The sequence below is a fragment of the Pristis pectinata genome, chromosome 10, assembly GCF_009764475.1.
Source record: "Pristis pectinata isolate sPriPec2 chromosome 10, sPriPec2.1.pri, whole genome shotgun sequence".
In the NCBI taxonomy this organism is placed as follows: Eukaryota; Metazoa; Chordata; class Chondrichthyes; order Rhinopristiformes; family Pristidae; genus Pristis; species Pristis pectinata.
This window is the reverse complement of record NC_067414.1, coordinates 85,520,353-85,749,935: the sequence shown is the minus strand read 5'-3', so window position 1 is coordinate 85,749,935 and position 229,583 is coordinate 85,520,353. Positions and strand designations below refer to the sequence as shown.

Sequence of the window (229,583 nt, the reverse complement as noted above, 5' to 3'; positions counted from 1 at the left end):
CTTGTACATTAATGCCCTTAAGGGAAGTAAATCTGCCATCCTTATCCAGTCTGACCTGTATGTGACTCCAGAATCCAGTGTAGTTGATGCATAACAGCCTCCTCAGTTCAGGGATAATTAGGGATGGATAATAAATAGTAGAATTGCTAACAATATCCACACCCTATAAATCACAGAATCTCAGAACTGCTGTCAAAGCGAGGAGGAAAAGTTCTTCAAAGTCAGCATACCATGAAGAGACTTTGCAGCAGAGTAGTAAAGGTTGGAATTGTCGACTAAGTCTCTTCAAGATATGGCAACTTTGAAGAACTTTCCCTCCTCTCTTCCTGTCTCTCCACTCTCAGTCCTGATGCAGGGTTTCGATCCGAAATGTCGCCAATTCCTTTCCCACCACAGATGCTGCTCGACCCACTGAGTTCCTGCAGTAGATTGCTTTTATGCTAGAGATTCCAGCATCTGCAGTCTCTTGTGTCTGCATCTGACTGTGGATCTCGTCTCCATGGCTAAGGAACACTTTGTCTGGGACATTTACCTGACGTTCCCTTCTAAATTATTTATGGGATTCGCCTGTTAAAAGGACAAAGTTCAGTTGCACTCCATCAATAATCAGGCTGACGGTTGCTTAGTGCCCTGACCAACACTGTTGGCAGCTGCGGGTTAAAATCGTTTCAGAGATTTTCTTTTTAAAACTTGGTTGGCAGCACTGGGATTTCTACATTTTTGAATTACTGGGCTGAGGAAGAAGGGAGTTCCCCAGCATATAAACACCCTAGAGTTGTATATAAACAAACCATAACATCTGTTGATGTTGTACTGTTCTAAAGTCCCAAATCTAAAGAACTCCTCAAACGTGTATTGTTCAGTCATTCTTCAGGGCTCCTGTCTGCAGTACTGATGAATGTTATTTTTAATGTGACTTGCCAACTTTAGACGTACAAGCCTTGGAGTCCATCTGCTGAGTGCTTTCTAACTTCAGTGGACGATGAATATAAACACCTCTTATTGGATTTTGAACTTTTTCATTATTGGAAACTTGATTCCAATTCTGCCCATAACAACCACACTTGCTGGTACAACTTCTGTTAAGCTACAATGAAAATCATTAGCAAACGTCAAGGGTAGGTCCAGCCTTTATGCACTAATGTAAAACCAGTGTGTGTGAACTGGCAGCCAGCTTCATATTTCTCCTGATTTTTACGTACAGTGGATTCAACAGAAATAAGAATTGTAGAGTTATAGAGCACAACAGCAGGCTCTTTGGCCCAGCTGGTCCATGCCAACCAAGCTGTCTTCCTAACCGAGTCCTATTTGCCTGCATTTGGCCCATTTCCCTCTAAACCTTTCCTATCCATTTACCCTGTCCAAATGACTTTTAAATGTAATCGTACCCACCTCTACCACTTTCATATACCCACCATCCTCTGTGTGGAAACATGCCCCCCAGGTACCCTTTAAATCTTTGCCCTCTCACCTTAAACCTGTGCTCTCTAGTTTTAGACTCCCCTACCCTGGGAAAAAGACTGTGAACATCCACCTTATCTATGCCCCTCATGATTGTATAAGCCTCTGTAAGGTCATCTCTCGGCCTCCTTCCCTCCAGGGAAGACAGTCCCAGCCTATCCAGTCTCTCTTCATAATTCAAGCCCTCCTGTCCCAGCAACATCCCTGTGAATCTTTTCCGCACCCTCTCTAGCTTAATCACATCCTTCCTATAGTAAGGAGACCAGAACCGCACACAGTCTTCTAGGTGTGATCTCACCAACTTCTTATACAGCTGTAATATGACATCCCAACACTTGTAGTCAAGAGAAGAAACACAGGCTGAAGATTCACGAACCCCTGGCTTGCACTAATGCACTAACCTAACATCCACCTTTTCAAGTGCAGGCAATTTTACATTAGGATCAAAAGCAGAGCTTAACGCTATTGGGCACCAGACAAAGTCAGAACAAAGAACTGAAAGCCAATTAGTGGTCAACGCTCAGAGAAAGAGTTGAGTCATAGTCATAGGATTTTACAGCATGGAAACAGGCCCTTTGGCCCAACTTGTCCATGGCAATCAAGATGTCTATCTGAGCTGGTCCTATTTGCCAGCATTTAGCCAGGCCTTTTCTATCCATGTACCTGTCCAAATGTCTTTTAAACATTGTAAGTGTACCTGCCTCTACAGCTTCCTCTGGCAACTGGTTCCATATACCCTCTGTGTGAAAAAGTTGCCCCTCAGCTTACTTTTAAATTTTTCGCCTCTCACCTTAAATCTATGCCCTCTAGTTTTAGACTCCCCTACCCTGGAAAAAAAGACTGTGACCATCCACCTTATCTATGCCCCTCATGATTTTATATACCTCTATAATGCCCCTGTCAACCTCCTACACTGCAGGGAAAAAAGTTCCAGTCTTTTTAGCCTTTCCTTATAACTCAAGTCCTCCAGTCCCAGTAACATCCTTGTGAAACTTCTCTGCACCCTTTCCAGCTTAATGACATCCTTTCAATAGCTGGGTGACCAGAACTGCACACAGTACTCCAGCTGTGGTCTCTCCAATGACTTGTACAGTTGTAATATGATGTCCCAACTCTTGTAACTCAACATGCTGACCAATGAAGGCAAGCATGCCAAAAGCCTTCTTCACCACCCTGTCTACCTGTGTCACCACTTTCAGGGAACTAGGTACCTGCACCCCTATGTCTCTCTGTTCTATAACAATCACCAGGGCCCTGCCATTTACTGTGTAAGTCCAGCCCTGGAGAGTCTAATGAAGCCTTCAGAAGAATTGGAAAATGCAAAGCAATATGAGAACAAATGGATCTGGGTAACCCACACAGTTAAATCAATATCCTTGCAGATTTGATAGGTCCCAGCTAATTTATGCACAGCAAGCTCCAATGAACACCAATTTCATAATGATCAAATAATCCGTTTTGTGTGTTGGAAGAGGAATAAATGATAGGATGGAGCGGATAACTCCCCTGAGTTTCTTCAAAATATTGCTTTCCATCCAAATTAGAGAACAAGCAGGGTCTTGGCTGCCAGCACGTTGCAGTTCTTCAGTCTTGCACTGACATGTCAGTCAGGATTTTTGTGCTTAAGTCTCTGGAATGAAATTTGCTGATGTGGGAGTGCACCAGTCAAACTGGGTCAGGCACAGCATTCAACAGAGGCTGGGACTGAGGCACACTGCAGGGGAAAAGCAGGGGATAATCTCTTCTCTAAAACTGGTTACGCTCCAACACCTTCAGGTGTTTGGTGCTGATGTGTAGTGAGGAAACACAATTTGCTAACAAGAATCAAAAAGAAGGTTTTTTAACTACACTAAGCATAACAAAAGTGAAAAAATCTTCCTGTTGTGTTTATGATCTTGTAAATGCACAACAACTTGAGGGAAATCTTTCCCACTTTAGCTGCAAGAACCTTAAAGTGTTCTACTCTGGAGCACAGGAGTTCCTCAACTTCATAGACACAAACATAGCAGCAGTTGTAAATGGGGAAAAGCTCCTGGAATTAACTGTAACCAAAGCTGGCCTTATAATGCAGCATTCTGCTAACACAATGAGGCACAAACTATCTAAGTCAAGAAAATGTCAACGGATTCCATGCGAATGCTTAGCTTGGTTACCCTTGAACTGGCCCAAGGAATTCCCATTAAGCAGATTTTTTTTATCTGTGGCAGATCTGTTTGTCGGCTGCTTTTTTTTGTCCAATTGATTTATTACTGCAGAGGACTGAAGAATTACTGCTGGTCTAAAAGTCTGCTTGTCTTTAAACCTAGTGGAATCAATGGCGATCAGAGTTTATTCCACTGACTTTGATCATGGAGCTTACTTGAAATATGAGATCTCAAAAAACATTGATTTATTCTCCCTATTTCTGCTGCCGAATCATTGTTCTATTAAAAAAAAATGAAGTGCAATTGTTTTACTATTTTATCAGGTGTGGATCCAACAAAAGTCAGCTTACTTGAACAGCCAAAGGGTTAAACTTCATAACATGATCCAGGATAGAATAGTGGTATTCTCAGATAACATGGTATGGCAGCTTCCTCAGAGAGAAGGTTGGCGCTACCTGCTTGTATGGTGTGATAGTTTACCCAGTATTAAACTCCACCCAGTAGACCTTTCCCAATTAATCTCTGGGATAGAGTGATGGCTGTAATGGAGATCGCTCTGGTTTGTTAATGTTTGGACATTAAGGGAATTGAGAGTTTGGTAGACAGGGTCTGACCAGGCCTTGTTATTTCTGGTTCAATTTGAGGAAGTTCTTACTCTGCTTGGCAAGAAAAATGTGTTTTCAGCTATTAAGAAAAACTCACAAGTGATTCATCAATGTTCAGTCCCCAGAAAGCATAACCAATCGGTAATGATAATAACTGCAGACTAGAACATTTTCTACTGCCGGTCATATTCAACTGGAAAGGGCTGGGGACTGGTAATTGCACGTGCTCACAAGGATAAGATAGCTTTATTAGTCACATGTACATCGAATGGTGTGTGGCCTCAGGTAAGGATTCAAGAGTTACAAAGGCTTTGCCAGTGGCTTGCCCTTCAGCCACTGGAAAGCTTATTACTGTAACAAAAATACCTGGCAAAACTAATTGATTACCTGGCACAGTAGTTGTGGAGGTTATGGTGAAGTGACACAATTCTCCAACACTCGTATGGTGAAAGTGCCACATGAGGAGCTGGTGAGTTTTCCCAAGAGTCTTCACATGAAATGGGATGTCTGGAATGAGCCAGAAATCCTGACAGCACAGCTGACCATTGTATCCACTGGCAGTGCCAATCCAGACCCATGTCCAGCTGCAGATACCCTTGCAAGAGATGACTCGTTTATCACTGCTCCTCCTGGTGAGTTAGACCATCCACGGGCAAGCCCTCTGGCAAATGTAAGTAGCAGTTTCTCAGCTTAGTGGTGCATGTGTGAGATATCAGTGGGGAGAGAAGAATCTACATCTGATATAGCAGATGTGGTTATCCCCTTTCCACTTCAAGGAAAACTCCTGTATGTACATTTCTGTGACATATCACTGTCGTGTTATTATTATGTTACGTTAAGATATTTTTTTAAGACTACTTTTTACTTCCTCTTTAAGACTGGGTACAGTTCTGCGCATGCCCAGTATCTTGCGTGAGCTAATAAAGAAAGCAGTTGTTGTTCTATATCATGATCAGCTGAGTTTATCAAATTAATCTCATATGTCAATGGCTAACTAGTTACAATTTATAGCACAATGCATGTACACATATTAGATCTCACATTACATTTTTGAGGAAGTATTTGTTTAAAAAGCATAGGTTACTCAATTATGAAGACAAAATGTACATAAGTGTTTTTCAATGTACTTCTAAACGTAATCATTAAAAATAATCGAGACCAACTCAAAACAGAGGGTAAAGTGAGCACAAGAGTTGGCAGAAGATAAAATTCTTTCTAAATCAACAGCAGGTTGTTTTAATCCAGAATGATCTTCCTGAAAGGGTAGAACAATGTAATTCAGCAGTAGGTTTAAAAGATTGATGAGGAACATAAGGAAACAATTGCAGGTCTGTGGGAGGAAGATCAGGACAGATCAGTTTAATTTGATAGCCATTTAAAAGAGATAGCTCGCTGCACAGAATGGCCTCCTTTACAGTTAAGTTCAATGATAACAAAAGAGCATTTGGGAATTTAGCCCCTGTTGGTCAAGTGAAGATCTCTGTGGGGTAAATTGGTTGGCTTGCTAGCTGATGCTTCCCATATTAAAAATTCATGTGAGTTATTCTGAAAAGTCTGAATATTAAATAGGTAAACCAATTAATTTCTTTATGCAGTGATTTTTTTCCTCAGGCACGCTAAATCAGTGTACTAAAAGTTTGCACTAAATATGAATTAAAATACTACAATGGTCATCAGCAGCATTTCAACCTCTTCAAGCCTGCAGAGGTGTAGAGCATAACAGCTCACACAACCTTCTGTCTAGACGCTTGCTATGGTGAAATGCATGATATTAAGATGGAACAGCTTTGAAATTGTTTTGTTATGCAAAATCTAAAACCTGATCACTAAGCCCAATCAGGTACATGGCGTGCTGTTCCAGTGCCCTCTTCGTATGTGATGCCCAACCACATGGAGGCACCCAGATATGTTCTGTGGCATTAAATGCTATTTAACACTTTTTTAGTTGTCACTCGCTTAAGCTTCTTCTGTGAATATACAGGCCCCTCATGCGGAAGCAGTTTCTCACAGTGCATGTCAAATGTGATTGAGTGTAAATTTTTAAAACAAGGAAGCAGAGTTTAACTCCTAGACAATAAGCCTATTTAAAATTTTAATTTCATGCTTGTACCTGGCATCCGTTATCTGTATCCCCACCCTCTCCCCAACCATCTGCAGGGCAGCAGGCGCACGGAAACGCCTCCACACCAGTAGTTTCCTCTCCAAGTCACTGACTGCAACTACTGGAATTATATTATTGTCCTTTAATTATTGCTGGATCTAAATTCTGGCACTCCCTGCCCAATATCACTGTGGGAGCCCTTTTACTAGAAGGACTGCGGTAGTTCATGGAGCTATCTCATCATTACTTTCTGCAGAACAAGTAAGGAGGGTGTTTCATGTCACAGGAGAGAGGACAGGAAATAAATATTGGTCAGTGCCAGCAACACCCGCATCCTGTAAAATGAATTAAAAAGTACTTTTCCCTGAGGTCCACACTAATCAGCCCAAAGCAGGCAGTCACAAATCTGACCCTCTCTGCACTCATCTCCACCAGCCTCCCAAGGCTCCAGTCAGGTCCCAATGCCTCACTGAGGTCTAGATCTCCCCTCCTTGCCTCATGCTCCCATTATCCCTCCATCCTAACCTACAAGGCCCATGAATGGTAATCCAGCACATAGCTGCTCCTCTGCTAATTCTGCAATGGCAAAGCCAGCAGATGGAAGATCATAATGTGTACAAAGAGAGCAAAGGTGATTAGGTTGTATGCAATGCCTGCATACCAGATATAGAAAACAAAATTATGAGGCAAACAAGTACAGAGTCTTACAGACACACACTCATAATCCCTTCACTGTCACTGAGAGTGCCTTCACCTTGAGGACTTATGGCAAGAAGGCCAAAGTAAAACAGAAAGCAGAGTCTCGATGTCTGATTAGTAAAAAATAGTTTCAACATGAGCTGAAATGGCAGAACTAAAATTTTTTAAATGTCTCCCAGCTCCGGGGACTGAGGGTTCGATCCGGGCCTCGGGTGATGTCTGTGTGGAGTTTGCACATTCTCCCCATGACTAGCTGGGTTTCCACTTGATGCTCTGGTTTCTTCCCACATCCCAAACAGGAGCCAGTAGGTTAAGTGACTGCAGTAAATCATCCCTCACTCTAGCTAACTGGCAAAAGAGTAAAAGCAGAGTTGATGGGATTGATAAGAGATAGAATAAGTTGTAGAGCTACAGGGAAAATAAGGAGAGAGGGAATGGGACCAATGGTATTGCTCTGCTGGGAACTGCCATGGAACCAATGGGCTGAATTGCTTCCTTTTGTGTTGTTACGAGTAAGTCGGCTCAGTACCATCTTCACATGGGCAGTCAGGCATGAGCATTGATACCCACAACTCGTGCATGGATAAGAAATAACATCAGGAACCATGTCCTCAGCTGCCTAGATTGTATGACTCCCTCTTAACAGCAATTTATGTTCATATAGATGCTTTAAGGTAATAAAGCATTTCAAGAAGCTTCACAATGTCACAGCCATAGAGTCATAGCGTTGTATAACATGGAAACAGGCCCTTCAGCCCAACTGCTCCATGCCAACCAAGATGCCCCATCCAAGCTCATCCCATTTGCCAGCATTTGGCCCATAACCTTCTAAACTTTTCCAATTCATGTACCTGCCTCAGCCACTTCCTCTGGTAGCTGATTCCACATGGATACCACCCTTTGTGTGAAAAAAGTTGCCCTTTAAGTTCCTCTTAAATCTCTTCCCTCTCACCTTAAACCTATGCCCTCTAGTTCTTGATTCCCCAACTCTGGGAAAAAGACTGAATGCATTCACCCTACTTATTGCCATTCATGATTTTATATAACTCTTTAAGATCACCCCTCAGTCTCTCATACTCTAAGGAGTAAAGTCCTAGCCTGTCCAACCTCTCACTATAACTCAGTACCTCAAGTCCTGGCAGCATCCTTGTAAATCTTTTCTGTACTCTTTCCAGTTTAACAACATCTTTCATGTAGCAGGGTGACCAAAACTGAACACTTATGCCTTTTAAACATTATAATTGTACCTGCCTCAACCACTTCCTCTGGCAGCTCGTTCCATATACGCACCACCCACTTGTGTGAAGAAGTTTCCCCTCAAGTCTCCTTTAAACCTTAAATCTATGCCCTCTAATTTTAGACTCACCTACCCTGGGAAAAAGACTGTGTGTATTCACCTTATCTATGCCCCGCATGATTTTATAACCTCTATAGCATCACCCCTCAGTCTCCTACACTCCAATGGATAAAGTCTTAGCCTGCCCAACCTCTCACTATAACTCAGGCCTTCGAGTCCTGGCAACATGCTGGTAAATCTTATTTGCACTCCTCCCAGCTTAATGATATCTTTCCTATAACAGGGTAACCAAAACTGTACACAATATAACAGCCAACACTTTGGAGACATGAATTCAAATCCCACCACAGCAGCTGTGGAATTAAAACCTGGATTTTTTAAAAAAGTAGCCAAGAGTAGATGACCACAAATTTACTGGATTGTTGTAAGGACACCTGTTCACTTGTATCCTTTGGGGAAGGAAATCCAACACCCATATCTGGTCTGCCCTGCACGTGACCCCAGACCCATCAACCCAGTTGAACCTTGAATGCCCAATGAAATGACCAAGCAAGCCCAATTAGGGATGGGTGTAAATGCTGGCCTTGCAGCAACACCTAGATCATGAAAAATGACCAAATTAACAAAAATCATAATGACAGGAAAATCTCTGTTGGTAATGTTGGCTGAAAGATAACTATTGGCCAGGAAGCAGGAGATAACTTTCCTCCTTTGCCACACAATGGTGCCACAGGATCCTTTTTGTCTACCTGAGAGATAGGACATCAGTTTAATGTCAAATCCTCCAACAAAGAAAGCAGGGATAAAATAAAAACAGGAATTACTGGGAATACTCAGCAGCAGCTTTGGAGAGAGAAATAGTTAATGTTTCATGCCAACAACCCTTCAGCAGAATTGTATAAAAGTCAACAAGTTTGTTATAAGGAGGGGCAGAGATGGAGAGAACAAGGGGAAAGCCTGTGATAGGGTGGAGACCAAGATTGTGACGGGGTGTGCAGTGCACTGGAGGTGCTGGTTAATTTCTGTGCTTGCCTTTGCTTGAGGGTGGATCCCAAAACATGGGAAGTGGACCACGTTTCCAAAATCTTTTCATAGACCTTTATTGTCATCAGGTGATTATGTACATTGGGGGTTGGTTAATAGAGGATCTTTGTTTTGCTGATGTTCATGTAAGGCCCATCCCCTTAGATGCTTCCATGAACAGGTCACTAACAACCTGGAGCTTGGCTTCTGATTGTGTGTTTATGCAAATGTTATCTGCATGCTGTAGTTCAATGTCTGAGGTTGGAGAGACCTTGGTTTTGGGGTTGAGGTGACATAAGTTGCTTAATTGTCTTGAAGATAACTTTCACACCAGCAAGGAACTTGTACGAGCTGAGTCACAATGTGGTGGCAAGAAGGACTGAGGAAAGGGTTGGAGTAATGTCAGAGCTTTGTTTGACCCCACTCTGCACTAGGACTGAACCTTTGGTAAACCCAGTGCTCCATAATGAAACAGTACATAGAAACATGTCAATTACAAAGGCTCACTATCCACTGAGAGAAAACATGTGCACTAATTCTGCCTGAAATGGGTGAGCCTTATTTCAAACAGAGATCTAGATTGTCCCACAAGAGGAAATATCTTCTCCATCCAATCTGTCATGACCCCCTCAGGTTTTTATATATGTGAATCAAGTTCACCTCTCAATCTGTTAGACTCCTGCAGATATATGCCTAAACTGTCCAACCTTTCCTCATAAGACAACCAACCAATCCAGGTATTAGTCTAGTAATCCTCTAAACCTTAATATCCTTCCATAAATAAGGAGATCAATACTGTACACAGTATTTCAGATGTCGTCTTTTGATGTTTTCAGAGTAAGTACCTTATTAATGCCAAGAAAATTCTCAATTACGAATATGACACTGAAAGTTAACTTTTACAAGTGTGGATCTCATTGCTTCAGATTTTACCTATTGTTGGAGATTTAAAAATGTTAAAAATATTAGAAAAATACTGCAGATGTTGGAATATCTAGATGAAAAACATGATGATGCTGGAGGAACTCAGCAGGCCAGGCAGCATCCGTGGAGAAAAGCAGGCAGTCAACATTTTGGGTCAGGGCCCTTCTTCAGAAAACAGGAAGCCCAATATATAGGAGGGAAAAGCAGAGCAGTGATAGGTGGACAAAAGCGGGGAGGCAGGGTGGGCACAAGGTGGTGATAAGCAGATGTGATAGGTACCTAATGGTTGAAGGGAAGTAACTGTTCTTGAACCTGGTGGTCTGGGACTTCAGGCTTCTGTACCTCTTGCCCAGTGGTAGCTGCGAAAAGATGGCATGGTCTGGATGGTGGGGATCCTTGATCATGGATATTGCCTTCCTGAGGCAGCGCCTCCTGTAGGTACTACTAATGGTGGGGAGGGATGTGCCCATGATGTATTGGGTGGAGTCCACTACTCTCTGCAGCTTCTTACGTTCCTGCACATTCGAATTGCCATACAGTCAGGATACTTTCAACAATACATCTGCAGAAGTTTGTTAGACTGTTTGATGACAAGCTGAACCTCTTTAAACTCCTAAGAAAATAAAGACACTGGTGTGCTTTCCTTATGATTGCATCTATGTGCTGGGCCCAGGACAGGTCATCAGATATGCTAACGCCCAGAAGTTTAAAGCTGCTGACTCTCTCCACTGCCGATCCCCCAGTGTAGACTGGTGCATGTTCACCCTCCTTCCCCTTCCTGAAGTCAACAATCAGCTCTTTAGTTTTACTGACTCTGAGCGAGAGGTTGTTGTTGTGACACCACTCAACCAGGTGTCCTATCTTGCTCCGGTAAACTGAATGTTGCCACCTGTGATTCATCCAACAACAGCAGTGTCATTGGAGAATTTTAAGATGGCTTTGGAGCTGTGCTTAGTCACACAGTCATGGGTGTATAGAGAGTAGAGCAGGGGTTTAAGCACGCAGCCTTGAGGTGCGCCTGTGTTGATGATCAGTAAGGAGGAGATGTTGCTACCAATCCTCACTGATTGATGTCTGCCGATGAGGAAGTCGAGTATTGACTTGCAGAGGGAGATGCAGAGGCCCGGGTCTTGAAGTTTAATTAATTATAATAACTTTAATTAATAATTAATAATTACCAATTAACTATAATATAATAGTTATATTAAAATTATGATAATGATTATGATAATATTAATAAATAATAATAAATATAATAATCTTATAATTCCTGGTCTAGATCCTAGTCCAGAATATGATAGTCATTTATAATTCTACAATCTGATTATTAGGGAGAACAAAAACATGCAACAATCTTCATAAAGCATGCGATGTGCCGGGTGTTTTATGTTTTGAGCTCCCTAATTTATAACAAGCTCAGGTGTAAGCCTTTAAACAGTACTTACAATAAATGAAGTTGGCCAACAAATTTAGAGCACTTAAGAGGAATTGGGGTCAATATACTGACATGGATAAAGAGCTGGTTATCAGGCAGAGAGCAAAAAGTGGGAATAAACAGTTTTCTCAGGGTGGCAGACAGTGACTAAGTGGGTTGCCACCGGATTCACTGCTTTTCACAATCTGTGCCAATGATTTGGTTGAGGGGACCAAATCTCATTTTTCCAGGTTTGCTGACAATGCTAAACAAGGTGGGAATATGAGTATGGAGACTGATGCAAAGGGGCCTCTAGGGAATATGGACAGGCTGAGTATGAAGGCGACAACGTGGCAGATGGAATGCAATGTGGAAAAATGTGAGGTCATCCACATTGGTGCACGTAACAGAAAAGCAGAGTATTTGTTAAATGGTCAGGGATTGGGAAATGATGTTCAAAGGTACTTTGGTGTGTGTGTACACCACGTGCAGATGCAGCAGATGATTAGGAGGGCAAGTGGTACGTTAGCCTTTAAATCTCAAGGATTTGACTACAGGAATAAAAAAGGTCTTATTGCAATCGTATAAGTCCTTGGTGAGACTGCACCTGGAGTATTGTATACAGTTTTGGTCTCCTTGCAAAATAAAAGCTCTCAAGGAAGTGTGTTAGCATAGATTAAAGACTGAACGTGACACAGAAAACAAAGAGTCAAAATAAGTGGGTCTTTTTCAGGATGTAACTAGTAGAATGGCCAAGGATCAGTTCTTGACCCTCAAATACTTAATATTTGTTTTAGCAACCTGACGGAGGGGGCAGAGTGTAAAATATCCAGGTTTGCTGATAACAGGAAAATAGCTGAGATTGCAAGTTGTGATCTGGCTATTAGGACTCTGCAGCTGGATATAGATAGGTTGAGTAAGTGAGTGAAAAGTTGGTAAATGGAGTTTAACACAGTGAAGTGTGAGTTCATCCACTTTGGTGGGATGAAACAAAAGGCAGACTATTATATAAATGGAGAGAGACTGCAGGTGAGTGGAGTACAGTGGGAGCTAGGTGTTCTTGTGCATGATTCACAAAAAGTTAGTATGCATGTGCAGCAAGTATGAAGCAGTGCAGCATTTGCAGATGACATGAAATTAGGAGGTGTTGTTGATAGTGAAGAAGGTTAACATAGATTACAGGGGGATCTTGTTCAGTTAAGGAAGTCGGCCAAGGAGTGGCAAATCAATTTCAATACAGATAAGTGTGAGGAGATTTATTTTGGAAAGTCAGACCAGCATAGGACTTATACTATGAATGGTAGGGCACTAGGGAGTTTAATGAAATAGAGGGAATTAGGAGTACAAATGCATAGCTTGCATGCTGGCCTTCGTCAGTCAGGGCATTGAGTATAGGAGTTGGGACATTATGTTGCAGTTGTATAAGTCGTTGGTGAGGCTGCACTTGGGGTACTGTGTACAGTTTTGGTCACCCTATTATAGGAAAGATGTGGTTAAACTGGAAAGAGTGCAGAAAAGATTTACGAGGATGTTGCCAGGACAAGAAGGGCTTGAGTTATAGGGAGGGGTTGGCCAGGCTAGGTCTTTATTCCTTGGAATGTAGGATAATGAGGGGCGACCTTATAGAAATGTTTAAAATAATGAGAGGCAGAGATAAAGTGGATGGTAACAGTCTTTTCCCCAGGGTAGGTGAATCCAAAACTAGGAGGCATAGGTTTAGGGTGAGAGGGGAAAGATTTAAGAGGGGCTTGAGGGGCAACTGAGTATATGGAACGAGCTGCCAGAGGAAGTGGTTGAGGCAGGTACAATAGTATAATTTAAGGAGCACTTTGATAGGTACATGCAGGGGTGGGGCTTAGAGGGATTTGGGCTGAACGCAGGAAATTGAGACTGGCTGGGTGGGCACCATGGTCGGCATGGACTGGTTGGGCCACAGGGCCTGTATCCATGGTGTATTGCTCTATGACTCTTTGACTCTAAGTAGTTAGGAAGGCAAATGGCATATTAACCTTCAGTGTATGTGCGCTGGAGTAACAAGGTTATCCTATCAAGAGTGGCTAAAGAAATTAGATCTGTGGAGATGAGAAGAATGAGGGATGATTTTATTGAAACATATATGATCTTAAGGGGGCATGGCAGTGTAGACGTCGAGATGGTTCACAAGTGTGAGGTTCCCAAATAAGGGGACAATTATTTAAAACTGAGGTGCAGAGGAATTTCTTCTCGTAGGTGGTGGTGGATCTGTGGAATTCTCTATCCTGGAGGGTTGTGGAGGCCAGGTTACTGAAGGTATTTGCAGAGTAAGTAAATTTTTGAAAGACGGGGCAAATGAGGATTATGTGGAACTGGCACAGAAGAAATGAGACCTGGGACAAATCAGCAAATCGTATTGGATGGCGGGGCAGGCTTGAGGGGCCAGGTGGTGCACCCCTGTTCCTATTTTCTTGTATTTTCAGTTCTTTATCTAAGAAAGGATGTACTTGGTAAAGAAGTGTTCAGAAAAGATTCACTAGATAGGTTTTATGGATGACAGGTTTATAGTATGAGGAGTAATTGAATAGACTGGATTCTTTAGAGTTTAGAGAATGAGAAGAGATCTCTTCAAAACTTACAACATTCCTAAAGGGCTTGACAGACTAGGTACAGGGAGGATGTTACCCCTGACTGAGGAGCCTAGGACCAAGGGGTATAGTTTAAGAAGAAGGTATAGGTCATTTAGGATTGAGATGCGGAAAATTTTCTTCGCTCAAAGGATGGTGAAGAATTCTCTGTCCTGGAGGACTGTGGAGGCTCAGCTGTCATGTTTCTTCAAATCGGAGATCAATAGCTTTCTACATATTAAGTAAATCAAGAGTTATGTTTACAGTGCTGGAAAATAATGCTGAGGTAGAATATCAGTCATGATCTTGGTGAATGGTGAGCAGACTCAAGGGGCCTGATATCTTACTCCTGCTCTTATTTCTCATGTACTTATGTAAAACCTTATGGAACATTAATGGGTGACAGCTGGCAATCAATAGGTGGATCCAGGTGAGGAGGGGTGACTGGCAGACAGAGGTGGGAAGAGTGAAAACAGCAGTGTGGAGAGGTTTGGGAGGTGGAGACACAAGAGACTGCAGATCCTGGAATCTGGAGCCAAAAAACAAACTACTGGAGGAACTTGAACATAAAATGCTGGAGGAACTCAGCAGGTCAGGCAGCATCTATGGAGGGAGATGAGCAGTCGACGTTTCGGGCTGAGACCCTTCATCAGGACTCAGTCCCGAAATCTCGGCCCGAAATCTCAACTATTCATTTCCCTCCATAGGTTCTGCCTGACCTGCTTAGTTCCTCCAGCATTTTGTGTGTGTTGCTCTAGATTCCAGTGTCTGCAGTCTCTCTTGTGTCTATTGGAGGAACTCAGGCAGGAAGTGCTAGGTAGAGATAAAAAAAAGGGCTGCAGGTGATGGAATCTGTTAGGAAAGGAAGGTGGACCATAGAACCAAATAAGGGAGGTGGGGAGGGCAGGTGAGAACAGTGCGGGGAGGGGATCCAATGGGAGGAGTTTGTGGGTGATGGGCAGATGGATGATGGCAGGAGTAGGTGGAGGAGGGGAAAGAAACTAGGTGATAGGGGGCTGGGGTGTGGGGAATGGGTTGTTGGGTGTGTGTAGGAGTACTGGGTAGACCAGGAGGAGAGAGAAAAGGACAAGATGGGGAGCGGTTTACCTGAAATCGGAGAATTCATTGTTAATGCCGTTGGGTTGTAGACTTGTTATTGCCTGACTTGCTGAGCATTTCCAGCATTTTGTTTTTAATTTCAGATTTCCAGCCTTTGCTGTATTGTGTCTTTCAATTGTAGCACATTATCTGCATGCCTGCCCCCGACTCCAGAAAAAAACACTCTACTTCAAGCTCTCTTATGCCAAGAGATCTCCAGGAGAGAGAGAATGCTTCAAGTGTGTTCTTGATCTTTTTGAAAAAAAATGTAACAACATTGACAATTACAGGAATCCCTCACTTGTTACCACACAAAACAGAGACGGAGCATCAAAGGAAGCATTGGCACCAAGTCTCTAGGATGAGGAGATCCAGGAAGCCAAACAAGAGAGGAGCTCACAACATCTGAAACAGCATGCTATAAGGGTGGCTATAAAGTTTCAATACTAACCTCGGGTGCTATTGTGGAGTTTACATGATCTCCCTGTGTATTTCCTGAGGGTGTTCCCGTTTCCACCCACATCCCAAAGACATGTTGGTTGGTGGGTTAATTAGCCATTGTAAAATTGTCCCTAGTATGTAGGTGAGTGGTGGAATCTTGGGAGGAGCTTATGAGGATGTAGGAGGACAAAATATGGGATTAATGTAGGATTAGTGTAAATAGGTACATGATGGTTGGTGCAGAATCTGTGGGTTGAAGGGCCTGTTTCCATGTACTAATTAGAAATTGGTTTATTATTGTCACATGTACCAAGATACAGTGAAAAGCTTTGTTTTGCATGCCAACTAGATAGATCATTCCAAACATAAGTACATCGAGGTAGTAAAAAAGGAAAGGCAATAATAGAATGCAGAATATAGTGTTACAGTTACAGAGGAAGTGCAGTGCAGGTAGACAATCGGTGCAAGGGCCATGATGTGGTAGATCAAGAGTTCATCCTTATTGTAAAAGAGTTCCATTCAAGAGTCTTATAACAATGGGATAGAAGCTGTCCTTGAGCCTCCTGGTACTAGTTTTCAAGCCTTTGTATCTTCTGCCCAGTGGAAGGGGGGAGAAGAGAGAATGACAGGGGTGGAAGGGGTCTTTGATTATGTTGGCAGCGTGAAGTGCAGACAGAGTCAGTGGAGGGGAGACTGGTTTACGTGATGGATTGAGCTGTGTTCAATTTCTTGCAGTCTACAGTTGCCTACCAAGCTGTAATGCATCGGGATAGGATGCTTTCTATGATGCATCTGCAAAAATTGGCGAGGGTCATCAGACACATTCCGAATTTCCTTAGCCTTCTGAGGAAGCTGGTGTGCTTTCTTGGCCACAGCATGTGACTCTGACCCACCCATTCTTTAATCACCAAATACCCCACCTGTGGCAGAGTCTGTGCATCCTGCATTGGACTCTCAGAACCCATGGGACTGGACTGGAAGCAGGTCATCCTCGACCCCAGGGGACTGCCTCAGTACAAGCCCTGCTCTACCCAGCCCCACACAATGCAGTGCAGTGCATACCAGTAGCAGCAGCGCCAATCAGCCTGTCAATCACTCGGCCCTCCTCTTCGGACGCGCTGCTGGGGAATAAGCCAATCAGAGCGGGCAGAACGGCTGACTCGGCCAATCATTCAGAGGCAGGAGCAGAAGAAAGGCGGGGCCCGGGGTGGATCGACGACGCCTCCCAGCCGAATGCCGGCCGCGTCCAACCAACATGCGGAGGCGTCGGGGTGGGGGGAGGGCCAGCCAATGAGCGTGGGGGTGGGGGGTGGGCCTTCCGCTGGCCTCTCCGCTTCATACGGCGGTGCACGAGGGAGGGATGCTGCAGTGCAGCTGCGGCGGGCGGAGGCTGGCGGGGCTGTGAGGAGCGGCACCGAGTGCTCACCGAGTCCGCGCACACCCACCTCCCCAACCACCAACCCACTCTCCGGGGGAGGGGGGAAACATAACACTCGGCGCCCGGCGTCATGTGCGGGCGGCAGCGGGGCCGCGAGCGCAGGGACCCCGAGACATGGACACGCGCGTTGCCCAGGCCCGCAGCCGCCCCGTCCTGCTGCTCACTCGCGGCCGCTAGCACGCCCGCCTCGGCCTGACAGCTCCCTAGCAACCGCCAGCAGGCACCGTTCGCGTTTGAACCGATCCAATTTCGAATATATATATATATTTTTAAAACACAGCAGCAAGGGTCGGGTCAGCATGTTGGCAGTGAGGATTGTCACCGCCGATTACTATATGTCCAGCCCGCTCCCCGGTCTGGATGTTTGCTACTCTGAGTTCAGGCAGGCTGAGGTGACCAGGGTGCCCGTGGTTCGTATCTTCGGGCCAACACCTGCAGGTAGGTGGTCTTGTGGCAACTGTTGTGAAATGTTAACACTGCAGTGGTTCCCCCGCTGGGGCTGCAAACGGGCTCGGTTAGAGCGCTTGCCATTTTGTAAAGCCCTCACTGTAAGACACAGGCAGCCATGAAGCAATAGGGTTGTGTGCAGTATATTTAGTGTTTGCATATATTAATGCATATGTTTAATGTGTGCCTGGACACCAGTGGTTGTGTGCACCCTTGCATCTCTTCTGATGTTCAGGGAGATATGATACTGTCAGGCTGCTCTCGGATTTGATTTCTGTATTATGTTTAACGGCTCAGGAGGGATAAAATCGTCTGATTATTTTCCCCCTATCCGTCAGGGAAGATGGGAATTGTGTAGTTCTTTTATTAATTGTGAAGAAAAATCTCTTTCTCCCCGATCACCTTGTTGTAATTATCACGTAGATCCATCCCTGTGTTCAGTTGAAACCTTACTAACCTTGGGGGAACAGAACTGGCTGTATTCACATAGTAACTGAACCTCGTGTGGTAATAAAATCTAGGGTAGCCATGCTCTCTGTAATGCACCAAAAAGGGACCAATTGAGGTGTAGTTTTGTTAACAGTTTTTCACCATCTTTCATGTTTAATTAGCTTTTATTTGCATACTGTAATAAATGACTTCAATTGCCATGTTTACTCTATAGCTCTATGCATATACTTTACTAAGCAAAGCCTTGGTGTAGTTGTTAAAAATGAAACTGCTCTTCAGTTGTAGATGTTAGTTCTACATTTACTGCCACTGTTGAAGTTGTTGGTGCAGTTTTGTTTTCCTTGTTGATCCTCTAGGGTAGTCTTTACATGCAAAGAATGGAATATGGGATAACTTTCTGAAAACTGCAAATTAGCATCTTGGTGTAGCTTTTGTTTTGCTTTCAACAGTGTGCATTGGAATTAAAATGTTTACTGCAAAATATCTTTCATATTTAATATCATTGATATTAATTTGGAGAAATTAGTCATGGTTAATATTGTTACATAAGCTTCAATCATAAAATTGATAACTATAGCATTCAGTTGATACCATTAAGTATTTTATTGCATACTCAAAAGAGATTTTAGTTGTATCAATTTTTAGGGCAGATTAATTTTCAATTCTGGTTTTACTAACTAAGTAAAAAGTTAATTGCATTAGTGGGGCTCCAATACTTTCCAAGTAGAATTAATTATTTTGAATAATGTGCATTCAATCAGTTTTGGAGGTTTCCTCATGCTGCAGTGTTATGTTGACTTTTTTTTAAAGTGTATTTTGAATAAGAGCATTTTAGGTTGTGGCTTTTTCTGAATTCTGTGCTTGCTTAAAGCTTCTGCTTAATCTCTTAAAACTATTGAACTTCTGAACTTGTGTTGTTGGTTGGATGTCACGTGTGTCTGTGTTTTGAATTGGCAGCTGGTGTGAAGGTTGTTTCACGATGCCTAGAAGTGACAGTGTAACTGAAGACTTGAGTTTTGTTGCTTAAAAAAAATTCTCTCCTTTTGCTTGGCTAATAAACTTATGCCCATCCATTCCACCCCCCCCCCTCCCCCGCCACCCCACCATTAGCACTTTTTTAAAAGCATATACCTATTATTTTGCAACTAAAGGTTTTTGTATTTTAAAGATATTTGCTCCAGGGCAAATAAGACAGCTGAAGAGGAACCTGTTTGTTCCACTGCTTGTATCAAGCTAGGTCATCTTGTCACAGCATGCAATGTTTAGTAGCAGTTAACTTGGCTATCTGACCAAATTCTGATGTGAACATTGTTTTGGGTGCCCAGAATGGATTGTTTGAACATTCAGTTCAATGGCTACTTGTATTGCAAAATGATCAGGTTTTACAAATTTAAGTTTGTGCATCTTAGTTTGACTTGTGTGAAAATAATATGATGACCAAGTGGTAGTTGGGTGTGTTTTATTAGCTTTCCTTTTGCCTAATTGTATAATTCCATTGTCACCCTTACTGTCGTAACATTTTCTATCCCTCTACCAAGTTTGTTTTTATTTCCTTTTTGTTTAGCTTCTCTAATAATGTTCTGATTCAAATAGTTTTCTGAAACCTTAGACATGTAAGAGATGAAAAACTTTTTTAAAAACATTTTAGTCTGAAAATCACATGGTAATCATGAAACTTGTGCAGGAAGCTGCACAACTAATTGGAAGATTAATAAAGAAATGGGAAAAGAGCCTGCACATTAGATCAAGGGCAACCTTTTGTGCAAGGTAAACTTCATTACAGACTTGGGTCACTTTTTTATTGTATTGTAGCTTCTTTTAATGAAGGGAAATTCCTAGTCAGCTTTTCATAAACATATACATTTTATCATTTGCCACTTCCAGCAGACTTCACTGAGAAGTTTGAACTTGCCTCTTTACAGGAAGAAGTATCAAAACTACATGTGGTGTGATGCTGCTGCTATGTGTGAGTTTGGGTAATTCAGCACATCCCTGGAATTAGTTGGCTGTGGAACATTTCTGGGCCTTCCTGGTCTAAGTGAAAAGATACACCTCCCAGTTATGGAACTGCAGATTGATGGTGTCATGGTATATTTTGGAGCATAGGAACACTTCTCAAAAATTACTTTTCAGAGAGAACATTGTTCACTGGAACACTAAGTACCAAACAACTGTTTTTCATTATTTGAAAATTATGGAGTATTGCTTCCTTACTTTGATTAGGCAGAACTTGAAATCATACCAATACAGTACCACTGAGCCAAGTGGTCAAATATGCAGTCCAGTGAACCAAGTATCATCTTCCTGCCTCCATTCCTCATTTTTCTCTTCAACCCACCCCACACCATTCCTTCTCCATGAGATTTCACCCCTTAATCACAGAATTTGATTTTCAGTAAACATTTCTGTTCCATGGAAAGGCAGCCTCTTGGTATTCCAAAGCTCCTATCATCCATCTGGCATGGAATGGCCAACTGTTTTCAGAGATGTGTCAAGTTACTCAATTTCGGCACACTGCATCAAGCCAGATTTGGCTCTTTGAAATGTCTATTTAGTCAATTGCAAATGTTATGCTCTTTCTCCATAGTCATGTAAATGTAATCACTAAAGTGTTGCAGTTTTTATTTAAAAGCCAATCATAACCATTTTTGGACTGTCCAGTTTCCTGACCTAAAATGGGACAATTTCCCATCTGTCCTACTGAAGACATTATACCTTGTTTTTTTTTTGGCATCAATTGCTTCGTTAACCTGAACTCAGTTACTGAAATTGACTGCTGTTGACTAGCAATACAAGTGTTTAAAATGATGTTATAGCTCAGGGCTGTAACAAAAGTTGCCTCTGTTTGATCTGAACGGGATCTTTTGCCTCTTGTTCATTCCCTTTACCTTTTCTAGTCTTGAGATAGATCGACAAGAAAGCAGTTGGTAAGGTAGGTTTAAAAACTGCTTTCATTTCATTTTGCAGTTAGCAGATATACAGAAGTTGGGATTGGGCACTTGATTCACTTAGTAACAATATGTAAAACATTACAAATAGATACACATTGGTATGTCACCTTGCTTGGTGTAAACAAAATATGTGCTTCCCCCTGCGTTTTTTCTTGGCAGTTGGTCAAAACTTTGAGTCTATTTTTATCTGGGTGTTCATAGGCAGGAAGGAAAGTCTGCCAGGGAAACTTTTTTGAATATCTAATACTAAAGGTGTAGCCTTGGACAGTATCTAAGATTTGTTGTCCATAGAAAACTGACTTTCTGGCCAAAGTGCTTCAGTTTACATGATGAAACATTTGTAGTGTTCTGTCAACAAAAAAAAAATCCAATCCAGTCAATTACTACATGTTCCATTCTCAAATCAGGAAAATCCTGTAGGCACTGAGAACATCAAGTATCTTCAGGAGCATGTGGATGCCAAATAAAAATAGCAGGAGTGCTGCATACACTGCAGACTTCATGCCCACCTGCCCTGTGGCACGGATTTATTGATGACTTGTTGAGAAATGCTTGATTTGGATTCTGGCTGGATCACTTCACCCCAGACTAGTTTATATCCTTGGTACAAATAAGACCTCCATTCCAGAAGTGAGAGCAACAACTCTCAATAGTGGGAAGCATTTATGTAAATTGCATCAAGGTTTTTCTAAAATTTAAGGCCAATGGAAATGCAGAAGTGAAAACTGTATCTATCTGGAGTTGCACCTCCTTGGTGGATAAATGTTGTGGTTGTTGGGGACCAGTCATCTGCTTCTGAGGATATTAGTGAAGTTCCCTCCTGCCTTGACCAACGACTTTGACTTCCAATGACTTCCTCTCCATTATAACTTCAGAAATTGAATTGTTTGATTACTGTTTTGCTTCATTACCATTCATCGGCTAACAAAGTAGTCCATACCTCCCAACCACAAAACCTTGGAAGCATTTGGGCATTGGGTAGTGACAATACACACAGTTACCATTCCTAACAAATGTCTAACCATGTGGCCCTTCACCTCCAGTCTCACTCCCTGCAATGACATTCAGCAAGACAAAGTCACTTTCTCTCCCAGGCCATTATACCAGCATCAACTCTCTGATTACATTCATCCAGCTCCAATATGCAGGTCATGTAATTTGGCTTCTGACACCAGACTCTTGAAACAGACATTTTGAGCTCTGTTATCCAGGAGATTAGCAGTGTCTTCAGGCTGTTCTCAAAGGATCTATGGAAATGTAACATCCTCATCAGTCTGGCCTATGTTTGCTCAAAACTGAGAAGGATCAGCATGGAAGGTACTAAGAACATAGGTTTTTTTTGGGAGCACATGGAAGGATGGTAAAAACATCAGGAGTGTAGGTTGCCCAAGCTACCCTCTCACCTTTTAAGACCCATGGATCCTACTGCAAGTACATAGTTGAGAGATGCTTAGATGCTTATAGCACTGCAGTTGTACCTATCTAGGCAAATGTGTGCCATTTGTATTCTGGACTATGCTTTTTTTTGGGTTGGTAAGTCTTGGCTATAGCCATTTGGTAGCACATTCACTCTGTCAGAATATTGTGGGTTTGTTCACTCAAGTGATTTTTGACCATAAAAACCTAGGCTGACAATCCATGTCAGTACTGCAGAAATACTGGTGGTGTCATGTGGAAAGTTAGATCATGGCTTCATCTTCTCACAAAGCACACCAGATATCTCTGGTAGCCTAGTCAATATATATGATCTTGATATACAACCCAAAAAATTTCTGGTTGTTGTTTGTGGGAGCAAGTTGTGAATAACCATGATGTTTTCTGCACACTAATGGTGATTACTTTGTTGGCTTTAAGCACTTTGGGACACCCAGAAGCAGTGAAAAGTGCACTTAACCAGCTCTAGTATTGATGTAACTGGCCTGGTTGTTCTTGGGCAGTGGTGATCTCAGGGTGTTGATAATGGAAGACTTGGCAATAGTGCCATTGTCTAACAAGGTGTAGAATTTAAAGGTGGTGCTGTAGATGAAGATCCTGTGGGCTTTGGGGCCAAGCTGAAGATGAAAATCCTCAGGATCTAAAGGCAGCCATGGTTATAACTGAACTTGCAACCAGTGGACAAGTTCAGTTATAACCGTGAGCATAAAGTAACATGCTAACACCAGGTGGGTGATTTTTTTTTTTCCTCAAGTTTCTGGGATAGGTTTGGAGGTCTAGTTTAGACTGCAGTCTGAATGGTTGGCAGCTGAAAAGCTAATCCTTAGTGCACTGGCTGATTTGCTTCCCTCCCCACTGTCTACAACACATCACCTGTCCATCACCCCAATACTGCTGCCATGTGTGTATTTCACTGAGCAGCTAGTGCTTGGTTTATCTCCAGACTGGAGAGCCAGGGCTGGGAGGCACAGTGAGCAAGAGACTGTGTAGGTGTCTGTTAGCAGGCACACATGTATGGCCATGCATCAGAGCCTGGTCTTGAATCATTTTGGATTCCCTTACCATTGGATCCAGATGTCCTATTTTCAAGTCTTTGTAGCTTGCACATAGTCCTTGTCACATTAAACAAAGTCATACACAACAACTTTCACTCAGTATGAAGTTGAAGACTTGCATTGTCAGGAACTTCCCTCGTGGACAATCCCAAGCTTCATTATCTTGGCTCAGGAACTCGGATGCATTTATATTGACATCACAGCCCTGAATGAGACATGTTCTTTGAGCAGGCTCTCTGTTCCACAAGGCAAGGATTACACCATGTTCTAGAAAGACAAACTGGAATCTTTAGCAGGTGATCCTTGTCAAGAATGAGCCAGTTGCTTCTCTCAATCCTTCTATAGTGTAAGTGAACATCTTATGACCCTTTGGCTTGCTCTAAGGTAGGGCCAGTATGCCACAGTCATCAGCATATTTGCTGCAATCCTGGAATATGGTCAGAGGACTATTACTTTGACCTAGAGGAAACCCCAGTCTGCATTCTAAAGGAGGACATACTGGTTCTTCAAGTGAATTCACTGCCTCTGCAAAAGATTCAATCCTCTGGCAAGGTAATATTGACAGCAAGGGAGTAGGGAAAGCTAACTTGAGTCATCCTCCTAACCAAATACTTGGAGCATGCTTTGTCATTAACTAAAACCCTGTTTCATCAGGAGAAAAGCACAAGACTTCATGGCAATATTGATGATCCAGACACTTGGTGAGGCAAGGAAGGAGATAGGTGAGCAAGGGCAGGCAGATGTCTGAAGGAAAGAACACCTGAAGAACTTTGCACTGTGACTATTCTTGGAAGGAAATCAAAAGTGCTTGGGTTACATGAATAATTAGATCCCACATCACTGCCACCTCAGACCAACCAATCAAAAGTCCATGGGCCAATTGAAGAGCAAGATTATATTCTGCAGAGGTACTTGTAGACAAAATTACAATTTTGGTCTCCCACATCTGGGAAGAGAGATGTGCTAGGGGACTTCAGATTCTGTAATCATGACCATCTTCAAGAAAGGAGATGCAGCCTGTTGTGATTTCTGCAGGAGGTTTTCCCTACTGCCTGCCACAAGGAAAGTTGTCATTGGGTCCAAAGTGGCCAAAGACCTACTCTCAGAATCAGTGTGGATACTGTCCATCTGCGGGCACCTTGTATGTAGTCTTCACTATGCATCTATCAGAAGAGAAATGCAGTGAGTAGCATCAACCCAGCTCCAGTGGTAAAGTCATATCATTTGCATGCCCAAGGCCAGATTCCTGAAACACATTCAGAACAGAGTTTCACCACAATCAGAGATTAAATCAAACTGCTGGAGGAACATGTCGGGCCAGTTAGCATCTGTCGAGGGAAATGGACAATTGATGTTTTGGGTCGAAGGGTCTTAACCCAAAACGTTGATTTGTCCATTTCCCTCCACAGATGCTGCTTGATCTGTTAAGTTCCTCCACTGTTTTTTTTACTCCAGATTCCAGCATCTGCAGTGTCATCTCCACAACCAGAAATGATCTGGTGGCTAGTGGAGACAATTCAAAGATGCTCTCGAAGGCACCTTGGGTGGGAAATGTTAACATCACTGTCCTGTGACCACTAAAAGGAGTATTCAAGAAGACATTAAGAACATCAAGGTCCCTCCAGATTGCATACAGAAGTCATGGGAAATGGTGGAAGGAGCACATCTCCCAAACTGCTCATCTGACCATCTTGCAGTCTGGATATGGCAGTCTGAGTCCCACATTGGCCTCATCAGCCATCTAGATCACAAGTAAAATTAGCATCTGATGTCATGGGTGCATGAAGGGAAAGGTCAGTTCTACAGACTGGATCAAAATCTCCATATAGATGAGAAACAAAGGACTGCAGATGCTGGAATCTAGATGAGAGACGTGATGATGCCAGAGGAACTTGGCAAGCCAGGCAGCATCTGTGGAGAAAAGCAGATGGTCAGGAACCTTCCTCGGGACTGAGGAAGGGTCCTGACCTGAAATGCTGACCACTTGCTTTTCTCCACGGATGCTGCCTGGCCTGCTGAGTTCCTCCAGTATCATCGTGTTTTTCCTCCATATAGACAAATAAGTTTGCATATGGATGTGAGGTATTACACTGGAATGAAAAATACACAACTAATTTCACATCAGGATCTCCTAAAATGTCATATGATTTGATGGAACTGTCTACATGAGATATATGTAGACAATTAAGTCAGGTACACTACATCTGGAATCATAGTCTCAGACAGATAGGTGTTGCGGTAAGTGGTGTTGCGGTAAGTGGTGTTGCGGTCTCAAAATGCCAGATATCTGGCTGTCTGTGGAGTTGGCATGTTCTGTTTTTTAGCCAATGCTTAGGCTTCAACCCACATCCCAAACAAGATGGTTGATGGATTAATTGGCTAATGTCAATGGCCCCTGGCGTTGGTTGGTGGTAAGAGAATCATTGGAGTGTTAATGGGTATGAAAGAATAGGCTATGGGGAAATGGGGGGGAAGAGACGGGGGAGTGGGACTCTGAGCTGGTGTGGATTTGTTGCTGGAGGCTATTTGGCCCAATGTTAAAAGGAAATCTTCCTGTCCTGTTAATTTTGTTCTAATAGCTTTGGGAGAGATGGAAAGGATTTATTGAGGCCAGAATGTTCTGTGGGGCTTGAATACAAAAAATTTTGGCTGTATGTATACACTTGATTGAAGTGGTGGACAATTTTAAGCTAATTTTTACAAATCAATCGAGATCTAGGTACTGCTAATGAATGTAGCAATTTGTCATGGGGGGGGGGGGGTGTGGAGATTGAAGTTGCCCTCCCTCTTTCAGATAAGGTACAAGTTCATTGAGGTATAACAGCATTGTCATGCTTGTAATTTTTTTATTATACTCTGTCCTGGTGCCATGGCAACCAAAAGTGTGCGTAGTGCTCTTGGTATAGCCTAGCCAAGGTTCAAAACCTGTTCAACATGATCCCTCTAATTTTCAAGTCTGGGCCTCCCAAAATAACCAAGTGCTTGATTTATCTTTTAAGTTGCAACAAAGGTCAAAAATATCTTTTTGATGATTTGGGTATCCTATTGACTTTTTTAAAGTAATGTGACCTAATTATTCTTGACAAAAATGAATTTTTTGTGCTTAAGTCATTATAAAATAACAATAAGTGTCATTGGCTCATTAATTAGGCCTTAGTTGAGATGCTGGTACTATAGTGCTCTAGTCTTTGATTTGGTTGCAAAGGAATCCTTTGAGCACCTGGACCAGAAGACCAACAAGGCAGTGTTTGAGCCATGCAGAGACTGAAGCAGGTGGCTGTGAGTTTAAGTATCCATGATGCTGGAGTGTGAATAAATTAAATGAGGAAACTGCTGTGTTAGTCACTTGGTTACAGTCCTGCATTAATAACATTGCAGTTCAAATCAAAGAAGGAGGAAGGAACTGCAGCCTCTTGTGCCTACTTTACCATGATTATTAATAGTTTTCTGCCTGTTTTGATTTTGGTGATCCTATATATGTGGACACTGTGTCTCCATGCAAGTCTTTGTATCATTTAGGAAGCATTATGACCTCTTGTTCAGAGTGGAAGCCTTGTAATTTTTGGCATGTGGTGAAATCCACCTCTCTACCCACTTTTTTTTCCATCAGCTTTAGTACATCTCACCACCGCCCACCAAACCCCAGTAACGAGTTGTGAAATTTTATTTTGGATGTTGGTTAGCACCCCAATGATAGGAAACAAAAGGACTTTCTGGAAGCACCACCACAGTCTGCAGTAGTTAAATCCTTGCCATTTTTCTTTTTCAAGATAATGTGAGCAGCCCCCATACCCAGAGAAATAATGAAGTGGAGAAATAACAGAACAAGAGAAAATGTGAATGCAATAGGTGTCAGAAAGCACTTCATTGAGGAAAATTTATGGAAATTATCATTAGTCTTATCGTACAGTAATTCTGTGACATTTGGGTTTTCTTTTGGATCAGTCTGTCTGCTTTAATTATGTCTGTACAGTGGAGATTTTGCAGAGTGCTGCTGTTATATAGGTCCTGCTATAAATAAAAGTGACTTTGCAGGAATCTTGCAGTGAGTAACTTCCTCACTCCCCAAAGCTGTCCACCATTTAAAAGACTCATCAGGAGTGTGATGGAATACTCTTCACTTGCCTGGTTGAGTGCACCTTGAACGACACTCGAAGCTCAACATCATACAGGGCATAGCAGCCTGCTTGATAGGCACGCCATTCACTCACTCCACCACCATCACAGTGACAGCAGTTAGCACCATGTAGAAGATGCACTGCGGCAACTTGCCAAGACTCCAAACCTATGACCTGGACAAGACCAGCAAAAGCATGGGAACATGGAAGTTGCCCTCCCAAGTCACACCATCCTGACTTGGAAATATTGGTATTGGTTTATTATTGTCACTTGTACCGAGGTAAAGTGAAAAGCTTCTCTTACAAGCCGATCGTACAGATCAATTCATTACACAGTGCAGTTACCTTGAGTTAGTACAAAGTACATTGATGAAAACAGTAACAGTACAGAGTAAAGTGTCTCAGCTATAGAGAGTGCAGTGCAGTAAGGTGCAAGGTCACAACAAAATATATCACTGTCATTGGTTCAAAATTTTGGAACTCGCTCCCTGACAACAGCATTGTAGATGTATCCTTTCCTCAAGGACTGCAATGATTCAAGATCATCATTGTCGCTGCTGCAATTAGGAGTGGGTAATTAAATCCTTGTTCAGCTTGCGAAGCCCACATCCCCTTGCATGTGGGGGATAGAGAAAAGCAGTAATCGATTGCTCCCATGTATGGTGCTGCTGTGCAGCAGGAATATTTCTGACCTGGATGGATCAGAGGAAGGAATGATGGTGGTTGTGTAGAGCAGGTGTAACAGGATAGTGTTTTGAGGTGAGCAGCTAATATCATTGTGGATGGTAGGTAGTAACTGAGTACCCTTTGTATGGGGAGGAGTGAAAGTGTGTGATGGAATAAATGGTTGTGTGGCTAAGTTTGCGGATGACACCAAGATAAGTGGAGGAGTAGGGAGCATAGAGGAAATAGAAAGAATGCAGAGGGACCTAGACAGTTTAGGAGAATGGGCAAGAAAATGGCAGATGAGATTCAATGTTGAGAAATGTGCAGTTGTACACTTTGGAAGTAGAAATAAGCGGGTAGATTATTATCTAGAAGGAGAGAAGATTGATAGTGCGGTAGTACAAAGGGACTTGGGGGTACTTATACAAGATACCTTAAAAGTTAACCACCAGGTTGGATCGGTGGTTAAGAAAGCGAATGCTATGTTGGCATTCATCTCGAGAGGTATAGTGTATAAAAGTAAGGAAGTGTTGATGAGGCTCTACGGGGCGCTAGTGAGGCCTCATTTGGAATACTGTGCGCAGTTTTGGGCCCCGCATCTTAGGAAGGATGTGCTGACGTTGGAGAGGGTTCAGAGGAGATTTACGAGAATGATTCCAGGAATGAAAGGGCTTAAGTACGATGAGCGTTTGTCGGCTCTTGGACTGTACTCGCTGGAGTACAGAAGGATGAGAGGGGACCTCGTAGCGACATTTAAAATGTTGACAGGTAAGGATAGAGTAGATGTGGCTAGGCTGTTTCCCTTGGTGGGCGTGTCCAGGACCAGAGGGCACAATCTTAGAATTAGAGGGTACAGTTTCAAGACAGAGATGAGGAGAAGTTTCTTTACCCAGAGGGTGGTGAAATTGTGGAACTCCTTGCCACGCACAGCAGTGGAGGCCAGATCAGTGGGGGTGTTCAAGGAGGAGATAGACAGATATCTAAATAGTCAGGGTATCAAGGGATATGGGGATAAGGCTGGCAAATGGGATTAGAATAGTTTTTTTTTCTCTCTCTTTTTTTCCCACCCCATTTCTTTTTCCCTTTTCCTTGGAGCAGACTCGATGGGCCGAATGGCCTGCTTCTGCTCCCTTATCTTGTGATCTTGTGATCTTGTGATCTTTAATGAGTGCAAATGCCAGGCTGATGCGAAGGAACCTGGTACCAGAATAAACACCATGATATGGTTGAGGTTGGAAGGGAGAAGAAAGCATCTTTTTAAAAAAAGAAACTGCAGGGATTGCCTTGGATACAGAATTTCCTGATTTAGGTGTATAGAGGGTAAAGTATTCCCCTGTATGTTGCTTTAGGAAGAGCTAGGCATTTGACTTCTGAATCTTTGTTTGGGGAAATGAAACACGAGCTGCCTGGGGCAGTTTGTAGTTGGGACCTATTCAGATAAGGATCTTTCCTTTTAAAAGCACAGCATTTTACAATGTCTACTGGCAGCACTCAACTACTGAGTTGGATGGGTTTAGCCTGAATTCACAGCAAATAGCAAATCATTTAAAGACCAACTCTGGTAAGCTAATTTCTCCAAAAAGATGGAAGATGGTTACAAAAAATTTGTTGGTAGATGGAGTCAGTCTTAGTCACTTGCAGCAGGTGCATCAAGCCTAATTGTCAAGAGAATTACCCAGTCCTCTCCTGGGAGTTTCCCAAAAGGACAGCATTGGTTCAAGAATGCAGTTTATAATTACAGCTGTATAGGACGTTGGTGAGATTGCACCTGGAATATTGTCTGCAGTTCTGGGTGCCGTACTGTAGGAAGGATGTGATGAAGCTGGAAAGGATGCAGAATATATTCACAAAGATGATGCCTGGACTGGAGGGCTTGAGTTACAAGGGGAGACTGAATAAGCTGGGAATGACTTCCCTGGAGGGAAGGAACTGAGGGGTGACCTTGTAGACATTTATAAAATCGTGGGGAATAGATAAAGTGGATGGTCAATGTTTTTCCCCAAGGTAGGGAGTCTAAAACTGGAGGGCCTAGGGGAAAGGTTTTAAAGGGGATCTGAAAGGCAAGTTTTTCCATATAGAGGCTGATGGGTAGATGGAAGGAGCTGCTAGAGGAAGTGGTAGAAGCAGGTACAATTACAATATTTAAGACATTTGGACAAGTACATGAATAGAAAAGGTTTAGAGGGAAAGTGCCCAAATGCAAGAAAATAGGAGTAGCTCAGGAAAGCACCTTGGTCAGCACGGATGAGTTGGGCTGAAGGGCCTGTTTCTGTGCTGTAAAGACTCTATTGCCTTTAGGTCAGTTAAGAATGGACAAGAAATTTCTGGCTTTGCAAATGACACAGTCCTGCAAATTCCTATGAATGAACAGAAAAGCAGAAGTTGTAGAAAATTGAGCACTTAAGTTCTCAACCAATTAATTACATGTTTCAGGTTCAATACCCTTCATTGTTTAAAGCTACCAAAATACCTGTTTTCTCAGTTGAATGTATTGTGTGCATACCTGCCACTTTGCCTCAAAGGCTTCTTTGGAGAGTTCAAGGTTTCCTCCAAATTAGAGGCTAGAATTGATCAATCTTGTAGTAAATCCTATTGTTTACCTTCGGAGAGATGGACTATGCCATAGTTGGTATTTTCTGTTTTGTAGTGTTCTCTTATTTTAACTGTTTGTTTAATTCCTTGTATGGAACAAGTGAAGATTGTAAAATGGGTGTCCTACTTTCTAACATTGTGATCAAAACCTACTCCATAGAATCTTAAGATTTTAATTTTATGGGCACTTCAAAAAGGTTATCAAGTTAAACATTTACTACTATGATTTTTTCCAAGCTGGGAAACCTTGAACTTTCCAAGATCATCTTTTGAAGGCATTTCATTTTGGGGAAATTCAGTGTAAAACCTTGTAGTTGTGTTTCTGCAAGAATATTTCGCTTCCCATCTGAAGTTCCTCAATAAATTAAACTTTCATCTTTTTGCAAAAAGTGTCTGATAGTTATAGCATATTAGAATTTTTGCACAGATTTTGGATCATTGAGTTGACCTTCAAGTAAGTGAAAAATAACTGACTTAAACAGGTTTATGTTATCCTAACTTGAACTTATTGGGTAACTTTTTATAGCTGTCTTAATGGTTGGGAAGGTAATTGTGAGCAAATTTACATTGATCAGGGATGTGTGGTTGGCAAGGATAGTGACCTGACTCCATTTGGTTTTCAGGGTTTAATCTAGAAAACCATTTTTACAGAAGAGCATGAATCTTTGTCATAAAACTAGAACTTTCTGCTTGACTCATGCTTTTGTTTAATTTGGATTTGTATGTATGGATTTCTTTGAAATTTGAGATGTGGGTATGAATGGCACATAACTTCCCAAGTTATCAAAGTCCAGAATTCATTAGTTTTGGTTCAAGTTAGACAATCCAACTGAAATGCTGAGATGAAGTGAAAGTTCACATGGCTTGGCATTCAGGTGCCTTAATAAATCACAGGCAATGGAAATTGAAAGGAAGGCTGTGTCTCTTGGATGGAGTCGCACCTAATTTGAAGAAATATCTTTGATCTTGAAGGCTAAATGTCTCAACTGCAGGACATCATTGAAAGAATTTTTCAGGGAAGTATCCTGGGCCTAATCAGTTTAGCTGTTTCATCAATGGTCTTCTCTTCTACATGGGTTCAGAAATGGGATGCCTGCTATTGCATACTCTTCAATTCCATTCACAACTCCTTGGGTATAAGTAGGATGTGTTCGGGCTTAGACTCAGATGTGTTCGGGCTAGGACTCGTATTTAATACCAAAAAGTGCAAGCAATGATTGTACCTAACAAGATGACTAACCATCAAATCCATGATCTTAATTGGACCAACCAGTAAACATAGGCTGTAAGAGCAGGTCATGGGTTGCATACCCTTTGGTGAGTGGCTCAAATTCAGTTTTGTGATGGCATATTCTCGTTTTGTTTGAATCCACCCTTGATGTTGGTGGAGGGGATAGCAGACCCACTGAATGGACTATGTGGGTGTCAGGTAGGGGAGCAGGAAGAAACTGGGGGTTGGGCGAAGGATTAGAAAGTGGGTATGTGAAGGGACTTGGGTGGATCAGAAAGAGAATGAAAGGAACAGAAGGGGAGAGGGTTATCTGAAATTGGAGAATTAGGTGTTCATGCTGTTGGGTTGTATGCTATCCAGGTGGACTACGAGGTGTTCTTCTAGTTTGCATTTGACCTCGCACTGGCAGTAGAGGAGGTTGAGAATAGACTGGTCTGTGTAGGAATGGGGACAGGAGTTAAAATGGCTTGCCACCAGGAATTTGAGATGGCTAGTGCAGACAGAGTGTAGGTGCTCGGCAAAGCAGTCATCTATGTGTGAACATTGAACTCCCCAAATTCTTGTAATACGCACTCCCTTCCTTCTGTTCCTTTCTCTCTCCCTCCTGGTGGCAATTTCCCCTTTACACACTTGGTCCTGATGCAGGGCCTGATCTGATGAGTTCTTCCAACAACTTGCATTTCTTGAGACAAGACTGCAGATGCTGGAATCTGGAACAAAAAGCAAGGATACAACTTCAAGTATTGTTTAAAACCTACAATCTATTTCAGTTATTTAACTCCATGAAATCATTTGTCATAATGTTAGGTGATAATCTATCCATAAAAATGTTTAATCCATGAAGTCATGCTAGGAAGATCAGCATATAACAGCCATTCTAAGTTGCCTTTGAATGGAGTAGCTTGCACTTTTAGTGGGCAATTGAGAGGTGACTACCACATTATGGGTCTGGAATTGCATATAGACTAGACCAAGTAAAAGAAGATGCTGCTTCTCTAAAGAGTGTTAATGAGCCAACTGGGTTTTTAATGATCTGGTTAATATTACTAAGATATTGATATCAATATTTTTCATTTGGAGGATTTTTATTTGCATGCATTTAAATTTCCTAACTGCCATAGTGGCATTTGAGATCATGTCTTTAGATCATCACCCAGATCACTTGTCTCTCATCCAGTAACTTGCACTATATTATTGTATCCCTTGTCTCTTTAAAATTTAAAAGAAGAATCTTTCAATAGGACCATAGATGGAATTGTCTGACACCATCACAGGAAGCAGTCTGAAATGAGACCATTGCAGATTTCCTCTTCTCTCCACACCCCTGTACAACCCATGTTACTTCAGTAGCTACAATCAAGACTAATTTATTAATAAACCAAATTCTGACGTGAATGTAAATATCACAATCCCTGTTTTGAGGACCATTATTTTGGTAAGCAGTATCCAAAATGAAGTTGTAAAACAGCATGATTTCTTGGGGAGGGGAATTGAATAATATAAACTAATACTTTTGAAATTTGTGCAGGAGGCCTGAATGGTATAAATGCAGAAAATGCTGGAAAAGACTGAGTGGGTCATGGAGCATCTGTGGAAAGAAACTGAGTTAATGTTTCAGGGTGTGGACTCTTCGTGAATGGCCTGAATGCTAGTGCTTTTAGTGTGTTCATTGAGCTGGATTACAAATATGCTGCTTCTGTGACTGGCAAAAATGATAAACTATCCCTCCTTGTTCTGTAACCCATTTCCAACCCAACACCAGCTGCCTTTTACTTTCAGCCTGTTCAGACCATTCTTCCCTGGTGCCATTCTGATTTATTTGTTCCTTTCCTTTCTCTTTGCCCCCCCCCCCATAGCATTTTAAAAAAAACTTTCTAAGGACCGAGCCTTGGATCCCTTCTCTTCTGCAAGTTACCTCTCAGTACCATCTGAAAATAGTTTGTTTCCATATTTGCTGGCAACACCTGATTCTTGTTCACAGAATCCCTCCTTGACCTTTCCACTTCCTATAAATAGCCAGATGATGATCAGCATGCACTGCAGGAGGAACAGAAACATTTATCTACCTATTGAGACTACTATTGTTCTTGGTCCTCAGCACAAATCCTATTCTGCATTCACTAACTTGATCTTTTTTTTTCCTGACTAAAATTAAACACACCCATTCGTAACCTTGGTTTCATATTTTCTTGCAAAATGAACCAGACTATCCTTGCCTGTCATTACTGCCTCAACAAAGTTGCCCAGCTCTGCCCTGGATCACCAAAACTTCTATGAGCTATCTGCCCTAATCCTTGCAACTGTAATATCATGAACCCTGATATAGTGGATATTGTGGTTAATTAACATTCTTGTTGGTGCATCTCAGATGGATTTCAAATAATGTAAAATGTAAAGTATTGAGAGTACTTGTGCATACTTTAACTTTTTTATATATATCCTGTCAAATTGAACAAAGCATTTGGGGTTTGTTTTTAAATTGACTTTGTAAACTTTTGGATTGAGAAGTCTCCAATAAAAATCATCCATGTTCTGTAATCCTCCTGCAGGATAGAAGTTGTCCAGTTAATCAATTGGCCAGTTAAAATCTTAAGTGTTGTAGCTGTCATCTTGCAATTACATGTAGCTCTTTTAATTAAAATCTCTCAGTTAACCCTGGAGGTAGCTGAGAACACAAAGGTCTAGTGTTCTTCTGACCTAATGCTCCAACAACTCTGGTTGATTTAACCTGGTTTTGTAGTGAATCGGCTTGATTGGTTGACAGTTCAGACCCTAGGCATTACACCCCAGAGGAGGCAAACAAAAGGGCTGTTTTGTCTGTTATGCCTGTTATGCCAGAAGTGCATATCTCCAGAGCATTGTACAATTGAAGTAGTGGAGTATGTAGCTTATTTGATCCTTCTCCAAGGGAATCAGCTGTTTAAAGGGAATTATCTAAATTAGACCAAGTATTAATCTAGGACTGGTAAAACGGCACATGGCCACATTGGGTAAGCTTTCATGTCATAATTGGGTTAATCTATTCTTTAATCATTTTTCTGATTTCCCTATTCTTTGGAATGTACCCCAACCCAAAGCAGGCATGCGGCCTACTTCTGCAGCTGGTTTATTAGCTGATGCATACAGTTGTGATTTTTGGTTAATTCAAGCTTGCATACTACTGTCCATCTGGCTGACTCTGGTTCTTGAAACAGAATATTTAAACACTGAAAATGGAAAAACTGTGGCTATTATATGAAATTATATCATTTATCTGAAATTAAAGCCCAGAGAAGGTGGGAACTTTTGTCAGAAATATTAACCTTGACGTGTATGAATTTGCCCAAATGATCTCTTCAAATAATACTCAAATTTTAATTTCTTGAAAGAAAATCACTAGCATTTTGTGTGCTTGCTTTTGGTGAATTCTATATAATGCAATTTCCTCTAATGCCACTTGTTAATTTAGTGAGTGTTGAAACCACATGCTCCTTTAACTATCTACTAATCATTCCTGTACAGTGCAGCTACTTCAGTTTACCTGTACTTAAATAAGCTGTATTGAAAAGTGCACCTATGAAAGTGTTAGTTGAGAACAGCATTGACACAGTCAGCAAGGATTGGTACACCTTGCAGGAGAATAGCAAGTCCCTTGGCATTCGCCCCTCTTTTTCTCTTCCCTTCTTCCCCCCCCCAAGTCAGTGGCTTCTGAACAAAAGAATATGATTGTTGAAGTGAAACCTGGGATACTTTGTAGTGATAACATTTTTGTCTTGATTGTTTGTTTAAACAATTCTCAGGTAGCAATCGGCATTCATAGGTATTGTAGTGTACTGATTGTCATTAAACTAATAATCCAATGGCTTGGATTAATAACTGAGTTGGTCAAAATTCTTTATCTGGAAACAAACTGCATGTATCAATAATTCAAATCTCAAAACTTCAAATTTGGTTCATCTGATGTCCATTTGGAAAGGAAACTTGCTACCTTATTCATTCAAGCCTACATATGACTTCATTCTCTCTACTGAAATGAATGCCACGTTATTCTTGAGAGACTAGGGAAGCCAATCATTGCACCAAACTACTACATAGTTCAATAGATGAACTACACACTACCACCATCACTTTGGGTAATTGGGAGAGGATAAATATTCTCATTAAGAATGAGCACACACTTCCCAGGTGATCAAGTCACATAAGTGAGCGAAGCCATATTACCCCCTAATCTTTTTGTTCATTTTTTTTCCCTTCAGTGCTTTGACACAAAACCGTGTGCATATCTTGGAACAAGAATGTTCTTCCCAAAAGAATGATAGCATGTGGACATTGTGGGAAATAATTTGGTGAGCAATTTCTGATGGTTTGCAGTAAGATGGATTTTCCAATCAAAGTAGGGCCACTGGTTCCTGTTTTTATCCCTGTTAGCTCCCAGGGACATCAGACGGTGTTATTAATCTCAGTAGCTTTATCAGAAACTATGACTGTTTTGAGCTGTAGAAGTAGCCATCCTTTTTTCTGCTGAGTTTTGTATTTCTCAATACAATTGTCAATTTTTATTTTACTGTTGTTTCTCAGTGTACTACCTTGTGACACTGAACAACTTTTCCGGTCATTAGAGACTAACTACTATAGTGCAGGGACTGGTGTCACATGTAGGCCTGATTGAATAAAGACAGCAGGCTTCCTCTTCAAAAGGACATTTTGAAAATTGGGATTTTGTGATTATTCTGATAAGTGTAAGAGCAGTTGATAAGCAGACATTTAACTGGCTTAGGGGTACAGGTGTATATAATGTGTTAAATCTATTGAGCTGAAATGCATGTTTTTTCCCTCCAGGATCATGATGTTATCATGACACCAAATATTTGTTGTCTCGCCTGTAACCTTTTTTCCCATTGCTTGTCTGGGTGTGGTCATTCCTACATAGCTTCATTACTCCCTTGGGAAGATTGGTATAGCTTAATGGAATTAAGCAGCTTTAGTTGGGAGTCTGGTTTCACCTTTTTAAAATGACTACTTTCACTGTATTGCTTGGCTTTGTCTTGGAAGTATTTTGTGATAGATTCTTTACGGCAAGGTTTTTCGACTAAGGTTTCAAATGCATTATTAATCTAGGAATGTGAAGTAAGTAGGTAAGTGATTTCATGTTGATCTAGTTTTACAATACAAATGTATTTTGTCAAACTTGCTAAGAAGTATTAGGACCTTTTTTAATGCCTGAGATGGCAGTTTTCTAACGTGCATATGTATTCAGTTTTACTGTGTCACAGTTTAGTATAAAACTGACTTTTTAATGTTGCTGCTGAAGCTAATAGAGGTTTACTTTTCAAAAAAAAAACTTGGATAATAGTTAAGTACAAAAGTAGTTGGCTGACGCCTGAACTGTTGAGCCATAAATTTGCTTCTAAGCCTAGTGTTGTAGCTGCAGAATTTAAAGTTGTGAATGACTGAAGTATTGGAAAATAAAAGCAAGGACTGTTAATGCAAAGCTATTATAAAAGCACATCTGCTTCACCAATGTTCTTTGGGGAAAAATCTTGCCTGCATTGGGTTTGGAGTTGCATGGTAAAAACACGTCTCAACTGCCCTCATAAGTGGTCTAGCAAGCTTATAAAGCTTTTTTGCGGCAATTGGAGAAGGTTATAACTTCACAATCACATGAATGAATAAACCTTCTGAAATCTTCAACAATCTCTTTGAATCAACTTAAAGGCAGGAACCTAATGAGTTATTTGGCCTCTTCAGTGATACCAGTCCCAGTGTCCATAATTGTAATATAATCTCCCTCCAGTTATGTCAATTTGCATCCATCTCAAGGAGCTTAAGCAATTGAATAGCTTTAAATAGCATCACATAGCTCTCCTGTAATTTACAAAATTGTTGGCTGGGTCCACGACACTGCAAATCCTAGGGTTTTCATTGCCTCTTCATCTTTGCATTCCTTATAGTGCACACGTGAGGGACATCCAAAGTTGTGTAAAATCTAGTGTATAAGTGATAGCTTCTCCATTTCTTGCCTTCGCTCCATTTTTTAAACAAAAAATAGAAAATCAGTTGGATTTTACAGTAATTAAAAAAAATCAAAAACTGCAGATGCTAGATATCTGAATGCTAGAAACACTTTACAGGTCAGAATTGGGTTTATTATCACATCATGAAATTTATTGTTTTGCAGCAGTAGTGCAAGACATTAAAAATTATTATAAGTAACTAAAAAGTGCAAAAGAGGAATAACTAGGTAGAGTTTATAGGTTCATGGACTGTTCAGAAATCTGGCAGAGGGGAAGAAGCTGTTCCTGAAACATTGAGTGCAGGTCTTTGGGTTTGTGTACCACCTCTCTCTCAGTAGTAATGAGAAGAGGGCATGTCCCGGATGGTGAGGGCCCTTAATGATGGGTGCTGCTGCCTTGAGGCACCACCTCTTGAAGATTTCCTCGGTCAGGAGGGTTGTGCTCGTGATGGAGCTGGCTAAGTTAGACAACAACTGTGGGGAAACCAGATCAAAGTGCAACTGTGGAAGTATGCATAAGCCCAAGCTACACCTTCTTCTATAATACATGGACTGAAACAGACTATTCCTACTTGGGGGTTGCTTTTTCAACTCATTTTTCTGATATATCAACAACTGCATTGATGCTGCTGTCTGCCTGTGTACGGAAATTGAATTTCATTACTCTTTCTGTGGTTATATTTTTTTTCTTCCAGCCTGTTCTCTCCTTCATGTCTCTACTTCTTCCCCTTCCTTTCCTGGATTTTTCAGTCTCCATCTCAGGAGATGGGCTGAGCAAAAACATTCATTACAAGCCCACAGACCCCTGGAGCTTTTTGTTAAACTAACTATTCCTCCTGTACGGACTGCATTCCATTTTCCAGTTTCCCCCATCTGTCATGTTTGCTTCAATTGCTATGGCATTCCACACAGGAGCTTTTAAAATGACTTCATTCTTTCCAGACTGTGATTCCTCTATCATAGTGTGTAGAGGGCTTGGCTGCATCACATCTACCACTTGCACCTCTGTTCTCACCCCCTTTCCTCCTGGACAGAGCAAAGATATAGTTCCCCTGAAGCTGGATGTAGTTCTCCTGCACCTCAGCTTCCATTTACCAGCCTCTGCATTCAATGGATCATCCTTTGCAATTTCCACCAGCTCCAACAGGATTCCTCTAGCAGACACCATTTTCCCTCTTCCCATTTAACCATTTTGATGAAACTGTTTCCTTTGCAGGTTGCTGGTACATTCTTCTGTTCCACCCAACCATTTCCTGTCTTCTGTGGCACTTTCCCATGCCACCACAGGAGTTGAGGCCTGTCCTTTCACCTTTATCTCTTTCCATCATAGACATAGGAGCAGAATTATGCCATTCGGCCCATTGAGTCTGCTGTGCCATTTGATCATGGCTGATTTATTTTCCCCTCTTAATCCCATTCTCCTGCCTTCTCCTTGTAACTTTTGATGCCCTTATTAATCAAGAACCTATCAGCCTCCACTTTAAATATACCTGATGACTTGGCCTCTACAGCCATCTGTGGCAATGAATTCCACAGATTCACCACCTCTGGCTAAAGAAATTCCCCCTTGTCTCAGTTCTAAAGGGATGTCCTTCTGTTCTGAGGCTGTGCTCTCTGGTCCTAGATTCTCCCACTACTAGAAACATCCTCTGTGTCCAATCTATCCAGGCCTTTCAATATTTGGTAGGTTTCAATGAGATTCCCTCGCCCCAGTCCTTCTAAACTCCAGTGAGTACAGGCCCAGAGCAATCAGACATTCCTCATATGTTAACCCTTTCATCACTGGATTCTTGTAAACCTCTGGACCCTCTCCAATGTCAGCACAGCCATCTTTGTATATGGGGCCCAAAACTGCTCTCAATACTCCAAATGTCATCTGACCAACACCTTATAAAGCCTCAGCATTACATCCTTGCTTTTATATTCTAGTCCTCTTGAAATAAATGCTAACACTGCAATTGTCTTCCTTACTACCAACTGAACCTGCAAGTTATCCTTTAGGGAATCCTGCACTGGGACTCCCAAGTCCTTTTGGACCTCCAATTTCTGAATTCTCTCCCTGTTTAGAAAATAGTCTACACCTTTATTCCATCTATCAAAATGCATGATCATACACTGTATTCCATCTGCCACTTTGCCCATTCTCCTAACCTGCCCAAGTCCTTCAGACTCCCTGCTTCCTCAACACTACCTGTCCCTCCACCTATCTTTGTATCATCTGCAAACTTGACCACAAAGCCATCATTTATCATCCAGATCATTAATGTAGAATGTAAAAAATAGCGGACCCAACAATGACCTTCTGCGGAACGCCACTAGTCACCGACAGCCAACCAAGAAAGGCCCCCTTTATTCCCATTCTTTGCCTCCTGCCAGTCAGTCAATCCTCTATCCATGCTAGTACCTTTCCTATAATACCATGGGCTCTGATTTTGTTTAGCAGCCTCCTGTGTGGCACCTTGTCAAAGGCCTTCTGAAAATCCAAGTAAGCAACATCAACTGACTCTCCTTTGTCTCTCCTGCTTGTTACTTCCTCAAAGAATTCCAACAGATTTGTCAGACAATATCTTCTCTTAAGGAAACCATGCTGACTTTGGCATATTTTATTATGAGCTTCCAAGTACCTGGAAACCATCTCTAATGAACTCTAAAATCTTACCAACCACTGAAGTCAGATGAACTGGCCTGTCATTTGCCTCCCTCCCTCCCTTCTTAAAGAGTGGAGTGACATTGTGATTTTCCAGTCCTCTGGAACCATTCCTGACTCTTTCAGGATCATGATCCAGTAACCTGAACAGTGTTTCAGTTGAAGCAGTAATTGACTTCTAATCTAATGTACTGCATTCAGTGGTCACAGTGTAGTCTTCTGTACAGTGGAGAAGCCAAACTCATTGCAGACCATTTACATTCAGCCCCTAAGCTCCCTGTTACCTGCCACTTTAATTCTCCATCCCATTTCCACTCTGCCTCCTGTGCTGTTATAACAAGGCCCCACATGAGCCTGAGGAAGAGCACCTCATCTGTCTGGGCAAGTTGCAGCATTCCAGACCCTATCAAATTCTACAACTTCAGGTAACACCCTTTCTGTAGCAGATCTAGTCATTTCTGCCACAAGTCATTCATCTGTAAAGTTGGCTGATTTTTGTTTTCCTCCCTGTCAGCACACTTGTACTGTCACTATTACTTGAGGAAATCTACAATGTCCTGCATGGCAACCCTGATCTTGCCTAATCACAAATGTTCCTTTTAGTCCTGCCCCATTCCCACCTTCTCTACAGCTTAACTTTTCTCTTTCCCAGTTTTGAAGGAAGGAAACTTTGAGGAAACAATGGTTTTGAAGTAGTAGGAAAGTCTCTTAAAACAGAAAATAGTTGATTTTGCACTTCAGCCTTTACAGATAAATACCAGGCATAAGATAATGGAGTAGATTACTACATTGGGGGGGTGGGGGGAATCTGAAGATACCAGACGTTCTTCAAAAGCAACTGAAAATTGTTATGAATTTGTTGATCATTGTTTTTCTTGAGCTTCAAATCTGACATAAAGCCACGCTCCATTTCAATAGTGTTGGAATTTAGCTGAAAAGTCAGGGTGTGACTTGCAGCTGAAAAATCCTGTCAGGTTGGTATATTCCATACTTCTTTTGCCCATAAATGGAAATTAAAAAAACTGCAGATGCTGGAAACGTTCAACTGCATGACCTGTAGGGCCCTATTGAATTACAGTAAGAAATCTTTATTTTGCAGTAAAGACCAATTTGCCTTTTACCTTAACTACTTGCTGTTATAGGTGACTGATGTAATGACACCACATCCCCCTGAACATCTTTTGATATGCACCATTTTTTAAAAAAAAAATTCCTTTTCTATATTATACACCATTTGCCATGTCCTCTCCTGCCTGTTTCTTGTAGCCTTTCTTTATCTTCTCACTCCATGTGGCCACCCTGCTTTGCATCATCAGCAAATGATATAGGTGTGTTAGTTGCTATCTACCAAAATTCCATGGATATTGGAGAGTTCTTGGACTGGAAATGCACAAATGTAGCGCTGCTGTTGAAGAAAAGAGGAGACAGCAGGAAACTAAAGGCCATTTAGCCTAACATCTGTCATTTGAGGGGGAATCTCTTATTAAGAAGGTAACAACATGGCACTTTAAATCGTCAGACAATCAAGTAGAATCGTATGTTTGACAAATTTGCTAGAGTTTGAGGATATAACAAACTTGGTGGATAAAGGGAAATAGATGTTTAGATTTCCAGACTGCATTTGATAATGTCAAGTAAAGGTTACTGTTGTAGCGGTTGCTACCGCGGAATAAAACAAGACTCTACTCGGAGGATTGCCAAACAGAACTGGTTTATTTTCCCGCCTTGCGCGGGCCCTTTAAGGGAGAATGTTCCCGCCCAAAACAACTGGCAATGATGTAAGTCCTACGTCATCAGGACTTCCCCGCGCGCGGGTTCTCCCTGTCGCTCGGAAAGACGAGGCCCGCCACCATCTTGGGCCTCGTCGCTCCGACGCCGCGCGACCCGACTGCTGAGCCGGTTTGCCCGACTAGACGGTGAGTCGCCACACAACCCCCCCCCGAACCAGCGAGACAGTCCCCAAGGTCCGTGGGCTGTGCCAGCTGCCACTTAGGGGGGGCGGCCTCTACGTCGTGGCGTGGCAACCTCGACAGGCTGTTGCAGATCCAAATGGGCCGGTTTGAGGTGGTCCACCGTGAAAACCTGTTCCCTGCCTCCAATGTCCAAAATAAGTGGATCCGTTATTCCATATGACTCGGAACGGTCCCTCATATGGTCGTTGCAATGGCGCCCGAGGTGTGCCCCTGTGAACGAAAACAAACTTACAGTCCCGTAGTTCCTTGGGCTGGCAGGATGGGGCTTGACCGTGCCGTGAGGTGGGAATCGGGGCCAAGGCGCCAAGCTTCTCGCGCAGTCTTTGTAGGACTGCTGGGGGTTGTTCCCCTTGGTCCCAAAGGGCAGGTATGAAATCCCCGGGGACAACTAGTGGCGCCCCGTATACAAGCTCGGCTGACGACGTGCGGAGGTCTTCTTTGGGGGCAGTGCGTATGCCGAGCGGGACCCAAGGCAGCTCGTCAACCCAGTTAGGACCCTTCAGGCGGGCCATCAAGGCCGATTTCAGATGGCGGTGAAAACGTTCCACCAACCCGTATGATTGAGGATGGTAGGCCGTGGTGGTGTGCAGCTGCGTCCCTAGCAGGTTCGCTAATGCAGCCCAGAGACTGGAAGTGAATTGGGTGCCTCTGTCTGAAGTGATGTGGGCCGGAACGCCAAAACGTGAGACCCAAGTTGTGAGCAGCGCCCGGGCGCAGGAATCAGTTGTGATGTCAGTCAGGGGGGTTGCCTCAGGCCACCTCGTGAACCGGTCCACGATGGTAAGGAGGTACCGGGCTCCTCTTGAAACCGGCAGAGGGCCCACGAGGTCGACGTGTATGTGGTCGAACCTCCTACGGGTAGGCTCGAACTGCTGTGGTGGGACCTTGGTGTGTCGCTGGATTTTTGACGTCTGGCAGTGCGGACAAGTCCTGGCCCACTCACTGACCTGTTTGCGCAGGCCATGCCAGACAAACTTGCTGGCGACCAGTCGAACAGTAGATCTGATGGACGGGTGCGCCAACCCATGTACCGAGTCAAAAACGCGTCTCCGCCAGGCTGCAGGGACTATAGGGCGGGGCTGACCAGTCGCAACGTCGCAAAGTAGGGTCCGCTGACCTGGACCAACCAAGAAATCTCGGAGCTGCAGACCCGAGACTGCGGTTCTGTAGCTGGGCAGTTTGTCGTCGGCTTGCTGTGCGTCAGCTAGGGCCGTGTAGTCGACACCCAAGGATAGGTTGTGGATGGCTGGTCTGGAAAGTGCATCAGCAACGACATTATCCTTTCCGGAGACATGTTGGATGTCAGTTGTGAACTCAGAAATGTAGGATAAATGTCTCTGCTGACGAGCTGACCAGGGATCGGAGACTTTGGAGAAGGCAAAGGACAGAGGCTTATGATCGGTGAAAGCGGTGAAAGGCCTGCCTTCTAGAAAGTATCGGAAATGCCGGACCGCCAGATACAGCGCTAGAAGTTCCCAATCAAAAGCGCTGTACTTCAGTTCGGGCGGTCTAAGGTGCTTGCTGAAAAATGCCAAGGGTTGCCAGCGGCCTTCGAGTAGCTGTTCCAGTACCCCACCCACCGCGGTGTTGGACGCGTCTACCGTGAGGGCAGTCGGGACATCAGTCCTGGGGTGTACCAGCATCGTGGCATCTGCCAGGGTGTCTTTGGCCTTAACGAAAGCAGCCGCAGCCTCGTCAGTCCAGGTGATGTCCTTGCCCTTACCAGCCAGCAGCGAGAACAGAGGGCGCGTGATACGGGCTGCTGCAGGGATGAAACGATGGTAAAAGTTGACCATCCCAAGGAATTCCTGTAGGCCTTTGACTGTATCGGGGCGGGCAAAATGGCGGATAGCATCCACCTTGGCGGGTAGGGGTGTTGCTCCGTCGCTGGTGATTTTGTGGCCGAGGAAATCGATAGAGTCAAGTCCGAATTGGCACTTGGACGGGTTAATCGTGAGGCCGAAATCGTGGAGGCGGGAATACAGCTGACGGAGGTGGGAAAGGTGTTCCTGGCGGTTACGGCTGGCGATCAGTATGTCGTCCAAGTAAATGAACACCAAGTCCAGGTCTCGGCCTACCGCGTCCATCAGCCGCTGGAAGGTCTGCGCGGCGTTCTTAAGGCCGAACGGCATCCGAAGGAATTCGAAAGGCCGAATGGGGTGATAATCGCAGTTTTGGGGACGTCATCCGGATGGACCGGGATTTGGTGGTATCCCCTAACGAGGTCCACTTTGGAAAAGATGCGGGCCCCGTGTAAGTTTGCTGCGAAGTCCTGGATGTGAGGGACGGGATAGCGGTCCGGGGTGGTGGCATCATTCAGCCTGCGGTAGTCGCCGCAGGGCCTCCACCCTCCGGTGGCTTTGGGGACCATGTGCGGGGGGAGGCCCAGGGGCTGTCTGACCTGCGAACAATCCCCAGCTCCTCCATGTGACGGAACTCTTCCTTTGCCAGGCGGAGCTTGTCTGGAGGTAATCGTCGTGCTCGGGCATGAAGGGGTGGCCCTGTGGTAATGATGTGGTGTCGTACCCCGTGTGTGGGCCTAGAATTTGTAAACAAAGGTGCCAAAATCGATGGGAATTCGGCTAGGAGCTTGGCGAAATCATCGCCAGAAAGGGAAATGGAGTCCAGGCGCGGGGCTGGTGAGCTGATTTCTCCCAGGGGATAGGTCCGGAGAGTGCTAGAGTGGACTAACCGCTTCCTTCGCAGGTCGACTAACAGGTTGTGGGCCCGAAGGAAATCGGCTCCCAGGAGTGGTCGGGCGACGGTGCCAAGGGTAAAGGTCCAGGTAAAACGGCTGCCGCCAAAGTGTAATTGAAGCGTACGGGTGCCGAAAGACCGTATCGTTGTACCGTTGGCGGCATTGAGTAGAGGACCTGGTGGCCTGTCACGAGTGTCGCGGCCTGTCGGGGGCAAAATACTGACCTCCGCTCCAGTATCAATGAGGAAACACCATCCAGATTTCTTGTCCTGAACGAAGGGGAGGCTCTGTCGGTGGCCAGCCGCCGTAGCCATCAGCGGCGGCTGGCCCTGGCGTTTCCCTGAAACTTGCAGGGTGGGCGGCATCGACGGGCCTCCGCACCCCACCTCTGATGGTAGAAGCACAGCTGGTCACCCGTGTCGTCGTCTGCGTTCCTGGGGCGTGGCTGCTCGGTTGCTGGGGCCGGGCGAGGCGGGCGTTGGGCTCGCGGCCTGGTGATTTGACTGACGGACGAACCGCTCTCGCGCTTGGCCCTCCACAGGACATCTGCCCGGGCGGCCACCCCACGGGGGTTGCTGAAGTCGGCGTCAGCTAACAACAAGTGGATGTCATCGGGGAGCTGTTCGAGGAAGGCCTGTTCGAACATCAGGCATGGCTTGTGTCCCTCGGCCAATGCCAGCATCTCATTCATTAAGGCTGATGGGGATCTGTCCCCCAGGCCATCCAGATGAAGCAGGCGGGCGGCGCGCTCACGACGGGAGAGGCCGAAGGTCCGGATCAAAAGGTCTTTGAAAGCCGGGTACTTATCTTCCTCCGGAGGCGACTGGATGAAGTCTCCAACCTGGGCGGCTGTCTCCTGGTCCAGAGAGCTAACCACATGGTAGTACTTTGTGGAGTCGGAGGTGATCTGCCCAAGGTGGAATTGCGCTTTGGCCTGGTCAAACCAGACGCTGGACCGAAGTGTCCAAAAGGTGGGCAGCTTGAGGGCCACTGCGTTGGCTGCTGCACTATCGTCCATTTCGCGGGTCCAAAAGCCGTTTGGACCGTCGGGGTCACCAATGTAGCGGTTGCTACCGTGGAATAAAACAAGACTCTACTCAGAGGATTGCCAAACAGAACTGGTTTATTTTCCTGCCTTGCGTGGGCCCTTTAAGGGAGAATGTTCCCGCCCAAAACAACCGGCAATGACGTAAGTCCTACGTCATCAGGACTTTCCCGGGCGCGGGTTCTCCCCGTCGCTCGGAAAGACGAGGCCCGCCGCCATCTTGGGCCTCGTTGCTCCGATGCTGCGCGACCCGACTGCCGAGCCGGTTCGCCCGACTAGACGGTGAGTCGCCACGCTGTGCAGGATAAGAGTGCACGAGGTTGGGTATAATAGAATGGTATGGATAAGGTATTAATTAACTAACAATAAAAGGGTTGGGACAAATGGGTTGCTTTCAGATTGGCAATCAGTAATGTGGGGTGCCACAAGGACCTAGGCTGGACCATGAATATTTACCATGTATATTAACTTTGGTTGAAGGAGTTAAGTGTACTTCAGCTAAATTTGCTGATGGCACAGTGATAACTGGCTTTGCAAATTGTGAGGAAAACATAAGCTGCAAAGGGATATGGATAAAAAGTTAGCATGAAGAAAGTTGGTGGGTAATGTCAGGTTATCCACTTTGGAAGGAAGAGTGAAAAAGCAAATTCTGAGACTACAAAATGTTGCAGTAGAAAAGAATTCTAATGCATGAAAAGCCCAAAGTTAGCATGCAAATACATGTAATTGAAAGTCTAATGGAATGTTGACCTTTATTGCAGGGAGTAAGTTTCGATGCAACTTTACAGGGTGCTGGTGAGAGCACTTGGAATACTACATACACTGTTGGTCTCATATTTAAAGAATAATATACTAACATTGGAGGCAGTATAGAGAAAGCTTGTGTTGATTCCTGGGATGAAGAAGTTGGTATCCCAAGAAAGGTTGGGCTAATATAAATTGGAGTTTAGAGTGAGAGTTTACCTGATTGAAACACAAGATTCCTAGAGGCATTGAAAAGGATGAAACATGAGAAGATATATCCCCATGTAGGATATCTAGAACTGGGGGCATTTTCACTACAAGGGGTTACCTATTTGAAACAGATCAGTGGGAATTTATTTTCTGAGTCTTGTGAATCTTTGGCTCATGAATCTACCCCTGAAAGTTGTAGAGGATGATACAATGAATATATTCGGGGAGATTAGATATGTTAAGAGGTATAGGATGAGAGAAGGAAAGTGAGGCCAAGGTTGGATTTAATGACATCTGGTTTGATGAGCTGATTGGCTTGTTCTTGTTTCTTTTATGTTTTAACTTGTGTATGCAATACTTATCACCCTCAATCAAATCAGGTGTGGTTCCTGCAGAATAACTTTTTTTCATAAACGGATACTTTTAAGCAAGATGTTTCTTAAAAATCACAATTGATAAATTTGGTGGTAAACATATCCCTGAGACTGGCTTTATGGGGGAGGGGGTGGGGGAGGTTCACACAGGCTTGGGGTAACTAGAATGGTACAGAGTGATGCAAGAGACAGTTGTAAATTGCTGTTTGCTTCCATGAATGGGGATGAGGTAAGTTAGAACAGGATGCTACCATATATACTGCAGTATTGAAATAAGCAGAAGAGAGATTTGCATTGCACAGTCCACTTTTTTTTTGGGGGGGGGGGTATTCTAAAACACTTTACAGACAACTAGATTACTTTATTAAAGCACACTCAATGTTGCAGAGCACTTGGCTGTCACAGATGCTGATGTGATGGTGATGAGATCATCACTTTTAGATTGACAGGTATGTTTGTTCTATTTTTAGACATTTATCCTTACAATTTTCAAGAACGTAATAATGAAGTAACAAACAAATTTCAATGATCTCTAAATTGATGTGTCCTAAATTACTCTAAACTAAATTGCTAATGTTGATGACAGTCTCAACATAGAAGGACCAAGAGTGGGAGATTTCAGAGCAGAGGGGTTGGGATAAAATTAAAATCAATGTCTGAGGACTAGTAATTTTCTTTGATACTTGGGATTTGTAGTCTCCCTCTGTTCCAAGACTCTCATTATTGAGTAACCACATGGTTTGTTAAAGCTGTTTTGAACCTTCTGTGACACAATCTCCTCGGGTACTTTTGATTCTGTGCATCTATAATATTAGACGACAAATACGTCTGCAGATGCTGGAATCTGAAACAAAAACAAAAAATGCTGGAAGAACTCTGCCAATTGAGCAGCATCTGTGGGAATAGAATCCAGTTAACTTCAGGTCGGGGAACCTTCCTCAGAACAAAATTGCATTTTCTATCTTTGTTCTATATATTTCTATTTTCTCATTTTATCCTTGTTCTTTCTTATTTTATTTATTCCAGTAGCAGATGTAGTAACATCTAATCAAAATAGGCCAAAGTTTTTGTGGTAAGATACCAGAGTTCTGTTTTCTTTACATAAACCTGTTTGCCAGATCATTAGTCCAGTTAAAATATCCACCATGGTGCCATTTCCTAATTAATGAGGCGTCTTGCTCTCTGCCATAGCTGTCTGTAGTTTGTTTTTTTAAGTCTAAACCACCTTAGTGCCAAAAGCTTAACTAGAGGGAGTCAAGTTTAATAATACATGAAACTGTTTTAAAAAGGGCAGATGCTGGAAATCTGAAATAAAAGCAAAAATGCTGGAAAAACTCACTAGATCAGGCAGCATCTGTGGAAAGAAACAGTTTCAGGTCAGAGACCCTTTACCAGAATGGGGAAAGATGAAGGTAATTTTAAGTCAGAGAAGGTGCTGGGAGGGATGGATAGGACAAAAAAGCATCTGCAATATGGTTAGGTGGGTTAATGGAGCAGTTAGAGGGTGATTATGTTGTTTTGGCTTTGTAAACAATGCAAGCTTGAGGAGCAGCACCACCTCTTCCATCTGGGCACCTTGCAGTCTTCTGGTCTGTATCAGAAATGGCCACTTTTGCCTTAAGTCATCCATCTTGATTTTTGGATCAGTTTTTCTCTCTCCATTTAGTACAACCTGATCTGAGTATATCCACAGCCATGTTATTAGAAACACTAGTTATTAGCAGACATGGGCATAGTCACCATCCAGCTTGTCCTTTAACACATTTGACCTGGTCTCTCCTTCCCTCTCTCATGTTCCCTTTGTCCTATCTACCCTTTCTGACACCTGCAACTTAATTACGTTTTTTGAAGTACTTTTCCTAGTTCTCAAATGGTCTTGACCTGAAACATTAACTTTCTCTTTGCACAGTTGCTGCCTGATCTGTCTTTCCAGCATTTTCTGTTCTCATTCAAAGCTTAGATTGTTTTTCATTTCCCAGAAAAGAGCATATTTCAGCAATGAAGAAACTGGTACCCCATAGTTTTCTATTCCTGTTCATAAAGCATGGAATGTTTACTTCAAGATTCTTTTAATCTCATGACATCTACTCAGTGTTGTGGGCCAAAACACACATATGCTAGTGAGCAAGTATTTCTCTTCAAAGAAAACAATTTTTCAAAGCCTGTCACAAAACTATTGCCTGCTTAAGCATTCGTATTATCAAGGATGGCTTGCTTACACACTGGTTTGAAGTGACTGAGGCCATTTATATTACATTTCTTGACCGAAGGAGATCATTTGGTTCAAATTCATGCCAACTCTCAAAGCAGTTCCATTCCCCCGCTGGTTTAGTTGTAACCTATTCTGTCACATGTTGTTATCACCTCCAACTTGATTCTTCTACCACCAATTAACAATAGGATTTACAAAGACCATTTAACCCGCTAACCAGTATGTTTTTGGGATATGGGATGAAATCAGAGCACCCAGGAGAAACCCACATGTTTGTATGGAAAATGCGCAACCTCTCAACACAGCCCCAGAGGTCACAATTGAACCTGCATTGCTAGAGCTGAGGCAACTGTTCTACCTGTTGTGCAACTGCATACCCACCAGCATGGAACCTGGAGGTGCCTGATTTTTTTGGGGTGGGGGGGGGGGGGGGGGGGGGGAAGAGGTAAGAGAGTGAGAGAGTACTGAGGTGTGCTCTTTCTGCCAATATGTGCAACTTGTTCTTCTGATACATGGACTCAAAAGTTCTTGGTGCCATCTCAAGTGCTCTTTGTCCATTGAGCAGCCATGGATCAGGGATTCTTAGGAGTTAATGGGGATGTCTTTTTCATTAAGGATGCTTTGAAAATGCCTCAAATGTTCATTTTTTCCACTTGGTAATCACTTCCTGTGGCAAAGCTTGGAATAAGTGTCTACTTTGGAAGTTCACTGTTGGGCTGCGAGTGATGTGGCCTGTCCAGTTGAGCTGACTGAGTATAGTTGGGGCCTTGTTGATGGGGTATTGACTTGGGAGAGAATACTGATGTTGGTTTATTTATTCTTCCAGGATGGTGCTGGTGATGCTGTAGTCCAAGTCTCGGAATCATGTAGCGGACAGGTTCATTGTTGACTGGTTCTAGAAGTGCATGAGTTATTGGGCTTTGCATGCAACATCTGCAACACAGAGGTCCTCTATTAACCTGCCCACCTACACTACCCTCCAGTAGTAGTTTTGCAATGAGACCTTAGAAAATGTAGGCCACTTCCCTTATCTCAGGAGTTACTTCTTGGTGACACACACAGTAATAAAATTTGTCAGTGTGCCAGCACAGCCTTTGGCTGACTGAGTAGAAGAATGTTTGAAGATCAAGATCTCAAACCTGGCATAAAAACTCCTGCTATCACAAACTACCTTGGTGATTAATACCTGTTCTCTTGGGCTTGACGTTAGGCTTGTAAACCAGTGTAACTGAGTTTCTTTAAACATTTGCCTTCTGTCTGAGTCATATTTGCTCTTCATTCCTGCTCTCCTCTCCCTGTTAAAGAATGAGCATCTGAGCTGCAGTTAGTGAAAGCTCCTTGAAAGAATTGTCACTTGCTTCAATATTAAGCCAAATGCTCCACTATTCTCCCAGTACTCTTCTGGAAATACTAAATGAAAACTTATTCCGGAGTTTAATGGCAAGAAATACATTAACTTAGCAAACCAGTGTCAAAGCTAATGAAACCTGTAAAAGTAAACCAGTGATAGCTGGCCTCTGTTATACCCATTGTTTTTTTTTCAATTTTTTTTATTAGTTTACAAATTAATACAGATTAATATATAACATCGATGATTGTAGATGTAATACAAAGAGATCAGGAGAACAATCATAACATAGATAATCATAGAGCAATAAAATATAGAAAAAAATCTGTAGATCCCATGCTCTTAGTAAATGAATATAATATAAAAAGGAAAGATTTATTATGTATATAAAAAAAAACCCAAATCAATAAGAAATTATAAACAATATATCAAACCAAACTAAACCAAAAAATTTCAAAAAGAAAAAAAACTGGACTGAAATTTCTCAATAGAAACAGCAATATTATGTCATCAACTCTGTTCCTCTAAATTGGAAAGTTTATTGAAGAGGGATCTACATGTGAAAATATTGAATAAATGGACTCCAAATATCTTCAAATTTAAGCGAAGGATCAACAGTACCGCTCCTAATTTCTTTCCAAGTTTAAACATGATATAATTTGAGAAAACCATTGAAAAGTAGTAGGGGGTATTGGATCCTTCCATTTTAAGCAAAATGGATCATTTGGCCATTAATATAACAAAGGCAATCATATGGTAAGCGGAAGCAGATAAATGGCCAGATTCTATCCTTGGTAATCCAAAAATTGCAGTGATAGGGTGAGATTGTAAATCAATATTCAATACATTTGAAATGTTAATGTCTTTCCAATATTTTTCCAAAAGAGGACAGGACCAAAACGTGTCAAAGAAGCCACATTCAATTTACATCTGTCACATGTAGGACCTATATGGTGGTAGAAACAAGCTAGCTTATCTTTTGACATGTGGGTCCTGTGAACTACCTTAAACTTTATCAACGAGTGTCTGGCACACATTGGAGATGTATTAACTAAATGAAGAAATTCCTTCCATGTCTCTGTAGGTAAAGATGTCTGGAGTTCACTTTCCCATTCATTCTTAATTTTGTCCAGTGATTCTGGATGTATTTTCATAATTAAATCAGATTATTGCTATCAAGCCCTTCTGATGAGGATTAAGACCTAAAATTTTTTCCGTAATTTCAGTTTTGTATGGTGTCAGAAAAGAGGGTATAGAAAAGAGCTTTTAAAAAAACTTCTAATCTGCAAATACCAAAAGAAGTGTGATCTAGGCAAATTGTATTTGTTAGACAATTGTTCAAAAGATGAAAAACAGTTATCAATGAATAAATCATGAAAACCTTCCTTTTCCATATGGAAAAAGCTGAGTCAACTCTAGATGTATGAAAGAAAAAATTAGATTGAATGGGACTACCCACTGTTTCTAATAGCTTGCATATCTCTAAATGGGTGAAGTTAAAAGATTGGAAAGTATTGTGATTTAACACTCGTCTTGAAGGCAAAAGTCCCCTTCCTGTGATCATTCCAGAGTCACCTGATGCAGAATGGAAATTCATTGGCCTGAAATAGTAACTTATTTCTCTCTGAGCAGATGCTACCTATGAGTATTTCCAGCTTTTTTTTTGAAGTTTCAGATGTCCAGTATCTGGAGTAATTTGCCACAGACACAACCTGAACTGCTGAGCTCCCTTGGCACCAGACCTACCCAGTTTTACAAAAGCTAATTAACTGAAATCATCAAATTCATTGAGCCCTGAGAGGTGAGACATGCCTAGATGTTCCTCAAACTAGGGCTGCACTTTTTATTGGAACAGTGTATGAGGCCAAAAACAAGTCAGTGTGAGAGGGATAGGGAATTAAGTGACAGGTAACTTGATGTTCGAAGTCATCCTTGCATATTGAATAGAGGTGGTCTGCAAAGAGATCCACCTAATCTGCATTTGTATTCTGCCAACGTGAAGGAGAATGCATCATGCACGCTAAATTGGAAGAAGTGCACACGAGTCATTGACCTGAAGTAATCCCTGGAAGATGGGAAGTGGTAAATGGACAGATATTGCATTTCCTGAAGTCGCATGGGAAAGTGAGAAGGGGTGTTGGTGCAAGTGGAGTAGTAAATGAGGGACTTGAGGATGGAATGGTTCTTTCATAATACATGAAGGGGAGGAGAAGATACATCTGGTGTTGTCATTTTATGGAAAGTGGAAATTGTGGTGATCCATTGAGGGGACTGGTGAGTACAAGGGGGACAGTATACTTTGGGTGAGGGGATACGGCGAGAGAGCACGGGAGCAGATTTACAGGAAGTGGAATGGACATAGATGCAAGCCCTATTAACAATGGTGGAGAGAAAGCCACAGAGGAAAAAGAAGATATCTCAAATGCTATTCATCAGAACAGATGCAAGAGATGTAGAAACTAAGAGAATAGAATGGAGTCCTTGCAGGAAGCAGGGTGGGAAGAGATGTCAATATAGCTATGGAATTCTGTGGGTTTATAAATAGACATGGGTGACTATCTTACCCCCAAACTGGAGACAACAAAAGGGAATGGAAGTGCCAAAGATGGGCCATATGAATGTGAGAAGTACATGGAAATTGACAGTGAAGGTGATTATTTCTTCTGGAAGTTCCAATGTGCTGTGAAAAGGTGGGGGTGAGGGGAGCAGGTGATGAGGACTGTTCAATAACTTGGACCCATGTGCATTCCTACAGATACACTTTTGATTTGGCAAAAGTAAGTGGAGTTGGAGAAATTTTCCAGTGCAAGAATGAGTTCAGCCAAATGGAGAGGGAGCTAGTTAGGCCTTTGATCAGTGAAGGAGAGGCATTCAGATCGTAGTGTGGGATGAAGTTGTAGAGGGAATTGTATACTCCACCCATAATAAAATTAGCTGGTTAGGACCAGGAAACTGTCAAAGTGGTGGATGGAATCAAAGGTCTCATAGCTGTCAGTGGTAGAAATAATATTGGTAGGAAGAAATTGGTTCTATAGGACTAGAACAGACTTTGACTTACTGCTGGTGAATCTGGCAGAGGAGTTGGAACGTGGCTGTATCAGGTTGGGGGACTATGGGGCTGGAAGCAATGGAGGGAACATCTTCCTGCTTCATGATGTCTTTCAAATTATCCTAATAAAATGAATGTAGAATTTAGTTGTAGTCATCAGAGCCAACAATGACGACATCAGGCTTGTGCTCCTTATTGGGATTGTTCAGAAGATTGAAGACTTGATTATTACTCCATACCCTCAACCACAAAGCTAATTCGTGCCAAATCTTTGTCACCTATTATGAATATGTAACTCTATAAAAGGAAATATCTATCAATGGACCTTCATCTTTAACATTATTTGTGTTGTGAATTGTGGGAGATTCAAAAGAAACTCCATTCCTGAGATGTCAATACTTTAAATTTTCTTTCACCCTCTTTTTTTCGCTAAAATATTTACTATTAAAAACCAATTTTCAAGTAACAATTGTACATGCTCTTTATATAAAGATGAAGCATGGATTGCCACAATAATCACCTTATTGCTAATCTTAAGTTTTAAATCTTGCATTGTTCCAAAATATTTTGAACAAGTTACTTTCTGTGACCTTGCAGCAAATATTTGTTCTTGAAAGATGGTAAAAGCTCATTAACATAGATCTGTTGTACAACTGCACAAGGCACACTTAAAACTTCCCCTTTTGAAAGCTTAAATTGTATTGACCATTGGGTGCAACAGTTTGTTCTGTGCGCATCTGAACGTGCAGTATCCAGATGGTTCTCACTGGAAGAAAAATCCAGCATTTTCTCCAGGTTGTTGCTACATCTGGCAATCCCGTTTAAACCGACCTGTTTTGCATTGCATCATCTTTCCAGCTTGTGCTCCACCCTGACTTGAGTATATGACACCTGTTCCACTTAACTATTGAAACTCTATATTGATGACTTAATTGGGATTCCATTATTGTTCCTTCAGGCATGCCACTTGTAACAGCCTGCCTTCCTTGGGGTAGTAGACTATTACTACAGTCGTTTTTGTGCCTTAGCGAATCCTTTACTCATGCTAATACATTGCCAACGAATTAGTGGGTTCTTATTTTGTGTAAATTACCTTTGCTTAGTACCTTGTTAAATGACGACATGCAGCATTCCTCCTCCTGCTGGTTACATCCTCAAAAATCATCACTTTAGGGGAAAAAAAGCACTAACACTGACTCTGTCTATTATGATCATTCTCAGTAGACTATTACCACATTCTTACTAATAGCTTGCATTATTTTTCACAACCATTGATTGGTTAGGTAACTTCCTATTTTCACCCTCTCTTTCTGAATGGTAGTTTTACACTAGCTACTTTCCTGTTCCATTTGAACTGTTCCTGAGTAGAGAAGTAATTTGGAAGGATTGTCACTGCTGCATCTAATATCACCACAGCTGCCTATTTTAGAACCCTGGGATATAAGCCATACAGATGGGATTTATTGTCTTTCAGTCCCATTAATTTCTCCAGGATTCAACAAATAGATTACTGGGTTTCAGGCTTTTATTTTGACCCTTCTTTCCTCAGTTTCTGGAATACTTGTAGTCTTAGCATCTTGGCTATTCATTATAATTTTGTTTTGTATTTTCATTGATTTTAAATTTTATATTTTCATTACAATTTTAAACCCCTGAGAGATATCTCCTTTTCGTATTTTAGAAGCTCTATCTTTCTCATCGTTAGTTTATTTTCTTTGGTTTAGATTTGATGCTCTTGGTAATGTAATGAGCTGCCTTTGCCACTGAACTTGTTCTGCAAGCTACTTTGTTGATTTGATTTGCCTGGTCTGTTCTGAAGATCAATTCTTCCCCCCCCCCCCCCCCCCCCCCCACTGTTGTATTACCTTTACTACAGGCTCCTTTTTCCAAAAGAGACTGCTGATGCTGAAATCTAGAACAAAATCCAAATGCTGGAAGAACTAAGTACCATCAAGCAGCATCTGTGGAGACAAAAGGTGTTAGGCAACATTTCCAGTCAAGACCCTTGCACATTTTGCCTCCACAAGTGCTGCTTGACCAGCTGAGTTTTTGTTTCTTTTTTCACCCAAAGGCTGCTTTAGGAAGGCTAATAAACTGAACTCTTTCTTTGTTCCTCATACTGCGACATTGGTAAGACCATAGTGGTGTACTGCACAGAAACTGGTCCTTGGCCCACTATGTCCATGTCAACTGTTTTGTCTATCTACACTAATCCCCCACGTTAGATCTGTATTCTCCTATTGCCTTGCCTGTCTTAAATGCCTCTTAAACATGATGATTGTATCTGCCTCCACTGTGGCCGTGTATTTCCACATATCATCTACTCTGGTGGTGGAGGGATAACTTCCCATCAAATCTCCTTTAAATCTCCTCCCTTTCACCTTTTTAAACCTGTGCCCTCTTACTTTTGACACTAGATCGTGACTATCTACCATATCTGTGCCTCTCATAATTTTATATAGCTCAACCAGGTTACCCCTTTGGCCTCTTGCTCCAGGACAAACAAACCCAGCCCAGCCTATCCAATCTGTCCCCTGAAACTGAAATCCTCCAATCCAAGCAACATCCTGGTGAATCTCCTCTGCACTCTCTCCAGTGTTGTCGTATCCATCCTATATAGTATGATGATCAGACCTGCACATAGTACTTCAAATGTGACCTAACCAGTGTTTTGAAAAGTCGCAATATGCTGTCCTGACTCTTGTATTCTATGCCCTGGCTAATTTGAAGGCAAGCCTATCATATGCCTTCCTCAGCACCCTACTGACCTATGTTGCCACTTTTAAGGAACTATGGACTTGTATCCAAAGTCTCTGTTCATCAATATTCCTTAGGACCTACCACTAACTTGTATATGTCCTACCCCTACTTGACTTGCCAAAATGCACCACACTTGCTTTTGTCAGGATTAAATTCCATTTGCCAATTCTCAGCCCATCTTTTCATTTAATATATATCCTGCTGTAGCCTTCGATAACCTCATTTGCTATCCATGCCGTGACCAATTATCATGTCATCTGCAGACATTATTGATGTCTTCTGTATTTGCATCCAAGTCAGTAAATTGGTTTATTATTGCCACAAGTAGTGTGGTACAGTGAAAATCTGTTTTGCATGCCATCCATCGAGGTAGAACGAGAAAAGCAATAACAATACAGAATAAAGTGTTGCCGTTACAGAAAATGCAGTGCAGGCAGACAGTAAGGTGCAAGGCCATAACGAGGTAGATTGTGAGGTCAAGAGTCCATTCTTATCATACTAGGAGACTGGGATAGAAGCTGTCCTTGAGGCTGGCAGTACGTGCTTTCAGGCTTTTGTATCTTCTGCCTGATGTGAGGGGGAGAAGAGAATGTCCAGGGTAGGTGGGTCTTTGACTATGTTGGCTGCTTTGCCAAGGTAGTGTGGTGGCGATAGAGTCCATGGAGGGGAGGCTGGTTTTTGTGATGTGCTTAGCTATAATGTGCATCAGAAACAACAAAGCACACAGCACTAATTACCGATTACACTAGTGGTCACAGACTTCCAATGAATTCCTCCACCACAACACACTGCCTCCTATCACCAAGCCAATTTTGGATCCAATTAGCCGGCTTGCTTTGGATCCCATGTTCCTCAACCTTTTGAACTATCTTACCATGTGGGACCTTGTCAAAAGCCTTACTGAAGTCCATGTAGATGATGTCTATCACCCTGCCTTCATCAATCTTTAACTCCTCAAAGAACTCAACACCTGGATTATTGTGTAAAGTTTTAGTCAATTAAAACTAAAAAAGGGCATGCAGAGGGAATAAAATGTAGTGAAGATTCACCAGACTGGTTCCTCAGTTAATGAGTTTGCCATATGAGAAGAGATTCAGTAGACTTGTCTACTCATGTCTAATACTAGGGAGCATGCATTTAAAATGAGAGGGGGGAAAGTTCAAAGGAGATGTGTAGGGCAAGTTTTTTAAACACAGAATGGTGGCTGTCTGGGGTGGCGGTGGAGGCAAATAGAATAAAGGTGTTTAAGAGGCTCTTAAGTAGCCTCATGAATATGCAGAGAATGGAGGAATATGGGCCATGTGCAGGTGGAAGGGATTACCTTAATTAGTTCAGCACAACATTGTGGGCCAAAGGGCCTGTTCCTGTGTTATACTGTTCTGTGTTCTACCTGGCTTCATCTGCCCATCATCCCCTCCTTGCCTGAATCCACCTAATGCCTGCCAGCTCCTGCCTCACACCTCACCCTCCCTTCTTAATACTGGCCATCTCCCTTCACACTGAGTCCTGATGCAGAGTCTCAACCTGAAACGTTGACTATCCCTTTGCCCCCACAGATGCTGCCTGACCTGTTGAGTTGTGCCAGCAACTTGTTTTTTGCTCCAGATTGTCTCCTGTGCTTATTACCATGTCTGTCTTCTGAATGTCTTGTGCTTTAATAAATTGCCTTTAATTTTTTACTTTATTATTGTTTTTATTTGAATTTGGTCCTGAATATTTTGTTCCATTTGACATAACTTGGTCCATTCACTTTGAAAGCACTGCATTGATTAAAAGTAACACAGCTCAACATGTAGTTGCGATTTTAATCCACTATCTGAAATCTTTTGTATGCTTGCACATATCAAACCATACTGGAGCATATTTGAAAGAACTAGAACACTGGCAAGCATTTGTGAGCACAGGTGTCACCATAAAACTGAAAGTAAAGCTTTGAACCAGATATACAAAGCACTGAAATTCATTTTAAATAAAACATCTGCTCTAGACTTATCAGCAAATGTTATTCATAACCCTGATATCCAGCCTCTCAGTCAAAATGTTTAAATCTACTTGTAGCTCTATACTGTTCTTTGTTCTCATTGTGTACTTGACTGCATTGTTCGAAATCAAAAGATGTAATTTGTTTGACGACATTTTAATCTTTGGCCAGCAATGTTTTCATTGCTTGTGCCATTGGAAGAAGTGTGGTTCATGTACTTGGAGTATGGACTATAGTGAAATAAAATACCATCAAGCTTTTGCATTGCAAGCCATTTATATCAACCTACCAATTAAAAGCAGAAATTCTGTCATTATAGAAAACAACATTTGTAATTGTCAGCATTTTCATCTCCATATCCACTGCTATTAATATCCAGGAGAACCCTCATGATCAGAAACTGATCTGGAGCAGCCATGTTGGTGGTGTGGTTGCAGAGTAGAGGCTGGGTACTCTGATAAGTGACTTGCCTACTCCCTCAGAAGTGTAATGGAATGCTGGCTTGAGTGGATCTCGCAGCAAAACTGTACACAGTACAGCGCATCCAGGATGGGCATATTGTTGATTTCCCCTTTCCAAACTGACATCCCCAGTACCTCCACGTCCGTCACATTGAATGCTTAGCACTAGTTCATCAGTGGCTCTCTTAATCTATCTTGTGCAAGACAAGAGTAACAATGTTGTGGGAATGCACTCATGCCCTTCTCTCCAAGGCATGCAGCTTGATCACTTGGATTTGCTGCTTTATCATTTCTGAGTTAGTATCCTGGAAATTCTTATTTTAATGTTTAAGTGGGAGCACCATCAGAAGGTTCAAGGTACCCTATATGAATCCCTGTAGGTAGCTAGGCATGTTTGATAGTTATGGCTTTGCCAGTGTTGATTACAACTTGAAAGGATTATTTCGAAATCTGTCTCTAAAGAAGCCATGAAAATCCACTCATTTGTAGTACTTTCATACCTTGAGTGTATTATCCTTTATCAACAACCACTTGCGTTTATTCATCACCTTCAAAATGCACCCAGGTTTTCATTATATAACAAGATTAACACTGGCGTTGGACCTAAAAGGTATGGGAAGGGTTGGCTGAAGTAGTGGACATATGCATGTGCAATTTCCTTCTCCCCAACGTTATGAAAAATTCAGAGTGAAAAGGAGTTCTTAATGACTGAAGAATACTTCAATTCCTATGTTATACAGGGCTGCACTTCAAAAGAGACTACGTAAGTCACTTCAGAATATCTGAGCCCTCAACAGTACTATGCGAATGCAAGTCATAGAATTATAGTGAGAGGGAAGGAATTGAGCCCTTGCCAACTTTTGGGTAGAGCTGACCAATTAGACTTGTGCTATGCTCTTAACCCTTGGGCCTAAAAGCTCTTCTTTCCTTCAGATACTTACGCAGTTGCTTCTAAGTGAGAACATAGCTTGGATATAGAACAGTACAGCATAGGAAAAGGACCTTTGCCCCACAATGTCTCTGCTGACTGTGATCTCAAATCACATCTGCCTGCACATGGTCTGTGTCCCTTTTGAGCTGTGCATTCTGGATCACATCATTAGTTATTCTCCCTTTGTCTAGGTGTGTGTGGGCAAAGCAAGTATTTTATGGAAATTATCTTGATCATTGGCAAGACAAAAAGGATTTGGATAAAATCTAGAGTCATGATGGCCATCTTTAAATTTTCTGATGTAAGGTGAGATTGCACTTGTTGACTTAAAAGTTTGTTATTTGGTTAGCAATTCACTTCATGGTGACAACCCTTTGGTCAACTCATGCTTTGTTGTATCATGTTGTACAGCACTATCTTCTGTGACGTGATCTGGCATGTAAGGCATTGGTGGAGTTTGAAAATAATGGGCTTTTACTTTTTTCTCACAGTAAACCATAGTCAGTACAAGATTAGTTAGGTGTTGTGATTTAAAAACTATATTTTGCTTCCCTCCCCTCACACACACAAAAAAAATGTTAAAATAAAAATAATGTCATTAAGTCCATTTTAAAATCCAATTAATTATCAGCTTCTCGTCTGGTTTCCCTTTGCCCTGTGGCATTTACTATCTGGTATGACAGTGTCTTTATTCCCTTGTTGCTTTGCCTCCCTTGGGATTTGCATTCTCAGCAGTGTTTTCAATTACACTACCAGTTTAATGGATATTATGATGCAAAAAGCCTCATTAGAAATCTGTAGCTAAGTTCCATTTTTGGGAGCCACATGAAACCAGAATTAAAATAGTGCTCTGGTATTATCTTTTTTGACTGGATAAATTATTATTTTTGGAGTCATGTGCAACATTTTGAGGAAAGTAGCTGCTGCTTTCCTGTTCTGCTGTGGTATAGGTTGTCTTTAGAGTGTACAGATCTCTATCTGCCTGCACAGTTACAAGTGACAAATCATTCTACAGAGCTCTTAAGGTCATAAGAGAGATGCAGTTTGGAAACAGATCCTTTGGCCCAACTAGTTGTTGTCAACTGTCAAGCATCCATTTGTATTAAGCCCGTTTTATTCTCCCCTCATTCTGGTTAATTTAACACACACACACACACACACACACACACACACACACACACACACACACACACACACACACACACACACACACACACACTCTACAGGGAGAGCTACAAACTCCATACACATTGATCCTGGACTGTTGGAGTTGTGAGGCAGCAACTCTGAACTGCACCACTGTTTAGTCCTCTTGTAAATAGTAGTACACTTGAGTATTGATCTTTTATTTTGTGCTATTTGTTTTGGAAATGTAGAGTTCGTATCCTGAGAGCTAGTAATATTTTGTGGAGTTGAAAAGTAATGCTTTTGGCCCTTCGTGCACAAGGGAGGATAATTTGTAGGTTTCATTGAAAGAAACCTGCAAACCTTATAGCGAATGGTCTCTGTAAAATAGGGTGAAATTAAATCTTGCTCGAGAATACTAACTTATCCAGTCAAAAATGTAATACTGAAGCACAATTTTAACTTTTGTTTTATGTGACTCCCAAAAATTCCATAGATTATTTGTAAGGATTAGTAAAGACAGCATTGATTTTTTTTCTCCCTCCCCTTCTCCCCCCCCCCCCCCCCCCCACCCCACCACCAATATCAGCTTGTGTTTCAAGGGTCGTGGCATCCATGGTGGGGGGGGGGGGGGGAGTGGAATTTTTGGAATTCCTTGCAAATTTTCATTATTGTTGAGACAATTAGACAAAAAGAAGTTCAAATTTTGCTTCATGTTCTGGTGCTAAGTGTGGTAACTTGGTTTCACTGCAGAAGGATTAATTTTGTTTTTTTTTGTGTGGCACCCCAGAGAGTTTGAAGATGCCACTTGTAGTCTAGACAGGTCTTTGATCCCTATAGAGGTTGTGGTATAGATGAAGCCACCAGAAATTGTTGTGCCTTAGGAAGACAATTCAATTTGGAAACCTATTTAGTTGTGAATTTTTTCTGCATAGGAAGTCCCAATACAACAAAGTAAGGAAGTCCCGATACAACAACGTAAGGACACGCAAAAAAATCTGAAGATGCTGTAACTTTAAAATAAAAGGTAGAGAATGCTGCAAATACTCAACAGGTCAGGCTGTATTTGTGGAAAGAGAAACAGTGTTTCGGGTCCTTGACCTTTAAGAAATAGTTATTTCTCTTCCCACAGATGCTGCCTGACCTAATATGTATTTCCAGCAGTTTCTGTTTTTGTATCAAAATAATGATCACCATTGCCAAAATGCATACAGGCAACCCCACATTACGGCCATTTGAGTAACGGAAATTTGCCCTGAAAGAATTCATAAAATCACTACCCAAAAATTTGAGGTGCAGAATAAAATTTGCTATCATGTAATTTATGTGGAGAAAAAGTAAATAAACATTTTTCAACTTGTTTCTTGACGCACGTGTAGATGATACAGCTTCACCTTATGGAAAATCGCAATATAGACAGCTGCACATTTGCCTGAAATTACTGATTTTCTCGCAGCTTTTGGTTAGATTGAATAGAGAAAGCCATTGTTAGAGGAAGATTATGTCTACCAGATGATAAGATTCTCTTGATGTGGTAACAGAGAAGATGGATGAAGAAAATGCAATTGATGTATATCTGAACTTTAGAAAGGCATTTGATGAGATGCCACAAAATCGGCTTGTCATCAAGGTTGAACTTTATGGAATAAAAGGGGTGGTCACAGCATGAATAGAAAATTAGCTAAGTAACTGGAAACTAATACAATGAAAGATTTTTTAGTACTGGTGGGAAATTTACAGGTGGAGATCTCCAGAGAGAACTACTCCTGATTTAGATATATATAAAATATTTGGACTTTGGTATATGGGGCACAATTTCCTAATTTGCAGTTATCATCTTTGGCACTGGGTCCATTCATCATGAATAAATTCTCCTTTTACCCTTTATCTATAATGCTAAAAGCTCAAAACTCCTACAACAGTATGATTGTCTTTTCTTCACTTTTAATCTCCCAGGAAATGAGCAGTCTCTAGTGAAGTTATCAATTCATGTTAAATTGGTAACAGTTCTTGCAAAGCCAATGAGCAAAGACACTTGAGTGATTTCAAGTGGGATTTTACAGCTGGCCTGTCATCTTGAGCAGTCCCTTGGTCAAAAATAACCTTCCATTACAGTTCTCAGGTGGCTTATGAGTCCCATGTGGATACTTCACTGTCACTGGGTCTTAATCCTGGAACTCCCTACCCAAAAGCACCTTGGATGACCTTCACCAGAAGGATTGGCAGTGGTTCAAGAAGGCAGCTCACCTCCATCTTTTCAAGGTCAATTAGGGATGTAAAATGAATGCTGGCTTTGGCAGTGACACCCTGCATTAATCCAGGTTAAATTTGAATTGGGCCCTAAATGACTGAGACCAACATCTCATCCTCTTCCCCCAAACTAGAATCTTGCAGCATCTGCAAAGTAACCAAATATCAATCAAAAGAAAACCCTCTTAATTTTGAAATCATGATTTTGAGAGGTTGCAACTTATAAGATAAGTCATTTTTAATTTGAAATAGGATCTGACACTTGAAATGCGATGTGACTCTGAAACTTTTGAGTTTTTGCCTACAGAATTTTATATGTGGGAGATCCATTTATCCATTTTGTCAGATCAGACTAGGGATATACCCTATCTCTGGGTAAATCTGTAGTCTGATCTGACAAAATGGATAATTTTGGTGCCTTATTAAAGAAAGTACATGTATATTCAACTACTAATTTTTTCCATCCCTGCAACCTTCTGTATTGACCCTGCATGCGACTTGTGAGTCACCCAGAACTCTTAGAACAATAGTGGAAGTGGGCCATCTTCAATCCCAAAGGACTGCCTAAGAAGATTTCCCAGTTGTAAAAGCCATACATGAAATCATTTAAGTGTCTAAGCCCAGTTTCCTCTTGTACCACTTGATTTTTAAATATTCAGCCTTGTCTTTAACAGCCAGACTCTTAGCTCTGGAATTCCTCAAGCTTCTTGGACTCTACTCCTTTCCTCCTCATAAATTATTATGCCTTAAAGCCTACATCCTTTGGAAAACATTTTGTTACCTGTTATCGTCTTTGTCAAATTTTGTCTGACTGTAAAGTTCATTGAAATGTTTTTTGTCTCATTAAAAGCACTATATAAACTCAAGTTGTGGCTTTCTTTCAGTTGACATGAAAGTTGTTTTGAGTTTGTGTAAGCAAATTGTACTAAAGTCATGAGGTTACTTGGCCAATATCCATAAAACATCCATAATAAACTTGCATTTTATCACCAGAAAATTTGCCTGAACCATTCTCATTTTCTTCTGCTACAGGGTTATTGAAGAAAATAAATGTTACAAGGGTGAAATTAGGCACTTGAAGCACAATGAAAGTTACTTTATCCTATTGTATTCTATCTCATTGCCAATCTAGCTGGACTAATAAGGGTAATACAAAAGGTGTGGGCGTTGCATTCACTGCCGTGTCTGTAAGGTCAGTTATGACTGAGTTTCTGCATATATATTTTGAAACCTTGTGCTATTAAAAGGTATTGGCTATTTTAATTGTACACTGATTCTTAACTGACTTGAAACTACTGGAAAATATATTTTGGTGCTTTAACACCTTGTCTTGTGGTTTGAAGAAAATGTTTTGCTACAATTTAATGACCTAAAGACGTTGCAGCTTTCTGTGGTTTCATATTGTCTATGCCAGTCTAATCACCTGTGGCCACATAGCTGTAAATTTATAATCGCCTCTTGTTCATTCTTTGAAGTCACTTCTAGATTTCTAAACTCTTTCAGTAAGGTTTGGGAGAATATTACTACATTACGAATGGTAGTACGTGAAGTATTTACTACACTGTCTCATAATTGTAACAGGAATCTGTACACTTTGTCTTTTGTACCTCTTAATTTCAGATTTCTTGCTATAGTATGAATTTCCCATGTTTCTCATGACATGAAGTTCATTCCTAGTCAGAAATGGGCTCTTTGGCCCACTGTGTCCATGACAATTGTTAGGTCTATGCCATGGTGATTCAGATACACAATTCCTGACTTTTTTTCACAGCAGTCTGCAACTTGAATGTACGGATCAATGCTTTGTTCATTCAACCATTAATAAATCGAGGCTCCAAACTGATCCATAGGGAACACCATTTGTCACACCTTGCTGATCAGATTTCATCCTTTATCTCTTCTATGCCCAGCTAAATTTCAACCCAAGTCAAATATCACACTCAAAGTTTGTCATGGATACATCCCTTGTCTAGTTAGGGGATGATGACAGAATGTTTCAATAATCCCATGTTTTGCCTCTGACGTTGGTTGATTATTTCAAACATCTGTTGGTTCATGAGTAAAGATACTTACAATGCATCTGTTTTAAATGTATTCATAAGTTAAATTGGAATTAAGGTTGCATATAAATTCCAAAGGAATCCAGGTTGTTAGTCCAAGATGAAGGAAAGAATTGAGAGGTTAGGACTCTTGAGCTGCTTTGAAAATTATCTGCAAAGGATAGAACTTTGTTAATGGAGCAAGGAATCACTTTTGGTTGTCAAGGTCTCTAGAACCACATAGCTTGAATGTATATTACTGTTTATGACTCTTATTCATACTTATTATCTTAGTGGTGTTCACATTATAACCCATTTGGCACTTTCTGGACTACCCAATATCACTTTGCAGGTTGGTCCCTCACTAATTGGGAATGCTTTTGGACCTTTGTTCTTTGGAGTGTGTGCTATCAATTTTCGTTGGTGGGATAAGTAACCAAGATAAACTTGTACCTTCAGGTTGAGCAATGTCTCCCTGTTAGTGAGGGAACAACCTTTAAAGCAAACCAGAGGTCCAGAATGTGCTAAATGGGCTATAATGTGAAACACACCAAGATAATGATAATGGATAAGAGTCATAAACAAGATACAGTTGAACTAAGTTGTTCTAGGGACCTTGACACCTGAGAAATTTGGAGTGTTGAAATAAGACCAGGTCATTGTACATCGGCATGAGAGAGAAATAACTGGACCTGTAGACAGGAACAAAACTAACACATCTCAAGGAGGAAGTCAAGCCATATAAAGTATTGGTACTGCCATTGTAGGATTGCCTGTCACAGGTCTGTATTTGGTACAACACAGCAAGGTAACCCTTGCGATGTTGTGCTGAATGATGCTTTGCAGAAGGCATTAACAAAACTGAAAACTGTCCTAAAAGCATTTGAGCTATGGTAGTTTAACACTTGGATATAGGGGACAATCAACATTTCTAGGAAAATAAGTTATGTCTAACATTTGCTTTTGGGTGTTTAAATCAATTGAAGAATTGTATGGCTATTTTGGGTAATCACCCATGTATTCACCAAATTTTACATAAGATAGCAAATCTAAACTGAGCCATTTCAATCTTCCTTGATGTTGTCTATAACTAAAGTAGAAACTGCAGCAAAGCAAATGTTGGACATAACTTATTTTCCTAGAGATGTTGATTGTCCCCTATATCCAAGTGTATGTATTTCCCCACAAGCTTTAATTATACTTTTTATAAACTTCCATTGCTTCATCCCCAACAAAAGTTTTCACAGTTTAGTAGTGTTGCCATGTGGTAAGAATGTAGAAATTAGCTTCAATGTGAAATTGCTTACTTGTATTTTAACTATACCTAAATTCTCACAAATTGGGGTGTTGTTTTGTTGGCATTTTATGGCAGCATTTATACTTGGGCTTCTGTTTTGAGAGAAATTTATTTGTAGCATTTTGCCAGACTACTTCAGTAAGCTAATAACATTCATTATGATCTGTACAGTTGTATGTGGCACTGTGCCTGTTTTGGTTGCCTCATCTAAGGCACTGGTGAGACTCCATGTGCAGTACTCTGCACAGTATTGATCTCCCTATTTAGGGAGGGATGTGAATACACTAAAAGCAGTTCAGAGGAGATTTGCTGTATTAGTTCATGGGTGGGTGTTTTATGAGGAATTGTTGGATAGGCCAGGTTTGTACAGTTGGAATTTACAAGAGTGAGAGGAGACTTTTTTTTGAAGCATAGGAGATTCTGGGGGGCCTAAGAAGGATGGATGTGGAGAAGATGTTTCCTCTAGGCCAATCTAGAATTGGTGCCAGTGTTTAAAAATAAGGGGTTGCCTTGAGGATTGTGAGTCTTTCAAAAAGTAAATGCGAGGACTCCTTTTATGTATCTAACTCTCTTTATTTGTAATGTTGGATGAGGGATAAACATTGAATAGGATGCTAAGGATAGTTCCTCTACTTATAGAATTGTACCCTGGGTACTCTTTGTCTGAAGAGATTTAACATCTCAATCAAAAGTGATCAACTCCAACAAGTGGAAAATTCCCCAGTGCTAGCGTCATCAAGAATTTTTATGCTTGTGTGCCCTTTTGGAGTTAAACCCACAGCTTTCTGCCTCTTAAAATGAGAGGTCACAGCTTTCTAAACAGGAAGGTGACTCCTGATTGACATGGTTCTAATGTGTGCTTAAGATATTTGGGGGAGATGAAAGATTTTGAGTTTGGTCAGAGTGCGCTATTGCTTGACTCTGCAGGAACCAGCTCATAAGGCAAGATAATGCTTTTGGTGGCAAACAGAATTGCAAAAGAAAAAGTGTACTATCCCTTCAGGGGATAAGTAAGGTAGCAAATATTCTTAGATGTAGATGTCGGTACATTTGGTAGCACAATGAAACTTTTATCGCTCTGGCTGTACTTAACCTTTAGTGTCATTTACACAGAGTTTAGTCAAATAGTGCAATGTGCAAGTCACTGGGGTAAGCAAATAGCCATAGTGAAGATTGAAAAAGCTGGGGCTTGGAGGGGGAGAGGGAAAGAGAGTGAGATACTGTATCCAACAGTTTTATAAAATTAATTAGTGGTTGCTGCATGTAATGATTGCTTGACGTATGTAATCAGAGTCATAGAGTTGTACAGCAGGGAAACGGGCCCTTCTGGCTAACTCGTCCTTGCCAACCAAGGTGTCTTCCTGAGCTGGTTCCATTTGCCTGTATTTGACTCCTATCCCTCTAAACCTTTCCGATCCAAGTGCCTAGCCAAATGTCTTTTAAATGTTGTAATAGTACCCACCTTTACCACTTCCTCTGGCAGTTCATCCCATATACCCACCACCCTCTGTGTGGAAATAGTTGTCTCTTGGGTCCCCTTTAAATGTTTCCTCTCTCATCTTAAACCTATGCCTTCTAGTTTAAGACTCCACTACCCTGGGAAAAGAACTGTGACAGTCGGTCTTATGATTTTAGTCAAATGATTTTTGACAATCGATCTTATGATTTCTGTCACCCCTTTGCCTCATTCACTCCAGGGGAACAGTCGCAGCCTATCCAGTCTCTCCTCATAACCTAAGCCTCCAGTCACGGCAACATTTTTGTGAATCTTTTCTGCACCCTCCCTAGCTTAATCATATCCTTCCTATAGTATGCCACCAGAACTGCACAGAATATTCTAGATGCAGTCTCACCAACATCTTGTATAGCTGTAATATGATGTCCCAACTCTTGCACTCAGTTCCCCATCTGATGAAGGCAAGCATGCCACACGCCTTTTTCACTACCCTGTCACCACTGCATCAGGCTTATGTATAACTCTAATGAATATAACTTTGCACAAACTTGAATAGCTGCTGTAAATTTTTGGAGACAAATTTAAATTGCATTTATGAGAGGACTCAACTTGGCTTTTTGGTAGGAATGTGGTATGCAACTCCACAGCATCTAGAAACTGGCTTGTATACTTCCTATCTGCTGTATATCTGTGGGCAGTGCTAACTGCCAGTGCTTCCCAGAGATCTCAGTGGAATGGTCTGGTTTATCTCCTTAGATTTAGCTCAAGTTGAACACAAGTGTAAATAAACAAAAACTGCTGGAAATCTGAATGTTTTGGGTCCCAGACCCTTTTTCAGGACTGAGAAAGGAAGAAACAAGTTAGCCTAGATTGGTAAATTGGTTTATTATTGTCACCTGTCTAGTGAGTTCTTTGGTTATGTTGGCTGCTTAACCAAGGCAACAAGAAGTATAGACAAAGTCCATGGAGGGGAGGCTGCTTTTTGTGATGTGTTGAGCTGTGTCCACAATTCTCTGCAGTTTCTTGCAGTCTCAGGCAGAGCAGTTGCCATATCAAGCCATGATGTATCTGGATAGGATGCTTTCTGTGGTGCATCTATAAAAATTGGTAAAGGTGAATGGGGACATGCCAAATTTCTTTAGCCTTTTGAGGAAATAAAGGCACTGGTGTGCTGTCTTGGCCATGGCATCTATGTGATTGGACCAGGATAGATAGCAGTGGAGGTGATGGGAGGGTAATGGGGTGGAACAAAGGGAATTTCTCTGGGTGAAATAATGAGGCAGTTAAGATTAAGCTTCTTTGTCTGTGTAATGTGTTGTATAATATGTGTTGTATAAGCTGACTATATAGAAAATTGGAAAAGAAAAACAGGATGGCAGGCAGAGCAGAAAGAATGAATTATCTAAAGTTGGAAAATTTGATATTGAGACCTGCAGGCAGGCTGCTGTCTGTTCAGAGGGAAGATGAGATGTTGTTCCATGAGTTTGCATTGGACTTCATTGTAAGCCAGAGATAAGGGTGGGAGTGGGACAGTGAATTAAAATGGCAGGCAACCAGGAGCTCAGGGTTGCCTCTGCAGAGTAAGTCCTCCACAAAGTGATCATTCCATCTGTGTTTGGTTTTTCCACTGTAGAGGAGGTCACATTGTGAACACTAAATGCTGTACGCTAGATTGGAAGAAGTGTAAGTGAATCGCTGCTTCACCTGGAAAGACTGTATGGGTGTGCATGGAGACTCAAGATGCTGGAATCTGAAGCAACAAGCATTCTGCTGGAGGGTACAAAAAGGGTGCATCTTTCCTGATGCAGGGTTTCGACCCAAAATGTTGACAGTTCCTTTCCTCCTACAGATGCTGCTTGAAAGACTGTTTGCGTACCTGGAAGGTGGGAAGGGCAGTGGTGAAATTAGGGGCGACATCTATCCTATGGTTGCATAGGAAAGTGCCATGCGATGGGAAGTGGTAGGTGGGGACGGAAGAGTGGACCAAGGAGTTGCAAAGAGAAGAATCCCTTCAGAATGCTGAAAAGGCAAGAGTGGGGAACATGTGTCTGGTGGTGGAATCTTGTTGGAGTTGATGGAAATTGCAAAAGTTGATCCATTTAATGCAGAGGCTGGTGGAGCGGAAGTTAAGGAACAGCGGAATTCTGATTTTGTTCTGTAAAGGAGGAGAATGGGTGAAAATAGAAGTGTGGGATATAGAAGCAGTAAGGGCTCTGACTTCTCTAGCCTCCCGCACTGTTTAAACTAGCCCCCAATGCAAGTTTGAGGAAGAATTAACTAGTCTTCCATCTGGGTGCGTTGCAGCCTGCAGGATTTGATATCAAATTCTCCAACTTTAGATAACTTGTTACACAAGTAATTCTGCAGATGTTGGAATCTGGAGCAACACTCACAAAATGCTGGAGGAACTCAGCAGGTCACCTCCAACATTTTGTAAGGTGTTCCTTCTTTTTGCCTGCCATGCCTTTTTTTAATTAATTTTTTTTATATAATCTGCAGATTTAGAGCATGATTAAACAGATTATACAACATTAGCAACACATAACACAAAGAAGCTTAATCTTACTTAAACTGCCCCATAATTTCACCCAGTCAGAGAAATTTCCCTTGTTCTACCCATCACCCTCCTACACCTTCTCTGCTGTTAGGCTAACTTGTTTTTCCTTTCTCAGTTTCAACAGAGGCTCTCAGACTAGAAACAGTAATTGTTCCTCTTTCCACAGATGCTGTCTGACCTGTTGAGTTTTTCCAACATTTTCTGTTTTTATGACTGTGGATGTAGTGTGGAAGCTTGAATGGGACCAAGGGATACAACTAGTAAAGCAAAGGCACTTCCTTGATTGAAAGGAAATGGCTTTATTCTAACTCAATATGGTGAATATTCTAATGTTTCACACTAATATATTATGCCAAATGATATTTGAGTACTGAGCATAATTTGTTTTCCACTAGAGATCAGACTGAATTTTGTATTTTAATTACAATTTACCATGTATTCTATTTCCTTTATGTTCTTAGGTCAGAAGACTTGTCTCCATTTGCATGGCACGTTTCCATACTTTTATGTTCCGTACGATGGCTGTGAACAACAACCAGAACGGCATCTTCGTCAGTTGGCTTTCAGTATCGACCGAGCACTAAATGTATCTTTAGGCAATCCTTCTTCCAGTGTCCAGCATGTATTCAGGGTGTCACTTGTATCTGGAATGTAAGTAGTTATTTATCTTTAACAGTAGGTATTGTGAATTCTTAGTCTTGATGGAGTGGGAATGTTAAGGAATGCTCATATCTTAAAGTAAGTACTTCTCTCAGCCTTTTGGTAAAAATCAGTAATGAAGTTCTGCCTACATTAATGTGTAGTATTTTTAAATTTCAAAATGTAATTTTTAAGCCACAGTATACATGCAACTTTTGCAGGTTACATGCTAGTCCAAGAGCAGTGTCCAAGCAGTTTGGGGTGGGCAGAAATCATGCTTTTAGGGTGCTGTGTGTTTGCAGTGTGTTGCAAAGTGCTCACAGTCATTTCTTGTCAAATACAAAGGCTGGAGGTGAGATTTATAGTCAGTAATTAACTAGGGGGGGGGTGTGGATATATTTGTGGGGGACCACAATAGGGAAAGTTTAAGAAGGCAGTTCCCACAAAGATGCTTAAGCTTTATCACCTTGAAAATAAGATTCTCATTGCCACCCACAGAACAGTAACAAATGTCACTTCAACTTTTGGCAGGCTTCAATTCATAGCAATTGTCTTGCCTCCAAGGAATTAATATTCAACTGAAGTAACTATTTAAAACTTTTGAGAAGCATGTGGAAACAAAATGTGGGCACTAAACAAAAAGAGGAGGTAATCTGAAAGGTGACTGAAGCTTAATTGGGAGTGCTGTCTTTTTAATGAGGAGGTGGAGTGAGGAGGCCTAGTGAGAAATTTCCATTGTAGAATTTAGACTAGTGAAGGCAATTGTCACTGGTGGGGTGGGTCAGGGAGGATGTGCACGAGAGGCTAATTGGAGGAGGCAAAAGCTCTGGTGGTGGGGAATGGAGTGCTGAATGTGGGTAGAGATTATAAGAAGCAAACAAATAATGGAATTTAAATAGGATTTGGGCAGCAGTAGGACCAGGTGTAGGATTTAGGCAGCAGGTTTTTGAATGATCTGGTTTGTGGGCAAAAGGTTAATAACCAAGAGAGGCTTATATGATAAGAAAGAATTTGGATTTGTATAGATTCGTGATTTTGGGACATCCTAAATCCTGCCATTGCAGTCATGATGATATTTATGGTGATGCCAAATTTTCTGAGAGAAATTTTGCTATATGGGTTAAATCAATTCCACTTCAAATGGTGGCATTCTATTTCTGTCTGAGGATAAATAAGTTTCATGTAAATGCTTGTCCAACAGTTGCCAACCCGGCCAGTGCAGCTCTTCTTTGGTGCTGAAATGAAATATCAGCCCCCATCATTAGCAGAGGGTCGGTTTCTGCCTGGTCTTGAACAAGAGCTGAAGGGGAATGAAAATGGTTGCATTTTTTAAATTCCTGACATGTCACTGACATGTTGCTGGAAGAACAAATGTGCCACAAGAGAGGCAGTGAAAAGTTGGTGGGGAAAATAGATCAACATCCATGTTGCCATGGCAAGCCTAAAGAGGGATTCTAAGCAAGCTCCTTCAGGGGCTCAAGCAGGTAACATTGCACAAGCACAATGTTGCTTTAGCTTTGATTGGATAGATAAGAATGCAATTTACCAAGATTGTCCTACTAAGAGGGAAGAAGAGGATGGTGTAGTTGTCAAACGATTCAAAGAAGGTGACTGTTAAAATCATCAGCCCAAAAGAAATAATGTAATTAATTGGGGGATGATGAAAAAAGATGTATGGATTTGGGATAATGGAGAGGAAAGGGAGTCCAGCGAGTGGCTGGTAATGCTTATTTTGAAAGGGAAACAGTAGCTAATGTGAGAACAGTGCCATTAAGCATTGGGACAAGTTGAATATATAATTGGAAATAAGTTGGGTAAGCATTTTTATAGACAGAGACCTACTGTAGAACACATGTAACTAAACTGGGAGCTCAGGTGATGTATGTTAAAGAGTTGTTTTATTGTAGTTTATAAAGCTATTTTGGAAGTGTTTTATCTCTGCTTGCTTTTGAGAGTTGCAGTTTGTGGGCTAACTTTCTTTAAAAATACTGACCAAAGAATTTCAGTTGCTTTTATGTCCTCGTGGTTAAGGTTGAAATTTAATTCTTCTGATACAAAGCAAGAAGTTTTTTTTATGGGCTAAAATTCCATTAAGTATTTTGTTTTCTGATGTGTTAAACCATAATGTTCCATTTGCAATTTTAAAGTAAGTTGGAGTGCAATCTATTTATGTAGTAGACTTTGCAGATTTAGAAGGCCATTTTATATCATGTTAAAACATTTTACTGGCTAGGTTATTTTTCTAATTTTCCCTTTGTCCCCATTTTTTATCTTTTTCTCTTTCTCTTCTCTAACCCCTCAAAAAATCTAATGGGCGTCATGCACGCCATTTCGTTTAAAGTGATTAAAATTGCATTGTTTTGTTCCAGGCCTTTCTATGGTTTTCATGAGAAAGAAAAGCAATTCATGAAGATTTACCTATACAATCCTTTGATGGTTAAAAGGTACAGTGGCACAGTAATGTTTTAACTAGGTTTTTAGTATGCACATTGAATTTCAATTACTATGAACAGTGAACTTGGTTTCAGCTCCTTCCACAATGAGCACAGTAATGGTGGTTGAAGAATCCGGCATAACTCACTTCCTTCTGAAGCCTAGTATTTTACTCACTACTTTGCTATTTTTACAATTTATATTCTTCTAATCCTGGTTTTAAAAGAATCAAGTACCCCAGTTTAAGAATTTAAAGATTATAAGGAAGTTGTCCTTTGTAGATATGATATATGCTTATTATTAGTGATTTATGTCATTTCTGTATTTTTTAAAAAAAACTTTAATCAAGTGTAATTCCTAATTCTTATTGGGAGATTGAAATTTGGCTGAGATCAAGGTTGTGCTGTTTTTAAAAATTCTTGAGCCATACTTCAGTATTAATTTTCTTTAAAAGTCATTTTGCATGATGTTTGAAAGTCTAGATTCATCTTTTTGCTTCTGCTTCCATAATCTCTAACTGCTGAGAATATCTTGATTTAGCAAGTAGAATTATTTTCCAATTATCATGTTGCTGAGTCGTAATGTGAAAGCAGAACAACTTAGTCTACATGATTTTGAACTTAACATACAGTATAGGGGAAAGCCACTTCGTTTATTGTCATTTGTTTTAATTTACTGGCCAAGTCTGTTCTTTCCCATTCATTTAATTTTTGGTTACAAATATTAGAATTATAAGTCTTAAATATTGAAATTTAGGACTTTCTCAAGTTTTAAGAATAAATTCTGCTGACTTCTCCCTTTTTTTTATTATATGTCCTGCAGTTAATGACTGACAGATGGAGACAGTGCATTTCATCAGAATTGTTAATTCTGAATGCATAAACAATTTCCAGCACCCCTCCATGTGGACAAAATGTTCTGTGGTTCTTTGACAGACTGTAGTGAGTCAAAGATTGACAGGGAGTTACCAGGATATGTAGCTATGTGATCGAAGTAATAGGTTTTAATGAGCATTTTGAGGGAGTAGTAGTGGATAGGCAGAAGTTTAAGGGAGGTCAATTCTACTGAAGGCATAGGTGCCAATGATAAGGCAGAATACGGGAATGCACAAAACCGAAGTTGGATTAATGCAGAAATCATGGCTAGAGATGTGGAAGAAGACTCTTTTTAAAGAAAAAGTAAACAGAGAGTGATTATCTTGGGGAACTCCAGAAATAATGATGGAGCAATAGTAAGGGATTGCAGATTTCTTTGACCTGTTAGGCAAAAGTAGAATGAGGTGTGGGCTTGTCAATGATTGAATGAATGGATAGCTATTGAAAAATGGTTTGGCCAGCTGCCAAAATCTGTAGCAGATGGACAAGGGTGAAGAGTGCCAGTGTGCCATAGTCACAGGTGATAAAGCTGGAGAGCATTAAAGGCGAGGAATGAGTCATCGAGAGAGTTGAATGTGATGGTGAGAATTTTTAGTAACTGTGATTTAAGATAGATTAGCAGGCACGGGTGCTTGGTGAACAAAGTGTCTACAGAGGGAAATTTTGAACCTTTACAGATTATGATGTGGTAGTGGGAAGAGAGACAAAAGTAAGTTCACATGACCTTGGTGGGGTAGATAAGAATGGAACTAAGTGAGAGCACTGGACATTGGAGAATAGGCGTTGGAGGATGATGTGGAGAGCTGTCAAAGATTGCAGGCAATGGAGAAACCTGATGCAAAAGTTCCAGAATTGCCTTGCTTTGTGGCAGTGATGAACCATGATTGGAGAGGTTTAAATAGAGACGCAAAAAAGATGACCTCTAATTTTAGATGTGACTGCATTTGTATGATCTGTGGGAGCCAGAAAGTCTTAGATCAAATCTCCATATCTCTTGTAATAAAAGAACCTTGGTTCTCTAGTTTATCCTTGTTGGAAAGCTTGGAGGTTTGATTACATTTTTCTATACCTTGCCCATTTTTAAAATATTTTAATTAATATACCCCCAGAACTTCTTTTTCCCTCAGTGATATCCACAGCAGTTTTAATCAATGCATTCAGAATGCTTTAAAATTTCTCAGCTTCCTGAAAAATGCACCTTCAATTAACTTTTTCTTGGGTAAGAGTTGATGTATGAGAATTGCAGAAGTGGTGAACTCTTTAAATTATTTCTGGGTATTTTTTAATATTTTCAGAGTTGACAGAACCAAGGCTGACTTGACATTACCTAATGCTGCAACTGAAACCAATAGGTGATGACTTGATTAGATCTTTAGAACTAGTCCAGATAGATGCCCAGTGAACTTGTCATCTCTGGTTTGAGGATCTTGTACAAAATGGGTGTGAGCTACTTTTTTTAAGTTTGCACAACTGTATTAATTTGGTTATGGCAGTTCTAATCCGATAAAGTAGTAGTTTAAATTATGTGGGAAACTCAATGACCAGGTAAACACCCTCTATGTAAATATTTTGGTGTTTTTAAGTTGATGGGGATTGGGGGGGCGGGGGGGGGAAATGTGTTTGACTGGATTGATGTACATTATTTTTTCTTGATATAAAGGGTTCATTATTTATAAGAAGTGAGATGCAGTAGAACTTGCAGTGTCAACAACCAGTATCAGGAGATTCTAAGTGCATGTTGATCAGTTTGCAATTAAAGACGATGTTTCTTTTTGTTTTGTTTGGCTTCTTAGAGTCTGTGAGTTGTTGCAAGGAGGAGCTGTTATGAACAAATCCTACCAACCATATGAAGCTCACTTACCCTATCTCCTGCAACTCTTCATTGACCATAATCTGTATGGAATGAACCTTATTCACCTTGCAGCAGTAAAATTCAGAAAAACCAGAAGGAAAAGTAAGTTGCGATAGCATTTAGAAAAATGTTCAAGGATAAGCATGGGAGATTTTAAAATACAATGAATGGTCACTGATGAACTTGGGTCGTTCTGACTAATGTACTTCCCATTAGAAGGGAAAGTATGGTCCAGATACAATGAAATAAGTTAAAGCTGCTTGTGCATGCATTTACAGATTTGGGTATACAAGTATATGAGATGGAACATACTGTACTTTGAAAGCTGCTGAGTAGTTTTTGTACTGATCTATTTCAGTCCAATCTGCGATTGAAAACAGAAATTCACAAGATCACAAGAGAAGGGAGCAAAAGCAGGCCATTCGGCCCATCGAGTCTGCTCCAAGGAAAAGGGAAAAAGAAATGGGGTGGGGAAAAAAAAACTATTCTAATCCCATTTTCCAGCCTTATCCCCATATCCCTTGATACCCTGACTATTTAGATATCTGTCTATCTCCTCCTTGAACACCCCCACTGATCTGGCCTCCACTGCTGTGCGTGGCAAGGAGTTCCACAATTTCACCACCCTCTGGGTAAAGAAATTTCTCCTCATCTCTGTCTTGAAACTGTACCCTCTAATTCTAAGATTGTGCCCTCTGGTCCTGGACTCGCCCACCAAGGGAAACAGCCTAGCCACATCTACTCTATCCTTTCCTGTCAACATTTTAAATGTCGCTACGAGGTCCCCTCTCATCCTTCTGTACTCCAGTGAGTACAGTCCAAGAGCCGACAAACGCTCATCATACGTAAGCCCTTTCATTCCCGGAATCATTCTCGTAAATCTCCTCTGAACCCTCTCCAACGTCAGCACATCCTTCCTAAGATGTGGGGCCCAAAACTGCGCACAGTATTCCAAATGAGGCCTCACTAGTGCCCCGTAGAGCCTCATCAACACTTCCTTACTTTTATACACTATACCTCTTGAGATGAATGCCAACATAGCATTCGCTTTCTTAACTACCGATCCAACCTGGTGGTTAACTTTTAAGGTATCTTGTACGAGTACCCCCAAGTCCCTTTGTACTACCGTACTTTCAATCTTCTCTCCTTCTAGGTAATAATCTACCCGCTTATTTCTGCTTCCAAAGTGTACAACTGCACATTTCTCAACATTGAATCTCATCTGCCATTTCCTTGCCCATTCTCCTAAACTGTCTAGGTCCCTCTGCATCCTTTCTATTTCCTCTATGCTCCCTACTCCTCCACTTATCTTGGTGTCATCCGCAAACTTAGCCACACAACCATTTATTCCATCATCCAAATCATTGATGTACAAGGTAAAAAGGAGCGGCCCCAACACCGACCCCTGCGGCACACCACTAGTAACCGGTAACCAACCAGAACGAGATCCTTTTATTTCCACCCTTTGCTTCCTGCCAACCAGCCACTGCTCCACCCATTCTGCTATCCTACCCATAATTCCATGACCTCTCATCTTATTAATCAGTCTCTTGTGAGGCACCTTATCGAAGGCCTTTTGAAAGTCTAAATACACAATGTCTACCGCCTCTCCCTTATCCACCCTACCTGTGATTTCTTCAAAAAACTCCAATAGGTTGGTCAGACAGGACCTCCCCTTCACAAAACCATGTTGACTAGGTCCAATCTTGCCTTGCGCCTCTAGGTATTCGGTAACCTCCTCCTTGAGGATAGATTCCAATAATTTTCCCACCACTGACGTCAGACTAATAGGTCTGTAATTTCCTTTGTGCTGCCTCCCACCTTTCTTATACAACAGAACTACATTCGCTACCCTCCAGTCCTCCGGAACCATGCCAGAATCTATCGATTCCTGGAAAATAATCGCCAATGCCTCCGCTATCTCTACAGCCACCTCCTTCAGAACCCGGGGATGCACCTCATCCGGTCTGGGAGACTTATCAGTCTTAAGCCCCTTTAGTTTTCCTAGCACCTTCTCCCTAGTAATCTCAACTGAACTCAGTTCCAATTCGTGAGACTCCTGACTAACCGGCACATTGCTTATGTCCTCCACGGTGAAGACCGATGCAAAATATTCATTCAATTCCCTTGCCATCTCACTATCGTCCATTATAATACCTCCTGCACCATTATCAATTGGTCCTATGTCAACCCGTGTCTCTCTTTTATTCCTTATGTATTTAAAAAAGCTCTTAGAATCCTTCCGAATGTTGTCCGCCAGCTTCCTTTCATAACTCATCTTTGCTTTCCTAATGACCTTCTTAGTTTCTCTCTGCAGATTTTTAAAAACTTTCCAATCTTCTGTTTTCCCACTAATTTTTGCTACTTTGTACGCCGCCCCTTTTGCTTTTATTTTATCCTTCACCTCCCTCGTTATCCACATCTGTGCCTTTTTTCCATTCAAAACCTTTTTTCTTGGAATATATCTATCCTGCATTTTCCTTATTTCCTGTAGAAATTTCTTCCATTTCTCCTCCGCCATCCCTCCAGCTAACTTACTCCTCCAATCAATTTGGGCCAACTCTTCTCTCATACCTTTGTAATTTCCCTTATTCCACTGAAATATCGATACACCAGTTATCAGCTTCTCCTTCTCAAACTTGAAACTAAACTCAATCATATTGTGATCACTTGTTCCCAGTGGTTCCTTTACCTTTAGTTCCCTAATCACCTCGGGTTCACTACACAGCAGCCGATCCCCTGGTGGGCTCCTCAATAAGTTGCTCCAGAGAAACATCCCTTAGACATTCCACAAACTCACTCTCCTGAGTTCTACCGCCTTGCTGGATTTCCCAGTCCACCTTCATGTTAAAATCCCCCATAATTATCTTCACATTGTCACTCTGGCACGCTTTTTCTATCTCAATCTGCAACTTATGGTCCACTTCCTGACTGCTGTTTAGGGGGCCTATATATGACTGCTACTATTGTCCTTTTACCCTTGCTATTTCTTAGCTCCGCCCATAAGGATTCCACTTCCTCTGACCCAATGTCCTTCCTTTCTATTGATTTTATATCACTACTAACCATCATGGCCACACCTCCCCCTCTGCCTACCCGCCTGTCCTTCCTATACACTGTGTACCCCTTGACATTCAGTTCCCAATCACATCCATCATGAAGCCACGACTCAGTGATTGCAACGATGTCATATTTATTAACCTGTAGTTGTGCCACTAGGTCATCTACTTTATTCCTGATGCTACGTGCATTTAAATATAGTACGTTCAGACTGGTATCTGCTATTGATTTTATTGTACTTCTATTGTTCAGCAGATTATCCTGACTTTCTACCTGTCCATCCTTCTTACTATCTTCGCTACCTACTATCTTAGACATGTTCCTGTAGACCTCATCCCCTATCCTAACATTCTGTATCCTAACATCCTGATTTGTTGTACTTCTATTATTCAGTAAATTATCCTGACTTATCACCTGCCTGTCCTTCTTGCCATCCTCAATGGATTCGTTTCTATACACTTCCTCCCTCACCTTAGCATCTTGTAACCTAGCATCCTGGTTACCATCCCCCTGCCAGATCAGTTTAAACCCTCCCCTACAACTAAATTAAACATTGCTGGAAATACTCAGTGGGTCATTTGGGAGAGCGACAAAGTTGACATTTCAGGTTGATGAAACAGCAAACCGATGAAATTGCAACTTAAATCATCCTTTAATTTCTGAGAAGGAAGTGGTTGGGTGGGGAGGACGAAGAGAACAAAAGGAACAGATACAGGGTGAAGACCGAAAGAGAGAGTCTGTGTTACAAGTAGTAGTGATGCCATTTGAGAGAGGGTAGCGAAGGCTTGCTTATTGCAGCCAGTTGGTCTAAAGGCAATGAATATGCTCTAATCAATCACCGTCTGTTATTACTTCTTTGCGTTTCACAAGCGGGTACATCCTGGTAGACCCATTCTTTTTGATGATGGTATCTTTATTAATCGTATGTACATCGAAACACAGAGTGAAATGCACCTTGTGCGTCGTGTTCTAGGGGCAGCCTGCAAGTGTCGCCATGCTTCCGGCGCCAACATAACATGCCCATAACTTCCTAACCCGTACGTCTTTGGAATGTGGGAGGAAACCGGAGCACCCGGAAGAAACCCACGCAGACACGGAGAACGTACAAACTCCTTACAGACAGTGGCCGGAATTGAACCTGGTTCGCAGGCGCTATAGTAGCGTTATGCTAACCGCCTCACTACCATGCTTGCCTTGGACATTGAATTCTCCACTTTCAGTAACCTGCACCCACTCTACTTTCTCTCTTGTCATGATCCCCATAGGTCCTCTGGCACACACCCTTCTTTCCAACCCCCTTCTCCCCAGTCTCCTGTTTCCCAGTTTCTTTCCCATCTCCCACCTGGTTCCATATGCCTATCACCCTTGCACTCTACCCATTCAATCCCCTATCCCCTCCCCTTCTGCTGCTGTTCCCTTTTGCCCAGCATCCCTTCCTTATCTGGTGACTTTAACTTCCCTGACATTGACTGGGACTTCCTTAATGCCAGAGGCTTGGATGGAGCAGAAGTTGTTAGGTGTGTCCAGGAGGGTTTTTTGACACAGTATGTAGATAATCCAATCAGGGAGGGGGCCATATTAGACCTTGTGTTGAGAAATGAGCCTGGCCGGGTTATCAGAGTTTCAGTGGGAGAGCATTGTGGGACTAGAGATCATAACTCTGTAAATTTTCAGATAGTTATGGATAACAATAAGACTAAACCTCAGAGTGAAGTGCTAAATGGGGGAAAGACCAATTACAACAATATTAAGCAGGTCCTGGCGAGCTCCTGCTCACTCAGCCTGGAATATCTACTGGTGAAGTGTTGCCCATACTACCTGCCACAGGAGTTCACTTCAGCTATCCTGATGGCAGTCTACATCCTACCCCAGACGGACATGAAGCCTCAATGAACTATACTCTGTGGTCAACAGCCTTGAAACAGGATACCCTGAGGCCCTCTCCATTATTGCAGGTGGCTTCAACCAGGCCAACCTCAAGACTGTGTTACCAAAATACCAGCACATCTCCTGTCCCACCGGGGGCCCAAACACCCTTGACCATTGCTATGCAACCATCAAAGATTCCTTCTGAGCCACCCCCCACCCTCACTTTGGTAAATCAGACCACCAGGCTGTGCTCTTCCTCCCTGCATACAAACAGAAGCTGGAACGGGGAAGATCCAGTGCAGAAAGTCATACAGTGCTGGTTTGAGGAAATAGATGAGCTTCTACATGACTGTTTTGAGTCGGTGAACTGGCCCATGTTCAAAGGCTCAGTTGCCAGCCTAGATGAGTATGTCACCACCATCACAGACTTTATCAGCAAGTGTGTTGAGGACTGTGTACCAAAGAGGACAATACAGGTGTTCCCTACACTAGACTATTGTTTATTGACTACAGCTCTGCCTTCAATACTATAATTCCAAACAAACTCATCATCAAACTCCGAGACCTGGGACTCAACACCTCCCTCTGCAACTGGATCGTTGACTTCCTGACCAACAGACCACAATCAGTGAGGATAGGCAGCAACACCCCAGCATGATCATTCTTAACACTGGTGCTCCACAAGGCTGCATCGCTCTACTCCCTATACACACATGACTGAATGGCCAGATTCTGCTCTAACTCCATCTACAAGTTTGCAGATGATAGCACCAGAGTGGGCTGTATCTCAAATAACAATGAGTCAGAGTACAAGAAGGAGATAGAGAGCCAAGTGACATGGTGTCATGACAACAACCTTTCCTTCAATGTCAGCAAAACAAAAGAGCTGGTCATTGACTTCAGGAAAGGGGGTGGTGCACATGCACCTGTCTACATCAATGGTGCTGTGGTCGAGAGGGTTGAGAGCTTCAAGTTCATAGGAATGAACATCACCAATAGCCTGTCCTGGTCCAACCATGTAGATGCCGTGGCCAAGAAAGCTCACCAGTGCCTCTACTTCCTCAGGAGGCTAAAGAAATTTGGCAAGTCCCCTTTAACACTCACCATCTTTTATCGATGCATCATGGCTTGGTATGGCAACTGCTCTGTCTGGGACTGCAAAAAACTGCAGAGAGTTGTGGACATAGCCCAGCACATCACAGAAACCAACCTCCCCTCCATTGACTCTGTCTATACTTTTCACTGCCTTGCTGAAGCAGCCAGCATAATCAAAGACCCCACCCACCCGGGATGTTCTCTCTTCTCCCCTCTCCCATCAGGCAGAAGATACAGGAGCCTGAGGGCACATACCACCAGGCACAAGGACAGCTTCTATCCCGCTGTTACGAGACTATTGAACAGTTCCCTTATACGATGAGATGGACTCTTGACCTCACAATCTACCTTGTTATGACCTTGCATCCTATTGTCTACCTGTACTGTGTAGCTGTGACACTTTGTATTCTGTTATTGTTTTACCCTGTACTACTTTGATGCACTGTGTAATGAATTGATCTGTATGAACGGTATGCAAGACAAGTTTTTCACGGTACCTCAGTACAAGTGGCAATAATAAACCAATACCAATAATAATAAACCAATACCAGGAGCTGGGGAGAGTAGATTGGGAGGGAGCAGCTGTTATTGGGTAAGTCCACATCTAACATGTGGGAGTTGTTCAAAGGCCAGCTGGTCAGAATTCAGGACCAACATGTTCCTGTGTGGAAGAAAGATGAGGATGGTAAGGTTTGGGAACCTTGGATGATGAGATTTTGCAAATTTAGTCAAAACGGAAAAGGAAGCATGCATACGGTTTAGGAAGCTGAATTTGGACATAAGCCTTGGAGTATGAAGGAAACAGGAGAGAAGTTAAACAGGAAGAACCTGTTTAACTTCTCTCCTGTCCTTGGTGAGTAGGATTAAAGACAATCCCAAGGTATTTTGTACATACATTTAAAAACAAAAGGGTAACTAGGGAGGAGGAGGAGCACTCAAAAATAAAGAAGGCAGTTTATGCCTGGAGCCAGAGGAAGTGGGTGAGGGACTAAACAAGTACTTCCTATCACTGTTCACTAAGGAGAAGGTCATGGATGATAGTAAGATCAGGATGGAGTATGCTTATATTCTTGGGATGTTGATATCAAGAGGGAAGAAGTGTTGGGGCTCTTGAAGAGCATTAAGGTGGATAAGTCTCCAGGGCCCAATCTATCCTAGGTTATTGAGAGAGTCATAGAGGCAAGAGAGGAGATTGGGGCCTTCACAGAGATTGCTGTATCCTCTTTAGCCACAGGCAAGGTCCCGGAGGACTGGACAATAACCAATGTTGTTCCTCTGTTTAAGGGCAGCAAGACAAACCAGGAAACTATAGTCTGGTGAGCCTTGCAAATATCAGTAGGGAAATTATTGGTGAAGGTTCTTGGGGGTAGCATCTATTTGCATTTGCAAAGGCAGAGACTTATTAGGGATAGTCAGCATGGCTTTGTGCAGGGTGGACCATGTCTTGCAACTGGAGGTTTAGTAGATTGGATTGAAGCAGAAGCAATGTTTAGGAGGCATTTAGACTGGCACACGAACAGGCTGGGAATGGAGGGATATAGACTCTGTGCAGGCATATGGGAGTTGTTGGAATTGGCATCATGTTCAGCACAGACATTGTGGTCTGAGGGGCCTGTCCTGTGCTGTAGTCTTCTATGTTCCGCTCATCACCTTTCTTTCTTATCAGATTCCATAAACTGCAGCCCTTTGATAACTTGACATCACCTCCCAGCCTCTGTCACTGTCTCCACCCCTCCCTCCCCCACCTGGCACCATTTGTCCATTAATACCACCTCACCTCAATTCACCTATTGCTTGCCAGCTTCTGCCTCACCCCTCTATACTGGCTTTCTCCCCTTTGCACACTCAGCCCAGATGCAGGGTCTTGATCCAAAACATCAACTATCCCTTTGCTTCCATAGATGTTACCTGATTCATTGAGTTCCTTCAGCAACTATTTCTTTTGCTCCAGATCCCAGTATCTGCAATCTCTTGTCTCCATTCTTTGGGCCTGTTCTAGTCCCACAGGACTTATTCATGCCTATTTTGACTCTATTCTTGTTCAGCCTCTAACTACTTGCACCTGGACCTTTCATTTCTTTGGTTTCTAGTTTCCTGGGTAAAAATTGTCTCTTTCATCATGGACATCCAATTCCTCTACAACTCAATCCCCAACACTGCTTGGATAGACTCCAGTTTCTTAATGATAGAGAGAGATTTATTCAACTCCATGTTGAAATTGTTTCCCCATTTACCACAGGGTTTAAGTGAACGTGAAATTATTTCTATGTTCCACAATGCAGTTGCACTTGTTCAATTGATTTGTTGCATTTTTATGTCTCAGAACGTAGAGCAATACAGCACAGGAACAGGCCCTTCGGCCCATGATGCTGTGTCAAGCTCATTAAACGGCAAACTGAACTAATCCTTTCTTCCTTGAAATCATGAAGTGCACACGATAAACCTGTTTTCCATTTTGGGGGCAATATCTATAAATCGGTGTTCAGCCTTTTGCACTTTTTTTTTCTCTGTGAAATGTCGGCTTGCCCTCATGATTCAAAGTCATAGCCATGTAACAAACTACACCGAGACTTTGGCACTGCAGTTTTTCTCATGAGCAGGTTCCTAGAGGAAAAGGCCACCACTATTATTTTGCTGTTAAAACAATGTCTCTAATGTGCCAGCAGAAAATATCAGAGTACTGGTAGAGAAACCTATCAGAGTTAGCTATCAGCACCCTATCAGAGGAATTCCCTTTGTTCCACCCATTGTCTTCCCCCATCTTCTCTGCTAACCCTACTAACCTGGTCCCCCCCCCCCCCCCCTTCCCAGTTCTGATGAAAGGTTTCAGATCTGAAACATTAACTGTGGAAAGAGAAACAGTTACTGCTTGACCTGATGAGTGTTTCCAGAATTCTAATTTTTTACCTTGGAACATCAGTAGTACGGGCTACAGAATAGGGATAGGCTCTTATTGATTACTTGTGCTTAGCTTTAGTCAAACATGTGTTTTAATGTGATTATATTTCTTGCCACAGGTGACCAACTTGGAAGAGGCTCTCCTGAGAAACCCATTTCGGAATTGTGTAATGCAAGTAGCAGAGAAAATGGCAAGTCATGGAAAAGTCCCTTGTCCATCAAGTCTAAAGGATCACCAACACAAATGGAGAAGTCCATGAATTGCTCCTTTGTGCGGTGGGAGGAAGAGGACATACCAAGGTTAGCTGTAAATATATTCTGCTTTCCTTTCCTTTACAACCAAAATTTGAGAGTCAGTTTTAGAATTCTCTTCAAACGAATTACAGATACTAACTGAAATAAAGGAGTGTTCCAGTTTCTATCTACACTGATACCCTGCCTAGTGTTACCTTCAAGGGTGCTGATTTCATTATAGCACTCTTAGCCAGTCTGAGCAATCATAGGTACGTACACCCCTACTTTAAAAAAAAGCATCTGCCTGGTCTCCGCACTGCTATGTCAGGAATCTGGTGCAGAACCCTGCCCTCTGCTGGTACTCATGCAGCAAAGAAACACCTGTGGCTCAGTGTGGATAAGTTGGCTTTGGAGGCTAGGGTAAGTAGGACAACTACTTGGTGTTGAGATGTTGGGTTCAGGGCTACAACCTGGCTGGCAAGGTGAGTTCAGGCCATTGCTGTGAGACTGGAACCAGCTGCTCCATGTGTCGACAGGTTGCCCAGATCCTGTGGTCTCTGTTATCCTCTCCTGTTTTATATGGTGAAGCTTCTCTTGCTTGCGCTCTCTCTTGCAATTTGTTACATAGACAAATCAGCAAAGTTCAAGGGTTCATGCCAGGTTCCTGGCACAGCAGAGCATAGCAATGGGGAGTACAAGGGTTTGTGCTAGATTCCCAGAAAAGCAGCGCTATAGGTAACGGTTTCTCTGTATACTGACACTTGGTGCTGATCCCACAAGCATTCCAATTCTGGGTGATGCATTCTGCATCTGTTGAACAAATGAAACAAATCTGTTTTCAAAATCCATTATCCTATAATTATCTTTTAAGTAACTTAAGAGTCCTGTGGAAAAGATTAATACTTCTGTGGTGGAGAATATTGGTATTCTGAATCACTGATACGGTCTCTGCAAAATCCTTGAAATTCACCAGAAGGATAAGCGAACCAACATCAGCATCCTCCTAGGCCAACATTCCCAGCATTGAGGCTCTAGCTGTTCTCTGTCAACTACATTGCTCATCCCACATTGATTGCATACTGCTCTTCAGCCTCCAGAAACAGACGTTCTATTCCAAGCTCAGTTGTGGACGATTACTAGATGGACAATGAAAATATGCTCAAAATGTCATTGAGGTGTACCATCCTCATTGATTCCTGGGAAGCTGTGGCCCATAATTGCTCAAAGAGGAAGAGGAGCATTTGGGATGGTATTGAGAACATTGAAGCCATGCAATAGGAACACACAGAAACCCAGTGTAAATGGTGGAAAAAGCACACAACCTCCCAAACTATCCACCTGCCTGTCCAATCAAAGCATTTCCTGCCTCATCACTGGATGAATCTGTGGTTCCTGCATCGGATATGTGGGTTCTGAGGAAACTAATGAGACCAGAGTGGAAGCAGGTCATCCTTGATCCTGAGGGACAGCTGAAGAAGAAGGTAGTTCTGAACTCTGTTACAGAATTACACCTCTGACATACAGAACAAAACTGTCACAGCAAGGAAGTTACTTTGAGGGAGACAGGAAAGTAAGAACACCCAGAACTGGAGTGATCCATATCTGGAGCACCTCATCTTCATCCTTTTTGAGTACATTGAAGTCCTCAGGACTTAATAATTTCAAGTAGTCACTCTTTTTGCTCTCTTTCTCCACAGATGTAGTTGTACTTTTTGGTTTCAATTTGTTTTCCTGTTCTACCTGTGTCCAACTGCCAGTTTTTCTTGATTTTACCTTGACAGCCTTGGTCTGCACCCCATCACAGACAGCACCTGTGTTGTCTCCACCCCCCTCCATCTTTGCAGCCTGAAACTTTCCATGTTTTTGTCCTGAAATATCAACTCCGTTTCTTTCCTCACTGATGCTGCTAGATCTGCCGAGTGCGTCAAGACTTTCCTGTTTTTTTTTCAGATGTCCCGACTCAGCAATATGGGTGAAGTTAATGGAGGTGTTGAAAAATCCATTCTGAAGTTTACAGTATGGATGGGAATGGGAGAAAGAAAAACTAATTTTGTTTTATCAGTAATAAAGGGTTAAAAGCAAACTGCTGGAGGAATTCTGGGTCAAGCAGGTCTCAACCCCAAAAATTGACCATCCCTTTTCCTCCACAGGTGCTGCTTGACCTGCTGAGTTCCTCCAATGGTTTGTTTTTTTTCTCCAGATTCCAGCATGTGCAGTCTCTTAAAGGATTAAAGGTGATGTCTCAGTTCAGATCTGCTGACTCTGTAACTGGGACAGAATTGGTGATTATAGATGTATGGTACCTTTAAATGGGGAACATGCAGTGATGACTAGAGATTTTTTTTTAAACTTACAATTTTGATTGACCAGGCATACATGTCCTTCAGGGAAAACTTCTTGAAATTGTACTGTTGTATACCTATGGAGATTGTAGGAGAATATATTTCAATATTTTGCCCAGCTAATGGAAAAAAAATTCTACTTTTTAATATACTAAATACAGTTAGCTCATTAAAATGTTCATAGCTTCCAATGCAAGTTGATCTGCTGTAATGTTGATTTCGGAATTTGAAATCTGGCATTCATTTTTATCCAGTTTATCTTCGTGCTGTACCTCTTTGGTATTGAACAGCCAGTATATTAAGTAGTTTATGATCTATTTGAAGATGTTTTGTTCAGCTTGATCATAAGGTCTATTGGTTATCTGCAGTTCTTTAGTTCTTGAGGATATCGATCGACAGAGCACCTGTGAGCTTGAAGTGGATGCAGTTGCAGCTGACATACTAAATCGCGCTGAAATTGAAGGTATTTTTGTTTGCCTACAGCTCTCTTCTTACTCTCTACAATGTTTTAATGCAGAAATGTGCTTCTGAAAAATGGAATTACATTTTTTTAACCTATTTGTTGTGGTGTGGCCATGTTAAATGGTATGTGGAAATGTCTTCATGAACTTTGCAATTGATGAGCATCACAACTACTTGGTTAAGTTTTAAAAATTGAATTCAGTCAGTTTTGTAATTTGGGTTGTGTACATGTTTTGAATTGGTAGTGTTGTTTAGTCAATGGCTTTTGGAAAGAAGTGCTGACTTTCCTTTTCTGTTTGTTTAGCTCAGGTTGGTAGAAACCCTGGTTTGCAGGCCATATGGGATGATGAAAAACAGCGACGTCGCGAAAACAACATGTCCTCACAAATTGAATCATCTAATTCACCAGGTAACTACACTAAACATTCAGTATCTTGTACAAGAATAAGAAAATCCCAAACCTACCTCATAAATTGAATCTTTAAATGAAGCGCAAGAACAAAGTTCAAAAGCATAACTTAATCAATGTACCCTAGAGCATTCAATTCTCACTTCTTCCTCTACTGGTTTCCACCTGTTGTGCTCCAAGAACTAATTGGGTTATTCACAAGTTAGGTTAAGATTTTATGTTGCACAACGGTTAATAAACTTTGTTAATGTAGTGAAAGGTTGCAAGGTGCTTTATTGTGTTGGCAAGCAAAACTTTGATGTTGAACCATGAGAGATGAGGCTGGATGTTGTAAGGTTTGGGCAGAGGTTTTAAGCAGTGCCATTAAGGAGGAAAATGAATTGGAGGTGGGGAAGATTATAGAGGGTCTTAGCAGCTGAAGGCACAACAGCCAATGGTAGTGATTTTAAAAAGGAGGATTTGGGATGAGCAGCAGGAAAGTCTGAATGGGCATCATGAAATAATCTGCAAGGCAAGCACTTTTGTTTAAATTTAGATAGTGTATAAATATATGTCAAAAGGTGGAGAATTATTTGCAAGGCAAACCACATTGCCCAGCCCATATAATGGATTTGGCTGGTCTGGTTAATCTGGTTGATACTGACACTTGCCCCTCAACCCACCCCCACCCCTTGAGTAAATGGAGCTAGGGCCCATGCTAGATTCCCAACACAGAAGCACACAGCCTAAGTGGATGTCATTTTTGAAGTACAGTGGGGGTGGGTACAAACCTGTCTGTGTTTGGACTGGAACATAGAATATTACAGCACAGGAACAGGCCCTTTGGCCTATGATGTCTGTGTTGACTATGATGCTGATTTAAACTACACTTCTGCCTGCACACGTCTATATCGCTTCAGTCCCTGCCCGTGTTCATGTTCCTGTCTAAATGCCTCTCAAACATTGCTATCATATCTTTCCACCACCTCCCTCGGTAGCACGTTCCAGGCACGTACCACTCTCTTTGTTTAACAAAAAAAGTTGCCTCATTAATCTCCTTTTGAACTTTTCACCTCTCACCTTAAAGCTATGCCCTTTAATATTTGATTTTCTGCCCTGGGGGAGAAAGAATCTAACTATCTACGCCTCTCATGATTTTATATACTATGAAAAGGCGGAGTACGGCAATGCTAGCCTTCATCATTCAGGGCCGTGAGCATTTGATGCTCCAGAGAAAACAACCCAAGTTTATTCCAATCCCTCCTTATAGCTAATACTCTACAATTCAGGCAATGTCCTAATGAACCTCTTCTGCACCCTCTCCAAAGCTTCCATTTACTTCCTGTAATGAGGTGACCAGGACTGCACAGAGTACTCCAAACGTGACTTAACAGAAGTTTTATACAACTGCAACATGACTTGCCAACTTTAATACTGATGCCCTGACTGATGCCCTGACTGATGAAGGCTAGCATGGCTTACACCACCTTTACCACCCTGTCGATTTGTGTTGCTACTTTCAGGGAGCTATGGACTTGCACCCCAAGATTCCTCTGTACATAAGTGCTCCTATGGGATGTGCCATTAACTGTATGCTTTCCTCTTGTATTTGACCTCCCAAAGTGCAATTTGTCCAGATTAGACTCCATCTGCCATTTCTCTGCCCTTATTTCCAACTCCTCAATATCGTAACGCATCCTTCAACAGCCTTCCTCCCTACCCACAGCTCTTCCAATTTTTATGTGGTCTGCAACCTTACTAGGCAGCCCATCTGAATTTTTGTCCAAGTCAAATCCCAGCACTGATCCCTGCGGAACGCCACTGTTCACAGACCTCCGTCACTACCCTCTATCTTCTATGGCCAAGTCATTTTTGAACCCAGTCCACCAAGTCTTTGAAGAAATGCTATTAGGTGTCTCTGCTCTATGGGGTAGCACTTAGCTGTGTATAAGTGTAGACAAGGTAGTTAGATTTTCACTTGTTGCAGGTGTCAATGACTGACAATTCAATGCTGTGAGTTTTACTTACCATTTGTCAGCCCAAGCATGACTAAGGTTTGAACCCTGCTTCAATTGGGCATAATCTGCTTTGTTATGTTAGAGGTTACAAATCTTCCACTGGAATGTTCAGAAAACTTCCCCAAACCTGACCTTCCAGTGGAACATTGCAAAGAAGCATGAGACACCACCCTAAGAAGCTTGAGACACTGCCCTAAGAAAATTCACTGATTTGGGGCTGAGATGATTGGCAACCAGCAGACATATGACACCAATCAGTTGAGTTTTTCTTTGTTCACATTCATCTTAATTTTATCAGATTTCCATAGTACAACTCTTACTCACATGCTGTCCAGATGTTAAGGACTGTCATTAGAGGGAGAGGAACAGAAAATGGGAAACAACAAGCAAGGTAGCTTAACAATTTTCATATTGAAAAAGTTAGAAGCTATTATTGAAGGCATTATAGCAAGCACTTTAAAAAAAGAATGAAATAAATGAGCAAAGTCATAATGGTTTTGTGAAAGGGAAATCACGTTTGGCCAATTTGTAGGAGTCCTTTGACAAAGTAATGTGCTGTGAAGAAAGGGGAACTGATGAGTATGCTGTACTTGGATTTCAAGAAGGCATTTGATAAAATGCACATATGATAGTAATGTTTAAGAAGCTTTTAGGTAAACACGTGAACAGACAGGGAATAGAGAGATATGGACCTTGTGCAGGCAGATGGGATTAGTTTAGAGTGACATCATGGTTGGCGCAGACTGAAAGGCCTGTTCCTGTGCTGTACTTTTCTACGTCTATGTCTAAAGGTTACTGCAGATGTACCCATGGTGTAGGCTGTATTGGAGTGGGTAGAAGACTGGTTGGCTAACAGGAAGCAGAGTAGGAATAAATAGGTCTTTATCTAATTGTCAAGATGAAATGCATGGTATGCAACAAGGGTTGGTTCTTGGGCCTCAACTTGTAATTATAAAATGACTTACGAAATCTTCAAAGGTTTAGTTGCTAAATTGCTGATGACACAACGATACAGAGAAAAGTAAGTTGTGAAGAGGACACAAGGAGACTACAAAGAGAGGTTTTTGCCAAGAAAAATAAAAAAAGTCATATAGATTCACAGAGTTTACAATATGGAAACAGGCCCTTCAGCCCAACTCATCGATGCTGACCAAGATGCATATCTATGCTAATCCCATTTACTTGTACTTGACCTATATCCCTCTACGTACCTGTCCAATATTGTTGTAATTGTGCATGCCTCTACCAACTGCTCTGGCAGCTCATTCCATGTAGCCACCACCCTCCATGTGAGAAACCTGCCCCTCAAATCCCCTTTCAATCTTTCCACCCTCACCTTAAGCTATGCTCCCTAGTTTTAGACCCTCCCTCACACCATAATTTTATAAAGCTCTATGAGGTCACCCCTCAGCTTCCTTGGCTCTGGGGAAAACAGTACCAGCCTATCCAGTCTCTCCTTGTAAATCAAACCCTCCAATCCAGTCAGCATTCCTGTGAAGCTTTCTGCAACCTCTCTAGCTTAATCACATCCTTCCTATAGCGTGGCAACCAGAGCACAGGTTTAGGGTAGGAGGTTTAGAGGAGATTTGGGGGTTCAGTTTTTTTTTCACCCAGAGGGTTGTTGCAATCTGGAATGACTAGGCGGTGGAGCTGGGTCCTCTCATACCATTTAAGAATTATCTAGATGAGTAGTTGAATCACCAAGCATAGAAGGCTATGGGCCAAGTTCTGGTAAGTGGGATTATTGTAGGTGGGTATGATCGGCATGGGCCTGGTGGGCTGAAGGGTCTACTTCTGTGCTCTATTACTCTTGACAGAACATTGGAGGGAATTGAATACAAAAGATTATGCTTCAGTTATATAGAGACCACACCTGGAATACTGTATACAGTATTGGTCTCCTTTTTTTAGGGAAGGATGCTAATGGAGTTCAGAGAAGGTTTAGTACCTGGAATAGGCAGCCTATCTTGAGGGAAGGTTCAGCAGGCCATATTTGTATCTGCTGGAGTTCAGAAAGTGAGGAGGATCTTGATAGGGTGGATGTGGAGAGGATGTTTCCTCTTATGGGAGTATCTAAGACACGGAGTCATATTTAAAAATGCAGATTGCCATTTAAGATGCAGATAAGGTGAAATATCTCTCCCAGAGGTTTGAGAGTCTTTGGAGCCCTCATTGTCAAAGGGTGGTGAATATTTTTAAGGTAAATGCTTGATATGCTGGTGGGGGTGTTGAAAGGATACTGTGGGGAGATGCTGAGTTGAGATTAGAATCAGATCAGCTGTGATCTTATTAAGTGCGGGAGCTGGCCTGAGAGGCTGAAGCATACTGCTCCTAGTTCATATGACTGGCACATTTACCTTGCCTTTTGAATTCCACCCTACAGGCTTGATTAAACCATGAACAACAATGAGGTGTGAAGTAAAAGGGTCTTTGCAAAATGCAAATTGAGCAATTTATTGGCAAGATGCCAGCAATGCCTTCCAGTGATTTTCTAATGAATAGGAACAGAATGATGGAGCAGAAGTTGGTTAGATTAAATTTGTCTTGCTGTTTGGGACAGGAGCAAACTGGATAATTTTCCACGTTAGCTGGAAGACATAAGTGATGTGCTTTTATCCAAGCAGCTTCAGTACAATTAATTCTGGAACACTTTGTCAATGCTACAGTTAAAATGATAGCTGGGATTTTTGCCCATGGCTAGTTTTGAACTGCTAGGTATGCTTAAAATCTATCCATTCAGGAGTAGGAATGCCACACACAACAAAAGAGAGTGTCTTTGCTGCTGCCAGGGTTCAATCTCCACAGGCACTGCGTGGTAGTCACTCCTACCAATGATGTAATGGAAATGTGAATCTGTGATCTATTAGTCAAGACAAGGTTAAGTAGTTTTTCTGCTCGTGTTGGTTTTCTCACTAACTGCTGCAGACCCAGTTTGTCAGCAGTGTTCTTTAGGATTCTGTCAGCTTCCATCAGCACAATTGGTGATGCTACCAAGCTATCCTTGGTGATGGACATTGAAGACCCCTACCCAGATTACCCTCTGTGTTCATACCATGCTCAGTGCCACCTAGTGCTCAGCATGTCATCAGCTGAGGGAGGCTGGTAAGTGGTAATTCTGGTTTCCCTTCTAGCATTTGATGCCTCAAAATCCTGTTAACCTGAGTCAACACTGAGTACCCGCAGGGTCCTTGGGTTTCCACTGCGGTACCAACTCTGTGGTCCCTGCTAGTGAAAGAAGGTAAATCCAGAAATAGTGATAGAATTTGAGGCATTGCCTCTAAGGTGTTGATTCTGTATCTGACTGTGATAGAGTCATAGAATCATACAGCGCAGAAACGGGCAATTTGGCCCAAATGTTCCATGCCGACCAAGGTTCCCATCTAATCTAGTACCATTTGCTAGCGTTTAGCCCATAACCCTCTAAACTATTCCTATCCATGTAGCTGTTCAAATGCCTTTTAAATGTTGTTAATATACCTGCCTCAGCCACTTCCTCTGGCAGCTCATTCCATATACTGACCACCCTCTGGGTAAAAAAAAAAGTTACCCCTCAGGTTCCTATTAAATTTTTCCCCTCTCATCTTAAACCTATGCCCTCTAGTTCTCAATTCCCCAACCCTTGGAAAAAGACTGAGCATTGACCCTATCTATGCCCCTCGTGATCTTGTACACCTCTATAAGATCACCCCTCATTCTCCTACACTCCAATGAAAGAAGGCCCAACCTGCTCAACCTCTCTCCATAACGCAGTCCCTTGAGTCCCAGCAACATCCTCATAAATCTCTTCTGCATTCTTTCCAGCTTAATTGCATCTTTCCTATTGCAGGGTGTTCCAAAACTGAACGCAATATTCCAAATGTGGCCTTACCAATGTCTTGTACAGCTGGAACATACATCCCAACTTCTATATCAGTGCCCTGACTGATCAAGGCCAGCATGCCAAAAGCCGCCTTCACCATCCTGTGTACCTGCAACACCACTTTCAGGGAACTATGTACTTGTATTCCTAGGTCCTTCTGTTTTACAACACTCCCCAGGGCCCTGCCATTCACTGTGAAAGTCCTACCCTCACTTATCTTCCCAAAATGCAATACCTCGCACATATCTGAATTAAACTGCATTTGCCATTCCTCGGCCCACTTACCTAGCTGATCAAGATCCCCCTGCAAATCCTAACAGTCATTTTCACTGTCAATGACCCCATCTTTTTTAGTGTCATCTGCAAACCTATTAGCCATGTTAGGTTGCTGCTGAATGAGTCAATGGGATAGGTCTCCTAATTTAGGAATATTCACAGTTTTCATAGATTTGAATGGGGTGGATGTGCCTTTTTTTTCATCCGTTGGGGATGTGGGGAGGGAATCTGAACCAGTGATCGCTGTGTTACTCAAATTATTTGTGCATCACATCAGCTGTACAAGCCGTTGGTAAGGCCCCACTTGGAGTATTGCATATAGTTCTGTTGCCCTGCTCTAGGAAGGATGTCATTAAGCTGGAGAGGATGCTAAAAAGATTTACAAAGATGTTACCGGGACTGGAGGGCTTGGATTATAAGGAGAGGCTGGATAGACTAGGACTTCTTTTTTCCCCCAGAGCGTAGGAGGCTAAGGGGTGACCTTATAAAAGTTTATAAAATCATGGTGGGGCATGGGTAAGGTGAATAGCCAATGTCTTTACCCCAGGGTAGAGGAGTCCAAAACTAGACTGCATAGGTTTAATGTGAGAAGGGAAAGATTGAAAGGGGACTTAAGAGGCAAGTATTTCCACATAGAGAGTGCTGGGTATATGGAACAAGCTGCCAAAGGAAGTGGTAGGGGCAGGTACAATTATGACATTTAAAAGGCATTTGTTACATGGATAGAGATTTAGAGGGATATGAGCTAAATGCAGGCAGATGGGACTAGCTCAATTAGGCAACTTGGTCAGCACAGATGAGTTGGGCCTAAAGGCCTCTTTCTGTGTTAGGATGTTCTGTGTCAGAGCTTACTGTATACCAGTGTGAGCAGTCTCATTAATGTCTTAATGTATATCTCCTAGTGAATTTGGCTCTTCAGCTTATTGAGTCAATACCAGCTCTCAGAGCAATCTCATTAATCCCATTCCCTCAGATATTTTCCTTGTAACCATCTCTTCTCTCTCTCATACCTGTTAACATTCCCTGATTCTCTCACCACCCACCTACTGACAATTTACTGTAGCCAATTAAATTAACAACCAGTACCTCTTTGGGATGTGGGAGGAAACCAGAGGACTGGGGGAAACACGCAATCAAAATCAGGTTTATCATCACTGACATATGTTGTGAAATTTGTTATTTTGCAGCAGCGGTACAGTGCAAGACATAAAAATTACTATAAGTTACAAAAATAAATAGTGCAAAAGAGGAATAACGAGGTAGCATTCATGGACAGTTCAGAAATCTGATGGTGGAGGGGAAGAAGCTGTTCCTGAAACGTTGAGTGTGGGTCTTCAGGCTCCTGTACCTCCTCCCTGATGGTAGTAATGTCAAGAGGGCATGTCCTGGGTGGTGAGGGTCCCTAATGAGGGATGCTGCCTTCTTGAGGCACCGTATCTTGAAGATATCCTTGATGGCTGGGAGAACTGTGCCTGTGATGAAGCTGGCTGAGTCTACAACCCTCTGCAGCCTCTTTCGATCCTGAACGTTGTAGGCTCCATACCAGGTGGTGATGTAACGAGTCAGAATGCTCTCCACCGTACATCTGTAGAAATTTGCAAGAGTCTTTGGTGACATACCAAATCTCAAATTCCCAATGAAGTAGAGCCGCTGGTGTGCCTTCTTCATGATTGGCCCCAATCTCAGATGTTGATGCCCAGGAACTTGAAGCTGCTCACCCTTTCCACCACTGACCCCTCAGTGAGGACTGGTGTGTGTTCTCCCGACTTCCCCTTCCTGAAGTCCACAATCAATTCCTTGGTCTTGCTGACGTTGAGTGTGAGGTTGTTGTTGCGACACTGCTCAACCAGCTGACCTATCTCACTCCTGTACGCCACCTCCTTGTTGCCACCTGAGATTCTGCCAGTGATGTCCTCTGCAAATTTATAGATGATGTTTGAGCTGTGCCTAGCCACACAGTCATGAGTGTATAGAGAGTAGAGCAGTGGGTTAAGCGTGCATCCTTGAGGTGCACCTGTGTTGATTGTCAGTGAGGAGGAGACGTTACTACCGATCCACACTGACTGTGGTCTTCCCTATAAGGAAGTCGAGGATCCAGTTGCAGAGGGAGGTACTGAGGCCCAGGTTTTGAAGCTTATTAATTGGTATTGAGCGGGTGATGGTGTTGAACACCGAGATGTAATCAATGAACAGCAGCCTGACGTAGGTTTTGCTGTTGTCTAGATGCTCCAAAGCCGATATCGAGCCAGTGAAATTGCATCTGCTGTAGACCTGTTGTGGTGGTAGGCAAATTGCAGGGGGTCCAGGTCCTTGCTCAGGCAGGAGTTAATTCTAGCCATGGCCAACCACTCAAAGCACTTCATCATAGTGGATGTGAGTGCTACCGGTCAATAGCTCACACTGCTCTTCTTGGGCACTGATATGATTGATGCCCTTTTGAAGCAGGTGGGAACCTCTGACTGAAGGATATTCTGACTTCTGCCTCTGAGACAGAGATCACAGGGTCACCAGATGCTGTGGGGATTCGCACAGGTGCAGTGTTATTCTCCCTTTCAAAGTGTGCATAAAAGGCATTGAGCTTATCAGGAAGTGAAGCATTACTGCCATTTATGCTGTTAGGTTTGTCATTTTAGGAAGTAATGGCATGCAAACCCTGCCACAGCTGTTGTGCGTCCAGTTATGTATCTAACTTCACACTGAATTGCCGTTTCGCTCTCCCGATGGCCTTCCATAGGCCGTACCCGGACTTCTTGTAGGGTTCTGGATTGCCGGTCTTGAATGCCACAAATCTAGTTTTCAGCAGACTGCAAATCTCCTGGTTCATTCAAGGTTTCTTGTTTGGGAAAACTCGGTATGTTGTCCAGAGCTAGGCACACATTCATCCATATACGTCATGATGAAGCCGGTGACGGCTGTGGCATATTCATTCAAATCCAAAGACGAATCCCTGAATATGATCCAGTCCACCAATTCAAAGCAGTCCTGTAAACACTCCTCCGCCTCCCTTGACCATACCTTCGCGGTCCTCCATCTCTGCCTTTATGTCAATGGTAGAAGTATGGCCAGGTGATCGGACTTGCTGACATGCGGGCGCGGGATGGCACAGTAAGCATTCTTGACGGTGGTTTAACAGTGATCGAATGTGTTGGCTCCTCAGTCACAGGGAAAACATCCAAACTCCACACAGATGGTACCAGAGTTGTAGTGCCACTGTGCCACCTATCCTCCATTGCTCCTGATCTGAGGGAGTAGTTAAGAGTCGCCTCCATTGGTGAGACTAGAGTTGTATGCAGGCTAGACTCTAAGGATGGAAGATTTCCTCCTTTGAAGAACATCAGTGAAGCAGATGAATGGTTTCGTGGTTACTGCTAAATGGACCAGGTTAATTCCACAAAAAGTGCTGGAGGAACTCAGCAGGTCAGGCAGCATCCATGGAGGGAAATAAACAGTTGACATTTAGGGCTGAAACCCTTCATCAGGACTGGCTGTCTGATCTGCTGAGTTCCTCCAGCACTTCTTGTGTATTGCTCCGGATTCCAGCATCTGCAGAATTGTTTCTCTCTCCAAGTTAATTCCAGTTTTATTTAATTATTTAAATTTAAATTCCTCACTTTTCATGGTTGGATTCAACCTTGTGTATCTGGAAACCAGATAAGCATGTGATGGGGTGCGAATGGATGGTTCCATGTAGAACAATGCAGAGTGAAGTATAAAAGTAGCATGATCTGAGTGGTACATTTTAAGTAATAAGCATCATCTCAAAAACAAGCTTCTGAGACAGAACCTCCAGGTTCAAGATTCCTTGCAAGATATTTCTCTAAACCAGCTGGTTTCTGGAGGCAGTTTTTCTTTTTGTAGAGTTCAGGAAATTCTAAGCCCTTTGCCCATTGCTAAGTATGTTGATTCTTTAGAAATGATCTGCAGTATGAATCACTCCAAGCAACTCTTGTTCTGAATGAGAATGAGTTTTTTCTTGTATCACTCTGGACAGCCATCTAATAATCATGGCTTTTGAGCAATAAAATTCAAAATGTGGTGAGAATCCTCATGGAAGTCTTCGTGAATGAAGTGCACAATGCTCGATGTTGGGGATTGCTATAGACAAAGTGGCAAATTCCCATAATGCCACAGTAAAGAAGGATTATGCCGATAAAAGGATTACACCTGCCATCAAAAAAAAATTCTTGTATTGATTCTTTTCACTAACGACCTATTAAAGACTCTGTAAACTTATGTCTATATTAAGTAATTCAGTGTAGTAGATGTTGTTTTGGCAAAGAAATAGAGAAAAAAAAAGGATAATTAAAAGGCTGCCTGTTAACCATCAGAATAACCCAGATTTGAATCACTGAAACCCATGGCGTAATTTGTTCTCCAGAAACACAAAGCGTTTATGTAATAGTGTTATGAAATCCTCAAAATGACCCAAAGTATTTTGCATTTAATTAATTATTGTATTAGATATTCTGATGGTGTTTGTTTTTTATTTGCAGATCGTGGATCTGTACAAGTAACAGAGAGTGAAAGGACCTTCCAACGCAGAATAAAGGAGATTCTGCAACAGAATAACTATTCTGTGTAAGGAGCTTCTTTTTTCTCATTTATGTTATTTTCATCATTTTGATCAAAGTTTTAAAACTCTATATCTTTGCTGTTTAAAACAAGATATTTGTCCCAGTATTTGGAAAATGAAGAATTTGAAACACTCACTTCAAACTTGACCTTGCACATGACTGCATCATCACCTGAAGCCATTTCCTGCACACCTGCCAATCTGGTTGAGATACATAATGATAAGCAAGGTATGTAACCATGTTTGGTAAGACTGCATCTGAGTCACTTTTTACTATAAGGTCTGTAACCTATATTGTTAACTCTATTTTCTGTCAACCTCTCTAGCCAGAACACAAGGAGTCCTGTAATGTTAACCAACATAGATTAAAACTATTTGTTTATTAAATGATTTGCAATTTTATTCTTTGAGTAAATGTTGTCTTCAAATTGATGGACTCTGGTGCTGGTTCTAACATTACAAGTGCCAAGTGGTGATCATTCAATGGCGGGCAAAGCCCCCTTTAGTCTAATGGAATAATTTATCCTAATACTAAGTTAATACCTTTCGAGATCATTTTCTCTGAGCCCTCATTCAAAGGCTGAGTACGTAACTTCAGCCTGTCCTGTTTCTGATATGTGGCTAAACTTGGAAAGGCAACACTTGTTTAAAAGAATATGTAAGCTAATTTACTGAACAACGGTCACTGAAAGCTGAATACAATGTGAAGACAATCAGTCCTGTGCTGTTTTGGTTAAGGTGTCTCTTGTTCAATTTCTACTGAGACACTTGGGAAAGTTTTAAACTTTTTTCCTGGATAAACTAATAAAATTTTAATTGAGGTTTACGGTACATTCTGCTTCTCTGAAATAGGAAATGTGTAATACAAGTTATGTACTTTCAAATCTTCAGCTCAAGAATGATGTGGATTTATTGGATAAGTCTTTTCACAAAGGGAACTATTTGAAGCTTAAGTTTTTCAAAATAAAAATTGAATGACTTTCCTCCAACCCCAACCCTAACTCTATTCTCACAATTAAAGGAGTGAGCCAAGGAAATGCAGAGACTGAAGAAGCGATAGTTGATGAAGAAACTATTCTAAATATAATGGATAATAGTCAGACGTTCCATCCTTCGTCACAAAGGTTAATTCAGAATCCAATTCTCAGTGAGTATGTAAGGTTCAACATCCATTTTATGCCATTGAGGTATTTGTCTATCATGCAAACAGATTTAATTCAACACCCACCAGTTGATGTAGATAAAAATCCTTGATGAAATTTCCTAAACTGAATATCTATATAAAGGAAAGATGATATTATGCTGCAGAGGAGATTCACTAGGATGTAAGTTGGTTTATTGTCACATGTACCAAGACACAGTGAAAAACTTGTCTTGTATACCATTCATACAGATCAATTCATTACAACAATCCATTGAGGTAGTACAAGGTAAAACAATAACAAAATACAGAATAAAGTGTTACCGTTATATAGAGAGTGCAGTGCAGGAAGGCAATAAGGTGCAAGGTCATAACAAGGCAGATTGTGAGGTCAAGATTCCATTTTATCATACTAGGGGACTGTTCAATAGTTTTATAACAGGATGGAAGCTGGCCTTGAGCCTGTTGATACGTGCTTTCAGGCTTTTACATCTTCTACATGATCAGAGGGAGGAGAAGAGAATATCCAGGGTAGATGGGGTCTTTGATTATGCTGGCTGCTTTACTGAGGCTGCGAGGTGTAAACAGAGTGCCTGGAGGGGAGGCTGGTTTCCATGATGTGCTGAGTTATGTCCACAACGCTCTGCAGTTTCTTGTGGTCATGGGCAGAGCAGTTGCCATACCAAGCCGTGATGCATCAGGATAGGATGCTTTCTGTGGTGCATTGATAAAAGTTGGTGAGGGTTGATGGGGACATGCCAAATTTCTTTAGCCTTCTGAGGAAGCAGAGGTGCTGGTGAGCTTTCTTGGCCATAGTGTTTGTGTGGCTGGACCAGGACAGGCTATTGGTGATATTCACTCTCAGGAACTTGAAACTCTCAACCCTCTCGACCTCAGAACCATTGATGTAAACAGGATGTTGCCTGGGATAGAATGATTTGGTTGTGAAGAGAGACCGGATAGGCTGGGTTTGTTTTTCTTGGAGCAGAAGAGGCTGAGGGGGGGACCTGACAAAGGTATACAATATTATGAGAGGCATACATAGGGTAGATTGTAAGACATTTTTCCACATGGCAGAGTTGCCTAAGACTAGAAGGAATAGGTATAAGTGAGGAGTAAGAGGCTTGGAGGGGAATCGGAGGAAGAATACTTTCACCCAGATATATTTGGAATCTGGAACACACTGAGAAGGTGATGAAAGCAGGTACTCTCAGAACATTTAAGAAACATCTAGATGAGCACTTGGATTGCCAAGGCATAGTAGACTATGGACTAAATGCTGGTAAATGGGAATAGTATTGACAACATGATATGCTGGGCAGAAAGGCCCGTTTCTGTGCTGGATTCTCTATGACTTTAAAACCAGTGTCCATGTGCTGGAGCACAGACAAAACAGCAGCAGCAGCAGCAGTTAGTGCAATGTTTTGGGTCAGCCTTTCTGAGAGATTCTCTTAGCTAATACATGTTTGAATTACTTAAACTTAAAGCTATGATTCTGTTTTTCATGCTAAATTGAAAAGGGAACAGCTTTCCGTCTCCTAACCCCTCTCAATCCCTTACCCCTGGCTCCTTGCCACCTCTTATAAAGTTGAAAATCCTGACTTTGACTCTTTTTCCCCTAATAAGTTACTGTTATAGGTTATTCTCAAACTGCAAATCTGAGTTTCTGATCACAGTTTACATACCCAGTTACACCGCCCCCACCCACACACACACACTTTATCAAAACTTCCTAACCCCTCTCAATCCCTTACCCCTGGCTCCTTGCCACCTCTTATAAAGTTGAAAATCCTGACTTTGACTCTTTTTCCCCTAATAAGTTACTGTTATAGGTTATTCTCAAACTGCAAATCTGAGTTTCTGATCACAGTTTACATACCCAGTTACACCGCCCCCACCCACACACACACACTTTATCAAAACTTGAAACTAAGATTTCAGTAAACTCAAGTACTGTTTACCTAATACTGCTTTAATTACCTGGTGGAATAATATTGCAAACAAGTGTGCTGTACTCATTCCAATCCTCCTTCATGCTTCACACTTGGCTACTTGTAGACTTGTGCTCATTTGCCCTGCCCATTGTTCCTACTCTCAACACAACCCTTCCCTTCATTCCCTTGCTCAAATATAAATATTACTGTTGTTAATAATTTGCTGCTGTACATTCAGTATTGTATTTTTCGTGCTGTTTCCAAAATGACATATCTTCAACATTGGCTATTCAAATAGATGCCAGTCAGGACCAGGCAATGGTTCATCTGTTGGCTGGACTGGAGGAAGATGAGTATGGCATGGCAAGAACCCCCTTTGTGCCTGGTAGGTCTTCACATCAACAACCTTCAGGAAACCACAGCTACCAGCAGAACAGTGATGATGAAGAAAATGAACCTGAAGTCCAGAAAGAAGAGTTGGAACTTAGTCTAATAATGTCTCAGCGATGGGATGGTGATCTTCTGGATCCTGTTAGGAAAATGAGGTATGGAATTTATTTATATAGAACATTAAACTCTTGGATGCACATTGTACTTTCTGTGATTTAGTTTCAAGTATTTAATATTATTCATGTTTTACTTATTGATTTATTTATTCATTCATGTCATGTGGATGTTGCTGGCAAAGCCAGCATTTCTTGACCATTCCTAAACTCCCCCACCCCCTGAACTGAGTTTCTGGAGTTGCCTAAATGCCAGACCAGGTTAGGATGGTGGATTCCTTTTCCTAGAATATGTTTTCGAACCAGATGGATTTTAGCAACACTCTGGTGAAAGGTCATTGACCTGAAACATTAATTCTGTTTCTTTCTCTACAGAAGCTTCCAGACCTGTTGAGTGTTTCCAGCATATTCTGTTTTTATTTCAGATCTCCAACGTGTGCAGCACTTTCTGGATTTTTATTTCATGACAATCCAATAGTTTCCTGGTCACTATTACTAGTACTAACTTTCATTCCAAATTCACTTAATTACTTGCATTTAAATTCCCTAGCAGCTGTGGCAAGATTTGTATAGCTGACCAGTATTGCACCTCGTCAAAGCAGGTTAGGCTCTGGCTTATTAGTCTTAACAAACATTTTATTTAAATCCCTTACCATCCCCTTTCCACTGGTCAGCTTTTCAGACATTTCTTATTCATTATAACTATTTAGTTGCTCCCATTTCTGCCTGCCTTGTTTCAACATTAACCTAAATCTCTTTTCCTCCCCTGTTCACTCAACTTTTAGAGTCCTACTCCTTTTCCCATCTTTCATCTTGTGCTCTCAACTTTTGTTCATGAATTCTAGGACAAGAGGCTATAATGTTAAAATTGAAGTCATTCCACATACGAGATAAGTTAAGAAGCACTACTTTAATGCAAAGGGTTTCTCTCATTAAAAGACATAAATGTTCACTCAGTTTCATAAAATTCGATCTTTTTTTTACTGTACCAGGGTAATAAGAGATGTGATCTAAGACACTTGGATGGTGTTAAGTTATAAATCAACCATGATCTCCCTGAATGAATAAACAGACCAAGTTCATGTCTTTATGACCTGTCTTTATGTCCATCCAACATCCTTCCCTTTGAAATAAACGTCAGCTTTCAACTCAGGAAAAGGTTTACTGCCAAGCCAACTAAAACATAATTTCCATTTCCCTTCCCTGTTGAAGGATCATTTCTTGGCAGATCTTTACCATCTATGTATATATTTGAATTTCTCCAACCTTGTCGCCATCCTTCCTAAGGCACAGATGGCCACGAATGTCACTCCTTCTGACTGCAGTGAACTATTGCTCCTTGAACTCTTCTACAGTCCACAGTAGAGCCCCTCTTCCATTCCTTCCCCACTGTTGCCTAACTTTGTAGGACTTTACGTGGTTGGTTCCACTCTTAGTCATACAATCCTTACTGCATCCAGGACCCTCTGTTGCATTTTGGAATGACCCTGAGATCCATTGTTGATGGATTTTGTCTTCTACATCCACGTGTGTAAATTGCACCAAGATCTCCATTGCCCTCTTGTTAACTAACTGCTTGTATAACTATCTTGTATGAATCTTATTTTATGAAGATAAACATTGGGCTGTCCAGAGCCAGGTTCATAAGCCCTCACTACATACTCTTCTTGTCATTGATTCCATTGCCCCCACAACGACTACCCTTTTGCCTACCTGCTGTCTTGATTTAATCATGTAGAAGGGTGCAAAACCACCCAATAATTCGCACATCTTGTAACTGTAAGAAATTTTTAGAAATGTACAACAACCAAAATCTACAGAATTTAATTATCTTCTGACATTCTCTAAGGGAGGAGACCAAGTTTAAAGTTCTGTTTTTATTTTCTGAATTGACTCTGTAATTAAGTGTATTTGGTAAATGGGTCATGACTGCAGCATGCTTTCTAATCTTATAGAATACTGTTAGTGCTGAAAGCTCTTGAAACACATGAATACTTTTGCAGAGTTACTTTAAAAAAAATCTTTCAGATTTTCAGAAAAGAATGCAAGTGACTGCTCTTCAGAGGAAGATAATGCGTTCTCTGATGGTCAGATAGGAAATGGGAACATGATGGCTAATCTTTCTATTCCTCAGCTTGATGGGGCTGCAGATGAGAACACTGGTAAGTGACATAATTGGCTGTGCTGTTACCCCTTGAGTATTGAAGAGCTAGATTGGCTTACAAGGCGAGCACTTGCTTAATTTTACTTGACACCAAGTTGAATTAATCTTTTAGCCATTCATTGGGCTGTGGGACATCATCTCCTCTGATGTAAAAACTGCAACTACACACTTTTCCTGGTCATCTTCCTTCACACAGACAGCTACAAATTTGAGACTTGCTCTAATTTGCTTATTTGCAATGTACAGAAGAATTTCAATACCCATGTCTTGTGTGCACTCTCTTTAATTTAAAATCCTCCACAAATCCAAGGTCTTGATCATTGGCTTAAAAGGGTAATCTTTACAGTAGCTTGTTTTAAAACAAAAGTTGAATTTATTAAAATAATGGTCTCTGACAACACCTGCAACTGCAGGGTCCCCAGTGTATTCATTTATGATTTAGGGTCATAGATTCTTGATTAGGATTGACACAGCTATTTATCATTACCTTCAATGACTTTCATTCATTCCTGAATTCTCACTTTCCTGTGTTGTCTCTCTATTGGACTATTCTGCTTTTCATCTTTTTATGAAAAACAACTTGGACAGTGTTCTTGTACTGAACTTTCTTACCATTGTATTACTTCTGTAATCAGAAGGTTTTAACCAGTGCTTTCTGGTATTTATCTTCCAAATGGTAATGAAGTCTATATATACAAATTTTATTGTTCTTTAAAGCTAGGTGGGTTAGTTCTAGTTTCAGACATATCAGATAGTGTATTATAACCATCGCCCAAATTAAACAAGTTGCAAACTTCAGCGCTCTCTTTTAATGTTGTACTGTCACCAGTAATAACATCTAAAAATTGCTGTAAATTCTTCCAATTTCCTCTACAATTTGTAAAGGTGACTCTGAGCTTCCGGTTGCCTATCACTTTAATTCTATGCCCCATGTCGTCTCTAACCTCTGTCTTCAGCCTCGTACTTTGCTTCCATGATGTCAACATAAACTCAAAGAACAACACTCATTTTCCACGTTGGTACATTGCAGACCTTGGGACTTCATATGGAATTTAACAATTTCAGTAACCACTTTTTTTTCCCACTCTTTCCACAGATGTGGCTGTATCCTTCCACTTCATTTCTTTTCTGTCTCTAACTACCAGCTTTTAAAGAACTTACCTTGACAATTTTTGTTTCCAACTTATCACAGACCTTGCCTCAATTTGCTCTACTCCTCACTCTGCAACTTAAAACGTGCTTGTTTTCTCATTTTTCCAAGGGGTCCTTGACTCGGAATGTTTTTTTTCTCTTTACCCCGAATGCTAAGTAACCTGCTGAGTGCTTACAGCATTTTCTATTTTGTCTTGGATATTTAGCATCTGCAGGCTTTTTTCTGCACCAAATAACTGAGGTTGTTTTATAAATTAAAGTATGGAGGTCACTTGTAGGAGTTGGCGCTCTCGTGTTTCTAGCAGCATTTGTGGAAATTGTGAATACTGACTGTCTTCTGTGTCTTTGAATCTCTCCTCTAGCCCTACAACTCTTGAGACCTCAATGGGAATTGTAAGTGTACTTAGCAAACTACACTGCCCTGCAATGTAGTTTGCCACCCTTGAAGGATCTTGCTAAGTCATTGAGTTATTTAAAGGCAGTTTCCTCTTCTAAACCATTGCCTTGGCAAACAACCTCTGTGGAATAAAATAGTAATTATTTATACTCCCATCCCAAACTTCGGAGATGCTTCATGGAGAGAAAGTTGCTGTGGCATGTTTGTTCTTTTACCCTACAGTGTAGAAGACAATAATATGTGCACAGCACTTGGACATTAGGGTGCACAGAGTGAATATGGATTCATTAGAATGTTCACTTCCTTGATAGCTTGGACTGTCTTTTTCACAGGCCACTTGGTCAAATTGACTTGGAACCACGTTGGCAGAAAGTAGCAATCATGCAAAGAAAGCAGGCAGGAAGACTGGGAGGCTTTTTATTGAAAGTCGTAGTATTGCAGCACAGAAATGGGCCCCTCATTCCACCGTGTTCATGCTGACCATCAAATACCCATCTATATTATCCTATTTACCAACGCTTGATCCATAACCTTCAATGTCTTGGCAATTCTAGTGTTCATTTAGACATTTCTTAAATGTCATCAAGGTATTTTGATTAATCCTTGTCTTTCCCAGTGTAGATTTTATTTATTTTGGATATCATTGGTAAAGCTGCTGTTTACCCTGCATCCCCAATGCCTGAGCTAAGGAGCCAGTCAAGAGTCAACAACATTGAGCGTGGGGGGCACCTTGACTAGACATATTTCCTTTCTTGAAGAATATTAGTGAACAAAATGGGTTTTCGCAACAAGCCTGTAGTTGTACCATTTTACTTCAGATTAGTAATGCTGTCACATAAACAGTCTGAATATGATCGATCAATGAAACAACTGAAGACCACTTAACCAATTGTTGAATGTGTCAGTGGCTTTCAACGTTTCTGAATGACTCTGGTTAGAAATTAAAGAGCATTCAAAAAATGTTCTTCAATAATTAAATTCTAAATTATTAAAAGTTTTAAAAAAGTAAAATACAATCATTTATAAACTATTAAAAATATTTCATCTTTAGACCTATATAATTTGTCCTTTAAAGTTGCTTCTCTCCATCGAATTGATGCAGGCTGACACTTCAGTGCAAATCCTTGAAAATTGCAGCAAATGTGTGCTTTAGAGTTCAACATCAGCATGTAGTCAGTAACGCCTCCATCAAATTTCAGGCAGCAACTTTGGCATTTCTATATTCACGTGTGAATATCAAACTTGGTGATGCTAGCATGGGGAGCCAACAATTCTGCGGAAGTGCTAAAAATTTCCCAGTAAGTTGTGGACATTCTAAATCTGAGCAATTTAGTAAATGTCCAGTAACAAACTTGTTTATGGTGTTAGGCTTCGGCAAGTAGCTGTTTAACCTTGCTGGGTGTTATCTGATATATATTGTAGGATTCTTAGTTAGCCCCTTCTTGATTTGTATTGGCCTCAAATTTGAGGGAAGCATTGACGCTTACTGCTGACCTCAAAGATAGCTTGCAAAAAAAAAAATTCTAACAGTTAATATTTAAAAACATCTTGTTTTTCAACTACTTATTACTTGGCTTCAGATTACTGGCATCGAGCAACCATGATTCATCAAGTTGGTTGACTCTCCATTCACATTAAGGAAATCTCACACCAGATCAAGCAGGGCACTGTTCACCACAATCTTTGACTAAGTCTTTAAACATTCTGAAGAGTGCTGAATAATTGGAACACAGAATCTGTAATGCTAGTATCTTTGAGGTTTTTATTTTGCATTGAGTCATTTTGGAATATCTGAAGGCATTGCAATACATCAGCATTAATTTTAGAGCCAGAGACTTTGCTGAAGAGTAATTTATGCTTATGCACACTACTTTAAAAACTCGTTTCTGTTTATGGTTCCATTGGAGAGGTCTGAAAATGGTGCAGCCCTGAAGGAAGATTGAGTTACTGAGGCTGTGTATACTAAGGAGGTGCAGCAGAGCCAGGTCTCCAGTCATTGGTCCTCCCTGTCACTGGACCAAGGATTGTAGTTATAAGGAAAATTTGGATAGGCTGAGTTTGTTCTCACTGGCACAGAGGGGGAAGGGGCTTTATCCTAAGGCAGGGGAGTCTTTAACCTCAGGGCACAGGTTTAAGGTGAGGGAAGAAAGTTAAAGGAGGTTCTGAGGATTAAATTTTTCATGCAGAGAGTGATGGTTATCTCGAATGAGCTGCCAGAGGTGGTAATAGAGGCAGATACAATTACAACATTTAAATGGCATTGGGACAGGTACTTGGATAGGAAAGGTGTAGAGGGATATGGTCCTAAATGGGATTAGCATAAATAGACATCACAGTTGGCATGAACAAGAAGGGCTGAAAGAACCCGTTTCTGTGTTGCACGATTCTATGGTTCTGTGACCTCACTCTTCCATGTGGTAGCCTGTGTGAAAATTCCACTGTATGTTTATATAAAAAAAACTTCAAGGACAGGTGTCTTCCAATCTTCAGAACTGGAATGGCAGCAGGTCATCCTCAGCTCTGAGGGACTGCCTGAGAAGAAGAGGAATTTCCAAAGTCATTATCAGTTTCACTGCCATGTCTGTTAACACCAGTAGCTTTGCTGGCTTTAGAATCGCAAAATCTGAGCCAATAATCTTATGTACTGGTAATTGTATAGCAATAGCTTTATATTTTAAATGTATGCTAGATTAACAACATGGGTTAATGTAACCTGAAAGAACTTTGTGCAACATTTCTTTGCAGAAATGTTTTAACTAAATCATTCCCACTTTTCTTTATCCACTCCCAAGAAGTCTGAGACCTGTGGGTTGCATTAATTGGTTATTTAGAAAACTACCTTTTAGTTTCAAACTAATTGAAAAATCACCCAGCCAGTTCTTTGTCCCAATCTCCCATTTCTTTTGTTAACAGTTCATTGATTAACAAGTCAATCTCCTTCAAGATGAAAGCTGAAATATTCATTTAATTTTCCTAAAATACAACATCTGACTGAACCAGATTGTGGACTGATAACATATCTGAGCTTTAAGTTGTATATTAAATATGGGTTTGCCTTTTATCTTGTGAATTAGTGACTTTGTACGATTGTACTGAGCAAAGGTAATTAAACTCACAAAGCTTTCTCTATTTTTAAATGCTTTCATTGCCTTTTAAAGAGGGGAATTGTAAACATAGCAAACTTTTATTGATTTTATATTTCCTGGGAAGTGCCATGAGCTCTCAGTTTATATTTGGATTTTGTTTTTTAACAAGCCCTTCAGAGGGCTTGGAGCAGTTTCACAATTCAGGTCTCTTATTGTGTAGTTCAAATAATCATTAAATTTTATACAAGATGTTCATGGAATGTGTAGTATTTTTAAGAATATGGTACATTGAAATGTCCCAAAATATTTTTCTAACCTACGCTAATTTTTAAGCTGGTGCCTTTTTTTGTAGGTAACATCAGAAAGATGTGCTGTCACCATCTCCAAATATTTTTGGAGTATTTATTCCCCATTTATGGAAAGCTTCACACCCATAGATTACTTATTTATTACAAAACAGGAAGTGGCTATTCAGCCCATTGGACCTCCTTGTTTACCTGTACCGCTGCAACAGTTTCTTTCGCGTGCCCCTCAACACCCCTTTGATTCTTTTTTGCCACTTAGCTACACTAAGAGATAATTTTCAATAGCTGATTAACTCATCAACACATCTTTTGCAAGTGTGAGGAATCTGTACTTGGTGGAGACCTATGCAGTCACAGAGAGAATGTGCAAACTCCATGTGGACAGTACCTGAGGTTAGGATCAAACTCTAGTTCGTGGAGCACTGAGAGAACAGTGCTGACTGTTGTAATACCGTGCTGCCCTTCTTGAGACATCAACCCCTCCTTGTTTATGTTAACTATCTTTGTTGGAGTGAAATACAAATCAGATGAATCTGTCTAAAAATAGATCTATATCTCAGGTGCCTTTTTTTTATCTACCAATTTCATCTTACAGTTTCCTACAGCATATTTTTTTTCTTTGAACTTCCTCTGACCAAAGGCACAATTGTATAGAAACATACCTGGAAAAGGAAAATTGTTCAGGACTGTGGAGAAAGAGGGAAGACATAAACTAAGTGGATCTGACGTAAGGACAATGGCCCTGAATGTTTTTCTGTGCTGTGTGATTCAGACATAGGAAAATCGACAGGCTATTTATTTACAAGCATCTGTTCATGCATTTTAAACCCGCATCATAGGGAAAGTGAGACTTGTTGTGTAAATCCCTAATTTTCACTAAATGCCTTCAAGGCTGGCTCTGAAGATGCGCAAGTGGAAATCCATATCTTACACATCCATACCAGTTTACTGGATCATTGGCTTCCAGTCCTGTTTCTTGTTTTTGGTGAATTTTAAGGTGTTGTGTTGTAAAATTAAGCAAAAATTTCAGCCTCGTTTGGATCTTGCATGTTGTGTCTGACCTGGAACGTGCCTTCTACTAACCAGCTACACCCTTTGAAAGATGTTTCTTTACGTAGGCTATTTTTCTGAAGTTAATCACTGAACCATTAAACTATTTTAAATTTCTGGCTTTTAGCTCATTTATTTCAGGGAGGGAAGGAAAGGTGGTAACCTTGAGTAGTCACTGCGACGTGTTAATGCTGTTACGGTTGAACTAACACAGTTGAGGGTAGCTTGAAAGTGGATAACTATTAATGTCGCAAAATTTAATATATTAAGCTTGAAGTATTTTCATGTTTTACCTATTCTTCATAAATGTCTTATTGAATTTTAGATAATACTTTAGGCGAAAATGGTTCAAGAACTCATTCGACGTTAGCAGTTCGAGACAAAGTGCTGACCAAAACAACTTTTCACAAAGAGCCTGCAATATTAGAGCTGCCGTCATCTGATCACGTTGGACTACAGTGCAATCGTGCAGGTACCACGCTTCATACACTCGATGGTTTGAACTCTACGGAACTGCCCTCATACCAAAATACATTTATCAAAGCAAAGAAACCTGAGCACTCTGTTTCCAACTTTTCTAATGAGGCCACTTATGATTTAAAACACAGTGGATGTAGTGAAGACAGTATGAAGTTTGTGGACCCTGATATGGTAGCTAGATCTCCAGATGCAGTCTGTGAAACCAAACATGTAAGCGGTGACTACGAAAATCAGCTAACAGCTCAAACCGATAGACTTCAGAGAGTAAAACGATTTTTAAGCATTAACTGTGAAAAGAATTTACCATTTACGCACCTGAGAAGCCCAACCAATGAAGGTGAATTTCATGGCAATTCAAATCTCAGTTCCATAGTGGGAAGGATGGCTAATAAAGTTCCTCTTGCATTCAATAAAAAAGAAAACAGCGTGTATGATAAACCTTTGATTCCCCTGATAGGTATAAAAAATGGGGTTCAGCTTTTTGAAGAACATAAAACCACCTCAACGGATGCTGGAAATAACATTGAACAAAACCTTAAAATCAGATATGAAGACTTTCAAGCAACCCAAAGGGAGAAAACGGTCATTGATCAACATGAGGCACAATACACATTTTTTCCTAGTGTGGTGCTTCCTAATTGTCTGAAGTGTCCAGAAAAAGTCTTCAAGTCTTCTAAAATTCAGAAACAAGATGACCATAGGTTAAAGCTCAAATTAAGTAGAAAGAAATCAAATGGTGCCCAGGTGACAAGAAAGTCTGCAGTTCCAAAGATAAATGCCCAAGCCACTGAATTTTCTTGTAGCAGTGGGTTATTGCAAAACAAAGTGCCAATGGATCACAATTCTGTTCAATCTTTAGATACTGGGCTGCCGATAGCATCCCAAAACTTTAATATGGCAAGATCTTCAGAAAATGGCTTGGAGGGTCAATCATTTCGACTAGCATGCAGTAAATATACACTCCGAACTAAGCGGAAAGTAAGCTATGAAGCTGAAGACACTGAACTGATCCAAGGCACAGAAATTTTAAAGACAAGTCCAATTCGGCCAGAATGTTCAAAAGTCAATGATAATGGAGCAGATCGATCCCAACGATCACGTAAAAGAAGGAGGCTCAATAAGAAGGAGCCTCCTGTGATAATAAAATATATAATTATTAACCGATTTAAAGGTAGAAAAAATATGTTGGTTAAGGTAGGGAAAGTGGACTCGAATGAAGACCATGTTGTGCTTGATGATGATAAACTGCAGAAGTACCACAAGCTTTCACCACTAAAAGACTGGTGGCCTAAGATTACTGAACCCCCTTTTGTTAGCAAACCTTTTACAGCGCCTACACCAAAGAGAGGAAAGAAACCAAAAGTTCAAGCGAGCTTAAAGAAAAGAGCTGGAAGATTCAAAAAATTACAAAGAAAGGAAAAACTGAAACATACTAGCCAAAGTCAAGTAAAAACAAGGAAGATAGAATTTGCACCCCTCTCTCCTCCTTCACCTTGCTATAGTGCTGAGGCTGATGACTGTTCAACAGAATATAAAGACGTAATGTCTAAGCTTGGCTTTATGTCAGAGAGAATGCCAAGTCCTCCTAAACCATCACCACCTCGATGTTGGTCGCCAAGTGAAATGCAAGAGGATGGAATGCCAACCTTTGCTTCAGTAGAAGATGACATACTGGTAAGAGACTGTGATCCATGTGCTTTAAGGAATTCTGATGAGAAAAATTTGGTGCAAGGTAATAGAAATAGTGACAAAAAGCAATGTTTAAAAACCAGGAAAAAGTCACCGTGCAATGCTAACTATGCAGCAGCCAAAAAGACAAAAGTATCCCAGAAATCTAAGCAGGTAGTAAATAATGAAAAAGAAGAACAGAAAGGGAAACATAGAAAAAAAACTAGGAAAAGATGGACACGGAAACAGAAAAGTAAAGTTCCACACTTTGAAAAACAAGCAACATCTCAAAGCTCAGAACTGCATGAGCAAATGGGAAGTTGTGAACTTGTCAATGGTGAACTGAATTCATCTTCCAAAGAGAAAGTCGGAAGTGGGTTTTGTAGAGATTTTGAAAATGTACTTGTTGCAGAATCTGAACCTGCGGGCAAGAGTGATGAGCAACCCAGTATTCCTCTTAGCATCTGCTCAACAGGGCACCTTCCTTCAACACAGCCCTATTCTGAAGAAATTCAAGGAGAATCTGGGGGTTATTATTGCTCTTTGCTAGAAACAGATGAAAATGCAGACCTACCTGCCTTTACTTATCCACCAGTTGAACAAGTCTCAGATACACTATCTCAATTAGCAACACCTTCTCAGTCCCAGTTGCATTTCAACCTCAGTAAAACAAGTCCTTCATGTACACACACTGATTCCATTTATATGTTGGAAAATAAAACTCCAATGAAAGAGAATTTCAGGTTATCAATGGACACGAACCTCGCATCGCAGGCAGGATTTGCCCTTTCTCAAAGCGAGCATTGCTTTGATCAGTTAACGGCAGCTTCTGCAGTTCCACCTTCTTCACAGTCTTTGCAGTATTCTCATCTGCCAGTTCATTCTTCTGAAGATGTGTGTGGACTACAGAGAAACAAACTCTCCCAACAGGTGTCACAGGTTATGAGCCATGTGCAAACTGGTAGCCAACATAGTTCTCATGTTAAAGAAACTCAAATTGGAGCGAACTCGCACTTCTATGAATCTGAACAAAAGTCAGCATTACCCCAATTGGCACTGGTGGCTGATGGCAAAGCAAACCATCCATCTCAACAGCTCCAGCAATCCAAACTCTATCAGCAATCAAAACCTACACTACCCATGCCTGAGACAAATCAACATTCCACATTTTCACCAGTCAACAATGCTACAGGCTTACCTTCCAGAGTTCCTCTGGTAGGAAGCGGAAAGGATGTTCATTGTCTTAATTTTACTCCAGGTAACCACAGTAGATTGTCAAAGAAGGTTTTTGAAAGGGAACAAGAAACTAGCAACATTTTGGATATATCTGATTTCACCCCTCCTCGGATAAAGCAGAAGTCTGTGTCGGAAACTTTTTTGGAGACCAATATCATATCACAATCTCAGAAATCTGACCAAAGTGTAATAATGGATAGTCAGACATCGATGAGTAATGGTCAATCTAGTCTCACTGTGTTGAGAGAGATGCTGCAGAAAAGGCAACAAAAAGCACAGCAAGGGAATGCTCAAAGTCCTTTACCAAAACCACAGTTTCAAAGAAATATTTCTCTCACAAATGAGCAAAATGAATTCAATAGAAGTTCTGCTGATGCGGACCTTTCTGGTAGTGCTGCTGCTGCTCATTCAAAATCTCCAAAAGACACTTGCTCCAAAAAAACAAAAAATTCTAGAAGTGCCAAGCATGGGCAGAAGAAAACCAAAACAACAAAAAGGGAGTTGACTAAGAAATCTCAGACTTCTCAGTCTAAATGTCCTTTTTCGGATGACAGCCCTGTTTTCCATTCAGATGCCGGCTTTGATAGCTGTTACAGTTTTGATAGTTTATCACCTGAACTTCCTCAGTCGTACAATTTTGATATCAATACCGTTGGACAAACCAGATACTGTACTGTGTATTCTGGATGCCAATTCATGCCAGCAGCTGAGCAAAACCTGCCTCAAAAGTTTTTGAGTGATGTTATTCAGGAGTCTGTTCCTGCCCAGGCAATAATAGAGACTTGCGTGTACAAGTCTCAGAATGGTAAACCCCAACACCTTGACCAGGTAACTCGGCCCACAGAAAGTACAGAGTGGGCTAGGCCTGGCTCAATAAGCCCAGATCTTTTCGAGAAATCCTCTCTAGACAATGGAGAAAAGTTGAAAGAATTGAATAATGATTCCAATGTGCCAGTTCAGAATGCTCTGTCGAGCTCTTCTGAGTCATCAGGTACACATTTGTCTGGAGTGTCAATAATGGAGCTCAAGGACCAGTCACCTATTCAATGCCATGATTCTTTGGAAAATGAAACTTCCTGTAGCCCTATAGTGTCATCCACCAGCCAGATAATGCTACTGGATGAGGGAAGTGGAAGAGAGTGTGACAAATCTGAGGTCTGTCTTTCTGGTCTTTCTACTGGTTCAAGTCCCAATGGAGCGATGGGATTTATTGGTGATGACATTGCACCAATGAGCTGCGAAGATCCAGAGCTCTGTGCTTCCAAATACAGCAATGGTTCCCCAGCGACATCTCATGGTTCTTCAGCATCTGTCAGTTCACCATTACAGACCAGAAGTAACTGTTATATCAACCGTACAACAGGTGCCCATGTTTTAAAGCCTTTAATGTCACCACCAAGTCGAGAGGAAATAGTAGCAACTCTGCTTGATCATAACCTGGCAGAAACTGTCTACCAGGAACCATTCTGCAGTGATCCTTCAGATGCTCCAGAAAAACCCTGGTAAGAGGTCTAATTGCCCTGTACCTACTGTAACATTATAAAATTATTAATATACAGTCAAACCTTTTAGTATTATGTTATGCCATAGTGAAATATCTTGTTTAGATCATTCTAACATGTTTCTGGTGTGCAAAATTGCTAATGCAACAAAAATTTTCCTTGCTTAATGTATATATAAGTATGACATTTCCTCTGTTATTTAGCCAATTCAGTCCATGCTCTTCCCAAGATTTCCCTCTTTCAACAGTTCAGAACTCTTCTTAACTGTTAATGAAGTTGTTTTCGGAACAAACATCATCTCCTATTTCCTCCTGATGTTGTTAATACTTTTCAGTGTCTGTTTATTAGAAGGTGTTTATTCATTTACACATTTAAGAACTGTTTGGCACTGCAGAGTACCAACAAAAAAGTGAAAAGGATTTGCTCCAAAAGGATTAGACCAGTGCTCCAAGATACTACTTTGCAACTTCAATTTGTGCACCTCCCTTATTGCTAGATTGTTATCCAATCAAATGAGACACATACCTTAAATCTTTTTAAAATTTGACTTGTGTCACTAACGGGTGGATTTATCTGTTTTTGCATATGTTTTTACATATTTGAATCACAGGCTATAGAATGTGTTCAATTTAGCACTGGAGAACAGTGTACTTCTTGCAGTGGGTTTAATCTACTTGCTCAGGACACCTTCATTCTGAAGAAATTCAAGATGGTTTTCTGCGAAAGATAATCCAAGCACTGTGATTACCACATCCCAGTCTGAAGGATGCATGTTTACTATACAGGCAACCCCCACATTACACCCAATCGGGTAACGGAAATTCTCCCTTACAAATCACTACCGAAAAATTTGAAATATGGAATAAAATTTGCTCTGACAGAATTTATGTGAGAAAATAAATAGTTTTTTTTTCAACTTTTGTTTTGTGATGCATGTGCAGATTGATGCAGCTGCGAATTACAGAAAATTGTGACATGGTTCCTTCAGGCTGTAGAATTCAACATTTAAGTCTGAAATTTTTGAGGAACATGATGCGATCTCCCCCAATAACACTGGAGTCACCTGTATTGGGATCAGTGAATGTACCTCCAAAGACGTTTTAGAAATTAACACTATAAAGTCCAATGATTCAGTTAGACTTTGGTATCCAGAGTGTTAACCAAGTCTCTTAGTAATGGCCATTTGCTAGCAGAAAGAAAAATCCTTGCATACAAGCTAATAGCCAGATGACTAGTGTAGGGAACAGTTTTTGTCCCTGTTGGATTATTATTTTTAAGTACAGAAATTAAAGGTGCATGGTACAAACTCTTCCCTTTTGGAAGATCTAATTTTTGAAATGGAAGCAGCTTTTGTCTTCCTTTCTAGATAGGTATGCCTATTAAATGTATTCACCACTTTAGGTTAAATTCAGAAATATGTATTCCCACCTTCTGGATTTGGTCATTCTAGCAATTTTTGTAATGATATTGGTATGGTTTTTTAAAAATAAATAAAATGTTGGAAGTGTTTAGCAAGTCGGGTCGCAACTGTGGAAAAAGAAAATTAACTTTTCAGGCATAAATGGTAAATAATTTAGTATCATACTGGAGGGTGAATGGGACAGAGTAGGTAGGATGGGGCCGGGGTTGGCCAGAGGATAAGCTGTAAATTAGATCATTTGATCAACAGGTTAATGGGGCAGTTAAGGACACAGTCCTCTGTTCATAAAAGTAATGGGCCAAGGGCAGTTGGAGAGTGAGAACACAGACAAAATAATGTAAGATTTATAAAATGCATGACTGTGGATATGCCCACTAGGCCAGGCTGTGCTAATGAAAAAGGAGAAAAAAAGCCAGTATCACAGATGGATGACCTGACCCATTCTGATACAGAAGCAGAAAGCAAGTTACTTGATACTGAATTCTACAGCTTCGGGTCTGAAAGGCCACAATGTGCCCTCAAGCACATTATGGGCCTCGTTATGACAGTGCAGGAGGCAACAGACAGATCAAAGTGGAGTGGAGAATTAGAGCAGCAGGGAACAGGTCACTTCCACGGACTGAAGTAGGTGCTCCACAAAGCTGTTGCCCAATCTGCAGTTGGTCTCTTCAACATAGAGATCACATTGTGAATGCTGAATGCAGTCCACCAGATTGGAAGAAGTGCAAGTGAAAGCCTGCTTCACCCAGACAGACAGTTTGGATACCAGGATGATGGGAAAGAAAGAGGTGAAAGGATAGATGTTGCTTCTCCTGCGATTACATAGGAAAAGTGATGTAAGACTGGGCATGGTTGGTGGTGATGGAAGAGCAGACCAGGGAATTACAAAGAGAGCAGTCCCTTCGAAATGCTGAAACGGGAGGGGAAGGTGTCTGGTGTGGAATCTTGTTGGCAGGTTTGGGAAAGAGTAGTTAAGCTAGCTGTGGGAGTCTAGGTTTGTAAAGGATATTTGTCGCCAATCTACCTTCTGAGACGGAGTCAGAAAGATTAGAAAGGGAAGTGTCAGAGATGCACCATGTGACAGTAAGAGTATGATGGAAATTGGCAGCAAAAGTAATGATGTTTTTGAGTTCTGCATGTACTTATTGATGTATTGAAATAGAGTTGAGGGAGTGGACCCAAGTAGGGTCCAGCAAAGGTAAAGCAAAGACTGTTCCATGTATTCCATAAAAAAAAAGATGTAGCTTGGAACAATGCAAGTTCCTTTCAATACAGAGAAAGTGTGTGGAGTTCAAGGAGAAGTTGTTCAATGTGAGAATGAGTTCAGCCAGGGGAATGAGTGTGTCAGTGGAGGGGAACTGGTTGGGCCTCCGTTCAAGGAAGACACCGAGGGATCTTGGACTATCCTAGTGTGGTATGGAGGTGTAGAAGGATTGTACGTCCATGGTAAAGATTGGAACCAAGGAATTGGCTAGTGTCAAAGTTGAAGAGAATTATTGAAAGTGTCGTCAATATAAATGAGAAAAATTGGATGAGGGGAGAAAAGATGGAGGGGAAGATCAGAAGGGATAGTGAAAAGGTAGCAGGGCCTGGAAATGGGATCAGAAGAAAATGAAGGCAGAGGAGGATTGGGAGGGGCATTGGAATTTAAGAACTACTTGAATTTGCATCTTTGATATTTGTAAGGAGGGTTAAAACTCATCTGCTGCAAATGTGAATCCAGTGAAGAGAACTGCAGACCTTGACAACTTTGAGCTAGAGTGAGACAGTGTTGTTGCTGAGTGAGGTCAAGAGCGTACATGTGCTGATGCAGGGCATTAAGCATGGATCTGAGGGTGCAATGAGAACAAAATAAAGTTCCTCTGGTCCTTGCCTTCCAGACCACCATCCTTTGGGATTTCTACCACCTTTAACAAGACTCCACCAGATGCATCTTTCCCCTCCTCTCCCCTTTCAGCAATTCATAGAAACCGTTATCTTCTGGAATCCAGGTTCACTCCTCCATCTCCACCATCCACTTCCCTTATTATAACACTTTCCTATTCAACTGCAGGAAATGCAACACTTGTCCTTTCATCTCTTCCTTTCCCACCATCCTGGGATCCAAACGATCTTTCTAGTTGAAGCAGCGTTCCACTTGCACTTCTTCCAATATAGCATCTAGTGTACTGCATTCAGTGTTCATGTGTGGTCTCTTCTGCACTGCAGAAACCCAGCCAAGATTGCATGACCACTTTGCTGAATACCTGTTCAGACCGTGAGGCCAACCCTGAGCTGCTTGGTGCCTACCAGTTTAATTCTTTATCCCATTCCTACTCTGACCTGTCTGTGGTCTCCTGCACTGTTATAATAACGTCCAGCATAAAGTTGAGGGACAGCAATTCATCTTCTGTCTGGGTACATTGCAGAGTTCTGTACTTGATATCAAATTTTACAGTTTCAGGTAACCTGCTTTCTCTGTGTGTATCAGAATGGGCCAGGTCATCCATTTGTGGTATTACCTCTTTTCCCTCTCCATTAGCACAACCTGACCTGTTGGGCATGACCTGCAGCCCTGCATCTCACAATTTTTACATTCCTTTATCTGCATACTTGCTCTTTAACTGCCCTCAGTTTATTATTTTTATGAACAAAGGACCGTCACTTCCCTCCCAAACTATCCCCATTGACCAGATGACCTCATTTACAGCTTGTTCTCACAGCAACCCTGGCTCTGCCTGACGGTAAAACTCGGATAAACTGTTAGCTGACTATTTGGAACCCCCAATGGTTCTGCCTCTGGCTCACCAGGTGATATTTCTTGCACTTCCTTTCCATTCACCAGGTCTCCATTTCCCTCACTCCCTTTCCAATCACTGGGACCCCAGTTGCCACACTCCTTTGAAACTTTCTGGATTCACTGGAACATCTTTCATTCTACTGTTCAACATCTAAATGAGAATCAGATTTATTGTTACTGACTTACATGACATGAAATTTGTGTTTTGCAGCAGCAGTATGGTGCAAAAACACAAAATTGCTATAAATTACAAAATAAATAGTGCAAAAAAAAAAGGAATAATGAGGGAGTGTTCGTAGGTTCATGGACCGTTCAGAAATCAGATGGTGGAGGGGAAGAAGCTGTTCCTAAATTGTTGAGTGTGGGTCTTCAGGTTCCTGTACCGCCTCCCCAGTGGTAGCAACAAGAAGAGGGCATGTCCCAGTGAGGGTCCTTAGTGATGCTTCCACCTTAAGGCACCATCCCTTGAAGGTGTCCTTGATGATGAGAAGTGTGTTGGAATATTAATAGGAATAACATCCAATAGTCTGAATTAATAGATTTTTGCTGTATCCCTTTTGACCTATTTGCCCCCATCATCCATACAGTGTGATATTACCTTGTTTTCTTTCCTTCCCTGTTCTCATGAAAGGGCTTCAACCTGAAACATTAACTCTGTTTCTCTTTCCATAGGTGCTACCTGACCAGCTGAATATTTCCAGCATTTCCTGTTTATATTTCAGACTTCCATCATCTGCAGTTATATTTTGTTTCTCGACACTTTTTTAAAGGAAGGATTTTGTGTCCCACTCCTAACAAATTCAAAGGCCAAACAGAATATAGAACAGCAACATTGATTGCAATCACACCATGTGAGAAGATTTCAGCATGCAAACCTAAGATGTTTGTTGAAAGTAAAATGATTTGTACACATTTGCAATTATGACTATTTATTACCTCAGACCAAAATTAAAGCTCAGAAACCATTTGTGCTTAAATTCCACAAAGTGGAAATTTATGACAGTTCTTCAACCAGTGGAGCTCCAGATATGAGCACATTACGGGCAAAAGGTGGAAGAATTTGAAGAGCAATGTACAAAAAAGATTGTTTAAATGTGCCACATGCAGTAGGTTTCATTGACCTGAAATATTTGTGCTGTTTTTCTCTCAAAGATGTGACCTGACTTGCTGAGTATTTCCAGTACTTTCTGCTTTTATTTCAGTGTTCCAGTCTCTCCAGCATTTTACTTGTAGGTTTTAGAATGATTCTAGCAATTTGTCTCTTTTAAAAGTTAAGCGACTTCTGTCCAGCTGACTAAATCATTCTTTCCTTCAAAAATAGGGAGATCGGAGGCCGAGTTTTGACAGTTGAAACCAGGTTACCCAATGAATTGTCAGAGTTTGATGGAGATTTTTCACTGGAAGGTCTGCAGTTCTGGAAGATGGCCTTATCAGCAATGACACAAAATGCTAGACCTGGCTCCCCTGCCTTTACTGGAAGTAGGCATTCTGCTGCTCAGAGAGTGGGCATTGGCTCAGGAACTTCTGACGACCGTAAGATTATAATACTACCGTGCAAAATCCCTCCTAGCTTACAGCGGGTACAATTGTGGCTTCAGGCAAAACGAGAGTATGACCATTCAAAGAAATGTTCAAAAGGTCAGACTGCTGTAACTGAGAATGCCAACCAGGATCTATGCTGGCAGCCTTCAGAGGCAGATCAGGCTTCCACATCTGAAAAGGCGTCTGCAGCATTCTCTGCGGTTCCTGTTGAAGAACAAGCTGCAGAGCAAACTCATGAAACTGATCCCTCTCCTGAACCACCATCCCTAAAAACACCAGAGCAGAACAACTCCAAGCAGAGGTCTCCAAGTCATCTATCTAAAGTAGCAGAACTGTTTGAAGATGAGGATGATTACTACCGTGCGTACAGTTCTCCTGATTCACCACTGATATCTCCATGGCAGCAACCAGCTTCCCCCAATACTAGGCAGTGGGAGCCAAATGAAGAAAACAAGGACGTAGCTGAGCCAACACCAGATGTCAACAGGAAGACTACAGATGATTTTCCATCACCGACCCAGAGCAGCATATCTCCAAATACTGGGCAGAGTGATGAACAGCTACTAGAAAATTCACCCCTTCAATCTAAAGCGGGAGCTGCTGAGAATTCTCTTTCTGTTCTACATAGCACACCCATGGCACACAGAAGCAGAAAAGATGGCATTCCTGAAGTACTTTACTGTACTCCGATACAAATGGGTGAGTGGTCATACCAGTGGTTGGAAGTTGTTGGTTAAAGAGCAACTATTACTATAACTATAAATGGATTTCATGTTGGGGTTTCAATATAGCATCTTTTATTACAGGCTTTGGTAAGATTAAAGTATTCAATAATAAACCATACAGGTCCTTTGGGTTTTTTTAATGTTAAAGTAGTCAGCTAGATTTGATTCTCTGTTGGCTTAGTTGAGTTATTTTAAGCTGGAGTGAGCTGTTGAGTTAGAGATGACACTTTGTTTTAAGTGTGGTATTTTTAGGTGGGAAAACTCTTGGGTGAATTCGCACTAAAAAGCTTGACATCATCCAGGACAAAACATCTTTATCAGTACCATCCTCCACCCTAAATACTTATTCAGTCCACCACCAATGCACAGTGGTTGCACTCTGTACCATCTACTGAATAGTTACACACCTAGGCTACTACAACAGCACCTTAGAAACCCATGACCTCCACCATCAAGGCTTTCAAGCAAATGGGAACACCAGCACTTGCAAATTCCCCTCCAAGTTGTACACCATCTTGACCTGGAAATGTAAAACCATTCCTTCATCATTGCTGAGTATAAATCCTTGCCCAACATCACTGTGGAGTGTACCTTCACCAGAAGCACTACAGTAATTCAAGAAGGCAGCTCATAATCATTTCTCCAGTGATGACCGTATCTGAATATGAATATTCGATTCTGGCCATCAGTGCTGTCTGTGTGGAGTTTGCTCATTCTCCCTATGACTGCATGAGTTTTACTCTGGGTGCTCCATTTTCCTTCCACATCACAAACACGAGCAGGTTGGTAGATCAATTGGCCATAGTAAATTGCTCCAAATGTGTGAACTCTGGGGGGGGAGGGGAGTTGATGATAACGTGGGGACAATAAAAGGGGATTAATGCACATGGGTTCTTCATGGTCAGCATGGACTCAGTGAGCTGATGGCCGTATTTCCATTCTGTATGACTCTGACTTAAGTCTTTAGCAGGATGTATTTGTGAACATCTTTGTTTAATATGTAAATTATTTTAACTTACTCAGAGCCCAGACAGCAGAAGATAAGTCAAAGAAAGGCCAGTAATTCTGACTCCTTGAGGAGAGTCCTGCTAACAACTCAACTTAAGGTAACTGTCCTTTATTTGTTACGTAAAATGCTGTCACTGATACTGGAGTAACAGGTCAATTACTTCACTTGCATCTTGTTGCCCACTTCTAATGCAGGTAGGAGTACAGGCATTTAATTTATTAGAGATGTTTGAGTCAGGAACTGATGGGTAAATGACATTGTTGATGTTTTCAACAACAATTTCATGGTCACCTTTGTTGATACCAGTTTTTTTAAAATGAAGTTCATGTGATTCCAGATTCATTTAATTGCTAAAATTTAAGTTCCCTGGCCCTCATGGTTTGCTTTGAACTTTTGTCTCAAAATTGACAGTTCAAATTTCTGGTAAAGTTACAGCACTAATAACCAGTATGCTAATAACCTTAAAGCACATAGATGCAACAGATAAAAAGTATACTTGACTATACTATACTCTCATTCTGCCTCTTGTGAAGTCTCCATTCCATTCTCCCAGTTCTTCAGTCTCCATCATATCTGCACCATTGACAGAACATTCCACGTAGGTTCCTCTGAGTGTTTTCCTTCTTCCTGGATTGTGGTTTCTCCTCTACTATTGTTGACAGAGCCCTTTTTCCCACCAGTGCTCTCGCCCCCTCTTATAGACAGAGCAAGGATAGAGGTCCCCTGGTCCTTGCTTTCCAAGCCACTGGCATTCACATTCAACTGATTATCTATTGCACCTTCAACGACATTTCACCATCAGACACATCTTGCCCCTTCCCTATCAGTATCTCATAGGAATCGTTTCTCCTTGCGATTGTCTGGTCCACTCTTCTGTCTGCATCAACCTCTCTCCTTTGTTATAGTACATTCCCATGCAACTGCAGGGGATGCAACACCTGTCCCACCATCCAGGGCCCCACATGGTGAAGCAGTGATTCACTTGAACTACCCCAATCTAGCATATTACATTTGGTGTTCACAGTGTTGTCTCCTCCACATTGGAGAAACCAAACGCAGATTGTGTGATGCTTTGCACAGCACCTGCATTCAGACCATCAATGATCTGAGCCTCCTGTTGTCTACCACTTTAATTCTCCATCCAACTCCCATTCTGACATGATGAAAGGTCTCGACTGTCCATTTCCCTCCATAGATGCTGCCTGATCCGCTGAGTTCCTCCAGCTTGTGTGTTGCTCCAGATTCCAGCATCTGCAGTCTCTTATGTCTCCCATTGTGACGTATATCTGTGGCCTCTTGCACTGTTACTAACAAGGCACAGCATAAGCTTGAGGAATAGTACCACATTTTGGGTACACTGTGGCCTTCCAGACTCACTATTGAATTCTATAAATTCAGGTAGCTCACTTTCTCTGTTTGTATCAGAACTACTCACTGTAGATTTTCCACCTAATATTGGCTCATTTTGTCTCTCTTCGACATGACCTGCTGGGCACTTTTTCTCTGTTTGTATCAGAACTACTCACTGTAGATTTTCCACCTAATATTGGCTCATTTTGTCTCTCTTCGACATGACCTGCTGGGCACTTCCTGCAGCTCTGGATTGCACATTTATTTTCTTTCGCTCTACCTGCCCTCAATCCACAGCTTTTCCGCTCCCTTGTTCATTTTCATTCTCTGCCTGCCTCAATAGTTCATCTCCGTGGCAACCCCTACAGGAGAGGTTGCCTTTCTCCTGTCAATCCCCCTACCCTCCATCCTCTTTCCTCCACCCCCCCCCCCCAGCTCTCTCTGCAACTTAAAACACACTTGTTTTCAATCTGAAGCTTTATCTCTGTTTCTCTTTCCACAGATGTTGCCTGACTTACTGAGCCAAATTTCCAGCATCTGCATTTTTTTTTGTTGGTTTTCATAGTCATAGAGCAATACAGCATTGAAACAAGACCTCCGGTCCATCAAGTCCACACTGACCATCAAGCACCCATATACACTAATGTTAAACTAATCCCATTTTATTCTTCCCCTCAATTACCCCAGATTTTACCATTTACCTGCACACTGAGGACAATTTTATAGCAGCCAATTAACCTACCAACTTGTTTTCTATCATGCTGATTTGATGGAATTATCAATTCGCCAAATTTTCAAACTATGCAGAGCATCATGTATGCTCAGTGGATGTCTCAACTTGTGAAGGGCATTGACGTAACAGCTGTGTTACTGTGAGCTTCGTTCATAGTGGCCTTGGGTTACTCCAGATATTGTGTGAATTAGAAAGATGGCCAGAGTGGCATACTAAAGATCTCTGTTTTCTTGGGAATCTGTGATCCATGGCACACATCAACCTTGTGGGATTTCCAAAGTGCAATTGCAAAGAGAGCAGCATATACGTGGACAAATAAAATATTACAGAAAAAGCTGGAAGTGATCTGCAAGTCAAGCACCATCTGTGGAGGGAAAGAAGTGATGTTTCAAGATAGTGATTTTACAACATTGACCTGAAGCATTGATTTTCTTTCCTCAGTCTTTCCACAGACACTGCCTGACCTGTTGAGTATTTGTAGCATTTTCTGTTTCTATATGCATGTGCATAGCCACTGGAGCCTTACTCCTGCAGATTCGCACAAGGCCCACAAACACACAAATGTTATTCAGTGCTGTTGTTTTGAAACAACAGTTATGAAGTTGTGTAGAATTGTGACTGCAGGTTCCTTCCACTTTGAAATGATTCAGGATTCCTTGTTGGTTCTCCTATTGCATATTAAATATTTAGAAATTCATTTGCAATTAATATAAAATTCTACTGTTGCTGTTTTACTTGTGGAAAACTCCATGATTATGTTCATGCTCTGTTCCAGAATCAGTTTGCTGTTCAGTCTTCTAGGAAAAGTACGTCCCAAATAGAAGGGCCAACTTTAAACAACTCCTATGGCTTCAAAGTCAGCCAACAAAATCTCCAGGAGGCAAAAGCTTTGCATGAGGTATTGTATCTATTCAGTCCTTGCTTCTTTCAAACCATGCCTTCCTTATAACTAAAGTTTCTTCTGTAATTTAATGTTTAAGTGTGGTAAGCTGGGACTGCTAAATTAAATGTTGCTTATATGCTGTAGGTATCATAGTATTTTTGTGCAAAAGGAAGTGACTTGCATTTCCATAGTGCCTTTCATGATTTTCTGCTGTACCAAAGAACTTTGTAGCCAATTATGTACTCTTGATGTGTAATTGCAACTGTGCTGTGGGAGCAAACTGCCACAAATGGCACCAGATCTTTCTTTGTAATGTTGAAATGAAGAATAAGTACTGACCAGGGCCAGGTTTGCTGTTCTTTGAACCAGAGGTGCCTTAAGCTGTGAGGCAGCAGCATTAAATGCTGCACCACCTTGCCACCCTTTATCTTTAGCCTGAGTGGGCAGGTGAAGCCAGTGTTTTATGCTTCACTGGAAAGGCTGCAGTTCCAATAGTTCAGTTCTGCACTGAATTGCCAACTTATATCTTTGTGTTCATCTCTCTGGAATTGGGATTGAGCTCACGATTGCTGACTCAGTGAGTGCTACCAACTAAAACATTTTTTCCCCCCCAATAATGTGAGCAGGTGAGGAAAATGGAGGAGAATATGCAGTTGTCAGGTTCTTGACAACTAGCTCACAGTGTCACTGGCAGAAGACTTAGGAGCTTTTCTTCTTTGGTCAAGGCTTGGATTGATAAAGCTAGTTATAAATTAGGAATACTTCATATTATCAAGCACATTAATGGAGGCAACTTTGAACAAGATTTTTTGATTGGCTCAGATAATTTTAATTTTACTGTGTTCTTAAGATGCTTCATTTGTACATTTGAACAAGTATCCGAATAGGCTGGAAGAGCAGAGAAATCTGGGAGTATAGATACAGAAATCACAAAGTCGCAACACAAGTTAATAAGGCCATCTTTATTAATAGAAGTATCAAAGTTCATTTATTGAGGAGGAGAATAGAAAAGTTGAGAAGTTGTTTTAAATGCAGAGAACTTTGTGATTTACTTATTCAAGTGAGCTCTGAACCTTTTTCTGTTTGCAGGTGCAGTACCTTGTACTCATGAGCATGGAGTTGCATGCTCGCACAAGACGTGATTTGGAACCTGACCCGGAATTTGATCCAATCTGTGCCTTATTCTACTGTATTTCTTCCGATGCAGTGCTTCCAGAAACAAACAAAACTGAGATTATTGGTGCTATAGTAATTGATAAAAATCATATCAACTCCAACAGAGGCACCCCTTCTGGTATGAAGCATAGAACAATAAGGATATACCCTGGAGAATATAGAAGTTATTTAACTAAGAACATTTTGCCAACAGTATTGATTATTTATAGTATATCTGCTAAGGTAGTATTCTGCAAGATAAGAGGGTGCAAATCAGATAGATGATGTGTTTATATTTGCTTTATGAAAACATTAAGTTACTTGAGTGCACTTGTAGTATTTTAAAACTTTATAACTTTTCTGCTTTGAGAATCCATTGTCTACATACAGCACTCAATAAATTGAAAAGGAAATTATTTAAAATAAATCCTTTGGAATTAGTTACCTTAATGGATAAATACACCATTTTAAGTAATTCATTTATATCTAATCAGTTTTCCATTTTTCAATTATCTGGATTTGTTTGACAAACTAAATGTATCCAGGTGTCATATAACAGCAACAACTTGCGCATAGTGCCTTTAACCTGGAAAGGCATTCCATTTCTTATCTGAATAGACCTTTGAATTGCTGACCAGAGAGATTCTAATTTTTCCAAAAGTACTGCAGATCACCAATCTGGATCACCTAGATCCAGATTCTTATTAAGTGGAAATGTGACCTTCAAAGATCTCTCGCACACAAAATGTGGACAATGTTATTTTTCTAACCTCTAATCCCTCAAATCTGTGGAAGCGGCAATGTTTTAAGCATTTTTACGGATGTTACAGCAGAGAACAATTCTGGCTTATCCCCAATATGCAAAGTTCCAAGTTCAGATCACGGGGTAGCAGCTGCTAGGAAGTTTTTCCTTCTTTTCCTACTGGAAATCTATTACTTTAGTACTTACCATTGATTGAACCTGTTACTTTCTAATCTGTGTAGTTCTGTGTATATGGTAAGTTATAGAAGGCAGGATCTAAATTTAAACTTTGACCCCAAAACATTACAGCTCCTCCATTAAGAATCAATTTTCATGATTGATTTGCCTGACATCATTTGGTTGTGGCCTGTAAATTTGTACAGTCAGTTACATTGCCATGTGCAAATTTTGTAGAATTTATACTGAAGATTGCATTGGGACTGCATGCAAATTGACAGCTCATCACCATGTTCTCAAGGACAATTATGGGTGGGCAATAAATCTTGGCCTTGCCAGAGGTGTCCAGTTGCTGAAAAATGAATAAAGTTGGATAGCACTCGTACATTGTAACATTTATGTATTTCCTCTATCCATAGTTAGTATATCGAATGCTGATTTGGCATTAAATGAATTTGATAAGTTACTGGTTTAATTTCAGCAGATAACATGGCCCAAGTTATGCCAGAATATTTGAGCTGATGGGCAATGCTCTATTGCATCATGTTAGTACAGATTTCCAGATCTTAACACAAGTAATTTGAGACAATGTTCATTCATTATTTCAGAACTCAGGGCCCAGGCCCCACTGCTTGTTAGATCTGGTGTCACAGGTCTTCAAGTTTCTTATGTGAATGACGAGAAGGAATTGTTTCAAGAACTCGTTCGTCACGTCAGAAGGTACTATTTGCACTTATTATTTGAAACACTGGTAAATACTTGAACCATCATGCCTCCTTCACAACCTCCTAAAGTAGCTGTGTCTCATTTTATGATGAGAATTATGACTACTGCTTCCACAGGGAAAGGAAATGCTTTGAAGGCAGAGAATTGGGGCAATACACACAGTCCTGATGAAGGGTCTCGACCCGAAATGTTGACTGTTTATTTCCCTCCATAGATGCTGCCTTACCTGCTGAGTTTCTCCAGCATTTTGTGTGTTGCTCCAGATTCCAGCATCTGCAGAATCTCGTGTGTCTCAGAGAATTGGGGCGATATGGATGTTCTGATAATGCTGATGAGGATCATGTTATTTACTATGTTTTTATTTTAAGGGTGTTCCAAATTAATGCAAAGTAATTTAGTGATTAATTCATCATTATTCTCAACACCATTGCCTAATAATTATATCTGTGTATTTTTAAGGGTCTCTTTAATTTCATGCATAGAATGTACATAGTCGAAAAATATTATTCCTTGCTTGTGGGTGGTTGTATCCTCAACAGTATTTCCTTCGAAATTATTTTGATTAGAGTCATAATTGGGCATTGAATGGTGCACAGTAGAATTTTTTTGACTGCAAGTATCAAATTGTTTTACCTTTTATTGTGAGTTATCATGTTTACCCTTTATTAAAAAGTTCCAATCCCAAGGTATGATTGGATAAATCCTTAAGGGAATGAAGGAATTCCTGAAATATAATTGTATGGAAACATACAACTTGGATAAGGTGTCTATAAAATTTAAAATGTCCAGGGTACTTGGAGGGTAGAAAAAATTACTTTTGAAAATAACAGACACTGAGGTCCGAGAGAAGATGCTAGGATGGGTGACCAAGAGAGCAAACAGATGAATTCTTAAAGGATATTGTTGAGGTGGTGTGGTTTTGTGTTGTGATTTCTAAGACACGAGGTGCAGGAGCTGAAGCTTCTGCTGCATGTGAAATGAATGGAAGTGTTGCATAAGTAGCCAGCTGGAAGTCCTGAGACCAAAGGAAGTTGTAAAGAAAACTCTTTAATAAGAGTCTCTGAAGAATTTGAAAGATAGGGATAGTACAGCCAAGCACTTGAAGTGGAGGGGGGGTGGAGGCTGAAATTGAGGAGAGATTTGTCAGATGGAGAGGCTGAAGGGTTTAAACCTCCACTTGCAGTTGAATAGAATAGCATTGTTTGAAGTTCAGCTCAGTAGCCTGGGAAGGGAATGATATAAATGACAAGGGAACAGAGTTGTGCTGGTTTTGAATGCAGTAAAGTATGTCTTACTCATCCAGACCTGGATGGAACAAGCAGACTGATAACATAGGCAGTGAAGTGGTAGAGAGAATGGTGAATAAGTGAGAGCTGAATAGCATTGCCATTCCTTGTCTTTAGAATTTAATTGCTGACTGACAGTATGTAGATGAGGAACAGAGTCTCAAGGATAGATCCTTGTGCTACATGGGTTCTTGATGCTAAGACTCCAGGGCTAACTGTGAGGCAGGAATGAGGACATTCTTGGAAATCCTCTGTGTCTGCTATATTCTCATTCTCCCATGGTCTTTGTGCTGTTCTGACTTTATCAAAAAAGATGAAATGGATAGAAAGACATCATGTATCACCCAAGGTATGAGAAGGAACGTGAGGCTGCAAAGAAGTCTTGGAAATAAAGAAAATGTAGTTGCTAGAGATCTAAAATAAAAACAGAAAATGCTGTGGGCTGCAAAGTAGTGCAGCTAGTAGAGTTGTTGCCTCAAAATTCCAGCAACCTGGGTTCAATCCTGGCCACCTGCAGAATTTTCACATTTTCTGTGACTCCAGTTTCCTCCCACATACCAAAAGTGAGTGGTTTGCTATGTTAATTGGCCATTGTAAATTACCTGATTTGTGTAGGTAAATGGTAGAATTTGTGGAGAATTGATGAGAATGTGGAGAGAGTAGATTATAGGAAAAATTAGTGGGAGGGGAGGATTCCGTAATTAGCCAGCATAGATTTGATGGGCTGTAAACCCTCCTATGTCATAAGGAAATCTAGAAATGCTGAAAGCACTTAGCAGGTCAGGAAGGAGGAGCAGAATTAATGTTTCAGGTTGAAGCCGCTTCATCAGAAGTCTTTGTGATGGTGCATACTGAAGTTTTTACTCATTTTTCTGAAAACTTGATCTGATTTTTGTTTTCAGCTGAAACTATGAAACTGAATACTTGGTTGAAAAGTAATCGTGTTGAACTCCCCTTTATTAGGTATGATCCTGATATTTTGCTGGGATATGAAGTTCAGATGCATTCATGGAGCTACCTTTTTCAGCGAGCTGCTGCACTGGAGGTTGATCTCTGTCAAATGGTTTCCCGTGTTCCAGGTAATGCAGTCAAATTAACAAGTACACTTATTTTAAAAAGAGAAGCTTCTTCAATTTACCCTTCCATGCTAAATGCCAGATATCTGGGCACTCAATTTACAGAGAATTTATAGCATGGCAATGGGTTATACAGCCAACAATTCTGTGGCTTTTTTGTTATATAGTACATGTAAGCCTCCTCCAGCCTTGCTCATTTAACTCAGTCATTATATCCTTGTAACTGACAAAATGCTGGAGGATCTCCAGTTAGGCCATATCTGAGGAGGGAAATGGGCAGATGATGTTTCGGGTCGAGACCCTTCATCTGGGACTCGGTCTTCAGTCCATTTCCCTCCACAGTTGCTGCCTGACCCACTGAGTTCCTCTAGCATTTTGTTTGTCGATCTAGATTCTAGCATTTGTAGTCTCTTGTATCTCCATTATATCCTTGTATTTCTTTTCTTCTCATTTACTGATGGGGAAGGCTCTTCAAATAAGACCCATGTGTAGAGCTTAGAAACAAGGGGCTTCAAAGCTGGGGATGTGCTAACAGGCAGTGGGAGATGGAGGAGCAGATCAAATCACAGAGGGGTGTAAGAAAAATAGAGATATAGTCGTAGGGGATTTCAGTTTCCTCAATATTAACTGTAATTGCTTTTGTATGGAAGGTTTAGATGGGATGGAACTTCTAATGTGTGTCCAGAGGAGCTTTTCGAGCCAGTGTATAAATAGTCCTAATAGAGAAGGAATAGTACTGGACGTAATCTTGGAGGAAACAGCTGGTCAAGTGGTTGGAGGATCATTGGGAGAGCATTTTGGAGATGGTGATCATAGCTCTAGAAGTAAGTTTCAAGGTAGCTACAGAAAGGGATGATGAACTGGAAATTAAGGTCTTGAACTGGAGGAAGGTTTCAATATCATAACACATGACCTAGCAAAATTGGATTGAGAGCAGCTACTTGTAGGTAAGTCTGCATTTGACAAGTTGGGCATTCAAAAGTGAAATAGTGATAGCTCAGAACCAATGTGTTCCCATAAAAGTGAAAGATCAGGGCAATAAGGCCAAAGAAGCCAAGGTGTCAAGAGACACGAAGGATTGGATAAAGGGGAGAAAATAGGAAATTTATGGCAGGCAAAAAGAAAACGGAGAGACCCGGTATAAGGAGAGGGGCTTAGAATAGAAATTAGCAGTACAAAGAGGGACAGCAAATATCACTAGTGGAAAAGATCAAGGAAAATCCCAAATTGTTTTAGGGCAAGAGGGTAACCAGGGAAAGAGTGGGGCCTATTAGGGACCAAAGGAAAGAATCTGTGTGAAGTTAGAGGAAGCGGGTCTTAAATGAATAAAATAAATCCATATTCACCAAGGAAGAAGACAGTATGGTTGAAGGATTCAGGGAGGGAGGGGAATGGTGAAATTCTCAAACAAGTTACTAATAAAAAGGACGTGGCCCCATGAGATGTAGCCCAGGCTGCTATGAGAGGCCAGGGACAAGCTTGCATGTAACCCTAAATTGGTAGTGTTGTTGATGATAAGGATGGTATTGATGAGTTGGTAACAGGCAGAGTGAGCGCAGATATGATTTTAATCCTGATATGTGTGAGGTGGTGCACTTCGGGAGAACTGATAATGATGGGACATGTGCAATGAATGGTAGGACCCTAGGGAAGACTGAAGAACAGAGTGACCTTGATGTACAAGTCCAAGGATCCCTGAAGTTGGTAGCACAGGTAGATAGTTAAAAATTCTTACAGGATACTTGCCTTCATTAACCGGGGTATAGAATATAAGGGCAGGGCAGTTATGGTTCAACCTTATGGTTAGGCCACAGCTTAGAATACTGTGTGCCGTTCTGGTCACCACACAGGTTTGTTTCCCTTGGAGCAGAGAAACCTGAGGGAGATCTGACTGAGGTAATCAAAGTTAAGGGGAGAATAGGGTAGATAATAAAAAAAAACCCTTTCTGCATAGAAAAGGTGTCTAAAATCACAAGTTTAGGATAAGGGGTAGAGGGGATTTGAGGAAAAAATTTTTCACCTAAAGGGTGGTTGTAATCTGGAAAGCACTGCCTGAGCATGCAATGGAGACAGACTCTCACAACATTTAAGTGGCTTAATGAGCACTTGAATTACCAAAGCATTGAAGGCTACAGGGCAAGTGCTGATAAATAATATACAGTGGCATGCAAAAGTTTGGGCACCCCTGGTCAAAACTTCTGTTATTGTGAATAGCTAAGGGAGTAAAAGATGACCTGATTTCCAAAAGGCATAAAGTTAAAGATGACATATTTCTTTAATATTTTAAGCAAGATTACTTTTTTATTTCCATCCTTTACAGTTTCATAATAACAAAGAAGAAAAAGAGCCCGAAGCAAAAGTTTGGGCACCCTGCATGGTCAGTACTTAGTAACACCCCCTTTGGCAAGTATCACAGCTCGTAAATGCTTTCTGCAGCCAGCTAAGAGTCTTTCAATTCTTGTTTGGGGGATTTTCGCCCATTCTTCCTTGCAAAAGGCTTCTAGTTCTGTGAAATTCTTGGGCCGTCTTGCATGCACTGCTCTTTTGAGGTCTATCCACAGATTTTCAATGATGTTTAGGTCGGGGGACTGTGAGGGCCATGGCAAAACCTTCAGCTTGTGCCTCTTGAAGTAGTCCATTGAGGATTTTGAGGTGTGTTTAGGATCGTTATCCTGTTGCAGAAGCCATCCTCTTTTCATCTTCAGCTTTTTTACAGACGGTGTGATGTTTGCTTCCAGAATTTGCTGGTATTTAATTCTTCCCTCTACCAGTGAAATGTTCCCCGTGCCACTGGCTGCAACACGAGCCCAAAGCATGATCGATCCACCCTCGTGCTTAACAGTTGGAGAGGTGTTCTTTTCATGAAATTCTGCACCCTTTTTTCTCCAAATTTTCCTGCGTCCTCGCCACAAAATTCAGCGTCAGACGTTTGCAAAGGAACATCTAAACAAGCCTGATGCATTTTGGAAACAAGTCCTGCGGACTGAAGAAGTTAAAATAGAACTTTTTGGCGCAATGAGCAAGGCTACGTTTGGAGAAAAAAGGGTGCAGAATTTCATGAAAAGAACACCTCTCCAACTGTTAAGCACGGGGTGGATCGATCATGCTTTGGGCTTGTGTTGCAGCCAGTGGCACGGGGAACATTTCACTGATAGAGGGAAGAATGAATTCAATTAAATACCAGCAAATTCTGGAAGCAAACATCACACTGTCTGTAAAACAAAAAGCCGAAGATGAAAAGAAGATGGCTTCTACATCAGGATAACAATGCTAAACATACCTCAAAATCCACAATGGGACTACCTCAAGGGGCACAAGCTGAAGGTTTTGCCATGGTCCTCACAGTCCCCCGACCTAAACATCATCGAAAATCCGTGGATAGACCTCAAAAGAGCAGTGCATGCAAGACAGCCCAAGAATCTCACAGAACTAGAAGCTTTTTGCAAGGAAGAATGGGCAAAAATCCCCCAAACAAGAATTGATTCTTAGCTGGCTACAGGAAACACTTACAAGTAAAGGGGGTGTTACTAAATACTGACCATGCAGGGTGCCCAAACTTTTGCTTCAGGCCCTTTTCCTTTTTTGTTATTTTGAAACTGTAAAAGATGGAAATAAAAAAGTAATCTTGCTTAAAATATTAAAGAAATGTGTCATCTTTAACTTTGTGCCTTTTGGAAATCAGGTCATCTTTTACTCGCTTAGCTATTCACAGTAACAGAAATTTTGACCAGGGGTGCCCAAACTTTTGCATGCCACTGTAGATGGGTGTTCAGTGGTTAACATGGATGTGGTGGGCTGAAGGGCCTGTTTCAATACTACATGTCTCTGATTCCACAAAATCCCAAAGATGCAGCCTTTTTGCTTCTGTTTTTAGCTATTTGTCATCAGACCTGGCTTGAACAGGTAGGATTATTGGATCCTCCCGTCCTCTGCCTGCTCACCCAGTGTAGAAATACTTGTAGGCTATTTCGCCATTCAAGCCTCTTCCATCATTCTGAAGTCGTGACTGTTCAGTGTCTTAACTCTGTATATCTGGCTTTTCCCCATAATCCCTCAGTTTTCATTAACAATGGGAATTATCAGTCTTGGATGTGTAATTGACCCAGTATCAATTGCTGTTCACTGATGATTGTTCTTCATTTCCACCGTCCTCAGAAATAAATTACCAGGAAAACTGTTCACACTGATGAATAGAATATAGGTATTCCAAAATTGTTTGTGATATTGAAAAATTTTGAATTGATGTGCATATGATTATTTCAAAACCATCTCTTTTTATTAGATGAAAATAAAGAAAATAGGTTTGCTCCAGAAAGGGATGAGTTCGGTGCAACTACCATGTCTGAGATAAATCTCGTGGGACGAATCGTTTTGAATGTTTGGAGAATGATGAGAAGCGAGGTAATGGGTCAATTTTGTTTCATTTTTTTTGAACCTATGTTGAGTTCAGAAAATGCTACGTACTTAAAAGTTACCAGGAGCTACTGTTTCTAAACTGATACCTAATTTTTCCCTCAGTTAGTATATTTTGAATTATGAAATTTGTGGACAAGCATTGAGCATTACATTTTGGGTTATATGTTTGAAATGTACCTGTTCTTTAAGAAAAACTGAGATGGCTGATGTATGTAATTAGGCTGGCTATCTTAATCATTGAGATGTTATTTAAACTTATAGGTAATGAGAAAATTGTTAAAAGTAATCAACATGGGTTTCAAAGAACACTCTATAAACAGAATTATTTGAAGATTGTAAGGGGGAAGTGCTTTAGATATAAAATGCAAGAAATTTAGTTTAAGTATTTAAGGAGGTATCACGGGAAGTTATCAGGAGACTTGAAGCAAATGGAAAATGTCAGAAGTTAGTTGTGAAAGATTTTTTAAAGTTGAGGAGAGCTTTTACAGCCAAATGTCCCTAGATTTACCAATTTAGGATTTTATATGTTTCAGTAAGATCCCTTGTTTAGGATGTACAGTACAATTGATAATCCAGCACCCTTAGGACTTTGGTGTCAGACTAACAGATTTTCCGATTTATTGGATGTTGCTCATGTTACCCTAACAGACTTCTGTTTCATTTTTTTTTACATGTTACTAAGTAATATAAGTTTTCCAGTGAACCTGGTGATCTTAAAGTGAATGGACAATTGAGCCCAATTGAGTTTAAAAGGAGCATGTGAAACAGTCCAGTGAGTTTCAGTTTGACAAACATGCAAGCATTCCAGGCCCCAACTCCACGGCATACCTGGCCTATACTCCAAATCCCGGGCCCAGCCTGCACTCCCAACCGTATCCAATTTTAAGTATGTGGATTCACAGATAATAAAGTCTTTGAGTAACTAAAACTTAATGAGTGAATCAGATGCCAAACCACTGGGATTTCAAACAATCATATATTGGATTATCAGAGTTTTACTCTATGCCTGGAGGAACTGGTGTTGAATTTGCATATGATACCAAAGGGCAAGTTCTTTAGAAGCCCAAAGGAAACTCCATCTTGCATTGATAAAAACAGGTGAATAAATTTGAGAGCTGGCATTTGGACTTCATTGTGGTGATTCATTTTGTGGGAGTTTTTGAGTGGAAAAGAAAAGAGCTATTATATACTGGATGGAAATTGTCTTGGCATTGTAAGGGAGCTGAGATGTTTTCTGATCCAGGCAGCATCTCCAGTGGATGAGTTAAAAACTAGGATAGCTTCAGTACATTTTTATGAAATAAAAGGACACAGTTGTGAGCCTCCTGTGGAACAGGCATTGAGACTAAATAATGGCACAATCCAATCCAGATTAAGTACTGAGGAAGAGTCCTGACCCAAAACGTTGACCACCTGCTTTTCTCCACGGATGCTGCCTGGCCTGCTGAGTTCCTCCAGCATCATAGTGTTTTTCATCTGGATTCCAGCATCTGCAGTCCTTTGTTTCTCCAGGTTAAGTAGGATTTTGTTATATGAGGAAATGCAAAGATATGAAAAGTTGTATCTTTGTTATTTCATTGGTAAAATACAGATTACAGATTGATTTAACAGACTAATTTAGAATTATTAAAATATGGTGCGTGGTAAGTAGAAACAGAAGCAAGAATAGATCACTTGGCTTCTCAAGCCTGCCCTGCCATTAAATATGATAATGGCCGATGTCCCCAAGGGCTCAACTCTTCTATGCCAGTGTCCTGTAGCCCTCAATTCCCTGGACTTGCATAACTGTATCCACATCTTCTTTAAGTACCTTCAAAGATCTAGCCTCCACAACCCTCCAGAGTAGAGACTTTTAGTGATTCACCAACATCTGCTGGAAGAAATTCCTGTGCACCTTAATTCTAAATGACTGTCTCTGATCTTGTAACTATGTTGCTTGTTTGAGATTGCCCCACTAGTGGAAACATCTCAATATCTACTCTGACATGCCCCCTTAGGATTTAATATGTTAGTGAGATCATTCCTCATTCCTCTAAACTCCACAGAATACATATCCAATTTCTTTTGCCACTTATGACAGGATAATCCTGTTATCCCAGGAATTAGCTTAATGGATCTCTTTTGGACTGCCTTTTTATGCCAGTATATCCCTTTTAAATAAGGGGACCAAAACTCCACACAGCACTCTAGGTGTAGCTTTGCTATTACTCTGTACAAATGTGACAATACTTTTCTATTTCTAAGCTGTAAACCCCTTGCAATTAAGGTCACTATGCTATTTACCTTCCTAATCATTTTCTGGACCTCCCTGGTAACTTTTTATGATTCATGTTCAAGAACACCTAGATCCCTCTGTACTTATTTGTTGATTTTACTCGTATGTTGATATTTTTTTTTCTTTTTCAGGTTACTCTCAACAATTATACTTTTGAGAATGTTGCCTTTCACATCCTTCGTCAACGTTTTCCGCTTTTTTCTTTCCGCGTCCTCTCTGACTGGTTTGATAATAAGACCGATCTATACAGGTAATCTTCTCTTAGCTATATTTTAATAGTTAATAAATAACGAAGTCAGTTATCTGTTCAGTTATCCATTCCAACTTTTATCAAAGAAATTGTACTTTGAGAAGTGAAGGAACAAGATGTAAAAGCACCAAAACCAGTGACTTTGAACTTAGATTGTAGGTGTGCTTACCAGCTTCCAGTCATTAGCGTTTAATTGATCTAGGACAACTCTCATGAGTCATAGAGTTATACAGCACACTGGCTCTCCACTCGGCTTTGGAGCACCTAGACCACAGCAAGACATACATCAGGCAGCTTGGCATTTAAACCAATCATCCCCTCAGTACTAACCAACAAGCTTCAAAACCTGGGCCTCTTTACCCCCCTCTGCAACTGGAGCCTCGATTTCCTTATTGGGAGACCACAGTCGGTGTGTATTGGTAGTAACATCTCCTCCTCGCTGACAGTCAACACATGCGCACTTCAAGGATGTGTGTTTAGCCCACTGCTCTACTCTCTCTACACTCATGACTGTGCAGCTAGACACAGCTCAAACGCCACTTATAAATTCACCGATGACACCACTGTTGTTGGCAGAATCTCAGATGGCGATGAGGAGGTGTACAGGAGTGAGATAGATCAGCTGGTTGAGTGGTGTTGCAACAACAACGTTGCACTCAACGTCAGCAAGACCAAGGAATTGATTGTGGACTTCAGGAAGGGGAAGTCAGGAGAACTCACACCAGTCTTCATTGAGGGGTCAGCGGTGGAAAGGGTGAGCAGCATCAAGTTCCTGGACATCAACATCTCAGAGGATCTATCTTGGGCCCAGCACATTGACGCAATCACGACAAAGGCACGCCAGCAGTTCTACTTCATTTGGAGTTTGAGGAGATTTGGTATGTCTCCAAAGACTCTTGCAAATTTCTACAGATGTACGGTGGAGAGCATTCTGACTGGTTGCATCACGCCTGGTATGGAGGCTTCAATGTGCAGGATCAAAAGAGTCTGCAGAGGGTTGTAGACTCAGCCAGCTCCATCACGGGCACGACCCTCCCCGCCATCGAGGATATCTTCAAGAAGATAAGAAGGTGGCATCCATCATTAAGGACCCTCACTACCCAGGACATGCCTTCTTCTCATTACTACCATCAGAGAGGAGGTATAGGAGCTTGAAGACCCACACTCAACGTTTCAGCATTCATCAGATTTCTGAAAGGTCCATGAACCCATGAACACTACCTCATTATTTCTGTTTTGCTCTATTTGTTTATTTTTGTAACTTATAGTAATTTTTATATCTCACTGTACTGCTGCTGCAAAACAACAGATTTCATGACGTGTCAGTGATAGTAAACCTGATTTCTGATGTAGCATAGAAGCTGCTCTTCAGCCTGGCTTATCCACTCCATCCAAGTTGCCTACCTGCACTGGTCGCATTTTCCTGCATTTGTCCCACATCGCTCTAAATCTTTCCTATCCATATACCTGTCTAACTGTCCTTTACCATTGTAATTGTACCCCCCTCCACCACTTCCTCTGGCACCTCATTCCATATACCCACCACCTTCTGTGTGGGAAAAATTTGTCCCTCAAGTCCCCTTTAAATTTTTCCCTCCTCACCTTAAACCTCTGCCCTCTAGTTTTGGACTCCCCTACCTGGGGAAAAACTCTGTGACCATTCACCTTATCTATGCCCCTCATGATTTTGTATACCTCTTAGGAGGTCACCCCTGGCCTTCTGTGCTCCAGGGAAAACAGTCCCAGCCCATCCAGTATCTTCTTATAACTCAAGCCCTCTAGTTCTGGTAACATCCTTGCAAATTTTTTCTGTACCCTTTCAAGTTTATTGACATCTTTTCTATAGCTAGGCAACCAGAACTGCTCACAGTGCTCCACATGTGCTCTCATCAATGTCTTGTACATTTGTAACATGGTATCCCAATTCTAGTACTCAGTGCCCTTTCTGATGAAGGCAAGCATGCCAAACACTGTCTTCACTACCTGTCTGTCTGTGCTGCTACTTTCAAGGAACTTTGTCTTGTACCCCTAAGTCCTTCTAATTGACTGTTTCATTGATTGTTTTTAACAAAGATATTTGTGTTCAGCCTTGGTAAATGCCAATGGATTTGCAAGGATCAAACCCCAAGTGCAAAACTAATTAATGTTCACGAAAAATTGTAACAGCTTTGCTTTCATAAACCCAAGCATTCAAAGTCCTTCCCATTATCACCATTTCAGGCCATTTTGAGCATTAAATGCTGGCTGTGCCAACAGCTCGCCCCCAGGAATGAATAGGGCTCTACACTGTAAATACAATGCTTATGATAGTATTCTGGAGGTGAGTTTGGTGCCTGACAACTTTATACATGCAGCTCTGGGAAAGCAAAGCACAGTTCCTATCAGTCCTGTAAATTTAGTACTGAAACGTGTACCTGTAGCCCTTGTGTATTGTTAAGCCTGAAAAGAAAAGACTAGATAATTGGCGAAGTTTGAAGTTTCCAAACAAGTTCTTTCAGATCTGAAATTGGCACTGTTCCCCATATCCTTGTATTTAGTTATCCTTTACCTTCATGAGAGAAAATAAATTGGCACTCACTTTTCCTTCCTGCCACTGTGCATTCCTGTAATCAGAAGTATTTTGTGGTATAAAAAGAATGTAAAAATAATTCCTGTACAGAAGTCTGCGTGAGAACAGTAGTTCCATTTCTTATCTATTACAGGTGGAAGATGATTGATCACTATATTTGTCGTGTGCGTGGAAATCTAAAGTTACTGGAACAGTTGGATATGATTGGAAGAACAAGTGAATTGGCGCGGCTCTTTGGCATCTTATTCTACCATGTGCTGACAAGAGGTTCACAGGTTAATGGTTACCTTTCAAATCATGTCTGGTGCAGAAAGTTTTACATAGAACAGTAGAGCACAGGAACAGGCCCTTCAGCCCATGACGTCTGTGCCGACCATGCTGCCAATTTAAACTGCACAAGGTCTATATCCCCCAATTCCTTCCCTGTTCACATATCTGTCTAAATGCCTCTTAAACGTTGCTATCATATTTGCTTCCACTACAGGCCTGGCAGCGTGTTCCAGGCACCTACTACTCTGCAAAAAAAAAAAGCTTGCCACATTAATCTCCTTTAGACTATCCCCCCCCCCTCACCATTAAACTATGCACTCTAGTATTTGACATTTCCATTGTGGGAAAAAGACTATCGACCCTATCTTCGTCTCTCATAATTTTATATACTTCTATCAGCTTCCAATGCTCCAGAGAAAACACTCCAAGTTTGTCCAACCTCTCCATCCAGCTAATAATCTCTAATCAAGGCAACGTCCTGGTGAACCTTTTCTGCACCCTCTCCAAAGCCTCCACATCCTTCCTGTAATCCAGCAACCAGAACTGCACACAATACTCCAAATGTATCTCAACCAAAGTCTTGTACAGCTACAACATGACTTCTTAACTTTTATACTCAACACTCCAATTGTTGAAGGAAAGCATGCTGTACACCTTCTCTACCACCCCATCTACTTGTGTTGCCACGTTCAGGGGGCTATGGACTTGCACCCAAGATCCCTCTGTACATCAATGCTCCTAAGAGTCCTGTCATTTACTGTATACTTTCCTCTTACATTTGATAACATATTATATCTTACGTATTGCTATTTAATTACAAATTCATTCTTAATCCAAAAAGTGTCTGGAAACTTTTAGAAAGATGTTCAGGTAAGATGTTGAACATATCCCGATCATATTTGGCTTCCACCTATTTATAATTTCTAGCTAATTAAATTGTTTTCATGCATTTTTATATAAAGTGGGAACAGATTGTAACTCTAAGTAAGCTCAGGGGCTGATGAACCATTGAGTATGGTGTGCACAATAGTTATTTTTAAATTTTAATAGAAAAAGTCTTAATTGCACTAATGTATTTTCCACCCTGTTGCACTACTTCTGCATATGGTCCACAGTGGCATGCAAAAGTTTGGGCACCCCAGTCAAAATTTCTGTTACTGTGAATAGCTAAGCTAGTAAAAGATGACCTGATTTCCAAAAGGCATAAAGTTAAAGATGACACATTTCTTTAATATTTTAAGCAAGATTACTTTTTTATTTCCATCTTTTACAGTCTCAAAATAACAAAAAACGAAAAGGGCCCGAAGCAAAAGTTTGGGCACCCTGCATGGTCAATACTTAGTAACACCCCCTTTGGCAAGTATCACAGCTCGTAAATGCTTTCTGTAGCCAGCTAAGAGTCTTTCAATTCTTGTTTGGAGGATTTTTGCCCATTCTTCCTTGCAAAAGGCTTCTGGTTCTGTGAGATTCTTGGGCCGTCTTGCATGCACTGCTCTTTTGAGGTCTATCCACAGATTTTCAATGATGTTTAGGTCGGGGGACTGTGAGGGCCATGGCAAAACCTTCAGCTTGTGCCTCTCGAGGTAGTCCATTGTGGATTTTGAGGTGTGTTTAGGATCGTTATCCTGTTGTAGAAGCCTTCCTCATTCCATCTTCAGCTTTTTTACAGACGGTGTGATGTTTGCTTCCAGAATTTTGCTGGTATTTAATTGAATTCATTCTTCCTTCTACCAGTGAAATGTTCCCCGTGCCACTGGCTGCAATACAAGCCCAAAGCATGTTTGATCCACCCCCGTGCTTAACAGTTGGAGAGGTGTTCTTTTCATGAAATTCTGCACCCTTTTTTCTCCAAACATACCTTTGCTCATTGCGACCAAAAAGTTCTATTTTAACTTCTTCAGTCCGCAGGACTTGTTTCCAAAATGCATCAGGCTTGTTTAGACGTTCCTTTGCAAACTTCTGATGCTGACTTTTGTGGTGAGGATGCAGGAAAGGTTTTCTTCTGATGACTCTTCCATGAAGGTCATATTTGTGCAGGTGTCGCTGCACAGTAGAACAGTGCACCACCACTCCAGAGTCTGCTAAATCTTCCTGAAGGTCTGTTGCAGTCAAACGGGGGTTTTGATTTGCCTTTCTAGCAATCCTACGAGCAGTTCTCTCGGAAAGTTTTCTTGGTCTTCCAGACCTCAACTTGACCTCCACCATTCCTGTTAACTGCCATTTCTTAATTACATTACTACCTGAAAACGCTTTGCTGTCTTCTTATAGCCTTCTCCTGCTTTGTGGGCATCATTTATTTTAATTTTCAGAGTGCTAGGCAGCTGCTTAGAGGAGCCCATGGCTGCTGATTGTTGGGACAAAGTTTGAGGAGTCAGGGTATTTATAAAGCTTTGAAATTTGCATCACCTGGCCTTTCTTAACGCTGACTGTGAACAAGCCATAGCCCTAACAAGCTAATGAAGATCTGAGACCTTGGTAAAAGTTATCTGAGAGCTCAAATCTCTTAGGATGCCCAAACTTTTGCATGGTGCTCCTTTCCTTTTTTCACTCTAAAATTGTACAAAACAAAAATAATACACTAATCTTGCTTAAAATGTTGAAAAGAATGTTTTGGAGATCAGTTCATCTTCTACTCAACTATTCACAGTAACACAAATTTTGACCGGGGCGCCCAAACTTTTGCATGCCACTGTATATCCTTCAATTTCCAGCCTGTTCATGTGTCCACCTCAAATGCCTCTTAAAAATTGCTATCATATCTCCTTCCACCACTTCTCCTGGTTTCTGCATAAAACACAATGTACATGATAAGTTGCATAAAGTTATGGAGAATAACTATAATACTGATTCATACACTAGCTGATTGAAATTTGTTATATTGAAAGATCTTAATAATGATATTTAGCAATATTTAGAGGACTGAAATAGACTCTTCCTGGATTAATGTTTCATGTCTGGATTTGTAGTATATCTGCAGACATCACATTTTGATCTAGCTATTAGAAAAGGAGACATTGAATGGATACTTATTGCAAACAATATGAATTGAACATAATTTTCATTAGATCATGTTTTCTCCTTGTGCTGCAGGATACCCACGGTCATTCCCCTCAATAGCACATATACTGCTTTGGATACTGTTGGGGACAATGACCTACCAGGGGAAAGCTGCAGCAGCCAAGTCTCTGGCGCTGAGCCTGGCTCTGTGGCTCAGAAGACAAGGGCGGGAGAAGAAGAGTGTGATAGTGATAGAGGATTCATTGGTTAAGGGAACAGACAGGAGATTCTGTGGATGAGAATGAGATGGTCTGTTGCCTCCCAGGTGCCAGGCTCAGAGATGTCTGGGATCGAGTCCACAGCATTCTTAAGGGGGAGGGTGAGCAGCCAGAAGTCATGGTATACATTGATACCAACAACATAGATAGGATAAGCAATGAGGTCCTGAAGAGGAAATATATGGAGTTAGGAAGGAAGCTAAAAAGCAGGATTTCAGGGGTAGTGATCTCTGGATTGCTGCCTGTGCCACGTGCTAGTGAGAGTAAGAATAGAAAGATATGGCAAATAAATGTGTGGCTGAAGAGTGGGTCATAGTTTCAGATTTGTGGATCATTGGGATCTCTTGGGAAAGTATGACCTGCACAAAAGGGATGGGTTACACTTGAACTCGAGAGGGACCAATGTCATTGCGGGCAGGTTTGCTAGAGTTGTTGGGGAGGGTTTAAACTAAGTTGGCAGGGGAATAGGGGTCAGAGGATGGGGCAGTTGGAGTAAAGTTAGATGCAATGTGCAGAGAGAGTCCACTGCCTATTCTTTCTCACAGGGCATAAATACAGTCAGTTGGATGGGTTGAAATGTGTTTACTTTAATGTGAGAAGTATTAAGAATAAGGGTGATAAACTTAGAGCATGGATCACTACATGGAATTATGATGTTGTGGCCATCACAGAGACTTGGCTGTCGCAAGGGCAGTATTGGCTGATTGATGTTCCAGGATTTAGATGTTTCAAAAGGGATAAGGAGGGAGGTAAAATTATCCAATTAGCCAGCTCTTCCTGAATTCCATGTAATCTAACCTTCCAGAGCAGCCTACTGGGTGGAACCTTGTCAAAGGATTTACTGAAGTTCATATAATCTACGTCTACCACCCTGCCCTCATCAACTTTCTTGGTCATGTTTTCAAAAAACTCAAGTTCGGAAAACGTGATTTCCCTTGCACAAAGCCATGCTGACTATGCCTAATCAACCCCTGTCTTTCCAGTCATTTTACTTTTGTACTGGGAGGATTCTTTGTTACAGCAGTTCAACTTTTCCTAATTTTCTGCTTCAGATATTATCCCAGTTTTCTATTTAAAGTTGTGGTTGTTTCTGCTCTGGCTTCTCCAGTTGTTGAAGCTTCCCAAGCCCCAACAAGTCAGAGAGTTATACTGCACAAAAACAGGCCCCTCGGCCCAACTCGTTCATGCCACCCAAGGTGCCTTCCAGAGCTCGCCCCATTTGCCTGCATTTGGCTCATATCCCTCTAAACCTTTTCTATCCATGTACCTGTCCAAATGATTTTTAATCGTTGCAATTGTACCAGCTTGTTCCATATACCCAGCACACTTGGTAAGGAAAATACTTGCCTCTTGGGTCCCCTTTAAATCTTTCCCCTCTCACCTAAACCTATGCCCTCTAGTTTTAGACTCCTCTACCCTGGGGAACAAAAACTATGTACATCGACCTTATCTATGCCCCTTGTGATTCAGGAAGGCAGGGGCAGTGCATTTGCTCCTATCTACGTCAACGGTGCTTCAAGTTCCTAGGTGTGAACGTCACCAATAGCCTGTCCTGGTCCAAGCACGTTGATGCCATGTCCAAGAAAGCTCACCAGTGCCTCTAGTTCCTCAGGAGGCTAAAGAAATTTGGCATGGCCCCTTTGACTCTTACCAATTTTTATCAATGCACCATAGAAGCATCCTATCTGGATGCATCATGGCTTGGTATGGCAACTACTCTGCCCATGACCACAAGAAACTACAGAGAGTTGTGGACATAGCTCAGCACATCATGGGAACCAGCCTCCCCTCCATGGACTCTTGGCTACACTTCTCGCTGCCTTGGTAAAGCAGCCAGCATAATCAAAGACCTCACCCACCCTGGACATTCTCTCTTCCCCCCACCCCCCCTTCCATCAGGTAGAAGATACAAAAGCCTGAAAGCGCATACCACCAGGCTCAAGGACAGCTTCTATCTCACTATTATAAGACTATTGAATGGTTCCCTAGTACAATAAGATGGACTCTTGACCACACAATCTACCTCGTTATGACCTTGAACCTTATTGTCTACCTGCACTGCACTTTCTCTGCAACTGTAACACTACTCTGCACTCTTATTGTTTTACCTTGTACTACCTCAATGTACTGTTGTAATGAATTGATCTGTATGAATGGTATGCAAGACGAGTTTTTCACTGTACCTCGGTACAAGTGACAATAATAAACCAATTTACCATTTTATAAACCTTTATAAGGTCACCCCTCAGCTTCCTTTGCTCCAGGAAAACCAGTCCCAGCCTATCCAGTCTCTCCTTATAACTCAAGCCGTCCAGTCCCAGCAACATCTTTGTGAATCTTTTCTGTACCTTCTCTAGCTTAATCACATCCTTACTATAGTTTGGTGACTGGAACTAGAACATAGAAGAACCATAGGCCATAGAACACTACAGCACAGAAAACAGGCCATTCGGCCCTTCTAGTCTGTACCGAAACTTTATTCCACTAGTCCCATTTACCTGCACCCAGTTCATAACCCTCCAGACCTGTCCCATCCATGTATCTATCCAATTTATTCTTAAAACTTAAGAGTGAGCCCATATTTACTACATCAGATGGCAGCTTGTTCCACACTCTCACCACTCGCTGAGTGAAGAAGTTCCCCCTAAACCTTTCCCCTTTCACCCTAAAGCCATGTCCTCTCGTACTTATCTCTCCTAATCTAGGTGGAAAGAGCCTACTCGCATTTACTCTGTCTGTACCCCTCATAATTTTGTAAAGCTCTATCAAATCGCCCCTCATTCTTCTACGCTCCAAGGAGTAAAGTCCTAACCTGTTCAATCTCTCCCTGTAACTCAACTCCTGAATACCCGGCAACATTCTAGTAAATCTTCTCTGCACTCTTTCAATCTTACTGATATCCTTCCTATAGTTAGGTGACCAGAACTGCACACAATACTCCAAATTTGCCCTCACCAATGTCTTATTACAACCTCACCATAACATCCCAACTCCTATACTCAATACTTTGATTTATGAATGCCAGGATGCCAAAAACCTTCTTTACAACCCTGTCTACCTGTGACATCACTTTCAGAGAATTATGTATCTGAACTCTCAGATCCCTTTGTTCCTCCGCACTCCTCAGTGCCCTACCATTTACTGATATGTCCTACCTTGATTTGTCCTTCCAAAATGCAACACTTCACACTTGTCTGCATTAAGTTCCATCTACCATTTTCTGGCCCACTTTTCCAGTTGGTCCAGATCCCTCTACAAGCTTTGAAAGCCTTCCTCGCTGTCCACAATGCCTCCAATCTTAGTGTCATCAGCAAACTTGCTGATCCAATTTACCACATTATCATCTAGATCATTGATATAGACAACAAACAACAATGGTCCCAGCACAGATCCCTGAGGCACACCACTAGTCACAGGCCTCCAGTCTGAGAAACAATCATCCACTACCACTCTGTTTTCTCCCACACAGTCAATTTTGAATCCAGTTTACAGCCTTTCCATGGATACCTAGTGTCTGAACCTTCTGAACTAACCTCCCATGTGGGACCTTGTCACAGGCCTTACTAAAGTCCATGTAGACAACACCCACAGCCTTCATCCACTTTCTTGGTAACCTCCTCAAAAAACTCTACAAGATTCGTTAAACACGATCTACCACGCACAAAGCCATGCTGACTATCCTTAATCAGCCCTTGGCTGTCCAAATACTTGTATATCCAATCTCTCAGAACACCTTCCAATAATTTACTTACTACTGATGTCAGGGTCACCGGCCTGTAATTACCTGGTTTACTTTTAGAGCCTTTTTTAAACAACGGAACAACATGAGCTACCCTCCAGTCCTCTAGCACCGCCCCCGTGGCTAAGGACATTTTAAATATATCTGCCAGGGCCTCTGCAATTTCTACACTGGTCTCTCTCAAGGTCCGAGGAAATATCTTGTCAGGCCCAGGGGATTTATCTACCTTTATTCACTGTAAGGCAGCAATCTCCTCCTCTTTAATCTCTGTATGTTCCATGACACTACTGCTTGTTTCCCTTCCTTCCATATGCACTATGCCAGTTTCCTGAGTAAATACTGATGCAAAAAAACTGTTTAAGATCTCCCCCATCTCCTGAGGCTCCACACATAGACAACCACTCTGATCTTCTAGGGGACCAATTTTGTCCCTTACTATCCTTTTACTCTTAATATACTTGTAGAAACCCTTCGGGTTTACCTTCACATTATCTGCCAAAGCAACCTCATGTCTTCTTTTTGTCTTCCTGATTTCCTTTTTTTTTAGTATTTTCTTACATTTTCTATACTCTTCAAGTACCTCATTTGTTCCTAGTTGCCTATACCTGCTATACACTTCTCTCTTTTTTTAACCAGATCGTCAATATCCCTTGAAAACCAAGGTTCCCTATGCTTGTTAACTTTGCCTTTAATCCTGGCAGGAACATGCATACTCTGCACTCTCAAAATTTCACCTTTGAAGGCCTTCCACTTACTGAACACATCCTTGCCAGAAAACAACTTATCCCAATCCACTCTTCCTAGATCCTTTCTCATTTCCACAAAATTGGCCTTCTCCAATTTAGAACCTCAACTCAAGGACCAGACTCATCCTTATCCATAATTAACTTGAAACTAATGACATGATAGTCCAGGGAATTACAGACCAGTGAGCCTTACGTCTGTGGTGGGCAAGCTGTTGGAAAGGATTCTTAGAGATAAGATCTATAAGCATTTAGAGAATCATGGACTGATTAGGGACAGCCAGCATGGATTTGTGAAGGGAAGATCTTGCCTCACTAGCCTGATAGTGTTCTTTGAGGAGGTGACCAGGAAGATTGATGAGGGTAGTGCAGTAGATGTGGTCTACATGGATTTTAGTAAGACGTTTGACAAGATTCCCTATGGTAGGCTTCTTCAGAAGGTCAGAGGCCAAGGGATCCAGGGAGGCTTGGCTGTGTGGATTCAGAATTGGCTTGAGGAGAGACTAAAGGAGCTAGGGCTTTACTCATTGGAGGGAAGGAGGATGAGGGGAGACATGATAGAGGTATACAAAATATCAAGAGGAATAGATAGAGTGGACAGCCAGCGCCTCTTTCCCAGGGCACCAGTGCTTAATACAAGAGGGCATGGCTTTAAAGTAATGGGTGGGAAGTTCAAGGGAGATGTCAGAGGGAGGTTTTTTACCCAGACAGTGGTTGGTGCATGGAATGCGCTGCCTGGGGTGGTGGTGGAGGCTGATACGTTGGGCAAGTTCAAGAGATTGTTAGATAAGCATATGGAGGAATTTATCTTAAAGAGGGATATATGAGAGGAAGGGGTTAGATAGTCTTAGGAGTGGTTTGAAGGTCGGCACAACATGGTGGGCCGAAGGGCCTGTATTGTGCTGTATTGTTCTATGGTTCTATTATGGTCACTGGACCCAAAATGTTCACCTACACATACTTCTGTCACCTGACCTGTCTGGTTCCCTAATAGGAGATCAAGTATTGCATTCTCTCTCGTTGGTACCTCTATATGTTGATTTAGAAAACTTTCCTGAACACATTTGACAAACTCCAAGCCATCCAGCCCTTTCACAGTGTGGGAGTCCCCGTCAATATGTGGAAAGTTAAAATCCCCTGCTATTACAACTTTCTGTTTCTTACATCGGTCTGCTATCTCTCTACATATTTGTTCCTCCAATTCTCTCTAACTATTGGGCGGTCTATAATACAACCCTATTAGTGTGGTCACACCTTTCCTGTTCCTCAGCTCCACCCATAACTGCATGCAATACTCCAGGTGTAGTCTCACCAACATCCTATACAGCTGTAACATGACTTCCTAACTCTCGTACTCAATGCCCTGCTTGATCTGCTGAGTTCCTCCAGCAGTTTGTTCTTTGTTCCAGATTACAGCATCTGCAGTCTCTCTTCTGACCCCAGTTCCTTCCATGAGTTTTTTTAAAACTGAAAACCCATGTAAATTGTATTCCATTTGGCATGTTGCTGCCCATTCACTAACCCGTCTATTACCCTGCCTTTCACAAAGTTAGATTAGTTATAATTAGATGTTTGATTCCTTTCCTTGGTGTAAGGATGGTAGAATGTTGGGTATATAACTGGAAAGTCACTTTCCACAACTTATTGCCTCCCTTGCAACCAATCACACCTACACACCCACTGTGGTATCCAGCACCATGTCACATGCCCCAATGCAAACCATTTTTAGGCTTTCATAGATGACCACAACTGCTTCTAAAAGAAAGTAATTAATCACCCATACTTAATCTCCTAACTCAAAATTTGAAATCAGACTAATATCCAGTGGTGAATTCAATCCCAGAAATATTTCAAAATATCTCTGTATATTGTGAGTTTGTGCTTTTTCCTTTTCTAAGCTACAAACAAGCATATTGTTGGACTGGCAGATTTTGTCAAAGTTCATCCCTGTTTCACAAATTAAAGCTCTGGTATGCAGAAAAAAGACACGTCAGTTCAAAAGGTTAACTTCTCTGCATTTATCCACACAGTTAATACTTCAAGCAATGGACTGTGAATCTGATACCACAACAAACTGCAGCAAACTCTGATAATCTACTATCCCTGTTCCCAGTTTCCTGAAAGTGGCGTCGCAGGTAGACGGGGTGGTGAAGAAGGCGTGCTGGCCTTCATCAGTCTGTCACTGAGTACAGAAGTTGAAACATTATGTTGCAATTGTACAAAACGTTGGTGAGGCCACACCTGCAGTATTGTTTACCATTTGGTTATCCTGTTAAATAAAAGATGTCATTAAGCTGTAAAGAGTGCAAAGAAGATTTACGAGAATGTTGGCAGGACTCGGCCTGAGTTATAAGGAGAGGTTGGGTATCTCTGTGCACAATATCTCTGTGTGGGCGAAGCTAATCCAAAAAAAAAACTAGCTCTGAGTTTTGCACTAGCTGAATTAAATGTGATTAAATGTATGTTGGAATTAAAACTTAAAAAAAAAGACTCATTTAATTTCAAACTGCTTGAAATAAAAACTTCTTGCTGTAACCAAATTAAGCCACACCTGCATGTGACAACTTCCAAATGTTTCAAACTGAAGGCACGCCATCCTTGTTTTAATCCTCAGATTATTACACCCATGCTGTCATTCTTTGGCAGACATCTCCAAAGTTATTCAATCATCCTAACAAAACATGTCTAATATAAAGTAAATGTATAAAAGGTGTTTGATTGAACCCATGATCAGTGTGCACAGCTTGCTCCCACTGTGGTTGAATTCCCTTCTGCCACTCGTGCTTTGGGAATATCACCCCAGAGGAAAGTATCAATGCATTCAGGACAGGGAGAAGGGCAGGCACATATCTATAAACCAAAATGTCTTTTGTTATAGTTGACTTTAACATGTTCCTGTTTTTTGCAGTATCGTGTGGAATCGATGATGTTGCGTTTTGCCAAACCAATGAACTATATTGCTATAACTCCCAGCGTCCAGCAGCGATCTCGTATGAGAGCTCCCCAGTGCATTCCTCTTGTGATGGAACCCGAATCTCGCTTCTACAGCAACTCAGTCCTGGTTTTGGATTTCCAGTCCCTGTACCCCTCAATCATCATAGCTTACAACTATTGTTATTCCACATGCCTGGGCAACATTGACTACCTTGGGAAGTAAGATATTTCCCTTCTAATTATGTAGCCATTTCTGGTATCTGCTGTGACCAATTGTAATGAGGTTGGATTGAGCTAGGTTCAAATAAAACTTTTAAATCTGTCCAAATATGGGCTTTTGACCAGCTTGTATTTCACTCCACATTGAATTGTAATCTCTTTCCAATACAACAGATATCTACATACTAGCATTCTATTCAAATAACCAAAGAAAATGGCAGTCTGGCCAGATTTTGTGTTATACTTAAAATCTTTGCAATCACTATAATGAAGTAAGAAAGAAAAATTCACCTTGTGTGAGAAATGAAGTAAAGCTTTGCTGTGCAACTCAAAAAAAAATCTCAATTAAAATTCATTGTGTACAGTTTAGTATGTGGTTTGTGAAGCCCCTCAGATATTGTGCAGCTGTTCTTAGCCAAAATGGAGAAATTGCTTGAGTTTCAAACTATTTAGAAATATTCCCATACTCTTCTTTTGCCAGCAAGTTGAATTATTGAATTGCTTAGCTGAAGTATGTTTGCATTTTGTGGGAATCTGCAGGTGGTCTCAAAAGTATCCTCTCTGCCCACCTCACCCCATCCCACTCCATTCCATTCAACAGCAGTGCTCACATCTGGAACTTGTGGGAAGTCCATCTGGATGCTCTTCTCCAGCATTCTGTGGCTTTTGATGCTGATTCTGGCTTGGGAGTACAAACTATTTGAGTATTTTGTTTTAGAATTGGGGAAAAGGAAGGAGGCTCTTATAAATGTCCCATTACCTCATCATGTAGCATCTTCCTCTCCCTAGCCCTTCACAATCTGTCAGGAAAAGCACAGAAGTGGACTATAAAACATTGTTTTTATTTGTCTTTTATCAGAGAAGAAGAGTTTAAATTTGGCTGCACTTTCCAGAGAGTGCCTCCAGAATTACTTCACCAGCTCTGGAACGATATCACCATATCACCAAACGGAGTGGCCTTTGTTAAGGTATGAATTAAATGCTACTCTTAACAAGGATGATATTAAAAGTAAAACCAGCAGAAGGATATTCAGAGTATTTGAATACTTCTTTCTTAATCGGGAAGCCTGGCTATTAGATGTCATAGATGAATTTGTTGACAGGTACTGCGAATTGAAACCAGAGTGTTGGACTGATCTGTGTCGAGGGGGAATCTCATTTGACAGAAGATTTGTGGCCCACAATTACCAAAAGTGACTAAACAACAAAGACTTGTTTTTTTCAGTGTTTTTACAGTGCTAATGTTTCAAATCAAAACAATGTTTTTTCAGTGTTAATACTAAATTTAATTTTAAAAGCTGTTTGTACTGCATGTTCCGTTGATCCTAAGCTTATGCACTGTCTTGAGGCTTCTCATATGCCACATATCAATGAAAAAAATGCTGATTACTTTGATATTTTGCTGAGGAATAATAACATAAAGACTGATGTGACTCAACTTAGCGCCTCGTGAATATGCTAGAGGTGGGCTGGGAAACCATGGAACTTCTACGGCCAAAAGAGATTGCTTTATTAACCTGGTAAAGATTGGCCTCGCTGCAATTTACTTTTTGGAAGAAAGCTCTTGTGTGACCCAGTTGAAATCTCTAAAATTATAAAAGAGTCTGATAAATGTAGAGGTTGTGCTTCTGTTTAGAGAGTTGGAGGAGTAATGATAATTAATAAATTTGATAAGGAATTCACCAGAACCTCTACCTAGAGAATGATTAGAATGTGGAACTTGGGTTGAAGAGGTAAATGACAGGCTGGGAAAGTACATGAGGGGAAAAGAAATTCAAGAATATGGGCAGTGGGGTGAAATGGAGAGAGGTGCATGGAGGCTTATTCTGGAGAGAATTCAAATGTGAATGAACTGCAAAAGAGTAAGGCTACGCAACACTTCTGGTATATCAAAAAGCAAATAGCTCCAGATGCCAGAAATCTGAAATAAAACAGAAAATGTTGGAAATACTCAGCAGGGCAGGCACCCTCTGTGGAGAGGGAAGCAGTTAATGGTTCAGGTTAGATCGACCTTTCATTGAACTTTGATACAAGGTCATCATCCTGAAATGTTAATTCTGTTTCTCCCTCCCCAGGTGCTGTCTGACCTGCTGAGTATTTTCAGCATTTTCTGTTCTTGTGTCTGGTACATTGGTGTGAACTAAGGAGCTTGAATGTTTTTCTGGACCCATCGGAACTTATTTTAGTTGATTATTTGTTCTAATGTATTGATATTGCTATTGTAGCCCTCTGTCCGAAAAGGAGTGTTACCGAGCATGTTGGATGAGATACTGAAGACCAGGATAATGGTGAAACAGACCATGAAAGACAACAAGAAAGACAAAGCTCTCACAAAGTTGCTTCACGCTCGACAGATGGGTCTGAAGCTCATTGCCAACTTTACTTGTGGTTACACAGCTGCTAGCTTTTCTGGAAGAATGCCATGTGTTGAGGTACCCAAAATACACATTTCTAATTCTCAATAAACAAGAGCAAAAGTCTATAATTTACACATGCCAGCTGCCTTATTTTTAAAAAATAATCAAATCATTATTTCATTGAGTACATTACAAATTCTCAATTTCTGTCGACTTGTGTGCAGAGTTTCTTGACAAGCTTTATTTGAGCCAAATTACCTATTTCTGCAGTATGTGACTAAACAAAGATAAGAAACAGAAGCAAGAATGGACCGTTCAATAAGATCACGACTGATCAAGTCTTGGCCTCGACACCACTTTCCCACTGCCACCCCCCCCCCCCCATAACCCTTGGTTCCCTTTGCAGTTCAAATATCTGTCAGAATCAACCTTGAATATATTCTGTGGCTTTGCCTTCAGAGCTCTCTGGGGTGGAATATTGTAGGGAGGCACAACAACATAGCTTGTAGAGCTGTTTCCTCATGGCTCCAATGACCCAGGTTCAATCCTGATCTCTGGCACTGTCTATCTGGATTTTGCATGTTCTCCCTGTTATCGCGTGGGTTTCCCTAGGGAGTTCTGGTTTCTCCCATAGCCCAAAGACATGCAGATTGGTTGGTTAATTGGCCACTGTAAAATGTCTCCTTGTGCATAGATGAGTGGTAGAATCGGACATAATTCCTTCATCTTGTAAAAGTTCACCATGGGATGAGCTCCTGGAATGAGAAGCCAATGTTGTATTTACGCTGGAAAGAGTAATGTTTCTGTTTTCTTTAGATTGGTGACAGCATTGTTCTCAAGGCCAGAGAAACCCTTGAACGTGCAATAAAGTTGGTTAATGAGACAAAGAAGTGGGGAGCTCGTGTTGTGTACGGAGATACCGACAGGTATTGGCTCTTAAATAACCATTTAATGGCAATATTACCTGATTTCTATATAGTTAATGAAAGGAATTTGATTGGTCCAATTAGATACAAAAGACTCAAAAGTAGAGTACGTGACAGAAGCAGGATGAAAGTATATTTCATGCTCCATCCAATGTGGAAGTGTACCACTCGTTATATAACGGATCCATTCCCTTTGCATTGCATCAACACATATCACATCTCTCCCTTTGTTCCTAATCGTGTTGTCTCTTCATAGTGTTGTAACTAAACTATGATTTGACTCCAGTAACTGTAAACAGTTTGTGATTTATGCTTTGTGTTGACCAAGTATCACCAAGAACTCGAGCAATTTAATCCCTTATTACATTCGTAAAGGTCGAAAGAACAAACCATAGATGCTAATATAAAAGTAATTGGAAATGAGGGGGAAACGATAAGATGTTCGAGAAGCCCGCACAAGAGGCAAGTCAACACAAATATAGTTGCTGTTTGTTGTGATTTTGAGTTGATTCCCCTCTTCTGCAGCATGTTTGTGCTGTTGAAAGGAGCCACCAAGGAGCAAGCCTTTCGGATTGGAGAAGAGATTGCTGATGCTGTGACTGCCACAAATCCAAAGCCTGTGAAACTGAAATTTGAGAAGGTGAGACATTACCTTTCATCACCAGAGGGAGAGTACCAGCCTTTGGGTCAAGGTTCTCCCAGAAAGCTTGCTGAGCAAATTGTCTGATAGTTGTTATAATCTTTCAGTCTGTTTTCTTAACATATTTATTTGCATGCTGTGCAGTGCCGATAACTTTTAATGTACTGATGGAGTTTTTGTGCTGAGGGTCTCTTGACTGATTATAGGCAAGCAGAGAATAGAACTGTTGGAGGTTCGTATTGCTTATTGTTTGATGGTTATACTGTGTTCTTGCATGCACACCACATTAAACATTTTGTGGCTGTTAATAATTTAATCATTTCTCCAGGATCCTGTAAATAAAAAATGTGCATTATCATAGAACTTGCATGCATTCTCACTGAGGTAAAAATGATGCAGCACTCTTGGTATTCTTCACATTGAGAATACATTAAGACAATTAAAACAACTTATCTACATTTCTCAAATTAATCACATTGGATTTATTTGAGGTATTTGTTGAACTCTAAATGTCATAAGGGCCTTATTTTTTCTTCACTCTAATAGGTTTATTTACCATGTGTCTTACAATCAAAGAAGAGGTATGTCGGTTATATGTACGAAAGTTTAGACCAGAAGGATCCTGTTTTTGATGCCAAGGGAATTGAAACTGTGCGGCGGGACTCCTGTTCTGCTGTTTCCAAGGTACAAAGTAGTCTCTCTTCAATTACATTACTTCCTTCGATCATCATCCAGTTTCCCCTCTATCAATTGCACTGGCAAAGAAAAATAAATTACCAATTTTACTGTACTACTTTGAAATCAAAAATATTCATTTTGGTTTCAGTAAACTGAGAATAGTTATCAGAACTTGCATTTTTGATGGTCTATGTTGTTGCAAGAGTGAATTCTTCACATATTGCTTACTTTTCAATTTGTTCTGTTGACCAAAGCATCTGGACTGAGCAGATCAGACAAGGGCATACTCTGCATATAATCAGTGTTTTCTAGTCAGTTTTTGTCTTTTTAGTTGAGGGGAAAGCAGAGTGAACTCATTGCTACTCTTCATTATCTTTGCCATTGTTTATGACCACCTGAACAGTCTGTTGACACCTCAGTTTAATGTTTTGCCTGAGAACAGCACCTCTATCAGTGCAGGATTGACACCAAATTTAAACCTAGGCTATGTACTTGGGATAAGCAAGAATCTACAACTTACTGACTCCTTGAGGTGGGAATTCAATAACACTCTGGATACTGTAACTTGTATTGACACATAGGGTTAATACAAGTTTGGGCAAATCCAAGGAAGTAATAGATCTTCGTGGTGCAGAGTTCTCAGCTGATCTGTATCTCTACTGATGCGAAAGCTATGGCTGAACAGACAGTTTCTGTTCTGACTTGGAAGTCTCTTAACAAGGTTTCGATTCAGTAAACTGGAGCATCTTTACATAAGAGATGTTCATTTGCTTTTTGAAGGAGAACAAGTCAAGAATTGATCCAGAGGTGTCATTAATTGATTGGCTTAAATGTTATTTTTTATAATATGGTGAGGTGGATGTTCATGCAGTTAGTTTGGAATTAAATGTCTACTTTGCCTGGTTTGTGAATCACAATAGAGTGTGCTGCTGTTTCACTTATGAATATTTCCACAGATTTTAGAGCGCTCAATAAAGCTACTGTTTGAAACAAGAGATGTCAGCCAGATCAAGCAGTACGTTCAGAGGCAGTGCACAAAGATATTGGAAGGGAAGGCCAGCATGCAGGATCTGACTTTCGCCAAAGAGTATCGGGGCAGTGCTGCATACCACCCTGGAGCATGTGTTCCCGCTCTAGAACTCACCAGGTGGGTCTTGTTGATGCAGCTATATTTCAAATGCATTGGTTTTGGAAGAGACTGAATGATTACGACGGTTCTGTCAAGTGATGTAAATCACCACTGTGTAAATGTAACCAATATAAGCCTATGAAGTATGAAGCAAATACCTTCCAGTTAATGTAGAGCTAGTGTAATGTGAAACAGAGTGCTGTGATAAATTACATTTCACAGCTGTGTCTCGATCTCTGGAGGATATCTTCCAAATCTTTTTTTAAATAAAAAATGTAATTAAAAGTTTAATTAAACTTTGAGTAAAATTGAAATGATTAGTTAAAATCAAGCACAACTGATGAAAAGTTTCTTTTATCAGCACAGTTCGGATACTATTTCACTGCAGGTAGAATAGCAGAAGTGTTAATTTAATATTTATACTCACAAGAGAATTCTAATTCATGACAGTTCTGTAGTGCATTGATCATCCTGGAGAATTTCAAATTGATGTAATTCAGGAAAAGATGCTGAAGGCGTTTAAAACTAACAAATCCTCATAAATGCATAGTTTGTATCCTAAATTGAAGTCAGATTGAGCATTGACATTTGGTGAGATTCTGATTAGTTTATTCTCATACACCAGGGTGCAATGAAATTCCTTGCTCACATGAAGCTCAGAGTGAATGGTATACATGTTAATAATAAATACACCAACAAATAGTGACAAGTGCAAAACAATGGAATGGTGTAAACTGGTATTGAAAAAGAAATGCTGAAGTGATGATAGTGTAGAATTAAGGATTTGGGAATGTGGCAGCACCACGGGGGAAGGGGATGTGAAAGAGGTGATGGGTTCAGATGTCTGACAGCAAAAGGGGATTAGTAGCAGATAGTTCAGTTGAAAAGGATGACAGGTGACCCAGAGAACCACAAGGCTATTGAACTAGCAGTATTAAGTAAAACAATGGTTCAGGTTAAATCAATCACAATATCATCAATAGTAAGTATGTTGTCTATTTAAAGGAGAATTCGGACATACAACCTTGATGCTGGAAAAACTCAGGTCAGGCAGCATCTGTGGAAAGAGAAACAGTTAACGTTTTGAATTTGCAACCCTTTCATCAGACAAGCTGAGTTTTCCAGCATTTTCTGTTTTTGCTTCTGATTTCCAGCATCCACTTTTTTTTCAAATTTTCATTTGTCACACATGGTTTTCCTATGGGAAAAGAACAGATTACCTGCTACCTACTTCTGCTCCTGTATTGTTCTCATTCTACCCTATCCTGTCCAGTTAAACTAATTTGTTATTGTGAACGCCGTCTAAGTCATTTTTAAAATCTGGATTGAATCATTTGTGGTGATTATTCACCAAAGTGTAGGGACCCAGTTCACTGAAGCTATCTGCACATCTGACAATCTTGTAGACTACCTCTGCACCTTCTCCAAACCCTCAATAGCTTCCTAACCAGGTGAGACCCACCCAAAAGTTTTATACAAGGCCTATGTTGTGCAGTCACAGATTCCCTCCTGTGATTATGACTGCACTGAAGTACTCTCTTTTTTTTTGCTTTTCCCAATTATTTTCTCTATAATGTGTAAATGTGTTCAATATATTAACCACTGCTTGATAAATTAAAATCTTGGACCAATCCCCCAGTCCACCTGGATCCATTGGAGCAGTGGGCTATCATGTGCAGTCAGAACTCTTGCCTTCTGGACCTGTTAAAATCTGAAGAGTATTTCAATGCAAGCAAAAGAATGAATGAAAACTTCCTTTTATTAGCGCAATTACAAAAACATGCAGTTAAAGAGTTGAAGTGTCAAATTAACTTTCATTAAAGTATTCATAGAGGTCACACTGACTTAATTTGAGAGAGTTTGGTGGCATCCCTGATAGGTAACTTACTTCCATTACATGGAAGGCAGAGCGCAAAACGGGCACCTGGTTCATGCCAATGTTTATGCTGGATGTGAGTCTGCTCCATCCCTTTTCATTCAATCCTACCACCACAGACTTCAATTTCTTTCTGTCTTGTGTACTGACTCACCTCCCGTTCAGCTCAACTATAATTGTCACTTTCTCTGGATAAAGTAGTTACTGCTGACTCTTAGTTATAGGTCTTTCATCTGAACCCAAAGTCCTGCATTTTCTCTGCATCTACCCTGTCAACCCACTCGTGATGTTGATGACCTTGATTGGATAGCCCCTCAGCTTTTCTTTTCCAGAAATACACTTAACAGTCTAATCATTACCAGGCCAATGAAAAGAATTCCCATTGTACACTCGGGTTCCATGGTATTTTGGCTTGTCGCTGGCGCATTGCCTGTTTCGGGGAGACCTGATGCACTTTGTCATAGTCGTAGAGTCATGCAACACAGAAACAGGCCCTTTGGCCCACCATGTCCATGCCGACCATCAAGTATCTGTCTACACTAATCCCATTTACCAGTATTTGTTCCATAACCTATTAGGCCTTGGCAATTCAGATGCTCATCCGAATGTTTCTTAAATGTGTGAGAGAATCTAACTCCACCACCTCAAGCAGTGCATTTCAGACTTTGTCTGCATTCTGGGTGGGGGAGAAATGTTTCCTCAGATCTCTTATTTCTCACCTTAAACCCATGCCCTCTGGACCTAGACACCTCTACCATGGGGTATGTTTCTTGCTATCTACCCTATCAGTGCCTCTCATTATCTTGTATACCTTTATCAGATCCTCCTCTGCTGAAGGAGAACAAGCCCAACCTCTCCAGTCTCTCATAACTAAAACATTCCATCCCGGTGAATCTCCTCCATACCCTCTCCAGTGCACTTATGTCCTTCCTACAGTGTGACAACTAGAACTGCAAACAATATTCCAGATGTGCCTCGCCAATGTTTTGTAAAGTTGTACTACGATTTCCATACTCTTATACCCTATGCCCAGGCTAATGAAAGCAAACATCATGTCTGCTGTCTTCACACCATATCTACCAGTGCTGCCATTAGGGATCTTTGGCATCAAGATCCCTTTGTTCCTCAATATGCCCTGAGGCCCTACCATTCTTATTAGATCCTCCCCAAAGTGTATCATCTCACACATATCAGGATTAAATTCCATCTGTTATTGCTCTGCCCAATTTATCAGCTGATCAAATCATTCTGTGGCCTCACACTGTCCTCCTCATTACTAATTTGCATGCTATCAGTAAACTTACTAATCACGAATCCTAAATATGTTACTCTTGGAGCTGAACACGTCTTCTTATCTTTTTTTGTATGACGATGCATTTTCTTGCATGCCCTCCTGTCAAGTATATTGTGTGTTTGCGGGTCCGAGGCCCCCTCTGAGCCGGAGGAGCCCTGGTATATCAAATTGTTCCTCAGAACCCATCTCTGGCATTGAGGATATGGATGCTACTCTTATGCCAATCACAATGAGATCTCATTCATATGGATAAGACTCCCTTAGCGACCACCCCATGTTTCCTTCCCTCTAGCTAAGTACTGATCCATGTTGTGTGCTGGATGCCTCAACACCTTGGTTCCTGAATCTCTACGTTGGGTGTCTCTTTGATGCTGAGATCCACTGTTAAGTGGATTACCCACCCTACACTGAACACATTCAGTTTAATGCTGCTGAAGTAACCTGCAGTATAAATGCAATTACTTTTTTTTTAATAAACAAGACCACCTATCCTCGTTGAATGAACAATGGGGAATTTCAGCTGGACAGAGTGAAAGATTTGAAGACAATCAGGCAAAATCCCTCTCTTAAAATTATTGCTAGTATTTATTGGGTTACTTTTCTGCTAGTACCTTGTATATTTTTTATTTCACAAATAAACTTTATTCATTATAATAAATATGCAAAGGAAGAAACAGTGCAAAAAAACAAAAGCTTCATGGTTGTATTGCTCCTGATAGCTGATTGAATTATATTTCCAATATTTGGAGTCATTCTAGTGGGTCTGTTGTTGACATTGTCCTGCCACTTTTTTTTTGATTATGTGCACTCTGTCCATAACCGCGATCTGCATCTCCCCATTGCCAGCCACTTCAACTCCCCCTCCCACACTATCACTGATATGTCAGTCCTCAGCCGCCTCCACTGCCAGGAGAATTCCAAGTGCAAACTGGAGGAACAGCACCTCATTTTCTGTCTTGGAACCTTACAGCCTAACAGCATGAACATTGAATTCTCCCACTTTAAGTAATCCCCATCCCACTCCACCTCTCCACCATGCTGCTTCTCTTCTTCCCTTTCCTAGCCTCTCTTTTTTTCTACCCCTTTTTTCCTTCCTCTCCCTACCTTTGACCCATCCCCCAGTGTATCTGCTCTCCCCACCTTCCCCACACCTGCCTGTCACTATTCTCTTACCTGCATCTACCTATCACCTCCCTGTGCCCACCCCACCTCCCCTCTTTTGTCCACCTATCACTGCTCTGCTTTTCCCTCCTATATATTGGGCTTCCCCTTTTCCTATCTTCAGTCCTGAAGAAGTCTCTGTGCCTGAGCTTGTGAGTTTCACCTTACAAGAGTCTAAACAAGGCACATTTGCAAATTGTTACCTGTTGATTGGCTTGTTAACAACAGCAAATAAAGGTAAGGCCATTGTGTGAGTGGACAGTGTTAGAGTGGGGAGCTGATGTTTTGTTTTCAAGAGGCTTCGGTGAGAAGAGGTGAAGGTAAGTCTCCGGTAAGTTTCTTTCTTTCTTTGATTTTGTGTTCCCTTTACTGCAGAGTAGTGAGAATGGCTTCAGGGTCAGTGGTGTGTTCAGCTCGTGAGATGCAGGAGTTCTGGGAGACATCCAGTCTCCCTGATAACTACATCTGCACAAGGTCCATCCAGCTGCAGCTCCTTACAGATCGTGTTAGGGAACTGGAGCTACAGCTGGATGACCTTCGGCTCCTACGGGATAACGAGGAGTATATAGACAAGAGCTACAGGGAGGCAGTCACTCCAAAGCTGCAGGAAGCAGGTAGCTGGGTGACTGTCAGGAGAAGGATGGAGAATAGGCAGATAGTGCAGAGTACCCCTGTGGCCATTCCCCTCAATAACAGGTATACCGCTTTGGATACTGTTGGGGGGGAGATGACCTACCAGGGAAAAGCCACAGTGACCAGGTCTCTGGCACTGAGCCTGGTCGTGTGGTGCAGAAGGGAAAGGGGGACAAGAGGAGAGCGGTAGTGATAGGGGATTCCATAGTAAGGGGGGCAGACAGGAGATTCTGTGGACGTGAAAGAGACTACTGGATGGTATGTTGCCTCCCTGGTGCCAGGGTCAGCGATGTCTCGGATCGGGCCCACAGCGTTCTGAAGGGGGAGGGTGAACAGCCAGAGGTCATGGTACATGTTAGCACCAATGACATAGGTGAAAAAAGAGATGAGGTCCTGAAGAGGGAATATAGGGAGTTAAGTAGGAAGCTGAAAAGCAGGACCTCAAGGGTAGTAACCTCTGGATTACTGCCTGTGCCACGCGCCAGTGAGGGTAAGAATAGGTTGATTTGGCAGATGAATGTGTGGCTGAGGAGTTGGTGCAGGGGGCAGGGTTTCAGATTTGTTGATCATTGGGATCTCTTCTGGGGAAGGTATGACCTGTACAAAAAGGACAGGTTACACCTGAACTGGAGGGGGACCAATATTCTTGTGGGCAGGTTTGCTAGTACTGTTGGGGAGGGTTTAAACTAGTTTGGCAGGGGGATGGGAACCAGAGTGATAGGTCAGAGCTTGGTTCACTTAGTGTACAAGTAGATGCAGCGTGTAGAAAGACTGTGTCGAAGGATAGGCAGTTGAAAGGGCAAAATTGCAGTTAGTTAGATGGGCTGAAGTGTTTCTACTTTAATGCGAGAAGTATCAGGAACAAGGCTGATGAACTTAGAGCATGGGTAAGTACATGGAACTATGACATAGTGGCCATTACAGAGACTTGGCTGTCGCAAGGGCAGGAATGGCTGCTGGATATTCCGGGGTTTAGATGTTTCAAAAGGGACAGGGATGGAGGTAAAAGAGGTGGGGGAGTGGCTTTGCTGATCAGGGACAGTGTCACAGCTGTTGTAGAAAGGGTGGACGTCCTGGAGGAATCATCCACTGAGTCAGTGTGAGTGGAAGTCAGAAACAGGAAGGGAATGATCACTCTATTGGGAATATTCTACAGACCACCACCCCCCCCCCCCCCCCCCCCATAATAGCAGCAGAGATGCTGAGGAGCAGATGGGGAGGCAGATTTTGGAGAGGTGCAAAAATAACAGGATTATTGTCATGGGTGATTTCAACTTCCCTAATATTGATTGGCACCTCCTTAGTGTAAAGGGGATAGATGGGACGGAGTTTCTTCAGTGTGTATGGGAAGGATTCCTGACACAGTATGTGGACAGGCCGACTAGAGGAGAGGCCATACTGGACCTGGTACTAGGCAATGAGCTTGATCAGGTTTCAGATCTCTCGGTGGGAGAGCATTTTGGAGATAGTGACCATAACTCCATAGCCTTGGAGAGGGATAGGAGCAGACGATATGGGAAAGTATTTAACTGGGGAGGGGGAATCATGATGCTATTAGGCAGGAACTTGGGAGCGTAAATTGGAAAGAGATGTTCTTGGGGAAGTGCACAGCGGAAATGTGGAGGAATACTTGCATGGGGATCTGGATAAGTTTGTCCCATTGAGGCAGGGTAAGGATGGTTGAGTGAAGGAACTGTGGTTGACACGAGATGTAGAATATCTTGTCAAGAGGAAGAACGAAGCTTACCTGAGGTTTAGAAAGCATTGATCAGACAGGGCTCTGGAGAATTACAAGGTAGCCAAGAGGGAGCTTAAGAATAGACTTAGGAGAGCTAGAAGGCGGCATGAGAGGTCCTTGGCGAGTCAGATCAAGGAAAACCCCCAAGGCATTCTACACGTATGTGAAGAATAAGAGGATGACTGTGAGGGTAGGACCGATCAGGGATAAAAGAGGAAACGTGCCTGGAGTCAGAAGAGGTAGGGGAGGTCCTTAATTCACCAGAGAGACCTTAACATTTGTAAGGATGGCGTACGACAAACTGATATGCTAGGGCATGTCGACGTGAGGAAAGAGGATGTGCTGGAACTATTGAAAAACATTAGGATAGATAAGTCACTGGGGCTGGACGGGATATATCCAAGGTTATTACGGGAAGCTCGGGAAAAGATTGCTGTGCCTTTGGCGACGATCTTTGTGTCCTCACTGGCCACAGGAGTAGTGCCAGATGATTGGAAGGTGGCAAATGTTGTTCCTTTGTTTAAGAAAGGGAATAGGGATAACCCTGGGAATTACAGACCAATGAGTCTTTCTTCAGTGGTGGGCAAATTACTGGAGAAGATTCGTAGAGACAGAATTTATGGGCATTTGGAGAAGCATAGGATGATTAGGGACAGTCAGCATAGCTTTGTGAGGGGCAGGTCTTGCCTCATGAGCCTGATTGAATTCTTTGAGGATGTGACAAAGCACATTGATGAAGGTTGAGCAGTGGATGTGGTGTACATGGATTTTAGTAAGGCGTTTGATAAGGTTCCTCATGGAAGGCTTCTTCAGAAAGTCAGGAGGCATGGGATCCATGTGTGGATCTGTGTGGATTCAGAATTGGCTCGCCCATAGAAGACAGAGGGTGGTGGTAGATGGAGTGTGTTCTGCCTGGAGGTCGGTGACCAGTGGTGTTCCGCAGGGATCTGTTCTGAGACCCCTGCTCTTTGTGATTTTTTTAATGAATGACTTGGATGAGGGTGTGGAAGGGTGGGTTAGTAAGTTTGCTGATGATACAAAGGTTGGTGGTGTTGTGGATAGTGTAGAAGGTTGCTGCAGATTACAACAGGATATTGATAGAATGCAGAGCTGGGCTGAGAAGTGGAAGATGGAGTTCAACCCAGATAAGTGTGAAGTGATACACTTCAGGAGATCGAATTTGAAGGCAGAATACAAGATTAATGGCAGGACTCTTAGCAGTGTGGGGGAACAAGAAGTATCTTGGGGTCCACGTCCATAGATCCCTCAAGGTTGCCATGCAGGTCGATAGGGTTGTTAAGAAGGCGTATGGAGTGTTGGCCTTCATTAGTCGGGGTATTGAGTTCAAGAGTCACTAGGTGATGTTGCAGCTCTATAGAACTCTGGTCAGACCGCATTTGGAGTATTGTGTTCAGTTCTGGCTGCCTCATTATAGGAAGGATGTGGAAGCTTCAGAGAGGGTACAGAGATTTACCAGGATGCTTCCTGGATTGATGTCTTATGAGGATAGGTTGAGTGAGCTACGGCTTTTCTCTTTGGAGAGAAGGAGGATGAGAGGTGACTTGATAGAGGTGTACAAGATGATAAGAGGCATAGATCGAGTGGACAGTCAGAGACTTTTTCCCAGGGTGACAATGGCTAACACGAGGGGACATAATTTTAAGGTGATTGGAGGAAGGTATAAGGGGGGTGTCAGGGGTAAGTTTTTTTTACTCAGTGGTGGGTGCATGGAACATACTGTCTGCAGAGGTTGTGGGGCCAGATACATTAGGACATTTAACAGACCCTTAGATACATGAATGATAGAAAACTAGGGGCCATGTGGGAGGGAAGGGCTAGATAGATCTTAGAGCAGGATAAGATGTCGGCATAACATCGTGGGCCGAAGAGCCTGTACTGTGCTGTAGTGTTCTATGTCCTGTGAAGGGTCCTGACCTGAAACGTTGACTACCTGCTTTTCTCTATGGATACTGCCTGGCCTGCTGAGTTTCTCCAGCATCATTGTGTTTTTCATCAGTCCTTTGTTTCTCTTTCATCAGTGACTGGAATATTGCCACCAGAAACACCTTTCCTGGCACTTTCTAATCTACGTAGACATCCCAGACAACTAAACCAACTATTGTCATGTTTGATAACAAAATCTCTGCAGAGGTGGAGCTCTCTTCATCAAAGTGCAATGGAAACAGAGTCTTTGAATATTTTTATGGCAGATTCTAAATAATGGGTAAAAGGTCACTGGAGCATGCAGGCAGTCTTCTGTGTAACCCTTATGTTTAGAGAGCCTAATTATAGAAAAGGGTTCCTGTTCAAGGGCGTGCATTTGGTCCATCTTAGCACATCTCCTGAAAAATTGTTCAGGGAGGCTTTTGGGGGACCTTGTAATCGAGTCATTAGCTCTGCCTTTGATCAAAAGCAAAGGTGATGTTGGGAAGGAGCCGAGACATGAGGCCAGTTTCCAGAGGACATACTTGCCAGTAGTGACGGAGGTAGAATGTTTACCAGCTGCAGTTTTCCATACACACTCTTTGGTCTTAAAGGATTAAGGAACCAGGAAGATCAGTAAATTCTCATGTCACATTAGAATCTGAGCCATTTATACCAAGGTGATTATCCCTGAGCTGTAACGTGTGCCTTTATGACTCTGATGAAGATTAACTGCGATAATATGTTGGGAACATCATAAAACAGTGCTGGTGTTAGAACATCACAAGATTAACTTGAGTCATAAACATCAGAGGAAAATTAGGGGAAGAAACTCAATTCCTGGGTTTGTAAATCTGGATCGTAATCTGCCTGTGTTCTGATAATGCTTTTTATAGAAGCAATATTGAAACAATCTATAAAATTCTGAGAACTTTGTATACAGTAAATTTAACTTATTAATGCTGCTATATGTATGTGTTTATCTTTTCGGTGAGGACTTTTGTTAAGGATGGTCACTGCAGACTTGGTGGGCTGAAGGGCCTGTTTCCTTGCATGCGTGACTTCAGTTGAGGTTACTGCCATCTGCTGGTTGCTGCAGAACCAGCAGTCCCACAGTGAAGCAGCATTTGAACTGGAACACTTGAAATGAGCTTTATTAGCCCCACTCATCTGTGTATTAATGCTGAAAGCCAACACCACTCCTTCCATAGGTAAACACACCACCTGGTCCATAGATAAACACACCATCTGGTACTGAGACCCACGTGTAGGAAGTCTGGTGTATTTGGTCCCTGTGCTGGTTGACCACTGCTGAGAGAACACAGCAGAAAACATGGTTGGGAGTTGGCTATAGGGTCCCAAGCATCAGTAGTAAATCCTGCTTGTAGATAGAGTTGGGCCTTAAGAGGATGCTGGCTTTGCAATAGGATTTAACCCTTTGGGACAAGATTGGAAAGGTTGGGCTTGTTGTCCCTGGGGCAAAGGAAGCTGAGGTATAGAGGTGTATAAAATTATAAGAGGCATAGATAGATAGGGTAGATGGTCAGAATCTTTTCCCCAGGGTAGGGATATGAAAAACAAGAGGCATAGGGTTAAGGTGAAAGGATGGATTTTTAAAGGAGATTTGAGTGGTTAAGTTTTTTACACAGTGATTGATATTCGGAACTCACAGAGAAGGTGGTGGAGTCAGATACAACTGCTGTGTTTAAGGCACATGAATAGGCAAGGCATACAAGGGCACGGACCCAATGGAATGAGTGTAGATGGCTAAATGGTTGGCATGGATGTGATGGGCCGAAGGGCCTGTTTCTTTATTTCACAACTCTTTGACTCCATAAATTGCTAATCATATCTTGTTCTCAATAGGAGGATGCTGTCATACGATCGTCGATCAGAACCCAGGGTAGGCGAGAGGGTCCCTTACGTCATTGTGTATGGAATGCCAGGGTTGCCTCTCATTCAGCTTGTCAGGCGACCAATTGAGGTGCTGCAAGATCCCAGCCTGAGGCTAAATGCTACCTACTACATCACCAAACAGATCCTGCCTCCTCTCAACAGAATTTTCTCTCTGATAGGTGTGGATGTTTTCAGCTGGTACCATGAGCTACCCAGGGTAAGAAGCTGAGGTTTCCTCACAAGCACATTACAGTGTAGTGCTATCTTTTTTTTAAAAAAAAGTTTTTATTGATTTGTCTATTAACATAAATCAATTCTTGACCATCATGAAGAATGGAAGTGAAGCTGACAGAAATGCAAAGAGGTGGTCGTTCTGAAACAGCAATTCAGTGTGATGGAGCTGGTCTCCGCTCTCTCTTACACATCTCCTGTAGCATAAAGGCACGTCTGCTAACTTACCACCACATCCAAGTCCCACCTTCATCACCTTCAAATCCCAGTTTCACCACCAGCTGTTTTCTTGATTAGAAGTGCTTGGCTTCCTTGTCCAATTCACTGACTAATTGGACTGCAACTAACCCACATATACAACATAATGAGATAAATGATCATAATCTCTCTGATGCTTCACCCATTGAAACATCAGAGACCAGTGATACCCTTGCTGGGTAAATGCATCACTTGGTACCCAGATGTGCAGAAAGCCTCCAAGTATTTGATGCCTGCATTGACCAACCTCATCTATGGGAATGCAGCAGAGTGTGTTCTTGGGAGACATATATAGGTGCCAAGACAACAGTGATAACGTAGGGCACAGTAACAGGAAATTAGAAGTGTACGTAATAATGCAATAGTCATGGGGTATGGACCCATCTACATTAGACTGGACAAACCAAATGAGCAGTAGATGTGCGGAGGGTGAATTCATGGAACGTATAAGAGATTTTTTAAAATCAATATGTTGAGGACATAGGTTCCATGGTTTATATGTTTCAGACATGATAGAGAGGGGTGTAAAAGAGGTGGGGGAGTTGCATTACTGATGAGGGAGTATGTCACAGTTGCACTTAGAGAGGATGTCCTGGAGGGCTCATCTCAGGTAGAGCTCAGGAATAAGAAAGGTGCAGTCACTATGATGGGATTATATTATAGGCCTCCCAATAGCCAGCAGGAGATAAGAGGAAGAGATATGTAGGCAAATCGTGGAAAGATGTAAAAACAATAGAGTAGTTGTACTGAGTGATTCTCCAATATTGGCAGAACTCCCTTTGTGCCAGGGGCTCAGATGGGAAAAAATTGTTAGGTGCGTTCAGAAGGGTTTCTTGAAACAATACGTAGATAGTCCAACTAGGTAAGGGGCCGTACTGGGTCTTGTACTGGAGAATGAGTATGGCCAGGTAATCAGAACTTTCATTGGGAGAGCATTTTGGGAACAGTGATCATAATTCTGTAAGTTTTAAGATGGTTATGGTAAGTTTTAAATTCTGTAAGTTTTAAGACTAGTCAGGTGAAAGTGCTAAATTGGAGGAAGGCTAATTACAACAGTATTGGGCAGGAACAGGGGAGAATAGACTGAGAGCTGCTGTTTGAGGGTAAATCCACATCTAATGGAATCTTTTAAAGAGCAGCTGGTTAGAGTTCAGGAGCAGCATATCCCCATGAGAATGAAGGATAGGGATGGCAAGGTTCAGGAACCTTGGACGACAAGAGATATTATAAGTATAGTCAAAAAGAAAAAGGAAACCTGTATAAGGTTTACTAAGCTGAAATCAGACAATGCCCTTGAGGAGTGTATAGGAAAACAGGAAAGGACTTTAACAAGGAATTAGGAGGGCTAAAAGGGGCCATGCAGTGTTCATGGCAAGTAGGGTTAAGGAGAATCCCAAGGCACTTTATACATATATAGGAGTGAGAGGGTAGCTAGGAAAGGATAGGTTCACTCAAGGACAAAGGAAGGAATCCATGTAGAAGTTATTGGGTGTAAACATCAAGGCGGTTAAATCCCAGAACCTGATACTGAGGGAAGCTGGGTAGGAGATTGCTGGAGCCTTGACAACCGATCTTTGTATCCTCTTTGGCTCTGGGCAAGATGCCAGAAGACTGGAGAATAGCCAATATTGTTCCTTTGTTTAAGAAGGGCAATGTGGACAAACCCGGAAATGATAGGCCAGTGATCCTTAAATCAGCGATAGGAAAATTATTGAAGAAGATTCTTAGAGACAGGATTTACTCGCATTTGGAAAAGCATGGACTTATTAGTGATGGTCAGCGTGGCTTTGTGTGGAGAAAGTCCTGTCTCTCAAATTTGGTTGAGTTTTTGAGGAGGTGAAGAAGTTGATAAGGCTAGGGCTACAGGGACTTTAGGAAAGCACTTGACAAGGTCCATCATGGTATGCTGGTCCAGAAGATTAAGTCACATAGGATCCATGGTCATTGGTATGTTGGATACAAATTTGGCTTTGTCTACTTGGTTAACCTCGATGTCTGTTGCAATAGTCTGTTGTTGCTAAATGCTCCATTGGTTGATGATGCGAACGTTGCCTGGATCTGAGGCACAGCATGGTCAATGAGTGGTGCAGCACAAAGTCAGCAGTGCAACCAAAGCTGTGGCCTTATCTGATCATACCACTGCCCTCGCCACATCGCCAGCTCCCTTACCACAGCCTGCCACCCCCTTACCACAGCCTGCCACCACCTTCTCAAAGGGAGCTAGGGATGGGCAATTAAATGCTGGCTCAGCCTGTGAAGCCCACATCCCTTGAATGCATATTTAAAAAACATGTCTATTGTATTAAATTGGCCTTGCCCGAATACTTTGAAAGAAGCCATCTCTCTGTTAGAAACGAACTCTTCAAAAATCCATTGGAATGTTCTTAATCATTGCTTTCAACATTTTACAGGTGCAAAAGGTGCTTTCAACAGCGCGCAGTGAACCAGATGCCCGTAAGGGAACCATCTCGCAGTACTTCACCACCCTGCATTGCCCAGTCTGTGACCAGCTGACTCAACTGGGCATCTGCAGCAAGTGCCGAAGCAATCCTCAGCAAGTCACTGTGATCCTTCATCAGGAGATTCGGGAATGGGAATGGAAACAGGCTCAACTGCTAAAGGTGCTTTAACATGAATGCTATCGCTGTAAATTAAGCTGTTGTTATGCATAAAAGAACAGAGACTGAAATAATAAACCACTAGACCATAACTGAGTGCTGCTCAATTTTCTCTGAGTGGTCTCACTCGGTTTGGAGGATTTCCCTCCCATATCCCACCATACAAATTGAGCAGAACACCAAGAAGAATTAAGTATTTCTGCCAGGCTTCATCTGCCAGGATGTGGTGAGGTAAGAACTGGGGTGGGTGGAGAGCAAGACCATCTACTGCAATCCTGAATTCAGCCTCCCTACCAATATTCGTATTGATGGATAAAGCTATACAGAGACCTCCTCTGCCACCATTTCATGTGGGTTGATAAACCACCTCTGTCACCATTTCCAACAGGTAGATGCTGTGGATGAAGTACTTGATCAATGGCTTTAGTGGGACAAGTCAGTCATTGAGATTCTTCTGCCCCTTTAATGCATCACCTTCCTTTCTAAATGCATGGGTTCAAATTTTGCCCAGAATGTCCCATGAATAGTTAATATGACCAGTTGGTGGGTGAGAGCTCAGCCACAGCTCTGCAGGACAAAATGAAGATCTGCCCTTTATGCTTTAGGTTTCATAATTAGAGAGATCCTGGATATACACCTTGAGTATAGGAGTTGAGACATCAGGTGCAGCCTCACCAACAACTTGTACAACTGCAACATAGTACAGTTTTGGTCACCCTGTTACAGGAAAAATGTGGTAAGGGTGCAGAGAAGATTTACAAGGAGGTTGCCAGGACTTGAGGGACTGAGTTATAGGGAGAGGTTGGCCAGGCTAGGTCTTTATTCCTTGGGACATAGGAGACTGAGGGAAGACCTTACAGAAGTGTTTAAAATTATGAGAGGCATAGATAAGGTGGATGGTAATAGTCTTTTCCCAGGGTAGGGGAGTCCAAAAGTAGGGTGTGGAGGGAAAGATTTAAAAGGCATCTGAGAGGCGACTTCACACAGTGAGTGGTGAGTATATGGAACAGGCTGCCAGAGGATGGGGTAGAGGCAGGTACAGTAGTGTCATTTAAGAAGCACTTGGATAGGTACATGGAGGGACCTGGAGGGATGTGGGCTGAACGCAGGAAGTTGTGACTAGCTGGGTGGACACCATGGTCAGCATGGACTGGTTGGGCTGAAGGGCCTGTATCTGTGCTATATTGCTCTGTGACTATATCCCCTCTTCCAGTGATGTAAATACGATGTCAGGGACCCTGATATTAGTGTGGAGATGTAATGAATTGACTAATTCTGGATATATTGCACATGTTGTAGTATTGAAATGTCAGCTGCAGGCACTAGCTGAGGCAAGAGATTTTGTCTCCTGCTTTTTCACCTGCAGTGCATGTTCTGGAAGTGAAAGAACAGGCTTTTTTGTTTTATCAGTCTTATGATGGACTTTTCTAACATTGCTAAGAACTTACTTGTACTGCATTTATATAACCCATATATAAACTAATTCTATTTAGTATTTCCCAAAGAACCACAGGTTTTCTATTATAGGGGATGTGGTTGAGACATTTTCCAGTGTCTCTGTAACAGCTATCCACACCACCAGAATGGGCGGGTGTGCTCACTTCACAATCTCATTCGGGAGCAACACTCAGAGCAGTCCCAAACTACTTGTGAGTGATGGCCAGGACTGAATGGTCTGCAATGCGATCACTTACTGGAAGTGGTGTTTGCAGTGCCCACAGTAGCAGCAATTTACATTTATGTAATGCAGTCCCATGGAGGAAGGTTTAGGGAGTAGGGTAAAAAAAAACTTTTAGCTAAAGGGCTGAGCAATGAGTGGGGATTATGGAAGGGAGTTCAGTGCGTGGTGTGAAGTAGCTGGAAGTGTGTTCAGTGGGGAGAGGGAAAGAGTAATTATAAATTAGGCAGATATCAAGAACTTTCTTCTATTGAGGTCCATAGTGTAGTGGTTAGCGTAACACTATTACAGTGCCAGTGACCTGGGTTCAATTCCGGCCACTGTCTGTAAGGAGTTTGTATGTTTTCCCCATGTCTGCGTGGGTTTCTCCCACATTCCAAAGACATATGGGTTAGGAAGCTGTAGGCATACTATGTTTTCCACGGAAGCGTGGCAACACTTGCGGGCTGCCCCAAGAACACACTATGCAAAAGATGCATTTCACTGTGTGTTTTGATGTACACGTGACTAATGAAGATCTTAATAATTTACTTTCATGATCGGGGTCACAGTCAAATACTGTTTTGGGTTTCATTTTCTGTAAATGTCTAATGTGTAGTTATTTGCCTTTTGAATTTTTGTCTACTCACAGAATTCTTTCTTCTAGATTTGCCGGAGTTGCACAGGCTGTGTTGACAAACAAGTTCAATGCATCTCGCTGGATTGCCCAGTCCTGTACAAGCTGTTCGCTGTTAGCCGTGACCTTACTAAAGCCCCTTATCTTCGTCAATTGTTGGACCAGTTTTAACTCTAATCCACTTGAAGCATGACTGAAAGCTTCTCTGGTCTACATTTTATTGTGTACACGGCTATCTTCATCATGGTGAGCTTTCTATGACTGCAAGACCTGAATCAAACAGCCAACTTTAAATGGTTTTGTTGTATCGGTCTCGAGTGTGAATGTTACAGTATTGGAACAAAGGGTCAATCAAGTAGTCATTTCACTTGTTGGGAGGTCATTTTTAAAATAAAGTTGTGAATCTGTCATTTCCACTGAAATGGATGATTGAACAGCCCTGTAAATAAATGTATAGCACAGTAATTTCGTATCCAATCATGTTAAATGGAATTCAGATCTGAGTAATTTACAAACTGTGGTGCAAATTTCCAGCTGCATATGTTTACAAATGATTTTCTACAATATATTGAAGTCTGTGTTGTATGTTTTGAAAACTCCTTTCAATTCTATATTTTTTGTTCATCTTTTGATAGTTGCTTTATCGAGTGTGCACCGTAGTAAACTTGCAGTACAAAATGTAGCAGTTTGTTAAAAGCAAGGTCATGTCGATGTTTCTGGGTGCTTTGCTACAAAAAACAATCATGGCTAGACACGATATCAGAGACAGTGCTATGTGGGATTGTTGCAATATTTTGATTATTTATTTGGATTATATATTATGGCACTTGATATCTTTTAAAAAATTTATATTGTTTTCAAAGAAAAGTTTAACATTTTCTCATTCTGTGAAGTTTAATTTGCCAAAATTTGTATAAATGAGGCACTTTTCCCAATAGTTGTAAAGCTGTATTGAAATATAAAGGAATTATATGATCCTGTTAATTTTGCATTTCTGATTTGTTATACTCTACCACTAATAATCCTGAACCTCGAATTTTTCCTTTTTTTTAATCTGCTTCTTGTTTAATATACTATTAATTTAGAAATCAGATTATTAAAAGTTTACCTTGTTTAAAATACCAGGTGTTCAGTAGAGTGCAATCTTTCAATCCTATAATCCCTTGGGTTGAAAAACTGGACCCAAATCTGGAGTGGTATGTTCTGTTCAGGAGAGAATCCAGGGCAAGTATGTAGTTAAAAAAATTTCTTGAGCTAACAAATCCAATCTTGTTTCATTGGCACTCTCAAAACGTTTAGTGTTGCAAGAAAGATACCTGCAAAACTCAGAATCATAGAATAAAACTGCATGGCTGGTTTCAAGGTAGGCTTGCAAGGTTAAATAATTTGACTTGAAGTTGCAATTGACTTTTGGGATATGCTAACAGCACCAAAGCTATTTTTTAATTGGCTAGCCCTAAATACATTAAAGAGAATGTTGGGCTTTCACCACAGACAAGGGAAGTGGAAGAGCAGGTTATGTACAGGAGATACTGGTGAAACAAGTTTGGTTATCCTGTGCCAAACTGGCAACCTGTGAAATGGCAGCTGTTCCATCTCTCCTGCTGCATACTTTAACATTTTAACAAGTTATTAAATGCTGGAAAAGGCAGCTCTTTAAGGGTATCTTAGCAAAAGGAGGTGGTGAGTAGAGAGATTAGGTTCTGTTTACAGTGCCAGAAATAAAGCAGTTTACATTAGTTCCATTTTTCTGTACACATGAAGTTTTGTTATTGGCTGCAATTTTGTGCACATGCTTCCACAATATTGTAAGCAGAATCTGTTAATGCAGGAATAAATACCAACAGGGATAGATGGACTCCATTTGAGAGAAATCTTTCTGAGAAAGCCCTGCTGCAGAGAGCATCTCTCATCTGAAAGACAGCCATGTAGTGTAACAGCAAGGCAGCCTGGATTTTCTTTGACCCTCTGGAGTGGGACTTCAGTCAATGCTAGTAACTGAACCACAGAGGTTGTCTAATCATTTCCAGCCCTGAGTACATAGCTAATTACTACATTGTGCAGAGTGTGAATTACAACCCAAATGCATACATTAAAGAATTGATGCTTTATTAATCCATTGAGAGATAAGTAGCATCCCTCATTAGTAAATTCTCTAATGTCTCAAAATGTATTGTATTGATTGCCTGTGAAACAAACACTGTTGCTACATAGAACTGCTAGATAGCCATCAAGCACCACATCAAGATATATGAACAATAGCCATCTTAAAAAGTAGCAAGTTCCAATGAAATCGTTTTGGATTCAACACCTGGTGATCCAATAAGCACTCTTCACCTCTCTTTCCTTTCCCCCCCACCCCCAATTCAACTGTCCCCAGCCCAGCTCTCCCCAAATAAATTTATTTTGAGGTTTAATGCAATTATTTCTTCCAACTACAATGAGGCAAGTCTAATACCAAGTGATTTCATCCACAATCACCTATATGTTACTGTCAATGACACAGTACTTAGTCTTAAAATGCCCAGAATCACTGTTACCAGTCCTCCAAGCTACAGGCATATCATAGGGCAGTCAGGACAAATAGTTTAAAAGCACAACCGCAGATACTGGAAATCTCAAACAAAATTACTGTTTGGAAATACTCCAGTTAGGCAACATCTGTGGAGAGAACCAGTTAATGTTAACGACCCTTAAACAGAGCTTAATCTGACAGCCTTCATCATTAGCTCCATTTTTGTACAAGCCTTTTCAAAAAGGCATAAAAAGGCTTTTGGCTGTTGTGAGGCTTCCTGCAAATGTATTTTTAAAGCACCAAAAGTCCCTTGGCTCTAGGGAGAGTACATTTTCTTCAAACCACTGCAATTGGAACCCTAATTCTGAAACTAATTTTGTGTTTTATAAAGTCATAATTTTGGCTAATATTGATCTGGAATATTGAAGACCATATTTTACTGTTTCAGCACAATTGTACGCAAACAGGTACTCACAACAGCAATTCAATTTGTTGTAAAATATCAAGTAGTTGACATTTCATTAAAGTTGGCTATATGCCATTGACTTACTTTCAAGTTTACAGCCTGTAGGAAAACCTACAAGTAATGGAACACGCAGCCTGGGGGGGGGGTTGCAGGCAGAAGCCCTCATCACAGTTACAAAGTAGCTGGGGATGAAGCTATGACCTGTCCTAGGGAATTACCCAAATATTCCTCTCAAAATCCCAATAATTAGCTATCACAATTAGATTGGCCTGCTCACAAACTAAACTAATAAAACAGAATTTACCTACAAATTCTGTTTTTCAGTGTGGTACTGGAATAAGATAATACCATGGGAAATATCAGTAACCAGAATTCAAAGCACAATGAACAATTTCTCTTAACCATAGCAGTTTAATTTTAATCCAATCATTTATAAAATTATTGGTTTATTTTCAATGGACATAGAAAAATAATCAACGTGTTTCAGTTTCTAGCCCAGAAATGAAGAATTTCCCCTCTTCCTCTAGATAAAAATACAGGTTAGTGTATTACAGGTTAGTGTATTACAGGTTAGTGTATTACAGCTATAACTGTAGTATCAGACTGCTTGAAAATGCACATTCACATTTTGACAATCTAGCTAATTTATGGAGTGTTACTTTGCAAATTTTACTAATATCACAAAATATTTTTTGCAAACTTTTGGTACATTGCAAATACATGGACAGCAATCTCGTCAAAATCCAGGTCCTACCACTCAATGGCATTTTTACACTCAACCTCCTCTCAAATGCACAGCCATACATTGAGATTCCACCCCTACAACAACCATGGGCACCAGAATTAATACATTCCCCATATGATACTATGTATGATTCCTCAGCCAGGTGACAAGTACCTGTTATCTTCGTGAAGATTGTAGTTCAAATCTAGTTTTCTCATCTGGATTATCAGTGATATCCCATCCCTAAAATCAACTTGCTAGAGATAGCATAAGACAACTCACAAACTTCTACAGAAGCATCAAATTGCCATGCAAATATTTAAAACCTTTTCCAGCATTTTTAAAAAAAAACGCAATAATTATGCTAATTTAGTCTAATGATAACCACAAAATTACAAGCAACTTCTTTACACATTCACAGTTTCAGACTTTCCTTCCAAGGACACAAAAATCAAATATTTATATTAATTGATCTAAAGATACCAATAATTCTTCTGTGGTGCCTTGTGCTGATGGACAAAAAGCTTTCTTGTACACGTGTTCAATCATTCTTTTCTCTTTCCAAGGTGAGCAGTCTCTTTTTTGGAGAGCCACCTAGATATGCAGGGGAGGGAACAGAAGAAAAAGACATTCGTTCGGGAGAGGACTGTTCCTTCGTCTTTCCTGATGCATTTCCTACTGGGTTCTTGTCTGTGCCATCCTTTACATCACTCATTTCGATGACTTCAAAATCTGCATCATTCCATTCTTCAGGAACATCATCATCACAGTCATCATCCTCATTTATCCCTGATCCCAACAAAGCTTTTTGATCTTCACTCTGTGGTTTGGCACTGTTCGGAGACGTCGCCAGCTTGTACATCACAGGAAACAGGATGGCTGTCATTGTGGAGGTCACCAAGGCAGTCAGCATTAATATAGGGTAATGGTTGACAGCATTGATCCCTTGAAGGTACCCCACTATAGCCGGAACCACCATCTCACCTAGTGCAGCTCCAAAAATAAATAAAGCAGCTGACCTTCCAGTGGTGTCCGTGTACTGCTTAACCCAGCTAATGCCACTGGGGAAGGTAGCGGCCATTGAGGCTCCATAAAGGCCAGTGCCTAACCAGAGAGAGATGTGATTAGTATTATAAAGTGTAAGAACCAGGGAGGAAATGGTGCAGCCTATAATGCTGAGCAGTATCATAGTTCCAGGATAAAGGCATGTTGCAAATATAATTGCGAGACCTCTTGCCGCAGCAAAGGCTCCCCAGAACAAGGAGTTTAAACCTGCTGCTTGGTTGTCACCCATATGAATGAAGTTTTTTGCGTAGGTAAAAATGTAGGATCCATAGGCCACCTCAGCCCCTACATACCAGAAGAAGAAGAGAAAGAGAAGGACCAAAATTGCATTGTGGTATCTTGCAAATGGATTCTCCTGCGAAGAACCATCAGTTCTCCCTCGATTTGCTCTAGACTTTAAATAAATTATGAAAAATGAGAAGGAGACCAGAAGAACAAAGCTTCCAATGATCAGGTATGTCCAGACGAAAGGAGAGAAGCCCAGAACAGCCATTTTCACAGTGTACAATAGTCCAATTTGAGTGCTGTTTCTGGTGTCGGTCAATGGATCATCCTCACCGTCACTGATGACATTTTGCATGCTGCCCAATAGTGGCTTTGCCAGGATTGGAGTCAGAAACGCACCCACAGCAAAACTGAAATGTAGGGCCTGTATGTAGGGTCCGACATTCTTACCCCAAGTAATCAACATTAGCAAATTTCCACCTGGAAGCAAACAACAAAAATTAATTATTTCATGCAGGCCTGCAAAACCAATAAAACAAACTAGAATGAAACTCGAAACTCTAAATGTTAAGCGCCACTGCCAAAACTGGTATCTACTGCATATTTATGTTAAGAGCATGACATTTAGCCATAAAGAAGACAACCACATTGCTGTAATCATCACACACAGGTCAGCAAGGACAACAGATCTCCTTCCCTAAATATTATTAATGATTCAAATATAGATGAGGGGGTGGAAGGCTGGGTTAGCAAGTTTGCAGATGACACAAAGATTGGTGGTGTAGTGTATAGTGTGGAGGGCTGTCGAAGCTTACAGAGGGATATTGATAAGATGCAGAGCTGGGCTAACAAGTGGCAGATGGAGTTCAATCCAGAGAAGTGTGGGGTGGTACACGTTGGAAGGACAAACTCCAAGGCGGAGTACAAGGTAAATGGCAGGATTCTGGGTAGTGTGGAGGAGCAGAGGGATCTGGGGGTTCACATCCACAGATCACTGAAAGTTGCCTACATAGGGTAGTTAAGAAAGCTTATGGGATGTTAGCTTTCATAAATCGTGGGATTGAGTTTAAAAGCCGTGAAGTAATGATGCAGCCTTACAAAACTCTGGTTAGGCCACACTTAGAGTACTGTGTCCAGTTCTGGTCACCTCATTATAGGAAGGATGTGGAAGCGTTGGAAAGGGTGCAGAGGAGGTTTACCAGGATGCTGCCTGGATTAGAGAGTATGGATTATGAGGAGAGACTAAGGGAGCTAGGGCTTTAGTCATTGGAGAGGAGGAGGATGAGGGGAGACATGATAGACATATACAAAATATTAAGAGGAATAGATAGAGTGGACAGCCAGTGCCTCTTTCCCAGGGCACCAATGCTCAATACAAGAGGGCATGACGTTAAGGTAATGGGTGGGAAGTTCAAGGGAGATGTCAGAGGGAGGGTTTTCACCCAGAGAGTGGTTGGTGCATGGAATGTGCTGCCTGGGGTGGTGGTGGAGGCTGATATGTTGGTCAAGTTCAAGAGATTGTTAGATAAGCATATGGAGGAATTTAAGATAGAGGAATATGTGGGAGGAAGGGGTTAGATAGTCTTAGGTGTGGTTTAAAGGTTGGCACAACATGATGGGCCAAAGGGCCTGTATTGTGCTGTACTGTTCTATGGTTCTATATAAGCAGTGAATCAAATGTTTACGAGTAACGCCTTAGAAATGGCTTTCATTGAGGGAGAGGAACTCAGGATGATAATCACTTACATCACCAGTGAAATCCTGACGGGATTTTATCCTAGGGTCTTGAAAGGAGTGACCAGTGAGATAGTTGATGCATTGGTTTTAATTTTCCTAAATATCTTTGATTCAGGGATTCAGGAAAAATAGCAAATGCAATTCCTTTCTTCAAAATGGGGAGAGAAAAATCAGGAAACTTTGGACCAGCTTACTTAACATCCATCACTGAAAACATTGATTACCTTCAATTTCAAATTGAAGTCAACATGGTTTTGTCAAAGGGGAATCATGTTTGACCAATTTATTGGAATTTTTTAAACTGATATGTGCCATGGATAAAGGGAAACTGGTGGATTTACTACACTTAAGACCCAAAGGCATTTGATAAAGTGCTGCATCAAAGGTTACTGTGGAAACTAAGAGTTTATGTAGTAGGTAGCATATGGGTGAGGACAGAAGATTGGCTGGTTGGCAGGAAACAGAGAGGAGATATAGATTGGTGTCATTCTCGTTGATAAGGTGAAATAAGTGATATGCTACTAGGACCACAACATTCATCTAAATCAATGAAGGTATGGTTGCTAAATTTATAAGATATCTTTATTAGTCACATGTATATTGAAACACATAGTGAAATGCATCTTTGTGTAGAATATTCTGGGGGCAGCCCGTAAGTGTCGCCACGCTTCCAGCGCCAACATAGCATGCCCACAACTTCCTAACCCATACGTCTTTGGAATGTGGGAGGAAACCAGAGCATCCAGAGGAATCCACGCAGACACAGGGAGAACATACAAACTCCTTACAGACAGCAGCCGGAATTGAACCCGGATTGCTGGCGCTGTAATAGCGTCACACTAACCGCTGCACTACCATGCCTTAATCATTATAGCAAAATTAAACATGATTACACATTTAAAAATAAAGTTAAAATTAGTTAAACAAAAGCTAGATAATTACAAGATAAGATGACGAAGATAGGAAAGTTGTGAAGAGAACACAAGGGCTAAAGAGGGGTTAAGCAAGTGGCAAAGATCAGGCAAATGGAGCATCATATGGGAAAATGTGGATGTACCCATTTTTGCAGGAAAAAAGCATACTGAAATGATTGGAGCTTGCAGACCTCTGAGATGCAGAGGGTTCTGGTGTTCTGAAGCATAATTTGCAAACTTTTATTATCTAGGCCCAGCAAGTAATTAGGGAACTATTTTGTTTATTGTGAGGGGAATTGAATACAAAAGTAGAGGGGTTATGCTTAAGTTCTATAGGGGATTGGTGAGACCACATCTGGAGTACTGTGTACAGTATGGGCCTATTTAAGGAAGCATGTTAATGTGTTGGAAGCACTTCAGAAAAGACTTATTATAAAAGGATTCCTGGAATGGGCAGATTATCTTATGAGGAAAGGTTGGACAGGATAGACTTGTAGCCATGGGCTTTTAGAGAAGTGAGAGGTGACTTGATTGAAACATGCAAGATCATGAGGGATCGTGACAAGGTGGATGCGGAGAGATGTTTCCCCTTGTGGGACAATCTAGAACTAGAGCTCACTGTTTAAGACAGGGATGAGGCAAAATTCTCCCAGAAGGTCACAACTCTTTGGAACTCTCCCTCAAAGAGACGTGGAAGCAGACTAGGAATACTTTTAAGGCAGATAGATATTTGTTAGGCAAGAACGTAAAAAGTTACTAATGGCAGATGGGAATATGGAGTTGAGGATAATGATCAGGTCAACCATTACTTTATTGGATAGCAGAGTAAGGGATTGAGTTGCCCATTCCTACTCCTAATTTGTATGTCCATATACGACAATCCAATAGTTTCACACTCGTCATTACTGATACAAGCTTTTTTATTCCAGGTTTACTTAATCAACTTAATTTAAACTCCCCATGATAAGATGCAAGTACCTCTTCAGGGTCGTTGCAAAATCCCAACATATCATCCACCCAGGACTAGATGTACTTCGATTATTAACCCAGTAACCCAACCAATCAGCTGCTGTCCCCTCGGAGTCTGGGCTCAGTTCATCTTAGCGTGTTTAACATCAAACTTATATTAGTTTTCAACCTTGCACAAACAATTGAGTCGTCTTCTGAGTGAGTTGCTGATCCAGAAGATGCACAAAAAGCTGCTTTAAATATGCATGAAGATTCTGCAATGCTAATCACAAGTTCAGAATTAACACACAAACCTGAGTGTCACAATCCTCAAGGAGATGATAAACATAGAACAGTGCAGCTCAGGACCATGACACCAAATTAAACTAATCCCATCTGCCTGCACATGGTCCGCATTTCTCGGCTATTCAATGTGTCTGTCTGAACGTCTCTTAAACAATGCTATTATATCCACTTCCAACACCTCCCCGGCAGCACATTCCAGGCACCTACCACCCTGTGATTAATAAAACAAAATCTCCTTAAACTTCCTCCCTCACCTTAAACCTATGCTCTCTAGTATTTGGCATTTCCACCTTGGAAAAAAGATTATCTACCCTATCTATGCCTCTCATAATTTTGTAAACTTCTATCAGGTCACCCCCTCAGCCTCTGACACTCCAGAGTAAACAATCTTAAGTTTGACCAACATTTCTTTATAGCTAGTATACTCCAATCCAGGCAACATCCCTGTGAACCTCTTCTTCAGCTCCAAAGCCTCCACATCCTTCCGGTAATGGGGTGACCAGAACTGCACACAATACTCCAAATGTGGCCTGACCAAAGTTTCATACAGCTGCAACATTATTTGCCAACTTTTACACTCAATGCTCCAACTGATGAAGGTAAGCATGCCATATGCCTTATCACCCCATCTACCTGTGTTGCCACTTTCAGGGAGCTATGGACTTGCACCCCAAGATCCCTCTGTACATCAATGCTCCCAAGGGTCCTGCCATTTACTGTATACTTCCATCTCAAATTTGACCTCCAAAAGTGCAATACCTCACACTTGTCCAGATTAAACTCCATCTGCCATTTCTCCACCCATATTTCCAACCGATATATATCCTGCTGTATCTTTTGACAGCCTTCCTCATCATCTCACTAGAGGAACAACACCTCATATTCCCCTGGGTAGTCTACAACCAATGGCATGAACATAATTTTTTTTTAATGTCAGGCAACCTGCACCCCTCTGTTCATTTCTCTCTGCTCCTGATCCACCCAGGTCCTCTGGCACGCCCCCTTCTTTCCAAACCCCTCCTCCACAGGGCCCTTTCCCAGTTTCTTTCCCCTCCCCCACCTGGTTCCATCTGCCTATCACCCACACAGTCTACCCACTCTGTCCCCTATCCCCTCCCCCCACTGTTCCCCTTTTGCTCAGCATCCCCACCTTAGCTGGTTCCACTCACCATCTTCCTTCCTTATCAGATTCCATACACTGCAGCCCTGTTATCTCCACCAATCACCTCCCAGCCTCTGTCACTACTTCCTCCCCTCCCTGGCTCCATCTGCCCATCAAACCCTCCTCACCCGGAGCCACCCATCACCTGGCAGCTCCTGCTTCACCCCTCCCTCTCACTGGCCATCTTCCCTCTACACTCAGTCCTGATGCTGGGTCTTAACCCAAAATGTTCACTATCCCTTTGCCACAGATGCTACCTATCCTGCTGAGTTCCTCCAGGAGCATACTTTTTGCTTCCTTGCTCTCTACAACTCTGCCAATTTTTGTGTCATCTGCAAGTTTACTAATCAGCCCAGCTAAATCACAGATCCTTGTGGAACACCACTGGTCACAGACTTCCAGTCAGAATCACAGCCCTCCGCCACTACCGTCCAACTTCTATGGCCAAGCCAATTTTGAATCCTACCTACCAAGATGCTGTGGATCCCATGTGCCTTAATCTTCTGGATCAGCCTACGATGAGGTACCTTATCCAATGCTTTACTAAAGTCCATGTATACAACATCCACTGCCCTGCCCTCATCATCTTCATCACCACTTCAAAAAACCTCAATCAAGTTTGTAAGACATGACCTCCCTCGCACAAAACCATGCTGATTACCCCTAATAAGTCTATACTTTTTCAAATGTGATTAAATCCCAGCCCCAAGAATCTTCTCCAATGATTTTCCTTCCACTGATGCGAGGCTCACTGGCCTATAAATTGCTGGATTATCTCTAATGCCCTTCTTAAAAAGAGGAACACTGGCTATTCTCCAGTCCTCTGGGATTTTGCCTGTGGCTAAAGACGATACAAAGATCTCTGTCAAAGCTCCTCTCTTAATAACGTGGGTTAGATCCCATCACACCCTGAGGATTTATCCACCTTAATGCTCTTCAAAAAGCCCAACACCATCACCTCCTTGATATCAACATGCCCTAGAACATCAGCTACCCCTCCCTGATCTCACTATCCTCCATGTCCTTCCTCTTGGTGAATACCAAGGCAAAGTACTCATTTAATATTTCACCCACATAGTTCCGAGCATAAATTCCCTGCTTTGTACTCGAGTCGGTCTACGCTCTCCCTAGCTACCCTCTTGTTTTTTTTAAATGTATAAAATGCCTGAGGATTTTCCTTAATTCTACTCGCCAAGGACATCGTTAGCCCACCTGATTCCATGTTTAAGCTTTTTCCCGCTTCCTTTATACTCTTCAAGGGCCCTGTCTGATTTCAGCTTCCTAAACCTTATACATGCTTCCTTTTTATTTTTGACTGAATTTGCAACCTCTCGTCATCCAAGATTCCCAAAGCTTGCCATCAAATTACAATTCAATGCAGATGTGGAGAACTGAACCAGGTACAGCAGACAGCATTTAATCGAGTGAGAGGTTTGCCAGCAAGAATGTGTGCAGACAACATACTAGACAACAAGTGAGATCTAATGATATGGAAAGGCATCTGGGCATCTACAGCACAGGTTCCCAGTGCTGACAGGCTAATAAAAGCAAATAGGATTCTAGGAAGTTTTGCATTGACAATCCTCTATCAAGCAAAAAGCACAATAACATTGTAGTGGAGGAGCTTACTGAATAACAGCAGGGCTAAATACTTTTAATATAGTTGAACCCAAACCCCTGCCCCCATATACCAAATTGTCAGCTTCATGTTCAGGGGATGAGTGAAAAGTTCAGGTTTGGGGGTTGGGAGACGAGGGGTGGTAATGGGTGAACAAAGAATAGGAAACAACAATTTTGAGGATATACAAATTAGAACGTCCATTCCAATTACTGTGGCTACCTTGGACTGGGATCAACAGGAACAGAACTAAAGAGTCCAGAGTTCACACGTTAAAAGTATCATCCTGAATATATAAGCTCAAAAGATTTACAAACCTGTGTCCAATATGCCCATCGAGATTCCAATGAGGGACATTAGTCCCATCAACAGTGGTGCCTTCATACACCATGGAATAATGTATAGTCCCACTGCAGTCATCAGCATAGAAATTCCTGAAGAAGTATTCACAGAATCAATAAGACTGTATAACACAGCTTTGGGTACTTTTGAAATTATAAACCTGAGATTGCATGCAATTAAATGGCTGCTTTCTTCCCTCAAGGGAGAAAGATCCATTTAAATTTGCCTGATATTTTGCCTGTATCTGCTCCACAGACACGGACAAAGGAGCCACCTTCAACCACAGCAATCGATATTTTATCCAGGAGAGACAAGTGTGTCTTAAGGTTTCAGCTGAAGGAACCAATGGTAAATAAATGGAGGTTTCTGCAGTCCAAATGTACGACAAATTCCCAGCAACCTTGGGATTCGATCACCTACAGTAACTTAGTTCTACAAATTACTGAAAGTAAATCAGCATTAAAATCTTAATTAAATTTAGCCCGTTTCTGTCAAAACTGCTCAACCTTTGAGATCAGGTCAGTTCCTACCACCTGATCTGAGAAAGGTTGAGCAACTTTGGCAGAAAGAGACACTGAGTTTAATTCAACCCTATTCAAATGGTCACAAATTAAATGCACAAAACACTAAGAAATACAAGTTCATAGAATTATAGAAGATCTGAGGTGATTGTGGAACCAAAAACAAGTGTCAAGTTCTTTGAATTATCAAGGGTGTCAGTTTTAAAGTTTTTAATTGGGTAGGAGGAATACAGAAAAAAGGGTTTGGTTGGTAAGTGGCTGCAATGAGATACAGACATTGAATAAATAGAGGGAATCAATATTTGTTGCTGATCTTCAAAGGCATAATGCAAGCTTAAGACTGAAACAATGGTTTTCTTGGTCTGTACAAGCTTCATGCAAGCCTTCACTGCTTATAGAAGGCATGTTTGTATGAAGAAGATTTTTCCATTATACGTGGTGAATGATATAACCAAACCGTAAACAACCTTAAAATGAATTGTTCATTCTAGGTGGTGGTTATCTTGCACCCACAGTACCCTGGACCATAAGCGGGTAATCATCCAAGAGGACTGAAGTATAGTAACCTTCAGGATATTAGAGATTGCCTGGGGTGGTGGTGGGGAGGTCAATAACAATCTGAAGGACTGCAACCCTGAACATAACACTAAGGAAAAGTGCAATAGCAGACGGTAGAAGAGCAATGGTCATGGGGAATCCTATAGTCAGGGTTAGATGGGCGGTTCTGCAACTGTCAATGTCAGAGCCACATGGTGCACTGCCTGTCTGTTACCGGGATGGAGGAGGCAATGAGTTCTGCAGGGATAGAGGAAAGAGGGTGAGTCACAAGTCAGAACTCCCAGTGGTACCAAATATAAAAGGACTTATAGTTAGAGTTTCAGGAGCAAGAAAGGAAGCTGCAAAGCAAGACTCCTGATTGAAGGTCTATAAGCAGTGGTGTACCACAGGGATCGGTGCTGGCATCCTTGTTGTTTGTGATATACATTATCTACTTGGACGTGAATGTAGAGATATGATTAGTAAGTTTGCAGATGACATGAAAATTAGTTGTTTTGTGGATAGTGAGGCAAGTTGTCTAAGGCTACAGCAGGATAGAGATCAGGTGGAAAGTTGGACAGAGCATTGGCAGATGGAATTTAACCTGGTAAGTGCGTGGTGATGCCTTTTGGGAAGTCAGATAGGGGTAGTATATATACAGTAAATGGTAGGGCACTCAGGAATGTCAATGAACAGAGTGACCTTGGGGTTCAAGTCCATAGCTCCCTGGAAGTGGCAACACAGGTGGTGAAGAAGGCATACAGTATGCTTGCTTTCATTGGTTGAGGCATAGAATTTAAAAGTTGGGATATTATGCTGCAACTTTACAAAACACTGGTTAGACCAGACTTGGAGTACCACGTGCAGTTCTGGTCACTACACTGTAGGAAGGATGCAGTTGCGCTGGAGAAAGTGCAGAAGAGGCACACCAGGATGTTACCTGGATTGGGGGACTTCAGTTATGGGGACAGATTGCATCAGCTGCACTTGATTTCCTTTGAGCAAAAGAGGCTGAGGAGTGACCTAATAGAAGTATGTAACATTACGGGAGGTATAGAAAGGGTAGATAGAATCTTTTACCTATGGCATAGGTATCATAAACAAGAAGGCATGGGTTTAAGGTGAGAGGGAGTAGATTTAACTGGGATTTGAGGGGAAAGTTGTCTTTAAAACAAGTGTGTTTGATACCTTGAAGACACAAAAGGCTGCAAAAGCTCAAATCTAGAGCAACAATGTGCTGGAGGAACTCAGCAGGTTGAGCAGGGTTTGTGGCAGGAAAGAAATAGTTGCCATTTCAGCTTGAAACATTGCATCAGGACTGGAATGTTGACAGTGGTGGTGGTGTAATCAGATACAATCACTGTGTCTGAGAGACATTTAAGCAGATAATTGAACAGACAAGGCATAGAAGGACATGGAGCTAATGCAGGCCATCAGAATACGTGCAGATCGGTAGGAAGGTCAGCATGGACACACTGAGCCAAGGGGCCTATTTCTGGATGCTATGGCTCTATGAATACAAAGGCAGTTACAATAATAGGGAACCCAAAAATATACCATAGGCATGTGACCATAGTGGGTAGTAAGGTGAGCGGTGGGGCTGATTGGGGACCAGGGAAGTGAGCTATACACAAAGCCAGAGGGCAGAGCTAGAATACCTGATGAGTGGTTTGTATTTATCTTCACCACAGAAGAGAATAATATCAAAAAACCCAAAAGGGGGAGACCGCAGAGATAACGAATGGGGTGTAGAAAGAAATGGAGGTGGTACTAAGAAGGCTGGACATACTTAAATAAGTCATTTGGTCCAAATGGGATACACCCTGGTTTCCTGCATGAAGTAGGGGTAAAATTTTTAGAAGGGCTTCCCATAATCTTCCAATTCTTCCTAGATGCAAGGAACAAGAGAACTGAAAAGTGTAAAAAGCAGCAACCTTATTGAAGGTGTGCCAGGACTCACCCAGTAACCACAGCTTACTCTGAGTGATGGAGAAGCTTTCAGAAACAATAATCAGGGTAAACGTCAACAGCCACTTGGATAAATATTTTAATAAAAGGTCAGCAAGCATGGATTTGTTGAAAACAAAACACATTCACCTAACTTGATCAAATATTTTGATGAGGTAACCAAGAAAGTCACATTTTCAGAACTGATTTGTAAAGTCGCATGTAATTGCAAAATTAAAGCTCATAGAATAAAAATACAGTTAGTATTATTAATCCATGGATAGAAACATGGATAAAAATTGGCTTCAGGACAGTCAGCAGTGGTAAAAACAAATTAAAAATGTGCTGGAAACACTCAGAAAGTCAGGCAGCACCCTTGGACAGAGATCAAGAGTTGATCTTTTAGGTCAATAAACCTTCTTCACCAGTACTGGAAAAGTGCAGAGAGAGAATGGAAAGAACAAAGGGGACGTCTGTAACATTGTGAAGAACACGAAAGTCTGGGTGACACAATCCTTTCAGCGCCATCTGGTTCATAGATGAATAAGGGCAGTTAAAGGGTGAAATTAAAAACTGGTGAAAATGAAATGCAGAACAAAGGAGCTCCAGGGAATCTGAAACAAAAGATACTGGAAATACCCAACATTCAAATGTGACTCTTCCCTTTCTTGGAAATTAAGTCAGCGACTGTCTGGGACACAATGGCCTGATGTTCAGTGGTTTGGTCATGATCTAGAGGGAGGTAAGAAGCATCTGAGAGCTGACATTTGGCCTCTGTAAGGTAGACATCAGTTCACCAAAACTACAACAGCACAACCCTTGTAGAAGGTTTGATGACAAAACTGGCATTGATCCTATGTTAGCAGGGTGCTGGGAGTTCAGACAGAGTTAGGCAAGAGCAATGGTGGTGGAATAATTATGATCGATGTTGTGATGGCATTTGGCCATGAATCAATCAAGAGAACGAAAGAGGCCAAAAAGAGTGGTCCAGGTGCTTTGAAATTCTGGGGACAGGAGAAAAAGTTGACAATTCCTGGACAAAGAAATGGATGTGGAGACATGTGGAGGCAGAACTTAGCTATGGCTTTCCCTCTACCACAGTCGACAGCAATCTTAACCTTGTCTTCTCTATTTCCCCACCTGGATTCAATCCACATTTAATGCATCACCTCCATAACTTCTACTACCTCCAGCCAAATTGCACCACCAGGCACAGCTTCCTCTTCTCTCCCCTTTCATCATTCCAAAGGGACCCTTCCCACCACAATTCCCTGTCCAACTCCTCTTTCGCCACCAACCACTCCCCTTCTCATGGCACCCTCCCCTGCAGCCCAGGGAGATGCAACATCTGTCTTTTTACCTCACCCTTTCATGCCTTCTGTGGGCGCAAATGGTCTTTCCAGGTGAAGCAATGATTTACTTGCACTCCTTCCAATCTAGTCTATCTCACTGGTGCTCATGTTGTGGTCTCCTTTACAGTGGAGACACCAAATGCAAACTGAGTAACCATTTTGCAGAACACCTCCATTCAAGCTTTAAAGGCGACCTTGAATTTCTACTCACTTGTCACTTTAATTTTCCATCCCACTCTGACCTCTTTGGTTTGCAAAGAATGCCAACACAGGCTTCAGGATTAGCACCTCATTCTTGATCCAGGCACATTGCGGCTTTCAGGATCCAGCATCGAATTCAACAATTTCAAATACCAGCCTTTCCTGACCAATTCTCAGGTCAAGTCGCTCACCTGTAACATTACTCAGTTGTTGCTCTCTGCAGATGCTGCATGACCTGCTGGGCATTTGTTTCAGATTTCCACCAGCTGCTGTATTCTGTTGCACTTCGGGGGGTCAAATGTAAGAGGAAATATGCAGCTGTGGGCGTCAGTGGATTTGTAGAAGATGTCGGTGGATAAAGAATCTCTGGAGATGGACAGATCGAGAAAGGAGAGAGAGGTTTCAGAGACAGTCCAAGTGAATTGGAGAGCCAGGTGAAAATCAGTGGCAAAATTTATGAAACTGTCGAGTTCCGCAAGTGTGCAAGAGGTGGCACCAATGCAGTCGTCGATACAGTGGAGAAAGAGTAGAGGAATAGGGCCAGAGTAGGCTTGGAACAGAGACTGTTCAGCGTAGCCAACGAAGAGGCAGGCATAGCTGGGGCCCTTTGCGAGTGCCCATGGCTGCACCCTTGGTCTATAGAAAGTGAGAGGAATCAAAAGAGAAGTTGTTTAGGGTGAGGACAAGTTCAGACAGGTGGAGGAGAGCATTAGTGGAAGGGGACTGGTTATCTGTCTCTGGTCAAGAAAGAAGCAGAGGGCAGCGAGGCCGTCATGATGGGGAATGGATGTATACAGGGACTGGACATCCATGGTGAAGATGAGGTTGTGCATGCCAGAGAACTTAAAGTTATGGAAGAGTTGGAGAGCATACGAGGTGTCATGATGTAGGTGGGAAGGGATTGGACCAAGGGGGACAGAATAGTCTCCAGGTACACCCGCGGCTACCTCCATTAAAGCTCCTCTCACCCTGTCTCTTGCAAGGATGCTATCCCTTTCTCTCAATTTCTTCAACTCCACCGCATCTTCTCCCATGATGAGGCTTTCCACTCCAGGACATCTGAGATGTCCAATTTCTTTACTAACCGTGGCTTCCCCCCTACTGTGGTTGAGAGAGCTCGCACCCGTATCTCTGCCATTTCCCACACCTCCGCTCTCATCCCCACCCCTCCCAGACCCAACAGGGACAGGGTCCCCCTCATCCTCACATTTCATCCCACCAGCCTATGTACCCAACACGTCATTCTCTACCACTTCCGCCATCTCCAATGGGACCCCACCACCAAGCACACCTTCCCCTCCCCACCCCTTTCTGCCTTTCGCAGGGGCTGCTCTCTCTGTGACTCCCTAGTTCAATCCTCCCTCCCCACCCATCCTGCTCCCACCGCAGGGACTTTCCACTGCCCCTGCCATAGGTGTAACACCTGCCCCTACACTACCTCCATCCAGGGACCCAAACAGTCCTTTCTGGTGAGACCGGCACCTCCCCTAATATCATCTACTGCATTCAGTGCTCCAAGTGTGGCCTCCTCCACACTGGCGAGACCAAACACAGACTAGGTGACCGTTTCGCAGAACACCCATGCTCCGTCTGTAACCACGACCTGTATCTCCCTGTTGCCAGTCACTTCAACTCCCCCTCCCACACTATCACTGATATGTCAGTCCTCAGCCTCCTCCACTGCCAGGAGAAGTCCAAACGCAAACCAGAGGAACATCATCTCATTTCCCGTCTTGGAACCTTACAGCCAAATGGCATGAACATTGAATTCTCCCAACAATACCACCCCCCATCCCCACACCATGCCTCTTTTCTTCCCTTTCCCAGCCTCACTTTTTTCTCCTTGCCTATTTTTGTTTTCTCTCTCTCTCTCTCCTCCCCTCCCCCCATGGAGCACCTGCCTCCATACCTTTGGCCCATCCCCCAGTGGATCTGCTCTCCCCTCCTCCCCGGCACCTGCCTATCACTATCTCTTACCTGCATCTACCTATCATCACCCTGTGCCCACCCATCACTGCTCTGCTTTTCCCTCCAATATACTGGGCTTCTCCTTTTCCTATCTTCAAACCTGAAGAAGGGTCCTGACCCGAAACGTTGACCGTCTGTTTTTCTCCACAGATGCTGCCTGACCTGCTGAGTTCCTCCAGCATCTTGAAGTTTAAAGGAGGTTTGCAAGGCAAGTGTTTTTATTTTAAACAGAGTGGTAGGTTGGTAGGTGCCTGGAAACACGCTGCTAGGGGAGGTGGTGGAAGCAGATACAATAGCAACATTTAAGAGGCATTTAGATAGGTACACACAGAGGCAGGGAACGGAGGGATATCAATTACATGCAGGCAGATGGGATAAGCTTAAATCGGTATCATGGTCAGCACATACATACTGGGCCGCAGGGAGTGTTGCTGTGGTGCACTGTGTGTTCTGTATCTCACAGTTCTAACATGTTCTTTTGGTTGTGTTTTTTTAAACCTCTCCAACTGCCCTCATTCCTCTATTAACCAAATGGCACCACAGGCATCGTCACCCAGACAACTTTGGTATCACAGACATTCCCTTTGTTCTCTCCACCCTCCCATCTCCCACTACTTGAAACAAATTTGATTTTTCAATTTTCCAATTCTGATAAGCAGTCATCAACCTCTCAAGGGGTTATAAGCAGTCATAACCCCTGGCTTATCTCTCCACAGATGCTGCTTGACCTGCTGAATATTTCTAGCATTTTCTCTTTTTTATTTTGGGAAATGGCCATGGCTTCCCGTTCTATTCGTATGTAGAAAATAGAACAGGGAAGCCCAGTCAGCAGAGCAGATAGGGACAGGTGAGGAAGCACAAGAGAGCTGGTAGCTTAATGGCATTTACTTTAATGCAAGGAGCCTTGCAGTTAATGGGGATGAGCTGAGAGCATGGCTCAGCAAGTGGGAGCATGATACTGTTGCAATCATGGAAACATGGTTGAGGGAAGGGCAGAAATGACAGCTCAATCTACTACCCTTGTACTACCTCAATGTTGTAATGAATTCATCTGTACAAACAGTATGCAAGACAAGTTTTTCACTACCTCGGTACAGAGAGGGATGTAACAAAAAGGGAGGGGGTGTAACACTGCTGATCAGAGAGCATTGCTACAATACTCAGGGAGGATATCCTGGAGGAATTGTCCAATGAAGCTATGTGTAGAACTTAGAAATAAGAAAGGGGTGATGACTTTGATCTGATTATAATATAGGCCTCCCAATGGTCAGTGGGAATTAGAAGAGTAGATAAGTAGACAAATTGCAGAGGGTGTTAAAAATAATAGGATTATAGTAATGCAGAATTTTAACTTTCCTAACATTGACTGGGATTGCTTTAGTGTAAGGGGCTTAGACAAGGTTGAATTTGCAAAATGCATTCAAGAGGGGTTTTTAAAGCAGATTGTAGAGTCTTACTAGGTAAGAGACTGTACTTGACCTTATCTTAAGGAATGAGGATGGGCAAATGGAAGTTTCTGTGGAGGAACCCTTCGGAAACAGAGACCATAATTCAGTAAGTTTCAAGGTATGGAAAAATACAAGGTTGGTCCTAGAGTTAAGGTCTTAAAGCTGATTTCAACAGTATAAGGCAGACCTAGTGAAAGTACATTAGGAGCAGTTGCTAGAGGCATTTAATACTAATAAGTTTAATAAGAGACATTCGATAAGTTGGGGGGTGGGGGGTGGTGGTGTTGTTTAAAGGCAAATTAATAAGAGCTCAGATTCAACATGTCCCTGCAAGGTTAAGAAGCAAAGATGGCAAGATTAGGCAACCTTGGTTTAGAAAGGAAATTGAAGGTTTCATCTGAAATGAGAAGGAAGCATAATGTGTCAAGTATAGACATTTGATTTCAAGTAGAGGGGATGTAGGAGAGAACTTATAAGTAGATCAAAAAGTCATGAAATAGCCTTAGCAAGCAGGATCCTATTCTACAAATAGGATCCCATTTGTGGAACCAGGGGATACAAATGGTATCCCAAATGAATACTTCTCATCAGTATTCACCAGGGAAAATGACATGGACGATGCACAGTTGTAAGGGGGTTACGTTGATATTCTAGAACATGTCTGTGTCAGGAAGGAGAAAGTATTAGAGACATTGGCAGACATTAAGGTGGATAATTCCCCAGGGCCTGATGGGATCTACCCCAGGATGCTATTTTGGAAGCAAGAAATTGCTCGGGCTCCAAGGCGTTTTTGCATTTTTGTTAAGACGTAGGCGAGGTAACAGAAAAGACTGGAAGATAACTAATGTTGTTCTCTTATTCAAAAAGGGCAGTCGGAATAAGCCAGGAAACTTACAGGCCGATGAGCCTTATTTCAATAGTAGTGAAATTATTGGAGAAAATTCTAATGGACAGGATTTATGTTAACTTGGAAAGGCAGGAATTGATTAAGAGTATCTCACACATCTTATTTGAGGAGGTAACTAAGAAAATTCATCCAGCACAGTAGATGTGGTTTACACTAACTTTAGCAAGACTTTTGACAAAGTCCTGCATGGTTGGCTGGTCCAGAAGGTCAGGGCACTTGGGATCCAAAGTGCATTGGCAAAATGGATCCAAGTTTGGCTTGTGATAGGAGGCAGAGGGTATATCTCTGAATGGAAGTCTGTAACAAGCGGTGTACCACAGAAATCGGAGCTGGGACTATTGGTGTTTGACAAATATACAAATGACTTGGATGAGAATATAGGTGGACTAATTAGTAAGTTTGCTGATGACAAAAATTGGTGTAGTAGTAGATAGCGAAGGAGGTTGTGAAAGGATAGAGGGTCATAGATCAGTTGGAAAGTTGGGCTGAGCAGTAGCAGACAAGTGCAAGGTAATGTTAATATCAAATACTAACAGGACACATAGAGTAAATAACAGTGATCTCACGAGTCTTGATGTACAAAGGGATCTTCATGTGCAAGTTCATAGCTCCCTGAAAATGAAGTAGGTGGATAGGGTAGTGACGAAGGCATTCAGTACACTTGCCTTCATAGACCAAGGCACTGTACTGGGATGTCATGCTGCAGATTTACGAAATACTGGTCAGGTCACATGGAGTATTGTGTATAGTTCTGGTCACCACACTACAGGAAGGATGTGGTAGCATTAGAAAGACTGCAGAAGAGAAATTCACCAGGATGTTGCCTGAAATGGAAGGCTGTAGCCATAAGGAGAGATTGGATAGGCTGTGTTAATTCTCACTGGAATGCAGAAGGCTGAGGGGTGACCTCATTTAGGTTTATAAAATTACGAGGGGCATAGATAGGATGAATAGTCAGTGTTTTTCCTAGGGTGGGGGATCTGGACGTCATAGGTTTAATGTGATACGGGGTAAAGTTAAAGGAGATCAGAGAGGAAAATGTTTCCCAGAGGGTGGTGATTATATGGAATAAGCTGCCAGAGGAAGAGGTGGAGGCAAATACCATGACAGCAGTTAAAATGCATTTGGACAAGTACTTGGATAGAAAAGGAATAGAGGGCTACAGGCCTAATGCGGGTAAACGGGATTAGCATAGATAGGCATCACCATTGGCATGAACAAGTTGGGCCAGAGGGCTCATTTCCACACTGTATAATTGTGACTCTAGGTGTATTAACATGTTTATTATGTTAAAGGCTCAACTGGGTCTCCCTCATTTGTTTGCATTTGACTTAAATACATGACTCTGCGGCCAGATTTACCCAGGCTGTCTCTATATTCAAGTTAATGTGACATTTAAACATTAAACATAAAAAGGCAGTCGGTACATAAACAACACTTTTAACTTAAATTCAGACAATTCAAATCACAATCTCATTCATTCTGCCACTAAAGAGTGAATGTACCCATTAACAAGTGGTGATCCATGTAGTCGAACAGCAGCCCACCAACCAACGAGCCCCCTACGTAGCCCAGTGAGCGACCCACAAAGATGTAGCTGATTTCACTGATATTCCTGTTGACATTAATTGCCAACTCTTTGAAAGTAGGACCCAAAACAGCAATGCCCATCCCCTGAGGAGATAGAAAAACAGGAGTCACTTCACAGCACAGCTGACAGGTAATACAAGTGAATAAGCACAACCAGCATTAATCCCAGTAACTTTCATGTCACTAAGAAAATAGTAGTAGGTCACCGGGTCCCTCTATCTTGCCCCACCATTCAATGTGGCATGGTTGATTTATGTTGACTTTGACTCCTCTTCTGTACCAGTTCCTCATAACCATCAATTCCTCGATCTTTCAAATATTTAGCCATCTCCACCTTAAATACATCGAATGATCTGGCCTCCACCAAAGATTCACTACCCTCGAAGAGAAGAAATGTCTTCACACCTCAGTTATAAATGACCAGTTCCTTATATAGTAGCTACGTCCCTTTGTTTGTGACACTCCCACCAGTGAAAACATCTCAAAATCTACCCTGACAAGCCCCTTAGGATCTTGGAACTATAGAGCACAATACAATCCCTTCAGCCCACCATGTTGTGCCAACCTTCAAACCACTTCCTAAGACTATCTAACCCCTTCCTCCCACATATCACTCTATCTTAAATTCCTCCATATGCTTATCTAACAATCTCTTGAACTTGACCAATGTATCAGCCCCCACTACCACCCCAGGCAGCGCATTCCATGCACCAACCACTCTCTGGGTGAAAAACCTCCCTCTGACGTCTTCCTTGAACTTCCCACCCATTACCTTAAAGCCATGCCCTCTTGTATTAAGCACTGGTGCCCTGGGAAAGAGGCACTGGCTGTCCACTCTATCTATTCCTCTTAATATTTTGTATACCTCTATGATGTCTCCCCTCATCCTCCTTCTCTCCAATGAGTAAAGCCCTAGCTCCTTTCGTCTCTCCTCATAATCCATACTCTCTAATCCAGGCAGCATCCTGGTAAATCTCCTCTGCACCACTTTCCAACGCCTCCACATCCTTCCTATAATGAGGCAACCAGAACTGGACACAGTACTCCAAGTGTGGTCTAACTAGAGTTTTGTAAAGCTGCATCATTACTTCGCAGCTCTTAAACTCGATCCCACAATTTATGAAAGCTAACACCCCGTAAGCTTTCTTAACTACCCTATCCACCTGTGTGGCAACTTTCAGTGATCTGTGGATGAGCCCCCAGATCCCTCTGCTCCTCTACACTACCCAGAATCCTGCCATTTACCTTCTATTCCGCCTTGGAGTTTGTCCTTCCAAAGTGTCCCACCTCATACTTCTCCGGATTGAACTTCATCTGCCACTTGTCAGCCCAGCTCTGCATCCTATCAATATCCCTCTGTAAGCTTCAACAGCCCTTCACACTATACACTACACCACCAATCTTTGTGTCATCTGCAAACTTGCTAAACCACCCTTCCACCCCCTCATCTAAGTCATTAATAAATATCACAAAAAGTAGAGGTCACAGAAATGATCCCTTGTGGGACACTACTAGTCACAGCCATCCAATCTCAATGCACTCCCTCCACCACAACCCTCTGCTTTCTACAGGCAAGCCAATTCTGAATCCACACAGTCAAGCCTCCCCTTGGCCTCTGACCTTCTGAAGCCTACCATGCGCAACCTTGTCAAACGCCTTACTAAAATCCATGTAGACCACATCTACTACACTACCCTCATCAATCTTCCTGATCACCTCCTCAAAGAACCCTATCAGGCTTGTGAGGCAAGATCTTCCCTTCACAAATCCATGCTGGCTGTCCCTAATCAGTCCACGATTCTCTAAATGATCACAGATCCTATCTCTTAGAATCCTTTCTAGCAGCTTACCCACCACAGACGTAAGGCTCACTGGTCTGTAATTCCCTGGACTATCCTTACTACCTTTTTTGAATAAGGGGACAACATTCGCCACCCTCCAATCCTCCGGTACCATACCCGTGGACAATGAGGATTCAAAGATCCTAGCCAACGGTTCAGCAACCTCCTCCCTCGCCTCACGAAGCAGCATGGGGAATATTCCGTCAGTCCCCAGGGACTTATCTGTCCTAATATTTTCTAACAGCTCCAACACATCCTCTCTCTTGATATCTACATACTCTAGAACATTACCCTTACCAACACTGTCCTCAGCATCATCAAGACCCCTCTCCTTGGTGAATACTGAAGAGAAGTATTCATTGAGAACCTCACCCACTTCCACAGCTTCCAGGCACATCTTCCCACCTTGATCTTTACTTGGACCTACCTTTACTCTAGCCATCCTTCTGCTCTTCACGTACGAGTAAAGCGCCTTGGGATTCTCCTTAACCCTACTCACCAAAGCCTTTTCATGTCCCCTTCTCGCTCTCCTCAGCCCCTTAAGTTCCCTCCTTGCCACTCTATATTCCTCACGAGCCCTGTCTGATCCTTGCTGCTTACACCTTATGTATGCTGCCTTCTTCTTGCTAACTAGTTGTTCCATCTCTCTTGTCACCCCATGGTTCCTTCACCCTGCCAATCCTTCTCTGCCTCACCGGAACAAATTCATCCCTAACATCCTGCAAGAGATCCCTGAACATCAACCACATCTCTACAGTACATTTCCCTTCAAAAATGTCATCCCAATTTACAATCCCAAGTTCTCACCTTATAGCCTCATAATTCGCCTTTCCCCAGTTAAATATCTTCCCGTCCTCTTTGCTCCTATCCCTGTCCATGACAATTCTAAAGGTTATGGAGCAGTGGTCGCCGTCCCCCAAATGCTCACCCACTGATAGATCTGTCACCTGACCCAGTTCACTACCTAAAACTAGATCTAATATGGCATTTCCTCTAGTCAGCCTGTCAACATACTGTGACAGGAATCTGTCCTGGACACACTTAACAAGCTCTGCCCCATCTGAACCTTTCGCACAAAGCAGGTGCCAATCAATATTTGGGAAGTTGAAGTCTCCCACTATAATAACCGTTATTTTCACATCTTTCCAAAATCTGCCTTCCAATCTGCTCCTCAGTATCCCTACTGCTACTGGGGGACCTATAGAATACTCCCAGTAGAGTAACTGCTCCTTTCTTGTTCCTAACTTCCACCCATATTGACTCTACAGAGGATCCTTCTACATTATCCACCCCTTCTGCAGCTGTAATAGTATCCCTGACCAGTATTGCCACCCCTCCTCCTCTTCTTCCTCCTCCCCCATCCCTTTTAAAACACTGAAAACCAGGAATATTCAATATCCATTCCTGCCCTGATGTCAGCCATGTCTCTGTAATAGCCACAATATCGTAGTCCCGTGTACTTATCCAAGCTCTCAGTTCACCTCCCTTATTCCTGATGCTTCTTGCATTTAAGTAAATGCACTTTAGCCCATCCGCCTTACTACTTTTATATCCTATACTCTGCTTCTCCTTCCTCAAAGCCTCTCTACCTGTTAGATCTGACTTTTCCCCATCCCCTTCTTCCTCTGACCTACTCCTCCAGTTCCCATCCCCCTTGCAAACTAGTTTAAACCCTCCCAAACCACCCCAGCAAACCTGGCTGCAAGGATATTGGCCCCCCTCAGGTTCGGGTGTAACCCGTCCTTACGTTTGAATAATGTCACCCCTCGTCCTTCTAAACTCCAAGGAATATAGACCCAAGTAATTTGAAACTCCCCAACCCTCTCAGTGCAGTATAGCTTTTGGAGCATCAACATTTTCCCAATTTCAGACCAAGCTCTGTCACATCATCAGGTACAGAGTGAAGATCTTCAGATTAACAAGTCCACAGTTTCAAAACAATCCTTGCTTTGCCCTCCTGGGACCTCTCTTATCCCATGCAACAAACCCAGTGTGCTACACAAGGCACCACATCCAAGGTCACACTTGCTGTAACCCTCAAAGCAAGCCAGATCATCAACTTTTAGGCAGAAGTGCAAACTAGGCCTTTTATTAGCTGTCTCTTCCGGGGCCTTTTAGGTTACAGTTCAATAATCAAACAGCAAAAGATGGAAACAAAATTTTATGATTTTGTTTCCCAAAGTGGTGCATGTTTTAACTTAAAGGAGGGGGGGGGGGGGGGGGGGGGCTTGAAGTTTTCACCTCCAAGTAAACAGAGTTGAGAGACAGCTTGGACATGATGTGAACTGAATGGTGAAATAGATTCTGGGCACTGAAAGGCCCACTGGTTAAAGTACATTGATCCAGAAATAGGAGCTCAAATCCCACAAAGGTAGCTAAGGAACTTAAATTCCAGTAACCAAATAAAATCTAGAATTTAAAAAAAAGGGGAAGTTTCAGTAACGGAAGCCTTGTTACTACTGCATTATGCCAATGAGGAAAGAAAATCTGCCATCCTTCAACCAAGGACTGCAGATACTAGACACCCAAACTAAAAACAGAAAATTCTGTAAATACTCAGTAGGTTAGGCAACATATGTGAGGAAAATGAATTAACCTGCCCTGTTCTGATGAAAAGTTATCAATCTGAAATGTTAACTGATTCCCTCTGCAAAGATGCTACCTGACCTGCTGCATTTCCAGAACCTTTAATTACAATCAACCACTTAAACTCAAAGATCAAGAGGATTGGCAGATAGAGTTTGGTGTCATCAATGTATGCTCCAAAAATCCATACATGGATTGTAGTGACAGACACAGCTATTGTTCTTCATCCATCGATACAGAGACCAGCAGTCAGTCTCCCTCTCCCTCTTCTCCAACTCACTGAGCAAAAACCGCCAGCACGTTGTAATCTTCTTGCTGTCTTGATGACGTCACAAACACACTACTACTCTACTGTCCGGGTGCCTTAAAGGGACCTTCACCAAATAGCAACCTGGCTCGTAACAGTATGGTGAACTGAGACAGGAAGTGTCTGGTCCAATTTTTCATTGAGTGGGTCTTCAGCAAGACAATGGATTTTCTCTAATCCAGTTTTTGTCAAATGAAAGTGAGGAGTTTAAAGTAATTATTGTTAGTGAAGAAAAAATACTGGAAAAATTAATGACTATAACTGCCAAATCCCCTGATCTGATGGTATACTTTCTAAGTTTTTAACAGAGGTGCTTGAGGATATGTGATGTTTTTCATCTTTCAGAATTCCCAAGGTCTTTGGAAGGTCCTGGTAGGTTAGAAGGTAGAAAATGTAACCCTGCTGTTCAAGAAAAGAGAAAAAGAAAAAAAAAGATGAAGGGCATGCATTTAAGGTGAGAGGGGGTAGGTTCAGAACAGATATGAGGGGTACGTTTTCTTATTCAGAGAGTGGTGGATGCCTGGAATGTGTTGCCTGATAGGGTGCTGGAGGCAAACTCATTTGGGGCTTTTAAGAGGGACTTGGATGGGCACATGAATGAGAGGAAAATGGAGGGATATGGGCATTCTGCAGGTAGGAGGGATTAGCTATGTCGGCACAACATTGTGGGCTGAAGGGCCTGTTCTGCGCTGTACTGTTCTAATGTATGTGAAGGATTATTTCACATTTACAAGCAATGATCTGTCATATGAATGAGAAATGTAGTGGGGGGGTGGCAGTGAGGGGGTAGCAAGGGTAGATCCTTGGAGGACACAAGGTAACAGAGAGAATGGGAAGAAAACACACTGCTGGAGCATTGACACACCCATAATGTGTCCAGCAGCCCCTTTAAAACTTCTGTGGATCCCTAGGATGTACTGACTTTCAGATGACAACCTTAAAGGAACCCACCAACCACCACCAAGACCCAACTTCAATTACTCATTAAGCAGAAATCAAAAAAAATAAGCAGATGCTGGAACTCTGAAATAAGAGAAGAAAATGCTTGAAGACCTCAGGCCAGGCAGCATCCATTTTCAACAATTCCAAGAGGAAAGGGTTCTATCTACCCCACCTATGCACCTCATGATTTTTTTTTAATATATCTCACTCAGGCACCCTTCAGCCTCTTCCTTTCTAAGGAAAATAAACCCACTCTATGCAGTCCCTCCTCATAACTGAAAACCTCCAAACTAGGCAACATCCTGTTGAATTTTCCCTCCATCCTCTCCAGTGCAATCACATCCTTTACGTATTATGGCAAACAGAGAAGCACACTGTACTCCAACTGTGGCCTAACCAATCAGTTGCATCATAACCTCCTTGCTTGTGCTTTCCATGCCACAGCTAATAAAGACAAATATCCTGTACAACATGCCTCATCAATACTCCCCAAGAACCAACCACTGTGTGGGTCCTAGATTTATTAATTCTCCCAAAATGCAGCGCCTCAGTTTTAAGGATCCATGTGATACTGTACTCAGTCATAAGGCGAGGATGTCCCACACCACTTCCCATGCCAGAGGAAGGTTCTTCTCCACTGGCATCTCTCTTCACTCCCCCCCCCCCACCCCGGTCCCCACCCCAGGAGGAGGTTGTGATCGTCTGCCACTGTGCTCCCAAATATGGAAGGGGATCTTCCTCCACAACCCCCCACTCAGGGCCTATCCCTACTCCACTACCTCTTCCCCCAAGGATCTCTTCTCTCCCCACTCCACTGATACGGGACGGGGTGAGAGTCCCCCCCCCACCCTCCCCAAGGGGTCTCTCTCTCTCTCCCAACCCCAACTCTCCCCGAGGGGTCCCTCTCTCACTGTCCCCCCCACCCCCCCCCCCCACTCTCCCCAAGCGGTCTCTCTCTCACTATCCCCCCCACCCCCCGAAGGATCTCTCTCTCTCTCACTGTACCCCCCACCCTCCCCAAGGGCTCTCTCTTCCCCCCAAACCCCCACCCTCCCTGAGGGATCTCTCTCTCTCTCTGTTACCCCCACCCCCCGACTCAGTCCCCGAGCAGTCCCCCTCTCAGTCCCCCCCACCCCCCCACGGGGTCTCTCTCTGTCCCCCTGCCCCACTTTCCCCAAGGGATCTCTCTATCATTGTCCGCCCCCACAAGGGGTCTCTCTCTTCCCCCCACCCCCAACTCACAGTCCCCAAGGGGTCTCTCTTCCCCAACCCCAACTTTCCCCGAGGGGTCTCTCTCTCACTGTCCCCCCCACCCCCCGAAGGGCCTCTCTCTCTCTCACTGTCTCCCCCCCACCCTCCCCGAGGGGTCTCTCTCTCTCTCACTCAGTCCCCCCCCACCCTCCCAGAGGGGTCTCTCTCTCTCACTCACTGACCCCCCCCACCCTCCCCGAGGGGTCTCTCTCTCTCACTCAGTCCCCCCCCACCCTCCCCGAGGGGTCTCTCTCTCTCTCTCACTCAGTCCCCCCCCATCCTCCCCGAGGGGTCTCTCTCTCTCACTCACTGTCCCCCCCCCCACCCTCCCCGAGGGGTCTCTCTCTCACTGTCCCCCCACCCTCCCCGAGGGGTGTCTCTCTCGCTCTCTCTCACTGTCCCCCCCCCACCCTCCCCGAGGGGTCTCTCTCTCACTCACTGTCCCCCCCACCCTCCCCGAGGGGTCTCTCTCTCACTCACTGTCTCCCCCCCCACCCTCCCCGAGGGGTCTCTCTCTCACTCACTGTCCCCCCCATCCTCCCCGAGGGGTCTCTCTCTCTCACTCACTGTCCCCCCCCCCTACCCTCCCCGAGGGGTCTCTCTCTCACTGTCTCCCCCCCCCACCCTCCCCGAGGGGTCTCTCTCTCACTCACTGTCTCCCCCCCCCACCCTCCCCGAGGGGTCTCTCTCTCACTCACTGTACCCCCCCACCCTCCCCGAGGGGTCTCTCTCTCACTCACTGTCCCCCCCCACCCTCCCCGAGGGGTCTCTCTCTCACTCACTGTCCCCCCCACCCTCCCCGAGGGGTCTCTCTCTCACTCACTGTCCCCCCCACCCTCCCCGAGGGGTCTCTCTCTCACTCACTGTCTCCCCCCCCCACCCTCCCCGAGGGGTCTCTCACTCACTCACTGTCCCCCCCACCCTCCCCGCGGGGTCTCTCTTCTCTCCATCTCACCGGGATGATTCCATCGCCCCCTCCGCACTCACCAACCCGAGGAAGGCGGCACAAAGCAGCAGGGTGTCCGCCCAGCGGCCGCCGCGAATCACCACCAGCCTGGGCTCGGCCCCGGTGTCCGCGCCGCCCAGCCGCCGGCGCCGGCCGCCGGGAGGCCGCTTCTCGCACAGCGTCTGCTCCTCCTCTTCCACCGCATCCTCCTCCTCCTCCGCCAGCTGCTGCAGGGGACGCGCGAACCGCACCTGCTTCTTGCCCGCAGCCGAAGGGCCGCCCATCCGGCCTGACATGTCCGATCCGGTCCGGTCTGTGCACCACTCAGCCCGGCCGGACCAAGCGTCCGACCCCCGCCACAACCCGCATCGCTCCGGACCTGGACTCCTCAGCCGCAGCGCGCATGTGCCAGGAGGCCGGCCCTAGTGCGCGTGCGCGCGGTGGTGGCCCGTTGTGCGAAGGGGCGGGCCGTATCGCGGGGTGGGTGGGGAGGGAGGCGGCGGGGCGTAGTGCGCGTGCGCGGGGAGGCGGGAGCTGAATCAGAAGATCACTGACTGACATGACCTGAAGTTTGTTGTTCAGCACCGGCACGGTGCAAAGACATTAAATCGCTATTCGTGCACAAGCACTCCCGAGTCCCTCCGCACAACTGCATGCTGCAATCTTTCACCATTTAAATTATAATGGGATCATCTAATTTTCCTTCCAAAGTGGATGACCTGGCATTTACCAACGCTGTACTTCATCTGCTGGACCCCTTGCCCGCTCACTTAACCCATCTACGTAGCCTCTCCGCATCCTCAGCTACATCCATTTCGTTTATTGCCTGTGCCACTGTAATGTTATTATTTGGTGGCCTATAGACAACTGCCACCAGTTATTTTTTCCCCTTTCTATTCCTTAGGGTAGGCACGGTAGTGTAGCGGTTAGCATAACCCTATTACAGCACCAGTGACCTGGGTTCAATTCCAGCCACCATCATTTTAGAAGTTTGTACATTCTCCCCATGACTGCATGGGTTTCCTCCAGGTTCTCCAGTTTCCTCCCACATTCCAAAGACATATGGGTTAGGAAGTAGTCGGCATGGTATGCTGGCGCCAGAAGAGTGGCAACACTTACGGGCTGCGCCCAGGACACTCTACGCAAAAGATGCATTTCACTGTGTGTTTCGATGTACATGTGACATGATATCTTGTCTTGCCTTGAGTTCATGGACTGTTCAGAAATCTGATGACGGAGGGGAAGAAGCTGTCCCTAAAATATTGAGTGTGGGTATTCAGGCTCCTGTACCACCTCCCCGATGGTAGTAACGTGAAGAGGGCATGTCCTGGTGGTGAGGGTCCTTAGTAATGGATGCTGCCTTCTTGGGGCACCACCTCTTGAAGATGTCCTTGATGGTGGAACACACACAAAATGCTGGAGGAACTCAGCAGGTCAGGCAGCATCTATGGAGGGAAATAAACAGTCAACGTTTTCGGCCGAGAGCCTTCACCAGGACTGATAAGGATGACCTGCTAAGTTCCTCCAGCATTTTGTTTGCATTGCTCCAGATTCCAGCATCTGCAGACTCTCTTGGGAGTCCTCGATGGTGGGGAGAGTTTTGCCTGTGATAGAGCTGGCTGAGTCTACAACCCTCTGCAGCCTCTTGCAATTCTATGCATTGGAGCCTCCACACCAGGCAGCGATGCAACCAGTCAGAATGCTCTCCGCTGTACATCTGTAGAAATTTGTAAGTGTCTTTGGTGACATACCAAATCTCCTCAAACTCTAATGAAGTAGAGCTGCTGGTGATTGCGTCAATGTGTTGGGCCCAGGATGGATCCTCTGAGATGTTGACGCTCAGGAACTTGAAGCTGCTCACCCTTTCCACCGCTGACCCCTCAGTGAGGACTGGTGTGTGTTCTCCCGACTTCCCCTTCCCGAAGTCCAAAATCAATTCCTTGGTCTTGGTGACGTTGAGTGCGAGGTCGTTGTTGCAACACCACTCAACCAGCCGAACTATCTCACTCCTCTAGGCCTCCTCCACGCCATCTGAGACTCTGGCAACAACAGTGGTGTCATCGGTGTATTTATAGATGGTGTTTGAGCTGTGCTTTGCCACACCATCATGAGTGTAGAGAGAGTAGAGCAATGGGCTAAGCACGCATCCTTGATGTGCGCCTGTGTTGATAGTCAGCGAGGAGATGCTATTACCGATATGGTGCACATGGGCAAGGAAACGGGTACAGTGTGCATGGGGGAGGGAATGGGTACAGTGCCCATGGGGGAGGGAATGGGTACAGTGCCCATGGGGGAGGGAATGGGTACAGTGCGCATGGGGGAGGGAATGGGTACAGTGCGCATGGGGGAGGGAATGGGTATAGTGTGCATGGGGGAGGGAATGGGTACAGTGCCCATGGGGGAGGGAATGGGTACAGTGTGCATGGGGGAGGGAATGGGTACAGTGCCCATGGGGGAGGGAATGGGTACAGTGCCCATGGGGGAGGGAATGGGTACAGTACCCATGGGAGAGGGAATGTGTACAGTGTGCATGGGGGAGCGAATGGGTTCAGTGCCCATGGGGGAGGGAATGGGTACAGTGCCCATGGGGGAGGGAATGGGTACAGTGCCCATGGGGGAGGGAATGGGTACAGTGCCCATGGGGGAGGGAATGGGTACAGTACCCATGGGAGAGGGAATGTGTACAGTGTGCATGGGGGAGCGAATGGGTTCAGTGCCCATGGGGGAGGGAATGGGTACAGTGCCCATGGGAGAGGGAATGTGTACAGTGTGCATGGGGGAGGGAATGGGTACAGTGCCCATGGGGGAGGGAATGGGTACAGTGTGCATGGGGGAGGGAATGGGTACAGTGCCCATGGGGGAGGGAATGGGTACAGTGCCCATGGGGGAGCGAATGGGCAGGGGCACATCCCAAAAAAGTGGCGTGCACTTGTGCAAGGGAATGAACAGAGTGCGTACGTGCAAGAGTAACTGGGAGAGGGCATGGGTGAGAACATGGGCAAGTGTGCGGAAGGAGCAGAGTTCGCATGTGTGAGCAAAGGGCCATGTGCAACCGAATATGCAGAGGGCACTGAGGCGACAGGATGAGTGGGGTGGAGAAGGGCGAAGTGCGCGTGTGCAGGGAACCGGGCAGTGGTCACAGTGGAAGCAGCACTTGGCAAACACAGCAAGAACACAACATGTTTGGAAGCATGCTGTAAAGTTAGAGACTCCAGATGCTCTCCAACTGGTTCATCTTCACCATATTCATCCAATGCCTGTGCACCTCCATCCCACATCAAAAGGGGCAGGGGGGGCCTCTGCTTCTTCCTGGAACAGAGGTCTGACCAGCTCCCCACCAACACACTCATTCACCTGCCTGAACTCGCCGCACAGCTAACAATAAATGATTTTTTTTTAAAAATCTACAGATGCTGGATATCTGAAGTAAAAGTGGAAAGTGCTGGGAATACAGCAGGTCAGCATAGGTGATGGAAAGCTGAGTATCCAGGTTTTCCCGTTACACTTGGATACTAGGTGCCAATGTTAAATTCAGAAATATATAGTTTCAATAATTGGGCAAAGCTGAGGAAAATGGAATTCAAGTGGAATTCAATGTCGCAAATACGCGTGGATCTAAAAAGTGTAAAACAGAATACTTCTTAAGCAGTGATGAGGAAGAAATGATGGTTGTCCACAAAGGCAGTGTTTCTGTACGTAAGATCATTAAAAAATCATGATGGGCCCAGTAAATAATCAAAAAGTCTCACAGAGAACTGGTCTTCAGTTCTGAACACTTGGATATAAGGTAATAAGTTGTTACACAGCTATACAAAGCCCTGGTGTTAGACACATCTGGTATGCTGTGAAAAGCTGTAGGGCAATGCATCTCTGCATGTGTGTATTGCTCCTACAGGGAGGGCAATGAAGATATTTTGGAATATTACCTGGATTACAAGGGTTACATATGATTAGATATTAAAGACTAGGGAATAAAGATTGGTTTTCTGCAGTTTAATTAGTTAATGGGTGACTTGATCAAACTTTGCAAAATATTCAGGGGAATTTTCTGCTTGGATTGAGAGAAACTATTTGCAGTGCAATGGGGAGACTAGTGCAAGATAGTGTTATCTAAAATCTAAAGCCAGCTCTTTCAGAAATGAGGTGAAAACACTCCTACATGCAGAGGGCGGTAGAGATTTATAATGCTCTTCCACAAACAACAATTGATGCTAGAATAGCTATTAATTTTAACTTGATAGATTTTCATCGGAAGTATTAAAGGATAGTAGCCAGACCTATAGCAAGAACATATTAAACTGAAAGAAAACTGACTTTAAAGGGATCAAGTAACTGAGCTGTAAAGGCAGTTTTGTGAGTTTCACAAATAACATTTGATCAGGCTCCATTTTCCAAACTGCCACAAGGAACCAAGGGGGGGCACTTAACTCGACTTTTAAAACAAGCTGTGAGATGAAAGGAGGAATTATTCATATAGAGACATAGATAGATACAATAACCAACAATTTGACTTTGGAACTGTTAATATTAAAATCATTGTTGGAGTAAAATCCATTCACCAATATTTCAAAGTACTGGCAAACCTGGAGTTTTTTTTCCAACATAACATGCTCAAAACATCAACAAAGGTGAGGTGACAGTGGACTAATTCACTGGCCCAGGAATGTGAAGAAACTATTTTATATACTTACCACAAACAGATAAGATAAAAATAGTCACAATGAAAGGGGCAGGGAGGAGGGACATCAATTAGTCTTCATTGGCCATAGAGCCATGCAGCACAAAAACAGGCCCTTCGGCCCAACTGGTCCATGCCAACCAAGATTCCCATCCAAGTTAGTCCCATTTGCCCACATTTGGCCCATATCCTTCTAAACCTTTCCTATCCATGTACATGTCCAAGTACCTTTTCAATGTTGTTAATGTACCTGCCTCAACTACTTCCTCTGGCAGCTCATTCCATATACTGACCACCCTCCGGGTGAAAAAGTCACCCCTCAGGTTCCTATTAAATCTCTCCCCTCTCACCTTAAACCTGTGCCCTCTAGTTCTTAATTCCCCAACACTGGGAATAAGACTGTGTGCATTTACCCTGTCTATGACCCCTCATTATTTTATATGGTGTGATTTTTGCATAATTAAAAAGTGGAGCACTTGGGGAGATTTTAGCAACTTGCAAGGGAGTTGTGGACAGAATCGATCACCCGTTCACACTGGAGACAACTCCTCCAAGTGGTCACCAGAGTGAGTTATGTTCAGAATCAAATAGAGTTTACGAGGACTGAGCCTGTGAGCAGTGTTTAAAGTTAAAGGGAATGATGTGTTGAAGGAAATAGCTGATCACTATTTCTATATCATTTGTAAATACAATTAAAGGAACGTTGAGTTTTACTGCTCTGTGAGCTTTGTTCAGTTTTATCCCTCCCAGACAGGTTCAGGTCAAACTTAAGAGTTTTAGTTATCATAGGGCAGCAGAGGGTCACCTACCTGCAAGGTATGGTAACAGACCTTCCACATTTCTGGATGGTGCTAGAGCACATCACAGCCAATGAAGCGCTAACAAAGAGCAGAAAAACTGCAGGTACAGGAATCGAAAATAAAAGCTGAAAATGCTGTTGGTGCTCAGCAGGTCAGACAGCAGCTCTCTGCTCAGTTCTGATGAAGGATCATCGACTTGAAACGTTACCTCTATTTCTCTCACCATGAATGCTGCCTGACCTGCTGAGTGTTTCCAGCAATTTTTCTTTTAATTTTAAATACTTTTTAAGCACTTTCATCTTATATACTCAAGGTCCCACAAACAAGTAAGAGGTGAGAGTCTAGTTAATCTTTTAGTGTGGTTTTATTTTCCAAAATGCCTCTAGGGACCAACTTTTAAAACAAGGTGCCTTCTCTGTTTCAACAAGTAAAATGTGATTGATTGGATCTGAAAGGCAGCACATCTAACAATGCAGCACTCTGTCAGTAATACACTAAACCACTGGCCTGGATTATGAGTTTAAGTTGATGTAGGGTCTTCTGCACTGAGTTCCAGTCACTGAGAAAATTGGCTTTCGATCACTACCATCGTTTTTTTGTGCCAAGTTGTTGTCAGTCATTTCAGTTTTCTCTTCAATTTCAACGCATCTACACATTGGGTCAAATGCTGCTTCAATGAATTCAGGTTGAGTCTACGTTGGTACAAAGCTGAGAGGAAGACAGGAGTCAGTGATCCTGACTGGACCTGCAATGAAGTAAACCTACATTCTGAGATGAACTAATTACCAGATAATCTGCTTTTATGATGTTGATCAAAGATGAATGTCATTCAGGATATCCAGACAGAAACCCTGAGGGAGGTCTTTTACATACAACTGAGAGAGAAATAGGGGCCTTAGTTTAGTGTCTTATACAAAAAACAATTTGACAGCATTAGGAAAAAAGCAAGCCTGCTCAATTGACACACCACTCACATCAATGAAAGTCCCCTGCCTCCCATTCAGCACACCAAGGGGGCAGTTATACACTCTACAAGATGTAGTGTGCCAACTCATCAAAACAACTTCAACAGCACCTCCCAAACCCAGTGAGATCCCTCACCTGGAAGGTTAACAGGCCACATGGCAAGACCACCATTTCCAGACTACTCTCCAAACCCCAGCAAATCCAAACTTGGAACTAGACGAAAAACACGACGATACTAGAGGAACTCAGCAGGCCAGGCAGCATCCGTGGAGAAAAGCAGGCAGTCAACGTTTCGGGTCAGGACCCTTCCTCAGGTTCTGAAGAAGGGTCCTGACCCAAAATGTTGACTGCCTGCTTTTCTCCACGGATGCTGCCTGGCCTGCTGAGTTCCTCCAGCATCTGCAGTCCTTTGTTTGTCATACTTGGAACTATATTGCTGTTCCTTCATTGTGCTGATTACATTCATGCAGGGCCATGACCCAAAATGTCCACCATCCCTTTGGCTACCACAGATGCAGCTCAACCTGCTGAGTTACTCCAGCAGTTGGATTTTTGCTCCCAATTCCAGCATCTGCTGTCTCTGACATCTCTGTTCTGTCTGAAGCTTACAGTTATGTTCACCACTAGATGGTGTCAATCAGCCACAAAAAATAGCTGGAGGAACCTCCCTTTGTTGAACTTTACAAAGATCACTGCAGCATCGAGATTCACTTCAGAGACTGATGTAATTGGACTTACATTTAATGTCTCTTGCAACTGCAGTTATTTCACAGCCTAAAGTCATAGAACTGTCATACTACAAGCAGTTTTCCAGGTAACAGATAGTCTTAGCTTCACAATCAATATGTGTAGGTTTTATTGAAAACTGTTCCATCATTGTAGCAGAACAGTCAAATATATGAGAATGTGCCTTGGGTAAATGTCAACATTGTTCTGTTTAATTTCTTTGTTGAGGGGCTCTCCTGTGAAGTGCAATTGAGTGAAGCTTGGCCTATACCCACTGAGGTTATAAGAATGAGAAGAACATGGAACACAGAACAGTACAGCACAGGAACAGGCCCTTCAGCCCACAATGTTGTGCTGAACCAATTACATTGGTAGTAAAATGTCCAACTAAACTAATCCCTTCTGCCTGCACAATATCCATATCCTACCATTTCCCGCACATTCATGTGCCTATCTAAGAGCTCCTTGAATGCCCCTATCGTATCTGCCTCCACCACCACCCCTGGCAGCGCATTCCAGGCACCCACCACTCTCTGTGTAAAAAACTTGCCCCGCACATCTCCTTTGAACTTACCCCTCTCACCTTAAATGCATGCCCTCTGGTATTACGTTTCAACCATGGAGAAAAGATACTGGCTGTCTACGCCTCTCATAATCTTATAAACCTCTATCAGGTTTCCCCTGAGCCTCCGCTGCTCCAGAGAGAACAACCCAAGTTTGTCCAACCTCTTCTCATAGCACATGCCCTCTAGTCCAGGCAGCATCTTGGTAAACCTCTTCTGCACCCTCTCCAAAGCCTCCACATCATTCCTATGATGGGGCAACCAGAACTGAATGCAATACTCCAGGTGCAGCCTAACTAAAGTTTTATAAAACTGCAGCATAACTTCCTGACTCTTGAACTCAGTGCCGCGACTAATGAAGGCAAGTATGCCATCTGCTTTCTTTACCACCCTATCAACCTGTGTAGCCACTTTCAGGGAGCTACGAACTTGGACCCCAAGATCCCTCTGCTCATCAACACTGTTAATGGTCTTGCCATTACTGTCTCTTTACATTTGATATCCCAAGGTGCAACACTTCACATTTGGCCACATTGAACTCCATCTGCCATTTCTCCACCCATATCTGCATCTGATCGAGATCCCACTGTGTCCTTTGCCAGTCTTCTACATTATCCACAACACCACCGATCTTCGGATCATCTGCAAACTTACTAACCCACCCATGTACATTTTCATCCAGGTCATTTATATACATCACAGACAGCAGAGGTCCCAGTGTGGATCCCTGAGGAACACCACTTGTCACAGACCTCCAGCTAGAATAAGTCCCATTGACCACTACCCTCTGTCTTCTATGAGCAAGCCAGTTCTGAATCCAAATGGCCAATTCACTGTGGATCCCATGCATCTTAATCTTCTGGATGAGCCTCCCATGAGGGACCTTGTCAAACGCCTTACTAAAATCCATGTAGGCTTCATCAATCACCCTCATCACCTCGTCAAAAAACTCAGTCAAGTTAGTAAAGAACAATTTGCCCTGTACAAAGCCATGTTGACTGTCTCTAGTTAGGCTATGGTTTACCAAATGCTCATAAATCCTATCCCTAAGAATCCTCTCCAGTAACTTCCCTACCACTGACGTGAGACTCACCGGTCTATAGTTACCAGGATTATCCCCGTTTCCCTTCTTGAATAATGGAACATTAGCTACTTGCCAGTCCTCCGGGACCTCACCTGTGGGTAGAGAGGACTCGAAGATATTGGTCAAGGCCCCAACAATCTCATCTCTTGCCTCTCTCAATAACCTGGGGTATATACCATCAGGCCCTGGGGACTTATCTACCTTAATGCTCTTTAAGACACCCAACACTATCTCCTCCTTTATCTTGAAATGCCCTAGCATATTAGTACGCTCCACACTGATCTCCCTGTCCTCCACATCCTTCTCCTTGGTAAATACTGATGCAAAGTACTCATTAAGGACCTCACCTACATCTGCTGCTTCCAAGCAGATGTTCCCTCCTTTATCCTTGAGTGGTCCTACCTTCTCGCTAGTTATCCTCTTGCTCTTGATGCATGTATAGAATGCCTTGGGATTCTCTTTAATCCTACTTGCCAAGGACTTTTCATGGCCCCTCCTGGCTTTCCTAATTCCCTTCTTGAGTTCCTTTCTGGCTTCTTTAAGTGCTCTGTTTGAACCTAGCTTCCTAACCTTTATATACTTTTCCTTTTACTTCTTGTCTAAATTCACCACCTCTCTTGACATCCAAGGTTCTCTTACCTTGCCATCCTTGTCCTTCCTTCTCACTGGAACATACCCGTCCTGTACTCTGTGCAGTTGGTCTTTAAATACCCTCCACATGTCAGATGTGGACTTGCCCAAAAACGGCTGTTCCCAATTAATTATCCCTAGTTCCTGCCTGATGCTCTCATGATTTGCCCTTCTCCAATTTAATACTCTCTTGCAAGATCCATACTTATCCTTATCTATAGCTAACTTAAATCTTAAGGAGTCATGGTCACTGTTCCCTAACTGTTCTCCCACTGAAAGGTCAGTCACCTGGCCCGGCTCATTACCCAACACCAGGTCCAGTACGGCCCCTCCTCTCATTGGACTATCTATATATTGATTTAAGAAACCTTCCTGGATGCACCTAACAAATTCTGTCCCGTCTGAACCTCTTACACTAAGGAGGTCCCAGTTTATATTAGGGAAGTTGAAGTCCCCCACGACAACAAACCTATTAGTTTTACACCTTTCCCTATTCTGCCTGCACATCTGTTTCTCAATGTCCTGGTGGCTGTTGGGGCGTCTGTAGTATAATCCCATCAAAGTGATTGCACCTTTCTTATTTTTGAGTTCAATCCATATAGAGTCAGTGGACAAACCCTCTATTATGTCCCCTCTGAGTGTAGCTGTGTTATTGTCCCTGATTAGTAGTGCAGCTCCCCCCTCAAGAAGAGTTCTTTTTGTGATTGTGGTCGCCCCATTATAGAAGGGACGTGGAAACTGTGGAGAGGGTGCAGAAGAGGTTCACCAGGATGCTGCCTGGATTAGAGGGTATGAGCTATAAGGAAAGGTTGGACAAACTTGGGTTGTTCTCCCTAGAGCATCAGAGGCTGAGTGGAGACCTGATAGAGGTGTTTAAAATTATGAGAGGCATAGATTGGGTAGACAGTCAGAATCTTTTTCCCAGGGTGGAAATGTCAAACACCAGAGGACATGTTTTTAAGATTAGAGGGGGGAAGTTTAAAGGCGACGTGAGGGGCAAGTTTTTTTACGCAGAGAGTGGTAGGTGCCTGGAATGGGTCTCCAGGGGTAGTAGTGGAAGCAGGCAGGTTGGTGGAGTTTAAGAGGTTTTTAGATAGACACATGAATACGAAGGGAATGGAGGGATATGGATGATAAACAGGAGGAGGACATTTTGTATAAATTGGCATCAAGATCGGCACAACATCGTGGGCCAAGTGGACTGTTCTATAATTGAAAACTTGTCACCCAAGGGTGAACCATGCAGAACATTGCTGGGACCCTTCCTGTTTGCTATATACATTAACGATTTGGATATGAATGTAAGAGAAATGATTAATTAGTTCACAGATCACACAAAAATTGACGTTGTTTATAGTGAAGAGGATAGTGGTAGGCTGCAGGATAATATTGGTCAGTTGGTAAGATGGGGACGGCAGTGGCAGATGGAAGTCAACACAGACAGGTGTCTAAGGGCAGGATATACACAATGAATGGTAGGGCATCAGGGAGGAACAGAGAGATCTTGGTCTACAAGTCTGAGGATCCCTGAAGGTGGCAGCACAGGAAGAAGGCATGAGGGATAATTGCCTTCGTTAGCTGGAGTGTGGAATATAAAAGTTATGGTACAATTTTGTAAAACATTTTTAGGCCACAACTGGAGTACTGTATACAGTTCTGGCTGCCATGCTATGTTACCATTGCAAAGAGGAGCAAGGGAGCTGTTCCTAATATCTTGGACAATTTCCATCCCAACCAACATCACTAAACTTGATTATATGCACATTATCACCTGACTCTCTGTGAGAGTTTGCTGTACCCAAAATAGCTACTGCTTTTCATACAAGAACAACATTTCAAAGTCCCTTTTTTCTTTCACAAGCCCCCTCAGTGCCCCAGGAGAATAAGTACAGCACTTCACTACTGAATACCCATTTTAATTTGCACAGAAACATTGCCGCACATTGGTTGAATAGGACTTATCCTTCGCATGTTGTTGTCAGAAACCTGATCTTGACTGGCGAATATTGACTCATATTCAGTCTAAGTGCAGCAGATGCCTTAGAACGCAACAAAAAACATCACTATTGGCAGGTGCGGCTCTTGTTTTTCAAAGTCCCTGAGAACTTTGCTTAATGTATGGTAATGAAACAACAAAAGTACAGAATATAGAATCAACAAGCACATGGAGGCATCATTCGTTTCAGTGTTTATTCTATGGTTATGACATTGCACCCATATAGCGTCCATGTTTGGAAGTTTATACTTGGAGTACAATCAACAAGAGTACATTTCACAGGCCTTGAAGAAGGAGATTGAGCAGCACACCTCTGCGTAATGGTACTCTGACCCTGGCAGGATCACGTTGCTATGTCACTGCTCAAACTGTTTCAGCAGCTTCTATCTGCAAGTGAGCGCAATGAGTTGTTTAGTGCTTGCAACTGTATGCCTCTGAGCACAAGTTAGCTTCTGGCAAAAGGTCGGTTACTGGCCCAGCCTAACCTCAATACGTTTGTCACAGTTCACCTAATTGTAAGTGTCCAGGAACAGTTCCTGAGGTGCTGCATGCAGAAAGCAAATCACCAGTGAGGTCAGACCCTCTTCATGGTACGGTGGGACACAGAAGGAGGGGAAAGCAAATGTTGAACAGTTGTCAGATAATGGCAACCTTTATCCAGTCACCATAGAACCATAGAACAATAGAACAATATACCACTATTCAACTCACAGAACTCATACAGGGCATGATGTCTGCTTTCTGTAATTGGTTAGTGTCGCCCAAAGAAGCAGTACTGAAGAAAGAAGAGCTGAGCTTAAGAATCAGAAATTAACACCACAGAATTTAGGATAATATATTTTGTGATTGAAATCTGTGACTAGTGATATACTACAGGGACTGGTGATAGGACCTTACCCGTTATATGTACATTAATGATTCGGATACGGATGTGAGAGGTAGGATTAGTCAGTTTGCAGGTGACATGAAAAATGGTGGTGTTATTGTTCATAATGAGGAGGATGTTTCTTGAGATGGGGAGTTTCAGTTATGAGGAGAGACCAGACAGGTGAGTTTGTTTTCCTTGTGGCAGGGAGGCTGAGGGAGAGAAACTGACAGAGGTATACAAAATGCTGAGGGATCATTCTATAGACAGATGGGTATGGCACTCTTGAAACATCTGTCCCACATAGGAGCTGTCTCTCACTTTCTCAAGCAACCTAAGAGAATCTTTGATTCGCACCAAGGATTTGGGGTGCAATCTGCTGGACATTTGGGGAGTCTTCTCTCTTTGATTATCACTGCACCTTTGGGAGCCTTACAGCATCAAGGAAAGCAAAGACACTTGATGCACAGGCTTGCCTTCATTGGGGCACTGACTATAAGAGTCAGGAAGTCATGTTGCAGCTGAATAAAACTTCGGTGAGGCCACATTTGGAGTATTGTGTGCAGTTCTGGTCACCCCATTACAGGAACGATGTGGAGGCTTTGGTGGGGGTGCGGAAGATGTTCACCAGAATGTTGCCTGGATTTGAGGGTATTAGCTATAAGGAGAGGTTGGATAAACTTGGATTGTTCTCTCTGGAGTATCGGAGGCTGAGGGGAGTTGTGATGGAGGTTTATAAAATTATGAGTATATATAATATTCATTAATCTCCTGATATTAAAATGTAAATAACGATTCTGAATAAATCCTGTCTGGTCTTCAGAGATAATTTGTGGGAGAACCTTTTCCAGTCTACAGGCCAATATTTTGGAAAATATTTTTGAATCTACATTTAATAAAGAAATAGGTCTATAAGATGCACAGTCAGTGGGATCTTTATCCTTTTTAAGAATTAAAGAAATAGTTGCTTCATAGAAAGATTGTGGTAGTTTACCCACTGATAGGGCATCTTTAAAAATTTTGGCTAACCAGGGAACAAGAATATCAGAAAAGGATTTTAAAAATTCAGCTGTATATCCGTCAGGGCCGGGTGCTTTACCCGAGTTCATTGAAAATTGAAGATTAATGAATATTATATATACTCCTTCATCCCAAATTCCAGGATGTGTTGTTTCACTAGATACTGAAAAGGCGTTTGACAGAGTCGAATGGGAATATCTATTCACTACACTTCAAAAGTTTAATTTTAGCCCTAAATTTATATCTGCGATTAAAATGATTTATTATACACCTATGGCTTCAATACTTAGTAATAATCAAAGATCTCTTTTGTTTAGGCTTTTTCGAGGTACTAGACAAGGTTGCCCGTTAAGCCCTTTATTATTTGATATTGCTTTAGAACCCTTGGCTATTGCACTTCGGGACTCTTCAAATGTATGTGGCATTACTCACGGACAGATGATTCATAAGATATCTCTCTATGCCGATGACCTGTTACTTTATATTTCTAATCCGGATGAATCTATCCCCGCAGTACTATCACTACTAGATCAGTTTAGTGTTTTTTCTGGCTATAGATTAAATCTTAATAAGAGCGAACTTTTTCCATTGAATATGCAAACCCCAATTTATAGCCAATTACCTTTGAGATTGGTAACTGACTATTTTATGTATTTAGGTATTAAAATTACCAAGAAACATAAGGACTTATTTAAAGCTAATCTATTGCCTTTAATCGACCATGTTAAACAATTATTTACTAAGTGGTCTCCACTGTCTTTATCATTGGTAGGCCGAATTAATGCGATTAAGATGAATATTTTGCCAAAATTTTTATATTTATTTCAAGCGATTCCAACTTTTGTCCCGAAATCTTTTTTTGACACAATTGATTCTAAAATTCTTTCATATATTTGGCAGAATAAAAACCCAAGGTTAAGTAAGAAATATTTACAAAAATTAAAAAAGGATGGTGGTTTGGCCTTGCCTAACTTTAGATTATACTATTGGGCAATTAATATTAGATATTTAATTTTTTGGATACAAGATTCTGATGTAATTCAATGCCCTAAATGGGTACACCTTGAGCACCAATCAGTTCCTGACTTTTCACTAGTTTCTATTTTAGGAGCTTCTCTCCCTTTTGCACTTACCAAGTTAAGTAAACATACGACTAACCCAATTGTTAAACATACAATACGAATATGGTTTCAATTTCATAAATTTTTTGGATTGAATAAATTTAATTTGTCAAGTCCCATTCAATCTAATTTTTTCTTTCATCCTTCCAGAGTTGACTCAGCTTTTTCCATATGGAAAAGGAAGGGAATGGTATGTTTTCAGGATCTATTCATTGATAACTGTTTTTCATCTTTTGAACAATTGTCTAATAAATATAATTTGCCTTGATCACACTTTTTTTGATATTTGCAGATTAGAAATTTTTTAAAAACTACTATACCCTCTTTTCTGACACCTTATAAAATTGAAACTACGGAAAAAATGTTAGGTCTTAATCCTTATCAGAAGGGCTTGATAGCGATAATTTATGATTTAATTATGAAAATACATCTAGAATCATTAGACAAAATTAAGAATGAATGGGAAAGTGAACTCCAGACATCTTTACCTACAGACACTTGGAAGAAAATTCTTCATTTAGTTAATACATCTTCAATGTGTGCCAGACACTCGTTGATACAGTTTAAGGTAGTTCACAGGACCCATATGTCCAAAGATAAGTTAGCTTGTTTCTATAACCATATAAATCCTATATGTGATAGATGTAAATCGAATGTGGCTTCTTTGACACATATGTTTTGGTCCTGTCCTCTTCTGGAAAAATATTGGAAAGACATTTTTAACATTATTTCAAATGTATTGAAGATTGATTTACAACCTCACCCTATCACTGCAATTTTTGGATTACCAAGGATAGAGTCTGGCCGTTTATTTCCTTCCGCTAACCGTATGATTGCTTTTGTTACATTAATGGCCAAACGATCCATTTTGTTTAAATGGAAGGATCCAATACCCCCTACTACTTTTCAATGGTTTTCTCAAACTATATCATGTTTAAAGTTGGAAAAAATTAGGAGTGGTACTGTTGATCCTTCGCTTAAATTTGAAGATATTTGGAGTCCATTTATTCAATATTTTCACATGATGTAGATCCCCTTTCAATAACTTTCCAACTTGGAGAAATGGACTTGACGACATAATATTGCTCTGTTTCTACTGAGAAATTTTAGCCCAGTTTTTTTTCTTTTTTTTTGTTGTTTGTTTTTCTTTTAAAAAGCTTTTTTTGTTTAGTTTATATTGTTTATAATTTTTTTATTGATTTGTGTTTTCTTTTAAATTTATATAATAAATCTTTTTCTTTCCTTTCTTTTATATTATATTCATTTACTAAGAGATTGTTGGATCTCTAGATTTTTTTTTATATTTTATTGTTCTTTATGATTATATGCTGATTGTTATCCTGATCTCTTTGTATTACATGTATAAATATTAATGCTATATATCAATCTGTATTAATTTGAAAACTAATAAAAAGATTGAAAAAGAAAAGAAAATTATGAGAGGCATAGATGGAGTAGATAGTCTTTTTCCCAGGGTAGAAATGTCAAATACGAGAGGACATAGCTTTAAGGTGGGAGGGGGAAAGTTTAAGGGAGATGTGCAGGGTAAGTTTTTTTACACAGGGAGTAGTTGGTGCCTGGAACGGGCTGCCAGGGCTGGTGGTGGAAGCAGACACGATAGTGGATAGTGGATACTGCCTGACCTGCTGAGTTCCTCCAGCACTTTTTGTGTATTGCTCCAGATGCCAGCATCTGCAGAATTTTTCTGTGTCTCAGTAGCATTTAAGAGGCATTTAGACAGGAACAGGCAGGGAATGGAGGGATATGGATCATGTGCAGGCAGATAGGTTTAGTTTAATTTGGCATCATGGTCAGCACAGACATTGTGGGCTGAAGGGCCTGTTCCTCTGCTGTACTGTTCTGTGTTCTATGTTCTCACTGTCAGCCTGGGAAGGGAGTGCCAGTGGGATAGGTCCATATTATCAACTCTTGTCAAAAGGTGCTCAGGCCCTCAGAATCAAAGGGGACTTGAAATTGGAAGTTCTGATGTATCGTCTGCTCAGCTCTTGGGTCTCCTCAAGCCTTCAGACCCAAGGGGAGCGAAGCTCAAGTCTTGGTACTGCTGCCCTGGGCTCCACTGCACCCCAACAGGCATCGCACACACTCAGCTTCCTTCTTTTAATCCTTAAAAAAAACTGAAACTATTTTACATCTGAATGAAAGATAAATGTTGGATGTAAGGAGACACAAGAGATTGCAGGTGCTGAAACCAGGAGCAACACACAATCTGCTGGAGGTCGAGCAGCATCTGTGGGGGGAAGGAATTGTCGATGTTTGGGGTCAACAATTCCCTTAGCCCCACGGATCAAAGTCAAGGTCAAAGTCAAGTTTATCGCCAGATACACGAGTTCATGTGTGCACAGATGCAATGAAAAACTTACTTGCAGCAGCGTCACAGGCACATAGCATCAGATAAGCAGCATCCAGAAGAAAAAACATAAATTATACACAATTTTTACAAGAAAGAACACAATTAGGACACCTGTTACGGACTCAGTGAAAGTCCCTTTAAGATAGAGAGTGTGTGTGTATGTGTGTGTGGGGCGTGCTTACGTCAATAGAAGATAAAGGACGTAATGACGTTGTTGAAGAAGTAAGAAGAAGAAGAAGAGAGAGAAGGGAGAGAGACACCAGCCTGCTTGTTTTCTCTATCGATGGATGAGAAACAATAACTGTGTTTACCACTGAAATCCATGTATGGAAGTTGGAAGTAATCCGGTGGAGTTCACTTTGTTGCTGACCTGTAGAAGGAAACAGGTATTTGTGTGTGGACGACCACGGTTCGGATGCTTTTCGGGGTGAGGAAGTCACTACCGAGTAAACACTGAAGTGTCGTTTGGGTTCCATCGTGGAACATTTGGATTTCGTATGTACTCTCTCTATGTTTTTCTACATCTACATCTTATCTTCAGACAACGGTGGTTGTTGAAGAAGCCCTTGCTCATGTTTCACCTTATGGCTTGCGGAACTGAACTTTAAGAACCATTCCGGAACTGGGAGTTTTGGACTTTGTCACACACACACACACACACGAAGAGTTTAGGTTTGGGGTTAACGTTCGAGGTTTAACATTCTTGAATTCTAACATACTAACATTTTTACTTTTATTTTACGTATTATCATAAGTAGTGATTAATAAAATAGTTTTTAACACTGAATCATGTGGTTCCTTGTGACCTCAGAGATCAAAGTGGTCATAGTGTTACTAAACTGTCATGATTAGGGTTTTGCCAGTTGGTTCAGGAACTGAATAATTGAAGGGCAGACTCTGCTCTACCCACTGAGTCTCTCCAGCAGATCGTTTGTTGCACTAGAAGTAGGGGGTGAGTCGACCAGATAAAAGGGGGTGATTGAACAGATATCGGGAATTCAAGATACAAACAGAGCTGCTCAGGCAGAATCTGTGGAGGGAGAAAGGGAGTCAGTGTTTCAAGTCGATGGCCAGGACTGAGGAAACTTAAAAATCAAATGCTTAAAGTTGCAGAGGAGATGGAGAGTGGAGAGAAAAATGGGACTATCTGTGAAAGGTGGACACCATGAGGAATTGGATGATACAAACGGTGGTGATGCTGCTGAGAGGATGGTGAAGGTACGTTAATTACAGCAGACCCCAGGTCCCTCTGCTCCTGCACCCCTTTTACAACACTGTCCTTTATTCTGTATTACCTCTTCACATTCTTCCTGCCAAAATACATCACCTTACAGTTCTCTGCAATACGCTTTATCTGCCCATTCCAGCAGTCTCTTTATATCACTATTTCTTCACAGTTCACAGTACTGCCAACTTTTAAACTTGTGGCTCTCACCCTCAAGTCCTGGTCATTAATATAGAGCATGAAAAGCAGTGGCTCTGAAGCTGCACCCTGAGAGATTTCACTGTTCACCTTCCCTCCTGTCCTACCTTCACCATGACACTGTGTTGCCTTCACCATGACACTGTGTTGCCTGTTACTTAACCAACTTCATATCCATGCTACCAATATCTCTTTTCTGTGCTTCAAATTTGTTAATAAGCCTGTAATGCGGTATCTTATCAAACTGCTGTAATCCCTGTGGCAAAGGTCAGTTTTTCATAACTCTGATGTCAGTTATGTGAGTCTTTAGTTCTCACCGACAACTAGACCTTCAATATTATTTTAATAGAGTATTTACCCAGTGGGTTGTACTGGAGTCTGTATAGTTTTCAAGCAGTAATATGTCACCTCAGTCCATAGAACTCAGACTCTAGACCTTGCACCTTATTGTCTGCACTTTCTCTGTAATTGTAACACTATATTCTGCATTCTGTTGTTATTGTTTTCCCTTGTACTACCTCAATGTACTGATGTGATGAAATGATCTGTATGGATGGCACGCAAAACAAAGTTTTTCACTGTACTTCGGTACATGTGACAATAATAAACCAATTTACCAATTTGCTCCAGTAACTAACCCACAGGTTACTGTAAAACAGAATCTTCTGGTTTCTTAATACTATATTGCTATGACATTGTTCATTAGGAACTTTGCTTCCCCGATAACCTTTTCAAGTCTCTTCCATTAGTTATCTCCCTCTGTAGCACTACCGTTGTCACAGTTAACTTTGAACAACAATGTACATTTGCTTATTGCTTTCAATTCATGGAAAGGTTCTCCACAGGAGTAGAACTGGGTAAAATGTAATACCTGAAGATAGAAGGAATGTTAAAACTCAGTTGAAGAGATCGGGTTTAAGGAGCACTTTCAAGGCAGAGAGGTCACGAAGAGAAATAATGAGGCACCTGCACACAAACACAAGAAAATAGGAAAAGCGTAGGCCATTTGGCCCCTCAAGCCTGTCCCACCATGGCTGATCCACCCCAGGCCTCATTCTTTCTGTGCCAGATCCCCATGGCCTTCAGTTACCCAATCTTTCAAAAAGTTATTTAGTTCCACTTTAAACACCCCCAGTGATGTAGCCTGCACAACCCTCTGGGGAGAGAATTCTAGAGATTTACCACCCTCTGCGAGAAGTTCCTGCACAGCTCAGTTTTGATTGCCTGCTTCCTAATCTTGTAACTGTGTCTCCTCGTTCAAGACTCTCCTTTTGGTGGAAACATCTCATCATCTACCCTGTCGTGTCCCCTTAGGATCTGCTATGTTCCAACAGGACCACCCCACGTTCTTCTCAACCCCAAAGAATACAGACCTCCACAACCACATTTGATGTATCTCATTGTTCCTGGTTCTCCCAGAACTGCTGTGACCAGAGTACAAAAGGAGAACCACACAGAAATGAAGGTCTTCCTCACCTCTCACTTTGCTAATTCAGTAGTAAAGGTGGCCCGCCAAAAATTATTCACTGTTATTTCAATGGAATAGAGCACAATGCAAATCAAAGTAAGCTGGGAAAGGTGCAGAAAAGATCCATGTTATCAGGATTGGAGGGCTTGAGTCATAAGGAGAGGCTGGGACTTTTTTTCCTGGAGAGTAGGAAGCTGAGGGGTGACCTTATAGATGTTTATAAAATCATGAGGGGCATAGGTGAATGATCACAGTCTTTTCCCAGGGTAGGGGAGTCTAAAACTAGAGGAGTTAGATTTAGGGTGAGAGGGGTAAGATTTAAAAGGGATCTGAGGGGTGGCCTTTTCACACAGAGGGCATGAGCTGCCAGAGGAAGCTGCAGAGGCAGGTACAATTACAATGTTTAAAAAACATTTAGACAGGTACGTGGATAAGAAAGGTTTAGAGGGATATGGGCCAAACGCAGGCAAATAGAACCAGCTTGGATAGATGTCTTGGTCAGTATGGACAAGTTGGGACGAAGGGCCTGTTTCTGTGCTGTACAGCTCTGTGACTCTATATAAATCTAAGTATTTAAAATGGGCTAATTCTTTAATGAGGCAATGTTTCCTACAGACAATTCACACCTGACAGCACATCTTAAACATCATTTACCAAAAACTCAGCTGGACCAACCATACAAACACCACAACTACCACAGTGGGTTAAAGGTTGGATATGCTGCTACAAGTATCTCATCTCCTGACTCCACAAACCTCCTCTACCATCTACAAGGTACAAAATAGGAGCACGACAGAATACTCTCTACCTGCCTGGATGAGTGCAGCGTCAGCAACATTCACAGAGCTCAACACCACCCAGGACAAAGTAGCCCACTTGATTGCTATCCCCTCCACCGCTGGCATACAGTGGTTGCAGTTACTCTCCTAGGCTACTCCGACAGCAGCTACCAAACCAGTGACCTTCACCACTAAGGACAAGGGCAGCAAGTGCAGGGGAACACCACATTTGCAGATTCCCTTGTAAGTCACTCAAAATCTCAAAATCCTGACTTGGAAATGTGCCACAGTCCCTTCATCATTGCTGGGTCTAAATGCAGTCAATGAACCCATGAACACTACCTCGTTATTCTTCTTTTGCGCTATTTATTTATTTTTGTAACTTACAGTAATTTTTATGTCTTTAGGCCTCGCACTGTACTGCTGCCACAAAACAACACATTTCATGACATATGTCAGTGATAATAAACCTGATTCTGAATTGGACAGGAGCACCAAACCTCCAGAGAGAGACAGTGCATCCACATAGTGGATTTTATCAAGCCTCAGGCATATATTATTACCAGACGTATATCAGATGTAGTGTTGGCTGGGGATAAAACCTTCTCTCCTGGCGCCTAATAACAAGCTATCAACCATCAGATCTGAGGAGAGCAGGCCAAGCATTTAGTGTCAGAAGGGACAAGGGCTGTGACCAAACACACCCAGCCTGAAGTACAAAAAATGCAGCTCACTACAAGAATTGTTGACTCAGCCTTGACTTCCAAGGGCTACAGTGTGCCCAGAAGATCAGGTGTTCTACTTGAGCTTGGTTGAAGCACCGCAAGATCAATTTCAGATAGCCAGCCTTTCCTGTTTGTGTCAGAACCAGCCTGTTCTGATGTAAGGCCATTAACCAGTAACAATAACTCAGTTTCTCTCTCTCTCCATAGATGCTTACTGGCTTGCCAAGTATTTCCAGCATTCTCTTTTATTTCAGGTTTCCAGTAATTGCTGTGTTCTGCATCGCATGCTCCAGCATTTTTTTTTGACTCTTCTGACTTCATTCATCTCTGTCAATCAACACCCCCTCTAGGTCAACTCTGATTAACAAACAAGCCTTTACAACCCTCTCTTAGCCCTCCCATTTGTCTGCAACCTAAAATACCCCTTTACCCACTTCTGAAGAAAGTCTTTGACCCTAAATATTAATTCACTTGCGCTTTCCACAGATGCTGCCTGAACTGCTGAATATTTCCAGCATTTTCTGCTTTTATTAATCCACATCCTGCAATTAAAGTCCATGTTGGCTTTGGAACTTTCATCTCTGACAACAGTCAGTCAGAACAGTACTAGAGGCCCGAGATGTAAACAGAATACTTAGCAGGTCGGGCAGCATCTGTGGGAATGATTCAGGTCTGGGATCCAATATTAGAACTGAGAAACAGAGACAAGTTGGTAAGGAAGCAAAGAAGGTGGGGGAGGGTGATGGGTAGAACAAGGGGAATTTCCCTAATAGGGTGAGATCAGGTGACCTAATGTGTCAGATGTGGCTTCTTCATGTATGGCAAGGCTCTGGGACATGCCCAGCGAGCAACACTGTGCAAAAAGAACAGAAAACCTGAGCCAAAACAATGACAGCAGACAGAAATAGCCATCGATAATATAAACAGACAAATAGAGTGAGTTACCTGAAGTTTGAGAATTCAGTATTGAGTCTGGAAGGCTTCATTGTGCTGTTTTTCGAGCTTACCTTGAGCCTCACAGACAGGAGTAAGAGTGGGATGGTGAATTAAAGTGTCAGGCAATCAGAAGCTCAGCCCTGTGGACTCAGTGCCTGTGTTCCACAAAGTGACCACCTAATCTGCATCAGTTTTATTGTCAATGTAGAGGAGGCCACATTGTGAACACTGAATGCAGTACGCGAGTTTGGAAGAAGTGCAAGTGAATCGCTGCTTCACCTGGAAAGACCAGCTGAGGTCCCTGGATGGTGGGAATGGAAGCAGGGAACAGACAGGTATTGCACCTTCTGCAGATGTTTGGGCAAGTGCCAAATGACGAGTAGTGGTAGGTAATGATGGAAGGAAGATCCAGGGACTTGTGAAGGAAGCAACGACTTTGAAACGGTCAAAGGAGAGGGGATCTCGTGTCTGGTGGTGGAATCTTGTTGGGGGTAACAATGTATTTACAACACAATGTGCAGTTTCAGACACTTCGTTATGGACGGGGCAGGAAACCCATAAACAGAAGGAGTCATAGATTATAGCAAGGTGATGTCAGGAACTGGAGACTACAGTGGTGAGACTTGAACCACTGGAGATACTATCACTGGGACCAGAAGTTTTAAAGTGAAAGATTTTGATGATGTGGCACAAGGGTACAGTGGTTAATACTGCTGCCTTACAGCTGCAGTGACCAAGGTTTGATCCTGACCTTGCTGTCTACGTGGCGTTTCCTGTAATTTTCCTGTAACTGCATGGGCTTCCCCTGCGTGCCCTTGTTTCTTCAATATCTCAAAGACATGCTGGTGGGTTAATGAGATAGTGTAAATTACTTGGTGCTGGTAGGTGGCAAAATAATCAAAGGGGCATTGATGGGAATGTAAGAGAGTACAAGTTGCAGGGAGTACAGGGATATAAGGAGAGGGGGTATGGGACTGATTGGATCGCTGTTGGGAGAAGGCATGGAACCAATGGGCCAAATGGCATCTTTCCAAGTCATAGTAAGCAATAAGACAAAAAGTAGGAGGTTGAGATATTGTTAGAGCATGGAACACCCTGTCACAGGGAGTGATTGAGGCAGAAACAGTCTAAAAGTGGGAAAAAAATTATTTGAATTATTGGCTGGTACAGTGCTGGGAGTTGAGAGTGAGGGTGTGGCAGTGGAATCAGTTTTTCAATATTACTTTGGGGATATAGTCCACACAGGCATTTAAATACTCAGTAGGTCAGGTCGCAAACTGATGAAGGGTCTTCAACCCGAAACATTAGCTCTGTTTCCTCTTACTACAGATGGGGCCTGACCTGCTGAGTGTTTCCAGCAGTTATAGAGTCACAGAGTAATGCAGCATGGAAACAGGCCCTTCATCCCAACTGGTCCATGCCGACCTAAGCCAGTCCCATTTGCCCAAGTTTGGCCCATATCCCTCTAAACCTTTTATATCCACATACTTATCCATATGTCTCTTATATGTCATTATTGTACCTTGCTCAGCTACTTTCCCTGGCAGCTCATTCCATGTACACACTACCCCCTACGTGAAGAAGTTGCCCCTCAAGTCCCTTTTAACTCTTTCCCTCTCACCTTAAACCTATGCCCTCTAGTTTTTGATTCCCTTTCCCTGGGAAAAATACTGTGTGTTCACCCTATCTATGCACCTTGTGATTTTATACACCTCTGTACGGTCACCCCTCAGTCTTCTACACTCCAAGGAATAAAGTTCTAGCCTGCCCAACCTCTCCCTATAACTCAGGCCCTCCAATCTTGCCAACATTTTCGTAAATCTTTTTTGCACTCTTTCCATCTTAATGACATCTTTCTGGTTTTTTTTAGATTTCCAGCATCTAGCAGTTTTTTTTTTGAATTTCAGCACATATATTTTCTATTCATTTTTTGGGACCTGGCCTACACTTATTGCCCATCCCTCACTGCTCTTGAACTGATGGACAACTTCAGAGGGTACTAACAAGTCACCAACATTAGCCGGCCTGGAATCACAAAGAAACCAGCAGGTTTTCCTCCCAAAAGACATTAGTTAACAGGAGTTTTAACAACAGAAAATAGTTTTGTAGTTGTCACTACTGAAGGCATGTATCTTTAAAATTCCATAGTCTTAACTGAATTGAAGTTTCGCAGCTGCCATAGTGAGATTGTGGGCTGTTAGTCCTGGCCTCCAGAAGAGTAAACTTGGCAATTGAGTAAATATGGTGCACCACCACCATACCAAGCAACCACACCTGTCCTGAGCACCACGT

The 229,583-nt window shown here is 42.1% G+C and overlaps 2 protein-coding genes across 2 annotated transcripts; one reads left to right on the top strand and one right to left on the bottom strand.

The window, feature by feature from the left end:
• The first annotated feature begins 17,153 nt into the window (after window positions 1-17,153).
• Window positions 17,154-176,044, top strand: rev3l (REV3 like, DNA directed polymerase zeta catalytic subunit). The gene is made up of 32 exons (XM_052024197.1): window positions 17,154-17,683; window positions 71,800-71,989; window positions 74,347-74,421; window positions 77,079-77,239; window positions 86,179-86,359; window positions 89,004-89,098; window positions 89,402-89,506; window positions 100,132-100,216; window positions 100,304-100,440; window positions 101,233-101,358; window positions 103,585-103,831; window positions 105,818-105,951; window positions 112,269-116,829; window positions 122,350-123,269; window positions 124,319-124,401; window positions 127,163-127,285; window positions 128,360-128,564; window positions 129,953-130,064; window positions 132,320-132,435; window positions 136,715-136,833; window positions 139,255-139,373; window positions 142,076-142,217; window positions 152,878-153,122; window positions 153,982-154,090; window positions 155,348-155,554; window positions 156,296-156,405; window positions 156,931-157,045; window positions 157,592-157,729; window positions 158,680-158,870; window positions 169,344-169,590; window positions 172,274-172,483; window positions 174,805-176,044. Exons 1-32 carry the CDS (start codon window positions 17,545-17,547, stop codon window positions 174,943-174,945), a joined length of 9,888 nt encoding a protein of 3,295 aa, XP_051880157.1. The 5' UTR covers window positions 17,154-17,544; the 3' UTR covers window positions 174,946-176,044.
• Window positions 176,045-176,190: 146 nt separating this feature from the next.
• On the bottom strand, window positions 176,191-205,544 carry mfsd4b (major facilitator superfamily domain containing 4B). The gene is made up of 4 exons (XM_052024200.1): window positions 205,182-205,544; window positions 197,183-197,351; window positions 186,772-186,888; window positions 176,191-180,249 (listed from the first exon to the last, which is right to left on the bottom strand). The coding sequence occupies exons 1-4, from the start codon at window positions 205,434-205,436 to the stop codon at window positions 179,021-179,023; spliced, it is 1,770 nt and encodes a 589-aa protein (XP_051880160.1). The 5' UTR covers window positions 205,437-205,544; the 3' UTR covers window positions 176,191-179,020.
• Window positions 205,545-229,583: the final 24,039 nt, after the last annotated feature.

Excerpts from the sequence above, each read along its gene's own strand:
- rev3l (XM_052024197.1), top strand. The coding sequence starts at position 17,545 with ATGTTGGCAGTGAGGATTGTCACCGCCGATTACTATATGTCCAGCCCG. Across the intron at positions 123,270-124,318 it reads CTGTACTCCGATACAAATGG|AGCCCAGACAGCAGAAGATA; the intron begins GTGAGTGGTCAT and ends TAACTTACTCAG. Across the intron at positions 136,834-139,254 it reads GGAGAATGATGAGAAGCGAG|GTTACTCTCAACAATTATAC; the intron begins GTAATGGGTCAA and ends TTTCTTTTTCAG.
- mfsd4b (XM_052024200.1), bottom strand. The coding sequence starts at position 205,436 with ATGTCAGGCCGGATGGGCGGCCCTTCGGCTGCGGGCAAGAAGCAGGTG. Across the intron at positions 186,889-197,182 it reads GGATCACCACTTGTTAATGG|GAATTTCTATGCTGATGACT; the intron begins GTACATTCACTC and ends ATACTTCTTCAG. Across the intron at positions 180,250-186,771 it reads GATGGGCATATTGGACACAG|GTGGAAATTTGCTAATGTTG; the intron begins GTTTGTAAATCT and ends GTTTGCTTCCAG.